At 43.7% G+C, this 266,607-nt stretch overlaps 2 protein-coding genes across 2 annotated transcripts; one reads left to right on the forward strand and one right to left on the reverse strand.

Moving 5' to 3' along the window:
- Positions 1-10,031: 10,031 nt before the first annotated feature.
- Positions 10,032-170,290, reverse strand: NTN4 (netrin 4). Its single transcript, XM_044280539.1, has 10 exons — positions 169,902-170,290; positions 134,299-134,828; positions 84,623-84,901; positions 76,298-76,424; positions 72,071-72,259; positions 51,870-52,065; positions 49,874-49,947; positions 15,587-15,655; positions 14,359-14,529; positions 10,032-13,802 (listed from the first exon to the last, which is right to left on the reverse strand). The coding sequence occupies exons 1-10, from the start codon at positions 169,954-169,956 to the stop codon at positions 13,666-13,668; spliced, it is 1,827 nt and encodes a 608-aa protein (XP_044136474.1). The 5' UTR covers positions 169,957-170,290; the 3' UTR covers positions 10,032-13,665.
- An 84,206-nt stretch (positions 170,291-254,496) lies between these two features.
- On the forward strand, positions 254,497-260,946 carry SNRPF (small nuclear ribonucleoprotein polypeptide F). Its single transcript, XM_044277240.1, has 4 exons — positions 254,497-254,638; positions 254,811-254,936; positions 258,900-258,964; positions 260,796-260,946. The coding sequence occupies exons 1-4, from the start codon at positions 254,636-254,638 to the stop codon at positions 260,860-260,862; spliced, it is 261 nt and encodes an 86-aa protein (XP_044133175.1). The 5' UTR covers positions 254,497-254,635; the 3' UTR covers positions 260,863-260,946.
- Positions 260,947-266,607: the final 5,661 nt, after the last annotated feature.

Here is a 266,607-nt window from a genome sequence, read left to right on the forward strand (position 1 = left end):
CATATAAACATAAAACTGGAACATAAAATCTTACTCCACATCTCAGGTGTCCAGTTTCAATATTCTAGTGCATATTTTGGGGGATTTCCTCTTTTTTTTTTTTTTTTTTACAGATTCCAGATCTTCTCAGTGACAGGGTGAATAGAAGCATTAGTGGAAGTCTATATCCGAGAAGCTACAGCTTTCAAATGTTCATTATGTTGTAATTTTTCAACATTCCAAGCGATTAGTTTGCTGTGAGTAAATGAGAACAATGTTGCAAACTTCTAGGCCAGCTTCAAACAAGTGTTTGGTCCGTCACACAGAGTCTGTGTGACATTCACAATTCCTAGAGCAACCGAGGCTGGGCTGACCAGAACCCACTGCATCATAGTGATGACATGCTATGAGCACGGGACAGTAGTTGTGCTCGAATTCGCAGCATCTTAGATCATTATGATGCAGTAAGTTTGCATTAGCCAAGCCATGATCTGTCTGTGAAATACAACTGTCACACTGACCATGTTTCACGGATTGAACACAACTGTGTGAAACCTGCCTAACATAGTAAGTACTGCTCCAAGCTTAGAAATGGATACAACTGTATCCAGTTCAAACAATGCTTGAGAACTAAACAGGCCTAAAAAAATCATTTGGATCTAACTAAGGCTACTTTCACACTAGCGTTCGGGGCTCCGCTTGTGAGTTCCGTTTAAAGGCTCTCACAACGCATCCGTCCAGCCCTAATGCATTCTGAGTGGATGCGGATCCGCTCAGAATGCATCAGTCTTGGCCTCCGCTCCGCTCAGCAGGCGGACACTTGAACGCTGCTTGCAGCGTTCGGGTGTCCGCCTGGCCGTGCGGAGGCAAACGGATCCGTCCAGACTTACAATGTAAGTCAATGGGGACGGATCCGTTTGAATTTGACACTATATGGCTCAATTTTCAAATGGATCCGTCCCCCATTGACTTTCAATGTAAAGTCTGGACGGATCCGTCTGAAGCTACTTTCACACTTAGAATTTTTTCTACAATATAATGCAGATGGATCCGTTCTGAACGCAAGTGTGAAAGTAGCCTAAGGCCTCTTTCACACGGGCGTCAGTTTTTTTTGCCCGGATAAGAGCTGGGTGCGTTGCGGGAAAATGCGCGATTTTCCCGCGCGAGTGCAAAACATTGTCATGCGTTGCACTCGCGTGAGAAAAATCGCGCATGTTTGGTACCCAAAGGTCCTTCGATGACGTCACTCCGGTCATCACATGGTACGTCACATGATCTTTTACCATGGTGATTCACCATGGTAAAAGACCATGTGATGACTGGAGTGAAGTCATCGAAGGTCCTTAACCGGTATTGATATTAATGGAGCAGCTCACCCCAGGTCCTGTTCAGCGCAGAGGAGACACAAGGAGATGCCGGGCTTCGCGATCAAGTGGACTAAGGTGAGTTAAATTTTTTTATTTTTTTTTTAACCCCTCTAGCGCTGTTTTACTATGCATTCTGTATTCAGAATGCTATTATTTTCCCTTATAACCATGTTATAAGGGAAAATAATAATGATCGGGTCTCCATCCCGATCGTCTCCTAGCAACCGTGCGTGAAAATCGCACCGCATCCGTACTTGCTTGCGGATGCTATGCGATTTTCACGCACCCCATTCACTTCTATGGGGCCTGCGTCACGTCAAAATCGGACAATATAGAGCATGCTGCGATTTCAACTGAACGCACAAGTGATGCGTGAAAAACAATGCTCATGTGCACAGCCCCATAGAAATGAATGGGTCAGGATTTAGTGCGGGTGCTATACGTTCGCTGCACGGATCGCACCCGCACGGAAAACTCGCCCGTGTGAAAGGGGCCTAACAGAGAGATTTATGCAGCTGCTGAATTTAGCTCACAAATCACAGCCTCTAGGGATCTTAAAAACCTCAGGGGCTCAAGCCCCAAGGCATTCCACTCCCCGCAAAACAAATAATCTATATATATATATATATATATATATATATATATATATAAAAATATACATGTACATGTTATGTTGTTATAAAATAATACTGAGCAAATATAGTGAACAAAACGCACTATATAAAAAAATATATTACCAACTATACCACTTTAGAATGCCCAAATAATACTGCCACACCGTGACACCCACCATTACCACTACATAATATGACTATACTGTTACTTGATAATAACCAGTATAAAAAATACCAAAGTACTTTATAGCGACCATATAGTGGTAGAGACTAGGGATGGGCTAACTTCAGTTTTTTAAGTTCGAGTTTGGGTTTATGCTGAATTGTGTTATGGATTCCATTACCACAGAACATAATGCAATTCAAGGACTCCTATATAATGGAAACTGCACGGATCCATTATGCTTGCCCTAGACTTCTATTATGACGGAATGCTTAACGGAATGCCTCTAAACCGTCATGGAATTGCTTTATGGTCCCTGGTAACGGAATCCATAACGCAATTCAGCATATACCTGAACTTCAAAAACTGAAGTCCGCTTATCCCTAGTAGTGACCATTTCTACACAGATACTCTGCAGACCATATAAGTGAATATAGTATAGCTTAATCCAGTGACGTATAGTTGATATGTCCTCCGATTGTAGTCTTTTTGTTTTGCTGTCATTTTTATCTGGCCCACTCTGCCACGAAGACATGTTTTAGCCATTATTTGTGTCTGCAGGGTTTGCTGTCCAGACATCTTTGGTGCCTCACTTTATAGCACGCTCCCTACCTTTTTATCAAAGTAAACAAAACATGATAAACTAAACATAAAGATCCTGCTGCTACCCAAAATTCTGTTGCCTGTAAATACTCCCCAAAAAATAGGGCAACTCCCCGAAAACAACAGTGCCAGTGGCCCACATTGCGCTGCAGACTTTCGTTGTGTCCCAGTTGTTAATAGTGTACACACAATAAAATTATCATCTTTTGTAGCCCAAACAGTAAAAGGAACCCCACTTTGTGCCCCATGAGGTAACAGTGCCACCATTTATATACCACACAGTAAATGTGTTACAATTAATGTTACACGGACTACTCTCATGGCTCATATCTCTAGTAGACAGCTCCCAATTCCTTCCTCTGTTATACAGGCTGCTCCTTATGGTCCCCTCGGTTTCACAGATTGCTCTCCATACACAGATCTGTTACAAAGACTGCTCCTATTGGACTAATAACTACCAAAGACTTCGCCCTATGTCCCCCTCTCTTACAGTGATTTGTGTCCGTAGCAGGTTTTCTCCCTGCACTGTTCCATAGAGATGAGTGCAGTGAGGGGATAGAGAGTACTGTGCCGCTGTAATTCAACACACACATTTACCATTTCCCTTACACATCTTTTTGTCATTGAAAAGGAAAAACATCTGATAGATTTGTAACTTTTCAATATACAGTATTTGTGACTTTTTTTGTTGTTGCAATCAGCATTTTAAGCCATCTTTGCCAAGTCTACAAAAAAGGGGACATGGGGGGGGGGGGGGGAGTAAGGGATTTGCAAGGGTGGGGCTATCAGCCTTGGCTAATTCATCATTATCTACTCCAGAAACTGGTATAAATAATGACCAAAATCCACAATTATTTTCGCCATGTGGAGAGCAGGAGGAGGCAGGTAATTTACGACAAGATCTATGCCTCATCATAAATGACATGCCTCCTCCGGCGGTGCGGGCCCTATCCAGGATGGCATAGCACACTCTCTGTGATCAGGTACACAGCTTCTTCAGCGTTCTGCCCAATCATTAATGGAGAGGAATTTTTTAGCTGAACAACCATGGTGCTTAGCAGCTTAAAGGGAACAGTGTCAGTGGTGCCCCTTTGTGGTTAGCATCTCTAGGCAATTGCCCAGCACCACCCCGCCACCCCTTCTATACTAGATATCGTTGTTGTCATTTCTCAGCAGATCTGAATATAAATTACAATGTAATTATTTGAGAATGATATTTAGAAGTAGAATGCTAGTATCTTCATTAAGATTTGAAGAGCTGAATAACCTCATGGATAATGGCATTCTAGTTAATAATAGAACTTTGATAAATGATATGGAATTATTACATTTATAGCATACAACACATGTTTTAATAAAGCCTGTCACATATTATAAATGGCTTTCTTCAGTCGGGGACATCTGTAGCCATTTTTTTTTGTTAAAAGCAAATAGTTTAATATTGAATTCAATTCTATATTGTAGTGAATTGTTACCATTACCTTTCAAATCTTTAAAGGAATTCTAATATACCCTTTAACCCCTTAAGGACACAGCCTTATTTCACCTTAAAGGGCTTCTGTCACCCCCCAAAAGTCATATTATTATTTTATTGGCTAATTAAAATCCTTATACTGCGATATTTCAATATATAGGGCTCTTACCCTTTTCTGTTGGCTAGTTTTTTTTAAAAATTGCACTTTTATAATATGTAAATTACCTCTCTAACAGCAAGTAGGGCGGATACTTGCTGGTAGCTGCCGCATCCTCCTTTCAAAAAAACGCCCCCTCCTCCTGCTGATTGACTGGGCCAGGGAGCGCTCTCCTCCTCCGACTGGCCCTGTCTGCAATTCAAATCCCGCGCCTGCACCTCATTCGGCGTAGGCGGTCTGAGAGAAGGACGCTCGCTTCCTCAGCACTCCCTCAGTGCGCCTGCGCCGATGACGTCACCTCTAAACCCGAAAGAGAAGACGTCATTGGGGGTACATTTGATAACACAAATATGTATGCAAGACATTACAGTATTACCAAACAGTTCCACAATCAATGGTATCCTTTATAAATTGCAACTTCAAGTAATAGAAAGTTAACCCGGATGAGTTATACCGGTTGGATCATATCTAGTACTCCCATCATGAGGTCTAACTAGGGCATAAATAATAAACTTTGAACTGTCTATAATATTGAACAAACTGACGATCTGGTACAGTCTTGAGCACTCCAAGGAAAGACTATGTATTTGAGTAGTTAGTGATATTTCCTATCTCAGGATCGTACAGATTTCTATAGAAAGAGCATTGTGATGGACTTGGGTTGACTGGGGGAATGCCTATAATCCTTCCAAGGTTTCCATAACTTATCAAATTTTGTTCTGTTTGACCAGCTAACTAATTCCTCCATGAAGTAAATTTGATCTACCTTCGAGTGCCATTGTTCACTGGTCGGGGGTGTGGGACTAAGCCATTGAAGTGGAATTAATAATCACGCCGCCTGGATCAGCAGAGTAGCTAGATCTTTAGATGAGGGGTACCACTTATTGGCTGGGAGCCAAAGGAGTATTGATTGGGGGGGAGAAAACCCTGTTAGATTGACATATTTTGTTAATTCCCAATCAGATCCCAGAACGGGCGAATTTGACGGGAAGACAAAAGGATATGTCCTAGAGAACCAGTGTGGGCTGAGCATCTCCAGCATACATCCGACTGTGATAGGCCCATTACAAATAGTTTCTGAGGGTCATTGTACCACCGTGTTACTGTCTTATAGGAGTGCTCCTGTATTTTTACGCATCTCGAGAATCCATGGGATTTCCGATGTATATAGTGAATCTTTTTCCTAGGATCTGATATAGGAAGGAACAACTTGGTCTAAGGGGGTAATCAGCGCCCTGTATAGGGTAGATATGCAGTGTTTCGGGCAAGATTCCAACATGGTTAGTCTCTCAAACCACGTGGGGTCTGCCTGGGTCCTAGTATTAGACAGTAAGGTCTTGATGGAACTCTGTAGATCCTGGTTTGCTATGAAGTTCCTTTCTGAAATGGCTTGAGAGCAATAGTTTGGGATATTATCAGCTGGGATATTTGCACACACACACACACACACCCAAAAATAGGGTAGCTCATGGGTGTGTGTGTGCAAAAGATAAGGTATATACTTTGCAGGTAGGGTCTTGGGGGGGGGGGGGGAGAATAACCCTGCTGTTTTGTGTAAGGACCGTATAGTTTTGTATATACCCTTTGTGAGGTTGTGTGGAGTGGGAGAGGTGGTACTCAGCCCCCACAGACCCGCCGACTGAACATCTGACAGTAGGTCTGCCTCAATATCAGAACCCAGTATTCTATATTTTGGTATGCACAGCTGTAGCCACCTTTTCAATTGAATCGCTTTATAATAGTGCTCCACATCCTGCAGACCAAAACCTCAGTGTACTCTGTTCCTTATAAGTTTGAGGGAAGAAATCCTAGGTTTCTTACCCCTCCATAGGAAGGTCATAAAGGTTTGTCTGACTGTTTTGAAAAAAGACTTTGGGAGAGATATAGGTACCATTTGTAACAGGTACGTGAGTTTGGGCATGATATATGTTTGTAAGAGGTTCTTTCTACCTATCCAGGACAGCCACGGCAAAGCAAGAGAGCTCAGCTTCTCCTGAATCTTTTTCACTAATGTAGGATAATTTAGTTTATATACAAGGGAGGGGTCATTGGAGAGATATGGTAGAGAGTTAGGGTTCCATTTAAAGGGAAAGCTATATTTTAATAAATTAATCGTTTGGGTTGAGAGGTTAAACCCCATTGCCTCTGACTTAATATAGTTTATTTTAAAATTGGACAGTTTGCCAAACTCAGAGAAGGTGTCTAAGACATGTGGGAAGGCTTTTGTGGGATTTGATATCAAGAGCATAAGGTCGTCCGCAAATGCAGCACATTAATGTTCAGTTTTACCAATCTTTAGACCCCTTATACGTGGATCATCTCTGAATGCTTGTAGCAGTGTTTCCATTACAAGTATGAAGAGAGAGGGCGACAGGGGGCAGCCCTGTCGTGTCCCATTTGTAATGGGGAAGGGCTCTGACAGTGTGCCATTAACTCTTACTCTTGCTCCTGGGGATCCATATAAAGACATGACTGCCCGTATAAAGTGATCTGGCACTCCAAATCTATGCAGAGTTCTTTGCATATATAGCCAATTTACGCTATCAAAGGCCTTCTCCGCGTCCGTGCTTAGAAGAATCAGCGGAGAAGACCTCCTATGAACCCAGAAAGCTGCATTTATCAATCTGCACGATTGGGAATTACCCTCTCGACCCAACACGAAACCTGCTTGTTCTGGGTGGACTATCTTTGGTATGAGGGGGGCAAGTCTAGAAGCTAGGAGTTTAGCCCATATCTTGACATCTATGTTTAACAATGATATGGGACGGTAATTTCTACATTCTTTGTTGTCTTTCCCTTCCTTGTGGATTATGGTAATAGAGGCCTCCAAGGTCTGTTTTGGTAAGGGGTTCCCTTCTAGAAGTGCCTGGCACCATTTAGTTAGTTCTGGAGTTAAGACAGGGGGGTGAAAAATCTATATTTTTGGCATATTAAAGTTTCTGAAAGTTTTTAACATGCTGTACCGGTACGTCATGTGTCCTTAATGGGTTAATCAGTCTCCAGCTTCTTAAAGTATATATTCATCATAATCTGATCTTTTTATGTATGCTCGTTTTTGTCAATAGCCCCATCCATGTGGTGAAGTTATATACTGTATATAAATAATTTTGGACGTATCCTTGATGTGTGTACGGCAGCTGAAGAAGCCACACTAGCGACACTATGAGATGTAAAACTAGTACTTCCAGCTTTATTTCACAATCCATACACTGTATAAAAGTATCATAACAGCCTCTTACGCATTTCGATCAGTAGCAGATCTGAATCATAGCATACACACCTTCCGTTCAGTATTTTTTTATCTAGTTTTTTTCACATACTGTATATAAGTAAACAACAAAATAAAGCACTGACAAAGTTATGGTATAGTATTACCGTTTACAAAGGAATGTAGATATCAGTACATAAAGTATAGAAAAAAAATGGAATGGCATACACACAAAGAAACAGTATACACATTTCCAAATAGTTCAGTGTTACGTACCATCCTGCTGTGTTTCAGCCAATCATTTTGGGTGAGATACAACAACTTGGTAGTCCATGGTAAATCATGTGGGGAATTTAGCCCAGCAGGTTGTCAGTTGTTTAATTCAAATATCCGGTCAAGAAGCTTCTTGGATACTTGTGTGAAACACCCGACAACCTGCCGGTCTAAATATATAGTGGTCATGGAAGAAAAAAAGGAGCAAAAATTAGCAAGATGGATTAAGGAGCGCCAAGGGAACTATTGGGTGGATGGTAGGTGAAAAAGAGGGGAGGAGGTATTAGAAAAGGTCAGAAGGAACGTGTTCCAAGGCTGCACCCTAAAGTGGGCAGTGTAGAGGAATACACTGCGAAGGTTGCAGGTGTGCAGAAAACAGGATTGCTAGTGACCCCAAAGAGCTTGTTGTTGAAAGCAAGGGTGACAGTTAGCGGAGGGGCGCCAAGGTACGATCAAAGCTTAATTAATGTGGTCGTAGATTCCACACTAGTTGGTAGGGCTGATTGTCATTGCTGTCATATAGTTCAAATTAAGGTCTCCTGCATTTAACCTTAATTTGAACTATATGACAGCAATAACAATCAGCCCTACCAACTAGTGTGGGATCTACGACCGCATTAATTAAGCTTGATCGTACCTTGGCGCCCCTCTGCTGTCACCCTTGCTTTCAACAACAAGCTCTTTGGGGTCACTAGCAATCCTGTTTTCTGCACACCTGCGGTCTAAATATATGACATGATTTAATATACCACCACTAAGTTTTTTGTGAAATATACCGGTAAGCTTTTTTATTTTAATATATTTGTGTAGGCATTATTAGCTTTAACATTGTTACATGGTTGAAGCATTACATGTTAGGCTACTTTCACACTCGCGTTCGGTGAGGATCCGTCTTGTATCTGCACAGACTGATCTGCACCGATAATGCAAACGTTTGTATCCGTTCAAAATGGATCCGTTTGATTTATTCTCTCAAAAAAAGTCTAAGTCAAAATGGATCCGTCTTGACTTACATTGAAAGTCAATGGGGGATGGATTAGTTTTCAATTGCACCATATTGTGTCAGTGAAAACAGATCCATCCCCTTTGACTTACATTTTAAGTCAGGACGGATCTGTTTGGCTCCGCACTGCCAGGCGGACACCAAAACGCTGCAAGCTGCGTTTTGTTGTCCGCCTCAAAAGTGGAACGGAGACCAAAGACAGCTAAACTGATGCATTCTGAACGGATCCTCACAAGCGGACCCAGAAACGCCAGTGTGAAAGTAGCCTTACCAGATGTCACTTGACAATGATTGGCTGAAACACAGTAGGGTGTTTTTTACTGTAAACTCTGGATTCTTTGTATGCATGCTATGATAAAAATCTGCTACTGATCGAGACGCGTAAGCAACTTTGGCTTTTATCGGACTTTTGTACAGTGTATGGATCGTTAAATAAAGCTGAAAGTACTAATTTTGGATCTCATCATGGTGCTGGTGTTACTGTTATATTTATTAAAAGTGATATATAGTCAAAGCAATCATTAAATACAAATGGATTTTGTAGAATCATTGCATCTACAGCCTTGACTTTCTGTGGTCAGGATCTGTACATGTGGTCACTGCAAGTGATTTAAACTGCAGTGTTGAGTCCAGTCTCAGTCTGTCTTTGAAGTCTACTAAATAGATCTCTTGCTTATAAGCGGGCTGGCTGAGGTTTGGTCTTGTGAAGGGTTTCTAATACAGCATTTTACCTCAATGTAGTCTATTTCTATTTGATTTCAGAATCATGAAATGATCACATTAAATGACTCTTCCATTCGGACTGGTGGGAATAGCTGCTCTATGCCCATTTCAGTCACAGAAGCTCATAACCTCTTCAGAGCAGTCATAAATCTCTTTCACTTGTGCCTTCCTTGCTTATTCTTATGGATAATGGATACATTGCTGGAGGCAGATTTACAGATGTGTCATATTCTTGCATTTGGAAATCTTCATTTTTTTGCCAGAAAACTGTTAACATAACATGGACCTTTAAGATACAACTGCACCATCCTACAATCATGCCCGACTACAAACAAATACTCATTTAACTACAGGAGCAGAAACATAGGTACTTTTATTATACCATGGCAAACTGTATGTTCAAGGAACACATAGATTTTCTGAAAGTATGACGGCTCGTTTCAACTGTTTTCATACCAACTGTACGATTTTAGCCTTTTTATCTTTTTATTGATAGATTTTACAAACAATAGTTGCATGGAAAGTTGTATGACACTTATCAAAATTGGTCCAACTAAAAAGCGTAGTAGTTGTATATGGACACCAATCAGGTTACTGATCATATTTTACAAAAGGCATAAAAATGAAATGTGGAATGAGACTGCTGGGGGACACTACTCTTATCACAGGTGTTTGGATAAATCTCCCCCAATATATTCCTGTTGACTACACTGACCATTAAAATTGTAGCTGCTTGATGGGGGCGGCAAAGTTAATGTACCCTTTACAGACAATACCGATCCTGTTGCGACATGCAGATGTTAGTGACCTAGAGAAGAAATTTACCGGATTCTTGTGGAGAGGGAAGAAGGCAAGAATAGCGTTAAAAAAGTTGAAGGTTAAGAAGGAGCAGGGGGGTCTTAATTTCCCAGACTTGAGGGGGTATAATTTAGCGTGTCTTAGCAGACACATACTAGACTGGGCAAATGGGACTTCATTTTACTCAAATCTGGGTGTCGAGAGCCAGTTGGCAGCTCCATGGAACCTAGTAGCCCTCCTTCACACACAGGTGTCGAGGCTCCCTTGTGTGGCAAGAAGGTCCCTTATTCTTAGGGACACAATCATTGCTTGGAAAAATGTGAGGAAGCTTTTTGGCCTGTACTATCTGTTCTCAAAACACCTTCCTATACGAGGTAACCCTAACTTTCCTCCTGGCTATAGCGAAAAATCCTTCCAAGAGTGGGTGAGCAAGGGAATTATAAAGATGGGGGACCTGATGCACGAGAAAGAGACCAGATGGGCATCATTGGAGGAGTTAATAGAGAAGAGGGGTCTGCAGAAAACGGCACAATTCCCATATAGGCAAGTTCATAGTTATGTGAAAAGTATTATAAGGGATATCTCCAAAGAAGGGCAAAGGAATAAGTTTGACGCCTTTCTGGGTCATAAGTGTAGGATGTCCATTTCAGAAATCTATAATGTTCTTAGGGCAACCTGGGAGGATCAACTGGTAGCGGGCATGTTCAGGAAATGGGAAAAACAGTTGGAAATAATGGACTTAGAGCCCATCGCTCGGGCAGGTATGCAGGCGCTATATCGTGCAGTACCAAACGAAATGATGAGGGAAACGCAATTCAAGATTCTACACAGGGCGATTTATGGATTTACTTTTTCGCCCTCTCAAGCTAGGCCGGATAGAATAACGTCATGCCCAAAATGTAATCTATCAGGAGCAGACTTGTTGCATGGTTTATGGGTATGTCCCAGCGTAGCTGGATTTTGGGCTCAGGTGTCTGCAATTATGAAACAGCTGGGTAATACCCGGAACAAATTATCGCCTCAGTTGATCATATTCCAGGCTGAGGGAAAAGAAACATCTGATGATGGAACGGATAGTGAGTGGAGGGGTTTGTCCGTTCTGGATCACAAGATTCTGTTAGAGGCAAAACGCTGCATATTGACGCGTTGGTTGTTGGCGACTGCCCCCAGTGCCGAAATGCTACTGAACCGACTGAAACAGATATTGAATCTAGAATGGAGGGATGCGACTACCAGGAAAGAAATATTGGGTAAAAAATGGTATAAAGTGTGGAGGAGCTTTCTGGTCCAGTACATTGCCAATTCAGAATACCCAACATTGATGGGACCTTTCAGACTTACAGCTTGGTATTTACAGGAGGATTTGAAGGGTCGATTGGGTGTATTGAAGGTGTGAGGATGTAAATGAGTAATCTTATGGAATTGACCAATGAATGTTCTAGCAGCCGAGACGTTCAAAATGGACAAAAGTGGGGGGGGCAGGGAGGGGAAGGGGGGCTTGGGGGAGGGGGGGGCGCTTCTAGGGGGAAGATATAGAAGACAACGATAATAAAGGTTCTCACTGATGTTAGCATTATGAGGGTAGTTATCCTCAAAATTTTTGCACGATCAAAATGATTTGGTTCATGAGTTGGATATGACAGTTTTTTGGAGGGCATAGAGGGGGGAGAGGAAGGGAGGGGGGAGGGATAGGGAGGGGGGGAAAGGGAGAAAAAGTGAAAAATAATTGGGGAAAGTACTGGTATTTTCTTATCATTCTGACATGTTTTTTTCACATGCTGTAATCGAAATGACTGATGCAATGACTGTTTTGACTAGTAATGGTTTTTGACTACAGCTTACTTGTACTTTTCCTGAATAAAAGTCTATTTAAAAAAAATTGTAGCTGCTATGCTACAAACTGCCTGTGTGTAACTCTGGCCGCTAAATCATGATTTAGGTGTCTCATAGTAAAGAGTGTACGTGCCAAAGAGGCAGCTCATGCAGGTGCTATGGGACACTACCTGGGGAGGCTTCTATCAACCTCCTCTCTTACAGAGAATGGCAGAACGTCCACTGGGCACTCTTGACCCCAGAAAGGTAAAGATGGCATTTGATGATCCAACACATGGAAGAGGTTACAATGTAAAGTTTACAAAGGGCTCAGTCTATGTACGGCTGACAGTAATGGGTGATTTTTATTCAGTGTGTAATAACTGTAACAAACTAGCTTTGCGAGATTTGCTTATACTTTTACATTAAAAAAGCCTAATTAAATTAAGCTTTCACATTTACAAGCAAACTTTGAAATGAACACTGCTTAATGAAGAATAAAATCCACAATATTAAAGAGGTTCTCTGGTATTTACATAGGACAGGTCATCAATATAAGAACAGCGGGGTTCTGACTCCTAGCACCCCTAATGAGGAAGTTGCAGCACTCACTGGGCCTTGGGTGAGCACCGCAGCCTCCTTGCAGCTTACCAAGCACAGTGCCATCCATTTGATAGCGGCTGTGCTTGCTATCGCAGCTCAGTCCCATTCACTTAAATGGGCTTAGCTGTGCCTAGGCAATGCAATCGATGAATGTGATGTCACATGGCCTAGGAAGAGGCCTAATCGTTTGTGGAGTGCCACGTCTACTTTGCACAGCTGATTGGTGGGGGTCCCGGAAGTTGGACCCCTGCTGATCTGATATTGATGATCTATCCTGAGGATAGGCCATCAATATGTAAATCCCGGAAATCCGCTTTAATAGTCATTGTCTTATTTTATCTCTGGTAACATGAAATGACTATAAAACATAAATACATCTGAAGAAAACAATATAAAAGGCAAAAACTGCTTTAAGGTGACTAGTGTCATTTCAGTTCTGTAGCTCTCTAAACACAATTGCCTTGTTTAACAAATATAAAAAAAAAAAATGCAAGAACAATTAGTAAAGTGCTTCTTAAAAATGCTATGTACATTTCAGGAGGCTGCACGGAACACTACCTCAATGCAAAGTCCAAGTTTCCTTTCGTACCTTTAATTAAATAAAACGTATGCTGATTGTAGAAGCTTTAAGCTTACACGTTTCCACACTTGCTCTCAAACTGGATCTATCTGCAAAGTTCCATTTTAAGTGTAGTTTCCCACTATTAGGTTGCAAATTTGCCAGAGAAGTGGAGAACCATTTTGCTGTAAAACATATGTATATCATCCTGTATCACACACAGCTAAAGGACAGGAGCATGGTGTTGCTGTGCAGTATCTTTATGTGCGGGTTTCACTAAACTGGTCAATAAATACACTTTATTACGTCTTTATTTGCCTTGTTTTGTCTCAAATGCAGTCTGTTCTTAGTATCTCTATTACTTTCTTGCCAAGAGATGGTTTCCACGGCTGGACAAAACTTTTCATGTTCACAATGAGACGACCTGTACGCACATCTTCATATCCAGCCACGAGATATTCTAGACCTAAAATCAAAGCAGTGGGACCACATATTAGACTTTTTCCATGAATAATTCATTTGTGTCTAAAGTTATAACCTTAAAATATCCATACTCATTAGATTAATATTAGTCAAACCCACTGATATTGGCAGGTCTGGCCAACCATGTAATGTGCATGGGGAGTCTACTGAATATTCTCGGACAGCAGTTGTCGGGGGAAAAAGAGGAATCAGGTCTTGGATTTCAACATGCCCAATCTTTTTGTTCTTGGGGAGATAAGCCACCACCAGGTGTTCAGCAGCAACTTACTCCCTTCACCCCATTCGGAACACATACATGCTTAGCAGAGTATGCACGTATGAGCGATCAGCCGGCAGATATCTACTGTACATGGCCACTTCCTTTCACAATTTTAATTGAGCCTCACTTGCCAGAACATGGCATTACCTTGGCCTTGACATAAACCTTTTTATTAAGGGAATTTTTTTATTAAAAATAATTTGCAGAATGTAAATCAAAATATGTAATAATATAAAAATATAACAAAACAATCAAGCAGCTCATAGGCAACGTAACATACCAGGGTTTAAGATGGGGCAGGTACAGCCCCGATTTGTCCAGGATTCCGGGTACAATGTTCTCTTTCCACGTCGAATCTTCAATTTCGTCATTTTCAAAACCTTCTTAATTTTCACATTCACTTCAGCATGGGACCCCCTATCATGTGCTGACAGTATCTTTACCTTAAGGACTGCCCAAAAAGGGAAGGGGGGAAAAAAACAAAAAAATAACATTTAATTAAGATAAAAATAACTGAAATAAAATATACTCAATGTGTTATTTGTACTTCAATGTGTTTAAACTATCAATGAAGCACTTGAAAGAAACTTACAGAAGCCTATTGAAACTCCATGTAAATGGAGCCATAGTCGGATGTAAATTCATGGCCTTAGCACCTCAGGTCAACACTGTTAACCACTGCTATATTTTTATATAACTGAACATGAATTCCTTAAGGAAATGGACAGGTGTTCAGCTTCAAAAGAATTCTTATTATAGAACGGAGTAAGACAGACTATTACTTGCTGCAAAGATATGTATGCATTCTCTATTTGGGGCTTATGGTTTTTCCGAATTTGTATTCCTATATATCTCAACACATTTCATGCATTTACTTATGGATCTTAAGTGTTGTCAGATGAAAATTGGGCCAGCAATGAAACCCATATCCCTCCTCCATACACAGAGTGATGAAAGGGTGAAGGGCTTGGGTGCTGCAGTATGATTTACCAGTATACTTTTTTTTCTTTTGCTTTCACTCCTTATCTCAAAGAAAGATTAAATATCACCACTATCACGCTCAGGAAGCCAGAGCAACACATACCGGTAATCATAATTATTCATGGACAGCAGACCCCTTGAACTTTCCTTGCATGTCACCCTGTCTTTGTCGGGTATTACTTATCTCCTGATCCACTCCCAGAAGGGAAACAGGTGTGGACAGCTTGAACGGAAAGGAGTTTATGCACATACAATGCCAGTCCAAAATATTATATATAGCAGGGGAAATTGGGTCCAACACCCTTTTTCACCATCAACTGGAGTGCTGCCTCATCTTTTGTTATTTGGATATCACAGCAGATCCCCTGCCCAGAGTCTGACGGTAACATCCACATTGACTGTGCTGCAGTTTTTTTGTTTTTTTTTTCTATTTAGATAGATATATCTCTATATCCCTGCTACTAAGAAAAGAGTGTATACCAAGAGAGATGTTGCCATATTAAACATAAATTCTCCACCTTACTCACCATAGGAATATCTCATGACACAGAATACTTTTGGATTTTCTAAAACTTGATCCTTGCACTCACATTTTCCTAAAACGTGAAATGCACACATATAAATACATAAATAAAATACTTTACACATGTAACTTGCAATGAAAGCTGTAATGCTTATACTATATATACTGTATATACAGTCATGTCCATAAATATTGGGACATCGACACAATTCTAACATTTTTGGCTCTATACACCACCACAATGGATTTTAAATGAAACAAACAAGATGTGCTTTAACTGCAGACTGTCAGCTTTAATTTGAGGGTGTTTGCATCCAAATCAGGTGAACGGTATAGGAATTACAACAGTTTGCATATGTGCCTCCCACTTGTTAAGGGACCAAAAGTAATGGGACAATAGGCTTCTCAGCTGTTCCATGGCCAGGTGGTGTTATTTCCTCATTATTCCAATTACAATTAGCAGATAAAAGGTCCAGAGTTCATTTCAAATGTGCCATTTGCATTTGGAATCTGTTGCTGTCCACTCTCAAGATGAGATCCAAAGAGCTGTCACTATCAGTGAAGCAAGCCATCATTTGGCTGAAAAAACAAAACAAACCCATCAGAGAGATAGGCAAAAACATTAGGTGCAGCCAAAATAACTGTTTGGAACATTCTTAAAAAGAAGGAACGCACCGGTGAGCTCAGCAACACTAAAAGACTCAGAAGAACACGGAAAATAAATCTTTCCCTGGTGAAGAAAACACCCTTCACAACAGTTGGCCAGATCAAGAACACGCTCTAGGAGGTAGATGTATGTGTGTCAAAGTCAACAATCAAGAGAAGACTTCACCAGAGTGAATACAGGGGTTCACCACAAGATGTAAACCATTGGTGAGCCTCAAAAACAGGAAGACCAGATTAGAGTTTGCCAAATGACATCTAAAAAAGCCTTCACAGTTCTGGAACAACATCCTATGGACAGATGAGACCAAAATCAACTTGTACCAGAGTGATGGAAAGAGAAGAGTATGGAGAAGGAAAGGAACTACTCATGATCCTAAGCATACCACCTCATCAGTGAAGCATGGTGGTGGTAGTGTCATGGCGTGGGCATGTATGGCTGCCAATGGAACTGGTTCTCTTGTATTTATTGATGATGTGACTGCTGACAAAAGCAGCAGGATAAATTCTGAAGTGTTTTGGGCAATATAATATCTGCTCATATTCAGCCAAATGCTTCAGAACTCATTGGACGGCACTTCACAGTGCAGATGGACAATGACCCAAAGCATACTGCAAAAGCAACCAAAGAGTTTAAGGGAAAGAAGTGGAATGTTATGCAATGGCCAAGTCAATCACCTGACCTGAATCCGATTGAGCATGAATTTCACTTGCTGAAGACAAAACTGAAAGGAAAATGCCCCCAAAACAAGCAGGAACCGAAGACAGTTGCAGTAGAGGCCTGGCAGAGCATCACCAGTAATGAAACCCAGTGTCTGGTGATGTCTATGCATTCCAGACTTCAGGCTGTAATTGACTGCAAAGGATTTGCAACCAAGTATTAAAAAGTGAAAGTTTGATTTATGATTATTATCCTGTCCCTTTACTTTTGGTCCCTTAACAAGTGGGAGGCACATATGTAAACTGTTGTAATTCCTACACCGTTCACCTGATTTGGATGTAAATACCCTCAAATAAAGCTGACAGTCTGCAGTTAAAGCACACCTTGTTCGTTTCAAAATCCATTGTGGTGGTGTATAGAGCCAAAAATGTTAGAATTGTGTCGATGTCCCAATATTTATGGACCTGACTGTATAGAGTCAGGAACAGAAGATTTTGCAAGTTCTCCCACTTAGAAATCATGAAGGGGTCTGAAATTCACATTGTAGGTGCATTACCTCTCTGAGAGACAGAATAAATAAAAAAATAAAAAAAAAAATCAGGAAATCACATTGTATGATTTTTAAAGAATGTATTTGTCTTGCACTGCTGAGTATAAGAATTTGAACACCTGAGAAAATCAGTGTTAATATTTGGTTCAGAAATCTTTGTTTGCAATTACAGAGGCCAAACATTCCCTGTAGTTCTTGACCAGGTTTGCACAACAGGGATTTTGGCCCACTCCTCCACACAGATGTCCTCTAGATCTGTCAGGTTCCGGGGCTGTCTCTGAGCAACACAGAGTTTCAGCTTCCTCCAAAGATGTTCTATTGGATTTAGGTCTGGAGACTGGCTAGGCCACTCCAGAACCTTGATATGCTTCTAACTGAGCCACTCCTTGGTTATCCTGGCTGTGTGCTTCGGGTTGTTGTCATGTTGGAAGACCCAGCCACGACCCATCTTCAATGCTCTGACTGAGGGAAGGAGGTTGTTGCTCAAAATCTCACAATAAATGGTCCCATTCATCCTCTCCTTAATACAGTGCAGTCGTCCTGTCCCCTTTGCAGAAAAGCACCCCAAAGCATGTTGTTATCACCCCCATGCTTCACAGTAGGGATGGTGTTCTTGGGATGCAACTCATCCTTCTTTTTCCTCCAAACACGACGAGCGAAGTTTAGACCAAAAAGTTATACTTTGGTCTCATCTGACCACATGACTTTCTCCCATGCCTCCCCTGGATCATCCAGATGGTCATTGGCAAACTTCAGACGAGCCTGGACATGTGATGACTTGAGCAGGGGAACCTTCCGTGCAATGCATGATTTGAAACCATGACAGTGTAGTGTTCAACCAACAGTGATCTTTGAAACTGTGGTTCCAGCTCTCTTCATGTCATTGACCAGCTCCTCCCTTGTAGTTCTGGGCTGATTCCTGACCTTTCCTATCATTAGTGATACTCCACGAGGTGAGATCTTGCATGGAGCCCCAGTCCGAGGGAGACTGACAGTCATCTTTAGCCTCTTCCATTTTCTAACAATTGCTCCAACAGTTGATCTATTTTCACCAAGCTGCTTGGCAATTGCCCCGTAGCCCTTTCCAGCCTTGTGGAGGTCCACAAATTTATCTCTGGTGTCTTGACAGCTCTTTGGTCTTGCCCATGGTAGTAGTTTGCATCTGACTGACTGTGGGGTGGACAGGTGTCTAAAGAGCTCAGACAGGTGCTACCAAGTTAAATTAATGAGTGGAGTAGAAGTGGACTTTTTAAAGGCACAGTAACAGGTCTTTGAGAGCCAAAATTCTTGCTGTTTATCAGGTGTTCAAATACTTATGTTCAGCAGTGCAAGACAAATAAATTCTTTAAAAATCATACAATGTGATTTCTTGAATTATTTTTTTTTTATTCTGTCTCTCAGAGTAGGAATGCACCTACAATGTGAATTTCAGACCCCTGATATATATATATATATATATATATATGAGAGAAAAAAAGCAGCACACAATAAGCACGGGTGCAAATCCTCCTGGGGACCTGAGACCAAGATCCCAAGTGTATAAAAAAGAGAAAAAAAGGCAGCACTCCAAATTGTGATGAAAAAAGTGGACGGTTTATTCACCCATCTAGCAGCAACGTTTCAGCTCTCTCTTTGGGGAGAGAGCTGGACAAAGACTCCAAAGAGAGAGCTAAAACGTTGCTGCTAGATGGGTGAATAAACCATCCACTTTTTTCATCACAATTTGGAGTGCTGCCTTTTTTTCTCTTTATACATATATATATATATATATATATATATATATATACAAAAATTGGACTGCACTCCCAGCAATTCGTGAAGAAAATCTTAGTTTATTCACCCATCTATGGCAAAGCGACGTTTCGGCTCCAAACGTCGCTTTGCCATAGATGGGTGAATAAACTAAGATTTTCTTCACGAATTGCTGGGAGTGCAGTCCAATTTTTGTATCTACAAACGTGGGGTAAGCACCTGCTGCCGTGCTTGGATTTTGCACCCATATACGGAGGGTGGTGCCGCCTGTGTTTTTTCTTTTTATATATATATATATATATATATATATATATATATATATATATACATATACATACATACACACAGTTGCAAGAAAAAGTATGTGAACCCTTTGGAATGATATGGATTTCTGCACAAATAGGTCATAAAATGTGATCTGATCTTCATCTAAGTCACAACAATAGACAATCACAGTCTGCTTAAAAACTAATAACACACACAAAGAATTAAATGTTACCATGTTTTTATTGAACACACCATGTAAACATTCACAGTGCAGGTGGAAGAAGTATGTGAACCCTTAGATTTAATAACTGGTTGAACCTCCTTTGGCAGCAATAACTTCAACCAAACTTTTCCTGTAGTTTCAGATCAGACGTGCACAACGGTCAGGAGAAATTCTTGACCATTCCTCTTTACAGAACTGTTTCAGTTCAGCAATATTCTTGGGATGTCTGGTGTGAATCGCTTTCTTGAGGTCATGCCACAACATCTCAATCCGGTTGAGGTCAGGACTCTGACTGGGCCACTCCAGAAGGCGTATTTTCTTCTGTTTAAGCCATTCTGTTGTGGATTTACTTCTATGCTTTGGGTCGTTGTCCTGTTGCAACACCCATCTTCTGTTGAGCTTCAGCTGGTGGACAGATGGCCTTAAGTTCTCTTGCAAAATGTCTTGATAAACTTGGGAATTAATTTTTCCTTCGATGATTGCAATCCGTCCAGTCCCTGACGCAGCAAAGCAGCCCCAAACCATGATGCCCCCACCACCATACTTCACCGTTGGGATGAGGTTTTGATGTTGGTGTGCTGTGCCTCTTTTTCTCCACACATAGTGTTGTGCGTTTCTTCCAAACAACTCAACTTTGGTTTCATCTGTCCACAGAATATTTTGCCAGTACTGCTGTGGAACATCCAGGTGCTCTTGTGCAAACTGTAAATGTGCAGCAATGTTTTTTATTGGACAGAAGTGGCTTCCTCTGTGGTATCCTCCCATGAAATCCATTCTTGTTTAGTGTTTTATGTATCATAGATTCGCTAACAGGGACGTTAGCATATGCCAGAGACTTTTGTAAGTCTTTAGCTGACACTCTAGGATTTTTCTACACCTCATTGAGCAGTCTGCGCTGTGCTCTTTCAGTCATCTTTACAGGACGGACACTCCTAGGGAGAGTAGCAGCAGTGCTGAACTTTCTCCATTTATAGACAATTTGTCTTACTGTGGACTGATGAACAGCAAGGCTTTTGGAGATACTTTTAGAACCCTTTCCAGCTTTATGCAAGTCAACAATTCTTAATCGTAGGTCTTCTGAGAGCTCTTTTGTGCGAAGCATCATTCACATCAGGCAATGCTTCTTGTGAAAAGCAAACCCAGAACTGGTGTGTGTTTTTTTATAGGGCAGGGCAGCTGTAACCAACACCTCCAATTTCATCTCATTGATTGGACTCCAGTTGGCTGACACCTCACTCCAATTAGCTCTTGGAGATGTCATTAGTCTAGGGGTTCCCATACTTTTTCCACCTGCACTGTGAATGTTTATATGATGTGTTCAATAAAAACATGGTAACATATAATTATTTGTGTGTTAATTAGTTTAAGCAGACTGTGATTGTCTATTGTTGTGACTTAGATGAAGATCAGATCACATTTTTTTTACCTATTTGTGCAGAAATCCATATCATTCCAAAGGGTTCACATACTTTTTCTTGCAACTGTGTATATATATTTATATATACACACACACACCCAAATACCGCAGCGGCACAGTCAGACCGTGTGTACTGGGTGCAATTCCTCACAGAGTTCGGCTTCTCCTCCACGATGTGTACTTTCCAAAGAACGAGGCAGCACTTCCAGATTTCGGTGGCAGGGTGAAGACCCCAAAACTTTATTCCCCAGCAATGCTTCGGCCTACACAATGAGGCCTTTGTCAAGCTTGACAAAGGCCTCATTGAGTAGGCCGAAACGTTGCTGGGGAATAAAGTTTTGGGGTCTTCACCCTGCCACCGAAATCTGGAAGTGCTGCCTCGTTCTTTGGAAAGTATAATTATATATATATATATATATATATATATATATATATATATAATCTTTACTCAGCAGTAACAAAATAGTCATATTTTTTTTAATGATTATGGTATTTTTCCAGATTATGTAATATTTGCTACACTGACAATACAGAATACATTGTACACAGTAATTTAGATACTTTTGTAAAGCTTAGGCTCACCAATATTGTGCATTAGTGTTTATAGAAGCACTTCAGATAATGGGTGAGAGAAGCAGCGGGTACATCAAACTCATTGCCAGGGCAGACTCACATTTTATTTCTGGATTTTGTGCTTTACGGCAACTGAAATAAATGTGAGTCAATTGACAGATATGTCAGACTGTTTCAACCTCCAGGAGGAGAGTATACCAAGCCTGCCAATGATCAGGGAAGTACAAAAGGGAGATCCATAGGGTCTTATCTACGCATATTGTCTATAGCATTGCCTTTTCAAGGCCTCCAGCAGTATAATCAAGTTGTCATTAGTTCATCCACTGTCTATAATGTCTCAATCTACACAGCAAAGTTGACAAATGAACTATAGATAAGAAGAAGCCTCAGCCTAATATGTCTGCAGTAATGGCCTGTGTAAAAACAGAAATATATTTCTACATTAATTGTTATTTTTCATTACTAATATTTGAATAGTAATTAGAATAAATTATAGTAGTTACTGTAACGATAATGACCATATTCAGACTCCCACTGATCAGATAGTAATGGCTTATGACCGAAAAAAATATGTGCTGTTAACAATGTAGTAAAAAATATGACAAAATGCTTTGTGTGAAACCAGCCTTAAAGTGGTTGTTTGGGCCTGAAGCCGATAACCCTTTTGGTCTGGACCTGTGCCCTTGAACATTAAAAAGGAAGACTCACATGTCCATGGTCTCGCTGCTTCAGGTCCACACAGGACAAGGGAGCAGCTGGGTTTCATGATTGCTGCAGCCTATCACAGGCCTCAGCAGCTTCAACACTACGTCACAGAAGTGATGTACTGTTAAAGCCTCCGTGATCACTGAGGCCTTTGATTGGTCACAGCAGTCATGGGATCCAGCTTCTTCCTTGTCCCGAGGGAACCGGAAGCGGCTGGGAATGGAGAAGTGGTTCGATGGTGGACATGTGTTTCTTTTTTATGTTCAGGGACTTCAGGGGCCCAGGTCAAGACAGAAGTGGTTGTTGGATCCAAGGCCAGACAACTCCTTTAGGGCTCATGCACACGACCATTGTTGTTTTGCGGTCCGTTTTTCACAGATCCGTCGTTCCGTATCTGAGGTATTTTTTTTCTCTGATTTAAGTCCTCTTCCATTCCGTTATTCCACAAAACATATCTGTATTGTTTCTGTATACGATCAGTTTTTTGCGGATCGGAAACAGTAACTTATTAATTACCAAACACATGAGCAATATGGGCTGGGCATAGCATTTCTACAGTATGAATCCACAAATATACGGATGACATATGGATGTGTTCCGTGTGCGTTCCGTATTTTTTGCGGACCCATTGACTTGAATTTGTGGACAATAATAGGACATGCACTACTTTTTTGCGGAACGGAAATACGGAAACGGAATGCACCCCGAGTACCTTCCATTGTTTTAGCGTACCCATTGAAGTGAAATGGTTCCCCATATGGTCCGCAAAAAAACAGAACGGAAGCGGAAAGAAAATACGTTCGTGTGCATGAGCCCTTACACTTATTTTACTGAGGCATTTGTATTCCTATTTTGGTGGAATCCAATTTTCAACCAGTTCATCTAAATGCAAAAGCGCTGTGACCCATGTTTTTTCTTGTTAGTTTTTAACTTTCATAACATAATGTCAGCGATAAGACATTTCTGCGTCATCATACTTAAATATGAATGTCAGCATGGCCTTCCAATGAAAACAAATCTGGAATGGAATATATGCCAAATTCCACAGATACAAACCTCTGTGAGGATGTGGCCTTAATTTTCTAGTTGTCTGTCTAAGCAGCATAAAGTAGACAGTTACAAAAAAGCTAGAAGTTCTGCATATGGATATTCATAATCATATTGATTGTATTTGCCAAATGTCAGATCATTAGTAGTCTAACGAATGTGAACTGAACACATCCTGGGATTCCATAACCACCATTTACAGCAGATACTGTAGGTGGCCACGCATCTTTTGGACATGCAGAAAAATCTAAACAGAGTGATGCTCTGCATATGGGCTTATGAGCACCCATATTTTTGGGATCTGTGCAAGTTATACACCTATAGGTCATCTGCACAGTGCTACATTTTTAGTAACTATTTTTTATACATTTCTTCTCTTCCAGAAAATATAAGCAAATACCCTGGGAGGCTGCACCACCATCATAACCATCTGAAGAGGCCTGACAAAAATGAAAAAACAAAATGCTCACAATAGACAACCTATAGTTACAGTTGTGGGCAAAAATTTTGAGACTTACACATACACTACGTGCAGAATTATTAGGAAAATGAGTATTTTGACCACATCATCCTCTTTATGCATGTTGTCTTACTCCAAGCTGTATAGGCTCGAAAGCCTACTACCAATTAAGTATATTATGTGATGTGCATCTCTGCAATGAGAAGGGGTGTGGTCTAATGACATCAACACCCTATATCAGGTGTGCATAATTATTAGGCAACTTCCTTTCCTTTGGCAAAATGGGTCAAAAGAAGGACTTGACAGGCTCAGAAAAGTCAAAAATAGTGAGATATCTTGCAGAGGGATGCAGCACTCTTAAAATTGCAAAGCTTCTGAAGCGTGATCATCGAACAATCAAGTGTTTCATTCAAAATAGTCAACAGGGTCGCAAGAAGCGTGTGGAAAAACCAAGGCGCAAAATAACTGCCCATGAACTGAGAAAAGTCAAGCGTGCAGCTGCCAAGATGCCACTTGCCACCAGTTTGGCCATATTTCAGAGCTGCAACATCACTGGAGTGCCCAAAAGCACAAGGTGTGCAATACTCAGAGACATGGCCAAGGTAAGAAAGGCTGAAAGACGACCACCACTGAACAAGACACACAAGCTGAAACGTCAAGACTGGGCCAAGAAATATCTCAAGACTGATTTTTCTAAGGTTTTATGGACTGATGAAATGAGAGTGAGTCTTGATGGGCCAGATGGCTGGATTGGTAAAGGGCAGAGAGCTCCAGTCCGACTCAGACGCCAGCAAGGTGGAGGTGGAGTACTGGTTTGGGCTGGTATCATCAAAGATGAGCTTGTGGGGCCTTTTTGGGTTGAGGATGGAGTCAAGCTCAACTCCCAGTCCTACTGCCAGTTTCTGGAAGACACCTTCTTCAAGCAGTGGTACAGGAAGAAGTCTGCAAGGTAAGAAAAACATGATTTTCATGCAGGACAATGCTCCATCACACGCGTCCAAGTACTCCACAACGTGGCTGGCAAGAAAGGGTATAAAAGAAGAAAATCTAATGACATGGCCTCCTTGTTCACCTGATCTGAACCCCATTGAGAACCTGTGGTCCATCATCAAATGTGAGATTTACAAGGAGGGAAAACAGTACACCTCTCTGAACAGTGTCTGGGAGGCTGTGGTTGCTGCTGCACACAATGTTGATGGTGAACAGATCAAAACACTGACAGAATCCATGGATGGCAGGCTTTTGAGTGTCCTTGCAAAGAAAGGTGGCTATATTGGTCACTGATTTGTTTTTGTTTTGTTTTTGAATGTCAGAAATGTATATTTGTGAATGTTGAGATGTTATATTGGTTTCACTGGTAAAAATAAATAATTGAAATGGGTATATATTTGTTTTTTGTTAAGTTGCCTAATAATTATGTACAGTAATAGTCACCTGCACACAGATATCCCCCTAAAATAGCTAAAACTAAAAACAAACTAAAAACTACTTCCAAAAATATTCAGCTTTGATATTAATGAGTTTTTTGGGTTCATTGAGAACATGGTTGTTGTTCAATAATAAAATTAATCCTCAAAAATACAACTTGCCTAATAATTCTGCACTCCCTGTATTTTGGTTTTCATAACATTTGGTGATTCAGTTTTTATGGTAGCAATTAGGCCCCTTTCACACGGGCGAGTATTCCGCGCGGATGCGATGCGTGAGTTGAACGCATTGCACCCATACTGAATCCCGACCCATTCATTTCTATGGGGCTGTTTACATGAGCGGTGATTTTCACGCATCATTTATGCGTTGCGTGAAAATCGCAGCATGCTCTATTTTGTGTGTTTTTCACGTAACGTAGGCTCCATAGAAATGAATGGGGTTGCGTGAAAATTGCAAGCATTCGCAAGCAAGTGCGGATGCGGTGCGATTTTCACGCACGGTTGCTAGGAGACGATTGGGATGGAGACCCGATCATTATTATTTCCCCTTATAATATGGTTATATGGGAAAATAATAGCATTCTGAATACAGAATGCATAGTAAAATAGCGCTGGAGGGGTTAAAAAAAATATATAAAAAATTAGAACTCACCTTAATCCACTTGATCGCGAAGCCGGCATCTCCTTCTGTTTTCATCTTAGCTGTGTGGAGGAACAGGACCTGTGGTGACCTCAGTTTTTCTAGGACCTGTAGCGATGTCACTCCGGTCATCACATGATCACCGGAGTGACGTCACCACAGGTCCTGTTGCTGCACACAGCTAAGATGAAGACAGAAGGAGATGCCGACTGCGCGATCAAGTGGATTAAGGTGAGTTAAATTATAATATTTTTTTTTTTAACCCGTCCAGCGCTATTTTACTATGCATTCTGTATTCAGAATGCTATTATTTTCCCTTATAACCATGTTAAAATAATACAAGGGAAAATCTACAGAACACCGATCCCAAGCCCGAACTTCTGTGAAGAAGTTCGGGTTAGGGTACCAAACATGCACGATTTTTCTCACGCGAGTGCAAAACACATTACAATGTTTTGCACTCGCGCGGAAAAATCATGCGTGTTCCCGCAACGCACCCGCACATTTTCCCGCAACACCCGTGTGAAAGAGGCCTTAGAGTTGCACCAGGTATTTTATACCTAATCGACACTTTTAGACCTGGATTGACACTATACTTACTATTTACCGATACTAGGTACTGCGCAGCCTAGTATCTGTTAGAGAACATGGCACGCGTTGCTCTCAGCGCACACCATGTTCTCCTCAGCAGCACAGTGGAAAAGGAGGCAATAAAAAATAAACATATTACATATGCCATACCCAAAAAAGTGCAAACTATTATAATATTAAAAAATATCTCCTATGCGGATGAACGCCGTGACAGAAAAAAAAATTAAAAAAAAATGCACCATTCGCCTTGTCCCCCCTCAAAAAAAATAGGACTGTTCTATTATCGGCTGGACGTTGCATAAAATGCGGAATGCACATGGCTTTTTTGGTACTTTATTTTTTTCCGCGTAGTATCGAATGGTATCGAGTATCACAATACTTTTTTATGGCATTGAAATCGAATCAAAATTCTGGTATCGTGACAACCCTAGTAGCAATTTGCAATAACTATAGATTGTTATGAATATTTTAGTCAGATTGAAGAGAACATGAATAGGACAGAGCTGTCTTGTTGGAGTGAATGAGACAGAGAACCTGCTCGCCACTGTGATGTCCACGGCAAGCAAGTAAATAATGAGGTGAACACAGCGCTTGTACAAGTGTTGCGTTTTCGTCATACAGCTGATTGACAGGGTTTCGCCAGTTGAGCCCCTGCCAATCTGATAAGCGGAGAACCCATTTAATTACAAAAAAGGTGAAAAAAGTGTTCACGAGGACAAGGAAGCTAATATAATCAGTCAAGCTGACTGGTTGCTTTAAACGAGGGTGATGCTTTAAATCATTGTCTTCTTCTGTTAAAGGGGTTGGCTACTTTCTCTCTACTGTTGATCAATGTGTTTGTAAGATGATTATAGGGCACTTACTAATATAGTCTTTGTTAATATTATGAACCATTTTCTATATTTCATAAGGTATTCTCTCTTGTTGGTCAAGTCTTTTATGCTGTCCACACAGAGGTTCTGTCCATAAAATAGCTGCTGATGGAGGGTCATGTGACCAGTAAATCACTCCTCCATTTAAGCACACTGCACATGCAATAAAACTCTCACCATTGCAAGTGCAGGTGGCAGATGTGGTGTCTTTGAGTGGAGAAGGCTAAATGATGTGTCTGGAGTTATTAATACCTGGTTACATGACCCTTCATCAGCGGCCATCTTATGGACAGATCTTCTGTGGACGGCACAGAAAGTTTGCCCAAGAATGACATGGCATATGAAACACAGAAAACCGCACAGAATATCAACAAAGGCTATATTAGTAAGTGTCATATAGTCATCTTACCTACACATTGGTCAAAAGTAGCCAGAAAGTGGACAACCCCTTTAAACATGGTTACCATCAAGGAAACGTGCAGGCATCACTGCTTTGCATCAAAAAGCTTTACAGGCAAGGACATTGCTATTTGAATGATTGCACCATTTAATGCATTATCAAGAACTTCAAGGAGAGAGGTCCAATACATCACAGTGAGGAAGCCTAATACAGAAGTGGACAGCGCAGGCGCGGTATTTCTTCAGCGATCCGGCTTTACTTGGACGTCACTCAAGAGGAGCAGGGCGGGCTAAACAGAGAACCTGGGTGGGATAAATGGTTAGTAGACCGAGCCTCTATGTGCTGAATCAACACCCTCATAGCACCTAGAGGCTCATTAGCATATTTTAAAAGGAGAACGGCGGCAGGGACAAAAGTATAACACTGTTATGTACTGCTCACATTAGCACATCACTAATGTCAGTCAGCTACATAACAGAATTTCTGATGATAGAAACCCGTTAAAGGAGACACACATCAGTGTTTTGTGTGCAAGAAAACAGGTCATCAAAATATACATGGTGCATATACTCTGGAGAAACTAGTTATATGACAAATTACAAACTTCTCCTCTAACCTTGACAAAAGTAAGACAGAGAAAGTGATCCTAGCTAATGGTCAGTATATGACTTCGGAAGGAGTAGGAGATGGCTACATTAATTGTCAGGATTCCAGCAAAGGATGTTCTGTATGTCCCCCATCTTAAAAGCAATTTGTTGTCTGAAGAAACTCACAGGACAGGGCAATGAAGTCATTTAACCACTTCCAGACCATTTGCCCCCTTCCTGAGCCAGGCCTAATTTTGCAAATCTGACATATGTGGCAATACCTTTGGAACGCTTTTACTTATCTAATCCATTCTGAGACTGTTTTCTCGTGACACATTGTACATCATGTTAATGGTAAATTTGAGTCAATATGTTTTACCTTTATTTATAACAAAAAATCCAAAAGTTCACTATTTTCTAAATTTGAATCTCTCTGCTTTTAAGACAGAGCGATACCTCATAAAATACTTATTAATTAAGATTCACCATATGTCTACTTTATGTTGGAATCAATTTGGTAAAGTAATTTTATTTTTTAGGATGTTAGAAGGTTTAGAATTTTAGAAGCAATTTTTGAAATTTTCAAGAAAATTTCCAAATTTGACTTTTTTTTTTTAAAAGACCAATTCAGTTCTGAAGTCATTTTGTGGGGCTCATATAATAGACACCACCCATAAATCACCCCTCAAACTATTCAAAACTAGTTTTAGAAATGTTATTAACCCATTAAGTATTACACAGGAATTAAAGCAAATTGGAGGTGAATTTTCAAAATGTTACCTTTTTTTGGCAGATTTTCCATTTTAATCAATTTTTTTCCTGTAACACATTCACCCTTTCAACTCCGGGCCAGTTTTCACCTTACTGCCCAGGCCATTTTTTGCAAATCCGACGTGTCACTTTATGTGGTAATAACTTTGGAACACTTTTACTTATCCAAGTCATTGTGAGATTGTTTTCTTGTGACACATTGTACTTCACATGCTAAATTTGAGTCAATATATTTTTCCTTTCTTTATAAAAAAAATCCCAAATTTACCAGAGATTTGGAAAAATTCACAATTTTCTAAATTACAATTTCTCTATTTTTAAGACAGATAGTAATATCTCATAAAATAGTTATCAGTCATCATTCCCCGTATGTCTGCCTTATGTTGGCATCATTTTGTAAATGTCTTTTTATTTTTTTAGGACGTTAGAAGGCTTAGAAGTTTAGAAGACATTTTTCTAATTTTCAAAATGTCCAAAACCATTTTTTTAAGAACCAATTCAGTTACAAAGTGAGGGGCTTACTTAATGGAAACCACACATAAATGACCCCGTTTTAGAAACGACAAAACTGACGTTACAAACTTTGTTAACCTAATAGGTGTTCCACAAGAATTAAAGGAATATGGAGGTGAAATTTCAAAGTTTCATTTTTTTATGTAGATTTTCCATGTTAATCACATTTTTCTTGCAACACAGAAAGGGTCAACAGCAAACTAAACCTCAACATAAATTACTCTGATTCTGCAGTTTACAGAAATACCCCATATGTGGAGGTAAACTACTCTATGGTCACGTGGCATTGGTCAGAAGGAAAGGAGCGCCATATGGTTTTTGGAGGCAGATTTTGCTAGAATGGTTTTTGGGCACCATTTTGTATTTGAAGAGACCCTGACGGACTCCTGCAGTGGAAACCCTCAAAAAGTGACCCCATTTTGGAAACTACACCCTTCAAAGAATATATTAAGGGGGGTACTGAGCACTTTGACCCCCTAAGCATTTTAAAGGGTTTTTGTCATGAGAAATAAAGTTATGTAGCTGACTGACATTAGCGATGTGCTAATGTCAGCAGTACAAAACAGTATGCTTTATAACTCCCCCCCTGCCACCGTTCTCTTAAAATAAAGACTTTTAAAATATGCTTATGAGCCTCTAGGTGCTTGCTATTAGGGCGTTGCTTCAGCACCTAGAGGCTCGGTCTATGCACACTTTGGAACGCCCAGGTCCAGTTGATTGAAGTCCGAGTTCTCCTCATCGTCCACTAAATCGCGCGCCGCCCCAGTTTAGTATTCAGCGCAGGCGCAGTGAGTGAAGGACGCGCTCCTGCTGCCGGCTTCCTCACTTCGCCTGCGCGGAATACTAAACTGGACGGCGCAGGCGCGGGATTTACGGGACACTGAGGAGAACTCGAAAGTCAATCAACTGGACCTGGGCGTGCCTAAGGGTGCGTAGACTGAGCAGGTTGTTACGGACGTGAGAATACCTAATATGTCTATCATTTCTATTTTTGTTAAGTTTTACACAGTAAATGCATTTTTGAACAGAATTAAAGGGGTTGTCCAGGTTCAGAGCTGAACCTGGACATACCTCCATTTTCACCCAGGCAGCCCCCCTGACATGAGCATCGGAGCAGTTCATGCTCCGATGCTCTCCTTTGCCCTGCGCTAAATTGCACAGGGCAAAGGCATTTTTCTGAGTTCCGGTGACGTACCGGGGCTCTCTATGGGGCTGACAGGAAGCCCGGTGACGTCACCGGCACTGATGGGCGGGATTTGGCTCTGCCCTAGCCAGTAAAACGGCTAGGGCAGAGCTAAAGCCCGCCCCTCAGAGCCGGTGACGTCACCGAACACACCGCTGGGCGGAAGTTACCGGCCGGCAGTGTGTTATTGAAAACACAAGAGCCTGTGCCCTGCGCGATCTAGCGCAGGGCACGGGAGCGCATTGGAGCATGAGATGCTCCGATGCTAGGCTCAGGGGGGCTGCCGGGGTGAAAATAAGGGTATGTCCGAGTTCAGCTCTGAACCCGGACAACCCCTTTAAATCTTGTTTTTGTGTTGCAATGAGAGCCTTTTTTTATATTTTTGAGGCGATTGTCTGTAGGATCTTATTTTTTGCAGGATGAGATCACGGTTTGATTGGTACCATATTGAGCTAAATACACCTTTTTGATCGCTTGGTATTACCCTTTTTGTGAGGGATTCTGGCACAGTTTTTTTTTTTTTTACTTAATTATGGGAAAAGAACGCTTTTTTTATTTAGCTTTTACTTAAAACTTGTATTTTTTTTTATTATGCAAAACTTTATTTTAACTCCCCCCCCCCCACACAAATTTTGGCGGTCTGATTCGTCTGTATTGTAATGGATTGGCTGTAAGTGTATTACACACTGTAATACACTTACAGCCTTCCTGCCTGTGAGATCCAGGGGCTGGATCTCACAGGCTTACATGAAAGGCAGCCTCGATGCCTGTTTAAGGCATCGGGCTGCCTTCCCTGTCATCAGGTCCCCATCACAGCAGCGAGGGGATCTGATGGGGAAGTGGAGGGAGCTGCCCGCGGCATAGTGAGGGTTAATGCGCCGACATCAGCGTTTTCACCGATGCGGGCACACACCTCCTGCAGCCGCCCGATCAGCGAGCCGTAGTACTACGGCGCAGGTCGGAAAGGGGTTAAGGGTTAACAACAAAACAAACCTCAATATTTATTACCCTAATTCTGCAGTTTACAGAAACACCCCAGATGTGGTCATAAACTGCTGTATGGGCACACAACAGGGCTCAGAAAGCAAGGAACACCAGATTTTGCTCGAATGGTCGGTTACAGTGCCTTGGAAAAGTATTCACCCCCTTGACTTTTTTCGTGTTTTGTTACATTACATTCTTAAGTTCAATGTTTTGTTAATATAAATTTTATGTGATGGATCAGAACACAATAGTCTAAGTTGGAAAAGTGAAATGAGAAAAATATATAAATAAAACTATTGTTTAGAAATGGAAAACAGAAAATTGGCATTTACTTATGTATTAACCCCCTTCGTAAGGAAGCCCATAAAAAGGTCTGGTGAAACCAATTACCTTAAGAAGTCACATAATTAGTGAAATGATGTCCACCTGTGTGCAATCTAAGTGTTACATGGTCTGAAATTACATATACACACCTTTTTTGAAAGGCCCCAGAGGCTGCAACACCTAAGCAAGAGGCAACACTAACCAAACACTGCCATGGAGGCCAAGGAACTCTCCAAACAAGTAAGGGACAATGTTGTTGAGAAGCACAAAGTAAGGGTTAGGTTATAAAAAAAATATCCAAATCTTTGATGATCTCCAGGAGCACCATAAAATCTATCCTAACCAAATGGAAAGAACATGGCACAACAGCAAACCTGCCAAGAGACAGCCGCCCACCAAAACTCACGGACCTGGCAAGGAGGGCATTAATTAGAGAGACAGCACAGAGACCTGAGGTAACCCTGGAGGAGCTACAGAGTTCCACAGCAGAGACTGGAGTATCTGTACATAGGATGACAATAAGCCGTACTCTCCATAGAGTAGGGCTTTATGGCAGAGTGGCCAGAAGAAATCCATTACTTTCAGTAAAAAACAAAAAGGCACATTATGAGTTTGTGAAAAGGCATGTGGGAGACTCCCACAATGTATGGAGGAAGGTGCTTTGGTCTGATGAGACTAAAATGTATCTTTTTGGCCATCAAAGAAACCCACAGTGAAACATAGTGGTGGCAGCATCATGCTGTTGGGATGTTTTTCAGCAGCTGGGACTGGGAAACTGGACAGAGTTCAGGGAAAGATGGATGGTGCTAAATACAGGGATATTCTTGAGCAAAACCTGTACCACTCTGTGTGCGATTTGAGGCTAGGACGAAGGTTCACCTTCCAGCAGGACAATGACCCCAAACACACTGCTAAAGCAACACTTGACTGGTTTAATGTGTTGGAATGGCCTTGGCATGTAAATGTGTTGGAATGGCATAGTCAAAGCCCAGATCTCAATCAATCAAATAGAAAATCTGTGATCAAACTTAAAGATTGCTGTTCACAAGCGCAAACCATCCAACTTGAAGGAGCTGGAGCAGTTTTGCAAGGAGGAATGGGCAAAAATCAGAGTGGTAAGAGGTGGCAAGCTCATAGAGACTTATCCAAAGTGACTTGCCGCAAAAGGTGGCTCTAAGAAGCATTGACTTTAGGGGGGTGCATAGCTATGCAAATTGACTTTTTCTGTTATTTTGCCCTATTTGTTGTTTTCTTCACACTAAAAAAACACAAACATCTTCAAAGTTGTGGGAATGTTCTATAAATTAAATGATGCAAATCCTAAAACAATCCATGTTAATTCCAGGTTGTGAGGCACCAAAACACGAAAAAAGTCAAAGGGGTTGAATACTTCTGCATAGTATGTAGATGCAGATTGGGATGGTGATTCAGAGGACCATAAATCCACAAGCGGTTACATATTCAAGTTAGGTAAAGGTTTGATTTCCTGGTCCAGCAGAAAACAGGTTTCTGTTGCTTTGTCCTCTACTGAAGCAGAATACATATGTATCTGCAGCTTACACCAGTCAAGAAGTAATCTGGTTGAATCAACTCTTGGATGATCTTGGTGAACGTTTAAGTCAACCAACAATAATCTATGAAGACAACCAAGCATGCATTAAACTTGCAAGTAGTGAGAAATTTAGTGCAAGAACCAAGCACATTGATGTAAAATATCATCATCTTTGTGATTTGGTAGAACAAGGCATAATTGAGTTTGCTTACTGTGAAACTGAAAAAATGGTAGCTGATGCCAATATGAAACCACTACCCAAGTACAAGTTTGAAAAACTCAAGCCAGCTATGGGACTAAGAGGATAAGAAGTTGTTGAATGGGGATGTTGGAATAATGCTCATTATTCTGTGTGTTGCAACAACTACATTATGAGATTGCCTGTTTCCAGACAGTGTTATGTTGTTAATAGTATACTGTTAAAAGAAAGTCAGGAAGGGGCAGAGACTTGCTGCACATGTACAGAGAGAGAAGAAAAACAGAAGCAGATGTGCTGATCTTACTGAAGTTATATCCATATGTTTTTCTTTTATTTCTGAATAAAAACCTATTGTTCCTCATGATACGCCTGATTAAGATCTGATTAATCTGCTGCCAACACCAACTGCTGTCAAGAAGGCTTCAGGGTGCCCAAGAAACTCGAACAAGTGCCATGACCGTCTCCTAAAGCTACCAGTGCAGAGCTTGTTGGGTAATAGCAGCAGGCAGGTGTGAGGGCATATGGATACACAGGGAGGTGAAGGCTTTTGGACGATGGTCAGGTGTGAAGAAGGACAAAAACATTTGTTTCCAGAGAATCTCCTACCTGACAGTGCATGAAAATCATTAACAGAGCATGGATGCCATCTGTGTTGTGCCAGTGGTTTTCATAAACTTCAATGGGCATGTTGGGTCCACAATACAGACCAAAATCGTTTTTCGACTGACCATTTCACTGATAAAACACATTAAAATCAATGTATGTGTGCGGTCTATGGAGAAATCGGACAGCACACATCCTTGAATCACTGACATGTAAAGGTGGCCTAATGGTACAGCCGAACAGTCAAGTTTCCTGATGCAGTTTTGGAAGCCTAAGGCCTCCTGCAAACAACCGTTTTTTTTTTTTTCCTTTTACTGGCCGTTTTTTGCGGTCCGTATACGGAACCATTCATTTCAATGGTTCTGCAAAAAAAAACGGAATGTACTCCGTATGCATTCCATTTCCGTATTTCCGTTCCGTTGAAAGATAGAACATGTCCTATTATTGCCCGCAAATCGGGTTCCGTGGCTCCATTCCAGTCAATGGGTCTGCAAAAAAAAAAAACTGAAAACATACGGAAATGCATCTGTATGTCTTCCGTATCCGTTCTGTTTTTGTGGAACCATCTATTGAAAATGTTATGCCCAGCCCAATTTTTTCTATGTAATTACTGTATACGCCATATGGAAAAACGGAACGGAAACAAAAAACGGAACAACGGATCCGTGAAAAACGGACCGCAAAACACTGAAAAAGTCATATGGTCGTGTGCAGGAGGCCTTAATCAGGAGTGAAATAAAAAATAAAGAGAGAAGTCGTGTCTGTCCTTTATACTTTCTCTCCTTTTATGATCCACTCCTGGTTTTGGCTTCTAAAACTGCATCAGGAAACCTGACCATGTGGCAGTTTTTCATAAATATCATCCACACATAACCTGACATGTGGTGCGGATTTTAAACCCACAGCATCACAATTTAGGATGCAGATTTCAACTACAGATTTCACACTTTGCAATATAGAAGGTAAGATCTTGCAGCATTTCCGCAACAAAATCCAGTCCATTTAAAAGGGGTTCTGCAATTTTTTTAAACTGATTCATTCACGTGAACAGAGCTCAGCCCCACCCAGGCCATTGATACTAGTCGTGACGTCACTGGGTCTGCGGTAAACAGTGAGAAGGCCGCAGCACTGCAGGAGCACCGCTGCCTTCTCAAACAGCTGATCGGCAGGGGTCCCGGGTGTCAGACCCCCACCGATCAGATGCTGATGATCTATTCAGAGGATAGATCATCAGTTTAAGAGAACTGCAGAACCCCTTTAAGGCCACTTTCACACTGGCGTTTTGGCTTTCAGTTTGTGGGATCCATTTTAGGGCTCTCACAAGTGGTCCAAAACGGATCAGTTTTGCCCTAATGCAATGGAAAAGGATGCGCTCAGAATGCATCAGTTTGCCTCTGTTCAGTCTCCATTCTGCTCTGGAGGCGGACACCAAACTGCTGCTTGCAGCATTTTGGTGTCCGTCTGATGAAACTGAGCCAAATGGATCCGTCCTGGCACACAGTGTAAGTCAATGGGGACGGATCCGTTTTCACCGACACAATCTGGCACAATAGAAAACGGATCTGTCCTCCATTGACTTTCAATAGTGTTCAAGACAGATCCATCTTGGCAATGTTAAAGATAATACAAACGGATCCTTTCTGAACGGATGCAGACGGTTGTATTGTCTGAACGGATCCGTCCATGATGGATCTGCACAAAACGTGAATGTGAAAGTAGTCTAAGGTGTGAATATCAGCAGATCTGCTGTGGATTTTCCACCCACCAGGCCTCATTTATTAAAACTGTCTATTAGGAAAACTGTCTTAGTTGCCCATAGCGACCAATCAGAGCTCACCCTTCATTTTTTTCAGAACACTTTAAGAAGCTCTGATTGGTTGTTATGGGCAACTAAGGCCCACCATGTTTGGCAGAACCCTTAATACCTAGCCTACACAATTCTAAGCAATCCTAGCCACCTAAGAAAGAGGTTTATTTGGCCTGAAGCATAAGCACCGGTGTCATAACATGCAGATCAGCAGCACTCCCTTTGTTGACATCCCAAAGAGGGGGAGCAGTAAAATGGGAGCAGCCTTCAGTTTATCCAATAACAAGAAAAAGGAATGCTTATCGAATCCAAGAAAAACAAACCACAGTCACTGCATTTTTCACTGACACAAATTAATGCTATTTAAAATTAAATTAAAATAGGGATTATAAAAACCACAATACTTACTCACTGTGCTACATTTCATGCCAGGCTAGGAGATCAATGTGCTACATTGTATGAAGATACTTTAGCTCTAACTATTCAGCCTGTGCACACTGTGTAATGTAACAAGGGGTGACTTTCAATGTCATTAGGCCAATCTTCTGCAAAATGGCAGTGAGCAATGCGGGGATGTGATTTCCCAGTAGACACATGCCATGCAATACAATGCTATGCTCATGGTATATTTACACTACATGCAGCAGTTTGAGGTGTGGTTTAAACTGCATTAAAAATCCATGTGTTTTACTGTGGAAAACCATTTACTTAAAGGGAATCTGTCACCTGTAAAATCTGTATTAGGCCTCATGCACACGGCCGTGTTCCGCGGTAACACGGCTTGGATTCCTGTTGAGAGCAGGAGCGCACAGCGTCATTGGTTCCTATGACGCTGTGCGCTTCATGCCGCCACTGCACTACAGTAATACACTTGTATAGTGTATTACTGTAGTGCAGCGGCAGCATGAAGCGCACGGCGTCATAGGAACCAATGACGCTGTGCGCTCCTGCTCTCAACAGGAATCCAAGCCGTGTTACCACGGACCGCTCTCGGGCGTGTGCATGAGGCCTAAAACTAAGGCCAATGCCACACCTCTCCATTGCCGGAAGTCTGAGAAAAATGCTGTTTAAAAAGTATACAAATGATCTCTAGTCCAGTGTTTCCCAACCAGTGTGCCTCCAGCTGTTGCAAAACTACAACTCCCAGCATGCCCGGACAGCATTTGGCTGTGCAGGCATGCTGGGAAATGTAGTTTTGCAACAGCTGGAGGCACACTGGTTGGGAAACACTGCTCTAGTCAACATAATGTAAAATAATCATTTATGATGATAGCTGTAAGTTTGTAATGTATGTATTTTACCTTTATTGCTCCTATCTTCTGGGTTGTGGTCACATGACCTAGTCCCTGAGGCTCTTTCTTATTTCCTGTCATGTTATGTCCATGGGCGTGTCTATGTAACTAGCTGGTGGGAGGAGCTATAAACTAGCTGGGTGGTGTTAGGGGCAGTGTCTATGTAACTAGCTGGTGAGAGGAGCTATAAACTAGCTGGGTGGTGTTAGGGGCAGTGTCTATGTAACTAGCTGGTGAGAGGAGCTATAAACTAGCTGGGTGGTGTTAGGGGCAGTGTCTATGTAACTAGCTGGTGAGAGGAGCTATAAACTAGCTGGGTGGTGTTAGGGGCAGTGTCTATGTAACTAGCTGGTGAGAGGAGCTATAAACTAGCCGGGTGATGTTAGGGGCAGTGTCTATGTAACTAGCTGTGTGGGAGGAGCTATAAACTAGCTGGATGTTAGGGGCAGTGTCTATGTAACTAGCTGTCAGGGAGGAGCTATAAACTAGCTGGATGTTAGGGGCAGAGAGAGTGTCTTAACTAGCTGGTGAGAGGAGCTATAAACTAGCTGGGTGGTGTTAGGGGCAGTGTCTATGTAACTAGCTGTGTGGGAGGAGCTATAAACTATCTGGATGTTAGGGGCAGTGTCTATGTAACTAGCTGTGTGGGAGGGGCTATAAACTAGCTGGATGTTAGGGGCAGAGAGAGTGTCTATGTAACTAGCTGGTGGGAGGAGCTATAAACTAGCTGGGTGTTCGGAGCAGTGATAGGGAGTGTCTATGTAACTAGCTGTGTGGGAGGAGCTATAAACTATCTGGATGTTAGGGGCAGTGTCTATGTAACTAGCTGTCAGGGAGGAGCTATAAACTAGCTGGATGTTAGGGGCAGAGAGAGTGTCTTAACTAGCTGGTGAGAGGAGCTATAAACTAGCTGGGTGGTGTTAGGGGCAGTGTCTATGTAACTAGCTGTGTGGGAGGAGCTATAAACTATCTGGATGTTAGGGGCAGTGTCTATGTAACTAGCTGTGTGGGAGGAGCTATGAACTAGCTGGATGTTAGGGGCAGTGTCTATGTAACTAGCTGTGTGGGAGGGGCTATGAACTAGCTGGATGTTAGGGGCAGAGAGAGTGTCTATGTAACTAGCTGGTGAGAGGAGCTATAAACTAGCTGGGTGTTAGGGGCAGAGAGAGTGTCTATGTAACTAGCTGGTGAGAGGAGCTATAAACTAGCTGGGTGGTGTTAGGGGCAGTGTCTATGTAACTAGCTGTGTGGGAGGAGCTATAAACTATCTGGATGTTAGGGGCAGTGTCTATGTAACTAGCTGTGTGGGAGGGGCTATAAACTAGCTGGATGTTATGGGCAGAGAGAGTGTCTTAACTAGCTGGTGAGAGGAGCTATAAACTAGCTGGGTGTTGTTAGGGGCAGTGTCTATGTAACTAGCTGGTGAGAGGAGCTATAAACTAGCTGGGTGGTGTTAGGGGCAGTGTCTATGTAACTAGCTGTGTGGGAGGGGCTATAAACTAGCTGGATGTTAGGGGCAGTGTCTATGTAACTAGCTGTCAGGGAGGAGCTATAAACTAGCTGGATGTTAGGGGCAGAGAGAGTGTCTTAACTAGCTGGTGAGAGGAGCTATAAACTAGCTGGGTGGTGTTAGGGGCAGTGTCTATGTAACTAGCTGTGTGGGAGGAGCTATAAACTATCTGGATGTTAGGGGCAGTGTCTATGTAACTAGCTGTGTGGGAGGGGCTATAAACTAGCTGGATGTTAGGGGCAGAGAGAGTGTCTATGTAACTAGCTGGTGGGAGGAGCTATAAACTAGCTGGGTGTTCGGAGCAGTGATAGGGAGTGTCTATGTAACTAGCTGTGTGGGAGGAGCTATAAACTATCTGGATGTTAGGGGCAGTGTCTATGTAACTAGCTGTCAGGGAGGAGCTATAAACTAGCTGGATGTTAGGGGCAGAGAGAGTGTCTTAACTAGCTGGTGAGAGGAGCTATAAACTAGCTGGGTGGTGTTAGGGGCAGTGTCTATGTAACTAGCTGTGTGGGAGGAGCTATAAACTATCTGGATGTTAGGGGCAGTGTCTATGTAACTAGCTGTGTGGGAGGAGCTATGAACTAGCTGGATGTTAGGGGCAGTGTCTATGTAACTAGCTGTGTGGGAGGGGCTATGAACTAGCTGGATGTTAGGGGCAGAGAGAGTGTCTATGTAACTAGCTGGTGAGAGGAGCTATAAACTAGCTGGGTGTTAGGGGCAGAGAGAGTGTCTATGTAACTAGCTGGTGAGAGGAGCTATAAACTAGCTGGGTGGTGTTAGGGGCAGTGTCTATGTAACTAGCTGTGTGGGAGGAGCTATAAACTATCTGGATGTTAGGGGCAGTGTCTATGTAACTAGCTGTGTGGGAGGGGCTATAAACTAGCTGGATGTTATGGGCAGAGAGAGTGTCTTAACTAGCTGGTGAGAGGAGCTATAAACTAGCTGGGTGTTGTTAGGGGCAGTGTCTATGTAACTAGCTGGTGAGAGGAGCTATAAACTAGCTGGGTGGTGTTAGGGGCAGTGTCTATGTAACTAGCTGTGTGGGAGGGGCTATAAACTAGCTGGATGTTAGGGGCAGAGAGAGTGTCTTAACTAGCTGGTGAGAGGAGCTATAAACTAGCTGGGTGTTGTTAGGGGCAGTGATAGGGGAGTCTATGTAACTAGCTGTCAGGTAGGAGCTATAAACTAGCTGGGTGGTGTTAGGGGCAGTGTCTATGTAACTAGCTGTGTGGGAGGAGCTATAAACTAGCTGGATGTTAGGGGTAGAGAGAGTGTCTTAACTAGCTGGTGAGAGGAGCTATAAACTAGCTGGGTGTTGTTAGGGGCAGTGTCTATGTAACTAGCTGTCAGGTAGGAGCTATAAACTAGCTGGGTGGTGTTAGGGGCAGTGTCTATGTAACTAGCTGTGTGGGAGGAGCTATAAACTAGCTGGATGTTAGGGGCAGAGAGAGTGTCTTAACTAGCTGGTGAGAGGAGCTATAAACTAGCTGGGTGGTGTTAGGGGCAGTGATAGGGGAGTAGCTATAAACTAGCTAAACGTCGTTAGGGGCGGTGCAGGAGCTGTAGCAGAGAAAGAATAAGTGCATCATAGGTTTGGTTGGCTAAAGCCACAGAAAGTGCTACATACAGGATGTATCTGAGTAATGTGTTTACATGCTGAACCCGGGCTAGGTCCAAATTGAAAAAAAAAATAAAAAAACAGAAGGAAGATGAACATGAGGTAGGCAACTACATGAGCATAAACCAGAGTAATCATGCAAAATTCTTTTAAGTGCACAAACTCCTCCTGTCTCCTTTGCTAGCCATTCCCCCTTCTACTTTATAGACAGTGCCAGGTGTATGAATCATTATCTCGCTAGGCAATTCAAAGTAAGGGGGCTTAGCTAGCAAGGGCGTGCAGAAGAGCCAGGGTGCACTGAGGGACTTAGGCCTACCCCTGGTGCACCTATGGCAAATTTGGCGTTTTTCATGCAGTAGGTGGATCAGGGAGCAACATGTATTAAAGCAGGGGTGTCAAACTCAAATTCATCGGGGGCCGCATCAGCAGTTTGGTCACCCTCAAAGGGCCGGGGGCCAGCATCTGCTTTTATAATGACAGCGGGGCCCGTGCAGTGACTGTATTCTACTACACGGGCCCCGCTCACTGTATAATCGTATCTCTAATAGTTAATGGTTACCGTATGTATATAATCGCATAAGGAGCGCTGTGTATTACCGGTACTTACAACTACAATCGCTCGCCGAGAGGAGGGAGGAGGCAGGCCGGGAGGACAGGCGCTGGCAGCGTGAGTCATACGTCATGCGCCCACGCCGCCTGCTTCATTCATAAAGTGGGCGGCGCAGGCGCGTGACGTATGACTCACACACTGCCAGCGCCCGTCCTCCCAGCCTGCCTCCTCCCTCCTCTCGGCGAGCGTTTGTAGTTGTAAGTACTCCGCTCATTATGCGATTATGTACATAACTATTTACTATTAGACATACGATTATACAGTGAGCGGGGCCCGTGTAGTAGAATAGTCACTGCACGGGCCCCGCTGTCATTATAAAAGCAGACGCCGGCCCCCAGCCCCTCCTCCCTCACAGCTGATACACCCGCCGCGCGGCATCGCGGCGGGTGTATCATTGAAAATCGCAAAATCATTTGCGCGAAAAATTCGCAAAATAAGCTGCATTCGCCGTATAAGACGCACTGCTATTTTCCCCCCACTTTTGGGGGGGAAAAAGTGCGTCTTATACGGCGAAAAATACGGGTATGTTTTTAGGAGAATCTACTGAACCAAAATGATATATAACATTATGTACTGATAAATCGCAGTTAAGGATTATAAGTAGCCAAAAAAAATAATAAAAGACTTTAGTGGGGTGACACTGTTACAATACACTTCAAATGTTTTATATTTATACCTTTTTAGAAAAAACACTGCTGCACTGTCTGCAGGCAGGGCACAGTGGGCACTACTTGGGCGCTGGAGCTGGACTGGAGAGGAGAAGAATGATTTCAATTCTCCCTCCCTGCCTCTCTCTCTGATGTCACTTCCTGTATGGACCTGACTTCCTTATCAGAGAGAAGGAGGGAGGGACTAGTCTGGGAGGAGCGAGGAGGAGCAGAGACTGGAGACCGGAGACTGAACACAGTGAGTGAGCAGCTGCGCTGCCTGGAATCATTCACTGTGTAGTGACTGTGTAGACTAGAGGAGGGAGGGAGGGGAGGGACTCGGGGAGGCTTGGGAGGAGCGCTGGCTGCGCTCAGCTGACACCTGGCCCCAGCTGCCGCAGTGAGTGACGGCGGCTAGCTTATTTTGTGTAGACTAGAGGAGGGAGGGGAGAGACTCGGGGAGGCTTGGGAGGAGCGCTGGCTGCGCTCAGCTGATCACCCGGCCCGGGTGCCGCAGTGAGTGACAGCAGCTAAGCTTAGGTCGGACAAACACTGTCTGCTACGCGGGCCACATGACGAGGTCTGGCGGGCCGGATTCGGCCTGCGGGCCTTGTGTTTGACACCCGTGTATTAAAGGGACACTGAGAGGCCCAAAAAGCATATTTAGGTATATATATGACAGTACAGGTCATATAAAGTGTATTAGAATCATCTAAGTACCCCCCCTGTCCACCTTATAAATACAGTAAAAAGAAGTTTTATAACCTGCTTTCATTGTGTTCAATCTGCCCAAGGGGCGGTGTTTCATCTGAACTTGCGCCCAGCCAGCCTCGCCACAACTGCCGTTTAAAGCGCCGCCCAGCTAATCAATATTCACTTCGCTGGGCGGCTACTAGTGTCCCCGGACATCTTCAGCGCATGCGCCCGGCACCCTCACTGGCCGGGATCGCATCGCGCCTGCGCACAGTCTGATTCCCAGAGGCCGATGCAGCCTCTGCTTAATGCGCATGCGCCGGGCACAGCAGCGCTTCAGAGTAGCCGCCCAGCGAAGTGAATATTGATTAGCTGGGCGGCGCTTCAAACGGCAGTTGTGGCGAGGCAGGCTGGGCGCAAGTTCAGATGAAACACCGCCCCTTGGGCAGATTGAACACGATGAAAGCAGGTTATAAAACTTCTTTTTACTGTATTTATAAGGTGGACAGGGGGGGTACTTAGATGATTCTAATACACTTTATATGACCTGTACTGTCATATATATACCTAAATATGCTTTTTGGGCCTGTCAGTGTCCCTTTAAGGCTACTTTCACACTAGCGTTCGGGGCTCCGTTTGTGTATTCCGTTTATAGGCTCTCACAAGCGTCCCCGAACGGATCAGTCCAGCCCTAATGCATTCTGAATGGATGCGGATCCGCTCAGAATGCATCAGTCTGGCACCGTCTGTCCTCCGCTCCGCTCAGCAGGCGGACACCCGAACGCATCTTGCAGCGTTCGGGTGTCCGCCTGGCCGTGCGGAGGCAAACGGATCCGTCCAGAGTTACAATGGAAGTCAATGGGGGCGGATCCGTTCGAAGGTGACACAATATGGTGCATTTTTCAAACGGATCCGCCCCTATTGACTTTCAATGTAAAGTCTGGACGGATTCGTCTGAATACAAATTGTACTTAAACTGTTTTAGTAAAATATAATGCAGACGGTTCTGTCTGAACGGATACCATCATTTGCATTATAGGAGTGGATCAGTCTATACAAATACCAGACGGATCCGCTCCGAACGCAAGTGTGAAAGTAGCCTAAAGACTGTGCATGGTTTCATACGGATTTTACAGGCGAAACATTCCCTATAACATGTTTCATCTGTAAAAAACACATAAAAAAATGCATGCATCTTTTCTGATGCGGTTTTAACTGCACCTCAACCTCTACATTTAAATATGCACTGGGTATATTGAACCTAGTGGTCGAGGTTGGGTGCAGTTAAAAACTGCACATTATAAGTGCATGTAGTTTTGCAATGCAGTAATTAGCCACACAGTTTTTACAGTTGAAAAACATTTATTTTACATTGTTTATATGAAAAAAACTGTGTGGTCAATTTCACATCTGTTGCAATTTGCAGAAAAACCGCAAGTGGGTTTTAGACTATAAACAGAACAAAAGCAGTTTTACAAAGCTAGGTTCGCTGGGCGCAGCAACAATAATAAAAAAAAAAAAGTGTCCCGATTTCCTAAAATGCATAATCATAGCCAAAAATACCATTGCACTCAAGCAAGTGTTTTTCTTTTCCGGCACTGAGTTCCGTCAAAAGGGCTCAATGCTGGAAAAGAACTGATCAGGTACGGTATATCCCCATGCATTCTGAATGGACAGCATTACGTTCACGATGCATCAGGATGTCTTCAGTTCAGTAATTTTGACTGATTAGTGCATTCAAAATACCGGAAAAAAAGGTGAATAAAAATAAATGCCGGATCCGTTTTGCCAGATGACACCAGTACGACGGATCCGGCATTTCAATGCATTTTTCTGACTGATCAGGCATTTTTAAGACTGATCAGGATCCTGATCAGTCTTACAAATGCCATCAGTTGGCATATGTTTTGCCGGATCACTCTGCCGCAAGTGTGAAAGTAGCCTAAGGGCTCTTTCACACCTGCATTCCTTTCTTCCGGCATAGAGTTCTGTCGTCGGGGCTCTATGCCGGAAGAATCCTGATCAGTTTTATCCTAATGCATTCTGAATGGAGTGAAATCCGTTCAGGATGCATCAGGATGTCTTCAGTTCAGGAACGGAACGTTTTTTGGCCGGAGAAAATACCGCAGCATGCTGCGTTTTTTGCTCCGGCCAAAAGTCCTGAAGACTTGCCGCAAGGCCGGATCTGGAATTAATGCCCATTGAAAGGCATTAATCCGGATCTGGCCTTAAGCTAAACGTCGTTTCGGATCCGACGTTTAGCTTTTTCTGAATGGTTACCATGGCTGCCGGGACGCTAAAGTCCTGGCAGCCATGGTAAAGTGTAGTGGGGAGCGGGGAGCAGCATACTTACCGTCCGTGCGGCTCCCGGGGCGCTCCAGAGTGACGTCAGGGCGCCCCAAGCGCATGGATCACGTGATCGCATGGCACGTCATCCATGCGCATGGGGCGCTCTGACGTCACTCTGGAGCGCCCCGGGAGCCGCACGGACTGTAAGTATACCGCTCCCCCACTCCTACTATGGCAACCAGGACTTTAATAGCGTCCTGGCTGCCATAGTAACACTGAAAGCATTTTGAAGACGTATCCGTCTTCAAATGCTTTCAGTTCACTTGCGTTTTTCCGGATCCGGCGTGTAATTCCGGCAAGTGGAGTACACGCCGGATCCGGACAACGCAAGTGTGAAAGAGGCCTTAGGCCACTTTCATTTGAAAAATTATAAGGAAGCTGTCTCTCGAAGCATAAAATACGAGGAAATGTATCCAACACATATACATGTTTACATATACACAATAATCACCAGTATTAATATATTAATATACCGTGCAGTCCGGATACAGGGATCAGACTTTATAGCTCTGCTGTGACTGACTTTTATTGTACTTTTTACTAACTCCACAGAAAAGTATAGATGGCTATTAACCTGCCAATGTTATGACGACTTCTGTTTGATATCATGACGATGTAGCAATGGCAGTCATTGATTTTATGATTAGTAATATTGGTCAGCAGGCCTCTTTCACACTTGCGTTGTCCGGATCCGGCGTGTACTCTACTTGCCGGAATTACACGCCGGATCCAGAAAAACACAAGTGTACTGAAAGCATTTGAAGACGGGTCCGTCTTCAAAATGCTTTCAGTGTTACTATGGCACCCAGGACGCTATTAAAGTCCTGGTTGCCATAGTAGGAGCGGGGAGCGGTATACTTACAGTCCGCGCGGCTCCCGGGGTGCTCCAGAGTGACGTCAGAGCGCCCTGTGCGCATGGATGACGTGCCATGCGATCACGTGATCCATGCGCTTGGGGCGCCCTGACGTCACTCTGGAGCGCCCCGGGAGCCGCACGGATGGTAAGTATACTGCTCCCCTGCTCCCCGCTACACTTTACCATGGCTGCCAGGACTTTAGCGTCCCGGCAGCCATGGTAACCATTGAGAAAAAGCTAAACGTCGCATCCGGCAATGCGCCGAAACGACGTTTAGCTTAAGGCCGGATCCGGATCAATGCCTTTTGATGGGCATTAATTCCGGATCCGGCCTTGCGGCAAGTCTTCAGGATTTTTGGCCGGAGCAAAAAGCGCAGCATGCTGCAGGTATTTTCTCCGGCCAAAAAACTTTCCGTTCCGGAACTGAAGACATCCTGATGCATCCTGAACGGATTTCACTCCATTCAGAATGCATTAGGATAAAACTGATCAGGATTCTTCCGGCATAGAGCCCCGACAACAGAACTCTATGCCGGAAGAAAAGAACGAAAGTGTGAAAGAGCCCTAAAACAACAGCTAAAACAGGTAACCACTATTTTTTTGATGCTGCATGGTTCTCAGGTCGTATGTGAAACAGGGAGCACCAGCATATGCATATTGTGAGGGCTTCAATCATAAACAAAAACTTCTGTATGTAAGAGGTTTTCAGAGACTAAAATACTGATGATCTATCCTCTGGATAGGTCATTAGTATCTGATCAGAACCCCCAGCCTCAGATCAGAACCCCATCAGACCCCCCCCCCCCCAAACCTCCATTAGCCTTAGATCAGCTCCCCATCAAATCCCCAGTCAGCCTCAGATCAGACCCCATCAGCCTCAAATCAGACCCCCCCAGCCTCTATCAGCTTCAGATGAGCTCCCCATCAGCCCCCAGCCCCCTTCAGCCTCAGATCAGCCCCCCATCAGACCTTTAAAAAAAATGTTTTAAATATAAAAGGCCTTATATATGCTTTGCTTCCTCTGGCTGGCGCTGCACATCCAGGACTCTCAGCTTGCCACACTGCACTGTGACCTGATGCATCAGGCCATAGTGTGCACCTACGTGCACTACGTCCTGGCGCTGTGCACATCAGTACCCGGAAGAAGACCGGGGAGGGTGTGTACAGGCAGCACAGCACTGCCCTCACTTCCCTGTGCCTCCTGCATGCTGATTATATAACGGAAGCGGTCATTAGCATTCGGACTATAGAACGCACTGCGACTTTTGAGGGAAAATGCATGTCTTAATAGTCCAAAAAATATGGTATATTTCCTCTTAGAGAGATGGCTACCTCCATAGTTTTGCATTACATTTCTTCTTCCTGAGGGAGCCAGTATTTATCAAGGTCACTTGGAATAGAAATCATCTGTTGGTTAGGTGAGCTGCTTCATTTTATTTTTTTGATATTTTTTAAATTGATTGTTAAAGGGCACATGATATTGCAGGTAATTGTTTTAGGTGCAAAATTGTGTGACCGTTGACAACTAATTTCAAAATCGTAGCTACATGAGGTAACACTAAACGTTGACACACATCAGATGGCCTCTTTGAAATGTGGATGCAGTGCTAATTACCAACTGATACATTCATACTGTAGACACACTCCACAAAGCTCAATTGGCATTGTGCCTTCACAAAAGGCTTAGGCTACTTTCACACTAGCGTTCGGGCGGATCCGTTCTGAACGGATCCGCTCATAATAATGCAGACGGAGGCTCCGTTCAGAACGGATCCGTCTGCATTATATTAGCAAAAAAAAGCTAAGTGTGAAAATAGCCTGGGACGGATCCGTCCAGACTTTCAATGTAAAGTCAATGGGGGACGGATCCGCTTGAAGATTGAGCCACATTGTGGCATCTTCAAACGGATCCGTCCCCATTGACTTACATTGAAAGTCTGGACGGATCCGCACGGATCCGCACGCCTCCGAACGGCCAGGCGGACACCCGAACGCTGCAAGCAGCGTTCAGCTGTCCGCCTGTCCGTGCGGAGGCGAGCGGAGCGGAGGCTGAACGCCGCCAGACTGATGCAGTCTGAGCGGATCCGCCTCCATTCAGACTGCATCAGGGCTGGACGGCTGCGTTCGGGTCCGCTCGTGAGCTCCTTCAAACGGAGCTCACGAACGGAAACCCGAACGCTAGTGTGAAAGTAGCCTTAGATTAGTACATGTTCCGCATATCAAATACACACTTTTACCACATGAAAGGTCTGGATTAATATTGTTGTAATATAGTAAATACAGAAACAATTAACACATTTTGTAATAACCAAAATTATAAACAATATTCCAACATTAGTCCTATTTAATTATCCTTGTACGTCATATACTGTAACTGTTGCTGATTGAATGCCAAGGGTCCCAACACTTACACCATGTTTCATCCACGGATGCATTACACAGGACCTATCCAGGCAGTATGCTGCTCTACCGTGCACAGACAGGACTACTGCATACTCATGTACATTTAATATTGTGTGATTTTTGTTATTATATAAATAAATGAACGATACAGAAAATGGAATGCTGCTTTAAACTTGCGTGCAGAATGCTTAATACTTTGTTTAACAGCATCTGTGATTTATTTATGAAGATTAAAAACTGACATTAATTAATACATAGGCTTTCATTTCAATCTGTTCACCTTCAAATGTACAAAAATACAAAGTTCTTTATGTTCCTTTGTTTGCAGTTACAGATTGTAATGGATGACCATCCATTCCAAAGGGGATTGGATCCAATTTTTTAAGTACCCAATTTTTGTTTTCATTAAAGCAACTCGTTAGGCCGCTTTCATACGGACGTGAGTGGTCTGTGAAACGCGGTCAATGTGACAGCAGTACTTAAAAAGACCTGAAGTGATCTATGAGTTCCAGCACTGTCCACTACTCGAATGATGCTGAGAGCACAGGACAGAAGACTTGCATCTTAGAGCAAGGTCGGTTTGGGAAATGCGGTTGTTAACATGTACCGTGTTTCATAGACCACCCGTGGCCTTGTGAAAGCGGTCTCAAAAGGAGTTACAATATGGTATGAATTGTGCTTAAAAGCATACAGAAACACTGGATTAATTCTCTACATATTTGTCACTGAAATACCAGAGTTAAAAACAAGAAAGGCTCTGTTCACATCATTTATTTGCATCCTTTTGAAAACACTGCTTCTAATTTATTTTTTGGTCAAAGGTACCAGCAAGTAAGTGGACACAAAGATGATGTCTTGAAGAAGTTCCTGTTTTTTTTTATACTGTATATACTAGAAGTCATTGACAACTGGAGGTAAAATGACATGCATTCTGTAGCAATCTGCTTTAATGGTACCTTTTTACTAGGATTTTGGGGGGGCATCTTTCAACAGGATGCAAAAATGTGACATATAGGCCCTACTTTATTAGATTTTGGGTGTACAAGGAATATGGTTTATGTGACTTAACAAGTTTGTCTCACAAAAACTTTTGTATAGCCACAGAGTTATTCACTAAAATCTATCTGTATAGCGCCACCTGCTGTTTATTTTTCAAATTTTTCTGTCCACCTCAGAGGTGGACGCACAGGCTCAGTTACATCCTTCAAATGCTACCAGCTGTAGTAGACAGTGCAGGTCATGCAGCACAAAACTTTGCAGTCAAAAACGTTCCATGTGAATAAACCCCTACACCAGAATGGTCTCGGAGAAAAATTTACCTTGCTGCCCATTGCAAGGGTTTTAGAGTCGTTTCTATTTTCTAAATTATATCCGACACACGCACAATATACAAGGGCAACAAGGTGACTCTGAAAAAGGGCAGCATATTATATAAACCTGCACGTTTCAACTCATAAACACAAAGAAACAAAAAGAATAGAATATGACAAATGAAACAGATCTATATTCAGCAACAGAAAGGCAAAAACTTCTCACCTGAATGACGAAGAGCCGAAAATCCCTGTTCATTTGAAAGGTAATCGGGACCATGATACCAGTCTATTTCCAAGCTGTGTGTTAAAAAAAAACTGCATGTAGCCTAATATTAACAGAGGGCGCATACACGCTATATTATTTAGGGCGCATACACGCTATAACAGTTCACTGCGCAGCCATTTCTCACTGCTGAGCCACACAAGCACAGGTGGACACACCTAAGATCCGTACGAATTTCTGCAATAATTGCTAGCAGTATTTTTTTTAAATATGCATGTATTTTATATACCCATGTGACTAGATTCACAGACATTAGCTCCAGATTAGGCCTCTTTCACACTGGCTTATGCAGTTGCCATATTGCGGCCCGCAAAATGCAGGCAGAAATACACAAGCACAGTCCGTGGGGCAGTTGCAGCGGATTGCGGACCCATTCACTTGAATGGGTCCATGATCCAGCCGTTCCGCAAAAAGATAGGACATGTTCTATATTTTTGCGGCACAGAAGTACGGGACGAAACCCCACAGTAGCACTCCAGATTCAGGTCAAGTGAATGGGTCCGCATCCGTGAAGCGGAATGCCCACGGAACGCCACCCATCTATTGCGGATCTGCAAATGCGGTCCACAGTACGGCAACGGGGCACACACGCCAGTGTGAAAGAGGCCTTACAGACAGAAAAAAAGTGGCTGGAGTACTGATGGCAACGACACTTGTGTGAAAGAGGACTAAGGGGATGTAAAATTTTGAACAGGAGCATTTTATTAAATCCCTTTACGGCTATGGTTTGTTTCTTGTGCTATTCTGTGATGCAGAAGGGTGAATTTGGATGTTGCGTATGTCTTACATGCAGATTTTTAAATGGATTTAGATGCAGGCTTGTCACAGCCACCCTGTGGCAAATCTACATGTAAGAGATGCAGATTTTGGGATGGATTTGTCCATAGTATAAAATTATGCTACATCCACCCTAACAGTTTTAAATGAAACACATTAAAAATAAGAGATGTGTTCTGTCTGAACGTATGTTTTCATGATTCATGAGCACAATAACTTTCTATCTATACTGGTTGATGCAAAAGTATTTTAGGGCACATTTATTAAGACCAGTGTTTTATATGCTGGTCCTAATAAAGCCCCATAGTTGGCAATGGATCCGCCGAAGTTATGAAGAGGCACCGGCCTCTTCACAACTTCGGCGCATCCAGATCCAGCCTAAATGTAAGACAGCTTCCAAGTTGTCTTGCATTTAGACAATTTTATATGCCTAAAACATACGTAGAAAACGGTGAATGAGATGGGCCATCCCCTTCCCCGCCCGCAAATTTTTTAAACTGGCAAGAGCGGACCGAAGTCACAGCTAGCGGCGCAACTAACCATTGAGCCGACATCTGTGCCTGAAATACACCTAATTTAGATGTATTTCTGCTTAGTAAATGACCCCCCTGTGTCTCCTCTGTTTGTATGTATGAATTAGTCAAAGAAACAATGCTTGTGTATGGCAACCATATCTCTGAAATGCAATTTTTAGGAAAGCTGTATTTTTCTATATCACACAGACAACTGCAAACCCCAAAAAACGATGTGTCCACACAATGTCATGAAACTGTGACCACAAAAGTTGGATTTTATGCAATAATCACATAAAATCTACTGAATACCCTCCTCTTACTTACTAGTACAGGGACCAGCACCCTCCGCCACTCCAGCTGTTCTAAAACTACAACTACCAGACTCCTCCTTTGACTTGGGAGTTACAACAGCCAAACAAATGTGAATGCTGGGAGCTGTAGTTTCATAGCAGCTGGAATGCCGAAGGTTCCTGATCCCTGTACTAGTAACACAGGTAGCATGTTGCATGCGATTACACAATGCAGCTTGTATTCCTGTGGTAAATGTAATGCTAAGCATCTGTATTTTTTGCGGTAATCACAGATATCCATTGAGAACCTTCACCAAACTTCCCGCAATTGTGGCTAGTTTTACCAGAACTTACTTGTTGATACAGTCTCCTGTTAAGGAATCACAGTTTCCAGCACAAGCACATGGTCTACAACCATATTCACCAAATCCCCAATATCCAACCATACATTGGTCACAAGTAGGGCCAGCTAAGCCAGGCTTGCAAGGACAGTTTCCATTTTGGGGATCGCATAATAGTTTTGCTGATCCAACTGGGTGACAGGAACATGCTAAAAACAGGAAAGAAAAATGGAAAATGGGGACAAGTAATATAGAACGTGTCCTAGATACAAACATAAAGCTGTTATCAGTACGTGTGAAATCATCATGTAAGAAGTACAATTCAGCCTCTCTATACCTGGCCACAAACAGTATTGAACAGCCCACTCAAGAAAAATGGCCCAATGGAAGACATTGAAGCCCATGCTATTCACATCCACTCATGTTAAACAGTTGGAAAATAATCAAAAGGGTTACCGTAAGTTTAGGAATTTACAGTCAGGTCCATAAATATTGGAACATCGACACAATTCTAACATGTTTGGCTCTATACACCACCACAATGGATTTGAAATGAAACACACAAGATGTGCTTTAACTGCAGACTGTCAGCTTTAATTTGAGGGTATTTACATCCAAATCAGGTGAACGGTGTAAGAATTAAAACAGTTTGCATATGTGCCCCCCACTTGTTAAAAAAACAAAAGTAATGGGACAATTGGCTTCTCAGCTGTTCCATGGCCAGGTGTGTGTTATTCCCTCATTATCCCAATTACAATGAGCAGATAAAAGGTCCAGAGTTCATTTCAAGTGTGATATTTGCATTTGGAATCTGTTGCTGTCAACTCTCAAGATGGGATCCAAAGAGCTGTCACTATCAGTGAAGCAAGCCATCATTAGGCTGAAAAAACACAACAAACCCATAAGAGAGATGGCAAAAACATTAGGCGTGGCCAAAACAACTGTTTGGAACATTCTTAAAAAGAAGGAACGCACCGGTGAGCTCAGCAACACCAACAGACCCGAAAGACTATGGAAAACAACTGTGGTGTATGACCGAAGAATTGGCCAGATCAAGAACACTCTCCAGGAGGTAGGTGTATGTGCGTCAAAGTCAACAATCAAGAGAAGACTTCACCAGAGTGAATACAGAGGGTTCACCACAAGATGTAAACCATTGGTGAGCCTCAAAAACAGGAAGGCCAGATTAGAGTTTGCCAAACGACATCTAAAAAAGCCTTCATAGTTCTGGAACAACATCCTATGGACAGATGAGACCAAGATCAAAGATCAACTTGTACCAGAGTGATGGGAAGAGAAGAGTATGGAGAAGGAAAGGAACTGCTCATGATCCTAAGCATACCACCTCATCAGTGAAGCATGGTGCTGGTAGTGTCATGGCGTGGGCATGTATGGCTGCCAATGGAACTGGTTCTCTTGTATTTATTGATGATGTGACTACTGACAAAAGCAGCAGGATGAATTCTGAAGTGTTTCGGGCAATATTATCTGCTCATATTCAGCCAAATGCTTCAGAACTCATTGGACGGCGCTTCACAGTGCAGATGGACAATGACCCAAAGCATACTGAAAAAGCAACCAAAGAGTTTTTTAAGGGAAATAAGTGGAATGTTATGCAATGGCCAAGTCAATCACTTGACCTGAATCCGATTGAGCATGCATTTCACTTGCTGAAGACAAAACTGAAGGGAAAATGCCCCAAGAACAAGCAGGAACTGAAGACAGTTGCAGTAGAGGCCTGGCAGAGCATCACCAGGGATGAAACCCAGCGTCTGGTGAGGTCTATGCGTTCCAGACTTCAGGCTGTAATTGACTGCAAAAGATTTGCAACCAAGTATTAAAAATGTAAAGTTTGACTTATGATTATTATTCTGTCCCGTTACTTTTGGTCACTTAACAAGTGGGAGGCACATATGCAAACTGCTGTAATTCCTACACCGTTCACCTGATGTAAATACCCTCAAATTAAAGCTGACAGTCTGCAGTCAAAGCACATCTTGTTTGTTTCATTGCAAATCCATTGTTGTGGTGTATAGAGCCAAAAATGTTAGAATTGTGTCTATGTCCCAATATTTATGGACCTGACTGAACAGATGCAGAATGTTACTCACCTTAGGAGCGCTAATGTGCCTTGCATCCATGTGACTGCTCCAGCCAATCACTGGCCTCAGCAGTCACGTGTTGTACACACTGAGACCAGTAATTGACAATAGTCATGTGACTGCATGGCACATCATTGCTCCAAGAAGACTGACGAGGGCGACTTAAAGGGAACCTGTCATCAACTTTATGCTGACTGTGCTGAGGGCAGTATAAAGTAGGGACAGAAATGCTGATTTCAGCAGTGTGTCACTCATGAGTTAAAAGTAAGTGGCTGCTGAGAACCAGCATCATAATTATTGTAGCCCAGGCCTTGAAAAGAGTAAAATCTACATGAGAAGAGTCATGGTTAGTCATGAATTCCTGCTCTCCTGCCCACCTGCTGATGGCTGACAGTCTTCTACCTAGTTTTCTCCCTTTCTCTCTAGGAGAGAACTGCCAATCATCAGCAGATGGGCGGGAGAGTAGGAGATTATCAATAACCAGGACTCTTCTCAGGTAGATTTGACTCTTTTTCAAGGCCTGGGCTGCAATGATTATGAACCACTTACTTTTAGCTGATGTCTGACACACCACTAAAATCAGCATTTCTGTCACTATTTATACTGCCCTCAGTACGGTCAGCATAAAGTTGATTACAAGTTCCCTTTAAAGGGGTTCTCCAGGAAAGATTAAAAAAAAATACTGAAAAAAACACGTTCTTATAAATAAACTCTAAAAATGTCTTTAATTATTTACAATGGCTCCTTTAGTCACGGGAACAGTCAAGTAGCTAAAATGGCGGCTCTTGGATTTATGATCCTAAAATCAGTCCTTCTGGTGACACTGCAGGACGGCTAGTGTGAGAAAGCAGAGCACAGAGCCCTGGGTAAAGCCTGCCGGTCTCAGCACTGTGAAGCTGTAGATTATGTGCAGATGGCAGCTGAGATAACGGCTCTGCTCTGTCCCTGAGCTTCAGAAAGGAGCATACCGTACTCTGAGACTGAAGGGTAGGAATGAGGACCAGACATGCTGCTGTGGGAAAGGAGCGTCTTTAGAAAACACCTCAACCTGCCAGTACGGGATGCTCCTTTCTGAAGCAAAGGGACACAGCGGAGCAGTTATCTCAGCTGTTCATTTATGTGTTCAGTTATTCATTTATTTTCATCAATCATGACATAACTAATTTAAAGATTCTTCTTAATAGGATTGAGTTCAGGAGATGAACGTGACCAAACCATGATTTTATCTATTTTTATGCCCATAGCAACCAAGGGGTCAGTTGTGTCTTTTACATGGAATGGTGCACTGCCTTGCAGGAAAATAATTTTATTTTGAAAGGTACAATTCCATTTTTTATACCATGCTTAGGTACAAACTCCACATATCATTTAGAGTTCATTTTGACACCCTTAGGGACCCACCATCTCACGTCCCAATATTCCAGCCCAAATCATCACTCTGCTGCCTCCTTGGTGACGTGGCAGTCTTGTAGGAACAGGGTGGCCATTCACCAGCCATCCAGAACTCCATCCATCAGGACCATCCAGGGGAGCACGGCATTCATCAGTGAATAAAACAGTTTGAACATTAATCTTCATGTAGTTCTGGGCTCACTGCAAACACTCCTCTTTGTGAAGTTTGGTTAGGGATGGCTGAACTACATGTTTATGCACAACTGCCAGCCTATGGGGGATTCTGCATCGAGAGGTCTGTGACACTCTGAAGACAGTCTGACAGAGGTTTCTATTAAAAGGGGTTGTGCCACAAAAAATATAATAATTGTTCAAACCAGCACCTCGATCTGAATACTTTTGTAATTGCATGAAATTAAAAATGTAGTACAGCCAGTGAGTTACTCAATAAAATGTATCTGTATAGCACCACCGGCTGGTTGTTCTTTTCCTTAGTTCTCTGTCTACGTCACTGAGATGGTCACATGCGCTCCGTTTAAACCTTCAACTTCCACCAGTCGTATCTTCTGCTAGAAGCTGTCAATTACAGGGAAAGAGGTACTACTGATCTGGATTGACCCCAGATTTCATCCATTGCAAATGGTACAAATCCATGTCTGTTCCGCAAACGATAAATCATGCCCTATACTTGGCCACAAAATGCAGACCGTGGACCCCTTAAAGTCAAAGGATCAGCAACAAAATGTGGACGCCACCCATATTTTGCAGATCCGTGGTTTGCGGACTGCAAAAGACATACGGCCGTGTGTGAGCATCCTTAGGCCAAATGCACACGGCCGTGGACGGTCCGTGGTATCCCGGACTGGCATCCTGCTGACAGCAGGAGCGCACGGCGTCATTGGTTGCTATGACCCCATGCGCTTCATGCCGCCACTGCACTACAGTAATACACTAGTATGTTCTATACGAGTGTATAACTGTAGTGCAGCGGCGGCATGAAGCGCACGGCGTCATAGCAACCAATGAAGCCGTGCACTCCTGCTGTCAGCAGGATGCCAGGCCGGTATACCACGGACCGCTTACAGCCGTGTTCCACGGCTGTGTGCATTCGGCCTTACACTGCGCATTTTCCACACAAAAATTTGCATGCAACATACAATGATTGTATAGCTCCTTAAAAAACTGTTTTTCTAAGTATGACTAACAGCTTGGCTGATAAAAGTGGTTGTCTTCTTACTGGACTTAAATGCTAAACTTCTAAGGTTCTGGCAAAAGCATAAATCAAGCAACAGCAGCACTTTCAACAGCTAATAAATGAAAGGGCTTCATAACAAGATAAAATCACCACCCGTTAAACGCTGAGCTTTTGGCTGGAGGCTGCTGGCTGGATTGGTCTTTACCGGCCTTTATAATCTGAAAAAATATTTAGTTTCTTAAACACATTCTCTACTCCCTGCAAGAAGTCCTAAAGGGTATCAGAGTCTTGTGGTCAACATTACAAAGTACTGATATAAACAAACTAAAATGTTGAGTTGTAATAACCACCCAGGAAGAGTGCGTCTAATAAACATGTTTTGAGCACATTCTTTTTTTTTTTTTGCTTGCTAAATTTTTTCTGGCTAATTTTTTCAGAAGCCTTTAATAGTGAATGGTGTAACTAGTAAATTTCTAAATCAGTTCATTTAAAAAAACATGCCTGCATCCAGTTAAAAAAAAGCTTTAAAGTCATGGCCACTAGGGGGTCGCACGCTTCCACCTGATTTGCAGTCCACTGCCTTTTGTCAGTTAAGATCCGTCCCTAGTAACATGGGCAGCAGAGAGGAAGTGGGGGCATGTTAAAGCTAGTAAGACCCTGAGCCTGATAAACGAACACTTCTACACTGCTTCTGAATTCACAGGAGCCTCACAGTTTGATTTCCCCCCCCCTCCTTATCTGTTCTGTGAGCTCTGGAGTTGAAAACAAACATAGTGGGAAGTAAGGGAAAGTACGTCACAGCAGTGTAGTGCTGGAAGATTCCACAGAAGAGTGACGAACCCCTGCTTCTGAGAGAAATACACCTAGCTGTGCAAGTGATAAGGGAAATAATTAGACTGAAAAAGACAAAAAAAAAGGGACAGAAAAGATCTATTCCTTCACAGTTATGATTGTACCAAGAAGCATAGCCATTATGCTAACTTTTTTTTAATTTTTTTAAATCAGGTTGGGTACACTTTAAGAAAGCCAGTCACACCACATGCAGCGCAATTTGTGCTACAAGTTATAATGAATCTTTACCCATAAAACTATATATTAGTCTGCTCAGCTCCTCTGTCTCTATAGCGTGTTGCACTGCAGATGGTGGTTACATGGTAACATAGGGGGAGATTTATCAAACTGGTATAAAGTTGAACTGGCTTAGTTGTCCATAGCAACCAATCAAATTCAAACTTTAATTTTTTTTATAGAACCTTTGGTAAATGAAAGGTGCAATCTGATTGGATGCTATGGGCAACTAAGCCAGTCCCACTTTACACCAGTTTGATAAATCTCCCCCATAGTTTGTAAGGCTGAAAAAAGAGTGCACTGCTGCTCACTTTTGACCATGCAAAACTGTTCATAGAGCTAGGTCGGGGGTCATGGCAAGATGGATAATCATTCCTTTATGCCAGTTTTATTATGGGAAGGACTGATACAGGTCCTTCTAAAAAAATTAGCATATTGTGATAAAGTTCATTATTTTCTGTAATGTACTGATAAACATTAGACTTTCATATATTTTAGATTCATTACACACAACTGAAGTAGTTCAAGCCTTTTATTGTTTTAATATTGATGATTTTGGCATACAGCTCATGAAAACCCAAATTTCCTATCTAAAAGAATTAGCATATTTCATGCGACCAATAAAAGAAAAGTGTTTTTAATACAAAAAAAGTCAACCTTCAAATAATTATGTTCAGTTATGCACTCAATACTTGGTCGGGAATCCTTTTGCAGAAATGACTGCTTCAATGCGGCGTGGCATGGAGGCAATCAGCCTGTGGCACTGCTGAGGTGTTATGGAGGCCCAGGATGCTTCGATAGCGGCCTTAAGCTCATCCAGAGTGTTGGGTCTTGCGTCTCTCAACTTTCTCTTCCCAATATCCCACAGATTCTCTATGGGGTTCAGGTCAGGAGAGTTGGCAGGCCAATTGAGCACAGTAATACCATGGTCAGTATACCATTTACCAGTGGTTTTGGCACTGTGAGCAGGTGCCAGGTCGTGCTGAAAAATGAAATCTTCATCTCCATAAAGCTTTTCAGCAGATGATACCATGAAGTGCTCCAAAATCTCCTGATAGCTAGCTGCATTGACCCTGCCCTTGATAAAACACAGTGGACCAACACCAGCAGCTGACGTGGCACCCCAGACCATCACTGACTGTGGGTACTTGACACTGGACTTCAGGCATTTTGGCATTTCCCTCTCCCCAGTCTTCCTCCAGACTCTGGCACCTTGATTTCCGAATGACATGCAAAATTTGCTTTCATCCGAAAAAAAAGTACTTTGGACCACTGAGCAACAGTCCAGTGCTGCTTCTCTGTAGCCCAGGTCAGGCGCTTCTGCCGCTGTTTCTGGTTCAAAAGTGGCTTGACCTGGGGAATGCGGCACCCATAGCCCATTTCCTGCACACGCCTGTACACGGTGGCTCTGGATGTTTCTACTCCAGACTCAGTCCACTGCTTCCGCAGGTCCCCCAAGGTCTGGAATCGGTCCTTCTCCACAATCTTCCTCAGGGTCCGGTCACCTCTTCTCGTTGTGCAGCGTTTTCTGCCACACTTCTTCCTTCCCACAGACTTCCCACTGAGGTGCCTTGATACAGCACTCTGGGAACAGCCTATTCGTTCAGAAATTTCTTTCTGTGTCTTACCCTCTTGCTTGAGGGTGTCAATGATGGCCTTCTGGACAGCAGTCAAATCATCAATATTAAAACAATAAAAGGCTTGAACTACTTCAGTTGTGTGTAATGAATCTAAAATATATGAAAGTCTAATGTTTATCAGTACATTACAGAAAATAATGAACTTTATCACAATATGCTAATTTTTTGAGAAGGACCTGTATAATGAAGTTTTATTTCACCAGGCACCTAACCTGCAAGTACAATGGAGGTGAAGCTTCACAGTGAAGTGCCCTGTGTTCTCTGCATTGAGCGGCTTCACAGACCCTCCCGCCACCCTTCATAAAACTTCACCTACCAGGGTAAAAACTGCTGAAAAAGGCTCTTTTTACAATGAACGAAGACTGTCACTTGTAGACACGATTTATCAATGTATTGACAAGAAAATCAGTGCCAAATTGGAGCAAGAAAAAAGAAAACAGATCAAAGCACTAACACTTTATTACTGAAAGCCATATAGTTTTAGCCCTGCCAAATATTCCTGTTACACGCTATAAAGGTGAGGGGCCTCTGTAATTATAAGAAATATAAATGTGTTAAGAAAAAAAAAATCACCACAATGGCTGGTATATTTAATTCTAGCCATGTTCAGTCTATTTCCTTTGTGTTAGGCCTCATGCACACGACTGTGGTGTGTTTGGCGGGCCGCAAAACACGGATGGCGTCCGTGCGCATTCCGCAATTTGCGGAACGGCATGGACAGCCTTTAATATAAATGCCTATTCTTGTCCGCAAAGCGCGGACAAGAAGAGGACATGTTATATTTTTTTAGCGGGGCCACAGAACAGAGTAACGGATGCGGACAGCACACAGAGTGCTGTCCGCATCTTTTGTGGCCCCATTAAATTAAATGGGTCCGCATCCGAGCCGCCAAAACGGCGACTCGGATGCAGACCAAAACAACGGCTGTGTGCATGAAGCCTTAGGCCTCTTGCACATGGCCATTAGGCTTTTTCTGTATTTTGCTGTCTGCAAAAAACGGATCCGCAAAAAATACGGATGACGTCCGTGTGCATTCCGTTTTTTGCAGAACGGAACAGCTGGCCCCTGATATAACAGTACTATCCTTGTCCGTTATGCAGACAATAAAAATACATGTTCTATCTTTGAACGGAATGGAAAAACGGAAATACGGAAATGGAAGGCATACAGAGTACATTCAGGTTTTTTTTTGCTGATCCATTGAAATGAATGGTTCCGTATACGGAATGTAAAAAACAGAACGTAAACGGGAAAAAAACGGTTCGTGTGAATGTGGTGTTTTGCGGATCAGCAAAACACGGACACCGGCCCATGTGCGGTCCACAATTTTCAGACCGCACATGCCGTGGCTGTCATAGATTCCGTAATTGCGGACAAGAATAGGACATGTTCTATTTTTTTCTTTTTAAAGGGGCACGGAGCAATGAATGCGGACAGCACAAGGTGTGCTGTCCACATCTTTTGCGGCCCCATAGAAATGAATGAGTCCGCACCCATTCCACAAAATTGCGGAACGGATGCCGACTCATTCATATGGTCGTGTAAATGTAGCCTTAGGGCTCATGCACACGACCATTGCCGTTTTTGCGGTCTGCAAATTGCGAAACATGTGCATTCCGCATTGTATGTTCTATTTTTTAGCGGGGCCGGGAACGGACATACGGATGCGGACAGAACACAGTGAAGTGAATGTGTCCACATGCAAAAAAAGTGGATCGGCTGGGGACAAAAAATATGTTTGCGTGCATGAGCCCTAAAACTGTTAACAGCAGCATGTATTCAGTGAGTGTTCTTTGAAATATCTGTCAGACACAAGCTGACACCACACATTTGGCATGTTTGAGCTGCTTTATTTATTTATGAACAGTTTCCAGAAATACAGACTTCCATATTCATGTACCATGTCAACCACTAATATACAACACAGCACAGGGATATACAACCAATAATACAGTTCTGCATTAGGCTACTTTCACACTTGCAGCAGAGGATTCCGGCAGGCAGTTCCGTCGCCGCAACTGCCTGCCGTATCCAGCAATCTGGACGCAAACAGATTGCATTTGTCAGATGGATCCGGATCCGTCTGACAAATGCATTGAAATACCGCATCAGTCTCTCCGGTGTCACCCAGAAAAACGGATCCGGTATTTATTTTTTCACAGATTTAAAGGTCTGCGCATGCGCGGACCGGAAGAAAGCATCCGTCAATGCGGTACTAATACATTTCAATGGAAATTAATAGCAGATCTGGCAACTGTTCAGGATTTTTGGCCGGAGAGAAAAATACAGCATGCTGCAGTATTTTCTCCGTCCAAAAAACATAAGAGGGACTGAACTGATGCATACTGAAAGGAATACTCTCCATTCAGAATGCATTAGGATAAAACTGATCATTTTTTTCCCAGTATTGAGCCGCTGTGACGAAACTCAACACCGGAAAACAAAAACGCTAGTGTGAAAGTAAAATTGAACTGATGTGATGCATAGGAGTGACACACAAACCACTAGTAGAGGTGCACACGGTATAAGAGGATCACCCTTCCTCTCAAATAGCTAGATAAAATGTCATAAGGTAACCGGGCACACTCAGTATATTGGGATCATATAGAATTTAACCCCTTCCCGACCTTTGACGTACTGTTACGTCATGGGAACCACAGAGTTCCCGCAATTTGACGTAATAGTACGTCATAGTGATCGCGCGGGCACCAGAGCGGTGCGCTCGCGATCACTGCAGGGGCCCGGCAGTCAGTGGTAGCCGGGCCCCTGCTGTATCCACCGGGTTTGTGTCAGGTGAACGATCGCATCGAGTCCCCGCACTGCTGTGGCGGGGACCCGATGCGACACAATGCAGCCTGATGCCATGCAGAGGCTGCCCAATGCCTTGCACGGCATCGGGAACTGCCTTCTACGGGTGCCGAGGAGATTCAGCCTCAGACTGGGTCTCCTAGGCAACCTGTTAGTGTATGACTCAGTGTCATACACTAACAGGCAATGCATTACAATACAGATGTATTGTAATGCATTGCAGAGGGGATCAGACCCCCAAAATTGAATGTCATAAATAAAGTAAAGTAAAAAAAAAAAAATGTGTTTTTAATTAATAAAGTAAAAAAGAAAAAAAAAAAAACGCCCCTTTCCCCTTATTTTATAATAAAAAACAGAAGAAAAAAAAACCACACATTAGGTATCGCCGCGTCCGTAATGACAGGCTCTATAAATATATCACATGATCCACCCTGTCCGATAAACACCATAAAAAATAAAAACAGTGTAAAAAAAAAGCCATTTTTGTCACCTTACATCACAAAAAGTGCAACACCAAGCAATCAAAAAGGCGTATTGCCCCCCAAAATGGTATCAATAAAACAGTCACCTCATCCCGCCATAAATGAGCCCCTACCTAAGACAATCGCCCAAAAAATAAAAAAAACTATAGCTCTCAGAACATGGAGACACTAAAACATAATTTTCTTTGTTTCAAAACTGTTATTATTGTGCTAAAGTGAAATACATAAAAAAATATATACATATTAGGTATCGCCACATCCATAACAACCAGCTCTATAAAAAGATTACATGACCTAACCACTCAGGTGAACACCGTAAAAATTAAAATAAAATAAAATAAAATAAAAACCTGTGTAAAAAAAAAAAGCAATTTTTGTTACATTACATCACAAAAATTGCAACAGCAAGTGATCAAAAAGGCGTATGCCCCCCAAAATAGTACCAATCAGACCATCACCTCAACCCGCAAAAAATGAGACCCTACCTAAGAGAATCGGTCAAAAAATACAAAAACTATGGCTCTCAGACTATGGAGACACTAAAATATGATTTATTTATTTTTTTTTACTTTAAAACTGCTATTATTGTGCTAAAGTGAAAAAAAAAAACAGTATACATATTAGGTATCACCACGTCCGTAACAAACAGCTCTATAAAATATCACATGACCTAACCACTCAGATGAACACCGTAAAAATATAAAAAGAAGTGTAAAAAAAAGCAATTTTTGTCACATTACATAACAAAAATTGAAACAGCAAGTGATCAAAAAGGCGTATGCCCCCAAAATAGTACCAATCAGACCGTCAGCTCATCCCGCAAAAAATGAGACCCTACCTAAGAGAATCGGTCAAAAACCACTGAGGAAGGGGTCATTTAGAACCCCGAAATGCGTTTGGGCAAGGATCCCCCAGGAATATTAGCACAATATTGGATACAAATTGTCCGTGTTGTAAACTTACCAACAAGAAACTGTCCAGTGCGCGAGGAGTGGAAAATTACTGCACTACCACGAGTTCTATTAGCGGTAGACACGTGCAAACAACCACCAGCGCAGAAGTCGGACGGATAGAGCTTGCAGGACACCGGTCTCCTTTCCACACGAGAGATGTCCAGAGCAATAACAGGGGTATTTAACAGGCACGGTAAGCACTTTCTCAAACAGGACGACAAGAAGAGCTCACATTGCGAAGAAGCAGCATTCAAAACAGCTCAGCAGGATGCCGCTGACTTGTAAGTATAGCGGGACGCCGCTACACTTTGACTCACTGAAAGTACAATTCAATTTATTACGGGAGTATTATTGAGACCTTATATTTTGGTAACAGCAGCATAGACTTGGCTACATAGACTATCATTGGAAGCGAATTTTATCACTAAGGGTACTTTCACACTTGCGTTGTTTGATTCCGGCAGGCAGTTCCGTTGCCTGAACTGCCTGCCTGATCAGGCAAACTGTATGCAAACGCATGTCATTTTTTCTGACTGATCAGGCATTTTTCAGACTGATCAGGATCCTGACCAGTCAGAAAAATGACTGATCAGTCAGAAAAATGCATTGCAATACCGGATCCGTTTTTCCGGTGTAATCAGGCAAAACGGATCCGGTATTTATTTCTTTCTCATTTTTAAAAATCTGCGCATGAGCAGACCGGAAGGACTGATCCAGCATTCCGGTATTTTGAATGCACTAATACATTCCTATGGAAAAAAATGCCGGCATTCAGGCAAGTCTTCAGTTTTTTTTTCGCCGGAGATAAAACCGTAGCATGCTACGGTTTTCTCTTTTGCCTGATCAGTCAAAATGACCGAACTGAAGACATCCTGAACGAATTACTCTCCATTCATGAATGCATGGGGATATGCCTGATCAGTTCTTTTCCGGTATAGAGCCCCTGTGACGGAACTCTATGCCGGAAAAGAAAACGCCAATGTGAAAGTAGCCTAAGCGACCAGCCTAGGTTGCTATTGGGAGAGCGTCCATAACGCACTTGTACAATACAGAACTATTGTATCAGCTTATCTATCTATTGCACTGTTCTATTTTATCACAGACTATTCATCACCCATATTTATTATTATATTTTTTTGTGTCTATTTTGTCATATTTTTAGGCTATTCATTCCAGCCATTTTAGGAACATATATATGGTGTTATGATTTTATGTATACATTAAATTCTATATGATCCCAATATACTGAGTGTGCTAGTGTGAAAGTATCCTTAGGGCTGCAGCTATCGATTATTTCAGCAATCGAGTATTCTACCAATTATGTTTACAATTAATCGAGTACTCTAATAAGAAAAAAATTAATTAACAGACTGCTCCTTTATAAAAACTTATCAGACCCCCTGCAATCAGTCCCCAATACCCTTCGTTCCCCCTGTGCGATCAGCCCAAGTGCATCAGTTCCCCCCAGTGCCATCAGCTCTGTTCCCCCCAGTGCCATCAGCTCCACTATCCCCCAGTGCCATCAGCTCCACTATCCCCCAGTGCCATCAGCTCTCCCGCACCCCAGTACCATCAGCTCTCCTCCACCCCAGTGCTATCAGCTCCACTCCCCAGTGCCATCAGCTCTCCCCACCCCAGTGCCATCAGCTCCACCCCACCCCAGACCCATCATCTCTCCCCCACCCCAGTGCCATCAGTTCTCCCCCACCCCTGTGCCTTCAGCTCTCCCCATCCAGTGCCATCAGCTCCACTTCCCCTTGTGCAATCGTTTCTTCCCTCTTGTGCCATCATCTCTCTCCCCATTGTGTCATGGTCTCTGCTCCCCTTGTGCCATCTCTCCCCTAAGGCCGAGCCACACTTCAGCTTAACCTGGTTGCTATGACGCTGTGCACTCCGGTCGCCCGGCTTTAGTCGCGCCCCCCACCCCCTTCGGTGTCACCAATTTACGTATCCAGCAGCGGCACTGCCAACACTGCATCGTTCCGCGCTGCTCTGGGCGTGATGTCACACAGCGCGTCAGATCATGGCGTGCGTACGTCAGTGCAGAGCGGGACCATGGACATGCTGTGGAGTGTCCGGAGGCCCCCTGCTTTAAAGGCGAGTATTCAGAGTGCATTGCGGGCCAGCGGGAGACCAGAAATTCCCTCCCGTTCCGTGGTCATGTGACACAAACGAATCCTCAATGCAAAAAATTTGCATTGAGGACAGATCTCCATACAGCATTATAATGAAGTTGGAGAACGCTCACCCCAAATCAGAATGGAGATCTCATTGCTTGCATCCCAATGGCACAGAAAAATGTCAATAAACAGCCAGATATTTCTCTTCCTTACACCACAGAACGTGGAAAATAACTGTTCTGTTAAGGATCAGCGCTGAAGCAGGGGGCATGCTGACTGATGGCACTAATGGTGGCACTGTGTAAAAATCACACAGAAACTATTGCTTGTAACTGGAATGGACTGTCTAGCAAAAATGTAATATTTTAAAGGGGTAGTCCAGTTTTTATTTGTTTTATGTATTTGTTTATAATCTCTTTTCTAATATACATGTATTTAACATTTTGAATACATAACTTTCATATATCAGACAGCTGACCACTGGCATGTAGTAGAATGGTATAGGCCATATATCAGTCCTATGTAATGCATCCATGGCCTAAATGAAACCTGACATTATAACAACATTACAAGACATACATATACTGGGCAAGCTCACAGGAAACATCCATGCGATAAGTAAGTAGGACAAGGGCAGGATTCATGATTTTTATTGTGTTATTACAGTAACTATGGCTGCCTGTCTCTAGGTGATATCCTGTTGTTAATAAAGGTTGGTGTAAAAAAACAAACACACAGATCTGCTTCTACACAGACACTGACAGCCATGATGATGAGATGCAGGGAGTGATACTGCATATAAATGTATATGTTCTCTTCCTGTTAGATACCTGGTAAGTTAAGTGAAAGCCTGGTCACATGTCACTTCTGAGGATCACATGACTAATGCCATGTTTTGTTCTATCCAGCACACCTGTGGGTGCATTTTGCAGAACTAAAATAGTCCATTCCATTGTTTTCTTTAGGGAGAGGCTACTGTATGGGTATAATAAAGGTCTGCGAGCAAAAGTTTAAATAGATGTATATTAGAAAACAGTTTGACATCCTATTCCTTAAATAAATAAATGTAATCATGAAAACCAGAATACCTCTAAGTTGGATTTTTCTGTTGAAAATACAAATGTATGGTATGACCAGCTGTTTGACACAAGGCCACTGTTTTTTAGGGTTCTTTTACATATAGGTTTTTGCTAGAATTTTTCTGCACTTATTAGTGGCCATTTTTGCGGGGAAAAAAAAATCAGCTCCAAATGTTAGCAGATGGTTATGGGAAATATGAAACATAATGACACGCAATTGCTTTTTGCTAATGCAATTTTTTTATATTTTTTTAAGGAGAATCTGCAGGCAGCATGTTATAGGGCAGTTGAATCAGGCATGTTGCTGGTGTGTTTGTTCATATGAACGATCCCATAGATGACTGATGAACTACATTCTAGCTAATCACAATGTTGGGGCACATTTATAAAGACTGGCATTTTCCCGCTAGTCTGTTTCCCCCTGTGCTGTTGGAGGATTAGCCTAATTTATGACAAGAAATGACCATTGCTGTCAGTTTTCTGACACTTTTTAATTCTTGCAGAAGATAAACTGATGTGTGTTAGATTTGTAAAAATCTTTTACACAGTTTGTGGGACATTTATTATCCCCTGTATGACAGAAAACAGGTGGAAAACAACTGCAAAGTTTGGCACATGTCATGGATGCGCAAAATTTAGCAACTATTTGAGGTCTGCCGCTCTGCTTGCCATTCTTCCAAAAAGTCTGTACAGTAGGACTGGCTTAGGCTTGTTTCACACTAGTGTTTTACATCTCTGACAGGCTGTTCAGGCAGAGGGAGCTGCCTGCCTGAGTTGTCCGGATCTGACCCTGCTGGAATCTACCAGTCACCCCATTCACTATAATGGGGAACGGTGGCGATCCTGCCCTAACATTCCAAACACGGAGACAAGCGGCCAAATACCATTGCACGTAGCAGTATTTATTTGGCCGTTTTTCTGTATATTTGCTGGTTTGCAGCTGGATCGCCGTCAGTCCCCATTTTAGCGAATGGGGCCAGACAGCGATGCAGTTGCTTTCGGGAGTGCCGGATCCGGACATCTCTGACAGGCTGCTCCCCACGCAGTAATATTTGTCCGGCCGCTTCATTGCAAATTAGCCGGGTTGCGGCCAGATCGCCGCTGGTCCCCATTATAGAGAATAGGGCTGGTTCCAGCAATGCTGGAATGCAGAGAGATTCAGCAGGCTGTTCCCTGCCGGATCTCATTAGCGCATATGTGAAACAGGCCTTAGCTGTTATAATCTACACCAGCATAGATTACAGTGTAAATCTACACCGGCTCCCTGGCTAGTCTAGACTGCATACGTCTCTTAATAATTGTGGAGCATCTGACACCAGCAAGGGACAAGTTAATACACTGCTCTTATGAATGTCTCCGATTGTGTTTCATAAACTGACATGGGTGCTTTCCGTGTTGTTGTTTTTTTATTTTTTAAAGGCTACGATACGTAATATCCATTGTTAAAATGTATTTTATTTTGTTAATAAAAATATGGAAAAAAGTGAGGGCAATTGTGTCCAGATTAAAAATAAATCATTCTGGCCTGTGTCCTTTGATAATAATATGCCTTTACTTCAATTGTTACTGATTAATGTGGCGCTGGGTAATTCAGTAAAAGCATTACTTCCAGCTTAGCAAGTTACAATGTATGCATTATATGAAAGGGCTGAGCTATTTAAAGCCTGTGCAATCTTTCCAACACGTCTGTATTGTGTCTCTGTTTACCTTGGCTCCAGCACCTGACTATTCACACTGGTAACATTTTCTTCCACCTTTCTACAGACGTGCCAGACACCTGCACAACATGTGCAGTAGTTTACAGAAAAATCCAGTATTTTATAAATGGATTAACCCTTGCCAATGTTTACCTGGCTATTTTTGGAGTTGGGCTCACAACGTCGAATGTGAATCATGGTATTAAAGCGACTGCTCAATGCTCCTTGCAAAGCTTTTCCATAGGGTAAGGCCTCTTTCACACCAACGATGCGGATTAGATGCGTTCAGGGAAACTCGCACCATTTTTCAAGCACGTTCAGTCAGCTTTGTCTGCGATTGCGTTCCGTTTTTTCCACGCAGGTGCAATGCGTGTGATAAAAAACTGAAGGTTTACAAACATCTCCTAGCAACCATCAGTGAAAAACGCATCGCACCCGCACATGCAATGCGTTTTTCACGCAGCCCCATTCACTTCTATGGGGCCAGGGCTGCATGAAAAACACAGAATATAGAACATCCTGCGTTTTTCACACAACACAGAACTGATGCGTGAAAAACAACGCTTATGTACACAGACCCGTTGAAATGAATGGGTCAGGATTCAGTGCGGGTGCTATTCGTTCACGTCACACATTGCACCCGCGCAGAAAACTCGCTCGTGTGAAAGGGGCCGAAGGGTGGCTGCACACGGTGCAGATCTATGTGCAGAAAATCTACATGAAATCTGCATCAAAACCACAAAAACACAATCTGCACCATTTAACATGTTTTTACGCGGTCTTTGGTGCAGATTTGATGCGGATTTCCGCAGATCTCAGCCTTCTATTGAAAAGGATGAAATCTGCACAAGAAAAACGCAACAAATTGCCATGCTGCAGATTTCAACGAAAGCATGTCCACTACGGTTTTGTAATGTACTTTAGGGGTATGTACATAAGAAAAGCATGCTGCTGGCATCATACTTTGTTTGCACTGTTGGGGCCCTTACACACATGAATTTGACTCTGGCGCTTTTTTTTACCTGTGAAAAACCCCCCACCAAACTAAGCAAAATGGGGAACATTTATCAAGCTCGTCTGAGTGGTGGAAAGTCACACAGCAGTTGATGAATGAGGCGAGGCATCTTTGTAGTCAGGCCTCTGGTGGTTCCATTTCAATTAGACTGGTTTAATTAGTATGCGCATGAAAATGGCACAAATGTGCTGTGAAAAGTCACACGTCTACTTAAAAGTATGACTTTTAATGCAAAACTTCACCACTCAAAACTGACAAATAAAAATAAGCCAGCCCTGGAGTGGAGTAAAAATTAGACATTTCAGTCTTAAAAAATAGATCAGAAAAAAAGTAGCAAAAATTAGACAAGTGCAGAATTAGTCTAAAACTTCAAAATTGTCAAAAGAGGTGTAAATGCCTCCAAAACAGGCACACTTTTAGTAGTAAATGTGCCAAAAAAAACCTGCATTTTTTCGACCAAAAACAGGCGCAAACACTACAATAAATGTGCCCCAGGCTGTCCTGCTGTGTACAGCAATTAGGACGGATTCCACGCTCAGTAATTTGACAGCGCCAATTATTTAATTTCTCCACTGATTGCCCCCTAGCCTAAAGGAGCCATTATATTTACAATAACATGTTTTTTTCAGTATTTTCAGGGGGGGGGGAGGGGTTTGTTTCCCGGAGAACCCCTTTAAGTCCCCTTTAAGTCACTTTCATATGGCATTTTAGTTAGTATTCTGCACCAGCATTTATAGGCCACGTCTACAAGACGACATTTGTTGCGCGACATTTTGTTGCACTAATGTCGCGCAACAATTTTTATAATGGCAGTCTATTGTGTCGCACTGCAACATGCAACATGCTGCGACTGCGATGCAACAGTTGCAGAAAATCCATTTGAGATGGATTTTTCTGCGACTGTTGCGTCGCAGTTGCAGCATGTTGCAGTGCGACACCATAGACTGCCATTACAAAAATTGTTGCGCGACATTAGTGCAACAAAATGTTGCAGTGTAGTTGTGCCCTATCTGCCGCGCGACAAATGTCGTCGTGAAGACGTAGCCATAGACCAAAACCCCGAATGGGTCCAAAACACAGAAGAGGTTAAAATCTATCTATTAGGCCTCTTTCACACTACAGTTTTTTGCGTTCCGTATACGGTCCGTTTTTTGCGTTCCGTATACGGTCCGTATACGGAACCATTCATTTCAATGGTTCCGCAAAAAAACGGAATGTGTTCCGTATGCATTCCGTTTCCGTATTTCCGTTTTTCCGTTCCGTTGAAAAGATAGAACATGTCCTATATTTGGCCGAGAATCACAGTCCGTGGCTCCATTCAAGTCAATGGGGCCGCAAAAAAAACGGAACACATACGGAAATGCATCCGTATGTCTTCCGTATCCGTTCCGTTTTTTGCGGAACCATCAATTGAAAATGTTATGCCCAGCCCAATTTTTAATATGAAATTACTGTATACTGTATTTGCCATACGGAAAAACGGAACAGAACAACGGAACGGAAACGGAACCACAACGGAAGCAAAAAACGGAACAACGGATCCGTGAAAAACGGAACGCAAAACACTGAATGCAACATACTGTAGTGTGAAAGAGGCCTTAGGCTGGTTTCACACGAGAGTGACGGATTAGGTCCGGATGCGTTCAGAGTGCGTTCAGTGAAACACTATTTTGCATGCAAGTTCAGTCAGTTTTGTCTGCGATTGCGTTTAGTTGTTCAGTTTTTTCCGCGCGGGTGCAATGCGTTTTGATGCGTTTTTCATGCGCGTGATAAAAAACTGAAGGTTTACAAACAACATCTCTTAGCAACCATCAGTGAAAAACGCATCGCACCCGCACTTGCTTGCGGATGCAATGAGTTTTTCACGCAGCCCCATTCACTTCTATGGGGCCAGGGCTGCGTGAAAAACGCAGAATATAGAACATGCTGCGATTTTCACGCAACGCAGAACTGATGCGTGAAAAACAACGCTCATGTACACAGCCCCATTGAAATGAATGGGTCAGGATTCAGTGCGGGTGCTATGCGTTCACGTCACGCACTGCACCCGTGCAGAAAACTCGCTCGTGTGAAAGGGACCTTATATTCCTGGTTCCAAAACTGATGCAAAATACTGACCATGTTAGGCCTCTTTCACACGAGCGTGACGGATTAGGTCCGGATGCGTTCAGAGTGTGTTCAGTGAAATTCGCACTATTTTGCAAGCAAGTTCAGTCAGTTTTGTATGCGATTGTGTTCAGTTGTTCAGTTTTTTCCGCGCGGGTGCAATGCGTTTTGATGCGTTTTTCACGTGTGTGATAAAAAACTGAAGGTTTACAAACAACATCTCCTAGCAACCATCAGTGAAAAAACGCATCACACTCGCACTTGCTTGCGGATGTAATGCGTTTTTCACGCAGCCCCATTCACTTCTATAGAGCCAGGGCTGCGTGAAAAACGCAGAATATAGAACATGCTGCGATTTTCACGCAACGCAGAACTGATGCGTGAAAAACAATGCTCATGTACACAGACCCATTGAAATGAATGGGTCAGGATTCAGTGCGGGTGCTATGCGTCACGCATTGCACCCGCGCGGAAAAATCGTTCGTGTGAAAGGGACCTTAAAGCCATTGTTAACAGTATGAACCATGCATCGGATGACAGACTACTACTTGCAGTACCTTTGCAGGCCTCTGGTGCGGAGAATGGGATCTTTAAATCTCGAAAGAACCCTGGCTTACATCTCTGGCAGTGTATCCCTTCTGTGTTGTGCTGGCAGTTGTCACATACCCCTCCACTTCGGTTGCCTGATGCCAGCCACACATCCATGTTAAAATGACAGCTGTCGGCATGACCATTACATTTGCACTCTATCAATGAAAAAGGAGAGGACAGTAAAAGAGGGACCACAATTTATCAGCAGGTACAGAGCACTTGATGGGAAATTTGTGGTATTTATAGGTGAAGAATCTTTCTATACATGCTGAATGACCACAGAAATACACTATAACTAGCGAAAGCAGCATTCGTGCTCGCTCATTGATAGCGATGCAACAACTGTTAGTAAATACATATATGTAACACAGACTTCAAATCTGGCAGAAAGTACAGGAGACCTGATGGAAATACTGTATATTGTAAAGAAGTGATTCTTGTAAGACATTGCTCTTATTAGTAATTGGCAATTCATTTTCTCTGGTACCATCCTATATTGCATGACTTACTTTTCAGATTCACAGGCAATAAAACACAGGCCTCATTTACACAACCATATGTATTTTGCAGGCCACTAAAAGCAGATCCGCAAAACAGGGATGACGTCCGTGTGATGTCTGTGTCGCATATTTTTTTTTTACGGTCCCATTGCCTTCAATGGGTCAATGGTTGCATTGTGCAGCCACATATAGGACATGTTCTATCTTTTTGTAGAATGGACATATGGATGTGGAATGTGCACGGATGATTGCAAAATATACATGGTAGAGTGTGCATGAGGCCTTAAATGGAATCTGTCACCAGCAACCTCCCTATACAACCATTTGCATAGACACATAGCTGTAGTTCACCTGGTTAGGCCTCTTTCACACTGACGTGTGCGGCCCGTTGCCGTATTGCGGCCCGCAATACACGGGCGCCGTTCCGTGGGCATTCCGCATCACGGATGCGGACCCATTCACTTGAATGGGTCAGCAAATCCGGAGATGCGGAATGGTGCGGAACGGAACCATGGAACTGAACCCTACGGAAGCACTACGGAGTGCTTCCGTGGGGTTTCTTGCCGTTCTTCCGTTCCGCAAAAAGATAGAACATGTCCTATCTTTTTGCGCAACGGCCGGATCGTGGACCCATTCAAGTGAATAGGTCCGTGAGCCGCTGCGGCTGCCCCACGGACTGTGCTTGTGCATTGCGGCCCGCATTTTGCGGGCCGCTGCACGACCACGGGCCGCACACGGCAGTGTGAAAGAGGCCTTAAAAGGGTTTTCCTGGATTTTGATACTGATAACCTATCCTCAGAATAAGGTCATCAGTATCCGATTGGTGGGGTCCGACACCCAGGACCCCTAGCGATCAGCTGTTTGAGAAGGCACTGGCACTCCTGTGAGACCCACTGCCTTATCGCAGCTAACCAAGCACAGCGCAGTACATTGTAAACAGGCTGTGCTTGGTATCGTGCTCAGCCCCATAGTCAATGCTTGGCAAGCGCAAAGAAGGCCACGGAGCTCAGAGGAGCACCAGCACCTTCTCAATCAGCTGATTGGTGGGGGTCCCTGGTGTTGGACCCCACCAATCACATACTGATCACCTATCCTGAGGATAGGTCATCAGTATCAAAATCCCAGAAAACTACTTTAAGGCCTTGTTCATATATCCGAATTTTCCATGAAGAGCACACGTACCCATTGATTTCAATATGATTTTTCACACATCAGTGGATTTCCAATGACTATGGTTCAGTAGAAAAATCATAGGAGCATGCACTGTTTTGGTTCATGATGCAGACCAAACATGTTATGTTCTGTCAGTGTAATCTTTGCACCTTTTTTTGGTGCTACATGGGGCTTTACTTTTAATGTTTTTATTTTAGCATTTTTTGTTTTTATTTTTCATAAAAAGGAAAAATGTAAACAAAAAACTGCGGAGGAGCAGGCGATGGGGTAGAGGGAATAGTTTGTTTATTTTTTTGTTAATAGTGCAACTAAAATATATTTTCTTTTTATTAAGTCACCTTTCCATAATAGGCATTTTGATATATGGCATATATAGGTTATGGTTGCTGGGATAGAAATTGTGGTGTGGGGGCGTTTTTTTTTTTTTTTTTTTCTTCAGGTTTTTTTTATTTTACACTTTGTGCTCCCATGAGGTCATGCAAGAACTTTAGCGGACATTTAACTTTACATTTTTTTAAATTACTGATCTATCCTGTAGATAGGAGCATAGTAGCCTCAGTTACAGGGGTACTTCAGGGAATGATGTTGTACAGGGCTCACTGCAGGGATGATGTGGGTCTGATAAGACCCAGCAGCTCATGCACACTCCCACTCCAGGCGATCACATGACTGCTGGGACCAGAGCAGGAAATGGCACCATCGATTCCTGATCTCTATACACACACAGCTGATTGAGCACTAAGTATAGGGGAAGGCAGGGACAGTGAAAAACCTGACAGTTGCACAGTTAGATGAAGCACGATCGCCCAGAAGTATATAGTCAATGGGCTTTCGGGAAAGGGTTAAGTACCAGGCTACTGGCATTTAGGCTCCCTTCACTAAATGATGACGGCAGTAGTATGGGACATGAACATTGAGGCCACTGATTGGCTACAGTGGTCACAGTAAATCCACCAGAGCGTCTGTGCTGGATCAGTGGGGGACTGAACAGGTGACTAAGGCTACTTTCACACTAGCATTTTACTGGATCCGGCAGGGTTCAGCAAAAACGCTTCCGTTACTGATAATACAACCATCTGCATCCGTTATAAACGGATCCGGTTGTATTATCTTTGACAATTCTTTAACATTGCCAAGACAGATCCGTCATGAACTCCACTGAAAGTCAAAGGGGGACGGATCCGTTTTCTATTGTGGCAGATTGTGTCAGACAAAACGATCTGTCCCCATTGACCTGCATTGGGGGTCATGCCGGATCAGTCTTGCTCCGCATCCCAGGACGAAAAGCAAACTACAACATGTAGCGGTTTGCACTCCAGTATGGAAACGCAACTAAACAGAATGGAATGCATTTTGGAGCATTCCGTTCTGTTCAGTTTTGTCCCCATTCATTGTGGTAATTTCTGGAACACTTGGTACTGGATCCGGCATTAATACATTTCAATGGAAATTAATGACGGATCCGGCAGGTGCGGTAGTGTTCCGGGATTTTGGCTGAAAAAAAAAAAAAAGTACCAGACAAGGGATGGATCGGAAGATATCCTGATGCATACTGAACGGATACCTTTTCATTCAGAATGCATTGAGACAAAACTGATGCATTTTTTTTCGGTATTGAGACCTTATACCGGATTTCAATACCAGAAAAGAATAACGCTAGTGTGAAAGTACCCTAATAGTGTTTATTTTTTTATTTTTCAGTATTTCATTTTTATTTTTATTTTTCATTTTTATGAAACCACATAATTCTACTGACAATACTACTAAGGGTGCATTCACATGAAAGTGGGACACCGTGCCCATTCTGCGGACTGAAAACAGCGCATCCACAAAATACGGGCACTGGCCGCATGCACCCTGCATCACGGTGCAGACCCATTGACTTCAAAGGGTCTGGAATCCGCATGATGCAGCCAAACATGGGTCATGTCCTACCTTTTGCGGCATGGAGACACTGGAAGAACACGGAAGCCATTTAGTATAAAGACCGTCGGCGCACTAGCCTAAATTTGGTGCATTTTCAGGCAGCCTGTGTGTCAAAGTTCAAATCTATACCAGCTATGAGCTAGTGTAGTTTTGAACGGTCATTTACGCTATTTTTTTGTCAGAAATGATAATAAATCTGTCAGGCAATGCCACTCCTCGAAAAGTGGCAAGAGAAGTGAAAGTCACAATCTATAGAGCAAATATGGTTTGTGCTATAATCTGCACCTTTTTATGCAATTTGTTTTGCGTGAAAAGCTTAATAAATATCCTTGAATATATTTATATAATCTAAATCTAAACTTTCCTTAATTAATTTGACAGCAAATATACAACAAGCTATGTATTAAGAAATAAATTATACACGTTAACACATACCATCGAATATTTGTATTTTTAAGCCAGAGTTAGAGGTGGTACATTTCTACCAACTCTGACTCCACTCAAAACTAACTCCAGCTCCACAGCCCTGCTTTGAGTCCTAAAAAATAGACATACACCAACAATTAAACAAAAAAAATGGTCTATTTTACTTACTTTCACACATGTTCGGTTCCCCAGTTTTCCCATTTGCTGCTTTCCAGGGCTGGTCATTATAAAGAGGTGCACACTGCTCACAATGAGGTCCTGCTGTATTGTGCTTACAAACACAATTACCATGGACCTGCAAAGTCAAAACACCAAATTGAAACTATTAAATGTGACTTTTATGCCGAGACTTTATACCGATGACCAATCCTCAGGAAAGGTCATCAGTATCTGATCGGTGGGGTAATTGGCAGGGCCGTTTGAAGGAATTTGGGGGCCCCAAGCAAAATAGACATGGAGGCCCCCCCCCCCCCTCCACGCCCTCCCCACCTTACGCACGCAAAGCCTACAGGAACCACAGTATAGTCATACAGTTTAAGTTCACCCACACTTTATTATAAATAAAAAAGGAGGTTTACAGTGCAAATACTGTGGATGGCACTGTTTAGGGGGGGATCTGTGGATGGCACTGTAGGGGGATCTGTGGATGGCACTGTTTAGGGGAGGGGGGGATCTGTGGATGGCACTGTTTAGGGGGGATCTGTGGATGGCACTGTTTAGGGGGGGATCTGTGGATGGCACTGTTTAGGGGGGGATCTGTGGATGGCACTGTTTAGGGGGAGATCTGTGGGTGGCACTGTTTAGGGGAGGGGGAGATCTGTGGGTGGCACTGTTTAGGGGAGGGGGAGATCTGTGGGTGGCACTGTTTAGGGGAGGGGGATCTGTGGATGGCACTGTAGGGGGATCTGTGGATGGCACTGTTTAGGGGGGAGATCTGTGGGTGGCACTGTTTAGGGGGGAGATCTGTGGATGGCACTGTTTAGGGGAGGGGGGATCTGTGGATGGCACTGTAGGGGGATCTGTGGATGGCACTGCCATCCACAGATCCCCCAACTGTGCAATCCACAGATCCCCCTCCCCGACGCTCACAGCAGTATATTTATAAACTAATCAGTAACTACTTTAACTTTATTCATTGCTCATTGCTGAGCTCTTAACTTGGATTATTTGGATATCTCTTACTTTGTCTTCGCTCCGGTAACTAACAGCAGGCAGTGCAGGCGGCGCTCACTCACTGACGTCACGCGCCTGCGCCGCCTAGTGGGAGGAGCAGGCGCCTGACGTCAGTGACAGTGAGTGAGCGCCGCCCCCCGCTGCCTGCTGTTAGTTACCGGAGCGAAGACAAAGTAAGAGATATCCAAATAATCCAAGTTAAGAGCTCAGCAATGAGCAATGAATAAAGTTAAAGTAGTTACTGATTGGTTTAAAATATACTGCTGTGAGCCGCGAGCGGCGTGGCCCTGTATATTCTAACCCCCAGGCAAGCGTCCCCGTCACCATAGGAACGCCTGGGGGTTAGAATATACCATTGGATTTGAGTTTTTGCGATCTCACTGAGCTCGTAAAACTCAGATCCGATGGTATATTCTAACCCCCAGGCGTTCCCATGGTGACGGGGACGCTTGCCTGGGGGTTAGAATATACCATCGAATCTTCTGAGTTACTCTGTTTGGCCCCGTCCAGCTCGGGGCCCCAACCAGCTCGGGGCCCCAAGCAATTGTTTGTTTTGCCTGTCCCTTAGCGACGGGCCTGGTAATTGGTCAGCTGTTTGAGATGGCATCGGCACTCGCAGAGGATAGGTCATCAGTATTAAACACTCAGAAACCCCCTTTAAAAAAAAATAAGTCAAATTTTGTGATAAGAGGGAAAGAGCAAGTAAAATGAATAATGAAGTATTACATACACATTGGGGGAGATTTATCAAGCCACTTACACCAGATCTGTGGCAGAATATAGGAAAATAATGGCGGGTGAAACCAGGTGTTGCTTAGGAGCATGCACAATTTGCAGGTTATGATAGGGCGAGAAGCTTAGTTCATATTAATTGGAACAGGGTGACTCCTTGGAGGGACAGGGAGTCCTGATTACCCCACCTATTCTAGTTTTAGGTTGTATTTATCTATAATTGTAATCGATGTAGAAATCCAGCTTACTTTTACTTGCATTTGTCAGATGAAAAATAAAAGTTGCTCTTGAGAGACATAATACAATAATTATGAAAGGGTTTCTTGAAGCTTTTACAACTTAAACAACAAAGCCTTTTGTTGAAGATACAGATGACATAATGCCACAGAGACCGCTGTGGTGTAGTAAAGATGCTAAATATTTTGACATGACAGATATTTCTTTCTAAGACATGAAATGTTTGCTGACATGGGCCTGCGTGAGGAGGAGATCCATCATTCAACAGCTACTGTGTCTGACAAGTCAGTAGTGTTTACAGTAAGATGACTGTTATTTAATATTCTTTAATAGGAACCTCAAAGTATTCCCCCTGTTTATCCTAAGAAAACTGAGAAGCCCCTTCCTACATGCAGTCCTTTTGATACAGTATCTCATGAAAAGTGATGTGGTTATTATTCATATGGAATAAGGTAAACAAAGTCATGAAAAGTATACACCAAAATATTTGAAATTTATGCATTTCAGCTCTTTGAAAATGACATGAAAAAAGAAAAAGCCTACAAATTTCATGTGTCTCACTGCAGAATAAATATCGGATACTTATTAAAATGGTTGTCTCATCTCGCCGTTACAAAGGATAGAGGAGACACAGTCCTGAGCACCAGCCAGCAAGTTATCCTGTCTCCCTACCTCGGAAACAGCATAGCTTATTGTCCTACGTTGTTTCCACAGATCTCATGCACAGCAATGGGAGCTACTGAAACACCAAAGTGCTGAAGCATTCTACAGTTTCCCAGGAGGTGGTCAGGACTGTGTCTCATCTCGCCTTAGTAACAGCGAGATGAGACGAACCCTTTAAATATAAAAAAAAAAAAAATCTGTTTCACTAAAGAGAGTCTACATAATATTAAGATAAAGAATATTGCACAATATAAAGTGAAATAGGAAAGGGCCCCAATCCACAGTTTTATCTATTTTCAATATTGTGACTTTCAATAATATACGGTACCTGACAATATTCTAATGGGGGTCTTTTCATTTTACATACTGCATGTTAACAGCTATTACTTTCGATACCCCCCTAAAGACGTGCAAGCTCTGCTGAGCAAGCATGTGTTCTTAATGGGCAGAGGAGAGTAAGCCACTGCCAGACACCACTATTGGTGAGAGCAATAGGATAAGGCATGTTAAAATCCAACATGCTCAACACTTCTTTGCCCACATTTGTGTCTGCTGCACTCAGGTGAGAGTCAGGACACCCCCCTTCTTTATTGGAAATGGAAACCCCACATCCCCAATGTGACAGATGAAGACTGGCGAGAGATACTAGCCTCCCCTATATCGGTCTCTCCCTCCATTAATAATAAGTTGCTCCAAATTTGAATTTTCCATCACTGCTACTTAAAGGGCTTGTGCATGCCATATATATATGTATATATTGATGACCTATCATCAGGAAAAGGTAATCAATATCTGATCAGCGGGGGTCTGACAAGCTGCACACCCCCATCCGATCAGCTGTTTGATTGCTTCCTGTTCATTATACTGCCCGTAGTGTCAGAAGTTTTGGTGGTGCAGTGTATTAGGGGCCAGCTGTTCCACAAAATATATATGGTACTGTGCAAGAGGCCTTAGTGTATTGAACAAGATCCAGCGCTCACATGGAGTGCAGCCTCCTCTTCAAACAGCTGATGCGCGCAGGTGCCGGGTTGTCGTACCCCTGCCAATCAGATATTGAAGACCTACCCTAACGATAGGCCTTGTCACCGATGGTAATGCCCTAGATTGGACTTTTGGCATATGGTATGGGAGTACCCCATGTGTATTGCATTTGGGAGGAAGTTGTAGCTATCCTTAAAGATATCACCGGTAGATTCTATCAATTTACTCCACAGATCTGTCTATTTGGCTTACTGCAGGAAGATCTTTGGCCACATTATGTTCGTATCTTCCTGTATGGCTGGGAAAACCACTGCATTGAGATGGATAGACCGTCGCCCACCCACTCATGCTACATGGAAGGCTGCTGTTAATTCCATTCATGTTTGTTTTCAAACATAGAAAGTGCTCAACTAAATTCCAGAAATTCTGAGGTGCTCGGCTGGCTCTTACAGACCATCCATCCTGAGTGATCGACACAATCCGACCATTTCGCAACTATGATTACTAAATGCTACATTTGGACGCATCTGTCAATGGTAGACCAGTCACTGTTATTGTTCCACTGTGGTATGTTCTTGTTGTGAACTCTATGATTCTGTTGTACATAAGATTATGATGCCAATCTTTGAATGTCTGTACCACTTTGTTTATTGTTCAATAAAATGAGTTTAAAATAAATAAATAAATAAAGAGTATAATATTGTATGACACTGCGCTTCACTGAGATTAAAGGGGTAAACCTAGAAAAAGTGTTTATCCACAGGATAGATAATAAATATCAGATTGAGGGAGATCTGACTGCTGAGACCCACAGCAATAATAAGAACGAGGGGTCCCCAAGTTACCCTTTTTGAATGGAGTGGTAGTAAGCATGTAGGTCCACTATTTCAGTGGAATCAAAAAAACAATGTGAACATTGGTCCCATAAAAGTATGGCAGAATATAGGTGGAAAAAAATGCTTGTGAAGTTATGTTCTCCCAACATTGGTATGGGTTTGCTTCAGGGGTACTGTGGTTTCCTCCCAGTTTAGATTGTGGGGCCCACTGGGGACAGCGTGATGGCAATGTCTGTTAAGCGCTGTGCAATATGTTAGCACTATATAAATAAGTAATAGATAACATAAATAAGAAATATTTGATTGTAACAAAAGGCAGTTTGTTTGCTGGAGACCAGTACAATATTGAGTGAAGCAGGGGGAGGATCCTTGGAAGCTTGGGGCTGCATTTCAGCAAATAGAGTTGAGAATTTGGTTGGGATTAATGGTGTCCTCAATGCTCAGAAATCCAGGCAGATACTTATCCATCATGCAATATCATCAGGGAGGCGTCTGATTAGCTTTAAATTTATTCTGCAGCAGGACAACGACCCCAAACATACAGTCAATGTCAGAACCATCTTCAGTGTAAAGAAGAACAAGTAGTCCTGGAAGTGATAAGGCGCCCAAATAGCCCCGATTTCAACATTGAGTCTGTCTGAGATTACATGAAGAGACACAAAGATTAGAGCAAGCCTACATCCACAGATTTGTGGCTAGCTCTCCAAGATGTCTGGAATAATCTCCCCACTAAGGCTACTTTCACACTAGCGTTCGGGTGTCCGCTTGTGAGCTCCGTTTGAAGGGGTCCGCTCAGAATGCATCAGTCTGGCAGCGTTCAGCCTCCGCTCCGCTCAGCAGGCGGACACCTGAACGCTGCTTGCAGCGTTCGGGTGTCCGCCTGGCCGCGCGGAGGCATGCGGATCCGTCCGGACTTACAATGTAAGTCAATGGGGACGGATCCGTTTGAAGATGACACACTATGGCTCAATCTTCAAACGGATCCGTCCCCCATTGACTTTACATTGAAAGTCTGGACGGATCCATTCAGGCTACTTTCACACTTAGAAATTTTTTAACATTATAATGCAGACGGATCCGTACTGAACGGAGCCACCGTCTGCATTATATGAGCAGATCCGTCTCAGACGGATCCGCTCTGAACGCAAGTGTGAAAGTAGCCTAAGTTCCTTCAAAAGCTGTGTGTGTGTGTGTGTACCTAGTAGAATTGAGGCTGTGTGGAAGGCAAAGGGTGGTCACACCAAATATTGATTTGATTTAGATTTCTCTTTTGTTCATTCAGTTTTTTTTGTTAATTGTTAAAAAAAAAAAAGGTTTTAACACATCTAAAGAATTCTCATTTATGCCGGAAAGCAGCTGCTCTGCCCTCGAATACCATTACAGTCCAGCTATGCTAGATACTAGTAGTCAGTTCCTCTACTGGATGTTGCCTCGTTTTTAATGTATTGTATTCTTTGTGCCAATAAAGATCTGCATTGCTTGTAATACTTTTGTGTATTTTAGTTCAATAGGTTTGTGTTAGCACATTTTGAAGCACCACATAGTAATATAAAGTGGTTATGTTGCATATTCTGGTATGATAGCTAGTACAGATAATTTGCAATATAGAAGTTATGTATATGCCATTTCTTTGTTTGCTATCTTGCTATTTCAAATCTAATGGCTCTCCAATCATCAAATTTGAGTGGAGAACCTCCTTAAAGTATGGCTCATGTTCTCATCTGAAATATGGCATAAAATAAATCATTTTAACTGGCCTTTAACTTACAATAAGATAAAATAACATAATAAGGTTGTATAAAATCATGCAGGAAATGGAATTTAGACAGTTGTTCTTAAGTGTGTGTGGCTTACAGATTGGATTGCAGAGCATGGAACATTAACCACTGATTTCCTGACAGACACTAACATTTATTCAGACGGAGTACAGAAGGTGTACTACTTGTAACTTCAGTGTCCAGATGCCTCAAGAGTACATACACAAGTCGTCCTCCAGAAGTCTGGTACATGGGCTGTTTTGGGAGAATTCATATTTGCTGAACCTTGTATGAACTCATTTAGTCACTGAACATTTAAAAGTGGAAGTTCCTTGAGAGAATGGCACCAAATAGTTGTGGAGTTCACATGACATTCCTAAGAGTTTAAGGGGAAATGCCTTTTCTTCACCAGACAATTTACTTGAGTCACCAACTATTTAGCTTTTTTCATATTTTCTTTTATATAAATGACAAGTATGAAAGTCATAAGACTGGAGCTTTGCCAAACGCATAAATATGGAAAAGAGACCTGAGAGCTGATTATACCCAAACCCAAAATCAGCAGTTATATTGTGTTTAAGGATGAGCAAACCAGTTCGAACTGAGCCGAGTTTGGTCCAAACTTTGCTATTTTTTGGATGACAGAAAAACCCAAATCTTTCTGGGTTCATTTCGGACAATTCACTAAAGTGCATAGCGCCATTTTCGTGCACATGTTGGCGGGGAAAAAAGCACTAGGAAGGAAGAATAAGGGTGACCCTCAGAGGAAGAGGGGGGGGGGGGGGGGGGAGAGAGAGAGAGACAGGCTGGATGAGCCAATCAATGCTGAAGCAGGCAGGGAGGTTGCCCGAGCAGAATGCCATTCTGTGCAGGGCTGCGAATGAGGGTGGTTGCGTGTGATGATGTCTGCCGGGAAAATGATCTTACGACAGGTTCACATAAATGTTATGAATTCCGTTATTGCTTTCAGTTATAACATGGTCGACGGATCTGTTATGCTAATGTGGGGATTCACTCTGGTAGGCAGGTTAGCGGACACAGTATAGAGGACAACGGACCAGGTTTTAAAATCAATCTTCAGTGTTTTATTCACACTCATAACATAACACAACAGTCCCTTTTCAGGCTTAGTGCTTGTTCACACATAGAAAAACAAAATAACGTTCACCTGGTATCTTAGGTGTCAGTTCACACCCGGCTGAATACGCAGCCTCAGAAAGTCCACTTGTAGGCTGTAAGGTGGCCTGCTCGCCTGACACACAGTCTTCAGACCTCAGCGCAGAGATCTCCACAGCGACACTATCATAGAGGAGTAATCCTCACTACCTGACAGTGCTGACTGCTTTTAAACCTGACAAGACCCAGCCTGGAACGTGGGGAGTAGCCACCCACCCAACACTTTGGCTACTCACAGTAAAAGCCGTCCCGGATAAGCTTTACAGCCATACTAAACAGCTGAAGTGTCAGACTACAATCTGCAATACTGACACTTCAGGGGAAAAAACGGCTCTTACCTCACCGAGGCCAGGAACCTCGGTGACACATACTGACCATCAATGATGGCTCCTTGTTCCTTCCTACACTTGCCACTGACTTCTATTATATTATGACAGATCAAAACGGAATGCCTCTAAAGGTTTCCATCTAGAATTCCGTCTAATGAATTCCGTTATTTTCCGTTATAATGGAAAGCAATAACGGAGCTCATAACGTTGAAGTGAACCCACCATAAGGGAGTCAGAAACAGTGAAAAATCAATCAGGGACAGTCAGAAATCAATCAAAGCTTTCCTTCACTGGTTTTCCCTCCTGGTTTTGACTACAAAAAACTTCAGGCAGTGTGCCCATACCCTAGTAATATAGTCCCACTGAAAAGTGCAATCGTGTGAATGGGGCCTAAAGAATATAAAAAGGAAATTTGCACCGCCAAATACTAATGAACTTAACAGAAAAACAGGAAAATGAAATGGGACAGAAAGAAAAATATGTAGACAATATACAACAATATAAAAAAATAGTTTCATCATTGCACGAATGAGACTTGTGTGTAGTAGCCTGTGGTGTCAGCAGTCATATCTTGAAATGAATTCTATTGCACAATAATTTTATACTCACCACCTGGAGTTTGCTGGTTGTCCGGACTTGTCGGAATCCATCTGTTGGAACACAGTGATCTGCATGTCCGTTGCAAAAGCAGCTTCCTTTCACAATGAAGTCGTATACAGCATAGTGTGCTAGGGACTGCGGCTTGACATCCAAACTCTTATTCACACATGGGCATCTTTGTTGCTTCAGCAGCTGTACACGTAGGTTAGTGATCTTCAGCTGGTCCTGAGCCTTTTCACTATAGGGATCCACAGCTGAATAAGGTGGTGACATTGTTCTGTAAATAACCTGCGGTGACAGATAGGCACATAAGACTTGGCAAGACTAAACATGACACAATATAGCTGGATATGCCAAGACTAAACAGTACACTAGGCGAGTCTAGTGTTGCACTTATGTCATCCCCTTCTCATCTTTATCCCTACATTTCATAATGATTTTTTTGGGGGAAAATATGTTCAGCTTGGGAATGGCAGATGCTTCCTAAAAGCATAACGTCCCATGTGATGCCAAACTTTCACTGAGAGTATTTTTATCTGGTGCGGGAAAAAAACGACACACTTTGACAGTAACAACAGAGTGCTCCCCATAAACAATAGTACCAGCCAAAAACAAGTAGCTAATGCAAGCAGAGTGCCTCAATTAACATTACTGACATAGCTAAGAACACCGAGTGACTAGAATCTGGCTGCCTACAAGTGCCACAAAGGAGAGCTAACTGCATACATATTTATACAGCTGCTACTGAAGTCAATGGAAGCAACTCAAATGCTTCCAAGTAAAAAGGTACCAGCAGCTTTAGCAGGGTTGCTTGCTTTGCTAGAAGCAGGGTTGTGGAGTTGGTAAGCAAAATTCTGCTTCCAACTCCTGCATTTTATCACACTCCGACGCCTTCATAAATGGCCAATAATTTAGTAATACAAATTTGCTGTAGTAAAATGGTGACATTGGGCTTTTTCTCACCATCTCACCAAGTAATCAAGCTACTTAGAAGTTAAACTATATTGTGTCCGTTTTTAACAGACTTTTTTTTCACTGGTGTGTGCATGTAGCCTTAGTCAGATGATTTATAGAAACAAAGTCACAACTTGTAAACAGACTGATTTTTATGAACCCTTGTATCTCAGAAATGGCTCAACATTTTTAATAAACTAATTTAAAAAAACTATTTTTAGTCCACAATGAGTAAAATGCAAACATAAAAAATGCTCCTGAAGGTGTACATAGCCTTTAAACAAGCCATGGACCAGAAGCCATCACGCAGGACTGAAGCAGTGAGGAATAAGTAAGTATGATTCTTTCCATAGATGAGGCAGGTTGCGGACACGGGTCAAAAGTTAGGCTACTTTCACACTGGCGTTTTGGCTTTCTGTTTGTGAGATCCGTTCAGGGCTCTCGCAAGCGGTCCAAAACGGATCAGTTTTGCCCCAATGCATTCTGATAAGGATCCGTTCAGAATGCATCCGTTTGCCTCCGTTCCGCTCTGGAGGCGGACACCAAAATGCTGCTTGCAGCGTTTTGGTGTCCGCCTGACGATGCAGAGGGAAACAGATCCGTCCTGACACACAATGTAAGTCAATGGGGACGGATCAGTTTTCACTGACACAATATGGCACAATAGAAAACAGATCCTTCCCCCCCATTGACTTTCAATGGTGTTCAAGACTGATCAGTTTTGGCAATGTTAAAGATAATATAAACGGATCCGTTCTAAACGGATGCATGCGGTTGTATTATCGGTGCAGATCCGTCTGTGCAGATACGTGACGGATTCACACCAAACGCAAGTGTAAAAGTAACTTTACTTATTCCCGGACAAGACCTTTAATGCTGTCTTCCTGTTCTGTCTGGCAGTTCTGAGACGACTGCAGGCATACCCAGTAGTGAACATCCTCCTCTGGTCTTTAGAGGGGGAACTTACTACTGAGCATGTGCAGCACAGTTTCAGGCATTGTAAGTAAGGGCATTGGAGCAGTCTAAAGATACCTAGTATAAGGGACAGAGGAGAACACAGGAGATGTGAGAACTGATTTTCTATAACCACTAGAACACGCTGCTTATCACTGTTTAAAATATAAGAGACAGGGGATGGGGAGAATTGCTTTTCTATCATCACTAGAACCCCCTGCTTATCACTGTTTATAGTATAAGGGACAGGGGAGGGGAGAACTGATTTTCTATCATCACTAGAACCCCCTGCTTATAACTGTTTATAGCATGAAGGACAGGAGAGAACTGATTATCTATCACCACTAGAACACCCTGCTTATCAATGTTTATAATATAAAGACAGGAGAGAACACAGGAGAGGTAAGAACTGATTATCTACCGCCACTAGAACAGTCTACGTATCACCATTTATAATATAAGGACAGGAGAGGGGATGCCTGATTATCACCACTAGAACACCCTGCTTATCATTGATTATAGTATAAGGGAAAGGAGAGGGGTTAACTGCTTATGAAAGAACACAGGAGAGATGAGAACTGATTATCTATCACCACTAGAACACCCTGCTTAGTCTTGTGGATCTGTACACATTACCCTGATAATGTTACTCTTACATTATGCAAGTAACCCAGCTTTTCCAGGACCCTGACAAGTAAATCTGTCAAGCTATGGCTCCATTTAGGAACGAGGAGGGAGATTTATCTTGGTAGATTTAGTATTGTACATAGTAACATAATTTATAAGGATGAAAAAATACATTTGTCCATCCAGTTCAGTCTGTTATCCTGCAAGTTGATCCAGAGGAAGGCAAAACCCTCTGTGAGGTAGAAGCCAATTTTCCTAATTTTAACCCCTTAAGGACACATGACGTACCGGTACGGCATGTTTCCCGAGTCCTTAAGGACACATGACGTACCGGTACGTCATGGCTTTAAATAGCGATGCCGGCGCCGCGGGGGTTAATCGGAACGGGATGCCGGCTGAAATCATTCAGCCGGCATCCTGTAACAATGCAGGGCGGGGTCATTTGACCCCCCCGCATCGACGATCGCAGAAAACCGCAGGTCTGTTTGCTGCGCTTTTTGCAGTTTCTGATCCCCGCGGTCCCTGACCGCGGGGATCAGAAACTTTAGAGTGCCTAAAATCAATATAGTACACCCCCCCCTGGACCCCTGCATGATTTTATGGCGGCGGGTGGTGCAGGGGGGGTGTCGCAGGCGGTGGGGGCGTTGCAATGTGCTGGCACCCTGGTATACCCACTGTACACCAACGATTACGCAATAGGAGGCGGGCGGGGGATCGCGATCCCGCCTGCCGCACCGCCCGCCTCCTATTGCGTAATCGTTGGTGTACAGTGGGTATACCAGGGTGCCAGCACATTGCTGGCACCCTGGTATAAACGGCTGACATCGTTGATGCGATGTCAGCCGTTTAACCCTTTCCATACAGCGGTCCGTACGGACCGCTGTATGGAAAAGGTTAACAGTAAGAGGGAGCTCCCTCCCTCTCCGATCGGGGGGCTGCTGTGCCTTTGCAGCCCCCCGATGGAGAGGGAGAGAGCCCCCAGAGAGCCCCGAGCCCGTCCTTACCCTTCCCCGTCTGCGAAGTTCTGACCATAACTGAGCAGACGGGGAAGGTTCCCATGGCAACAGGACGCCTGCCCAGGCGTCCTGCTGTCCATGGTGCTGAACAGATCTGTGCTGAAAGCATAGATCTGTTCAGTGTAAGTAAAATACAGTACAGAAACCTATAGGGGTTCTGTACTGTATTTTACAGACATCAGACCCACTGGATCTTCAAGAACCAAGTGGGTCTGGGTCAAAAAATAAAAAGAATAAGTGAAAAAAGTTAAGATAAAAAAAAAAAACATTTATCACTGAATAAAAATTAAAAAAATAAAATAAACTACACATATTAGGTATCGCCGCGTCCGTAACGACCTGATCTATAAAACGGCCATGTTACTTTCCCCGCACAGTGAACGCCATAAAAATAAAAAAATAAAAACTATGAGAAAATTGAAATTTTGCCCACCTTACTTCCCAAAAAAGGTAATAAAAGTGATCAAAAAAGTCGCATGTACGCCAAAATAGTACCAATCAAACCGTCATCTCATCCCGCAAAAAATGAGACCCTACTCAAGATAATCGCCCAAAAACTGAAAAAACTATGGCTCTTAGACTATGGAAACACTAAAACATCATTCTTTTTGTTTCGAAAATGAAATCATTGTGTAAAACCTACATAAATAAAAATAAAGTATACATATTAGGTATTGCCGCGTCCGTATCGACCGGCTCTATATAAATATCACATGACCTAACCCCTCAGGTGACCACCGTAAAAAAAAACAAAAAAAAAACGGTGTAAAAAAAGCTATTTTTTGCCATCTTACGTCACAAAAAGTGTAATAGCAAGCGATCAAAAAGTCATATGCACCCCAAAATAGTGCCAATCAAACTGTCATCTCATCCCGCAAAAAATTTGACCCTACTCAAGATAATCGCCCAAAAACTGAAAAAACTATGGCTCTCAGACTATGGAGACACTAAACAATTTTTTGGTTTTAAAAATGAAGTTATTGTATAAAACTTACATAAATAAAAAAAAATTGTATACATATTAGGTATCGCTGCGTCCGTGACAACCTGCTCTATAAAATTACCACATGATCTAACCTGTCAGATGAATGTTGTAAATAACAAAAAAAAAAACGTGCCAAAAAAGCTATTTCTTGTTACCTTGCCGCACAAAAAGTGTAATATAGAGCAACCAAAAATCATATCTACCCTGAACTAGTACCAACAATACTGCCACCCTATTCCGTACTTTCTAAAATGGGGTCACTTTTTTGGAGTTTCTACTCTAGGGGTGCATCAGGGGGGCTTCAAATGGGACATGGTGTCAAAAAACCAGTCCAGCAAAATCTGCCTTCCAAAAACCGTATGGCATTCCTTTCCTTCTGCGCCCTGCCGTGTGCCCGTACAGTGGTTTACGACCACATATGGGGTGTTTCTGTAAACTACAGAATCAGGGCCATAAATAATGAGTTTTGTTTGGCTGTTAACCCTTGCTTTGTAACTGGAAAAAAAATATTAAAATGGAAAATCTGCCAAAAAAGTGAAATTTTGAAATTGTATCTCTATTTTCCATTAAATCTTGTGCAACACCTAAAGGGTTAACAAAGTTTGTAAAATCAGTTTTGAATACCTTGAGGGGTGTAGTTTCTTAGATGGGGTCACTTTTATGGAGTTTCTACTCTAGGGGTGCATCAGGGGGGCTTCAAATGGGACATGGTGTCAAAAAAACTGTCCAGCAAAATCTGGCTTCCAAAAACCATACGGCGCACCTTTCACTCTACGCCCCGCTGTGTGGCCGTACAGTAGTTTACGGCCACATATGGGGTGTTTCTGTAAACGGCAGAGTCAGGGCAATAAAGATACAGTCTTGTTTGGCTGTTAACCCTTGCTTTGTTACTGGATAAAATGGGTTAAAATGGAAAATTAGGCAAAAAAATGAAATTCTCAAATTTCATCCCCATTTGCCAATAACTCTTGTGCAACACCTAAAGGGTTAACGAAGTTTGTAAAATCAGTTTTGAATACCTTGAGGGGTGTAGTTTCTTAGATGGGGTCACTTTTATGGAGTTTCTACTCTAGGGGTGCATCAGGGGGCTTCAAATGGGACATGGTGTCAAAAAAACTGTCCAGCGAAATCTGGCTTCCAAAAACCATACGGCGCACCTTTCACTCTACGCCCCGCTGTGTGGCCGTACAGTAGTTTACGGCCACATATGGGGTGTTTCTGTAAACGGCAGAGTCAGGGCAATAAAGATACAGTCTTGTTTGGCTGTTAACCCTTGCTTTGTTAGTGGAAAAAATGGGTTAAAATGGAAAATTAGGCAAAAAAAATGAAATTCTCAAATTTCATCCCCATTTGCCAATAACTCTTGTGCAACACCTAAAGGGTTAACGGAGTTTGTAAAATCAGTTTTGAATACCTTGAGGGGTGTAGTTTATAGAATGGGGTCATTTTTGGGCGGTTTCTATTATGTAAGCCTCGCAAAGTGACTTCAGAGCTGTAGTGGTCCCTAAAAATTGGGTTTTTGTAAATTTCTGAAAAATGTCAAGATTTGCTTCTAAACTTCTAAGCCTTGTAACATCCCCAAAAAATTAAATATCATTCCCAAAATAATTCAAACATGAAGTAGACATATGGGGAATGTTAAGTCATCACAATTTTTGGGGGTATTACTATGTATTACAGAAGTAGAGAAACTGAAACTTTGAAATTTGCAAATTTTTCCAAATTTTTGGTAAATTAGGTATTTTATTATGCAAAAAAATTAATTTTTTTGACTTTATTTTACCAGTGTCATGAAGTACAATATGTGACGAAAAAACAATCTCAGAATGGCCTGTATAAGTAAAAGCGTTTTAAAGTTATCAGCACTTAAAGTGACACTGGTCAGATTTGCAAAAAATGGCCTGGTCCTTAAGGTGAAAATGAGCCTGGTCCTTAAGGGGTTAAAGGGGGGGGGGGGGTTCCTTCCCGACTCCAATCAGGCAACCAGAATAACTCCCTGGATCAACGACCCATCTCTAGTAGCTATAGCCTGTAATATTATTACACTCCAGAAATACGTCCAGGCCCCTCGAACTCTTTTAGTGAACTCACCATCACCATCCTCCTCAGGCAGAGAGTTCCATAGTCTCACTGCTCTTACCATAAAGAATCCTCTTCTATGTTTGAGTAGAAACCTTCTTTCCTCTAGACGCAGAGGATGTCTCCTTGTCACAGTCACAGTCCTGGGAATAAATAGATGATGGGATAGATCTCCATACTGACCCCTGACATATTTATACATAATTCTGCTGTCCATATACTGGTAACCCAGCTTTCCCAGGATCCTGACAGGCAAATCTGCCAAGCTATGGCACTATTTAGGAGTGTGGAGGGATATTTGTCTCGGTAGATTCAGTATTTTGTATTCTTTATTACAGTTCCCAGAACCCTGAAAGGCTACTGTGCCTAGCTGCGGCACTATTTAGGAGCAGGGTGGATAAAAATCAATGATTAAAAAAAAAATAAAAAATCTGATTTTTTTTATTTAAATCAGATTTTTTAATATAAAATGCTTTTTGATGAAAATATATTACCATCCAAAGGTTATTTCATTATGAAATAAAGATTACTTTTTTAATTATGTAGAATAAGGCTGTATATGTTTAATTTTTTGTTAAATTCCATTAATCCATTCACAATGTCATGCTCTTCCAGAGGGTTTTGTAAGATTACTGGGTAGTTTCTCTGCCTACAAGATATTATCACAGATGCTTGGTTTAATTTTGGAGTTCTCAAAACTGAATTTATAACATGAAAAGGGTTGAGAAAAAAAATCTCAATCCTAACTTCTACAAACCTATAAGTACAGTATCAACCCCTTCAGTGCCAAGTTTAAAGTTCAGTGAATAGAATATAAACAATATTTTTCTGATTGTTTGGAGTGGAATAGATCTGCACAAGAAGAAAGTGAAACTAAGTGTAAGGAGGAAAAGGCAAGCAGACAAGGAGTACTACAAAATTAAAGCGAAACTTTCTGAGCACAGTACTGCACAGCCGCAGACAGACAAGTCTTTGGATCATCTGTAAAGAATAAATCAAGGCAACTGGACGTACTGTAGATTTCTTGAAAACGTGTCACTCGTTCTTCCAACAAGCTTTCTCAATTCTGAGTGACTGTACAAAAATTCTGGGAATAAATATGTAACTGAATCAACATCTGGTAATTACACCCAGCATTAGGTCAAAGGTGTTGATTCATTATCTTAATTGGAGTCAGTAGGTGATAAAGACTTCCCAGAAAAAGGTGTCAAGACAGCATTGTACGTGAAAGAGGCCATCTACGTAAAAATGGAGAAGCCAAGCTTGAATAGAGGCGGGGGGGGGGGTAGACATCTATTGTCTGCCACATACAATGCTGTCTTGACACCTTTTTCTGGGAAGTCTTTATCACCTACTGACTCCAATTAGGATAATGAATCAACACCTTTGGGTATAATTACCAGATGTGGATTCAGTTACATATTTATTCCCAGAATTTTTGTACAGTCACTCAGAATTGAGAAAGCTCGTTGGAAGAACGAGTGAAACGTTTTCAAGAAATCTACAGTACGTCCAGTTGCCTTGATTTATTCTTTACAGATATACCATGACCTGGATAAATGAGAACCTTCACAGACATCTTTTTGTGTGTATGACCTGAGGTTTATCACATTCTTTCCTTGGAGGAAAAAAACTATAACGGCAGCAGACCGTAAAAGAGATCCAGTTTGGCAATATTTTTATGAAGTTCCTTTACCTATCGGTAAGGCAGGCATGCGTGCAAAATGCAAACACTGCAACAAAGAAATGCAAGGCCTGGTGGCCCGAATGAGGCAACATCATAAGATGTGCTGTGATGAAGATGACCAAAGAAACACATTTTTCTCCTTCCTAAGTAAAACTGAAAAATTGTCCAAATATGAATCTTTATGTAAAAAACTATGATTTAAATCAAGCCTTACTGACTAGTGATTTAAATCGTGGTTTAAATCGGTTTGATTTAAATCAAATCCACCCAGTTTAGGAGTGAAGAGGGGGATTTATTTAGTATTTAGCAATCACTACTATAGCGCCACAATGTGTTAGCCAGCTTTCCCAGGACCCTGAATGACAAATCTGTCTAGCTATGCTACAGTACAGAGGATCACTTGGATTCTTACTCAGCTTTTCTAGGTCCCTGGCTAGCATTTCCAGGCTGATCTGGCATTCTGAAGTATGGGAAAGCCGGGTAACAATCTCTTTGGGGTGGTGATAGGGGACAAATTGTTTTAAAAAAAAAATACACATAAAAAATTGGTTTTACAAACACACATTACATGAATCTATCATATGTTACCAAGGCAACATATTCTGTTGTTATCAATGCAGCTTAACAGTCTTGTCACCCAGCTTTTCCAGTACTATGAATGCAAGTTGCCCTAACTAGGCAAAGTTGTAATTCAGCAGTTTGGGAAAGCTGGGCAACAACCTCTCCAGAGATGTAATAGAGGCCACACTTGGTACATCCGTTCCCTACACACAATAGGTGTCATTTATTAAGCTGAAATACACCTATATTAGGTGTATTTTAGGTGTAGATTGCGGCGCAACAGCTAGTTGCGCCGCAATCTGCAACTTTTCCCTGCTCACGCCAGGTCTAAATAATTGGGCATGGTGTGGGCAGGAAAGGGCAGGTCCGTATCATTTACCATTTTCTACACCTGTTTTAAGCCTAGGAAAAGGTCTAAATGTAAGAAAGCTTGGAAGCTGTCTTAGATTAAGAACTGGCGGAGTATCCGCCGAAGTTATGAAGAGGTCGGCACCTCTTAATAACTCCGGCGGGAACCACTGCCAGCTTAGGGGTTTATTAAATGTGCCCCTATATCCATAAATGTAACATCAGGACATCAGTCAGTATATATACTAAATATGTAGTTTGGTGAAAGTCAAATCTGCACATTCCAATCATGCAGTGAAGGGAAGAATTATAACTGCGTAACTGGGCAGATTAGCTTTTCAGCTGTATGTACTATGGGTCGTATATACTACAGCTGATATTAGTGCTGTCACTGTTACCAGATCTATTTGTACTATTAGTGACTAGGAAATTCCTTCCAGCAAAATGGCCACACTCACTGTGTAGACAAAAATTATCAGACTAAACCCATCCCCCTTCTCCTAAACTTACTGGATCACATGTACTAGCATCAGAGGGGGGAGAGGCATGGGGGAGAAGACATGGCTGCAGCCGAAGAAAACAATGCACTACTTTTCTTTTGTATTTTTCATGGTCTGCAATTCTGATGAAACAAGAGCAAATAACACAAAAACAGGAGGTTATATTTTGGTTTTCTTTGTTTGGATTCTGGCTTTCGTGGCCCTTTAATCCAGGAGCCTTCCAGAAAACCAGACCAGCCAAGTATAGCCAAGGCTGCAACATACAACAGATGTTGGCTGCCCACCCTATGTTACAGTGCTACTCCAATATTGTCTCCATAGGGATCAGAGATCAGTTTTTTATATACCGCTGCACATCCTTTCTTTCATTAGAATTACTGTTCATATTATGCATAATATTACTGTAAAATAATTCATGGTATGTGACAAGTTGCACTTTTTAACTCTATTTTGAGGCACTTAAGTAAACTATTTCCAGTAAAATTCCTTTTCAACAATGTGAACAAATGCATAAAATACCAAGAAATCCTGTTGACAGTACAATAAGATAAACTCAGATATGAATATTTCCCACAGTTTTTATTCTCATAATATGGGTACATAGCATAATCCATCTTGTTATCTCCATCAATTTTCACAGGAGTATTTTACACACGAGCACATAGTCCACATTCTAGGTAGGTGCTTTACGTCACATATCAGAACGTTTTAGACACATTATTTGAACGCCTGGTGAGACCTGTTTGGTTTTTTTTCTATGATTTTCCCCATGCTTTCTAGTGCTTAAAGTGAAAGTTCTTTTGTATACATTGGTAGCCCACCAATTACTCGAATGAAGGGGCTTAAGCATGGCCATCTTATATATTTCAATGGGAAATCTGTCAACATGCTCTGAGCTTCCAAACTCTCAACGTTCAAGAAATTAACTCTTTGAAATGAAAGGGGTTGGACATTAGTGACATCCGCTGCACATAGAACTGCTAGTTTCTACGTGTGCAGTGTTATTCAGTGGGGACCACTCTGGTCAAGTGTCCCTCTATAAGACGTCATGTTCCAGACAGGAGCCCCATATATTCAGTGAAGAGACTGTACTGAAACAAAAAGAGCTGAATATCCAATATCAGGACATCAGGTCACATTCTATTATATCATCATATAGTAGTTGCTTACATGGCCGTTTGCATTCATGTTGGGAAAAAAAAAAATTATAAAGTGGCCAACCCCTTTAAATCCATTCATAATAAAGATAGTGACTATTTTTATATAAGATTACCTATTCAATGTAGGATTTCCTTTTCTTTTAGTATACTTTGTATTATATGGTCAGTTTGACTGAAATTATCAAACCGGTGATTATTGAATTCTGTTTTTATTTGACTCATTATTATAGGAGATGTATGCCTGTTACTTTTAAATGGGCACCAATATAGCTAATACTATGCTATGGATATGCCCAGTATGAAGACACTAATACCTATGATAATAATCAGATTGAATAGACTAATCTGGAATGTGAATGTCTACTCTTTAATACCATTTTTTAATCTAAATTCTGTGCTTTTTAATTGAAACTAAAAATCTTTAGTACACAAAAGCATAGTAGACATGTCGTAAACATGCAAGTATGATAGGTGGGAGTTAAACCCATAAGACCCTACTGTTAGCAAGGGCAAGGAGCCCTAAATCATGGGAAAACAATTTTTATAAATTTCAATAAAATAATGCTTTTTATTTATGTAGTGCCAACTTATTCCAGAGCAGTTTACAATCAGAAATCAGAGGTTACATGTACAAAGAAAATCAAAAATTACCGGGCCCTGCTCACAAGAGCTTTCAATTCAATCTATAAGGAAGAAGGGATGACAAAAGAGGTAAAAAGCGCTTGTTTTGTACAATGGTCCAGCCATCTTAACTAAATAGGGGAGCAGGGGTGGATTGGCCATAGATCTTACAGGAAATTTGCCCGGGGGGCCAATGCCCAGGGGGCCGCCTGAGCCCTCCTCATGCCCAGCCAGTGGAAGTTTTTGGGGATGTATTTTGTGCTGCTAGCAGTATTTTGTGATGGACGGTGGTATTTGGCTCTGTTGACATGGTATAATGTACCACAATATTGCACTGCTGGCCCTGCCTTCCATCAATTTGGACCCAAATACAAAACTGGGCCACTTTTAGTATTTTTTAAGTTCCTAATCAGGCCCTGTAGAGGAGTACATATCGCAAAAAAATGATACCCAACCTAAGACAATCACCCAAAACTTAAAAGAATTATGGCTCTCAGAAAATGGAGACACTAAAATATGATAATTTTTTTGTTTCAAAAATGATATTATTGTGTAAAACTTTAATAATTCTTTTTTTTAAAGTATACATATTAGGTATTGCCATGTCTGTAACGACCGGCTCTATAAGAATATCACATGACCTAACCACTCCGGTGAACACCGTAAAAAAAAAGCAATTTTTTGTCACCTTACATCACAAAACGTGTTATAGCAAGCGATCAAAAGGCATATGCCCCCCAAAATAGTGCCAATCAAACCATCATCTCATACCGCAAAAATGATACCCTACCTAAGACAATCGCCCAAAAACTGAAAAAACAATGGCTCTCAGACTATAGAGACACTAAAATTATATATATTTTTTTCGTTTCAAAAATAATATTATTGTGGGGGCGTGGCTTGGCTGCTGACTGTGATGGCAGCTTGATCTCTCAGTTCCGGCTCACAGCGACTGTAACAGCATTTTTGTCCCTATTACAGTAACCTGGGCATGATAAAGAGGTTGCCATCTAACTGCCCAAGATGCCCAGAGGAAGAAAGACCGGCTCCAAGCAGGAGAAGCTGGATTTTGCAGGAGCACAGAAAAGCGCAACAGCGTTATCCCCTCCCCCACCATCAGCGAGCGTAGCAGTCACTACTCCACCAACACAAAGTTGTGACGGAGCATCACCACGGCAAACTCCCAGCAACTTACCTCAGCAGGAGCCGCTGTCAGCAGGATCTTCGCTGAGCGGTGGATCGCCCTGATCATTTTGGCACCAGGCAGGATCGCAGGCGCCATCGTCCCCGCCCACATGGAGCTTGGACACTCAGAGGCTGGGTCAGCTTCCCGCCACACCGGTCCTTCAGATTCTCCTACTTCCACTATCCTCCAGAGGTTCCCTACCTCAGACCAACCAGCCTTAGGAAACCTCCTGAAGGAAATGCTGATTGCCTTCAGTGCAGCATTGCATAAGGACTTCTCCTTAGTTTCTCCCCTCCAATCTGCCATCACAGACTTGGATTCCAGAGTCTCACATGTTGAGACGAAGATGGGAGAGTTTGCGGTCTCGCACAATCACCTAATAGATGGCCATGAGGAGCTATCCTCTGTTATTCAGAGAATGCAAGCTAAAATAAGCTATATTCAAGCCCTGTTCCAAAAAATCTTTTACCATCCTGGTCTATTAATGATTTTGCAATTGATAGGGCTCATAGGTTGCCCAGACCTAAATATCTTCCGGAGATCAGCCCAAGAGATATCTTGGAGCGGATTCACTTTTTCCAAACCAATGAGGCAGCATTGGCGGCCAGCACCTTACCAAATGGTAAAATTATACACCGATCTATCAGCCGACACTTTGCGCCAGAAGCGGCCGCTAGCACACATTACGTCAGCTCTGAGAGAGCACAATATAGCCTATAAATGGGGATTCCCAGTTAAATTGTTGCTCACCCAGCAAGGCAAATCTCATGTTATTGCTTCTGTGAAGGAAGGTAACCGTCTACTTCAGTCATGGAACATTTCTATTCCTACAGTGGAGGCGTCACATCCATCCCATCTGCAACCCCTATCCTCTGAATGTCATACAGTGGGTGCAAAAAGGGGCAAGAAGCATTGATTACCCATACCGGTTATATGTGCAGGAGAGCACGTGCTAACCTTTCTGCTTCAAGCTGAACTCTAACCCCAGACAACAGCTTAGTCTGAGTAACTCTACTGTTGGGATGCTGTACCCCATATCGGTCCTCATCCTGTATATGTTTTTTTTTTTTTTTTTTCGTTTTTCTCTATGGTCTCCCTGTAATTTACGGTCTTTACATGATGCTTCTGTATTAGGTTCACCGCTTGTTATACCGCATATTATGCCCAAAGTTCTCAGCTTTGTTGTATAGAACTCCAATAGGTCATAATGGGTCTTAAATTGATCTCTATTAACGCCAGGGGACTGAATAGTCCTCAGAAGAGATCTTATATGTGGTCCGAAGCCTTACACCTAAAAGCTGATATCCTTTATGTACAAGAGTCATATTGTGAGTAGGGACGCACATAGGATTAGACACTATCAGTTTCCGAATGTCATACAGTCTCACTTCCGCAAAAAACAAAGAGGGGTTATACTAGCGTTAAGCAACTCAATATCCTACACCCCTGGCACATCTATCATAGACCATAACGGCAGATTTATTATACAAGTGTGCATGGTGAACAATATAGAATATACCATCGTAGGATTATATGCCCCTAATAAGCACCAACTTCTTGAACAAAGTTTTTAATATTATATGCAGAGACTTTAATATTGTACCAGATGCTACTGCAGACTCCGCAGACTCCACAGCCACCTCAAGATGCCGCTACCCTACCTTGCAACCTATTTTGTGGAGGGAGGAGCTGTATGACACCTGGAGACTACACCACGCCTCCGAGCGTGACTTTTCCTTTTTTTCTCAGGTACACCATACATACTTTCGCATTGACCTATTTCTCATTAGCAGATCTCTCCTTCAACTTTCATCTCAATCTACTATTGAATTGATCAAATGGTCTGATCATGCTGCCATTACTCTATCCATCAGAGAAGCTTCTAACCACAGAGACTCCATTTGGAGCTGCAGCCCGTACATCATGTCCAACCAGTCCTATAGGGCTGAAATAGGTAAGGCTATCACAGAATATTTTTCCATAAATGATCTCGGTCTCCAGTCCATATAGCTTGTGGAACGCTCATAAGGCAGTGCTTCGGGGTATGTTTATCAAATTGGGGCACCTGGCTAAAAAACAAAGAGAACAAACGACACTAGACATTCTAGCGCAACTAACCCCTCTAGAGCTACTGAACAAAGCAAGCTTTTCCAGACAGAGCGACACAAATCCAGTTGCTCATAACCCAATTAAGAGAGAGCTTGCTTTTTTTATACGAAAAAAACTTGGAGGTCCCTAAAAGCCAGATACTACTCTCAGGAGAATAAATCTGGGAAACTACAAGCTCGCCGTCTAAAAACTAGATCCGCAAAAACTAGGACCCCATACCTAACTCACCCAACCAACCAGTCAAAAATGTATGAACCAAAAGCAATTGCTGATCATTTCGCGGAATATTATTCATCCCTGTATAACCTCAAAGATTCCCATAACACCCATACTGCCACCCCGTCAGAAATTACCTCATATTTAGATAAATTACATCTACCATCATTAGGTCCACATGAAATGGACTTATTATCTATGCCTATCACCTATTCTGAACTCACAAAAACCATAGCCTCCCTCCCTCTACATAAATCCGTGGGCCCTGACGGATTCTCCAACCTATATTATAAAACTTTCCAAGACCTTCTTACTCCATATTTAGCAAAAGTATTCAATGAAGTCTTTCAGAACGGCACGTTTCCAGACTAAATGCTTTCAGCAACCATTGTTGCTTTACAGAAACCTGGCAAACCCTCAGATATGCCCCAGAACTAAAGACCCATTTCCCTCTTAAACACTGATATGAAGATTTACGTTAAAATATTGGCTACTAGACTCTCAACAGTCCTTCCCCGGTTGATTAATCCAGATCAAACGGGTTTCATAAAGGGCAGGCAAATAACAGATAACACACGTAGGGTACTAAATCTTGTAGACTACGTGAACCGTAAGAAAGAGCAAGCTATACGACTAGCACTAGATGCCAAAAAGTTGTTTGTTCGCCTAAATTGGTCATTTGTATTCTCAGTACTACGTAAAATGGGGTTAGGGGCGACCTTCATAACCGCAATCCAGGCACTTTACTCGATAACGTTGATTAATCGTTGCAGCCCTAGATAACTCATTGACATACATTTCATAGGAAATGCTCCCATACCACTACATCATTGCTAAGCAGCTCCACTACTCAACTTCTAGACCTTTACCTCCAAGAAATGGAGTTAAAATCATGGAGAGACAAGGGCATCAGACTTATAAGCCAACTCTATATACATGATAGTTTGAAATCCTTTTTACAGCTTCAAACAGAATTTGGTATCGCCAAAAGGGACTTCTTTAAGTACTTACAAGTACACCACCTCCTAAACTCCAAGTCCCCATTTCAAGTAGTGGCCAACACAACTCTTTTAGAAGAGTGGTCAGCCCCAGAACAACCCCTCACACATAATGGTGTCAAACCCCTATACTAAGCGCTAGGTGCAAAATATAACGTTTCTAAATCCCCTCCCCTCATTACGTGGGACAAAGAACTTCAATGTGTAATACCAGACAGGGATTGGCAGGTGACTTTCAAATTTATTGCAACAAACTTCCGCAATACCTCCTTATTTGAAGCAGCCATCAAGACCTGCTTAAGATGGTATTTCACCCCAGATAGATTAAGCAGGATATACCCTGGAGCCACTCACCTTTGTTGGCGAGGGTGCGGGGGAAGGGGCATGTTATCACACATTTTATGGTCTTGTCCTCTCTTAACTCGCCTGTGGGAGGAGATCTTTGGAATAATTTCCAATTTCAGTGGAACGCTCTTTACAGGTTTCCCACGCAGGGCTCTGTTTTTTGCTGACATTAATGTCACGGCTGAGGATGGGGAAAACCCTCAGCCGTGCGATGCCAGAAGATGGAGTCGCTGCAAGGCCAGGACAGAGATCAGGGAGCAGGTCACCTCCTATCATATCCCTGACTCCTAGCTGTATGAGCCGACCCTGATGGTAGGAGGGCTCATACTCCGGAACCCGATATTCCTGCTAGCCCTCAGGGTGGCCCTGGACTAGAAGTTGGGTAAGACTACCTGTTCCTCCTAGATACGGACGAACAGGAGTCTCACTGGCCAAGCTATAAAGAAAGGGGAAACAGAAACAGACATATGGCAATGGCAGGTAAGTGCAACTAGTACCACACCTACCTGCCACAGACACAGAGCCTGAAACCCATGTATAAGTGCTGCTGTCCACAACGACACAAGAGACACAGCACACACCACACAGGAACCCAGGAAACCATACGCTGCAATAAATAAAGAGACCAAAGCAACATCTTCACAAACACTGTACATGAAACTTATTACCACAAGGGTGGACCTCACTGGCAGACGGTATTAGAGACCAGGAGGGTGCCTCGAGCTTACTACAAGGCTGGAGTACCCCTCAGCTTCTGAATCACAACAGAAGCTATATAGGCCCAAGTAGCCACACCCACACAGACACACCCAGTGTTCACACACACACAGAAGGGATTTAACCCTTCCTACACCAGGCATGGGAAAACAGCAACTTAAAGGGGAATACACACACAATAAACCCTGTGCACACCAGAATGGAAAGTGCACCCATATAAACACACGTTGCAGGTGCAACCGCATGCACTTGACAGCAAGCTGCCTAGCCACAGCTCAGGCTGCTATACTGCCAATACATAATGTTGCCAGCGGCAACCACAGGTGAGGCAACATACTTCAGCCCTCACCTGTGATTGACAACAAGAACAAGACCGCAGGCAACTGCATGCGGTTGAAGGAGTCACGACCTTAACCATGGTCGTGACAATTAATAGCATTAAGGCAGGATCGAGAATTCCAGTAGCATTTCTCCTCCTGACAACCAAACTATCTATTACCAGATACTGGAAATCTGACACAATACAGACGGTTGAGGAGATACTAGTGAGAATCCGCACCACTAGTTCATTTGAAAAGGTGTTGGCTTATAAGGAGCACAATATAAATTCTCATCCCAATGGGGCCAATGGTTAAGATTCAATTGATGTCTATGTCGATCAATGATGTCTATGTAACAGTTTTTTCCGTGCTTTATCCATATAACTCAATAAAAATTATTGAAAAGAAAAAAAAAATTATATTATTGTGTAAGTACAGCTTTCAGAATATGGAGACACTGGAAAAAAAAAAAATTCCCCAAAAATGCTTTATTATGTTGTCGCATCCGTAACAACCTGCTCTATAAAAATACCACATGATCTAACCTGTCAGATGAACGTTGTCAATAACAAAAAAAAAAAAAAAAAAAACGTGCCAAAACAGCTATTGTTTGTTACCTTGCCTCACAAAAAGTGTGATATAGAGCAACCAAAAATCATATGTACCGTAAAATAGTACCAACAAAACGGCCACCTTATCCCGTAGTTTCCAAAATGGGGTCACATTTTTGGAGTTTCTACTGTAGGGGGGGGGGGGGGGCATCAGGGGGGCTTTAAATGGGACATGGTGTCAAAAAACCAGTCCAGCAAACTCTGCCTTCCAAAAACCATATGGCATTCCTTTCCTTCTGCGCCCTGCCGTGTGCCCATACAGCAGTTTACCACATATGGGGTGTTTCTGTAAACTACAGAATCAGGGCAATAAATATTTCGTTTTGTTTGGCTGTTAACCTTTGCTTTGTTACTGGAAAAAATTGAATAAAATTGAAAATCTGCCAAAAAAGTGAAATTTCATCTCCATTTTCCATTAATTCTTGTGGAACACCAAAAGGGTTAAAGGGTTTCTGTAGTTTATTTAAACTTATGATCTATCCTATGGATAGATAATCAGCATCTGATGGGTGGGGGTAGGACACCCGGGACCCCCGCCGATCAGCTGTTTAAGAAGGCAGCGGCACTCCAGCAGCGCTGCGGCCTTCTCACTGTTTACCGCAGGTCCAGTGACGACCCCCACAGATCAGATGCTGATGATCTATCCAAAGGATAGAGCATCAGTTTAAACGAACTGTAGAACCCCTTTAACAAAGGTTGTAAAATCAGTTTTGGGTGGTTTCTATTATTTAAGCTTAACGCAGGATCGCGGTCCGGAGGCGGCTGTCTCAGGCAGAGTGACGCATAGGTGCGTCATCTCGCGAGACTTCCTGTGAACGCGCGCACACCGGCCTGCGCGTTCACAGGAACTGCAGGTAAGCGACTGGATCTACAGCCTGCCAGCAGCGATCGTTCGCTGGCAGGCTGTAGATACAATTTTTTAAACCCCTAACAGGTATATTAGACGCTGATTTGATAACTGCGTCTAATATACCTGCTACCTGGTCCTCTGGTGGTCCCTTTTGCTTGGATCGTATCCGCAAAACACATACGGACGTCTGAATGGAGCCTTACAGGGGAGGTGATCACCCCATATACACTCCCCGATCACCCCCCTGTCATTGATCACCCCCCTGTAAGGCTCCATTCAGACGCCTGTATGTGTTTTGCGTCTGAATGGAGCCTTACAGGGGGGTGATCAATGACAGGGTGGTGATCACCCCATATAGACTCCCTGATCACCCCGCTGTCATTGATCACCCCCCTGTAAGGCTCCATTTAGACATTTTTTGGCACAACTTAGCGGAAATTGATTATTATTTTTTATTTCTTACAAAGTCTCATATTCCACTAACTTGTGTCAAAAAATAAAATCTCACATGAACTCACCATACCCCTCACGGAATCCAAATGCGTAAAATTTTTTAGACATATTCCAGACTTCTTCTCACGCTTTAGGGCCCCTAAAATGCCAGGGCAGTATAATTACCCCACATGTGACCCCATTTCGGAAAGAAGACACCTCAAGGTATTCGCTGAGGGGCATATTGAGTCCATGAAAGATTTAACTTTTTGTCCCAAGTTAGCGGAAAGGGAGACTTTGTGAGAAAAAAAAATATCTATTTCCGCTAACTTGCGCCCCCAAAAAGTAATCTTCTATGAACTCGCCAGGCCCCTCATTGAATACCTTGGGGTGTCTTCTTTCCAAAATGGGGTCACATGTGGGCTATTTATACTGCCCTGGCATTTTAGGCGCCCTAAAGCGTGTGAAGATGTCTGGAATATAAATGTCAAAAAAAAATTACGCATTTGGATTCCGTGAGGGGTATGGTGAGTTCATGTGAGATTTTATTTTTTGTCACAAGTTAGTGGAATATAAGACTTTGTAAGAAAAAAAAATAAAGAAAAAATTCCGCTAACTTGTGCCCAAAAAAAAAAAATCTTCTATGAAAATCGCCATGCCCCTCAAAAGTGATCTTTATAGCGCCGCAGCGATTTTACGGTGTTTTTGCAGTGATCAGAAAAAAAAAATTCTGTCACTGCAGTGTGGCGGACTGAACGCAAGTGTGCGCACAAGATCAGGCCTGATCGGGGCGAACACTGCGTTTTTTGTAGAGCCTATAGAACATGTTCTATTCTTGTCCGCAATTGCGGACAAGAAAAGGCAATTTCTATATAGTAAATGGCAATGTGCGGATCCGCAAAATGCGGAAAGCACATTGCCGGTGTCCGTGTTTTGCAGATCCGCGGTGTCCGTGTTTTGCGGATCCGTGGATCCACAAAACACATACGGACGTCTGAATGGAGCCTTACAGAGGGGTGATCAATGACAGGGGGGTGATCAGGGGTTAATAAGTGACGGGGGGGGGGGGGGTGTAGTTTAGTGTGGTGCTTGGTGCTACTTATTACAGAGCTGCCTGTGTCCTCTGGTGGTCGATCCAAGCAAAAGGGACCACCAGAGGACCAGGTAGCAGGTATATCAGACGCTGTTAACAAAACAGCGTCTGATATACCTTTCAGGGGTTAAAAATCGCATCTACAGCCTGCTAGCGAATGATCGCCGCTGGCAGGCTGTAGCTACACTGGTTTACCTTTGGTTCCTGTGAGCGTGCGTTCAAAGGACATCTCGCCTCTCGCGAGATGATGCGTCGGCGCGTCTAGGAGCGATTACAGGGCCGTCGCCAGGACGCAATCCTGCGTGCGGCGGGCATGGGATGGTTAAAGGGCTTCTGTCACCCCACTATACTCTTTTTTCTTGGGTACTTATAATCCCTATACTGCGATATATCTATACATTATGTTATTATACATTTTCGTTCAGTAGATAATGCAAAAAACGTACTTTTATAATATGCAAATTACCTGTCTACCAGCAAGTAGGAAGGCTACTTGGTGGTAGCAGCCGCAAAAAAACGCCCCCTCCTCCTGTTGATTGACAGGGCCAGCAGCGATCTCCTCCTCCAGCTGGCCCTGTCTGCATTTCAAAAATCGCGCGTCTGTCTTGATTCAGCGCAGGCGCTCTGAGAGAAGGAGGCTCGCCTCCTCAGCACTCCCTCAGTACGCCTGCGCTGATGACGTCACCGAAAGAGATTTTTATTTTTCTGCTGATCGTCTTGTGCAGGGGTTCGTTTTTTGCAGAGTTGATGTTTTTATTGGTACCATTTTTTTATTTTTCCATCATTCATTATTACACTTAATGGGGCAAGGTGACCCAAAAATTGTTTGTTTTGGCACAGTTTTATTTGTTTTTACAGGGGTCACCTGAGGGGTTAGGTGATGTGACATTTTTATAGAGCAGATCGTTACGGATGTGGCAATACCTAATATGTGTACTTTTTCTTACTTATTTAAGTTTTACACAATAATAGCAATTTTGAAACAAACAAAAAAAGATGTTTTAGTGTCTCCCTAGTCTGAGAGCCATAGCTTTTTAATTTGTTGACCGATTGTCTTAAGTAGGATCTCATTTTTTGCGGGGAGGTTTTATTGGTACTATTTTGGGTTGCATACGCGTTTTTTATCGCTTGGTGTTACAATTTTTGTGATGTAAGGTGACAAAAAATAGTTTTTGGGGCACTGATTTTATTTTACGTGTTCAGCTGAGGGGTTAGGTCATGTGATATTTTTATAGAGCTTGTTGTTACACATGCAGCGATACCTAATATGTATACTTTTTTATTTATATCACTTTAACACAATAATAGTCACCTTAATTTTTAGCTACTTTCTTATGTACATTTTTTACGATATGAGGTGAAAGTTTTATTGATACCATTTTGTGCGACATACGCCTTTTTGATCACTTGGTGTTGCACTCTTTGTGATGTAAGGTGACAAAAATGCCACCATTTATTTTTATGGTATTTATCAGACAGGGTGGATCATGTGATCTATTTATAGAGCCAGTTGTTAGGGATGCTGTGATACCTAATATGTGTGTTTTTTCCTTTTTTTCTATTTTTTATTATAAAATCAGGGAAAGGGGCGTTTTTTCTTATTTTACTTGAAACTTTATATTTTTTATTAAAAACACTTTATTTTGCTTTTTTTTAAAAACTTTATTCCTGTCCCACCTTAGGACTTCAAATTTTGAGGGTCTAATCCCCTCTGCAATGCATTACAATACATCTGTATTGTAATGCATTGCCTGTTAGTGTATTACACAGAGTAATACACTAACAGGTTGCCTAGGATATCCATCCTGGGGCTGGATCTCCTAGGCCCCCATAGAAGGCAGTTCCCGATGCCATGCAAGGCATTGGGCAGCTTCTACATGGCATCAGGTCCCCACCACAGCAGCGTGGGGACCCGATGGGCTCCCTAACCTGCTGCAAATCCCTTCTATGTCGCGGTCAGCGCTGACCACGGCATAGAAAGGGTTAATCTGCCCGCATCGGCTTTTACAGTAATGCCGGTGGATACAGCAGGGGCCCAGCTATCAGGGACTGCAAGGCCCCTGCAGTGATAGGGCGTGCACTGCCCCAGTGTCCGCCCGATCACATGACGTAATAGTATGTCAAAATGCGGCAAGTCACTTGCCGCCATGACATACTATTACATCATATGTCAGGAAGGGGTTAAGAAAAATTCAGTTTTGATCAGTCATAATAGACGTCTATGGGCAAGCATAACAGATCCATCTGGTTTCCGTTATGCAGGACGGAAACAAAAGTCCTGTCGACGGGACTTTGTTTCCGCCTCAGATCAACAAAAGTTTTAACCAGGCAAACCACAGCTATGTGTCTATGCAAACAGTTTGAGAGGGGGGTCATTGTTGACAGATTCCTTTTAACGCCCAATTTTGGGTTTGATAGCAGCTAGAGATATGGGCCTAGTATTGTTTGAAAGCAAGGAATAACAGCATTATCCCCTCTACATTGGAAGATATCACTGTTAGAATTTGGGTCAGGAGTGATAGCTGAAAGTAAAAGCAGGTTTCAGCTTTCAAACAAGACCAGCCCCATATCTCTAGCAGCAACCCAGCCAGAGATATGAAGAGTTAAAGCAGCCCTGCCCCCATTAGCTGGCTGTTATCTCAGCCAGCCTGAAGAGGAGAGGGGAGTATTAGAGAAGGTGACAACCTGCAGGATAGGAGAGAAAAAAAATAAAATAAAAAATAAAATAAAAAAAATTATATATATATATATATATATATATATATATCTATATCTATATATATATCTATATATCTATATATATATAAAAAATATAATACATTTTCCATCATCATAAACATAGTGACCCACAGAATAAAGTAATGTTATGTTTAAAAATAAATTGAACAAAATAATGTTAAAATTGCAGGTTTTATCTTTCATCTAAAAATAAAATAAAAATTATTTAATACACTACAGGGAGTGCAGAATTATTAGGCAAGTTGTATTTTTGAGGATTAATTTTATTATTGAACAACAACCATGTTCTCAATGAACCCAAAAAACTCATTAATATCAAAGCTGAATATTTTTGGAAGTAGTTTTTAGTTTTAGCTATTTTAGGGGGATATCTGTGTGTGCAGGTGACTATTACTGTACATAATTATTAGGCAACTTAACAAAAAACAAATATATACCCATTTCAATTATTTATTTTTACCAGTGAAACCAATATAACATCTCAACATTCACAAATATACATTTCTGACATTCAAAAACAAAACAAAAACAAATCAGTGACCAATATAGCCACCTTTCTTTGCAAGGACACTCAAAAGCCTGCCATCCATGGATTCTGTCAGTGTTTTGATCTGTTCACCATCAACATTGCGTGCAGCAGCAACCAGAGCCTCCCAGACACTGTTCAGAGAGGTGTACTGTTTTCCCTCCTTGTAAATCTCACATTTGATGATGGACCACAGGTTCTCAATGGGGTTCAGATCAGGTGAACAAGGAGGCCATGTCATTAGATTTTCTTCTTTTATACCCTTTCTTGCCAGCCACGTTGTGGAGTACTTGGACGCGTGTGATGGAGCATTGTCCTGCATGAAAATCATGTTTTTCTTACCTTGCAGACTTCTTCCTGTACCACTGCTTGAAGAAGGTGTCTTCCAGAAACTGGCAGTAGGACTGGGGGTTGAGCTTGACTCCATCCTCAACCCAAAAAGGCCCCACAAGCTCATCTTTGATGATACCAGCCCAAACCAGTACTCCACCTCCACCTTGCTGGCATCTGAGTCGGACTGGAGCTCTCTGCCCTTTACCAATCCAGCCATCTGGCCCATCAAGACTCACTCTCATTTCATCAGTCCATAAAACCTTAGAAAAATCAGTCTTGAGATATTTCTTGGCCCAGTCTTGACGTTTCAGCTTGTGTGTCTTGTTCAGTGGTGGTCGTCTTTCAGCCTTTCTTACCTTGGCCATGTCTCTGAGTATTGCACACCTTGTGCTTTTGGGCACTCCAGTGATGTTGCAGCTCTGAAATATGGCCAAACTGGTGGCAAGTGGCATCTTGGCAGCTGCACGCTTGACTTTTCTCAGTTCATGGGCAGTTATTTTGCGCCTTGGTTTTTCCACACGCTTCTTGCGACCCTGTTGACTATTTTGAATGAAACGCTTGATTGTTCGATGATCACGCTTCAGAAGCTTTGCAATTTTAAGAGTGCTGCATCCCTCTGCAAGATATCTCACTATTTTTGACTTTTCTGAGCCTGTCAAGTCCTTCTTTTGACCCATTTTGCCAAAGGAAAGGAAGTTTCCTAATAATTATGCACACCTGATATAGGGTGTTGATGTCATTAGACCACACCCCTTCTCATTACAGAGATGCACATCACCTAATATGCTTAATTGGTAGTAGGCTTTCGAGCCTATACAGCTTGGAGTAAGACAACATGCATAAAGAGGATGATGTGGTCAAAATACTCATTTGCCTAATAATTCTGCACGTAGTGTATATGTACCCTACATGGTTCAACAGATGGTAGTAATGAAATCATGCATATGAGCAGCCCGACAGGAAAACTCACCAATATTTAGTATATGTAACTGCCAGCAAGTGCTCCCCCACGCAGCTCTGCAAGTGGTGGAAACCAGCCCGGCTCACATTCTGGGACAGGCTGCTGGCAGTCATTTTAACTCACTGATGGAGAACCCCTTTAGGGGCAATCGGTTAAAGCATATTGAGTAGGAGTGAGTAGAGAGTAGTCACCATTGCACTTCGCCTTCAATATATTTTAATAGAATTTCACAATATGAAAAAAAAAGTTATACATTGGAATTCTTTATTTTGATGGTAAAATAAAATATATTGCCTGGAGGAAGTCCACACCTCCCTCCATTCTCTTGTACATAATTAAGATTTATGACTTCTTGCTTGCCTTTTTCTCAGTTGCTCTTAGTAAGTAAACAAGCCTGCCACAGCACTAAGCATGATAAAAACGTGCTTCGACACGTCACCAGCAGTTGCACAGAAACTAACCGGCTTAGTTAGTATCAAGAATGAATTGGGTTTTCCAAGACCACATATTAAACACCTATCCTATCAATGAGTGATCAGTTGTGGTCTGATCCCTGGAAAACCTACATTACGTACAGTAAGAGGCAAAGTCAAATGTTTGGACACATGCTAAGGCTACTTTCACACCTATGGTGTGCATTCCATGGGCTGTGCCAGCGACCTCCATGTTGAATGAGGTCATTAACCCATCACCTTCACAGCCTTCTTTAAAGGGAACCCGTCACCAGGATTTTGTGTATAGAGCTGAGGCCATGGGTTGCTAGATGGCCGCTAGCACATCCGCAATACCCAGTCCCCATAGCTCTGTGTGCTTTTATTGTGTAAAAAAAACAGATTTGATACATATGCAAATTAACCTGAGATGAGTCCTGTCCCTGACTCATCTCACGTACAGGACTCATGTCAGGCTATGGGGACTGGGTATTGCGGATGTGCTAGCGGCCATCTAGCAACCCATGGCCTCAGCTCTATACACAAAATCCAGGTGACAGGTTCCCTTTAATAGCTGACCATGCGCCTCCTGCTCATGGAAGGTTTGCTGGCACACAGGTCATTGCTCGCTCACCTCGAGAGGTAATAACGGTAGCAGTCAGTTTTTTATGGGCTTGGCTCTCCTTGAAGGTAGATGCCACGAATGGCATAAAAATACGTTTAGTGTTGGGTACTCATCTGTATCAAGGTCATCTTGCTGCTGGTGGCTGGGCGCAGATACTTTTTGATAAAAAATATAAGACCCTCTGGTTGCACAATAGATGAGGTATTAGCTTGTATGCTGCTATGCTTCTGTGACTTTCCCTTTAACAAAGGGGTTTCATCATCTCAAGACATTGGTGGCATATCACTAGGATATGCCACAAATGTCTGTCTCCAGAATGGGCCCCTGAAAGTGTAAGGAGAGTACACCTATTTCTAGGGGTGTTCAGAAAATAGCTAAGCGAGAGCACTCGGCTATTTTCCGTAGCCTCATAGAAAAGAATCGTGAGCACACAGCGTGACCACCACTCCATTTACCTCAACTGGACTGCCGTAAATAGCAGAGCCAGTGTTCGGCTACTTTCATAACTTCCATACAAGTGAATGGAAGGTGGCTACGCATGTGTGTCTGCCCTCTGTTGACTTCAGGGTTACCGTTCTGGTAATACTAGTGATATGCCACCAATGTTTGACGTGAGACAAGACCGCTGTCGTGCATGCCAGTCTTAATAATTGTGCGGTATCTCAAATCACTGCAGCACAGAATAAGGGTCCATTCACACGTCCGCAATTCTGTTCCACATTTTGTGGGACGGAATTGCGGACCCATTCAATTTTATGGGCCAGACGATGTGTTGCCCGGACCCGCACTTCAGGGTCAGCAATTCCAATCCCGAAAAAATAGAACATTTCCTATTCTTGTCCGCAATTGCGGTCGGCAAAATGCAGGACGCACAATGCCAGTGTTTTGTGGATCCGCAAAACACACACGGATGTGTGAATGGACCCTTAGACATACACACACACACCTCTTAATAACTGTGGCACATTCCTGGCCAACCATGTGCCAGAACGGAAAGCTGCTCCCACCAGTAGCTACAGTATAGTTGAGGTGTAATGTGCACCAGTTTTGTGGTGTTCGGCAGTGGAGATCCTGTAAGAGTTTTGTAAAGAAGGTAAGACTGACAAATTTTGGCATAAACATTTGCAACTTTTCTATGCCAGAAAACTGGCGTAAAAGTTTAATAAACCTCCCCCAAAGTGTTAAAGCCTTTGTTCAAGCTTGTATTGCTGCTGGGAGCGAAAAGGTGCTCATATAATTTCATATTATGTACGTAATCTGTAAACACTATCATTTTCTACATCACCCTGAGACCCTAATTACTATTCTGTTCACAAAATTCAATGCGTCATGATGAGTTTTCTGTAGTTCCCACGACATTCCATGTTCTCGGATACATTGTAAAAAAAATAAAAATAAAAAATTTGGGGCTTGAACACTACAAATGACCAGTCCCACAACAGCACACAGGCCTATAATGGAAGATTACATTATTAAACGACAAAAATCTCAAAAATTCTGTTTAGAATGCAGGATGGGTAGCAGTTTTTACATTTCAGGTGCTTTCACATGTAGTTTTCTAGTGGTGTTTTTCTGCACTTTTGTACATTATTTCTGTACCTTTTTTTTTTTTGCTGCATTTTGGGGGAAATATGAAACACAGGTCACACAAGTCTATTCCTGGCATTTTTTGTCTTTCTTGCTTATCTTTAAAAATTTAGCACCTGAGTTTTTTCAGTTTATCTATAGGGGGGAAAAACATGAAGAAAAGGTGTGGCCACAAAAAAAATGCTTGCCCTTAGGGCTCATGCACACGACTGTTGTTGTTTGCGGCCTGTTTTTAACGGATCCATTGTTCCGTTTTTGAGGTTTTTTTTCTCTGATTTAAGTCCTCTTCCATTCCGTTATTCTATTATTCCACAAAACATATCCGTATGGCTTCCGTATGCGATCCGTTTTTTGCGGATCTGAAATGGAAACAGTAACTTATTAATCACCAAACACATGAGCAATATGGGCTGGGCATAGCATTTCTACAGTATGGATCCGCAAAATACAGATGACATACGGATGTGTTCCGTGTGCGGTCCGTATTTTTTGCGGACCTATTGACTTGAATGGGGCTCCAGACCGTGATTTGTGGACAATAATAGGACATGCACTCCTTTTTTGCGGAACGGAAACGGAATGCACCTTCCGTTGTTTTTGCTGACCCATTGAAGTTAATGGTTCCGCATACGGTAGTGGAACACAAAGGAAGCGGAAAGAAAATACGTTCGTGTACATGAGCCCTTACTCAGTTTTTTTTCCCTTTTACAGGTAATTCATGTGTACAAGGACCTTAAAGGCATTTTTCAACTTTAACAAAAATAAAAACCTTTGAAAAAAAACATTTTTTCTTTGCAACACCATATTCTGATATATTTCTCTCTGCAGAGCCACATGAGGGCTTGTTTTTTTGGGGTGCGAACTGTAGTTTTTTGGTACTATTTTGGTGTACATACAACTTTTTCATATTTTTTTATTGAATTATTTGAAGGGACAAGGCGACAAAAAAAATACTTTTATATTTTAATACTTCGGGCATTTTCAGACATGAGCAATTCCGGTTATGAATTTTTTTTTATATGTAAAATTGGGACAGGAGGGTATTAGAATTTTTATTATTTTTGTCTACTTTACACTTTTTTCAATGTAATTTTGAGTCCTCGGTGGACTTGAACATGCAGTCTTCTCATTGCTTGTCCCATAGACTACAATAGAATACTATTGCAGTCTACTGGATTCTGATATTGCCCCAGGCTGTCATGACAACCAATTGTTAGACAGAAGGAGTCCCCCTTCCTCTGCCTAACCCCACAGATGCTGTGATCTCTATTGATCTGGGAATCCGAGGGGTTAAATCACTGGAATCGGAGTCATCGCCTGTTAACAGTCATTGCGGCCTGGTGCCTGCTGTATTACACAGTTAGGGCTCTTTCACACTTGCGTTCTTTTCTTCCGGCATAGAGTTCCGTCGTCGGGGCTCTATGCCGAAAGAATCCTGATCAGTTTTATCCTAATGCATTCTGAATGGAGAGAAATCCGTTCAGGATGCATCAGGATGTCTTCAGTTCCGGACCGGAACGTTTTTTGGCCGGAGAAAATACCGCAGCATGCTGCGCTTTTTGCTCTGGCCAAAAATCCTGAACACTTGCCGCAAGGCCGGATCCGGAATTAATGCCCATTGAAAGGCATTGATCCGGATCCGGCCTTAAGCTAAACGTCGTTTCGGCGCATTGCCGGATCCGACGTTTAGCTTTTTCTGAATGGTTACCATGGCTGCCGGGACGCTAAAGTCCTGGCAGCCATGGTAAAGTGTAGTGGTGGAGCAGCATACTTACCATCCGTGCGGCTCCCGGGGCGCTCCAGAGTGACGTCATGGCGCCCCAAGCGCATGGATCACGTGATCGCATGGCACGTCATCCATGCGCATGGGGCTCTCTGACGTCATTCTGGAGCGCCCCGGGAGCCGCACGGACTGTAAGTATACCGCTCTCCACTACTACTATGGCAACCAGGACTTTAATAGCGTCCTGGCTGCCATAGTAACACTGAAAGCATTTTGAAGACGGATCCGTCTTCAAATGCTTTCAGTTCACTTGCGTTTTTCCGGATCCGGCGTGTAATTCCGGCAAGTGGAGTACACGTCGGATCCGGACAACTCAAGTGTGAAAGAGGCCTTAGCACTCACTGCATATGGAGGAGGCTCAGCGTGTGAGCCCACTCCATACTCTTTACACTGCATTACAACGTACAGTGGTGCTTAGAAGTTTATTAAGCCTTTATGATAACTACATCAGATGTTCATAAAAGTCCTAAATGTAGATAAAAATAAATCAAACAAATGATTCAAAAATATTAGACGTGGTTATTTATTTATTGAAGGAAATGATCCAATTTCACATGTTTGGGAGTGGGAAAAGTATGTAAACTTTTAGGATTTACAGATCATTTTAAGGTGAAATTAAAGTCAGATTGTGTGACAATCAGGTGTGAGTGGGCGATCTGTTTTATTTAAAGAACAGGGATCTATCAAAGTCTGATCTTCACAACATGCTTGTGGAAGTGTATTATGCCATGAACAATGGATATTTCTGAGGACCTCAGAGGAAGAGCTGTTGATGATCAGACTGTAAGGCCTCTTGCACACGAACGTTGCGCATCCGTTGCGCACAGCAAAAAAATAGAACAAGTTTGTGGGTGAGGATGTGGAAACCTTATGAGTGTTCAAAGGGATAAAAACACTGAAAAAAATAATACTTGGTGTAATCTATAGACCCCCTAACATCACAGAACAGATAGAAACGCAACTGTTTAACCAAATAGAGCAGGCTGCACAGACTGGTACACTGGTCATAATGGGAGATTTTAACTTCCCAGACATTGACTAGGGTCATGATTCTGCCTCAACCGCAAAGGGGAGAAAATTCCTCAACTTACCGCAGGACCACTTTATGCGCCAGTTTGAACAAGCTCCCACTAGGGGCAATGCTCTGTTGGATCTGGTAATTTCTAATGATGCAGAGCTTGTTGGAAACGTTACTGTTCAAGAAACCCTAATTCCCCCTAAACTATAAGAAGCAAACTCTGTCAGACAGAGAAAAAAACACTACATTTCAAAAAGGCTAATTTCCCTGGGTTGAGGGCAGCATTTCAGGGCATAGACTGGGAGCAGCTACTGTCACATAATAATACTGACGATAAATAGGAGAGCGTTAAATCCACAATAAGTAATTGCGCTAATAAATGTATTCCTTTAGGTAACAAGTATAAACGGCTAAAATTAAACCCCCTATGGCTTACAGCTACTGTAAAAAGGGCAATAAAAGACAAAAAAAAGGGCGTTTAAAAACGACTAATCTGAGGGGTCAGCTGTAGCGTTTGAAGATTACAAAGGACTTAATAAAATCTGTAAAAATGAGACAAAATTAGCAAAAATACAAAACGAACAGCAGGTAGCAAAAGAGAGCAAAACAAATCCCCAAAATTCTTTATCTATATAAATGCTAAAAAAAAAACTAGGTCTGAGCAGGTAGGTCCACTAAATAAGGCCTCATGCACACAACCGTTCCATTTTTTGCGGTCCGCAAAATTACGGATCCGCAAAACACGGAAGCCGCCCTTGTGCCTTCTGCAATTTTTAGGGAACGGAACAGGCGGCCCATTGTAGAAATGCCTATTGTTGTCCGCAAAACGGACAAGAATAGGACAGGTTATATTTTTTTGCGGGGCCACGGAACGGAGCAACGGATGCAGACAGCACACGGAGTGCTGTCCGCATCTTTTGCGGCCCTATTGAAGTAAATGGGTCCGCACCCGAGCCGCAAAAACTGCGGCTCGGATGCGGACCAGAACAACGGTCGTGTGCATGAGGTCTAATGGAAAGGGGGCGTAGTCACTGAAGATAAGGAAAATGCAGAGTTACTAAATGTTTTCTTTTAGCTCTGTATATACAAAAGAAGAGAAAGGAGCTGATATCTGTGGTGCTGGGGCTGTTAGTACATCCAGTAATAGACTCACTTGGCTAACTGTAGATATGGACCAAGATAAGTTAAATAGGGTAAATGTGAACAAGGCTCCGGGTCCAGATGGATTACACCCAAGAGTGCTTAAAGAGCTCAGTTCAGTCATTGCTGTGCCCCTGTTGATAAGATTCTCTTTACTGGTACAGTGCCAAGTGATTGGTGCCCATATTCTAAAAAGGATCAAGGTCCTTCACAGGAAATTATAGTTTAACTTCTGTTGTGGGAAAACTGTTTGAAGGACTCTTAAGGGACTATATACAGGAGTATGTGACTGTCAATAGGTGAGTAGTAGCCTGGACAGAGGGGCAGCTGTGGGTGTAGTGTTTCTGGATTTTGCAAAGGCTTTTGATACTGTCCCTCATAGATGTTTATTAGGTAAAGTAAGGTCTCTAGGCTTGGAAAGTATAGTTTGTAATTGGATTGAATATTGGCTGAAGGACCGTGTCCAGAGAGTTGTGGTAATGATTCCTATTTAGAATGGTCCCGGGTTATAAGTGGTGTACCCCAAGGTTCAGTGCTGGATACCCTATTATTTAATTTATTTCCTAATGATATCGAGGATGAGATGAATAGCACCATTTCTATTTTTGCAGATGACACTAGGCTATGTAGTACTGTACAGTCTATGGAAGATGTCCATAAACTACAAGCTGACTTGAACACTCTGAGTGATTGGGCATCAACTTGGCAAATGAGGTTCAATGTGGATAAATATAAAGTTATGCATCTTGGTAGTAATAATCTCCGTGCTTCATATGTCCTAGTGGATATAACACTGGGGGAGTCACTTATAGAGAAGGATTTGGGGGTCCCTGCAGTTCAGTTCTGGGCACCAGTCCATAGAAAGGATGCTCTGCAGCCGGAAAGAGTACAGAGGAGAGCGACTAAACTGATAAGGGGCATGGAGGGTCTTAGTTATGAAGAAAGATTAAAAGAATTGAATTTATTTAGTCTTGACGAGACATCTAAGGGGGGACATGATTAACTTATACAAATATATAAATGGGCCTTACAAAATTTATGGTGAAAAACTGTTCCATGTAAAATGTTCTCAAAAGACAAGGGGGCACTGCCTCCGATTGGAGAGGAAAAAGTTTAGTCTCCGGAAGCGTCAACGTTGTGGAATAGAAATCCTTAAAAGTAAACAACATTAATGCTTACGAAAACGTGTAGAAATCGGAGTCTCACTTCCTTCTGGGATTCGCGTCCCCACCTATCTATTGGTTGTACTTGATGGACTTATGTCTTTTTTCAACCATTTTAACTATTTAACCAAGTTCTATTTTTTTGTGGTTGGGAGGCACGGACAGAAACACCACCAAAGAACTTCATAGTGCTTCCGTGGGGTTTACCATCCGTGCTTCCGTTCCACATCTCTGTGATTGCGGATACATTCAAGTGAATGGGTCCGCATCTGTGATGCGGCGTGCCCACGGGACGATGCCCATGTATTGCGGACCCGCAATACGGCCACGGGCACACAGCGTTCGTGTACAAGAGGCCTTAAGGTTACAAAACTATCTATATTGGACTCCACTAATCCTCAGTAAGATTGTAATCAAATGAAGGAAATTCAAGACCATTATTACCCTTCTCTGAGTGGTCGACCAACAAGGATCACGCATTCCAGCATAAAAACCTCATCCCATCTCTGAAACACGGTGGTGGTAGTATCATGGTTTGAGCCTATTTTGTGGCCAGGAGGGCTTGCCATCATTGATGGAACAATGAATTCTGAATTATACCAGCAAATATTAAACAAAAATAACAAAAATGTCAGGACAATTGTTTATGAGCTGAATCTCAACACGACTTTAAGCACACAAGTCATTCTACCAAAGAATGGTTAAAGAGGAATAAAGTTAAAGTTTTGGAATGGTCAAGTCAAAATCCTGACCTTAATCCAATAAAATTGTTGTAGAAGGACCTGAGGCGAGCAGTTTATGGGTGGGAACACACCAACATAATGGCATTAGTGTAAATAGGCTCATTAGTGTAAATTGGTTATTTTTATATTCTGTTAAGACTTGTGTGAAAATCTGATGTAATGTTAGGTCAAATTTATGCACAAATATAGAAAATTCTTGGTCTTAAAGGCTATGTACACCTTTGGGGGCAATTTTTGTTTACGGTTGCATTTTTCTCATTTTGGGGTAAAAATCATATTCAATTGGCCTTTATTAAAAATAGTGTGCTGTTCTGTCACAAAGGGTTAACTGTTTTTCTATCTGTGTGACTGGTACTTTCACTTGGTGCGGTCATCTAATAACCCTTATCTCTAAACTACTGAGAGGTCATCAACACCTATTTAAAAGGGAACCCGTCACCTCAAGAACGCATATAAAACCGCCAGCATTACCTCATAGTAGCCCCCAGTCTGTTAATAATCATATGTTTGATCTGGTAGTCTGATGCTCCATAGATTAAAAAAACTATATTTTAAGCGCCATCAGCGCTATTTTGCCAGTCAGCTTGAAGTCAAGGGGGCAGCGGCTTCCTTGCTTCAAGTCAAGGTAAGCACGCCCCCTAATTGTCCCCTCTTTTAGATTGACAGACTGCAGTGCAGCCAGGATCGCATAAGTCTCGCGCATGCGTAGTGCGCTCTTTGGTTAATCAAGATCCTGTCTCTGGCTGCCGCATGTTAGCCGGGTTTCAGCGGCGCACTGCACATGCGTGAGAATTGTGTGATCCCGTCCACACTGCAAGCTGTCAATCTAACAAAAGAGGGGACGATTAGGGGGCGTACTTACCTTGACTTGAAGCAAGGAAGCCGCTGCCCCCTTGACTTCAAGCTGACTGGCAAGATAGCGGTGATGGCGCTTAAAACATTGTTTTCGGAATCTATGGAGCATCAGACTACCAGATCAAACATATGATTATCAACAGACTGGGGGCTACTATGAGGTAATGCTGGCGGTTTTATATGCGTTCTTGAGGTGACAGGTTCCCTTTAAGCCACATTCTTATCAGTAAGATAAGGATTGAGCTTTAATGAGTGCTTATAATGTCAGAGCGCTGAGATAAGGAGTCCATCTGCTCCTGGTCTGATGGAAAAGACAGAAAATCCACAGGCAGCTAGTAGGGCAACTCAGCTGTGTATACAAAAAAATATTTTTTAATAAAGACCAACTAAAACAAACTATTTTTTAGCTCAAAATAAGTACAATGCAATAGAAAGATTGCCTCCAAAAGGTGTACATAGCCTTTAAAGCAGCTCTGTCAGCAGGATCAACCCTATTAAACCAGGCATAAAGCCTGCTAGGGCTGATCCAGCTGAGTAAAACGATACGATAAATAAAAAGGCAAAAAAATTGTAAGGCCATGTTCACAGCACATTGCCGTATTCTACAGATCACCGCCAGATCCCTAATGACTTTAATGCATGTGTCTTAAATTTAAGATGCAAAGTGATCAAAACCTTTCCAGGTGTCAACTGCAACCATGTAGAGAAGTGAAAAAAGTGCTGGAGGAGCCATTTAGTTACATTCAGGTTCTTCACATGAGCAGTAACGTGCAATCGCTTAAATAAACGTGCTAATGTACTCCCCGGAAGAAATGATACCGAAGGAATGTTAGACTGTAACGTTCAGGGAAATGTTCATTTATCCATTTTGATAAGGTATCAGAGGATTATGGAGAGACCAAACGTTCTCAGCTTTTGTACACTGTGTAGACTGCAGGAAAACACAAATTCCTGGACATTCGGACGCCATGTCAGACATACACAGATTTGCTGCTATTTGTGGAGCACTGGTAGCTCCTATCTGCACATAGAAATGTTAGCATAATAATTGAATTTTTTTATTTTAATTACCCAAATACCATATTGTGTGTTCACTGAGGAAATTTTTCTATCTTCCTTCGCAAAGAACTGTGTAACACCAGGAAAAGAAAAACGTTAAATGTTGCTGCTGGCCAGCTGAATAATTTCATCTGGAGATCCTTGCTATCCCTCCTAAAAGAGGCATAACAAGAACAACACTTTCCTATAGCAAATACGGTAGATAAAACATGAAAAATAGTGTACATTTTTCTGCATCTGAATACTTTTGTATTTTCAGGTAATTAAAGATTTAGCATAGCCACTAAATTGTTCAATGAAATCTATCTGTATAGCGCCACCTGCTGTTTGTTCTTTTTCTAATTTCTCTGTCCACCTGACTGAGGTGTATGAATATGCTCGGTTCCATCCTTCAACTGCCACTAGCTGCAGAAAAAGGGCACGTCCCGTGCGAAAGGACACCCTCCCCCCTCGAGCTTCCTATCCAGCACAGCAAATGGAGCAATAAATGGACCCATGTAAGGTCCAGGGCTGGTTCTAGCTTTGTTAGAAAGAGGTTGTCATGTACTGTATGATGTCTGATTGTTTACATTATACATAAGATAACTCCTCTAATAAGCCTCAACCCCCTGGTAAAATGTTGAGTTAGAATATGTATAGCAGAGATTACCCTATGTATTAGAACCCAGTACCCAAAGAATACTGTAATAGACTGACCAAATATTACTGACATATAGTGTCCCAGAACAGTGTCTGTATCTCTTCCATGTGGGCGCCCTCAAGCCCCTCTGTCCGCTCTGCATATAGACAAGCTTGCTGAATACAAGCACACACATGTATACACATCACTACAAATATCACACAGGGTATGAGCAGTTACCCACATGCTCACCGCATTCACCCACACACACAGATGCACGCATAGTGTGCACACTCACTCCACTATTTGTCAGCTAATACACAGTGAACCTGTCATTCAGAAGTTTCTATGTACAGGTGGATTTGCCTTACCTCCAGCAGCCCCTAAAATCTCTTACTGTAGCTTAATAAAGATTTTCTGTCTGGAAACCCGGAAAAATAACCTAGCGTAAGGCAGAGGTGACCCACAAGTCTTCGCTATTCTATGGCTTATGCTGGTCATTTGCTGCAATGTTCACAAAACCCCAGAATTTTTTACAATTTTTTCACATTAATCAGTAAACTGTGGCAAGAAAAGGACATGTCAATAGGAGAAAAAAGGGTGAGGTGAGCTTGGAGAGTGGCAAAAGGAGTACAATTAGCAGAATGGTGAGGGGTGGGGGGGTGGTCCCAGACCATATGGCCCATAGCCGTAGTGTGGTCTGCCTCTATTAAAGGATTGCCACACATGCAAGAACACATCTTAATTGATCATGGGATGTCTGATGGTCGGGCATTAGCTCTCCCCTAGCAGTTTTACAGGCTAGGACAGCACTAAAGCCGCCCATTAGGACCGGTGACATCACCGGAAGCCTCCGCCTAGCAGTCCATTTTGGAGAGCACGGTACGTTTTTGAAGACCATATTTTATTTATCATGAGGACTCTGCTAGATTATAGTATACATTTTAGTTGCAAATTTAGATTTTTGTTTGCTGTAAAGTTATATGAAGGTGGTTGTGTGTATTAATTTTTAGGCTTAAATTGTATACACTATATGCTGTCCACTCACAAAATGTAGATTTTTGTTATATGGCAGCTGTTTTCCATAAACTTTTAATGCATTTGTGGATGGGGAACATATACCTATCACACGGCCTCTTTCAGTGTTTTTAACAGCAAAAGCTCTTATTGATGTACACACTTGGGTAGTATATGAGCCCTGTACACCTCAATATATTATGTTCACAATGTTTTTAAGTTCAAATCTCTGCTTGGATGTGAGTTTTAGGTGCAGAGGTTTGTTCTGATACATTTTATTATGTTCCTGGTTTGTCACAAAATTATGTGAAGGTGGATGTGATTTTAAACAGTCTGTTAAGGCAATTGCAATCAGATTGTCTGTTTTTAGGAAATATACAGCTTTTGGGGATGCAATTACTTTTCAAGGACTGTAATGCCTGTATTTTATAGGGTGTAACTTTTTAAAATTTCTAGCTTAAAACCAGATTATTGGCCTTTTCAGTTCTGGGGATTTTATGAAGGTATGTGCATATAAATATAGACCTAAATGGTATGATCATCGGGCTGTTCTTGGAACTGCCTGCTCCCGGTGACCGCATGTGTTTCAGAGCGGCTCGCGGAGCAGGCATAGTTAAGGACTTACCTCTGCATCGCCGGACTTGGGAATAAAGATGGCAGATCGCATGTGTTTGTCGGCGAACACTGCGAACTGGCCATCACTGCTCTGCACACGTATGTTTATCTTTAGAAGGTTACTGTATTTTCCACCCTATAAGACGCACCTAGGTTTTAGAGGAGGACAATAGGAAAAAAATATTTTTCATTAGACCTCAGATCAGACCACCAATCAGACCCCCAATGTTAATCAGACCTCAGCTGACAGCCCTAATCAGACCCCCAATGTTAATAAGACCCTCAATCAGACCTCAGATCAGACCCCCATGCCTCATATCAGCCCCCCAGGCTCATGTATGCAGCCTGTAGCCCCCAGCCTCATGTATGCAACCTTTAGCCCCCCATCCTCATGTATGCAGCCTGTAGCCCCCCAGCCTCATGTAAGCAGCCTGCAGCCCCCCAGCCTCATGTAAGCAGCCTGCAGCCCCCCAGCCTCATGTAAGCAGCCTGCAGCCCCCCAGCCTCATGTAAGCAGCCTGCAGCCCCCCAGCCTCATGTAAGCAGCCTGCAGCCCCCCAGCCTCATGTAAGCAGCCTGCAGCCCCCCAGCCTCTTGTAAGCAGCCTGCAGCCCCCCAGCCTCATGTATTCAGCCTGCAGCCCCCCAGCCTCATGTATTCAGCCTGCAGCCTCAGATCAGATAAAATAAAGAAACCACTTACCTCTCCTGCTCCTGGACGCCGCTGCTCCTTACCGCCCACGATCTTCTTCCTCCTGCTGTCAGCTGTGCTGTGAACTGGCACAGAGCACCCTCACGCTGTGCGCAGCCACAGCACAGCCGAGGACCAGGAAGTGGTGAGTACAGAGCCTTCACCACTTCCCGGTCCTCCGGTACTAATGAGCGCTTCCATAATGGAAGCACTCATTAGTATTCACCCCATAAGACGCAGGGACATAAGTGCGTCTTATGGGGCGAAAACTATGGTAGGTCTGTATAACTTTCTGACTGTGCTCTACTTTTATTTATTTTATGCACTTAAATAGCGCCAACATATTTCGCAGTGCTTTACAGACATTAATATCATGGTGTTCCCAATGGGGCTCACAATCTAAGTTCCCTATCAGTATGTTTTTGGAGTGTGGGAGGAAACAGGAATACCCGGAGGAAACCTACCCAAACACGGGGAGAACATACAAACTCCATGCAGATGTTGTCCTTGGTTGGATTTGAACCTAGGACCCCAGCTTTTACTGATATCCACTTTTATGCAGTTTTTATGAAAAATTACATTTTGATGCAAAATTGCATTAGGGTGTCTGTTTGTATAAAGTGCTAAGTGGCATTTTGACAATGTGTCAGGTGTCTACTTTCAGAAAATATGGGGGTGGTTGTATGATTTTTATATTTCATAATTTAGGTTTTAGGCTGCTTTCACACTAGCGTTCGGGTTTCCGTTCGTGAGCTCCGTTTGAAGGAGCTCACGAGCGGACCCGAACGCAGCCGTCCAGCCCTGATGCAGTCTGAATGGAGGCGGATCCGCTCAGACTGCATCAGTCTGGCGGCGTTCAGCCTCCGCTCCGCTCGCCTCCGCACGGACAGGCGGACAGCTGAACGCTGCTTGCAGCGTTCGGGTGTCCGCCTGGCCGTGCGGAGGCGTGCGGATCCGTCCAGACTTACAATGTAAGTCAATGGGGACGGATCCGTTTGAAGATGCCACAATGTGGCTCAATCTTCAAGCGGATCCGTCCCCCATTGACTTTACATTGAAAGTCTGGACGGATCCGTCCCAGGCTATTTTCACACTTAGCTTTTTTTAGCTAATATAATGCAGACGGATCCGTTCTGAACGGAGCCTCCGTCTGCATTATTATGGGCGGATCCGTTCAGAACGGATCCGCCCGAACGCTAGTGTGAAAGTAGCCTTATTTGTACGTGTCAAAACTGAAAAAATTGTTTCGGCTACCAGAACTGCAAAATTTCCACACATCCCTGGCAGCAAAAAGGTTAATATGTGATAATTTTTTTTATTTTTTTTCCTGTTAGTGTCCCTTTAAGTGTAAATGGAATGGAAGCTTTGTAGTTGTGTCATTTGAGGTTAATTGTGTACAAAAAAATTGAATGGTAAAGATAAGTATTATCTGTTTATTGCTCAGAAAAACCCATAACCAAAATATAAACATGATGATAATTACAAATCATAATAACCTGCACAAGCTTTTTGCTTAAAAAAAAATGTATATGCTAATCACATCTATTAAAGGGGTTGTCCAGAGTAAGGAAAATATTAAAGAGGGTAGTGTAACTGCTCCTTCCTACTGACGTGAATAGGATGGAGGAGCTGCAATTACACCTGTTCACCGTTGCTATGTGGATGGCGTGCAGGTACACATAGAATAGCTGATCGGTGGGTGGTGCCGAGAGTTGGGCCCCCGACAATCTGATATTGATGACCTATACTGAAGATAGGTCATCAATATAGGAAACTGGCCAACCCCTTTTAAAAACAGCAAAACGGATTTCTAACTGCTGTTTGTTTCACTGATGCCTTTCTGAGAAAAGGCTTTTAAAAATAGTCCCCTTTAATTGTAGGGGGGCTGTCAGTCCGTGAAAATGGACAAAGACTAAATCTTTTGATGGCTGTTGTTCACAGGCTCCAAAAAAAAAAATGCTGTGTGAATAACCCCCTAAACTATCACTGTTCCTAAAACAATCATGTGACGACCTTTAAAAAAAAGGCCGTTTTTCATTGTTGTGTAAATATTAAAAACGGTTAAACTGTCAGTTTATCATGGCCTTTTTTTGGCCTTTTTTCACGGCTTCCTTTCTGAAAAATGGCCAGCCCACTTGACTTGTATGGGTACTGTTGGCCTGTGAACACTGCTAGTATTGACGGTGTGAATATTCCCAGACTGTCATTGCTCTGAAAATGGCCCTGTGACGGACATTAAAAGAACAGCCATTGCACAACCGTTTTCGTGTGAACAACACCTAATGCTTTCTTCTAGAAACAGTGCCACACCTGCCCACAGTATGGTATTACAAATCAGCTCCATTCAGTTCAATAGAGCTTAGTGCTGTCACATGGCCTTTGCCGTTTTTGCGGCACGCAAATTGCGGGTTCGCAAAACACCGATATCAGCTGTGTGTGTTCCGCATTTTGCAGAACGGAACGTCCTGCCCTCTATGGAACTGTCCTATCCTTGTCCGTAAAAAGGGCAGAGCCGCGGAATGGACATACGGTGTGCTGTCTGCATCTTTTGCGGCCCCGTTAAAGTGAATATTGCAGATTCAAGGGGTAAATATCTTTACTGCACTTTTACAAACTACCCATTAAATGCTCTTGTGAAACAAGAATTATCTAATCTGCAGTTAATGCAGACAGCATTCGTCTGCGAGTGCCCGGTTATCTAATAGACAACTCTCTTTGAAATAATATTGGCTTCCGTCCCAATGAAATTTGGCTTGATAAACTAATAGACAACTTCTGTAATATAATGTGACTAACACAAGAAATATGAGGCTGACTTTGCATGACTCCCTGAGCTTCTATTAATTTCCTGGAAAAGAAACTGAATGGAAGTGATTGTTTTATCCCACGTCCTAACCCCCACATATGGCACATTATTCTGTCAGATAAGAATCTAATGATCAGGAAACATGAAAATATTTCTGCTGATGTAGACCGACGACTACAATTAGCACTTGGAGTGTAATACGTTCTAAGGATGAGGTACTAACTAGGTCTGGGCAGTTAATCAGTTTGAGTCAACTCTTTTCAATGATGCATAATTCAGATTTTTATTTTTGGATACTGTAGAGGGAAATCATGCGAGCTTATATATAGCTATATATTTATGTATCTGCCCCTTCATTGATATGTGTATATATGTATATATATATATATATATATATATATATATATATATATATATATATATATATCTGGGCCCCGTTATATGGCCAATAGGGATATATATTCCCTGTATGACCATGTATATATTGGCCCTGTATGGCAAATGGGGGCATATGCATGTCCCCTGTATGTGATGCCCCAGGTAGATGTGAGTATGTATATTTAGATATGTGTTTATGCCGCTGTAATTGCACACATGTCTATATATACACTTGTGTCAGCATGGTATATATATGTGCCTGTGAGTGTAATGTATAGATAGTGTGTGGGGTGGAATTAGGAATTGAATTGTGCAGTGTAGTTAGGTTTGTATTGTGTTTATTGTAGTGATATTATTGTATTGCGGTGTGTGCGTCTATATGTTTGTATATTTATAACCATTGATATATAAATATATATAGATATAGCGCAATAGGCTGTAATTGTATTTGTGTAATAAATATTTATTTGTAACATACAGTGTATAGTTAAGAAATGAATAAAATAAGCACTCACCACCTGGTATAATATTAATAGTTTATCTCTTCAATATTTAAAAAAAAAAATTGTATTGGCAACATATAACATTAAAACATAATTGTGTGAATATTGGTGGATATAATTGATGAATATAGCTAATGATTTCTAGCTGATAGCTATGGTTAATAAATATCGCTGATCTCTTGATGTCTGGAATGTATAACCTGCCTCAGGTATACCTAATACATTAACACCATATGTACAGATAAAAGTATCAAAAATATCAAGAATATCAAAAAAATCAAAAATGTAAAAATATATAGATCAAATAGTGTCCATAGTGTGGCAGAACATTCAAATAGTTCCAAAGATTTTCCAAAAGATTTTCCAAGAAATATATTAGTTCACAAGAACAAGTGGCAAAGTAAATGTGCTGAAACAAAGTGTCGAGTTATTCAATGTGATAAAAATCCTCGTGCGGTATGTATTGTCCAGACAAGTAAATTGAAGACTTAAAATCGATATTCGAATCTCCCAGTATTCATCAGTATTTCCAATATAGCATGGGAGTTAAATATTAGTATATGGGGTTAGGTGTTAGTGTATGGGGGTTGCATCTGGGGCGTCCCCCTGATGCTCACCCTCTTACCTTCCCCTGCGTGATGTTCGATGCTTTTAGGTGGTCAGCTTCGGTGCGACTCGCTATGTATCGCCGTTGAATATGGAAGAGACGGTAATTGCTTTCGGCGTTGTTTGTTAGTCTCGTTAGCCTTCCTCTGACGTCATCAAACCTCGTCTGGTTTGCGTGTCATTCTCCCGGCACCTTTCGTATAAGCTCGCAATAGGTTTGAGCCCTCCTTCTGGTTGTAGATAAGTGTATGCGTCGATCCGTATAGGGAACGATTTGCTCAAAATACACTTTCTTTGGGTTCTCTCCTAGGTCTAGATGGGTAGTTGGTCCTCTCCAAATCAGGCCAGACGCGTTTCGAGGGTTAATCCTCTTCCTCAGTGGCTATAGTGTGGGATCCAACTACCTCCTCCTTATATAGTATGTGGCTCCCAACCACCCACCTAAAACCTGGCACGGATTTATATTCCACATATATCCATTTTAATACGGTTAAGTTTATATATAATATTCAAAATTATACAAACAGCATTATTTAATAAAACGTTTTTAACAAAAACTTGGTTTATGTGTTATGTAATCTATAATACTTGTCCCATTGTTTCTTTTCATTTCATTAGATCATCTCTCCACTTTTTGGTTGTTTCCCAATGTATTTTTGTTTTTATTTGTATTTTTATTCAACGGGGAAATAAGATGGTATCTTTCTATCAGGACATCCTAATCAGTGTTCTGTGTATCTATCTATTCTTATTGTTTTTCATTGACCTATTTATGGTGACGTCTTCTTTATCATGCAGATATCAATTTTGAAGGAAAACGCATGCCATTCCCCAAAAAAAGCGCACCTGCGTTTCCTGTGCGTTTTGGCTGTGTTTTTACCGGAAATCATCCAGAAATCATTCCTGAGGAATTTCACTTAGGTGGCACCCTCTCAATATGCTTCCCCATGGATTTGGATATCAGTGTTTATCAATATGTTTTTATTATTTTATTTTATTTTGATCTCCATTTGTATCGTTGAAGGCACATAGATTTTATCCTTTGTTGGTCCCATAATATTCCAACTCGTTATAATATATCCCATTTTGGAATGTTGTAGCCTAAGTGTTGTGTAAGGGAAGGGAGCCTCCCCCCGAGAGAGCGTCCTGGTGCTGGTAAGCAGCCTAACTCAGGACGATCGATCAGAGGAAGGCACCCCCCCAGCTACAGAAATCCGAATAACTCAAAATCAGAGTTTAGGCCATGAGGAAGAAGTGTTTCGAATTCGAAGATCCGTCTCGATTCTTGTCTCGACATCCTGGCGATATGGTCTCCCCCTCTCCAGTGTACATCCACTTTCTCAAAGGCTGCGAAGACCATACCTCCAGGATTTTTGTTATGATGTTGTTTGTAATGCAGTGAGAGGGAGTGCTTCTCATACCCATTTCTGATGTTGGTGATATGTTCACTCAATCTTTTCTTAAGGGACCGTTTCGTTCTCCCCACATATTGCTTTTTGCACTGGCATTCAATTATATATAAGATGTTCTTTGAACTGCAAGTAAGGAAGTCTTTTATCTTCCATTTGAAGGAGTTGACCCTTGATTGGATTTCTATAGTTTTTTTAGGGAATGATGTCAGTTTGCATATACCACAACTTCCACACCTATAAAAGCCTTGCAACTTTAACCAATTGTGTATCATTCGATTGTCTGATTTGTGCTTGACTGTTGGGGCTACTTTTAAAGATAAGTTCTGGGCCCTTGTATAGGTTATCAAGGGACCTTTACTTACCATGGGACCTATAAGTTTGTCACCCAATAGATGGTGCCAGTGTTTCTTCACAATTGCTTCAACTTGCTTATGTTGTTTATTGAAGGGCAGAATTATTCTCAAATTTTCCTCCTTTTTTTCTTCCCTGTTTCGTGTGGTGTTTTCCCCAAAAAAGGACTCTCTTTGCATGTTTTTTACCTTTGTTAGTGCTTTTTCTAGTATGTTGGTGGGATATTCTTTCTCTAGAAATTGTTCTTTCATGATTCTAGATTCCCTCTCGAACTCCTCCTCCTCTGTGCAATTTCTTTTTATGCGCTTGAATTGTCCCGTGGGAACTTCAAGCAGCCACCTAGGTAGATGGCAACTTGAAAAGATGATATAACTATTCCGAGAGACTTCTTTCTGATATGTACTGCAAACCAATTGATCATTCTTTACTTTAATTTGTAGATCTAAGAATTCAATCTTCTCTGTGCTCACATTCGCGGAGAATTTCAAATTATATATGTTGGTATTAATGTCCTCCAAGAATATATTTAGATCTTCTCTCGTACCTCTCCAGATGAACAGGATGTCATCAATGAACCTGTGCCAGAGTACCAGGTCCGCGCCCAGCATGGGCAGGATCTTCTCACACTCCCATTGTGCCATAAATAAATTGGCATAGCTGGGCGCAAACCTGGTACCCATGGCAGTTCCTCTGATCTGGAGATAGTAGTCGAGATTATGTGCAAAATAGTTGTGGGTTAAGATAAATTTTACCCCTTCTGCTATAAATTCCACTTGGTCTTCAGGGAAACTACTATGCATTTTTAGTTGAGTTTTTAGTGCATTAATACCTTGGTCATGGTCTATGACCGTATACAGCGAACTCACATCAAGAGTCCCCAATATCCAATCTGTCTCATATTTGAGTCCCTCCACTATTTTTATAATTTGTGTTGTATCCCTAATATATGCAAAATTTTCTTTTACACTAGGTTGGAGATGTTTACACAACACTTAGGCTACAACATTCCAAAATGGGATATATTATAACGAGTTGGAATATTATGGGACCAACAAAGGATAAAATCTATGTGCCTTCAACGATACAAATGGAGATCAAAATAAAATAATAAAAACATATTGATAAACACTGATATCCAAATCCATGGGGAAGCATATTGAGAGGGTGCCACCTAAGTGAAATTCCTCAGGAATGATTTCTGGATGATTTCCGGTAAAAACACAGCCAAAACGCACAGGAAACGCAGGTGCGCTTTTTTTGGGGAATGGCATGCGTTTTCCTTCAAAATTGATATCTGCATGATAAAGAAGACGTCACCATAAATAGGTCAATGAAAAACAATAAGAATAGATAGATACACAGAACACTGATTAGGATGTCCTGATAGAAAGATACCATCTTATTTCCCCGTTGAATAAAAATACAAATAAAAACAAAAATACATTGGGAAACAACCAAAAAGTGGAGAGATGATCTAATGAAATGAAAAGAAACAATGGGACAAGTATTATAGATTACATAACACATAAACCAAGTTTTTGTTAAAAACGTTTTATTAAATAATGCTGTTTGTATAATTTTGAATATTATATATAAACTTAACCGTATTAAAATGGATATATGTGGAATATAAATCCGTGCCAGGTTTTAGGTGGGTGGTTGGGAGCCACATACTATATAAGGAGGAGGTAGTTGGATCCCACACTATAGCCACTGAGGAAGAGGATTAACCCTCGAAACGCGTCTGGCCTGATTTGGAGAGGACCAACTACCCATCTAGACCTAGGAGAGAACCCAAAGAAAGTGTATTTTGAGCAAATCGTTCCCTATACGGATCGACGCATACACTTATCTACAACCAGAAGGAGGGCTCAAACCTATTGCGAGCTTATACGAAAGGTGCCGGGAGAATGACACGCAAACCAGACGAGGTTTGATGACGTCAGAGGAAGGCTAACGAGACTAACAAACAACGCCGAAAGCAATTACCGTCTCTTCCATATTCAACGGCGATACATAGCGAGTCGCACCGAAGCTGACCACCTAAAAGCATCGAACATCACGCAGGGGAAGGTAAGAGGGTGAGCATCAGGGGGACGCCCCAGACGCAACCCCCATACACTAACACCTAACCCCATATACTAATATTTAACTCCCATGCTATATTGGAAATACTGATGAATACTGGGAGATTCGAATATCGATTTTAAGTCTTCAATTTACTTGTCTGGACAATACATACCGCACGAGGATTTTTATCACATTGAATAACTCGACACTTTGTTTCAGCACATTTACTTTGCCACTTGTTCTTGTGAACTAATATATTTCTTGGAAAATCTTTTGGAAAATCTTTGGAACTATTTGAATGTTCTGCCACACTATGGACACTATTTGATCTATATATTTTTGATTTTTTTGATATTCTTGATATTTTTGATACTTTTATCTGTACATATGGTGTTAATGTATTAGGTATACCTGAGGCAGGTTATACATTCCAGACATCAAGAGATCAGCGATATTTATTAACCATAGCTATCAGCTAGAAATCATTAGCTATATTCATCAATTATATCCACCAATATTCACACAATTATGTTTTAATGTTATATGTTGCCAATACAATTTTTTTTTTAAATATTGAAGAGATAAACTATTAATATTATACCAGGTGGTGAGTGCTTATTTTATTCATTTCTTAATTTTAATCATCACTCTGTGTGGACTGGTGAACCACCCATAAAATATAGCACCATTATCATACATCAGATACGGGTGAGCCACGATATATATATTCCTCCTTTCTCAATTATTTAATACAGTGTATAGTGATTTTAGTGACCGCCGTAGTAATAGTAGTAGCAGTAAGTCGATTTTATTTCAGTGTAGAGTAAAGCAATCAGAGTGTATTCCTTTTATAGTATAAATAGGCAGAGTTATCAATAGACGACTCACGCCTATTTATGAATATGAATTATTGAGATTAACACAAAATATCAATAATTTATATTTCCCTTAACAAATACAAAAGACATTCTGATTTTTAGTCTGCGAGTTTTCCCTGTTCACTCCAGGTCTAAAAAAAGTGGGCTTTACATGGGCGGGGAAGGGGATGGGCGGTAGGTCCCTCTCATTTACCATTTTCTAAGCCCGTTTAAGGCCTAGAAAATGGTCTAAGTGTAAGACTAATAAAACAATACATATTTGGCATTGTCATAATTGTAATAACCCCTAGGATAAAGGTAACATGCTAGTTATAGTACATGGTGAATGACTTAAAATTAAATGGCAACAAGCAATTGCTTTATTTTCCATTATTGGCCAAAAAGTTATAAAAGACATAGGGGTTTTCCACTCTTCGATATCCTTTCTGATAGGTCTTCAATATCAGATCAGTGGGGGTCCGACACACCTAGGATCAGCTGTTTTCAGCAGCCACTGATGCCAGAAACAAAACAGGGGACACAGTTGGAAACGAAGTCCATTGTCACAAGAGTGGAAAACTCCTTTAATCAATAAGTGATATGTATCCCCCTCAAAAAGGGCTTCGCGATTTGGCCAAAAAATTCTATTTTTTTTTTACAACCTTATGGATAATTTTCGATTTGAATCTCAATTTTCTTATTTTTCTTAATTAAACTGAAAAAATAAATAAATACCAAGACTGTATAGACCGGCACTGCAGTGGTTACTATACATAGACTGGCACTGCAGTGGTTACTATACATAGACCGGCACTGCAGTGGTTACTATACATAGACCGGCACTGCAGTGGTTACTATACATAGACCGGCACTGCAGTGGTTACTACACATAGGCCAGGCAAATTATGTGGCGGGTGTGCGCGGGCCAGGCAAATTATGTGGTGGGTGTGCGCGGGCCAGGCAAATTATGTGGCGGGTGTGCGGGCCAGGTAAATGATGCGGCGGAGGTGTGGGCCAGGTAAATGATGCAGAGGGGGCAGGTAAAATCGATTAGACAATTCTGTAAAAAAAACTGAATCGTCAGATGCCTCAAAAGGTGAATTAATCAAATCAATTTGATTAATCGCCCAGCCCTACGTCAAAACAAACAAGCCTTCAATGTCTACATTGACAGAAAAATAAAAAGGTTATGGTTCTTGGAATACCACAATAGAAAAAGCATTTGACCATGGTGGGGGGATGGGGGGGGGTCCCTGTTCCCCTGTCCTAATGGAGAGATAGGTCAAGCATGCGCCCTGCTGCTCCATTCATTATGTATGGAACTGATGGCGAACAGCAGAACAAAAAAAACAAGCAAGTCAAGATTAATATTAAAAATCATCCTCAAGGAGGAAAAAACTGAGATTTTAATTTTAAAGGGAACCTGTCACCGGCATTTTGTGTACAGAGCTGAGGACATGGGTTGCTAGATGGCCGCTAGCACATCCGCAATACTCAGTCCCCATAGCTCTGTGTGCTTTTATTGTGTAAAAAAAAAACAAAAAAAAAAAAAAAAAACGATTTTATACATATGCAAATTAACCTGAAATGAGTCCTGTCCCTGACTCATCTCAAGTACAGGACATATCTCAGGTCAATTTGCATATCTATCAAATCAGTTTTTTTACACAATAAAAGCACACAGAGCTATGGGGACTGGATATTGCGGATGTGCTAGCGGGCATCTAGCAACCCATGTCCTCTGCTCTATACCCAAAATCCAGGTGACAGGTTCCCTTTAAGCCACATTATCCAGCCCTGGCACTAACTTTGAATTATGTAATAGCCAACATACTGGTCACTTCTTCTAGCTTCCTTCAAGCTTGTCAAAGGGGTTGTCTTATAACAGCAACCACTGCCCACCCTATATATGCCTTACCAGGGCAGATGGTGTCCCTTGCTTGTGATCACTTGGACGGGACGATTGGTTGCAATTACATTGCACTGCCTCTACAAGTGAGATGATGCTAGTCGGAACCCCGCTGATCTGATACTGATCATCTATCCTGAGGGTAGGTCATCAATGTTATACCTCTGCACAACCCCTTTAAGGTAAATGTTGCAGAGAGTGACATTTACATTTATCAATCATGCCACCAATAATGATTTTTACGGCTGCACGATCAATGAAGAGCAAAAATAAACATTAGTAACAGATGGCTTTTTTCTCTTCATGCACAATCATTGTTATAAAGGATCACGGTTCAGTGTTTCCGCCTACATAATCCATTTCTGTACAAGACACATAGATGTAAATCGTTGCTTTTTTATATAGGGATGATGCTTTTTGCTGCTCACATTGGACCAATCAGTTGCATAAAATAGAAGCATCGGCATAGCAGATGAATTCAAAAATGGTTTTCACAGAAAACTCCTGAAAAAACACCTACCTCCCCTCCGCTACATGGAACGGCTTGCGAGTAGCGAGATGTGCAGAGGGCACCTTTCACATTAACATCATCCTCCAGCTGAAAACTCTGGGTGCAGTTTGTGGAGAAATATTTATATGGACGCCAACTGAGGCCAAAATCCTGTGAACCCTCTAGAATCATGGCTGCAGGTCGGGGGGATTTAAATACCATAATCAGATGAGTGAAGTAAAATGTAGTTTCTAGATTTAACTGTAGAATTTCCCTCTGGACATCGCGGGCTGACTGCCACCACGTGCGTGGAATTTTGAACGTTGAATCCGCCATCGCAGATGCTGGATGTGATAGCCGGGGAACTGCAGCACTGCATTTGTCACACTTTGGTTCCTTGCAAGTTTGGTCTGGATAGTCAGTATATGTGCAATATAGTTCTGTGCTATTAGAGCCGCAGACTGTGTCCGTCCATATACGCCGGCCAATCGCTAAATTGCCCATCCTAGGATTACAAGCTTTTTCTCGCTGAGATGCTATTGTAGCCATGGTGTTAATCCCTGAAAAAAAAAAGGTAAAGTAGTGAGTTACACTATAAGAGTAGAATAGTATCGTTTGCCAAATCTCCTGGTTGCCAAAATGTTGTGATTTTTTCAGGGGGTTTTGTGCTCTGCTCTTCACTATTTCAAAAAGGGGGCAGAGTGAGGCATGGAGTGGGCAACATGGGGCTGGGTACAGCTGGCCAGGGATATTAGATTACTGTATACCTGAAATCTGCACCAACCCCCTTGCTGGTGTAGGTACTATAAGTTCTGGCACACAAACATCTTTGATAATGGTTGTGCTACGGCCTATGCACAAGAACGTATTTGGTTTCTGTGTCCGTTACATCTTTTGCGGATAGGATGCAGACCCATTCATTTCAATGGGTCCGCAATAAATGCGGACAGCACACAGTGTCTGTTTTGTAGCCCCACAAAAAAGATAGAACATCCGTTTTATGTACAAGGATAGGCACTGTTACAATGGATCCGCAAAAAAACCCAGATGCAATATGGATGTCAGACGGATGGCATCCGTATTTTTTGCGTTGCGGATCGCAAATAAAACATATGGTCATGTGCGTGAGCACTTAGGCCTCATGCACACGACCGTTGTGTGCATCCGTGGCCGTTGTGCCGTTTTTTTTCACGGACCCATTGACTTTCAATGGGTCCGTGGAAAAATCGGAAAATGCACCGTTTTGCAGCCGAGGCCGTGATCCGTGTATCCTGTCCGTCAAAAAAATATGACCTGTCCTATTTTTTTGACGGACAACGGTTCACGGACCCATTCAAGTCAATGGGTCCGTGAAAGAACACGGATGCACACAAGATTGGCATCCGTGTCCGTGATCCGTGGCCGTAGGTTGCTTTCATACAGACGGATCCGAAGATCCGTCTGCATAAAAGCTTTTTCTGATCTAAGTTTTCACTTCGTGAAAACTCATTTCCGACAGTATATTCTAACACAGAAGCGTTCCCATGGTGATGGGGACGCTTCTAGTTAGAATACACTGCAAACTTTGTACAAGACTGCCCCCTGCTGCCTGGCAGCACCCGATCTCTTACAGGGGGATATGATAGCACAATTAACCCCTTCAGGTGCGGCACCTAAAGGGGTTAATTGTACTATCATATTCCCCTGTAAGAGATCAGGGCTGCCAGGCAGCAGGGGGCAGACCCCCCCCCTCCCCAGTTTGAATATCGTTGGTGGCACAGTGTGCCCCCACCATCGCCCCCCCTCCCTCCCTCTATTGTATTAAATCGTTGGTGGCACAGTGTGCCAACCACCATCGGCCCCCCTCCCTCCCTCTATTGTATTAAATCGTTGGTGGCACAGTGTGCCAACCACCATCGGGCCCCCTCCCTCCCTCTATTGTATTAAATCGTTGGTGGCACAGTGTGCCAACCACCATCGGCCCCCCTCCCTCCCTCTATTGTATTAAATCGTTGGTGGCACAGTGTGCCAACCACCATCCCCCCCCCCCCTCCCTCTATAGCAGTAACATTGGTGGCAGTGTGCGGTCTCAACAGTAGAAGATTCATACTTACCTGCTTGCTGCTGCGATGTCTGTGAACGGCCGGGAGCTCCTCCTACTGGTAAGTGACAGTTCTTTAGCAATGCGCCGCACAGACCTTTCACTTACCAGTAGGAGGAGCTCCCGGCCGGACACAGACATCGCAGCAGCAAGCAGCTAAGTATGAATCTTCTACTGTTGAGACCGCACACTGCCACCAATGTTACTGCTATAGAGGGAGGGGGGGGGGGGGCGATGGTGGTTGGCACACTGTGCCATCAACGATTTAATACAATAGAGGGAGGGAGGGGGGCCGATGGTGGTTGGCACACTGTGCCACCAACGATTTAATACAATAGAGGGAGGGAGGGGGGCCGATGGTGGTTGGCACACTGTGCCACCAACGATTTAATACAATAGAGGGAGGGAGGGGGGGGCGATGGTGGGGGCACACTGTGCCACCAACGATATTCAAACTGGGGAGGGGGGGGGGCTGCCCCATGCTGCCTGGCAGCCCTGATCTCTTACAGGGGAATATGATAGTACAATTAACCCCTTTAGGTGCCGCACCTAAAGGGGTTAATTGTGCTATCATAGCCCCCTGTAAGAGATCGGGTGCTGCCAGGCAGCAGGGGGCAGTCTTGTACAAAGTTTGTAGTGTATTCTAACCTGAAGCGTCCCCATCACCATGGGAATGCCTCTGTGTTAGAATATACTGTCGGATCTGAGGTTCACGAAGTAGCTCATATCCGACAGTATATTCTAACACAGAGGCGTTCCCATGGTGATGGGGACGCTTCAAGTTAAAATATACCATCGGATTGGAGAAAACTCCAATCCGATGGTATAAAAGAACTCCAGACTTTACATTGAAAGTCAATGGGGACGGATACGTTTGAAATGGCACCATATTGTGTCAACATCAAACGGATCCGTCCCCATTGACTTGCATTGTAATTCAGGACGGATCCGTTTGGCTCCGCACGGCCAGGCGGACACCAAAACGACTTTTTTTTTCATGTCCGTGGATCCTCCAAAAATCAAGGAAGACCCACGGACGAAAAAAACGGTCACGGATCACGGACCCCGTTTTTGCGGACCGTGAAAAAAAACGGTTGTGTGCATGAGGCCTTAGGCCCCATGCACACGGCCGTGTTTCACAGCCGTGTGCGGGCCGTGGAACCGCGGCCTGGATCCCTCCTGAGAGCAGGAGCGCACGGCGTCACTGGTTGCTATGACGCCGTGCGCTCCCTGCTGCCGGCACAGTACAGTAATACACTGGTATAGATCATACCAGTGTATCACTGTATTGCGGCGGCAGCAGGGAGCGCACGGCGTCATAGCAACCAGTGACGCCGTGCGCTCCTGCTCTCAGGAGGGATCCAGGCCGCGGTTCCACGGCCCGCACACGGCTGTGAAACACGGCCGTGTGCATGGGGCCTTAGGCAGAGGATAGCCTTAGGGCTCATGCACACTACCACATGTATTTTGTGGTCCGTGTGACGTCCATGTTGCATCTGTTCTATTTGTTGATACATTTGTAACAATGCCTATCCTCATCCGCAAAACAGACAAGAATAAGACATGTTCTATGTTTTTTGCGGAACGGACATGTGGTCATAAAGACAGGAATGCACACAGAGTCATTTCAGTTTTTTTCAAGCCCCATTGAAGTGAATGGTTTCACATACGGACCTGTAAAAAAATGGAACGGAAACTGAAAAAAAAAAAAAAGTTCCTGTGCATGAGCCCTCAGACTGACGTGTAAACTGCTAGTCTTAATGAATATCTCCCTAAGGGCTCATGAAGGCGAGCGGGTGTTCCCCGTGCCCGTATTGCAGACCGCAAACCCTTTCAAGTCAATGGGTCCGCATCTGCAAATGGCATGTACTCGGCCAGTACCCCTGCACTGCAGACCACAGTATGGGGAACACGCTCATGTGCATCAATGAAATAACAGCATACTGTCTCATGCACATGGCAGAGTCGTGGGAACTTTGTGGTCGGCAATAACCGCATTATGGAGATTCTCTCTGCTCGGAGGACTGCTTCTAGGGAAGAATACCTCTGGAATACAGCATCTAAAAAGGAGCCTGCCCCAATCTTTTTCTGTCATAGCCATACAGATTTTGGTAGAAAAAGAAGCTCTGTATTCCTTCATAGGAAATCTGAAGCTACAGAGGTACAATATGGCCCCTTAAGTTCCTAGCTTGCATCACACAGTCGTAGGCATAAGATCTAAGAAAGGATTAATACTAATCTGTATACATAAAGGAACCCAGTGAAGAATGGTGGTAACAGCAATAGCCAGTGGCATAACACAGGGTTTCAGGTGGGTACTTGTTGAGGCAATCTGATTGCAAAATCCACAACTGATATTAAGGAATGGGATTTTATCAAACCTCATTAACTAAAGCTATTTTCACACTGGCGTTTCTGGGTCCGCTTGTGAGATCCGTTTCAGGGCTCTCACAAGCGGCCCAAAAACGGATCAGTTCAGTCCCAATGCATTCTGAATGGATAAGGATCTGTTCAGAATGCATCAGTCTGCCTCCATTCCGCTCTGGAGGCAGACACCAAAACACTGCTTGCAGTAATGCAAACAGATCCGTTCTGAACGGATACAAGCGTTTGCATTATAGGTGCAGATCCGTCTGTGCAGATACAAGACGGATCCGCACCTAAACGCAGGTGTGAAAGTAGCCTAACAGTGAAAAATCCAGAGCAGATTTTCAGCAGCATGGCCTATTCGTTGCAAAAATGCACAGATTTAATTCATTACAATGCAATGAGTAAAATCATCAATGAAATGCTGTGTATTCACATACTCTCACAGTCAGTCTCTGCTAGGCTTCGGAAAATGGCAGCTGCTCCAACAGAGTCTATATGGAGCGGACAGTGGCGAAGTGAATCAGTTTCACCTCAGTCTCCGCTCAGCACACCATCAGGTCTTCTTCCACTGAAAGAAAACACTATTTACGGCCTCATGCACACGACCGTTGTTCTGATCCGAGCCGCAGTTTTTGCGGCTCGAGTGTGGACCCATTCACTTCAATGGTGCCGCAAAAGATGTGTGCTGTCCTCATCCGTTGCTCCGTTCCGTGGTCTGCCCAAAAATATAACATGTCCTATTCTTGTCCGTTTTGCGGACAAGAATAGGCATTTCTACAATCAGCCGCCTGTTCCGTTCTGCAAATTGCGGAAGGCACACGGGCGGCTTCTCTCTTTTGCGGATCCGCAATTTGCAGACCGCAAAAAACGGAACGGTGTGTGCATGACGCCTACAGCAGATATCCAGACAATGGGAGCATGTCTACAATCCATTGGCACACATTTCTATACTGATTGGGATAACTTGCACAAGTCACCACAGACCCTTCTTGCAGTCTCCTCTTGAGAAACACAACACTCACCCATGGCGGCTGTAAGATTCTGCCACAGAATTAGGCAGTTTTTGCCCAATGTGGGTGGGAGTTGCTTGGCCACATGCGACTAGTTGCACTGTCTGATATCACCCTTAGGGCAGACTTACAAAGGCGAGTTCAATGGGAGAAACTCGCTGCGTGTGGCAGTGAGAGTTCCCTCTCTGACAGGATCTCACAGCGTTATAATTAATTATTTAGAAGGTTGTGTGTCCCTGTAAGATCTGGAATCTATTGAATTACACTGACAGCATTATGTCAGTGTAATTCAATAGATTTCAGGTCTCACAGGGACACACAGCCTTGTAAAATAATTATAACGCTGTAAAGAGAGCAGAGTTCAGAATGGGAACCTCACTGCCACACGCAGTCTGGCCTTAGGCTACAATCTGACGGAATTCACTGGATCCAGCACTGCCACATGCGGACGGAATGTCCGCCAGCCTCATTAAGAATAATGGGGTCTGGCGGAGATCTGCATGCATTCCAGCAGAGAACTGGCAGGACAAACTGCTGCATGCTGAGGTTTGTGTCCGTCCGATTCTCCGCTTGAATGCCGGAACAGCCATGCCAGAGTTTCAAACCACAGGCGTGAAAGTAGCCTAATGCTTATAGCACACGAGCAATATGGAATGAGTCAGGGTCTATTCAGGGAGAAACTGACTGTTTTGCACGCAGGTTTAATCAGTTTTGTCTGGGACTGCATTCAGTGTTTCAGTTTTTTCTGCACAGATACAATCACATTGTATCTGGTCTCCGTTATGCAGGAAGGAAAACAAAGTCCCGCATAACGGAAAGCAGACGGATCCGTTATGCTTGGCCATACACTTCTATTATGTCGGATCAAAACGAAATGCCTCTTAAAGGCTTCGGTTTTGCATTCCGTCTACATATTCTGTTATATTTTGTTATAACGGAATCCATAACGGATTTCCCTCACCACCCGACCACTGAACCCGTAAGGTTCGGGTTTGCTCATTCCTAGCCACAACCTTTCACACTGAGAAAACCCCTTTAAAGGGGTGGTTGCATGAAGACAACCCATGTAACGCTTGTTAGCAATAATCTGTTCAATTGTCAGCCCATGGTTACCGCAGTGCTGATCCCATTCATTTAAGGGTTTCATCAAAAACTGCAAACTACTCTATATGAACAAAGGGGAGATTTATCAAGCCCTGCACAGCAGGATTCTGGCTTCAAAAAGTCGCAAATAGGGCTTTGCAACTTTTTGGTGTAAGCTGGGCAAAAAGTATGTGAACTTTTGAGCACTACACCTTCCAGCACCACCTACATATTTCGAGTGAAATACTGGTCAGAATTTAAGAGTAGATCACTTTTGTGACACATTTATGAACTGTGGCTTTTTTAAAAGTTGCAAAAAAGTCACTCAGGCGTACTTTTACTGAAATAAGCACAACCACATTGTACTTGCGCCCCATTTAGTATTACTGTGTCCCATTTACATAAACTTGCACATGGCATCTCCAGTCAAGTACAATGATAAATTCCCCCCAAAGTCTTTATGTGGTAGATCACCTAGCAAACATGACTTAGAGACACCGTCCTTAATTGTTTTTCCTCTTTAGCTAATTACCAAATCCTATGTCTGAGATTTTTACAATTTACGTCAAATACAATTCTGACAGTTCCGATTAAGTAATCCCTAACAAATACTTAATCTGTTATAATCCTTTACTTCAGACATCACTTCTTTAGCTTCAAAGTTTTGAAATATAACTTACTGTCAATGTAAAAACGCCTATTATATCACCTCAGACAGTGGTAGCACATCGCTAGGATATGGAACCCGCTCCCATCTCCAGAACTGGACCACCAAAGTCAAGGAAGAACAGCCGTGCGTACGTGGCTGCCCTGCATCCACTTCTAGGGGAGTTCCAAAATTTCCAGCAGTCCCATAGAGAAGAATGGAGCAGGGACCGCGCTTGTGCAGCACACTCTCCATTCATTTCTAGGGGACCTTCGAGAATAGCTGAACTCTAATAATACCCTACATGTCAAAGTTTTTCTCCACACAATTCTGGTTTTCCATATGAGCATTTCCAGAAAGTATAGCCTATACTTACAGTACAGACCAAAAGTTTGGACACACCTTCTCATTCAAAGAGTTTTCTTTATTTTCATAACTATGAAAATTGTAGATTCACACTGAAGGCATCAAAACTATGAATTAACACATGTGGAATTATATACATAACAAAAAAGTGTGAAACAACTGAAAATATGGCATATTCTAGGTTCTTCAAAGTAGCCACCTTTTGCTTTGATTACTGCTTTGCACACTCTTGGCATTCTCTTGATGAGCTTCAAGAGGTAGTCACCTGAAATGGTCTTCCAACAGTCTTGAAGGAGTTCCCAGAGATGCTTAGCACTTGTTGGCCCTTTTGCCTTCACTCTGCGGTCCAGCTCACCCCAAACCATCTCGATTGGGTTCAGGTCCGGTGACTGTGGAGGCCAGGTCATCTGGCGCAGCAACCCATCACTCTCCTTCATGGTCAAATAGCCCTTACACAGCCTGGAGGTGTGTTTGGGGTCATTGTCCTGTTGAAAAATAAATGGTCCAACTAAACGCAAACCGGATGGAATAGCATGCCGCTGCAAGATGCTGTGGTAGCCATGCTAGTTCAGTATGCCTTCAATTTTGAATAAATCCCCAACAGTGTCACCAGCAAAGCACCCCCACACCATCACACCTCCTCCTCTATGCTTCATGGTGGGAACCAGGCATGTAGAGTCCATCCGTTCACCTTTTCTGCATCGCACAAAGACACGGTGGTTGGAACCAAAGATCTCAAATTTGGACTCATCAGACCAAAGCACAGATTTCCACTGGTCTAATGTCCATTCCTTGTGTTCTTTAGCCCAAACAAGTCTCTTCTGCTTGTTGCCTGTACTTAGCAGTAGTTTCCTAGCAGATATTCTACCATGAAGGCCTGATTCACACAGTCTACTCTTAACAGTTGTTCTAGAGATGTGTCTGCTGCTAGAACTCTGTGTGGCATTGACCTGGTCTCTAATCTGAGCTGCTGTTAACCTGCGATTTCTGAGGCTGGTGACTCGGATGAACTTATCCTCTGCAGCAGAGGTGACTCTTGGTCTTCCTTTCCTGGGGTGGTCTGCATGTGAGCCAGTTTCTTTGTAGCCCTTGATGGTTTTTGTGACTGCACTTGGGGACACTTTCAAAGTTTTCCCAATTTTTCTGACTGACTGACATTCATTTCTTAAAGTAATGATGGCCACTCATTTTTCTTTACTTAGCTGCTTTTTTCTTGCCATAATACAAATTCTAACAGTCTATTCAGTAGGACTATCAGCTGTGTATCCACCTGACTTCTCCACAACGCAACTGATGGTCCCAACCCCATTTATAAGGCAAGAAATCCCACTTATTAAACCTGACAGGGCACACCTGTGAAGTGAAAACCATTTCAGGTGACTACCTCCTGAAGCTCATCAAGAGAATGCCAAGAGTGTGCAAAGCAGTAATCAAAGCAAAAGGTGGCTACTTTGGAGAACCTAGAATATGACATATTTTCTGTTGTTTCATACTTTTTTGTTATGTATATAATTCCACATGTGTTAATTCATACTTTTGATGCCTTCAGTGTGAATCTACAATTTTCATAGTCATGAAAATAAAGAAAAAACTCTTTGAATGAGAAGATGAGTCCAAACTTTTGGTCTGTACTGTATATATGGCAGGTTTTCCTGACAGATTGTGGAGCTTCTCCAATAGTGATGGCCAGTTCACAGTGTTCGCCAACGAACACATGCGGGCTGCAATCTTAACTCACCCGTCCAGCGATGCACAGGTAAGCCCTTGCCTGTGCTGCAAGCCGGTCTAAAACAAATGCGGTCACCGGGAGCAGGCAGTTCCGAGAACAGCCCGATGAAGGCCCTCGGCGGCTGTCCTCGGAACTGCCTGCTCCCGGTGACCGCATTTGATTTCTGACCATCTCACGGCACAGGCAAGGGCTTACCTGTGCATCGCCGGACTTGTGAGTTAAGATGGCAGCCCGCATGTGTTCGTTGGCGAACACTGCGAACTGGCCATCACTGTTCTGCAATGCATTGCCCTCAGATGACAGGAAACCAGCAGAATTCAAAATGATCACCTAACCCAAATTTACTATACAGCAAGTGTGCGCAAAAACTGTAAAATGTCCACCTTTCCCTTTATCTATAAAATGTTTTTTTTCCCTTTCCTTCTCATTTTACCTCCATTGTGCAGGGCACAGTGTAAAAAACAAAAAAAAACATTACTGGAAGCAGCAGAGACAGCAGCTCAGCACTGGACCAGGAAAGGTTTAGTTTTGCACCATACCCAGAACCATAGACATTAGGTCTTGTTCACATTTCCGTTTTTCATATTTTCTGCAGATAGCACACATACCTATTGATTTTACCATCTGTTTACATAGCGGTATTTTTTACTGACCATGGGTAAGAGACATGCACTACTTTGATCCGTGATGCAAACAAAACACGTCCATTACAGTCTATGGGACTGTGAAACTCATGGATACAACACGTTTGTCCATTTTTCACTGACCACTGATAGGAGATGCTTTTGAAATGTATTTTCAGCTGAGCAGTGTCCGTGGAATATGGAGGACACACGGGAGGCAATAAATGGACACACGGACCAAACATAGATGCTTCATGGACAACCGCACGGATGAAACGCAGACAGATTTTTTCACGGACATCAAACAAATATGGAAATGTGAACGAAGCCTAGGTTCCTCTTTGAGGAAATTAAAAGTCTGGAGTTGATCCTAAGTGCTGAATTAGCATTTTGCATCTGTTCATAGGAATTCATTGCCATCCAAAGAGGTATCAATGCTAGTGCAGAAGGTCAGACAAATCTATAAGGCCCCATGCACACGGCCGTGTGCGGGCCGTGGAACCGCAGCCTGGATCCCTCCTGAGAGCAGGAGCGCACGGCGTCACTGGTTGCTATGACGCCGTGCGCTCCCTGCTGCCGGCACAGTACAGTAATACACTGGTATAGATCATACCAGTGTATTACTGTATTGCGGCGGCAGCAGGGAGCGCACGGCGTCATAGCAACCAGTGACGCCGTGCGCTCCTGCTCTCAGGAGGGATCCAGGCCGCGGTTCCACGGCCGTGAAACACGGCCGTGTGCATGGGGCCTTAGGGTGCATTCACACCAGCAGAAAATGCCTGCAGTATGCCGATCCTTGCTATATTGCTGGGCAGTCAATGTAGTCTGGCAGGAAGGTGCTAGTATCCAGCCATGACTCAGCTCTCTAAGGGTACTTTTACACTTGCGTTGTTGGATTCCGTCAGGCAGTTCTGTTGCCGGAACTGCCTGCCGGATCTAGCAATCTGTATGCAAACGGATACCATTTGTAAACGGATCCAGATGCAGATCCATCTCTCAGGTTGCCATCTGGGAAAAAGGATCCAGCATTTATCTTTTTCACATTTTTAAAGGTCTGCACATGTGCAGACCGCAAAACCGGATCTGTTTTTCCGGAACACTTGGGACAGAGAAAATACTGCAGCATGCTGTGGTATTATCTCCGTCCTGAACAGTCAAAAAGACTAAACTGAAGACATCCTGATGCATCCTGAACGGATTGCTCTGCATTCAGAATCAGGGTTGTTGCGGGTATCGAAATTTCGATACCCAATCGATACTTTTGTCCCGGTATCGATACGATACCTGGATTTCCATTTTTTCAATACTGGCCTGCTCTGCTGCACAGTCTAGTATCTCTGAACATGAGCGCGCTGCTCTCAGTGCGCTCATGTTCCCTCAGCTGCACAGGGGAGATGGAAGCAGTGTCTCCCTCTCCCTGTGCCGCTGCTGCCACCAATGGGGAGAGAGGGGCGGGGGAGGGGAGGGCGCACTGTGCCACGAATTTTAGGACAACCTTTTTTATGGGTTCGGACTTAGTTAAGTTACCAGGCTACATAGAGCGGCGCCCAGGGATCTCCCTGCACCTACTATTATTCCTGGGTGCAGCTTTGTTCACCCGCTGTGCCCCCATTACTGTCTCCTGCTCCGTATGCTTATTACTACTATCGGAGCGATGGGGAGGAGACTTCAGCTTCTCTCCTGGGCGTTCCGAGAAGCATACGGAGCAGGAACCTGTAACTGGGGCACAGCAGGCGAACGGAGCGGCGTCCAGGAATAATAGTGGGTGCAGGGAGATCCCTGGGCGACGCTCTATGTAGCCTGGTAACTTAACTAAGTTCGAACCCACGAAAGGTAGTCTTTAACTTTTAATACAGGAGGCAGGTGCCGGCAGCCGAATCACATTGCTGGCACCCTGCCTCTGACAGGGAACTGCGATCAGCGGCAGTGAACCCCAGTATTAAAATCATTGGTGGCAGTGGCCACAGGGTCCCCTCCTCTTCATTGGTGGCAGTGGCAGCTTATGATCTGAGTCCCAGCAGTGTAAGCCTGGGGCTCCGATCAGTTACCATGGCAGCCAGGACGCTACTCAAGCCCTGCCATAGTCGGCTCCCTGCTGCTGTGTGAACAGAGCAGCAGGGAGGGTGTAAAGTCCTATTCACCCTGATAGAGGTCTATCAGGGTGAATAGGACAAGGGATGAAAAAATCCCAGGTTCTAGCCCCTAAGGGGGAAAATAGTTATTAAATAAAAAGTAAAAAAAAAATAAGTATAAGGCCTCCTGCACACGACTTTTTTAACGTCCCGCAAAACGTGGTTCTGTTGTACCGTGATCCGTGTCCGTTTTTTCTTCCGTGGGTCTTCCGTGATTTTTGAAGGATCCACGGACATGAAAAATGAAAAGAAAAATCTAAGTCAAGTTTGCCATTGAAATGATAGGAAAAAACGGACACGGACGCGGATGACAATCTTGTGTGCATCCGTGATTTTTCACAGACCCATTGACTTGAATGGGTCCGTGAACCGTTGGCCGTGAAAAAAATAGGACAGGTCATATTTTTTTCACGGCCAGGAAACACGGATCACGGATGCGGCTGCCAAACGGTGCAGTTTCCGATTTTTCCACTGACCCATTGAAAGTCAATGGGACCGCAGAAAAACACATTAAACGGGACAACGGCCACGGGTGCACACAATGGTCAGTGTGCAGGAAGCCTAAATTATATATAATATAAATAATAAATAAACATATCACATATCGCCACGTCCGAAAAGTCCAAACTATTAAAATAGAAATAAAATCCATGCAGCGAATGCCGGAACAGAAAAAAAAAATATAATAATAATAAAAAAAACTGCGCCATTCGCCTTTTTTTTTTTATGCGGAATGCACGTGGCTTTTTTGGTCTATTTTTTTCGCATGGTATCGAGTATCGCAATACTTTTTTATGGTATCGAAATCGAATCAAAAATTTGGTATTGCAGCAACTATATTCAGAATGCATTGGGATAAAACTGATCAGTTCTTTTCCGGTATAGAGCCCTTAGAACAGAACAATGCTAGTGTGAAAGTACCGTAAGGCTCCATTCACACGTCCGCAATTTTGTTCTGCATTTTGCGGAACGGAATTGCGGACCCAGTCATTTCTATGGGGCAGCCATCTGGAATTGCGGATCCGCACTTCCAGGTCCTCAATTCCGTTCCCGAAAAACATAGAACATGTCTTATTCTTGTTCGCAATTGTGGACAAGAATAGGCATTTTCTGCCGGTGATGTGCGGTCCGCAAAATACGGAACGCACATCGCTGATGTCCGTGTTTTGCAGATCCACGTTTTTTTATTTATTTATTGTTGATAACTTTCATTTTATTTCTAACTTACTCTGGACATGAACTGCAACAATGGCGCAGATTTACTAATTCTACATTAGCTTAGTCAGGCATATCACAAGGGCTCAGGATGATTACTTTCAGACAGATTTTTACACCAGAGTTGTGGCACAATATTGGCACTATATGGTGTATATGAGAACATGCCCCCCCTTTACCATGAAGTCATGCCCCCTAGTCAGACTAAGTGAAGATAATATTTGGAAACAAAGATGCTGTGTGAACTGGCCAGTCAGAGCTGGCATCATATGTGGCTACTGTGGCCAGGAAGGGAAACCAGTAAGCTCAACCATTGAACTACTTTGTGAAGTATTCAAACAGGGGCAACAATACAACATGGGGTGCTTCTCCATGTGCATCTATGCTAAAAACACATTAAATACAATATAATTACCTCTGATTACTAAGTTTTAAGTGATGCTAATTAAAATTACAAATGCAATGACTTAGAAAGCACATGAAAAACATTACCGTTTTGCCTGGTTCCATCAACTATTTGCTTGGATACCATCAAACCTTGACCACAAAGGCTCAGAGTCTATTGTATCCTGCTCTTCTCTTTGGCAGAATAAAAGATAAATACAGAAAAAGCTTTGATCTGTTATAATAAAAAAAATATCAGCTCACTTTTCATAACACTGAATTTTTTATATGATTAGCTTTAAACTTCATTTTTTTTTTTTTTTTATCTTTCTGCTTATGCCTTGGGAAAAAAGGAAAGTGATCCCAAGAGGTAAAACGAGAAACATCAGTGTATGACTAATGAACAGATCAAAAGACAAAATGAATAGTCTAGAGCAGGGGGTGGGGAACCTTTTTGCCTCCGAGGGCCATTTGGATATTTGTAACATAGTTCGAGGACCATACCAAACTCTCAACTTAAAAATTTGAGTGCTATATTTGGTTAAACTTATAACTGACTAAGGGGCAAGTTGCAGAAATTGCACTTCAATTTTAAAAAATCTAGAACGCTGTATTTTTGCAGCACAAAATGACGCCTTAAATATATATATTACATATAGTACAGGTGCCATTTTGACCAAACAAAGCAGTCTAATTTTTAAGTTCAGAATGTTATGGGGGTCCAGAGAAGGAGTTCACCCACCTTTCACTCTCCCTGCCACGGTCCCTGCCTCTTCCTTCGCAACTGTCCCTACCTTTGTCCCTTTCTCAGCCTCAGATCTGTCCCCCTCACCTCCATCAGCCTCAGATCTGTTCCCCTCACCTCCATCAGCCTCAGATGATCAGACCCTCCCTAGCCCTAGATCAGCCTCAGATGATCAGACCCTCCCTAGCCCTAGATCAGCCTCAGATGATCAGACCCTCCCTAGCCCTAGATCAGCCTCAGATGATCAGACCCTCCCTAGCCCTAGATCAGCCTCAGATGATCAGACCCTCCCTAGCCCTAGATCAGCCTCAGATGATCAGACCCTCCCTAGCCCTAGATCAGCCTCAGATGATCAGACCCTCCCTAGCCCTAGATCAGCCTCAGATGATCAGACCCTCCCTAGCCCTAGATCAGCCTCAGATGATCAGACCCTCCCTAGCCCTAGATCAGCCTCAGATGATCAGACCCTCCCTAGCCCTAGATCAGCCTCAGATGATCAGACCCTCCCTAGCCCTAGATCAGCCTCAGATGATCAGACCCTCCCTAGCCCTAGATCAGCCTCAGATGATCAGACCCTCCCTAGCCCTAGATCAGACCCCCATCAAACCCCCACCCTCAGATCAGACCTCCATCCGCCTCAGATCAGACCTCCATCCGCCTCAGATCAGACCTCCATCCGCCTCAGATCAGACCTCCATCCGCCTCAGATCAGACCTCCATCCGCCTCAGATCAGACCTCCATCCGCCTCAGATCAGACCTCCATCCGCCTCAGATCAGACCTCCATCAGGCCCCCAGTCTCAGATCAGACCCCCATCAGACCCCCCAGCCTCAAATTAGACTCCCATCAGACCCCACAGCCTCAAATTAGACTCCCATCAGACCCCACAGCCTCAGATCAGCCTCACTTCAGATCCCCCCAGCCTCACTTCAGATCCCCCCCAGCCCCAATTCAGATCCCCCCCAGCCTCACTTCAGATCCCCCCCAGCCTCACTTCAGATCCCCCCCCCCAGCCTCACTTCAGATCCCCCCCCCCAGCCTCACTTCAGATCCCCCCCCAGCCTCACTTCAGATCCCCCCCCAGCCTCACTTCAGATCCCCCCCCAGCCTCACTTCAGACCCCATCAGATGAGCTTCTATCAGACTCCCCAGCATCAGACCTCAGATCAGATAAAAAAATAAAAAAAATAATCTTACCTCTCTAGCTCCTGACGGCGCTGCCACTTGGCAGATTCACTTACCCTCCCTGGTCTTTTTCCCGCCGCACTGTACTGTGACCTGAGAGCGCACAGCGTGAGGTCATAGCGCGCGTCTACGTGCACTATGTCCTGACGCTGTATGTGTCAGGACACAGAGTGGGGCTGGAAGACCAGGGAAGGCGAGGACAGTCAGTGTACCTTCCTGTGCCTCTCGCATGCTAATGAACGCTTTGATAATGGAAGCTGTTTTTAGCATTAACACTACATGCTCTGGAAGGGCGCCGAGGGCCACATGAATTGATCCCACGGGCCGGAGGTTTGTTTTCATTCCCAAAATATATTTACATGAGCGCTATTATAAGAATGCAGGTAGACGTGTTCTTTTATGCAGATCTATTGCTTTCAGTCTTTAAACACATCTTTTATTATATCTGTAGACAATTCAGAGGAGCTCACCAGCAACCTACTGGAGCCCAGTCTTTCAGATACCAGCTGAAAACTAAAAAATACTGAAACACAATTAGACTGGCTCACAGTATTTTTGCATTTATTACACTTAATAAAAATCACAATTATTTACTGTTGTAATTGTAAAATAATAAAATTAATAAAATTAATTGCCCACTAAATATAAAACATATCCTAGTAGTATATCAAAATAGCATAAATATATGGGTATCTTGGATGCGGAGCTCACGCATATACCCAACTAACAGGAGTACTCCAAAGGGATAATAGGACCACTTGATTATGCTGTGTGGTGTCGGTCAATAGCGCATTGAATCCATACTTTGACAATGTTCAGATAGTTATAAAATGACTTGCCAAATGTTCAACATACCAATCGGTAAGAAGATATCCACCCTGCGGTCCACGGAATGTTCTTATAATATCCGGGGGGTACTTTGTACTTATTCTCGTAGCGGTATCTGCTGACTACCTCCTGCCACGAGGTAGTATCACCGCTTCTCCTTCTCGGCGTCTCACGTGACCTGACCTGTAGATGGTTCACTTGGTCGGTGATGACATCCACCTGCGCCAGCGGAGTAGCGGGAGTTCGTGTAGCAGAGCTATACCGGTACGGGGTTCGACTCCCCTTCACAGGAACTGTTTAGATGGTATTGGTTTCGTGTTAAGTCACAATTATTTTCAGTTTGAGTCCAATTGTTATTTGCAGACGACTGGCACCGCCATGGGTACCAGGTTCGCCCCGAGTTATGCCAATCTATTTATGGCAGCATGGGAACAGGACATCATTTCCCCCAAACTCGGGGCGGACCTGGTCCTATGGCGGCGCTATATCGATGATGTTTTATTAATATGGAGAGGCTCATATGCCTCACTAATGCAGTTCATACAAGAAATTAATAATAATGAGCTCAACCTGAAATTTACGGCAAATATTAATTCACAAGCTGTCGAGTTCCTGGACTTGCATATACACAAAAAACAGGAAACACTGGTCTGTAGTACGTTCCAAAAAGATGTAGCCAAAAATAGTTTCATTTTAAGCACAAGCTGCCACCTCCCAAGGTGGCTCCTAAATGTCCCTTACTCCCAGTTTAGACGTCTAAAACGAAATTGCACAGAAAAAGAACAGTTTGAGGCAGAGGCAGAACACCTGAAAACACAATTTTTAGCTAAAAAATATTCCAATGGACTATTGGAGGATGCAATCAAAAAAGTAAGACAATTGGATAGAACTACCTTTTTTAAATCTGAGGTAATGTCTAAAAGGATTAGAGATAAAGAACAAACTGCAAAAATGATTCTCCCATTCAATAAAGACTATTGGATGGTGAACAACATCATACATAAACATTGGCACCATCTAAAAAACGATAAAATCTTGGGCTCTATACTCCCGGTTCTTCCTCCAATTGTTTATACCCGGGCTCCCAATTTAGGGCTGCAAGTAGCCCCCACGATAAGAAAAAAGAGCATAGAACCAATGATAACTCCATGGTCCAATTTAAAAGGGTTTTTCAGGTGTGGTTGCTGCCATAATTGCAAACAGACCCACTTTGAGAGAAATCTGAGAACTATATCTTCAACATCTAATGATTTCAAGTGGGAGATTAAAGAAATTCTATCGTGCAATAGTAAGGCAGTTATCTATGTTATACAATGCCCATGCCCAAAACAGTATATAGGACGGACCAAAAGAGTGTTCAAAACTAGGATCGCAGAACATATTAATAACATTAAAAAACAATCAGAAACACACCCCCTGTCAAAACATTTCAAATTACACCATGCAGGAGATCCTAGTAAATTGAGATACTGTGCCATCCAGTCAGTTAAATTAGACTGGAGAGGAGGGGACTTCTTGGCAAAAATGTCCAGACAAGAATCAAAGAAGATCTTTGAGTTTGGGTCCCTGATGCCACAGGGACTGAATTCAGAGATCGAAATTTTTGGTTTCCTATAGGAGAGGGTGGTAGGACCACATGGTTAGTCGGTGTTGGGTTGTTGGCGACACGCCGACTTTCCCTGCGTTCCTCCCCCCCTCTCCCTCCAACGTAGATCAGTCCAGGACCTTCAAACTCAGGATTCAGCTATAAAGTTGTCAATACCATACCATCATTGCTTATCCATGTCTTATTTTTATTTTTTTTATTTTTCTATCTCATATGTCTATTTGTATTTTTATTTCTATTTTTATTTATCTTTAGTTTATTTTTATTTCTATTTTTTATTTTATTTTATGATAATTGTATTCTATTTTATTTTATTGTCCCTTTTACTGTCCTTTTCTATATAGAAGGTTTTTATGTAAAAATAATGTCTATAGTTCTTTTTATATTTGGTACTATATAGTATATATATGTTGCCCACAAAGCTTGACACGTGTGTCAAAAACCCTCTGTCTGGATCCATGACAAAATCAGGCTGCAAGTGATAAATTCCCTGCAGCCAACTAATTAAGAATCCAGACCAGATATTTCATCAAACCCAAAAAGGGGATATAAAGACATGTCCAGCCAGTACACAGGTAGCATTTCACATTTGCCTACTGAGGAAGGAACTACGGTTCTGAAACGCGTCTAGGATAAATCAGTGTGAACAGGACCCAGCCAGTGGTGCGCTATTTCTGTCTAAGCACAAAAAAAGGATCCGTGCTATTTATTATCTAGAACCACCCAAGAAAAAACCATGCGGCAACGGCAGCGACTTAATCTTTAAAGAGGACTGATTCAACTACCATCTAAACAGTTCCTGTGAAGGGGAGTCGAACCCCGTACCGGTATAGCTCTGCTACACGAACTCCCGCTACTCCGCTGGCGCAGGTGGATGTCATCACCGACCAAGTGAACCATCTACAGGTCAGGTCACGTGAGACGCCGAGAAGGAGAAGCGGTGATACTACCTCGTGGCAGGAGGTAGTCAGCAGATACCGCTACGAGAATAAGTACAAAGTACCCCCCGGATATTATAAGAACATTCCGTGGACCGCAGGGTGGATATCTTCTTACCGATTGGTATGTTGAACATTTGGCAAGTCATTTTATAACTATCTGAACATTGTCAAAGTATGGATTCAATGCGCTATTGACCGACACCACACAGCATAATCAAGTGGTCCTATTATCCCTTTGGAGTACTCCTGTTAGTTGGGTATATGCGTGAGCTCCGCATCCAAGATACCCATATATTTATGCTATTTTGATATACTACTAGGATATGTTTTATATTTAGTGGGCAATTAATTTTATTATTTTACAATTACAACAGTAAATAATTGTGATTTTTATTAAGTGTAATAAATGCAAAAATACTGTGAGCCAGTCTAATTGTGTTTCAGTATTTTTATTATATCTGGTTAAGGCCTCCTGCACACGACAGTATTTTTTAACGTCCCGCAAAACGTGGTTACGTTGTACCGTGATTCGTGCCCGTTTTTTTCTTCCGTGGGTCTTTTTGGAGGATCCACGGACATGAAAAATGAAAAAAAAAATCTAAGTCAAGTTTGCCATTGAAATGATGGGAAAAAACGGACACGGATCACGGACACGGCTGACAATCTTGTTGGCATCCGTGATTTTTCACGGACCCATTGACTTGAATGGGTCCGAGAACCGTTGGGCATGAAAAAAAAAATAGAACAGGTCGTATTTTTTTCACGGCCAGGAAACACGGATCACGGATGCGGCTGCCAAACGGTGCAATCCAGCAGCAATGGCCGTGCTTGTACACCATAGGAAAAGGCGCCAGCCTCTCTGGTGGCTGGCGCCGCAGGAGCTCACATAGGCATGCATGCACTGTAGCTCCCCTGCCGGCCACCTCGTATCTGCACTGCAGCAGTGGCCGTAACCCCCTGGAAATGAGCAATATGTAATGTGATGGAAAAATGAATCAAGCCAGCAAAGGAGGCAATATGGACAATGACAATACATTAGTAAATGCTTTGTATTGACTTTCTCTATATGATAAATGCCATTTGCTGAGGTGAGACAACCCCTTTAACTTTTCCACCCTCCAAGGCCTTGGTCACACATATTGCAGGAGCAATCTCTGCATAGAGGAAATGGCTGCAGCAGAGTATAGCTGAGCAGCAGGCATCTTTCCTATACCTGGCTGCGGACATTTCCTCAATATAGTGTTTTCCCCTGCAATATGTGTAACCAAGGCCTGGGAGGGCAAAAAGGTTAAAAGGAAACCCCTTGTACTGCGTGTGTGCCAAATACAGTGGTAATCGCACTGCAAAGAGACTTTAGAGCCAGGAGTGAATCAATCTATATACCTGGTCCTGTCAGTCAAAGAGGTAGAGGCACAGCATGTAGAGAGTGAGAGGTGCAACGGCAACACCCTTGTTGCACCCATGGACTAACTTACATATGATGAATACATTTTCTGTGCAATAAGGCCAGGAAGTGACATGGGAGAAAAGAACATTAGACAGCTGGCAGGGCACACCGGACATGTAAGCTGGTTTTAATAGGATATTAAATAGACTCCCTGATCACCCCCCTGTCATTGATTACCCCCCTGGAAGGCTCCATTCAGATGGCCGTATGTGTTTTGCAGATCCGCGGTGTCCGTGTTTTGAGGATCCATGGATCCGCGGATCCGCAAAACACATACGGACGTCTGAATGGAGCCTTACAGGGGGGTGATCACCCAATATAGACTCCCTGATCACCCTGTCATTGATCACCCCCCCTGTAAGGCTCCATTCAGAGGTCCGTATGTGTTTTGCGGATCCACGGATCGGATCCGAAAAACACACACGGACGTCTGTATGGAGCCTTACAGGGGGTGATCTGTAACTACCCCACAAGTGACCCCATTTTGTAAAGAAGACACACCAAGGTATTTTGTGAGGGGCATAGTGAGTTCATGGAAGTTTTTATTTTTTGTCACTAGTTAGTGGAATATAAGACTTTGTAAGAAAAAAAAAGAATATTAAAATCATCATTTTCCGCTAACTTGTGCCAAAAAATAAAATAAAAATAATTCTAGGAACTCGCCATGCCCCTCACGGAATACCTTGGGGTGTCTTCTTTCAAAAATGGGGTCACTTGTGGGGTATTTATACTGCCCTGGCATTTTAGGGGCCATAATGCGTGAGAAGTAGTTTGAAATCCAAATGTGTTAGAAATGCCCTGTGAAATCCTAAAGGTGCTCTTTAGAATTTGGGCCCCTTTGCCCACCTAGGCTGCAAAAAAGTGTCACACATGTGGTATCACGGTACTCAGAAGAAGTAGGGCTATGTGTTTTGGGGTGTCTTTTTACATATAATGATGCTGGGTGAGATAAATATCAAATGACAACTTTGTATAAAAAAAAATGGGAAAAGTTGTCTTTTAGAGAGATATTTCTCTCACCCATCATGGGTACATGTAAAAAGACACCCCAAAACACATTGCCCAACTTCTCCTGAGTACGGCGATACCACATGTGTGACACTTTTTTGCAGCCTAGATGGGCAAAGGGGCCCAAATTCTAAAGAGCACCTTTAGGATTTCACAGGACATTTTTTACACATTTGAATTTCAAACTACTTCTCATGCATTAGGGCCCCTAAAATGCCAGGGTAGTATAATTACCCCACAAGTGACCCCATTTTGGAAAGAAGACACCCCAAGGTATTTCGTGATGGTCATAGTGAGTTCATGGAAGTTTTCATTTTTTGTCACAAGTTAGTGGAATATGAGACGTTGTAAGAAAAAAAATATATAATCATAATTTTCCACTAAATTGTGACAAAAAATAAAAAGTTCTATGAACTCACTATGCCCATTAGTGAATACCTTAGGGTGTCTACTTTCCGAAATGGGGTCATTTGTGGGGGTTTTCTACTGTCTGGCCATTGTAGAACCTCAGGAAACATGACAGGTGCTCAGAAAGTCAGAGCTGCTTCAAAATGCGGAAATTCACATTTTTGTACCATAGTTTGTAAACGCTATAACTTTTACCCAAACCAATAAATATACACTTATTGCATTTTTGTTTATCAAAGACATTTAGAACAGTAAATTTAGAGAAATTTATATAGAAATGTAGTTTAAAAAAAAATTACAACTGAAAGTGAAAAATGAAATTTTTTTGCAAACATTTTGGTAAATTTCGATTAATAACAAAAAAATGTCATCAGCAATGAAATACAACCAAATTAAAGCTCTATTAGTGAGAAGAAAAGGAGGTAAAATTAATTTGGGTGGTAAGTTGCATGACCGAGCAATAAACAGTGAAAGTAGTGTAGTGCAGAATTGTAAAAAGTGGTCTGGTCATTAAGGGTGTTTAAGCCAGGGGAGCTGAGGTGGTTAAAGTGCATTGCAACATTCAGTTTACAAGACTGAACTGATGATGTCTGCAACATAATAATAAACAATCTTTCGGTTGTGTTGTAGTCATGTTGGAGTCTATATATCAGTAGAAGTCACAGATCCATATGTTTGATATTACAGCCGAGTCCCTTTTATCTGAATAGGACTGAGGTGCTCTGAGTTGTAATACTAAGCCCAGCAACAAGCAGCAGTGTGGGGCTATGCCTGGTAGACAAAGAAGGGGCGGCAGCAATATTGTAAATCTGTGACACTGCAGCATTATGTCGTTCCAACACCTCATCACAACTATGACACCAATATGCCCCTTCAGGGGACGACTGGGAACTTATAGTGGCCCCGTTTTGTAATCCGTTCCAAATTGATGGAAGGCAGGGCCAACACAAGTAGACCGGGCCAGCAGTACCATATTGTGGCCCATTATACCATCCCAACAGAGCCAAATACCACCGTCCATCACAAAATACTGCCAGCAGCACAAAATACATCCTCAAAAACTTCCACTGGCCGGCCATGAGGAGGTCTCAGGCGGCCCCCTGGGCGTCGGTGCACCAGGAAATTTCTCTGTAAGGTCTATGGCCAATGCGCCCCTTCATGCCCATCCTCAACTAGTTGATACATTTTAGGATATGTGAGGATACAAATATAGTATAAAAAAAAACTAATATATATATATATATATATATATATATATATATATATATATACACACACACACACATGAAACAAACAATAAGTTTGAAATGCAGTGTACTCTTCAATGGTGCAAAAATTATTTAGCTTCTTATTTTATTACTTTCTTTAATGATTTTAAAGGGGTTGTCGGGGACATACCCTTATTTTCACCCAGGCACCCCCCTGAGGCTAGCATCGGAGCATCTCATGCTCCGATGTGCTCCCTTGCCCTGTGCTAAATCGTGCAGGGCACGGGCTCTTTTGTTTAAACTTCTACCCGGCAGTGTTTGGCTCCGGATCCATCACCGGCTCCGGATCCAGTTTTACTGGCTAGGGCAGCGCTAAATCGCGCCCATCAGTGCCGGTGATGTCACCGGGCTTCCTGGCAATCCCATGGAGATCCCCGGTATGTCACCGGATCTCCCAAAAATCCTTTTGCCCTGCGCAATTTAGCTCAGGGCAAAGGAGCTCATCGGCACATGAACTGCTCTGATGCTTAAGTCAGGGGGGCTGCCGGGTTGAAAATGGAGGTATGTCCGGGTTCAGACAAGCCCTTTAAGGCCTTAAGTAAAACCTGGGAACAGCGGAGCAGGAAGTGGCAGTGGAGAAAAGTAGGAAGTATCACTTCTTTTGTCATTTTAGGTCATTTACAGCTGCTGCTGAGATTTCATTTAACTTGGTCAACCCCTTTAACTCCCTTGCACTTGGCTGGTGAAACACAAAACACAGTCAGGTCTCTATTTCAGCTCTTACAGGAAGAAATGAGGTTCAGTACTTTTTCTTCCTCTTAGAAGCCACATTCATGACAGAGACACAGCCATGAAACTACTGAGGTGCCACCGCAGCCGGAAACTGTACCGATCTGTGATCACCATGTATGCGTGCCCTCACGTAACCACTGGTCCCCACACATCCTCATGGCTAGGTCAGAATGTCCTACATGGCAAGAAATTTGTTGAAATGACCACCCTGCTTCTCTCTGTTCAATGATGCGCCCCTCTCAAAGTCTGTGAACTGGGCAAAATGTCTCCAAGTGTGTTGTAGAAGCATGTCTAGCAGTCAAGGATCTCTCACCAAGAGATACACTACTGAAAAGTAGCCTCTCAGGACCTTTTTAAAGGTCAGAAGGGGAAGCACTTTTACACTCTCTTGTAGCGAGATAAAGTTTCTAATCAGACCTCCCTTTTGGACCACAATCATGTTCTCTTCCTCAAGTACCATCTGCACATTCTTCTCAAAATGACTGTTGAACTGGCACCTCCAATACAGCAGGTGTCAATCCACTGTGTTACAGAACAGATATAACTTAGGGCTACTCCTAGGGGCACTGTCTAATTGGCCCACCCGTTAACCCCTGTACAGGGAAGCTCTTATAAAAGGACATAACTGTCCCTAAATACTGTATAAGAGCTTCCCCCCGCTTCCCTGCACTGCCTGTAATGAGTGCTTACCGCTCACACAGGCATCGCTCCTGGCGGGTGGTTCCTTAGTCAGCACGCCGGGAGTGCAGGGGGAAAGCAGCGCCCGCTCAGCCCGTCTCTCCTATGCCGATAGAAGACGGATATCCCTTAGCAACACTCATTTGGGAGAGCGCTGCTAAGGGACAGTTCAGCCCAAGTTTTCTACTGAAAATAAACGTTTTCCCTAAATAAAGTATATTACAAAAATGGTCCCTGTCACTGTCCCTACACATTAGCAAATAAAAAAAAAAAAAACGGTTACTCTTTAAATAAAACCCAGTTACAGATAAAATCCACACAGAAACTATTTTAAGAAAGAAAACACATCCATCTCAGTAAACACTCCAAAAGGTATCCATAGCTTTTAAGCCACAGTAAAACCAAAGAGAGGTAACTGGCATTCGGTAAGGGCTCTGCGCAAATGCCGGTCCACAATATACAGACACTGGTCATGCTGACTTTGTTGCTGAAAAGCTGCAGATTAAAGGCAGATTTCAATCTTTGCACTGGAAAACACGAAATCTGTGCTGAAATCCGTAGTATAAATTGATATGTTGCAGATTTTGAAGTCTGCACCACAGGTCAATTTCTGCTGTGGATTTTTCTGCTACGTGTGAAACTGTTAGGCCCCTTTCACACGGGCGAGTATTCCGCGCGGATGCGATGCGCGAGTTGAACGCATTGCACCCGCACTGAATCCCGACCCATTCATTTCTATGGGGCTGTTCACATGAGCGGTTTACTTGTGCGTTGCGTGAAAATCGCAGCATGCTCCGCTTTGTGCGTTTTTCACGTAACGCAGGCCCCATAGAAATGAATGGGGTTGCGTGAAAATCGCAAGCATCCACAAGCAAGTGCGGATGCGGTGCGATTTTCACGCACGGTTGCTAGGAGACGATCGGGATGGAGACCCGATCATTATTATTTTCCCTTATAACATGGTTATAAGGGAAAATAATAGGACCTTTGGTGACGTCACAGTCATCACATGATCCATCACATTATCTTTTACCATGGTGACGGATCATGTGATGACCGGAGTGACGTCACCACAGGTCCTGTTGCTGCACACAGCTAAGATGAAGACAGAAGGAGATGCCGGGCTTCGCGATCAAGTCGATTAAGGTGAGTTAAATTATTTGTAATTTTTTTTTAACCCCTCCAGCGCTATTTTACTATGCATTCTGTACTCAGAATGCTATTATTTTCTCTTATAACCATGTTATAAGGGAAAATACAATCTACAGAATACCGATCCCAAGCCCGAACTTCTGTGAACATGCGCGATTTTTCTCAAGCGAGTGCAAAACGCATTACAATGTTTTGCACTTGCGCAGAAAAATCACGTGTGTTCCCGCAACGCACCCGCACATTTTCCCGCCACGCCCGTGTGAAAGGGGCCTTTTACATGTGCACTTGGCAGCTGAAGGCTTCCGTGGTTGGTCCCATGTTCATGATATGTTCCTGCATTGCTAATGTATTAATATATGCAAATGAGTTTCTAGGAGCAATGGGGGCATTGCCGTTACTCCTAGAGGCTTAGCTTTCTCTGCTACTGCTATACCCTCTGCACCTTGATTGACAAGGCTAGGTGTGATGGTATTTGGACTGCACTGCCTGGCCCTGTCAAGCAAAGTGTAGGGGGCGCTTCAGTTGCAGAGAGCAGAGCCTATAGGTGTAATGTCAACACCCCTGTTGCTCCTAGAGGCTCATTTGCATATATTAAAACTCTAACTTTCTCAATGCTGGCATATAGGAACATGGGGCCAACACAGATGTCTTCAGCTGCCAAGTACACATGTAACAGGTCAGCCTGTGTCATAGGTACAAATCTGCTGACAGATGCCCCTTTTTTTAACAGACTTTTTTCACTGACGCCTTTCTGAGAAACAAACATTAAAACGGTCCCCTTCATTCAAAAAACCTGGCGTGCGAATAACTCCACAGACTACCAATGTTCTTAAAGAGAACCTGTCCCCTCTCCTGACATGCCTGTTTTAATAACTACATGCAGGTACCGAGGGGTGTTAAAGGGGTTGTCCGGGCTTTTAATAATGATGACCTATGCTCAGTATAGGTCATCAATGTCAGATCAGCGTGGGTCCGATACCCCCGCCAATCAGCTGTATGAGCAGTGTGCACGTGCCGTCCCCTGACTCTCTTCCTGCTGTTGCTGCTATGTCAATGGCAAAGCAGCAGTGAGCAGGAAGAGAGATGGCACGTGCACACTGCGCGCGTCGTCTTCTCATACAGCTGATGGTGTCGGACCCCCTGCTGATCTGATATTGCTGACCTATCCTGAGGATAGGTCATCAATAATAAAATCCCGGACAACCCCTTTAACCAGTTGGGGATGTCTTCCTGCAGTCTGACAATGGCAGCACTGACTGGATAGAATGAGACTCTAACACCCCTCAGTATCATTACTGCAGACTGCTAGCAATTCAATCATAACTTCTAGTAGAAATAATAAAGGAATGGCACAACATAAAGCCATAAGAACAGATGCTCTGGAATTGGTATTACACTAGGATAAATGTAGCTATTAAATGCCTGGTCAGGAGTGGTCCTATTCAAATGTGTGACGGCCGTTAAAAAACTGACCGTCATGCGTCAGTTTTTCACGGTCATGTGATGAGGTTAGGTTCACATCTGCAGTGGATGTTCTGGCAGTAGCCTTCATTGCAGATTTCAGCAAAAAATAAATAAATGACAAAATACCGTTGCGCGCTGCAGTATATTGTCAGGCAGAATGCCAGTATCCATGCTGAAAACCAAATGGACGCCATTCTAGGCAATGGGTTGGGTGCTGGCAGTATCTAGCCAGAAAAGAAACACTAGTATGGAAATCTACTGCACATGGGCACGCAGATGTGCAGATGCCACGTGGCTATGTAATCCCCTAATCGCTACTTATTCATTTATGTAGTATGACTATAACACTGTTTGTATGTTTAGCAATCTACATCAAATAACTACAAATGGAAACTGTCATCAAACTAATTGAGTGAGGCTTGGCTGACATTCAATGATCCTCCAGCACAGGATCTGGCACACAGCATGCTCTCTACTTGGCTATGTTCACATGACTAAAATACGTGGCAGATCAGCAGACAGATCCGCACGTTTCTGGTGGCGGTAACGCTGTCAACCCACGGAATACCAGAACCTATTTTAGCCCTTCCCTATTAACTTCCACTGGGAATGCAATATAAAATACACTTGAAAGACGCAGCATGCCACTTGCCAAGTTTATTTAAAATCTGGTGCGTAAAAAAAACAACACAATTATGTACACACAATTGCCTTTTTCTACCTAAAATCAACGAGAAGGTGTTGGTCGCTGAAAGGAGTAGATTTCTGACGTAATTTACACCTGTTTCCAGGCGTAAACGTCAGTGAATTTGCCAGGTCTGATGGCCCAGCCCCACCATGACCGAGTGGCGAGAATGACATAAAAACGCCTAGGCAACAAAAAAATTTCATACAGGCATTTAAAAAGTTGCAAAAAGAGGCCTTGCAACCGATTTTTTTTTGTTTTTTTTTACACCAAACTGGTTTTAGTAAATGGCCCCCCCCCACTATATGGAGTATTGGGACACATCTCATACTTGAATTCAGGTGATTCATTTAATCCAGGGATGGCCAACCTGAGGCTCTCCAGCTGTTGCAAAACTACATCATGCCCGGACAGTCTACAGCTATCAGCCTACAGCAGGACATGGTGGGAGTTGTAGTTTTAAAACAGCTGGAGAGCCGCAGGCTGCTGTAGGCTGTCAGGGAATGATGGGAGTTGTAGTTTTGCAACAGCAGGAGGGCCGCAGGTTGAGCATGGCCGATTTAATCCTATTGCCACAGGTGTATAAAATCCGGGACCTAGCCATGTAGTCTGCCTTTACAAACATTTGTGAAAGAATGGGTCCTCCTAAAGAGCTCACTGAATTCCAGAGTAGTACTGTAATAGGATGTCACCAATGTAACAAATCAGTTTGTGAAATTTCTTCCCTCCTGGATATTATTATTAGATATGAGTGGTCTTATTCCAAAGTAGAAGTATTTAGGAACCACAGAAAGTCATCTATGAAATGGAGACCACGTTACAGAACAGGGTGTCCGAGTTCTGAGGCACATAGGGTGTCATTTATCAACTAATATACGGCACTTTGTGGCATATATTAGTCGCAGATTTTGTCAGAAAGGGGGAGTGGTGTGGGTGCGTAAAAGGGCGGGCCGGCAGGCCTGTCTCATTTATCATTTTCTATGCCAGTTTTTTCTACACCAGCAGGGAAGCTGACGTAAGTTTAAGCTTGTTGTATGCCGCCAGAACATGCGCCTAAGTGATGTAGACGCCTGCATCCACCACCAGCACAGGGGTATTAAGACCGGCATATAAGTCGCCTGTCTTTATAAATGACCCCAATCTGCTGACTCAACTGCAGAGTGTCAAACCTCTTCTGACATAAACATCAGCACAAACTGTGCCCAGCGAACTTCAATGCCATGTGTTGGCTGAAGTGGTGTACAGCATACTGCCACTAGACTCTGGACTAATGGAAATATATTCTGCAGAGATACAAATCACACTTCTCTGTCTGGAGTCTGATGGACGAGTCTGGGTTTGGTGAATGACAGAAGAACATTACCTGACTACACTGTGCCAACTGCTTGGTGGAGAAGAAGTGATGTAATGGGGTTATTTTTCAGGGCTTGGTCTAGGCCCCTTAGTTCCAGTGAAGGGAAATCTTAATGCTTCAGCATACCAAGACATTTTAGTAAACTGTATGCTTCCAACTAGGGCTGCAGCTATCGATTATTTTAGTAATCAAGTAATCTATCGACTAACCCAACGATTAATCAAGTACTCTAATAATAAAAAAACTAATAAAAAAGAAAGTTTTCCTTTAAAAAATGTCATCAGACCCCCCGTGCCATCATCAGACCCCCGTTCCATTAGTCCTCTGTGCCATCAGCTCCCCACATGCCATCAGTTCAACCCCCGGTTGCCATCAGCTCCCTCCCAGTGCCATCAGTCCTCTGTGCCATCAGCCCCCCCCCCCGTGCCATCAGTCCTCTGTGCAATCAATCCTCTGTGCCATCAGCTCCCCCCATGCCATCAGTCCTCTGTGCCATCAGCCCTTTATGCCATCAGTCCCCCAATGCCATCAGCTCCCCCCACTGCAATCAATCCTCTGAGCCATCAGTCCCCCTATGCCATCAATCCTCTGTGCCATCAGCCCCCCCCCCCCCCCCCGGGCCATCAGTCCTCCGTGCCATCAGCTCTGTGCCATCAGCCCCCAGTTTCATAATCTCTCCCCAGGCCATCAGCCCCCATGCCATGTATTCTCTGTGACATCAGCTCCCCCCAGTGCCATCAATCCTCTGTGCCATCAGCTCTCCCCATGCCATCAGTTATCTGTGACATCAGTCCCCCTGTGCCATCAGCTCCCCCCAGTGCCATCACCCCCCATGCAATCAGTCCTCTGTGCCATCATCCCCTCTGATGCTAGCGTGCCCTCAGCTCCCCCAGTGCCACCATCTCGGCTCCTAGTCTCCAGCAGCCCTTTAATACTTAACTCTCCTGTAGGGGCGCCGCTCCACAACTCCTGTATTCTTTTCCGCGCGCTGCACTGTCGTCCTGATGTCACACAGCATGCACTATGTCCTAATGATGTGTCAGGAGGACAGGGCAGCGCGCAGCCCGGCAGGTGACCTCGGAGCGGTGACTAGTAGGAAGCACTACACTCCCGCTATGTGGTAACATGACACAAATGAATCCCCGATGCAAAAAATTTGCATCGAGTATTTTTTGTGTCGAATTACTCGATTCAATCGAGTAAATTGTTTCAGCCCTATTTCCAACCTTGTGGAAACAATTTGGGAAGGCCCTTTTGTGTTCCAGCATGACTGTGGCCCAGTGCACAAATCAAGGTCCATAAAGGCAGGGTTGGGCGAGTTTGGAGTGGAAGAACCCTGACCTCAACCCCATTGAACACCTTTGGGATGAAGTATAATGGAGATTGCGAGCCAGGTCCTCTCGTCCAAAATCGGTGTCTGACCCCACAAAATCTCTTTTGAATGAATGGGCAAAATTCCTACGGGCACACTCCAAAATCTTACAGAAAGTCTTCACAGTACAGGGGAGGCTGTTTTAGCTGCAATGGGCGGCCCAACTACATATTAATAACTATGGATTAAGAACAGGCTATCATAAAAGCTTCTTTAGGTGTAACACGCAGGCGTCACAATACTTTTGTCCACATAGTGTATGTCACACATTGTAACTTCCAAGGTGCTAGTAAGTATTCCTATTCATTTGGAATTCATTTTCAGAAAAGACAAGTGCCACATGAAAGTAAAGAAAGTGTTAAACCTGGGAACTGTATGAGTAACAACTGCAAACTGGGAAAGTGTTCAGCTATGTAATATTATGTAATGGATGTCCTAGCTAAACAAGCAGCATCTGCACAAACACAATAGTGCATGAGGCTTACGTATTAGTCATACGCTACAAAAATGTGCTACTCCAAAAAAAAAAAAAAGCATTTACCGTATTTTTTGCCCCAGGAGACACTCCCCCCCCCCCCCCTTCCCCAAGCGCTCATTAGTACTGGAGGACCAGGAATCGGTGAAGGCTATGTACTGACCGCTTCCTGGACCTCAGCTGTTGGCTATGAAGGCTGCGCACAGCGTGAGGGCGCTATGTGACCTCATGCTGTGCATGCCAGTTCACAGAGCACAGCCAACGGAGGAGGAAGAGGATCATGCTGGAGCAGAGGAGGCGTCCAGGAGCAGGAGAGGTAAGTGGTTTATTTATTTTGTCATCTATGGCTGGGGGCTGCTGATTACATATATGGCTGAGGGCTGATTAGAGGCATGGAGGACTGATATGAGGCATGGGGGTCTGACTTGAGGTGTAATGAAAAATATTTTTTTCTTATTGTCCCCCCTCTCAAACCTAGGTGTGTCTTATCGGGCGAAAAATGCGGTACCTAGAAATAACTAAGACGGATAAAGCAAGTCAGGAATAGATGCTGGAAACTGTGAATTACTTTCTATGATAAGGGACAGGAGCTTCTTAAGAGTCATGTATAGCACAGGGTACCAGAAATAAAAAAAATAGAGCCGCCCTCACCTGACATACAAAGGGGTAGTTCATCCTGGTACAAAGGGCAGTACAGGACATGTAGTACCACACTGTACTGTACAGAGCAGCCACTACACAGCCAATACAGGGGTTTTACCAGAGACATGGCCATGTAGGTTGGTTGGATCTGAGGCATTGTATGGCCTCATGCACACGACCGTTGTGTGTTTTGTGGTCTTCAAATTGATAAAACAGACAAGAATAGGACAGGTTATATTTTTTTGCTGTCCACATCTTGTGGCCAGATTGAAGTAAATGGGTCCGCATCCAAGCCGCGAAAACTGCAGCTTGGGTGCGGACCAAAACAACGGTAGTGTGCATGTGGCCTATCTTGAAGGATCACTGTATTTATCTGTGGTGAACATCTGTGCCTAAGAAGTGCAGGCTATAAAAAAAACACGTAAAGTGCCATCTAAACAAGTCACCGTACCTTCAACACTGGAAACTGTGTTAGTCTACATAGTGGAATAAGGATGCCGAGCACTTACCTGAAGTAGCTTCTGTTCCTAGGCACAAAACTGAAAAAAAAGGTGCTCCCTAAAGGCCCCCTTTACATGGACAGATGATCAGGGCAGTTATCAGGAAGGAGCTCGGCTATCTCCAGCAGCCCCATACAGCTGAATGCATGCGTGTCTGCTGCTCCATCCATCTTGTGGTCAGCTTGGTACGCCAGGACCCCTGCTGATCATACATGTATCCCATACCTGACATCAGGTTTCTAATGATGTTCTTGTATAAGGCCTCTTTCACACTAGCGTGTCCGGATAAGGTCCGTTTGCGTTGCGGCAAACCCATGCAATAGGTACGCAATTGCAGTCAGTTTTGACTGCGAATGCGTTCCGTTGTTCAGTTTTTATCGCGCGGGTGCAATGCGTTTTGCACGCGCGTGATAAAAAACTGAATGTGGTACACAGACCCGAACTTCTTTACAGAAGTTCAGGTTTGGGTTCAAGGTTGTGTAGATTGTATTTTTTCCCCTTATAACATGGTTATAGGGGGAAAATAATAGCATTCTGAATACAGACTATATAGTACAATAGGGCTGGAGGGGTTAAAAAATAGAATAAAATTTAACTCACCTTAATCCACTTGTTCGCGCAGCCGGCATCTCTTCTGTCTTCATCTGTGAGCAATAGGACCTTTGATGACGTCACTGCGTTCATCACATGGTCCATCACATGATCCATCACCATGGTTCAACTCACGCATTGCACCCGCGCGGAAAACTCGCCCGTGTGAAAAGGGGCCTAAGTTGTCTGAGGCGCATGATTGCTGTAAAACTTTTATAAGTATGTAAGTCGTATGCCAATGAAGTTCTTGAAGTCAAGCGCTCTAAGTCAAGCTTGCCACGTCCCCTTCCCGCCCCTTCGCATTTGATTGATGGCCTTTTGGATTCTTTCAGGCACAATTCCATCTTGAGATCTTGCGCATGCGCCATTTGATCTCGTTTCCTGCGCCTGCACATTGATCCTTGCTGTAGTGTACATGGCTTCAGTGAGTCAAAGTACAGACTCACGTGGGCAATCGCTTCAGAGAACATTACCCTGCATCAGCGTCAGTCACAGGATCAGGAGCGCCTGCGCGATGACTCGCTAAACTAAGTACAATACAGCGGGGATGGGCAAAATCTCAAGCTGGAATCGCGCCTGAAAGAATTCAAAAGGCCATCAATCAAATGCAAGGGGTGGAAATGAGACGGGGTGATCTTGACTTCAAGCGTGAAAGCCGCTGCCCCCTTGACTTCAAGAACCTTATTTGCATACGACCTGCGGGGGGAATAAGGGCTCTTTCACACGAGCGTGACGGATTGGCTCCGGATGCGTTCAGTGAAACTCGCACCATTTTGCAAGCAAGTTTAGTCAGTTTTGTCTGCGATTGCGGTCAGTTGTTTTCGCGGGAGTGCAATGCATTTTGATGCGTTTTTCATGCGCATGATAAAAAACTGAAGGTTTACAAACAACATCTCTTAACAACCATCAGTGAAAAACGCATTGCTTCCGGATGCAATGCATTTTTCACAGAAGCCCCATTCACTTCTATGGGGCCAGGGCTGCGTGAAAAACGCAGAATATAGAACATGCTGTGTTTTTCACGCAACGCAGAACTAATGAGTAACACAGACCCATTGAAATGAATGAGTCTGGATTCAGTGCGGGTGCTATGCGTTCACGTCACGCATTGCACCCGCACGGAAAACTCGCTCGTGTGGAAGGGGTTTCGCAGCAATCATGTGCTTTTGACATTTTACATGAGAACATCATTAGAAACCTGATGCCAACAGCTGTAAGGTACTGCTGGCAGTTTATCATCAATTTTGGTGCCGACAGGTTCCCTTTAAAGGGGTTGTCCCATCATAGACAATGGGGGCATATCGCTAGTATATGCCCCCATTGTCTTATAGGTCCGCTGGGACCCGCACCTATATCGAGAACAGAGCCCAGCAAGGTGGTGGCTGGAGGACTCCAGGTCGGCCACCACCAAGCCGGCTCCCCATAGAAGTGAATAGGAGCGTACCGGGCATGCACGGCCCCCGCTCCCAATCATTTCTATAGGGCCGACGGAAATAGCCAAGCCAGCGCTCGGCTATTTTCACCGGCCCTATAGAAAATGAATGGAGGGCGGCTGCACGTGCGCAGTACGCCCTCCTTCACTTGCTGGGCTCCGTTCTTGATATAGGTGCGGGTCCCAGCTTTACACTGTATGCGGCCACAATCCGGTTGTACTGAAGAAGGCTATTCAGCCGAAAACGTTCTTTGACTGGAACCGCACAAAATAAAAAGCATTATACTGAAACCCAAATGGAGTACAGGAGTCTTACTAAATTGTATAAGACAATGGGGGCATATCTATCCTAGCGATATGCTCCCATTGTCCATGATGAGACCCCTTTAAGTGTCTTGGGTATACAGTATCTTATACCCTTCAGTAATCATTCATACTGAAAATAATAGAAGTTTCTATTAATGTGGAATGTAATTTTTACACGACACCCAATGGGGAGATTACATAAAACTAGCACAGGGCAAAAAGAGTGTTTTATTTTTTTTTATTTTTTTTTATTTATTTTTTTCCTCCTTTCTTATGTATTCATTAGGAAAACTACATGTGTGATTCCAGACTTTAACACAACAGGTCAGGATGAAGCTTTTATTCTTCAAAGGGCCTGTGAAACCTAACTGGTTGTGATGGAAATCCTCCACCTTTCTTCATACCTTTCCTTCTTTATGCACGGCACGTGTACTTCCAGCCTTAGGCTTTGTGCACACGGCCGTATCTGCATTTCAGTCTGCAGACAACGACCCAGAAAATATGGATACCTTACGTTGGCAGTCCACATTTTTCTCACTCCCATCAGAATAAGAATTGTTCTATAATTTGCAAAACGGTCAGACAGATTTGTACATGGGCCAACAGAAACGAATGTGCTATCTGCAAAAAATGTATCAAGTTTGGACAGGGGATAACTATTAGATCGGTGGAATTCCTACCGCACATGCGGTACGTCCACTCCATTCATTTCTATGGGAGTTCCGGAGATAGGCGGCCACTCTGTTCATTTCAGAAGGGTACAGGGCCCCCGTTCTCATGATCAGTGGGGGTCCCAGCGGCAGAACCCCCACCAATCTAATAGTTATCATTTAAAACAACCAGAATACCCCTTTAAAAAACCCTATTATAGATTTCGTCAAGCATGCAGGACAATGTACATATTCACAGCATGCTACAAATGGACACTATAACGGAAACCTGACGGATCTCATTATAGTCAATGCAATGCTGACGTCCGTAAAAATGTCACATACGGCACAGTGTGAACCTAGACTTACAAGTTTACATTCAACCTTTACCAGAATTTTTCACATGGTCCTGATACTTTCTATCTATATTATGTGACTGTAAGGTCAAGAGCTGTCAGAGGTGAGTCTTATAAGGCGACAGTACAATCATAGCCCTCTACCACAGAAACACACATAAAAGACCAACCTGTAGCCAGTGCAGAAGCCACCAAGAGGGTCACCAGTGACAGAAGAACCTCCATGGTCAGTGATACATAGAAGGGGCATAGGATGCAGCTTTACACCCGCAAGAGTCCTGCTGTCTATTCCATCTCCTCAGGTCCCATCACAGAAGACATGTTATCAGCTCCAGATTCGTGACAGGGGACGCAGGGCTACATGACAACACAGGGCTCCACTCTGCTGCTGGTGTGACATGCCATGTTCTCCTGGCTGCACCTGACCAGCAGCTCTTCCCTGTGCAGAGGACAAGTCCAGGCTGCTGTTTGTCTCGCTGAGATATGAGCGTGTCTTCCCTCCCTGAGATAACAGTGTGGGATGTGTAGAGCTGGTGGAAATAAGTGAAGAGTTAGGGCGGGCTGCTCTGCTAGATGGTGCTCAGCACTGAGCCCGCCCGCTTCCCGCCCTCAGCCTCCAGTTCCCGCCCTCAGCCGTCCTTTCTCTGCGCTCATCTGCACCTCGCATGCATTCCTCTCCTGCACTGTCTGTGTATGGGACCTGACGTGAGAAACCTATCTCCCAGTGCTGACAGAACGCAGCCTCAGTCGTACTTCCTTATTGCTTGGCAGCATGCCCTCATGACACAGTGAATTACTCGGCCATGCAGGCACTATGACAGGGCCATTCTGTGGGGCATTCCTGGAACCAGTGGCGACTCTAGGAACAATATATAGGGGGATACTATAATTTATAATATAATACCTTGGGGGCACTAATAATTTTCACCACTTAATCATAGTACTGAAAATAAAATAAATATATATAAATAAGATTACAACTAGTGTTGAGCGAACTTGTGTTTTAAGTTCGGCGTCTAAAGTTCGGGTTCAGGTTATCGAAGTATCCTGTTATGGATTCCGCCACCACGGACCATAACGGAATTTAGAATCCATAACGGGATTCTTCGATAACCTGAACTCGAACTTTAGACGCCGAACTTAAAACACAAGTTCACTGAACACTAATTACAACATACGAGAGTATTGCGGTATGCAGGGATACCTGATGTTAAATTCCGAAGCCGCACTCTTTTCTGCCTCTGCAGGCCCTGCTAGGCAGAAATACACAGGCAGCCAATGGCAGTGCTGCCAGCCAATAGCAGCTGAGGTGGGCGGGGGAAGATTCACTTGGCTGCCGAGGAGCCCGTAGTGAAGCGGGTGGGCAGTACTTTCAGTTTGGCAAAACTGACAGATCGCCGTCAGCAGAGTTTTTAAGGGGAATCAGCAGGGGGGCAAGAAATAACCTGGGGGGGGGGGGCAGTTGCCCCCCTGTAGCGACGCCTATGCCTGGAACTATTAGTCATTGAAACGTGTACACTGAAAAATACTTGCGTTTTCACTTTACTGTAAAAATAGACTAAAAAGAAAATGAGTTTGTGTCTTCTAGGCACTTTCATGCTAGTTCTATAAATAGGTACACCAAGGGATAAAGAAAAAGAATGAACCATAAAGCTACATATATAGGTATAATCACTTTCCTGTATTTGTCAGATATGTAGTAAACACATTTTCCGCATATACAGGTGTATAGTGAGTTACCTGTGCTTCCTAGAGGGGGAATGAACAGGATATATGTGTAGCTTATAGTGGAATAAACACATATTCCACATATACAGCTGTATAGTGAGTTTCCTGTGCTTCCTAGAGGGGGAATGATAAGGATATATGTGTAGTTTATAGTGAATTAAGCAAATATTCCACATATACAGGTGTATAGTGAGTTACCTGTGCTTCCTAGAGGGGGAATGAACAGGATATATGTGTAGCTTATAGTGGAATAAACACATATTCCACATATACAGCTGTATAGTGAGTTACCTGTGCTTCCTAGAGGGGGAATGATAAGGATATATGTGTAGTTTATAGTGTAAAGAACACATATTCCACATATACAGGTGTATAGTGAGTTACCTGTGCTTCCTAGAGGGGGAATGATAAGGATATATGTGTAGCTTATAGTGTAAAGAACACATATTCCACATATACAGGTGTATAGTGAGTTACCTGTGCTTCCTAGAGGGGGAATGGACAGGATATATATGTGTAGTTTATAGTGGAAAGAACACATATTCCACATATACAGGTGTATAGTGAGTTACCTGTGCTTCCTAGAGGGGGAATGAACAGGATATATGTGTAATTTATAGTGGAAAGAACACATATTCCACATATACAGGTGTATAGTGAGTTTCCTGTGCTTCCTAGAGGGGGAATGATAAGGATATATGTGTAGTTTATAGTGAATTAAGCAAATATTCCACATATACAGGTGTATAGTGAGTTACCTGTGCTTCCTAGAGGGGGAATGAACAGGATATATGTGTAGTTTATAGTGGAATAAACACATATTCCACATATACAGGTGTATAGTGAGTTACCTGTGCTTCCTAGAGGAGGAATGGACAGGATATATGTGTAGTTTATAGTGGAATAAACACATATTCCACATATACAGGTGTATAGTGAGTTACCTGTGCTTCCTAGAGGGGGAATGAACAGGATATATGTGTAGGTTATAGTGTAATAAACACATATTCCACATATACATGTGTATAGTGAGTTACCTGTGCTTCCTAGAGGGGGAATGAACAGGATATATGTGTAATTTATAGTGGAAAGAACACATATTCCACATATACAGCTGTATAGTGAGTTTCCTGTGCTTCCTAGAGGGGGAATGATAAGGATATATGTGTAGTTTATAGTGAATTAAGCAAATATTCCACATATACAGGTGTATAGTGAGTTACCTGTGCTTCCTAGAGGGGGAATGAACAGGATATATGTGTAGTTTATAGTGGAATAAACACATATTCCACATATACAGGTGTATAGTGAGTTACCTGTGCTTCCTAGAGGAGGAATGGACAGGATATATGTGTAGTTTATAGTGGAATAAACACATATTCCGCATATACAGGTGTATAGTGAGTTACCTGTGCTTCCTAGAGGGGGAATGGACAGGATATATGTGTAGTTTATAGTGGAATAAACACATATTCCACATATACAGGTGTATAGTGAGTTACCTGTACTTCCTAGACAGGGAATTGCATTGTCCCACTACATGTGAAAAGGGGACACTTCAAACTTGTGTTTATGTCTTTAATTTCCATCTTCTATTGCTATGTATTAACCCCTTCCCGACATATGATGTAATAGTAAATCATTGCGGCAGGTGCGTTCCTGCATTTTGACGTACTATTACGTCATGGTGATCGGGCGGGCACCGAAGCGGTGCGCGCCTAATCACTGCAGGGGTCCGGCAGTCCCCTATAGCCAGGCCCCTGCTGTATCTGCCAGCATCTCTGTACAAGCCGATGCCGGCGGATTAACCCCTTCTATGCCGCGATCAGCACTGACCGCGACATAGAAGGGATTTGCGGCGGGTGAGGGAGCCCATCGAGTCCCTGCGCTGCTGTGGCGGGGAACCGATGGGCGAGAGGGCAGCATGATGCCATGCAGAGGCTGCCCATTGCCTTGCACGGCATCGGGACCTGCCTTCTACGGGTGTCCAGAAGATCCAGCCTTAGGCAGCCTGGGTCTCCTAGGCAAACTGTTAGGCCTCTTTCACAAGGGTGAGTTTTCCGCGTGGGTGCAATGCGTGAGGTGAACGAATTGCACCCAAACTGAATCCGGACCCAACTACCCAATTCCCACCCTTTTTGAGAAAATAAGTTCCCTCTTCCCGCCGGAGCGCCGCCCCCGTCCCCATTATAGTTAATGGTGACTGAGCAGCGGTCCGGCGGCACAGCGAAACAGCGGTAGGACGGATCCGACAGGGTGAACAGCCTGTCGGATCCGTCCTGCCGCAAGTGTGAAAGTACCCTAAGGGGTATCAGTGTACATTATTATACAGGGGAAATATAACTAAGGGGTATCAGTGTACATTATTATACAGGGGTAATATAACTTAGGAGGGCTATCAGGGGACATTATACAGAGGTAATATAACTTATATTAGCCCTGTATAATGTCCTTGATAGCCCTCCTCAGTTATATTACCCCTGTATAGTGTACCCTGATACCCCTTAGTTATATTACCCCCTGTATAATTTTCCCTGATACCCCTCAGTTATATTACCCCTGTACAATGTCCCCTGATAGCCCTCCTCAGTCATGTGTCATCCACAGATCCCCCATAACAGTGTCTCATCCACAGATCCCCCATAACAATGTGTCATCCACAGATCCCCATAACAATGTGTCATTCACAGATCCCCCATAACAATGTGTCATCCACAGATCCCCCATAACAATGTGTCATCCACAGATCCCCCATAACACTGTGTCATCCACAGATCCCCCATAACACTGTGTCATCCACAGATCCCCCATAACAGTGTACCTGCGCACTATGGAGAGACTGAAAGGAGGGGAAGATCCGCGGAAGCAAGCAGAGGACAGCACAGCAGATGACTGAATAGCTTCTTTTGTAAGTAAATTATTTTATTATACCGCTGAAACTGCTTTAAACTCTAAAGAAAAGTTTTGGAGAGTGTTTCTCTCTTTCTCAGGTCTGAAGCAATACCGAGGAAGAAAGGAAGGAAGCTTTCAGCTTGTCTTTTAAGTATTAGGATAGTACAATAAAAAGGTATCCCTGCATACCGCAATACTCTCGTATTTTGTAATCTTTTTTATATATACTTATTTCGTTTTTTTCAGTAGTATGATTAAATGATGAAAAATATTAGCGCCCCCCCCCCCATTTTTGACTGTGGTATATTATGTGCCCTCCCCCCTATATATTGTTCCTAGGCGCAGAGGCGGAGTCACAGCAATGCTAGGGTGAGGCCCAGCCTGTGTGTATATGTGTGTGTGTATATAAATAAATATATATATATATATATATATATACACATACATACATACATAAATACACAAATACACACGTGCGCGGCGCGTGTGTGTTTGTGCTTTAGGGTGCACACCCTAATGCAATAGGCTGCTCACGCCTATGGTTGGTTGCCAAGTGCTAAGTTCAAGTTTAGAGGAAGATCCAAGTACCCGTAAGGCAGAATTTCTTAAGCAAGTGAGATAAGTCAAAGGAAAGTGTCATCATCTCTTAGATTAAGCTGGAACCTGCCATCCACCACTGTTACACCGTGTCTGTTGTGTTAAGTCGCAGCTTGCATACCTTTTCTGTACCAAGGCATTATCTGTAAGGAAATCACCTATCTTAAGACCAATATCACCAGTAAAGTTATTGTTGGTATAACTACTGCCTCTCTCCGTTTTCTACACCATATCTCAACGCACTTTACGGTGCTGGCGTCAGGAACACCAGGGACTCTGCCACCAAGGGCACCTCGACTACCATCTGGCTGGGGGATCCCTGGGCAAATAGAGAGTGCCACGGGCGATTTTGTACTGTCCTTCCCTTCACTGCATGCCGACCCAGGGAGCGCTGCTAACCGTGAGTAAACCAACTACTACCCCCATCGGCCCACCATAGCTCACTTGTTGCCCCTGCGGCCCGGTCGCGGCAGAATGGACAGGATATATGTGTAATTTATGCTGGAAAGAACACATATTCCACATATACAAGTGTACACTACGTGCAGAATTATTAGGCAAATGAGTATTTTGACCACATCATCCTCTTTATGCATGTTGTCTTACTCCAAGCTGTATAGGCTCGAAAGCCTACTAACAATTAAGCATATTAGGTGATGTGCATCTCTGTAATGAGAAGGGGTGTGGTCTAATGACATCAACACCCTATATCAGGTGTGCATAATTATTAGGCAACTTCCTTTCCTTTGGCAAAATGGGTCAAAAGAAGGACTTGACAGGCTCAGAAAAGTCAAAAATAGTGAGATATCTTGCAGAGGGATGCAGCACTCTTAAAATTGCAAAGCTTCTGAAGCGTGATCATCGAACAATCAAGCGTTTCATTCAAAATAGTCAACAGGGTCGCAAGAAGCGTGTGGAAAAACCAAGGTGCAAAATAACTGCCCATGAACTGAGAAAAGTCAAGCGTGCAGCTGCCAAGATGCCACTTGCCACCAGTTTGGCCATATTTCAGAGCTGCAACATCACTGGAGTGCCCAAAAGTACAAGGTGTGCAATACTCAGAGACATGGCCAAGGTAAGAAAGGCTGAAAGACGACCACCACTGAACAAGACACACAAGCTGAAACGTCAAGACTGGGCCAAGAAATATCTCAAGACTGATTTTTCTAAGGTTTTATGGACTGATGAAATGAGAGTGAGTCTTGATGGGCCAGATGGCTGGATTGGTAAAGGGCAGAGAGCTCCAGTCCGACTCAGACGCCAGCAAGGTGGAGTCAGAGTACTGGTTTGGGCTGGTATCATCAAAGATGAGCTTGTGGGGCCTTTTTGGGTTGAGGATGGAGTCAAGCTCAACTCCCAGTCCTACTGCCAGTTTCTGGAAGACACCTTCTTCAAGCAGTGGTACAGGAAGAAGTCTGCAAGGTAAGAAAAACATGATTTTCATGCAGGACAATGCTCCATCACACGCGTCCAAGTACTCCACAACGTGGCTGGCAAGAAATGGTATAAAAGAAGAAAATCTAATGACATGGCCTCCTTGTTCACCTGATCTGAACCCCATTGAGAACCTGTGGTCCATCATCAAATGTGAGATTTGCAAGGAGGGAAAACAGTACGCCTCTCTGAACAGTGTCTGGAAGGCTGTGGTTGCTGCTGCACGCAATGTTGATGGTGAACAGATCAAAACACTGACAGAATCCATGGATGGCAGGCTTTTGAGTGTCCTTGCAAAGAAAGGTGGCTATATTGGTCACTGATTTGTTTTTGTTTTGTTTTTGAATGTCAGAAATGTATATTTGTGAATGTTGAGATGTTATATTGGTTTCACTGGTAAAAATAAATAATTGAAATGGGTATATATTTGTTTTTTGTTAAGTTGCCTAATAATTATGTACAGTAATAGTCACCTGCACACACAGATATCCCCCTAAAATAACTAAAACTAAAAACAAACTAAAAACTACTTCCAAAAATATTCAGCTTTGATATTAATGAGTTTTTTGGGTTCATTGAGAACATGGTTGTTGTTCAATAATAAAATTAATCCTCAAAAATACAACTTGCCTAATAATTCTGCACTCCCTGTATAGTGAGTTCCCTGTGCTTTCTAGACAGGGAATGAACAGGATATACTGTATGTGTAGTTTATAGTGAAAAGAACACATATTCCTCATATACAGGTGTATAGTGAGTTACCTGTGCTTCCTAGAGGGGGAATGGACAGGATATATGTGTAGTTTATAGTGGAAAGAACACATATTCCTCATATACAAGTGTATAGTGAGTTCCCCGTGCTTCCTGAAGGGGAATCAACAGGATATATGTGTAGTTTATAGTGGAATAAACACATATTCCACATATAGAGGTGTATAGTAAATTTGTTATGCTATGCTTCTTGGACAGTGCTCAAGACAAAAAAAATATCAAGGAGCCATTGGCTCCTAACCTGAAAAATTTAGGAGCCAAATTAAATTTTTAGTCGCCAAATTTAAAATACATATAATTACGGTATAATAAAAAATAAATAAAAAAGACATGTCATACCTTGTGTAGTTGCCCATTTGCTCTCCTTTTGATTTGTTCTTCTAACCCCATCAATCTTGAGGCTCACTGTCCTTCATTACACCCCCGCTGTTCCTCCATTAAAACCCCCACCTACTCTCACCCACATAGCTACTGTAGTGTTCCAAAGGAAAAAAAAAAACTTAAAGGGGTTATCCCACCTTCTAATTTCATTGCAGCGTCTCCTGTTCACTCTGTACTAACGCCTATTTCCTGGGGCGTTGTCCTTTCTATTGATGGGCAGCTTGTCAGCGCTCTGCTGATCAGTTGACTCCGCCTCCCTTACTTGCGTGCGCGCTCCCGTTATAGCCGAACTTCATTCCAGAAGATGCCGCAGCGCTTTCTCTACCCTCTTACGTCCTGCATTCTGGACTTGCTGGCACAATAATTACTACCGCACTTGTGTTGCGCTAAAAACAGAGCATGCGCGGCTCTGTTTCAGAAGCAGCACAAGGGAATAAAGAACCGCGCATGCCCGGCCGGCGGCATGCGCGTTCATGGAAGAAATGCAGACACACACTGGATCAAGGTGGTTTTGCTCGACGCGCATGCGCAGCCATTGCATTTGGCCGGTGAAAGGTGGCCGTAACTAAGGGAGGACACAGTACAACAATGAGTTAAAAGGGGGAGTTTTTTAGCGAGAAGGGTAGGAATTGAGTTAAACATTATATTTAGTAAAATGATCATTGTCACAGCGTTGACAAATTAAACTATGATCCTTTTGATGGAATAACCCCTTTAAAGGAGCATGAGGTTTCCTAGGCTACAGCCCACACAGTTAAAGGGGATGTGCACTAATTTCTATTAACTCTCAGACTAGCCAGATTTGCGTTGCTGATCATGATTTCTTGATCCCTAGGTGCTCGGCCTTGCTCATTCACTCCCAGGCCTCCGCTGCTTGTCTTGGGTTTCTCCATGAAAATTTTTATCTTAATGCCGCTACAGCCAATCACTGGCCACAGTGGAGATCTGCTTCGCTTGCATCGCAAGACCATTTAACATAATGCAAGGTAAGCAGTGATCAGTTATTGGCTGTAATGGCGTCAAACAGGACTTTTCATGAAGGGACTCAAGACAAGCAACGGAAGCTGGGGAGCAAACAAGCCGGGACCTAGCACTGGGGATTAGGTAAGTATGATCACCAACTAAGGTCCTGCCAGTCTCAGAAATTAGTGTATACAAACCCTTAAAGGAGTTAATTTTTTAAGAGGGTTTCAAACCAGTATTCTTCTATATGTGACACAGAATGGTTTAAAATAAACTATCCCCGCTGCAATCCTTAAAAGGCCAATCACTTAAAGGGGTTGTCTCATTACAGACAATGGGGGCATATCACTAGGATGTGCCTGTCACCGCCAGTTCTGTGAGAAGGTCTGGCAGACGTTCTTCTCTACCTCTTGTATGATGTTCTTTGTTTTGGTTTCACTTTCTCATCTCCTTTCCTTCTGCCAGGTGTCATTTATTTAGACTAATCGTCTTCCTTTATATTCCCTCCCATACTGCCTTACTTTGCGGTTTATACTACTTCCTGAATAAAGTGTTCACTGCTAGAGGCTTCTTCTGCTGTTTGCTCAGATAAGTCCTTTACTTTATTGTGTTTCCTTGCTGGCTTGATTCTAGGTGACCCTGACTCCGTCCGTATTAAGGGCAGGGAGCCGGTGGTCGTGTCCCCTCACTATTATAGGGTTTTCAGGTGTCACACAGACTTAGGTACGTGGGAATGCAATCGTCTACCATCGAGGCCCTTGCATGTACATAGCAGTCAGGGAGAGCTCTTAGGGTTTTATAGGGCTCACCTATAAGCTCCTTAGTTTGGGATCAAGCCAGTCGCTCGTTTATTCATAAGTTCCAGCTATCTGCAAACTTCACCAGTGATAGTGCCCCCATTGTCTTATAGGTGCGGGTCCTCGCTGGGACCCGCACCTATATCGAGAACCGCGCCCTGAAAGTGAAGGAAGGCGCACTGCGCATGTTCAGTCCCCCTCCATTCATTTTCTATGGGGCTGGCGAAAATAGCCGAGCGCTGGCTTAGCTGTTTCCGTCAAGCCCATAGAAGTGAATGGGAGCAGTGGTCGGTGCCATGCATGGTGCACTCCCAATTACTTCTATGGGGAGCTGGCTTGGTGGTGGCCAGACCAGAGCCCTCCAGCCACCACCTTGCGGGGCTCCGTTCTCGAAATAGGTGCGAGTCCCAGCGGTGGGACCCGCACCTATAAGACAATGGGGGCATATAAATATAATACTTCAGGAGCTTTACTCTTTATTCTTAACACCTCTGCTTGCCTGTCAGTGAATGAAAACCTTTGCTCCCAGAGGGAGGAAAGATTGACTATATTCTAGTGCTGTTCACTTTGTAAATGTGGCTGGATATGGACATTCAGTCTGTGAATGTCAACCTGGAAGGTTTTCATTCACTGCCAGCAAGCAGAGGTGTGGGAAAGGTAGGAGACCTCTTCTGGCAGCTGAACTAGCCTTTGCCTAACCCCTTATAGGCTGCTTTAGTGAAATTATCCCTCTTTTTAACTTCACGTGTCTTTAGAGCAGAAAGGAGCACCTAACCGCTCTCTGCCCATCACCTCACATGTCTTTAAGGAGCCTTGCACTAACATAGTTGTCATTTTCTAGACTGTGCAGGAGCTCTGTACTGACCTCCCAGCACTGCCTGGGTCGCATAGCATTATATTGATTTATGATGCTATGCAACCCTTACAGTTCTGGAATTTATTGTATAACACTGACAACATCCAGTACACTCCAGACCTCGAAGGGTTACATAGCAAATCAATATAATGCTATGCGACCCAGTCAGTGCTATGCAGACTAGAACAGGGGATTCCACGGACATGGTGTGGTATGAGACCAGCACAGTGAGTGCTTATATGTGTTCTTACAGGGTTTACCAATATCTGGCTTCTTATTAGGACCTCAGTAAGGCCCCTTGCAGACGAGCGTGTCCGGATTATGCCTGGATGCATTGCGGATGCGTTCAGTGAAAACTGTACAATTTCGCAAACAAAGCCATTCAGTTTTGTTTGCAATCGCGTTAAGTTGTTCAGTTTTTATCGCACGGGTGCAATGCGATTTACTTCGTTTTGCACGCGTGTGATAAAAAACACAGAATTTTTAAATGCGGTTCCGGTGCAGGGATGCGAGCACCGGAGTGAAGGAGCTCCGGCACTCTCTCACCTGCAAATCATCCCCAATCACCCAGTATGGACCAGGGGGATGGGGGCGACAGTGAGCAACTAGGTACACACACACAGGGGGGAGGATAGTGACCACTGCGCTCCACCCTCACCCCTGGCCCTGCCTACTTGCCTCACAAGTCCTGATGACAGGGGACAACTGGACAGCAGTCCCCAACTTAGGATACGTGCGGGAAGGACAGACAAGACAAATAACGGATAGTGAACGGACCGGGTCAAAACCAAGAGGACAACGCAGTACACAGGGATAAGCAAAGAATGGTCAGGAGAAGCCGGGGTCATAAATACCAGGAGAGTCGAGAAGTAGCAAAGGAGTCCGCAAAGAATAGTCAGGTGGAAGCCGAGGTCAAAATACCAGGAGGGATGCGCAGTACAGGAGGAGCAAGCAAAGGATCATCAGGGAACAGGATCAGGTAAGTATACAGGTATCCAACAAATGCCAGGAACCTAAACTAACAGGCAACCTGTGGCCAGCAGGCTGCCTGTATTTATAGTGGGGAGTGAGGGTCATGTGATGTGGCCAGCGTCACATGACCGACAGGTCGAGCAACGAGCGATCAGATCGTCGCTCAAGGCAGACCTAGGAGCCGGGAGCCTCCCAGCTAGCAAAACCGCCCTGGGAACGAGGTCAAACACAGATCCTTGCTCCCCAAGCTAAGCAGCAGGTCTGTGGCTGATGGGAGACCGAGTGCGCCTTGTGCAACCCGTTATACTTTTTTTCTGGTTTGCCTCACTGATTAGTGTTTTTTTATGGCTACACAGCTGTTCAGTCCCATTCCTTTGAGTTCCCTTCACATTGTGCATGTGGAAATGCTCTTACTTTCACTATTAAACATAGCCCTGAGTTCTACTGTTGTCCTTCTTCGATTTGATTTCACCAAACGTTTACGTGATCGCCTATCAAGATCATTCAGGATTTTTTTCCAGAAACATTTCTTCCTCAAATACTATGGGTCCCCACTATCCTTCCAGTTTTTAAAAATGCCTTGGACAGTTCTTAACCCAATTTTAGTAGTTTCTGCAATCTCCTTAGATGTTTTCTCTGCTTGATGCATGCCAATGATTTGACCCTTCTCAAACAGACTAACATCTTTTCCGCGACCACGAGATGTGTCTTTCGACGTGGTTGTTTAAGAAATGAGAAGCAACTGGGGTTAAAAAACTTGTTGCCAGTTGAAAGATAATCGCCCATGCGGTAATTATCCAATAGGAGGCTCATAACTATTTGCTTAGTTAAATCCAGGAGGCAATTTTTTTTTTTTGGGACAGGCAGTGTATCTTAGTGACCAAAGTTGCACATGGATTTTCAACCTTCCTCACTTTACTCATATGCTAGGCTTATGGGAGTGTATGATCGGTTTAGCCCACAGTATCCTCGATTAAATATTCCTACAACTGTGAACTTCAAGACTCCTCATCAGAACCTCACAACTTTCATGGCTGAAGTGGTGACCATCAAAAATACCTGACTTCTGACTTTAATATCCAATGATTAGAGGATCCCTTTTGCTCACTCTTCCTATTTTCACCCAACTCCTCTTGGTGAGTTTAGTACTAAAGACCTATATAAGTGCCAGTCAGGGGTTCACCTCACCTTTCTGCTGCCTGAGGCCAATTTCTTAACATAACCTCTTTGCCACAATAAAGCCGCTCATTGCCCATGGTCCTTCTGCTGCCCCCCTCTTGCCCCTACCTGGTGCTGCCTGAGGCAATCACTTGGCCTCATTGGTGGTGCACCCCTAGTGCCAGTAGAAGAGAGTACAGACACTAGCAGATGCCTTCTAGTATAAGTGCAGAGAAAATACTTTACAGACAAGGAACAAATAGCAAGCCAGTAACCCAACATGAAAGTTGGTAATGTTGATCTTGTAAGAGACTCTCAAAGAGAAATGAATAGCCTTTAGGACTAATAGCCAAAGTGATTCCGAGCGAAGATGGAAAAGTCAGAAAAGTGGAAGTCCAAACATTTCCTCAGGGATTTACCGACCTTCTGGGTAAGAAAGGTAGAACTGATTTTGCTGCTCTCGCCAGAGATTCCTTAGTGTGGTATCCTTGGGATACCAGGCGTGGAGTGTCATGCCTCCAGCAGCTATCTGTATTGTAAATCTACTGTGTCATTATTCATGTTGCTTTAGCTCCATCTACTGGCCCTTTGTGCAAACAGTTTCACGCTAGCCAGCATTTATTTCCTTGTATGTCCCAAGAATGTAACTGTATTTTATTACCTATTACATCATTAACTTAGCTGTTAGCAGCCATCTTTTCCAAGATCAACTGAAGGATAAAGCAGCATCCATTATAATCCTCCATATCCAGACTTAATATGGCATTGCTGATATGTTGGGACTGTTAGCATTGCAGCATTGTATATTCATGTATATGCTTTACTGTATATATCTTGTATTCATGCACATGTTTATGTTTGCATAGCTTTGTACTGTAATGTGTTATAGCATATTGCTACATGCTCATTCACCATAGTAAGTACAGGGTGAGTCAAAAGTCTCAGGACACCTTTCAGAATCCAAAGGGAAAATGAAATATCTGAACACCACAGCAAGTAATGGCTATCTTGTAGGCTATGTCCAGAACATGTCCACCATTATTGAATCAAGGACACATTTTTCCAATGGGAAGTGGGTGAAGTAGCATATCACAGAAGACCAGAATTTTGATTGCTGCAATCAGATTTGCAATATCTCTTGTGGCTCAACAGTTATCAACGCAGAATGTTCAAAACGTTATAGTTTATGTGTTCAGCACCAGGGACAACACATTGAACACTTCAAATAGCTGTGCATCACAGGAAACGTTCCCAGTTGTTGTTGTTGCAACTTTCTTTGTTGATAAATTTTGAACGACAAGAAATATTGCAAATATGTGGCAACTGATTTATGAGAACATTCTGATCTTCTTTGATGAGCTACATGACCCCCTTCACATTGGAAACATTTGTTCTTGATACAATATGGCAGCTTTCAAGATAGCGTAAATATTCTGGACATAGCCTAAAAGATAGGTCCCCTCCCCCATTCATTTCTAGGGTATTCAGATATTCAATTTTCCCTTTTGTTTCTGAAATAAAAGGGTGTCCTGAGACTTTTGACTCACCCTGTTTATCTTTCTTTTCCTCAGTTTTACCCTATCTTAGCAATAAAATATGAAGTTGCATTTACTTCTGTGTCAATGAGATACTGTGAGAGAATTTAGCTGCTTTTCCCATTATGCCCCATTTACACATAAGGAGGACAGGACAGTACTATAGGTGAACTAGGGGAATTTTTTTCTTTATTTATAAATGTATAAAACATTACAATTCTAAGTCAATATATTTATTTGACATTATTACCTTGCAATAGCCTCCCACCAACCTTACCCAAGGATTCCCCTGCTGGAGAGAGAAAAAAAAAAAAGAGTAATACGGAGGCATTAGGCTACTTTCACACTAGCATTTTCACTTCCGCTATTGAGATCCGTCATAGGGTCTCAATAGCGGGAGGAAAACGCTTCTGTTTTGTCCTCATTCATTGTCAATAGGGAGAAAACTGAACTGAATGAAATGGAATGCACCAAAATGCATTCCGTTCCATTTGGTTGCGGTCCGATCGCGGCCTTTCAATGGTGTTCATGACGGAACCGTCATGGCTATAGAAGACATAATAAAACCGGATCCGTTCATTAAGCGTTTTTGCAGATCCATGACGGATTGCCAAAAAACGCTACTGTGAAAGTATCCTTAGTTAGGATCCCAATCAGAACAGACATTGCTCCATTTATTGTAGTTTTTATTTTGGCATATAAACAATTTCATATCATACTTTATATGTTACGTTTTTCCACTTTGATATACAGTCGACATCCAACTTCTGGCAATAACCAGTCTCGCTATAAACAACACTTTTGTGAGAAGCTCCCTTTTAGCCTTTAAGATTTTCCAAACTATTTAAATTGTAAAGGATAGCACACTTAATTGTTAAGGGGACTTGCATTTTAGGATTATCTCTATCTATTTTATACACTTACGCTGGGTTCAGACCTGAGCATTCGCGATGGAGCGCTCTGTATGCGCGATTGTACGGGCGTTTGCAATCGTGCATACAGAGACAAGCGAACGCCCATTGTCGCGCGTTTCCGCTGAAGTCTATGTACGGGAACGCGCGACAAGATGCCCCAAAGAAGCTCATGTACTTCTTAGGGCGTCGGGCGTTTTACAGCGCGATCGTACACGCTGTAAAACGCTCAGGTGAGAACCATTCCCATAGGGAATCATTGGTTCTTGCCTTTCGAGCGTTTTACAGTGCGTAGGAACGCGCTGTAAAACGCTGAGGTCTGAACCCAGCCTAATTGCCAAAATTGGCTCACTTTTGGACAGGACCGGGGGGGGAAGGGGGGAGGGAGGAGTGGTGAGGTTGAAAAATGAAAATTTTTGTTTGCTATGTTTCAACAGTTTTCGTGAACAAATAATAACATTTGCAATTGTACTTAAACTGTAATATTTATCTTCAATACTCTGATTATGATGTATAAATGTGGCACAGCAACAATAAAAAAATAAAAAAATGGACAAAATCCACTATTATGTACCTACACCTAGATTGACGAATCCCTGAGGCCCATTTTTCCAAAGTCTATGAATAACTTTAAAGAGGACCTTTCATGTTTTTTTATTAATTGAGATAAATACCTTTACTTGCTGTCACCCTGCTTAATTTTCAATTAAAAATGTCGCTCCTGCGCCCCACTGTGCTCCCCCATAGTTTTCCCACTCAGTGTGCTAATACTGAGCATCAGTACAGGGAGGAGACACTAGGGTTTTTCAATGAGCGTCTCCTTCTCCCTGGCTGTGCCGCAATCCAATCACAGCGGAGAGCGTCACAGCCAGGGAGAAAAAAAAACCTCACCTTCTCCCTGGCGGTGACGCTCTCCACTGTGATTGGATCGCGGCACAGCCAGGGCGAAGGAGACGCTCATTGAGAAACCCTAGTGTCTCCTCCCTGTACCAATGAGCGGGAAAACTGCGGGGGGGGGGGGGGGGCACAGCGGGGCACAGGAGCAATATTTAAAAAAATCAAGAAGGGTGGAAGCATCAGCGGGGGGGTCGATACCCCGCAAGTAAAGGTATTTATCTCAATTAATACAAAACCATGAAAGGTCCTCTTTAAACTGGACCAAAACATTCACATTCACTGACTAAATTATTGTAGATAAAGATCTCAGCTTTCCTTATCTAAACCAGAGACCTTGTGCATCTAAGGCCTCATTCACAAAACTGTTTCGGAGAACAGAAAGGAGAAACAGTGATGTGAATGAGGCCTTAGACTTTTGTCTAGGAAAAACTATCGACTACAAATATTCCTTCAATAATAATTTATATATCTGTGCACTACTACCTCTATTACTAGTGTTGATCACAAATATTCAAATTTCGAATTTTTATCGTGTATATAGGTAATTCTAAAATGTGCAAATATTTCGAATATAGTTATATATTCGTAATTTCGAATATTCAATTTTTTTTTTTTATTCAATTTTTTATTTTATTTTTAAATCCGTACACATGATCCCTCCCTGCTTCTAGCTTGTGGGCCAATAAGAAGGCTGCAATATACTTGACTTTAGGAGTAGTAGTGTTTGCGAATTTTGCTCTATATTTGTTTTTTCGAATATTCGCTATATTGCTATATATTCTTGTTTTAGAATATTACAAATATTCGAAAAAACTAAGTTACAGCAATATAGCGAATATTAGTAAAAAAAAAACGAATATAGAGCAATTTAGCTAATATAGTGCTTTAATCTTCTTTGTCTAATAATTGTAATTTTTTTCTCATCTGAAGTTCAGATTGGAAAAAAATTACAACTATAAAAAAAAGATTATAGCACTATATTAGCTAAATTTCTCTATATTCATTTTTTTCGAATATTCGCTATATTGCTATATATTCTTGTTTTAGAATATTACGAATATTCGAAAAAACGAAGTTATAGCAATATAGGGAATATTCGAAAAAAAAATTATAATTTCATTCGATTTTTTTTTTTTTTAATCAGTACACATGATCCCTCCCTGCTTCTAGCTTGTGGGCCAATAAGAAGGCTGCAATATACTTGACTTTAGGAATAGTAGTGTTTGCGAATTTTGCTCTATATTCCTTTTTCTCTAATATTCGCTATATTGCTATATATTCTTGTTTTAGAATATAGCGAATATAAGCAATATAGCAATATAGCGAATATTCGAAAAAAACTAATATAGAGCGATTTAGCTAATATAGTGCTATAATCTTTTTTTAGAGTTGTAATTTTTTCCAATCTGAACTTCAGATGAGAAAAAAAATTTTTTTTCTAATATTCGCTATATTGCTATATATTCTTGTATTACAATATTACAAATATTTGAAAAAATGAAGTTATAGCATTATAGCGAATATTCGAAAAAAAAATACGAATATAGAGCAATTTAGCAATCTTCTTTGTCTAATAGTTGTAATTTTTGTCTCATCTGAAGTTCAGATTGGAAAAAAATTACAACTATAAAAAAAGATTATAGCACTATATTAGCTAAATTGCTCTATATAAATTTTTTCGAATATTCGCTATATTGCTATATTCGCTATATTGCTATATATTCTTGTTTTAGAATATTACGAATATTCGAAAAAACTAAGTTATAGCAATATAGCGAATATTCGAAAAAAATCGAATATAGAGCAATTTAGCTAATATAGTAAAAATAATCACGAATTTTCAAATTTTCGAATATTTGACGAATATTCTAAAAAATATTCGCGAAATATTGCTGAATTCGAATATGACCCCTGCCGCTCATCACTATCTATTACCCTCATCAACACATTCATTTGTATGAATATCAAAAAGTGCTTTGTTGTTAGAACTTTCAAACGTGGAATGTAGTTGTAAATATCTAAAATATCCACTAAACCCTAACTCTTTAAGAGTGCTCAGTTTCTCATATGCCCAAGTTTTTCTATTTTCGACAATTTGTGCTACATAAGTCAACCCACACCTATCCCAAAAGGACATGTCCTTTAATTTGATAAACTCCTTCAAGGATTATCACAAAAAGGGTTAAAGAAAAAGAATCCTCTATTCCCATTATAGCTTTTAAAGAGGCCAAGCATTTACAACTGGGACATTTTAACACTGGTCACTATAGAGGACTTTACAGGACATTACTGGGAGAAGTGGGGCATTTTTAATAATGGGGGCTCAATAGAGGGGCATTATTGGTGGAGGCATTATAGTGGTCATTATTACTGGGGTCACTAGAGGGGCATTATTATTACTGGACTATTTTAGGAGGCTTTTTTTTCTGGGGGTGCTATAGGGGGCATTATTATTGCTTGAGGGACTGTACTAGTATTATTATTGTTTATGGGGGCATTATTATTACTGGGGGCACTATAGGAGGCATTATTGCTATTGTGGTAACAATGTTTTCTGCAGTATAGTATTTGAGGCCACTGGGGAGGAAAGCACAGCAGGCACAGTATGGGGGTGGCAAGATGATGACGCAGTTGGAGCGCTAGAGTGGAAAGTGTGTGTTGATAAGCTGGGGAGGATGATGGAAAACTGAGGAAACTAAGATGCCTGTGTGGCATACTCTGCAAAGAGAAGATGTAGCTGTAGTGCTGTATTCTCCTGTATCTGTGGTAGCTCTGAAAGACTAAACAGAATGCTGAAGATTGGACTGGCTTAGTTCTGTGACCCACTCACCTCCTCCTCCATATCTTAATTAGAGACAACTGAAGGAAGGTGAGAAGGAGAGAACATGGCAGCTAGCACTGGCCACAACAGAGGGGCAATCTGCTGGGGCAGTGTTTTGTGCTGCACTGTGTTATTTGGTTCTGCTCGGGCAATATAATGGGCTGCCAGGGGCGTGACTAAAGGCCCATGGGCCCTGGTGCAAGAGTTCAGCTTGGGCCCCCTTCCCTCAGTGCTTTGTGGCAAAGGGCAGGGGGGCACATAGCCTTCATGCTGCTTGAGGCAAAAATTGAAAAGCACTCCCATCCCATGCCACATTCTTGACCCAACTCCTTCCCTCCAACCAGAGGACTAACTTGAACATTCTGGGGCCCAGGGCAAAATCTATAACAGAGCCCTCCCAGCATCTGTATTCACATCCGGGTGCCTTCCTTTTTTCATGCAAGCCCTATTCATTTCCATGGCACAAGGGCTGCATGAATGACGCACAATTTAAAACATGTTGCAATTTATCCTGAATGCACAGGTGATAAACAATGCTCATGTCCATATACACATTGAAATGAATGGGTCAGGATTTAGTCTGGATGATATCTGTTTAACACACACATCACATCTGAACGGAAAACTCACTTGTGTGAAAGAGGCCTTAAAAAGGCGATGATGGGTGCTGCCTGCTTTCTCACAGCAGCCAGGCTGAGCCAGAAGAGGCCTGGCATGCATCAGTGGATGGAGGGCGAGAATGGGGACAAGTTAGTTTTTTTTTTTATTAAATGGAACTTACTGTGATATTTTTGGGGGTACTGTGTGATCCAATAATTTTTAGTAATGCATGGCTATGATTTTTTTTAGTGGGGGGGACGGGACTGTGTGGCACTGTGAGTTTTTTAAATGGCAGAAAGAGTGGCACTGATTTTTGGGGGTTAGTACAGTATATTCAGGGTGCACAGCATGTGGTGATATTATTATCATGGGCTGAGTAGTGTGTAGCACTATTATATGCAAAGGAAACAATGTGTAGAACAATTATATTATAGGACACAGTGTGGTGTTCTAGAGGCACAATTTGTAGCACTATTAATTTTATGGGGCACACTGTGTTTAGCACTCATATATTCAGGGACACAATGTGTGACACCAGTATATTCAGTATATTTTCTGGAACACAGTAGTGTGTAGCACTATTATGTTTATGGGGCACAATGTGCAGCCCTATTATATTCAGGGAGCACAAGCTTTGTTTCCTGAACCAATTTGTGGATAAGGAGAAGATGTCATGGTAGTTGGGCTGGATGGAGAGGAAAAGAAAGAACAACAAATCTGTCAGAAATTTGGTCATTTATGAGTCACTATGTCATTATTCTTTCTTAATTCTCTCTTAATTCTTTTTTTTTTTTTACTGTATCACTTTAGCACTGGATTCACTGTATAGCCTGCTGCAATGATGTGTCAAAACAACAATTCCCATCATGCCTTACCATTGTTCAGGCCATACTGAGAGCTCTAGTTTCACATGGTAGAAATATATAGCATAGGTTAACCTGACTTGGTTCTAGTACTCTTAGATGTGAAATTAGCTTGGCTCTGGTTCTGAATCAATGTAACAATGCACTTTTTATTGGTACACAAAGATCTGAATAATCCTCCGGGACGCCCCATTGGGGCTGGCATAGGTGGTGTATGCAAGCAGGCTTGTATTCAGATTTCTTTTTACAACCTATTGTTTTAGGTCTTGACTCCCACCTGAGAGAATAAACTTCCTTCCAACACTCTGATTCTTACTTGTGATGTTGAATCACTCTACTCCAACACATGCTGATAGGGTTGCAGTTCAATATTTTCTTACAAAATGGTGAGTCTTTAGGAGTTTGTTTTACATCATAATTATTTTTTGTTTGATCAGACTCACTATAGACAAGTTTCTGGGACCGCGATGGGCGCATGATGTGCGCCCTCCTATGCAAAGCTATTTTTAGGTTGGTGGGAGGAGACACACGTATACCCATCACCCTTTTTTTAAAAAAGCATGTTGTGGGATGGCATCGTTATATTGATGATGTTTTAATTTTTTGGCAGGGGACACGCGAAGAGTGTGATGATTTTGTGACTCTTAACAATCCTTTCAACATCACATTGACCCATAGGATTTCAGAGACATCTATCAATTTTTTGGGAGCTACGGATCCATTTGGATCGCATTGAGGTCCGGACATCTTTTTTCTGTAAAAAAAAGCCACCGATAGCCTTCTGCATTATAATAGTTTCCATGCCTATCATCTATGTAAAGGAATACCTACGGAACAATTTTTGAGACTTTGCCGTAATTGCACAACTGTTCAAGATTTTCAGGAAGCTTCAAGAGACTTGACCTCACGTTTCCATTCCAGGGGATACCCTAAGAAAGTGGTGTCTCAGAGCCAATTGTTTGGAACTTTTTAAACCCAAATATAGAATACCAAACAGAAAAGTCCAACTTATCACTAGATTCAACAACCAGTGGAATGATCTATATAAATTATTTCATACACATTGGTATCTTTTACTTTCTGATTCCAAACTTCGAAACCATGTAGATCCACAACCGAAGATCATTGCACGTAGAGCTGCTAATTTACGTGACAAATTGGTGTGCAGTCATTTTCAAAGAACCACTTAGAGATTAATGACAGGCACCAGACTACAGGGTACTTATCCCTGTGGTAACTGCAACATATGTCAATTTATGATAGCTTCTAATAGCTTTGTCAATCCAAGGGACTCCAGAAAGAGTTGCCTCAAACATTATATTAATTGTTGCACTCAAAATGTCATCTATGCTCTTATTTGTAAATGCGGGAGATTGTATGTTGGCTAAACTGGCCAAGAATTGCGTAAACGTATTCAGCATTTATCCAACATTGCTTTGGCATGCCGTGATAGGATTAAGGGAGAAAAATCATCGACCTCTGTAGCTGCACATTTTCTGGATTACCATAAAAGCAATATTTCTGGTCTACAAGTTGTAAGACTGGACTGGGTACGTAACAACTTGAGGGGGAGTCCTACTACTCCACAGCTCCGTCTTGAATCCAAATGGATCTTTGATCTTGACTCCTTGACACCAAATGGGATGATTGAAGAGCTCACCTCCACAGGTTTTTAGGAGTAATTTTTCTTTATTAACACTTTATCACAATAGGGGTTGCATGATAATATTCAATTTCACTGTTTTTTATGGTCACCTATACCTTATCCCATTTTTTATGGTCACCTCTACCTTATCACGATTATCTGTTTTTCACTCACATTCTTTTATATATATTTTTTACACACTCATTTTTCTAACTTTTTTTCTCCTATTATATCTTATAATTTTTTTTTCCTCTAGCATTTGTAGGCACGAGTTTCGCACAAAGATGGACATCATTCAATCTCCACTATCACTTTCTGCACTCCATAATGGATCCACTGGAATCCTTACCACACCCGACGTTCTGGTCCATGGTTATCCATCATGTAGTATATATGAATTATATTGTCTTAGTATTTAATTCTATTATTTTTTTTTTTGTGCTTCTGGTGTCCCAGGTTTCTCTTGTGCAACATCTTTCGCATGTGTCATTTAGGGCTTTTTTTTATGATTTATTATACTGTTATTATGAATTGATTTTGATATGTAATTAATTATTTATATATATTGATTATATGAATTTATTCATTTTTATGGTATTTATTGGCCAATAAATCATGCTATAGGTAATTTATATATCTCTTTCTCTTTTATATATCTCTTTCTCTAATCATGTATGAAATTGATAAATGTATTTAATTAGTATACTATAGTATGTAATATACAGTTAACTTTTTTCTTATTTTTTAAGGGCTCTTTCACACTTGCATTGTCCAGATCTGTCGTGTACTCCATTTGCCGGAAGTGCCCGTCGGATCCGTAACACCGCAAGTGAACTGAAAGCATTTGAAGACTGATCCGTCTTCAAAATGCGTTCAGTGTTACTATGGCAGCCAGGACACTATTAAAGTCCTGGTTGCCATAGTAGTAGTGGGGAGCGGGGGAGCAGTATACTTACCGCCCGTGCGGCTCCCGGGGCGCTCCAGAATGACGTCAGAGCGCCCCATGCGCATGGATGACGTGATCCATGCGATCACGTCATCCATGCGCGTGGGGGGGCCCTGACGTCACTCTGAAGCGCCCCAGGAGCCGCACGGACGGTAAGTATACTGCTCCCCCGCTCCCCACTACACTTTACCATGGCAAACGGGACTTTAGCGTCCTGGCAGCCATGGTAACCATTCAGAAAAAGCTAAACGTCGGATCCGGTAATGCGTCGAAACGACGTTTAGCGTAAGGCCGGATCCGGATTAATGCCTTTCAATGGGCATTAATTCCGGATCCGGCCTTGCGGCAAGTGTTCAGGATTTTTGGCCTGGAGCAAAAAGCACAGCATGCTGCGGTATTTTCTCCGGCCAAAAAACGTTCCGGTCCTGAACTGAAGACATCCTGATGCATCCTGAACGGATTTCTCTCCATTCAGAATGCATGAGGATAATCCTGATCAGGATTCTTCTGGCATAGAGCCCCGACGACGGAACTCTATGCCGGAAAAGAACAACGCAAGTGTGAAAGAGCCCTTAGTTCTTATAACTTGGGGTTATAGGTATCTTGTACACAGCTTATTTTTGGTATTTTATTGTATAATTTATTTATTACGCATTTGAGATTAATCAATCATGTAACTGCTGTCTATTTCCTATCATATTTTCATCTTGTATGTTGATTCTATGATTGATTATGCTCATACACGTCACACTATTTTTCCACATTAGGTATATGCACGTCACGTGTGGAACGCATTTGCATTCCACTCTAAAGATGCGCACTTCCGGCTTGATTTCACATGTACTGCGGGACTTCCGCAAATGCGTTCCACTGTGAAGAGGGGTGGTTTTCATTTGCGATCACATGTTCTTTTGTTATTTCCTGTTTGCGGCCATTTGGCGCATGCACGTTGCATGACCTGGGACGCCCTAGGCACAACATGATTTCTCTCTCTCAGGTAATTACTATAAACTATATATTGTTGATTATTATTGGTTATAACAGTGTACAGCAGGCATGCTCAACCTGCAGCCTTCCAGCTGTTGTAAAACTACAACTCCCTGCTGTAGACTGATAGCTGTAGGCTGTTCGGGCATGCGGGGAGTTGTAGTTTTGCGACAGCTGGAGGGCCGCAGGTTGAGTATGCCTGGTGTACAGTATATAAAGGACTCTGTCACAGACAGCCATTTACCCCTGAGGATGCCGGACTTCACCGGCGCTACGCGTGGGGCGCTACAGTACTTCTCTTTCTCAGGTCCACCCATATAGTCCGAGTCTTATATTTTCTATTGCTTTCAGGCAGGGGCGTACCTAGAGCATTTGGCACCCGGGGCGAACCCTTTGTTTGGCACACCCCCCCCGCCCCCCGTCCAAGAAAGTTAAGAAAACATGCACAAACTTTTTTCAATGTTTTCAATAATATTTATTACAAATTACACCCCCTCCCTCCCCACCTTAATTACACCCCCTCCCTTAATAACACCCCCCCCTTAATTACACCCCCTCCCTCCCCACCTTAATTACCCCCCCCCTTAATTACACCCCCTCTCTTCTCCCCTTAATTACACCTCCTCCCTTCATTACACCCCCCCTTAATTACACCCCCTCCCTCCCCACCTTAATTACACTCCCTCCCTTAATTACACCCCCCCTTAATTACACACTCCCCCCCTTAATTACACCCCCTCCCTCCCCACCTTACCCCTCCCTTAATTACACACACACATCCCTTAATTACACCCCCCCTTAATTACAAACCCCCACTTAATTACGCACACACACACCCCTTAATTACACAATTATTTACTCACATTTTGATGATGCCTCAGGCTCTGTCCGACCGCTGGTAATGGATCCTTCCGCTTCGGTAATGGCGGCGCGGCGTCAGCGTCGTGACGTCATGTTGCGCGCCGCCGCAATAATCCTTCCACAGAAGCCGGCGCCTGGCGGAGTCACGTCGCGGTGCAGCAGTGGATGGAGGGGTGACTCCGTCATGGCACCCCCCTTGTGAGTGGCACCCGGGGCGGGCCGCCCCCCCTCGCCCCCCCCTTGGTACGCCACTGCTTTCAGGTATTAGTTATTTTGATGCCACATTACACCGCTCAACAATGATTTTGCTACTGAGAAAAAAACATGCGATTTATACTAAAATGAGCGCGATGATTCCAAATGAACTTGGAATTTGCCTGACACCTCTAGATTTAACCCCTTAAGGACCCTGGGAATTTTTTCCATTTTTGCGTTTTCGTTTTTTTACTCCCCGCCTTCCCATAGTCCTAACTTTTTTTTTTTTCCATTCAGATAGCCTTATGAGGGATTATTTTTTGCGGGAAAAGTTGTACTTTACAATGGCACCATTAACGGTTGCATACCATGTAGAAGAAGCGGGGAAAAAATTCTGTTTTGTTTTTTACACTGTACACTATGCAGTAAAATTGACCTGTTATCTTCATTCTCCAGGTCAGTAGGTTTACAACGATACCACACTTGTATAATTTTTCTTATGTTTTAATACTGAGAAAAAAAAATGTAAACCTTCGAGGGAAAAAACTTTTTTTTATAACCATATTCTGACCCCTATAACTCTTTTGTAGTTATGTGTATGGGGCTGTGTGAGGGCTCATTTTTTGCAGGACGATCTGTTCTTTTCAGTGATACCAATTTGAAGTGTGTGTGACTTTTTTTATCACTTTTTATAAAAATTATTATTGTGTAGTTGAAGTGACAAAAAATGGGCTGTTTTTATTTTTTTCCTGTTACGCCATTTGCGGTATGCCATTAATATTGTTATATTTTAATAGTATGGGCATTTTTGGCATTTTTGCACGCGGCGATGCCCATGATGTTTTTTTTTTATTGTTTAAGTATTTTTATTTTAAGGAAAGGGGGGTGATTATTTTTATTTTTTTATATTTGCAAAAACTTTTTTTAAGTCACCTTGGGTGACAATAACTGGCAATCATTGCCTTTTGTGTTCATTGATGTCTATATAGACACCATTGAACACTTAATTTGCACTATACCAATACAATGCTGCCACCTAGTGGCCTGTATTGGTATAGTCATCTAATAGGCACTGAAACCTGCTTGAGGCTTCAGCCTATTAGATCAATGTAACAGGTTCCCCGAACTCAGCCAGGGAACGCTGTTACCGGAGCGGAAGTGCGCAACTTCCGCTTCCGGACTGCGCAGATGCCCTGGTCACATTTGACCACAGCATCTGAAAGTGAAAATGTATTTAAAATAGCAGAAACCACGTGCGAGCGGGCGCCATGTTTGGGGACTGGACTTCCGCCGTACAGGTCCTTAAAGGGTTAAGTTATACTTGCAAAGCCTATTCAGTAATAATATTAATGCAATATATTGGAGATATTCCAATGGACATGTCCAGACCTGCTCGGACGCACTCAGGCTGATGTCAGCAGTAAGTATATAAGGCAAGATGGACAGATTTTGATAACTTAAGATGGATAAACGCGAATGTGTTAAAGGGCTTCTGTCCCCCCAAAAGGTAATTTTTCCATTTTTGGGCTAATTAAAATCTTTATAGTGCGATTTTTCAAGATATAGTGCTCTTACCCTTTTCTGTTGTCTAGTTTCTTTAAAAACCGCACTGGCCCTGTCTGCGTTCTAAATCTCGCGCCTGCGCCGTACCGGTCTTCAGTTGGTGCAGGCGCACTGAGAGGAGGCCCTCGCTCGGCCGCTCCTTCCTCAGTGTGCCTGCACCGATGATGTCACATCTACACCCGGCGCAAGCGCACTGAGGAAGGAGCGGCCGAGCGAGCGGCCTCCTCTTATTGCGCCTGCGCCGACTGAAGACCGGTACGGCACAGGCGCTAGATTTAGAACGCAGACAGGGCCAGCCAGAGGAGGAGAGCGCTCGCTGGCCCTGTCAATCAACAGGAGGAGGGGGCGTTTTTTTTAAAGTAGAATGCGGCGGCTACCAGCAAGTAACCGCCCTACTTGCTGGTAGCCAGGTAATTAACATATTATAAAAGTGCGGTTTTTAAAGAAACTAGACAACAGAAAAGGGTAAGAGCACTATATATTGAAAAATCGCACTATAAAGATTTTAATTAGCCCAAAAATGAAAAATGACTTTTGGGGGGTGACAGAAGCCCTTTAACAATCCAGACAATTTCTTCTACATATGTGGCAAATACACTACTTATGATCAGCGCAAGAATCTGACAAAGCGAGTGCGTCTTGCAGCTTGGGATGCATTTGTGCTAGTAGTGCAGAACTTCCTTGGGAACAGACGAGCTGCAAACTTTGCTGAATTAGTAGACAACATGCTTACAGCATAGGAACAACTTGGCTGCCTAATGTCATTGAAAGTGCATTTCTTACATTCCCATCTTGACTTATTACCACCCAATTTGGGACACGTAAGTGACGAACATGGAGAGCGGTTCCATAAAGATATTTCTACAATGGAGAACAGGCATCAAGGCCGCTGGAATCCTAACATGATGGGGGACTACTGCTGGTTTTTGCAACGGGAAAATATGACCGTTCACAAACACAAAAGCAGATGCCTGAAGCACTTTTAACAGTACTGGGCCTTGCTCAAGTAAGACTTTGAAACTGAAAAACTAGAGTTTTTGAAATTTTGTTATTCCATTACATTTTCATACACTGTTTACTACTCAAACTTTGATGTAGATCAGGTAATTGTTAGAGTAAAACTCGTTCTGTTAAAAATTATACAATGCTTTCCAAGTGCTTAATTTATTTAGGTATACTTATGCATAGCAAAATCTTTGACGTGTTACAACAATTCTGACTTCGGATTTGTAATCCGCACACTCGATTTAGTATAGGACAAATGGTTTTTGCCCAGTAGCAGACGAAAAGTTTTTTTTTTGTTGCATGGTGAATTATTATTCATTTTAGGGGTGGGCGGTATAGGCGATATAAGCGATATAAATTTGTGCCACGATATGGATTTTGTGCATATCGCCTATATCGCCGGACTGCGATATGACCACGGAGCGGCAGTTCCGATCGGAGTCCCAGCAATGTAATGCTGGGGCTCCGATCGGTTACCATGGCAGCCAGGACGCTACTGAAGTCCTGGCTGCCATGGTATGTCAGTGAGCAGCATTATACTCACGTGCGCCGTGGCCGCTGGGCGCTCCTTCTTCTGTCTGTGCGGCGCATTGCTAATGCTTATAGCTCACGTGCGCCGTGGCCACCAGGCGCTCCTTCTTCTCATAGGTCTGTGCGGCGCATTGCTAATGATATAAGCATTAGCAATGCGCCGCACAGACAGAAGAAGGAGCGCCCGGCGGCCACGGCTCACGTGAGCTATAAGCATTAGCAAGCACCTTTGGTAGTGATCAATGATTTGGCAAAGCTACCAGTCTTCTTGGGTATGATGCGACAAGGTTTACACACCTGGTTTGGGGGATTTTCTACCATTTTTCTCTGGAGATCCTCTCAAACACTGTCAGGTTGGAATGGGGACCGTCGTTGGACAGCCATTTTCAAAGATGTTCAGTTGGGTTCAAATCAGGGCTCTGGCTGAGCCATTCAAGGACATTCAAAGAAGTGTCCCTAAGCCACTCCTGTGTTGGCTTACCTATGTGCTTAGGATCATTGCCTTTCTTGAAGGTGAAACTTCAGCCGAGTCTGAGGTCCAGTACACTCTGGATCAGGTTTTCATTAAGAAAAGTTCTGTACTGTACTCCATCAGCTTTTCCTCAACCCTGACCAATGGCTCTGTGCCATTCGCTGGGAAAAAAAAAACAAAAAAAAAAAACACCCCCACTGCATGATGCTGCCACCACTATGCTTCACTGTAGGGATGATATTGGGCAGGTGATGAGCAGTGCCTGTTTTCCTCTAGACATGACTCTTAGGCCTCTTGCACACGGCCATTAAGCTTTTTGTAGTATTTTGCGGTCCGCAAAAAAAGGATTCGCAAAAAATACGGATGCCGTTCGTGTGCATTCGTTTTTTTGCGGAACGGAACAGCTGGCCCCTGATAGAACAGTACTATCATTGTCCGTTATGCAGACAATAATAGGACATGTTCTATCTTTGAACGGAACGGAAATACGGAAGGCATACGGAGTGCCTTCTGTTTTTTTTGCGGATCCATTAAAACTAATGGTTCCGTATACGGTCCGTATACAGAACGCAAAAAAAGGAACGTAAACGGGGGGAAAAAAACAAACATTCGTATGCAAGAAGCCTTAGAGTTGAGGCCAAAAGGTTATATTTTGTTTTTTTCAGACTATAGAAAATTATTTCTCACAGTCTGAGAGTCCTTTAGGTGCGTTTTTGCAAACTCCTGGTGAGCTTTCATGTGCCTTTTACTGATGAGAGGCTTTTTTCTGGCCACTCTGCCATAAAGCTCAGAGTGGTGGGGCTACAGTAATGGTTAACCTTGTGGAAGTTTCACCCATCTGCACACAGGATATTTAGAGTTCAGCTAGAGTGAGCAATGGGTTCTTAGTCACCTCTCTTACCAAGACCCTTCTGCCCTGATCACTTATTTTGGTGAGGAAGAGCTTTGGTTGTTCCAAATTTCTTCCCCTTAAGAATGATGGAGGTCACTGTGCTCTTGAGAACTTTCAGTGGAGCAGAATTTTTTTGTCCCCTTCTCCAGGGCTGTGCCTCCACAAAATCCTGTCTCTGAGCTCTAGGCAAGCAGTTCTTTCCTCCTCATCACTTGGTTTTGCTCTGATATGCATCGTCAGCTGTGAGATCTTATATAGACTGGACTGTATCTTTTCAAATCATGTACAATCAACTGAATTTACCACAGGTGGACTCCAATCAAGGTGTAGAAACATCTCAAAGATAATAAAGAGAAATGGGAAGCCCCACAGCTAAATTTCAAGTGTCATAGGGTCTAATTATTTATGTCCATGCAAAAAAAATGTTTTCCTTTCCTAAATACTGTAAATTAGCAAACAATTTTAAAATCGTTTTCACTTTTTATTATGGGGTATTGAGTGCAGATTGATGGGGGAAACATGACTTTTTTTTTAGCATAAGCCAAACATGAAAGAGTCTGAAGACTTAGGGCTCTTTCACACCTGCGTTATGGTCTTCCGGCATAGAGTTCCGTCGTCGGGGCTCTATGCCGGAAGAATCCTGATCAGGATTATCCTAATGCATTCTGAATGGAGTGAAATCCGTTCAGGATGCATCAGGATGTCTTCAGTTCCGGAACGGAAAGTTTTTTGGCCGGAGAAAATAGCGCAGCATGCTGCGCTTTTTGCTCCGGCCAAAAAAACTGAAGACTTGCCGCAAGGCCGGATCCGGAATGAATGCCCATTGAAAGGCATTGATCCGGATCCGGCCTTAAGCTAAACGTCGTTTCGGCGCATTGCCGGATACAACGTTTAGCTTTTTTAGAGTGGTTACCATGGCTGCCGGGACGCTAAAGTCCTGGCAGCCATGGTAAAGTGTAGCGGGGAGCAGGGGAGCAGCATACTTACCATCCGTGCGGCTCCCGGGGCGCTCCAGAGTGACGTCAGGGCGCCCCAGGCGCATGGATGACGTGATCGCATGGCACGTCATCCATGCGCATGGGGCGCTCTGACATCATTCTGGAGCGCCCCGGGAGCCGCACGGATGGTAAGTATACCGCTCCCCCGCTCCCCGCTCCTACTATGGCAACCAGGACTTTGATAGCGTCCTGGGTGCCATAGTAACACTGAAAGCATTTTGAAGACGGATCCGTCTTCAAATGCTTTCAGTACACTTGCGTTTTTCCGGATCCGGCGTGTAATTCCGGCAAGTGGAGTACACGCCGGATCCGGACAACGCAAGTGTGAAAGAGGCCTTAACAAATGCATTACATGCCCAAGCCTAGTTTGAAAAGACAGTACAGTGTTGGCCCTCAGAGCTTTATTTTCTAATTTGATCATGTTGAATATTTTTACAAGTGAGCAATATATTGTACAGAAATTCACTTGGATTCAGAACAACTTTTATCTGCTCTGAGAAAAGGCAGAGGATCTAATTGAAAATGCGCATGCTGTGAAAACGTGATGGGGGCATAAATTTCCCCAATATCAGGGGCTATACCTTAACCTCTCTATTTCACCATGTTGTGGATTGGCTGAATAGCTTTTATTCCAATTATGGGTTGGAAACTGATCTGGCAGGTGCTTGGGACCTTGTAGCAGTGGAGTAGCGTGGGTTGCCAGCACCCGGGGCAAGCCAAAAATTGTTCCACCCCCCAGACTGTGGGCACGTCCCTTTTAACAGATAATGTAGTAGATCACTTGCAGTCCTATGTAACACCACAGATAACACAGTGATAACTCTCCGTGTTCAGATAACGTAGTAGATTCCCCTGCAGTCCTATGTAACACCTCAGATAACACAGTTATTACTCTCTGAGTACAGATAATGTAGTAGATGTCACCTGCACTCCTATGTAACACCACAGATAACAGTGATAACTCTCTGTGTACAGATAATGTAGTAGATTCACCTGCAGTCCTATGTAACATCTCAGATAACACAGTGATAACTCTGAGTACAGATAATGTAGTAGATGTCACCTGCACTCCTATGTAACACCACAGATAACAGTGATAACTCTCCGTGTACAGATAATGTAGTAGATTCACCTGCAGTCCTATGTAAGACCTCAGATAACACAGTGATAACTCTCTGAGTACAGATAATGTAGTAGATGTCACCTGCAGTCCTATGTAACACCGCAGATAACATAGTGATAACTCTGAGTACAGATAATGTAGTAGATGGGGGGGGGGGGGGGCCTAGAATTCAGAACACGCACAGTGTGACCTGAAGTCTGGGGCCAGGATGCGGCAGGGTGGGCAAAATCTCTCCATCTCCTCCCCCAACCCTACCGTGAAAAAGATATGTGGATGGACATTATTATATACAGTAGAATACCGCACCATACCTGTTACATCCAGTGACGTCTCCTGTGATGTAGACTTTCCTCAACGTCTTCATTCAGAGATAAGACAGCCATGATACCTTCTTTCAGCCGCTTCTCGTCTCTGCAGAGTTTCACAGATTATTTTTTAGGTTCCTCACTTTACTATCATCCTCTCCTTCCTGGTGTCTCAACACTGTCATCCTGCTGCCCCCCAATACTGTGCTGGAGCCAGACAGATAGTCCCCCATTCCCCATAATATTATTCCCCCTGTATATTATAACGGCTTCCTCTGTATTAGTATTATTATTAATATTAATGACCCCCTCTGTATTATTATTAATATCATGCCCCCCTCTTTATTATTAATATAATGGCCCCTCTTTATTATTAATATAATGCCCCCTCTTTATTATTAATATAATTGCCCCCTCTTTGTTATTAATATATTCGCCCCTCTTTATTATTATTATTATAATGGCCCCCTCTTTATTATTAATATAATGGCCCCCTCTTTATTATTAATATAATGGCCCCCTCTTTGTTATTAATATATTCACCCCTCTTCATTATTAATGTAATAGCCCCCTCTTTATTATTAATGTAATGGTCCCATTTTTATTATTAATATAATCACCACCCCACTCTTATTAGTATGATGTCCTCGGTCCTCCTCTTCTGCTCCTCCCACACCTCCATAGTGCCCACAGTATCTTTGCAATTAGAGTAGGGTACATTAAAAATAAATAAATAGATTAAGTCTTCAATTGTACTACAATGTACTATAAAGTCAAAGAAGGGAATTAGGAAATCTTTTAATTTGCCCTATGGGGACACCCGGAGAGCCCACAGGAGTGGACCAAACCACAAATAGTGGCATGGAAGGAGGAGGTAGGCCTATGTCAGGCCAAAGTCATTTTAAAGGCGGAGACAGGGAAGTGGCTTACCCCAGAGGAAATCAAAGATTGATTTTGACAACCAGATAGGTCCTATATATGAGTTCTTCAGATACACAGCTTTAGTAAATCTAGAGACTTGAATATACCTAGGGAAGCTGGTACTCACTCACTAGACAAAATGATAGGCCCTTCTACCAATAAAGTTACCATCTCTCAACTTTATAATGGCTTCAGGAATAATTTTGTGAACACTGATACCAAAGCACTTTTTTGTCGTGACAGGACAGGACTGGTGACCCAGATATCACTAATATTATACTAACACTAACTTACTATACACTTACTATACACCAGTGTGTTGTTACTATACTAACGGTGGAGGGAAAGTTATTTTCAAATTATACACTCTGCAATATTTGGTTTAAACTATCTATCCTCCTCGAACTTTCCAGATAGGATAACTAGCTGCCCAAAATACCAAGCTTCCCTAACTGACCTGTGGCATGGCTTCTGGAGCTGCAATTTCATCTTTCAATATTGACAAGATATCATAGCAGATATCCAAAAATGTTGGTGGTTGCCCTGCCTTGAGAGGGAAGAACTGCAAAAGACCAAATACCAGAAATTGATCCATGTTATTCTACTGGTAGCGCCTAGGAGCTGGCTAGACAAATTGTTAGATCCCACTCCTCCTGAAAGAACATATGTCATTACCCAGATAAAAAAGTTACTTCAATTAGAACATATAGATACAGAACGCTCTAAAAGCAAAAATACTGAGAAATTCTTTGATAAATGGCCAATCTTTACTGTTTGGAAATTCAGGAGATTATGGGATCTTTAAAATACACAGAGTGGTATTGCCAGGCAGATCTAAAGGGATCTCTGGGAAAACGTAAGATTTGATGGGAGGTAACAGCTGGCCTGGGGTTTGGAGGACCATGGCATATATCTATGGATGCCCCTAACATTGGACCTGTAGACAAAGATTATTAAAGAATTGTATCTCGCTATAAGATTTGCACATCCTTATGCTATGTTACTGTTACTTGATGTTATGTAATGTTTATATGGCTCAGTGGATATGATGCCTTTTTCTATGTAATATGCATAAACAGGAAAAAAAACAAAGATATATTTCAGAATAACTATGCTAGTAAGGAATTTTATAACAAACACTGGCATATCAAATGGCATATTTACTAGGGGCAAAAAATAAGAAAGTTATCAACTTTGGCATATAACTATAGAGTAACTGCCTAGTTTTCCATAATGCAGTCTACAAATGCTAAAGTTTTTTTATTTTATTTGAGGAATGCCAATGTTGTAATAACAACACATGGTACGCTCAATATATATGTATAGAGGAATTGGACCAAGCCTTCTTATAGTAAAATGTATCATACACAAGCTTACAAATGTTTCCACCAAACACAGAATTCTCTAGAGCAGGCATGCTCAACTTGCGGCTGTCACAGTCCCTTCCATAAAAGTGATGAGAAGATCTGAGAGACTGGCGGCACGCGAGGGTATCTGACAGTCTCTCTGTTTTCTTCTTGCAGTGGTAATGACCACACCGCTTGTCAGGTACAGCTTGTGATCATTTCTGAGGCTCTATTTAGTTCTGACTGAAACTGCTTACCATGCGGTTGATATTTCCTGCTGGAGTTGGTTGAGCTGGTGTGTTGTTCCTTTGGATCTCCTGCTCCTCCATTTTTCTCTAAGCTAAGTGGATTTTGTTTGGCATTTAGTTTTTCGCTTGTGTGTGTTGTTGTCTAGGCCTCAGGGAGATGCTGGTTCCTTCATCTTCAGAGGAACCAGTAGTAGTATCATTCCCTGCCACCACTCCTAGGGCCTTACATTGTCTCCAGGGCTAAGGTTCTGGTGTATGAGTATTTACACCTTCAGGGTCTACTCATACTGGCAGGAGTCAGGGAGAGGTCTATGGATTCCTAGGAGGTCACATCCTTCTCCCTTAGCTTTGAGGCCTAGACTCCGGTCTATTCCTTCTGTGTGTTATCTGGTATTATCCCCTCCCCATTACCCGTGACAGCGGCCCTCCAGCTTATGCAAAACTACAACTCCCAGCATGCCCGAACAGCCTACAGCAGGACATTGTGGGAGTTGTAGTTTTACAATAGCTGGAGGGCCGCAGGTTGAGCATGCCTGCTCTAGAGTTTATACTAATAAAAAATAATTTATATATTCACAAGAAACAGAAAGAACATGTCAGAGTGTGCACATTTTATGTGTTGATCTGAAAATTAATAGTTAACTATAAATATGTCCAAAGTCCATTTATTAGCCTGTGTATATAATTCCACATTGTTTTCTTTACAGTTTAACAAGATTCTTTTCAGTGATGTGTGCTTAAAAGGGTTCTTCTGTAACACAAAAAATAAATAAATAACACCAGCTTTGAACCTTATATAAATCAGATGATGAAATTCTGAGTGCATTTTTGTTGTATATGGGTTGGGGGGGGGGGGGGGGCTCTTTCAGCACATAGACTTTTACTAAAGAAATTATTTAACAGGTCTTAATCAGGATTTGAACCTCAGACCCTCTGTATGGCCAGCAGAAATGTTACCATTACACTGCAGACCTTCTCTGTTGTAAGAGCAGAATTTTCTGTGCTTAAAAAGCTATTTTCTTTATGGACATAACAACAAATAAATAGTATATTGCTGAAATGAAGTGAAAAAATAGCATAATGTATCGATCACCATACATAATGTTTTCACTATATTGTATAGCCTAGTATGATTACAAGGATACCGAATACTGTTTTGTGATATGTGATATTTACTGTTACAAAAACTTAGATGTTTTTTTTTTTTTTTTGTTTAACAATAACTTTGTAGAGGATTGGATTTTTTACCATAAAAGAAAGCTGGAAGGTAGTTTTTCTGACATAATTTTTACAATAAAGATTATTTTACAGGTCTTAGTGAGATTTGAACCCCCAACCCTTCTGTACAATAAACACTAAGAACGGAAACACAACGGAAACATAAAACTGAACAACAGATCCGTTAAAAACAGACTGCAAAATACTGAAAAAGCCATGCGGTCGTCTGCAAGAGGCCTAAGACAGATAGTAATATCTTATAATATACAGGGAGTGCAGAATTATTAGGCAAGTTGTATTTTTGAGGATTAATTTTATTATTGAACAACAACCATGTTCTCAATGAACCCAAAAAACTCATTAATATCAAAGCTGAATATTTTTGGAAGTAGTTTTTAGTTTGTTTTTAGTTTTAGCTATTTTAGGGGGATATCTGTGTGTGTAGGTGACTATTACTGTGCATAATTATTAGGCAACTTAACAAAAAACAAATATATACCCATTTCAATTATTTATTTTTACCAGTGAAACCAATATAACATCTCAACATTCACAAATATACATTTCTGACATTCAAAAACAAAACAAAAACAAATCGGTGACCAATATAGCCACCTTTCTTTGCAAGGACACTCAAAAGCCTGCCATCCATGGATTCTGTCAGTGTTTTGATCTGTTCACCATCAACATTGCGTGCAGCAGCAACCACAGCCTCCCAGACACTGTTCAGAGAGGTGTACTGTTTTCCCTCCTTGTAAATCTCACATTTGATGATGGACCACAGGTTCTCAATGGGGTTCAGATCAGGTGAACAAGGAGGCCATGTCATTTGTTTTTCTTCTTTTATACCCTTTCTTTCCAGCCACGCTGTGGAGTACTTGGACGCGTGTGATGGAGCATTGTCCTGCATGAAAATCATGTTTTTCTTGAAGGATGCAGACTTCTTCCTGTACCACTGCTTGAAGAAGGTGTCTTCCAGAAACTGGCAGTAGGACTGGGAGTTTAGCTTGACTCCATCCTCAACCTGAAAAGGGCCCACAAGCTCATCTTTTGACTTTTCTGAGCCTGTCAAGTCCTTCTTTTGACCCATTTTGCCAAAGGAAAGGAAGTTGCCTAATAATTATGCACACCTGATATAGGATGTTGATGTCATTAGACCACACCCCTTCTCATTACAGAGATGCACATCACCTAATATGCTTAATTGGTAGTAGGCTTTCGAGCCTATACATCTTGGAGTAAGACAACATGCATAAAGAGGATGATGTGGTCAAAATACTCATTTGCCTAATAATTCTGCACTCCCTGTAGTTATCAATCAACATTCCCCATATGTCTGCTTTATGTTGGCATCATTTTGTAAATGTCATTTTATTTTATAGGACGTTAGAAGGCTTAGAAGTTTAAAAGCTATTTTTCTAATTTTCAACAAAATTTCCAAAACCATTTTTTAAGCACCAATTCAGTTATAAAGTGATTTTGAGGCTTACGTAATGTAAACCACCCATAAATGACCCCATTTTAGAAACTACACCCCTCAAATTATTCAAAACTGATGTTACAAACGTTGTCAACCTTTGAGGTGTTCCACAAGAATTAAAGGAAAATGGAGGTGAAATTTCCAAATTTTACTTTTTTGTTAGATTTTTTTTATGTTAATCAATTTTTTCTTGCAACACAGCAAGGGTTAACGGCAAAATACAATCAATATATATTACTCTGATTCTGCAGTTTACAGAAATACCCCATATGTGGCGGTAAACTGCTCCATGGGCACGTGTAGTGGTCAGAAGGTTAGGAGCACCATATGGATTTTGGAGGCAGATTTCGCTAGAATGGTTTTTAGGCACCATTTTGTATTTCAAGAGACCCTGATGTACCCCTACAGTGGAAACCCTCAAAAAGTGACCCCATTTTGGAAACTACACCCCATAAAGAATATATAAAGGGGGGTACTGAGCACTTTGACCCCCTAAGCGTTTTACTGAATTTGGAAAAACTTGGCTGTAAAAATGAAAAGTTGTTTCTTCCAATAAAATGTTGCTTTTCACAAGGGGTAACAGGAGAAAAAGCATCCCATAATTTGTTACCCAGTTTCTTCTGAATACGGCAACACCCCATATGTGGTGGTAAACTGCTGTGGGGCACATGGCAGGACTCAGAAAGAAAGGAGCGCCATATGTTTTTTGCAGCGCATATTTTGATGGATAGGTTTATTGATGCCATTGGTTTTAATTTTTTAAGTGATTGTCCTTTGTGGGGGCTCACTTTTTGCGTGATGAGGTGATGGTTTTATTGGTACCATTTTGGGGTAAATAAGACTCTTTGATTGCTTGGTAATATACTTTTTGTGAGGCAAGGAGACAAAAAATTGCTTTTTTGGCAAAGTTTTTTTTTTTTTTTTTTTTTTTTTTTTTACAGCATTCACCTGATCGGGCATTTAATGTGATATTTTTATAGAGCAGGTTGTTACAGATGCGGTAATACCTAATATGTCTATAATTATCATTATTTTTGTTAAGTTTTACACAGTGAAATCAGTTTTGAAGAGAATAAAATCTTGTTTTTTTTGTTGCCATTTTCTGAAAGCCCTATTTTTTTTTTGGGGGGGGGGGGGGGAGTTTACCTGACGTGGTGAATCATGTGATATTTTCATAGAGCCGGTCGATATGGACGCGGCGATACCTATTATGTTTACTTTTTCCCTATGTTTTACAATTTATTTTTACTTTATTTTGGGAAAAGGACGCTTTTTTTTTTTTTACTTGAAACTTTTAACTTTTGTGTAAAACTTATTTTTTTAACTTCTTTTTTAACTTTATTTTTTGTCCCACTCTGTGACTTCAACTTTTGGGGGTCTGATCCTCTTTACAATGCATTACAATACTTCTGTATTGTAATGCATTGGCTGTAAGTGTATTACTTACTGTAATACACTTACAGTTTCCTGCCTGTGAGATCCAGGGGGCTGGATCTCACAGGATCTCACGGATGGCAGCCACAATGCCTAAGGAAGGCATCAGGCTGCCTTTCCTGCCATCAGGTTCCAGCAGCGCGAACACCGTGGACAGCGTGGACACCCCACACCCGGCAGGATACCGCATGTGCAGCAGTCAGCACTGACTGCAGCAGTGCAATGGTTAATGCGTCGGCATCTGTGTTTTCACCGATGCCGGCGCATACAGCAGTGGTCCGGCTATCAGTGACTGCTAGACCCCTGCAGCTGATCGGGCCCGATCAGAGCGCCATAGCTGTACGGCGCTGGGATTTCTGCCCCAGTTTCCAGCACCGTACTTGTACGGTGCTAGTATCCTACGGGTTAATGCCTTATAGGATTGTTTAGTTATTTTAGTTTACTTATTGTGTCAGTTATAAGATACTGGTGTTTATATGCACATTAAAGATTATTAACATCTTATTTATGGTGATTGGTAAATAGCATAAATAAAAATGGGGGGCACACATTTTGCTTGTACAGAGCACTGACATTTCTGATTGCAGTCCTGGATCCAAGCCTGCTTTAATTCCTGCTGGAAAAATCTTGCTCTAAGAAACATCATTGTTCACATCACATCTACAGTGCAGGGTCCAGGAGAATAAGCAGAACAGCTCTGAGAGGTAAAGTCACTAATGATGTTGTGTGTAGAGGGCAGAGCCTTACAAGCAAGGCCGGCTCCAGGTTCATGTGGGCCTTTGGGTGATAAATCTCAGTGGGCCCCCTTGTGGCATTTGTCAAATGACACCACGGCATCTGAGAGTGTTAAAAAACAGAAGCGTGGGCTTCCTGCTCAGACGCGTCTTCCCCCAGCGGAGATCAGGGAAAGCACCCTGTTCTAAAAATGAGCTGAAGCCTGTACTAGGCTTCCAGGCTCATTGTTAGTGTATCCCAGTTCAGGCCACTAGGTGGCAGCACTAAACTGTGATATAGTGATTTCTATAGTGAATAATGAAGCAATTTCCATTATTCTGTATAAATTGCAATCTGATGAAAAGTAAAAAAAAAAAAGTTTGGAAAATATTTTAAAAAATTCTAACGTAAAATCACCCCACTTTCCCCAAAAATGAACAAAAAAATGAATAAATTTATGGGCATTGTCGCATGCTAAGACACTTATACTATTAAAAATATAATAAAAAGTTAGCACATAGGGTGAAGGATGTAACAGAAAATAATAAAAAAGAATAGTTTTTTCATCACTTTATCTCCCAAGAAAATTGAATAAAAAGTAGTCATACACCCCCCAAAATGGCATGGTAAAAAAAAGATTTCCCTCAAATGTGCCCCCACAAAAAATAATAGTTACACAAATTAAAAAGGTTGGTGTGTCTATTTAAGTTTTTTTTAGCTTCTATTTTTGAAATGATGATGCTGGGATTCAAACTCACAGCCTTCTACAGGCAAGTTAAGAACCTTAACCACTGGGCTATAGAACTTTATGTTAACTTGCTGTACATATATGTGATCGGCCAAATACTGCGTGTGCTCGAGCACGATGCTCGAGGCTCCTCCCCACACGTTTGTTGCCTGCTACGCAGCCAATAAACATGCAGGTGAGTACTGCCATTCACTGTAATGCCGTAGCCATGTTGGCTGCTGGCATTACAGTGATTGGCTGGCCGGAAAGCATCATAATGGGGTGCTATATAGCACCCGATGACACGTGTTTGGCTCAGTATTAGTAAGGGAGAGCTGGAGAGCAGAAGGGAGAGATAGTGTAGGGATTGAAATAGCAACATTTTAGTTTTTATACTTGTTATAGACCCAAATGTATTTTTAAGGACTATTGTGTGTGGAAGAAATATATATTTTTAGTGCAACCTGCACTAAATTGCTAAAACTTGATAGAGACCCAAAAGTCCTATTAAGGACTATAGCTGTATCTGGCAGCAATATATATTTTTAGCGCAACCTGCGCTAAATAGCTTGCAATTGTTTGGCCGCTGCAGACAGCGAGATTATCTGTGCTACATCTCCTGTCTAACGTGTGCGCAGCCTAAAAATAGTGACATCCAGTGTACTTTTTCCGTAGATGGTGTCCGCTGCGGACAGTTACATTACCTGCGCTACATCTCCTGTATTACGTTTGCGTATCCGAAATATTAGTGACACTTAGTCACATTTTTTTGCTGCTGGTGGCAGCGACATTATCTGCGCTACATCTCCTGTGTAACGTGTGCGCAGCCTAAAAGTATCTGTGACATCCAGTGTACCTTTTCTGCAGACGGTGTCCGCTGCGGAAAGTTACATTACCTGCGCTACATCTCCTGTATAACGTTTGCGTATCCTAAATATCTGTGACATTCAGTCTAATTTTATTTGCTACTAGTGCCAGCGACATTACCTGCGCTATATCTCCAGTATAACGTTAACACATCCGAAATATCAGTGACATTCAGTGTAATTTTTTTCGCCGCTGGTGACAGTGACATTATCTGCGCTACATCTCCCGTGTAATGTGTGCGCATCCTAAAAATATCTGTGACATCCAGTGTACTTTTTCTGTAGACGGTGTCCGCTGCGGACAGTTACATTACTTGCGCTACATCTCCTGCATAACGTTTTCTTATCCGAAATATCAGTGACATTCAGTCTAATTTGTTTGCTGCTGGTGCCAGCGACATTACCTGCGCTTGTAGCTGGCCTGCTAAGACCTGTCCTAGGTTGCTAGTATAGCTTATATGTGTATACAGCTAAACCTGTCAATAGCATTAATACAGTTCCTATGTTTATGTGTTGAAGACAAAAGCAGAGTTATTTACTGTGACATCTTGTTTTGAATGTCATATAAGTGTTATATTTTGTGTTCACAGAAGCAGAAAAGATAATATGCCTTTAAGATTCGTTTTGTAGTGTAAGGTAAGTTCAGTGACACAGCAAAAACAACAGAAAGCATAGTGGTAATCTGTTGTTGCTGGGCAGAAGTCTAGACCAATCACAGCCAGCTTCTCACCCAGCAAGAGTTTTCCCCAATCACAGACAGCCTGTCTGGGAATTCCCCCAGCTCCTGCTGCTAGAATCATTAGAGACAGGAGCTAAAGAGACATTTACTTTACTGCGAGCTGAGTTTTATGGGAACAAGAGGCCAATATAGGTATTTAAAACTGTTATATAATGTTCATATGGTTAGTATTGTGTTTAGAACTGTATACTCAACTAGATATATATGTGCTTACTTACAGTTCCATACAAACTACAATTGCAAACTACAATTGCAAACTACAACTAGCAATCCATACAAATTGCATACAGATCAGTAGAACTATCAAATCTTAGATATACCTTTCAGGGAGATCATAAAGTGCTTAAATAACTTAAAATGAGACTACAGATACTCAAGAGAGAAATATATCCACCATTTTATGTTGAATGACAAGACTGAACAGTTGAACCACCATCTTATGCATACTGCCATTTTGTGATATCTTTTCAACACATGTTTTGTACATGGACTATCTGCTGTGGATGCTGCAGTGTTATATATTAAGCAAAGTTGAAGTTAATAAAGAAGTTATTTGAAGCACTTGGTGTGCTCTTTAAACCTACTGTTTCCATAGAACAGCTCTAGAGGAATTCCAGAGTAATAGACAGTCTGGTTAGACTAAAAGTCAGAGATATCAAAATCCTTCTAATGCCACAGCGCAAAAGGCACTTCATAGTGCTGCGCCTGCCACAGTGCTACATCTCCAGTATAACATTAGCGCATCCGAAATATCAGTCACATTCATTGTAATTTTTTTCGCCGCTGGTGACAGCAACATTATCTGCACTATATCTCCTGTGTAACGTGTGCGCAGCCTAAAAATATCTGTGACATCAGTATACTTTTTTTGTAGCTGGTGTCCGCTGCGGACAGTTCCATTACCTGCGCTACATCTCCTGTATAACGTTTGAGTATCCGGAATTTGAATGACATTCAGTCAAATTTTTTTGCTGCTGGTGGCAGCGACATTACCTGTGCTACATCTCCTGTATAACATTTGCTCATCCTAAATATCAGTGACATTAATTCAGTGTAATTTTTTTTTTTGCTGCTGGTGACAGTGACATTACTTGCGCTATACCTCCTGTATAACGTTTGTGCATCCTAAATATCAGTGACATTCATTCAGTTTAATTTTTTATTAGCCGGTGGTGACAGCAACATTGCTTGCTCTATACCTCCTGTTTAACGTGTGCGCATCCTAAATATCAGTGACATTCATTCAGTGTAATTTTTTATTAGGCAGTGGTGACAGCGACATTACTTGTGCTATACCTCCTGTTTAACGTGTGCGCATCCTAAATATCAGTGACATTCATTCAGTATAATTTTTTATTAGCCGGTGGTGACAGCAACATTACCTGCACTATACCTCCTGTTTAACGTGTGTGCATCCTAAATATCAGTAACATTCACTCAGTGTAATTTTTTATTAGCTGGTGGTGACAGCGACATTACTTGCGCTATACCTCCTTTTTAACGTGTTCGCATCCAAAAAATATCTGTGACATTCTGTTTACTTGATTTGCACATACACTTACAAAACCTGCGCTACTGCAAGCATATATACCATTTAATATGCGCAAGGCGAGCAGTAAGGGACGGGGAATTGGCCGTGCTGCTGATGGTGCCCTGGGCGCAGTGAAACTGTGCCTGCTGCCATAGCACAAGAAACACACTCATCCACAATACCTAGCTTCATGTCTCAGTTTGCAGGGCGGCACAGGACACTACTCTCAAAGTCAGACCAGTGCGACAAGGTGGTCGGTTGGATTCCAGAAGATAATGCTTCCAGACGGTTAAGCACCACCCTGTCTTCCACAAAGTCCAGTCTCAGTAGCCAAGAGTCTGGTCAACAGAATCCTCACCCTGATACTCCTTTCACCCACCATGGAGAGTCTTGGCAAACAAGTGATCCCACACTCGGATATTCCGAGGAGCTGTTTTCATCACCATTCCTTAATTTGGGCTTCTCGCCAAGCCCGCTTGAAGAGGGACATGAGGAGATATTGTGCCCTGATTCCCAAACTCTGGAGCATCCACAGTCAGAAGAAGATGACGGTGGGGAATGGCAATTAGTGTTTCACTAGGTGGATGATGATAATGAGACATAGTTGCCAATAAGTCAACCGCAATTAGTGTCTCAAGAGGTTCATGATGAGGATGAGACACAGTTGTCAATAACAGAGGTTGTTGTTAGGTCAACAAGTCAGGAGGATGACCAGAGTGAGGAAGTGGAAGAGGGGGTGCTGGACGATGAAGTCACTGACCCAACCTGGGCCGAGCGACGACAGCAGTACAGAGGGGGAGGGATCCGCAGCACCGCAACAGGCTGGAAGAGGCAGTGGGGTGGCAAAAGGGAGAAGTCGGGCCACACCAAACAGGCTCACAACTGTTCCCCCTTGCGGCAATTTCCTTCGCCAAGGGGTAGGTGTTCTGCAGTCTGGTGCTTTCTTAAGAAAAGTGCAGACGATAAAAGAATTGAAGAAAGAAAATGAGCAAGGGCGTGAACGCTAGCAACCTCATCACCAGCATGATCCACCACATGGCATCAAAGCACCCTAATAGGTGGGCCGAACACCTGGGTCCACAGCCAGTGTCTGCGGGTCACACGACTGCCTCCTCTTCCTTTTTGTTACGTGCTGGCCAATCCCCTGTCCAAGATGCAGGCCTGGATGCCTCCCGCCATGCACCTGGACCTTCGCAAGCACCATCAGCTAGCACATCCACTTCTGTGTCCCAGCGCAGCATACAGATGTCTATACCCCAGGCATTTGAACGAAAGCGCAAATACCCAGCCACCCACCTACAGACCATAGCACTAAATGCGCACCTTTCCAAATTGACCCTGGAAATGTTGTCATTTAGGCTAATGGACACTGAGGCTTTCCGCAGCCTGATGGCAGTAATCTGTCCCCAGCAGCCAATATTTTTCACAGTGTGCAAATTCCCCGTCCCTTACACCAGCATGTGTCCCGTAACATCACCCATGCTCTTACCAACGAGGTTATTAGGAAGGTCTACTTAACGACTGACACATGGACAAGTGCTTTTGGCCAGGGACGCTACATTTCTCTGACGGCACACTGGGTGAACGTTGTGGAGGACGGAAGCCTGGGATGGCACAGATGCTACCGACGCCAAGGATTGCAGGTTCTACTTCCATCCGGGTTCCCGCCACCACCTACGTTAGTGGTTGCAACCCCCCCTTCTGCTCCTCCGCCTCCTCCTCCACTTCCACCTTTGAATTCTCATCTTGCAGCACCAGGCATCAGTCGGTAGCTGGCAGCAGTGTAGCACTGCAGTGGGGAAGCGGCAACAGGCCGTACCTAAACTGATCTGCTTAGGTGACAAACAGCACACCGCCGCAGAGCTGTGGCAGGGGATAAGGGACCAGACTGAGCTGTGGTTCTCGCCACTCAACCTACAACCCGCATGGCTGTGTCTGATAATGGCCGTAACTTGGTGGCGGCTTTGGAGCTCGGCAAGCTCACACACATACCACGCCTAGCCTACGTGTTCAACCTAGCGGTTCAGCGGTTTCTCAAAACCTAACCCAATTTGCCTGAGCTACTGGTGAAGGTGCACCGCATGTGTGCCCATTTCCACAAGTCATCAACAGCTTCTGCCAGTCTGGCAATGCTGCAGCAGTGCTTGCAATTGCCAGCTCACCAACTGTTGGCCACATGAGCATGCGCTGGAACTCCACGTTCCACGCGTTGGCCAGGCTTTGTGAGCAGCAGAGAGCAGTAGTGGAATACCATCTGCAACATGGTCGTCGCCTTTCTAGTCAGCTTTCACTCTTCACAAGCGACGAGTGGGTATGGATGTCTGACCTCTGTGAGGTTTTACGCAACCTTGAGGAATCAACACAGATGGTGAGCGGCCATAACACTATTATCAGCGTAACCATCAGACTTTTGTGTCTACTCAAACGCTCGCTGCTCACAATTAAGGCTACTTTCACACTGGCGTTTCTGGATCCGCTTGTGAGATCCTTTTTTCAGGGCTCTTACAAGCAGTCGAAAACAGATCAATTCAGCCCCACTGCATTCTGAATGAATAAGGATCCGTTCAGAATGCATCAATTTAGCTACTTTTGGTCTCCATTGCATTTTTTAGACGGTCACTAAAATGCAGCTTGCAGCATTTTGGTGATCATCTAACGATGCGGAGCCAAACGGATCCATCCTGACTTACAATGTAAGTCAATAGGGACTGATCCGTTTTTCACTGACACAATATGGTGCAATTGAAAACGAATCCGTCCCCCTTGACTTCCAATGTCTTTTTTTTTATGAATAATGCAAACGGATCCAAGCGTTTGCATTATCGGTGCGTATCCGTCTGTGCAAGTACAAGACAGATCCGCACCAAATGTGAGTGTGAAAGTAGCCTAAGGTATAAATGGGAGAAGGTGGAAATGGGCGAAGACAGTAAACAGGGTGATAGCCAGACCACTCTCAGTTCATCTTCTCAGCGCAAATTGAATGATGAGGAGGAGGAGGAGGAGCAGAAGGTGCCCCCGCTACAGAGGGTAGTACCCATGGAAGTTTTATAGGATGAGGAGATTGAGAGTCATCCTCCTGATGAGGACCGCAAAGTCTTGTCTGTTGGGACTCTGGCACATATGGCTGACTTTATGTTAGGCTGCCTTTCCCGTGAACCTCGTGTTGTACACATTTTGGCCAACCCGGTTGTTCACCCGTCTCGACACCTGCTACAAAGAGAACTTCTCATCTCTCATTTCTGTGGTGGAGAGGACAAGCAAAATGGTGCAATACCAAAAGGTCCCTTGTGAAAAAATTGCTCCAAAAGTTTCCAGCTGACACCGCTGGCTGCAGAGTACGTAGTTCCTTGGCCAACCGAGGAGGGAAGAAGAGGGGAACACACAGCAGTTCCAACAGAGGCAAGGCAACACTCTCCCCGCCAGCACCCTCAACCTGATGCGCGGCCTAGTGTCACAAGGAGGAAAACATTTTGGAATATGGTGAAGGGGTACGTAGCAGACCGTGTCAGTGTCCTCAGTGATCCCTGTGTGCCTTACAACTATTGGGTGTCCAAGCTGGACACGTGGCACGAACTGGCGCTCTGCGCCTTGGAGGTGCTGGCCTGCCCCGCTGCCAGCGTTTTGTCAGAGCGTGTATTTAGTGCTGCTGGGGGCATAACTGATAAGCGCATTCGCCTGTCAACTAAAAATGCTGACCGGTTGACTGTTATAAAAATGAACAAGGCCTGGATTGCCCCTGACTTCTCTACTCCACTAGAGGAAAGCCGCTGAACATATAGGCACTCTAAATGTGGCTTTTTTGGTGTATCGAAAACACTGTATTCCCATGCACCCCTTCCACCACTAAAAAGGGTATATGGTTCAATCTCCCTTTTCTTATCCTCCTCTTCCATCATATCAACATGCTTATTAGGCTGCCCTTGCTCCTAATGTTTTAGAGGGTCAGCTCAGCAGCGGGCCCTCGCCCATAATGTTTTAGAGGGTCACCAGCAGGCCCTGACCCATAATGTTTTTGAGGGTCACCAACCATAATGTTTTAGAGGGTCAGCTAAGCAGCAGGCCCTCGCCCACAAATTTTGTATGATGACCTCCTTTATGTGTAATGAAGGGTGTATTGGAGTGTCGGTTCCTTGTAATTTTTGGCAGCCCTTTCCCTTAGTGCATAAGCTTTATGAGTGTAGGAGTCCCACTACCTGAACAATTGTACCACAATGTGAATGAGGCCCTCCTTTATGTGATATACAGGTTGTTTCGGAGTGCCTCTTCCTTGTAATTTTTGGCAGCACTTGCACTTTATATACAAGTACATATACAAGACAGAATGTTTCCTAACAATTGTTTCTCTAAAATCAATTTTATCTTCATTTATCTTCGGTTTGGTGCATATTTTTGTCAGTCTGTAAAATTGGCGTACTACTTGGACAACATCGTTCCCAGCAGCGACCTGGGAGTCGAAGATGCATCCAGACATCCTCCCCATGCTGTTCCCGAACCATTTCAGTGGTGTTTCCATCAATTTCTGACCTGGTTAAGGTTCTTGCCTCTAATGTAGAAAGATGTGAGTTCAAATCCTGGCAGAAACATTTCAGAAATAAATTAGACTTAAATACACTGGGTGTCCCCTAAGGCAGTGGTCCCCAACAGCCAGGACGCGGCCCAGGACTGGGCCCTGGCAGATAGTTTACCGGGCCGCAGAGGATAGAGGAGCGCAGACGCCAGGCGCATGCGTGCCCAACGCATTCATCTTGCCAACATTAGTGGAGATGGAGGGAGAGATGGAGGGAGGGACAGAGGGAGGGAATCCCTCCCTCCCATGACGCGGCCACTGCAGAGCCCAATACAATGAGCGGGCTCTGAGGTGCCGCACCACTGCCACCAATGAATGTGTCTAATATTAAAGTAGGAGGAGGGACGGGGGAGGGTTTACCACTGCAACGTCTCAGCTTGTGCTTGGCGAACGGCAGCAGCGGCACCCTCCTCCTCCTCCTGATTTTTGTGGGGTCACCTATTATTAATCTGATGTAGATGGTGCTATTATATTAGTACCCCCATGTACCTCAGATAAAAAGTATGTGGCCCCCAAGCACATCATCAAATAATGGGCAACACTGGGTTAGGGTTGCCCATTATTGAGGTTTCTTACTATTAATGTGAGGCACATGCAGGTCCAAATTGATAAAACAATGTGCCTCATATTAACAGCATGTACCTGATGCAATTAACCCCATGTTGTCCATTATGTTAAGCAGGGTACTTGACGAGGTTGCTATTAATATGTGGCACATGGTTTCATCAATTTAGACTTCATGTGCCTCACATTAATAGCCAGTAACCTTAATATACTGTAATATCCAACACCAACCCACACATTAACCCCATGCTGCTCAATGTCCATTATGTCAGGAAGTACTTGCTGGTGTTACTATTAATATGAGGCACATGGCTTTATCAATTTAGACCTCTATTTGCTTCACATTAATAGTAAGTGACCCCATTAAGTACCTCCTCACATAATGGGCAATTGATACATTGCAAAAAGTAAAAATTAAAAAATACTCACATGTTAACCCCATGCAACATGGGGTTAACGTGTGAGTATTATAATTTTTTTCATGGTATCAAATTGGTGTTGCAATACTTTTTTTTGGAGTCACATTTAAATAATAAATGTAATAGTTATATAGTGTTATATATTTTAATATGCACCTTGTGTTTTGTCGTGCGCGTGAATCAGTCAGCGCCGACCAGCATCCCATAAACCCCGCCCACCCCCTAAGCACCGCCCCAGAACCCCCCCACCCCACCCGGTCCCTGGAAAAATTGCATTACATGAAACTGGTCCTTGGTGCAAAAAAGGTTGGGGACCACTGCCCTAAGGGACTCCTAAGCTGGGAACTAGACTCCTGACTATTCAGTAGCACTGGGGGATTTCCTGTACAGCGATCTTCAGCATAGACCTGAGTGGGCCTCCTAGGAGCAGTGGGCCCAGGTGCTGACGCCAGCCGTGCTTACAAGCCTTGAATGAGCCTGAGATGTAGACATGATGTCATCAAAGTAGGGAACCAACACAGTGGAAAATGTCACTTGACTGAGAGTGTAGGAAAATGAGGCATTACAGATAAACAAGCACTATTAGTAAGTGATAATGTGTTGTTTCCTGTCAATTGATGCAGAAAGTTGAAAAGCTGGGTTTACACTGCCCGATTGTCAGGCAAATTATCAGGGAAGAACATTCATTCCCAATAATCTGCCTGTCTAATGGCTCATACACACGACCGTATGTATTTTGCAGGTCGCAAAATACGGATGCACAAAAAATACGGATGACGTCCGTGTGCATTCTGTATTTTGCGGAATGGAACAGCTGGCCCTTCATAGAACAGTACTATCCTTGTCCGTAATGCGGACAATAATATGACATGTTCTTTTTTTGTGGAACAGAAATACGGACACACAGAAACGGAATGCACACGGAGTAACTTTCGTTTTTTTTCAGCCCCAATGAAATAAATGGTTCCGCATACGGTCCGCAAAAAAAAAAAAAAACAGAATGGACATGGAAAGAAAATACGTTGTGTGCATAAAGGTGCTGCAGATACTCCTATGAATGAGCAAAACACTTGCTCATGAGGTGAAACAGGTGAAATTGTTTATGCGGAGACCCAAATGATTGTTTCTGGGCAGCAGACCATGCTGTTTAAATGGCACTCTGCTGCCCAGAAACAATTCATCTGTGATTGCATGAAGAGGGAATTGGCTACTCGTTCGGTTCCTTCAATTCTTACTACCTGCTTCTTTTCTCCCCTCCCATAAATAACCACACAACGCTACTGCTTGGATTTAATCGGCCACAGCAGCCGTTTATTAAATAAATACATAACATAATTAACATCAATTAACATAACTTAACCCATGACGAGGGAGGTCCTAGAAGCCCCAATAGCCTCCTAAACACCGGGAAAAACCCTGCGACTCCATCTTGCCCCCAGCCGTTGAACCCAGCTCGGAGGCAGCAACTGATGGACGCCTAGTTCGTTAATCCCAGCTCCTCCATGAGAGTCCAGCCCCTCCCGCGGGGCCCTCCCATCCTCAGATACCACCATCTTTTTCCACTTCAAGGACCTCCCCCGCCTCCAAGAACGCGCAGATTGACTTCCTCAACCCTGCGCGTCCCTCCACATTTGTAACGCTATCTCCACTCCATTCTGAATCCCCAATGACCACAAATCCGTCCCTACCGCGTTCAAATGCACCCCATCCATCCTCCAAAATTCACCAACACCCTTCTCCAACTCCTCATGCCGCACCGCCACAGCCCCATTCCTTGCCATAAATCGGCCCACCGCCCTATTCACCTTAATCCGAGCCTTATTAATGCTCTCCACGGACCGTGCCTCCCTCCACGACTTACGTGGCACGATGTCCGACCAAACCGTAACCACCCCAGGGAACAACGCCCAAATCCTCAACAAGTCAAATTTAACATCCCGTATCAATTCCCGAAAAGGGCGCCTCCCCAAGTCATTACCCCCAACATGAAGCACCAACACATCCGGGGCCCTATCCAACCGAGCAAACCTCTGTACCTCCCGCAACACCCCCCCCCCCCAAAGCATCCCTCTAACCCCCAACCACCTCACCGTAGCCACCTCAGCACTCAACCCCAGCTGCCGACCATGCGGCCTCACATCCGCCCGGAGCGCCCCCCAAAAGACGTAGGAATGACCTAGAATCCACACCAAAGCCGCCGGCAAACCTGCAAACAAACAAAAACACAATTAACACCAACCCATAGCGCTGTGCCCCTACTCCAAAAAACCCAGCCTAACATAAGACCGAAACCGCACCGACTCCCAACGCCCAATCCTCATAATGACCTCATCACTGACCCCCAACCTGGCCGCCTCAGTCGCAGCGCCGATCCGAAATGAGTGCCCGGAATACTCCGTCTCCCGAACCCCCAATGCCCTCAAACATTTTCGAAAAACAGCAACGAACTGGAACCTGGACAAAAAGGAACCATCCGCATGCCGGAAAAACGGCAGTGAATCCCGCACAACACCCACCCGATACTCCCCCACACACCTGACCGGGCACATGCCGCACCCTGGAACCGGAAACAACGTAAACCGCTGCCCTCTGCCTTCCTGATCAGTCTTCGACCTACGAATCCGAACCACAACCTGGTCCCCACCCCACTCCACATCCTCGCTCGCCAACCCCCCCGCCCGGTTGACACTAGCACACACCAATTCCCCCAACCGGAACGCCCCAAAAAACGCTAACGCAAACGCCGCCCTAAACAACCTCAACTCCCACCCAGAACTACAGACCGCGCTCAGCTCCTCGCCCAACCGCATCAGCAACTCAAAAGACACCGGCCTCCGCCAATCAGCCACCTTTCCCGCCCCCCTACGCCACCCTCTCAACACCTGTCGCACTAAGAACCCCTTCGTCAAATCCACCAATCCCCGCATCTTGAAACCGAACGCCACACCTGCAACAAAACGACTCACCTTAGACACCGACCAACCCTCACTTTTCAAATGCCCCAGCAACATCACCATCTTAACACACCCATCCTCCTCCCCGACTCCCCAGCCCCCGATCCACTCCTCCCAGATGCCCCACGCCTTACCATACTCCCTCCACGTACCCGGGCTCAGCGAATCCCTAAGCAACCCCATCACCTCTCCTCCAAGATCCCCCACAGCCATGACGGACACTCCAGACCCTCCAACTCCGCTTCTGGCGCTAGAAGCCGGAACCGCTCCCACTGTGAACGAGAAAGAGAATCCGCCACAGCATTAGACACACCCGCGACATGCTCCGCCACCAACCACACATTCAATGACAAGCACCGCAATACCAAAAACTGTAAGAGCCGCACCACTGGAGGAGAAGACGCCGACAAACTGTTGATAGCCTGAACTACCCCCAAGTTATCGCAATGAAAACGCACCTTCCTATTCTCAAACTGTCCCCCCCACAACACAACCGCCACCACAATGGGAAACAACTCCAACAAAGCAACATTCCTCACCCAACCCTGCACCACCCAAGACTCCGGCCACCCGCCCGCACACCATTGCCCCTGACAATACGCGCCAAAACCAGCACCACCGGCCGCGTCCGTATATAACTCAAAATCCGCGGAATCGCAAACTTCCCCCATCACCAACGTCCGCCCATTATACTGTCCCAAAAACTCCGCCCAAACCCTCAAATCCCCTTTCAACTCCTTCCGCAACCTAACAAAATGATAAGGCGCAGACACCCCAGCGGTAGCAGCAGCCAACCTCCGACAAAAAATCCTACCCATCGGCATAATTTGACATGCAAAATTAAGCTTCCCCAACAACGACTGTAAATCCCTCAACCTAATCTTATCCCGCCCAATGGCCCTAGCAATTTCCTGCCGTAAATCACGCAACTTGTCCTCCGGAAGCCGACACTCCATCCCCACCGTGTCTATCACAATCCCCAGGAAGCATAATTCCGTCACCGGACCCACTGTCTTCTCCCCCGCCAACGGCACCCCAAAACGCGCAAACACAGACTGCACCGTGTGCAACAACAACGAACACACCCGAGAACCCGCCGGCCCCAGACACAAAAAATCATCTAAGTAATGAATAACCGAGGAACAACCCGAAACCTCCCGCACAACCCACTCCAAAAAAGAGCTAAACGTCTCGAAGTACGCACACGAGAGAGAACACCCCATCGGCAAACACCGATCCACAAAATACTCCCCCTCCCAACAACAACCCAACAAACCCATGCTCTCCACATGAACCGGAAGCAGCCGAAACGCCGCCTCAACATCAACCTTCGCCAACAACGTACCCCGCCCACACCGTCGCACCCAGCGCACAGCCGCATCAAACGAGGTATACACCACCGAACAAAGTTCGGGATCTATACCATCATTGACAGACGCCCCCTTCGGGTAAGACAAATGATGGATGAGCCGAAACTTGTTTGGCTCTTTTTTCGGCACCACCCCGAGCGGAGACACCATAAGGTCCGGAATCGGCGGCGCCCTAAAAGGACCCGCCATTCGCCCCAACTCCACCTCCTTCCTCAACTTATCCGTCACCACCGCAGCATGATCAAGCGCAGACCTAAGATTTTTATGAACCCTAGGCCCCGCCGTTACCACCGAAGGAATGCGGAAACCAAACCTAAAACCATCCCCCAACAACCTGGCCGCCGCCCGATCCGGGTACCTATCTAGGAACCCCTGCATCTCTTCCACCCGCACCGGCGTCCGCCCCTTTTCCAGCGCCATCACCGCCCCTCTGTCTACCCCCCTTAAAGCACCGACTAACTCCATGGGCCCCCCCACACCCCGTGCATTCGTGCTTAAACTTGCACTTAGCACCGAATCTGCAGCTCCCCTCATTAAAGAGGAAACACAACCCTTTAGCTGAAGCCGCCGCCAAGGCACCCGAAGACGACCCTCCGGGCTCCCCCCGAAAGGACTGCCCCACCCTAGGTGGTGCCGTCACCTTCAACCACAATCCAATGTCCTTGTGGTCCCACCGAATATCTGACCTCACCGCCTTCCGCTGCCGAAACTGCTCGTCATAGCGAAGCCACCCCACCATACACCCTATACGCCTCGCCTATAGCATCCTGGTAGCAAAACAACGCCGAACAACATTCCGGGGACCGCTCTCCAATCACACTTGCCAATATGGCAAACGCCTGCAGCCAATTAGCAAATGTGCGGGGAATCAACCTATGCCGCCGCTTCTCCTCCTCCTCCTTTTTCCCCTCATCCTTCTTACCCCTATCCAAATTAAACCTTTCCAACGGGAGCAGTGAAAATATCTCCACATACTCCCCTTTCCAGATTTTTTCCTTAACCTCCTGCTTCAAATGGGCCCCCAACGGACCCTCAAAGCACACATACACTTCCCCACGCGCCCGATCATCCAACCTCTGCACCTCCTCCTCCCCCCCAGCCTGAGTCTCCACAGACACCGCACCCCCGCACGACCCCGCCACCGGTCCCGGCGGCACCCCCCACGCCGGCAACGGAGACACCCCACCTGCCCCCAGCCCAGCCAACCAACCCGCCAAACCCCCCAACAACTGCCCCAATCCTTTACCTAAATCCCCCATGGCCACCCCCCCCCCCAGCACCCCCCGCCGGGAAGCCCTGCGCTAACAAGGGACCTAAAGCAAGCTCACCAGGCACCACGGGCGCTGTGACTCCCGCTGCCGCCAATCCTGACTCCCGCCGCATGGACTCTCCCTCTGCGCTGCTCCTGGACGTCGACGGTAACTCCTCCCGGACGACTGGCACGGCCCTCTGGACAACGCTGGCAGGCCTCTGGCACGCTGACACGGCTCCCCCGTCGCCTGGAACTTCGCTGGGCCTGCACGGCTCTTCATCCGCACACCGCGCAGCCCGAACCACCTGGCATTCCTCACACAGCCGAGTAGACCGCCCGCTGGGACCTGGGCTGGGCCGGTCCACCGTTCCTGGTCCTGCATCCCCAGTACTGGCAGCAGAGAGCGGGGGAAGGGGCGTCCCGCTCTGCTCCGGGTCCCGCCGTGTGATGGGATTCCTCCCGCGACGAGAGGGCCTCGCAGAAGACCGGGCGGACCCTCTCCGCCGCGGAGGGTCCCTTGAGGGGCTCCCTACTCGGCGCCGGACCCTGGGAGTGCTTTCCGGACTAAGGCGCGCCGGCGGGACGCCCCGCCGCGGCCGGACCGCCCATACATTGGGGGTAGCTGCAGGAGCAGGACCTAAGACACAAGCACCAACCTGCTCCTGCAACCAGCCAGGCCCCCGCACCTCCGCCTCCCTGCGCAGCCGTTCCAGCATCTCTTCTACCGACCACGCCGGTGCCGCCATGCTGCTCCGTTCGTCTCGCCTGGCCGAATGCCACTAACACCGCCTCCCCCTCGCTCTGCCGCATAGCCCCTCCCCCGTTCGCATGGCGACACGCGCCATTACCTAACCCCTCCTCCGGCCCTTAACCCCTTACCTGTCTGTCCCCTCACGCCAATCCTCTTCATGAGCGGCCTCCCCTTAACGCTCCGCTCCATGTCCGGCCTGACTGTATTCCTCTCTCAACCTCATACTGTGGAGGTGATCACTGCATGTAAATGAGTCAGCTTCCACTATCCCAGCCACCAGAGAGGCCGGTGCTTTTTCCAAAAGTGTTCAAGCACGACCACCACTGATGGATTGTATGGTTGTCATAACCATGGAAACGAGCAGCGCATCATGTGATGGAAAAATGAATCCAGCCAGCAGAGGAGGCAATTTGGACAATCACAATACATTAGTAAGTGCCTTGTATTAACTTCCTCTATATAATAGATGCTATTTGCTGATGTGACACAACCCCGTTAATCAGATGCCTGCTTGGCTTATGTATTTCGCTTTCTGTTTTCTCGAATATAATCAGCCTCATTACTAGGCAGATCAAGGTTATTTGTGCCAAAAGAGAGCTTCCCTATCAAAGCAGATAGCTCCATCTGTAAGTCTACACCTGAGGCAATCCATTACCCACAAAAGTTAGATCTTTAAATCATTTATTCTAAATGAAAAGAAGAGGCAGGGTTGATAATTTTATAAGATCAAGCCTTGGGTACATAACTTAATTTTTAATTAGGCTACTGAGTTGCTTGCCAAGTGCCTTCAGCACCCGAAAAAAGGCTATTATCAGCAGGTATTGGAAAAGTAAAGAACCCACACATAGCCATCTTCCATCAAAAAAGTGAAGAGAAATTAATATTTCACAATCTTTTTTTAAAAGGAGGTTCCTCAGTTTTTATGCTTTTGATCCCACTACTAGCCTCTGGCTTAAATGAATACTTGATTTTTATTATTCAAGTTTTTATCTTGCCCTGTCTGCAACACTGCTTAAAATATCTTGAACAGTTCAAATTACCTTCCATCCCTCCTAGAGCATTAGGCATTAGGTAAAGCTCATGCACATGGCTGTATTAAGCCTCGTCCACATTTCCGTGTCAGTGACACGTCTGTGAAAAGAGCGTACGTGTTTCATCCATCAAGGTGTCCGTGAAGGATCCGTGGTTGGTCCATGTGTCTGTTTTTATCATGCGTGCATCATCCGTAATTCACTGACGTTGCTTAGCTGTAAATCAATTTCCTATTAGGGCTTGTTCACACGACTGTGTGCTGCCCGTGCCCGTGCTGTGGACCGCAAATTGCAGTCCGCAATGCACGGGCACCGACCATGGGGCAGCCACATGCGGATCGCAGACCCATTCACTCAGTTCGGCAAAAAGATAGAGCAAGTTCTATCTTTTTGTGGTGTGGAGGCATGAGACAGAAACCACGGAAACACTCTGTTCTGTTCCGTGCTTCCGTTCCGCATCTCCGGATTTGCGGACCCATTCAAGTGAATGGGTTCGCATCCGTGATGCAGAATGCACACGGACGGTGCCCCGTGTATTGCCTCATGTATGCGGCCCGCAATACGGCAACGGAGGGGCAACAGACGTGTGAATGAGCCCTTAGTCTTCAGTGAAAAAGGGACGCACTGCGGATGTCATCATGAACCCATAGACTTAAATGGGAGTGCTTGATCCGTCTCACAAATGCATTGCAAGAACGGATCCATCTCTCCGCTTGTCATGCGGACAGACGGATCCGTCTTGTATCTTTTTTCACATTTTTACCGGTCTGTGCAGGCAAGTCTTCAGTTTTTTTCACCGGAGATAAAACCATGGATGCTACGGTTTTATCTTTTGTCTGATCAGTCAAAAAGACTGAACTGAAGACATCCTGATGCATACTGAACGGATTGCTCTCCATTCTGAATGCATGGGGATTTAACTGATCAGTTCTTTTCCGGTATAGAGCCCCTAGGACGGAACTCTATGCCGGAAAAGAAAAACGCTTGTGTGAAAGTATCCTTAGATACCTGGGCAGTTAAGGCCTCTTTCACATGGGCGTCATATTTTTTGCCTGGATAAGATGTGGGTGCGTTGTGGGAAAATTCGCGATTTTTCCGCACGAGTGCAAAACATTGTAATGCGTTTTGCACACGTGTGAGAAAAATCGGCATGTTTGGTACCCAAACCCGAACTTCTTCCCAGAAGTTCGGGTTTGGGTTAGGTGTTCTGTAGATTGTATTATTTCCCCTTATAACATGGTTATAAAGGAAAATAATAGCATTCTTAATACAGAATGCTTAGTAAAATAGCGCTGGAGGGGTTAAAAAATAAATAAAAATAATTTAACTCACCTTAATCCACTTGATTGCGCAGCCGGTATCTCTTCTGTCTTCTTCTTTGCTGTGCACAGGAATAGGACCTTTGATGACGTCACTGTGCTCATCACATGGTCCAATCACATGTTTCATTACCATGGTGAGGGACCATTTGATTGGATCATGTGATGTGACGTCACCACAGGTCCTTAGCCGGCAGCTCATCATTACAGAAGAAGACAGAGATCCGCAACTACGCGATCAAGTGGACTCGGTGAGTTAATTTTTATTTATTTTTAACCCCTCCATCAATATTTTACATTCTGTATTTAGAATGCTATTATTTTCCCTTATAACTATGTTATAAGGGAAAATAATAGAGATCGGGTCCCCAGCCCGATTGTCATCTAGCAACCATGCGTGAAAAACGCACCGCATCCGCACTTGCTTGCGGATGTTTGCGATTTTAATGTGGCCCCATTCACTTCTATGGGGCCTGCGTTGCGTGAAAAACGCAGAATATAGAGCTTGCTGCCATTTTCACGCAACGCACAAGTGATGCGTGAAAATCACAGCTCATATGCACAGCCCCATAGAAATGAATGGGTCAGGATTCAGTGCGGGTGCAATGCGTTCAACTCACGCATTGCACCCGCGCGGAATACTCGCCCGTGTGAAAGGGGCCTAACTGAAAGCCAGGTAGCATGATATTTGTGAAGGTCACATGACAGCTCACATGACTGATGCTGTATTTAGTTCTATCCTGCTATCCTATTGATGCATTTTACAGGATGAAAATTGACTGTACCATTTTATTCTTTAGGTAGAGGCTACTGCATGGGTATAATACAAATCTGCAAGCAAAAATGTATATAGGTGTATATTTGAAAATTATTCTACATCCTATTCTCTAAATAAATAAATGTAATCATAAATTGCACAGCATTCTGTTCACACTTAATTTCTTGACACGTGTGGTGCATGCACTTTTTTTGCAACTTTTAAAAAAAGATCCAGTGATAAATCTAGAGTGAAACCTAGCTAAGGCCTCTTTCACACTTGCGTTGTCCGGATCCGGCGTGTACTCCACTTGCCGGAGGTACACGCCGGATCCGGAAAAACGCAAGTGTACTGAAAGCATTTGAAGACGGATCCGTCCTCAAAATGCTTTCAGTGTTACTATGGCAGCCAGGACGCTATTAAAATCCTGGTTGCCATAGTAGGAGCGGGGGAGCGGTATACTTACAGTCCGCGCCGCACCCGGGGCGCTCCAGAATGACGTCAGAGCGCCCCATGCGTATGGATGATGTGTCATGCGATCACGTCATCCATGCGCCTGGGGCTCCCTGACGTCACTCTGGAGCGCCCCTGGAGCCGCACGGATGGTAAGTATGCTGCTCCCCCGCTCCCCACTACACTTTACCAAGGCTGCCGGGACTTTAGCATCCCGGCAGCCATGGTAACCATTGAGAAAAAGCTAAACGTTGTATCCGGCAATGCGCTGAAACGACATTTAGCTTAAGGCCGGATCCAGATCAATGCCTTTCAATGGGCATTAATTCCGGATCCGGCCTTGCGCCAAGTGTTCAGGATTTTTGGCCGGAGCAAAAAGCGCAGCATGCTGCGGTATTTTCTCCGGCCAAAAAACGTTCCGCTCCGGAACTGAAGACATCCTGATGCATCCTGAACGGATTTCACTCCATTCAGAATGCATTAGGATAATCCTGATCAGGATTCTTCCGGCATAGAGCTCCGAGTACGGAACTCTATGCCGGAAGACAAGAACGCATGTGTGAAAGAGCCCTTAGGCCTCATGCACACGACCGTATTTTGTTTCCGCGTCCGTTTACTTTTTTTGAGGATAGGATGCGGACCCATTCATTTCAATAGGTCCGCAAAAAAACGCGGACAGCACACCGTGTGCATCAGTATGTCCGTTCCGTTGCTCTGCCAAAAAAATAGTGCATGTCCTATTTTTTTCTAGTCTGCGGACAGGGATAGGCATTATTACAATGGATCCGCAAAAAAATGATCCGCAAAAAAAAAAAAAAACAGGATGCCATACGGAACGTCATCTGTTTTTTTTGCGGATCCGCAATTTGCGGACCACAAAACACATATGGTCGTGTGCATGTAGCCTAAGGCCTCATGCACACGACAGTATTTTTTCACGGTCCGCAAAACGGGGTTCCGTTGTTCCGTGATCCGTGTCCGTTTTTGTTTCCATGTGTCTTCCTTGATTTTTGGAGGATCACCAGACATGAAGGAAATAGAAAAAAAAGTCAAGTTTGCCTTGCAAATCATAGAAAAAAAACGGACACGGATCACGGACGACAATCTTGTGTGCCTCCATGTTTTTTCAAGGACCCATTGACTTGAATGGGTCTGCGAACTGTTGTCCGTGGAAACACGGATCACGGACGCGGATGACAAACGGTGCATTAGCCGAGTTTTCCACAGACCCATTGAAAGTCAATGGGTCCGCAGAAAATCACGGAAAACGGAACAACGGACACGGGACACAACGGTCGTGTGCATGAGGCCTAACTCTGTGCATTTTTCCATACAGTTTTCAGAACGGGAGTGAGTGGTGTAAAAATGTCACAACAAAACTGTTGCAAAAGTTGCTAAACCCTTATTTTGTGATTTCTTGAAGACATAATTTTGGAGAAATTGTCCTTGGTCAAGGCAACATTACTAACTACTGATCTCCCAATGTATTCGTCTAAGGCCTCATGCCCACGACCGTTGTTGTGTTCCGTTCCGCAAAATGGGGTTCCGTTGTTCCGTGTCCGTTTTTGTTTCCGTGTGTCTTCCTTTATTTTTGGAGGATCTCCAGACATGAAGGAAAGTAAAAAAAAGTCTAAGTCAAGTTTGCCTTGAAAATGATAGGAAAAAAAACAGACAGGGATCACGGACGCGGATGCCAATCTTGTGTGCCTCCGTTTTTTCACGGACCCATTGACTTGAATGGGTCCGCGAACCGTTGTCCGTCAAAAAAATAGGACAGGTCCTATTTTTTTGACGGACAGGAAACACGGATCACGGACGCGGATGACAAACGGTGCATTTTCCGAGTTTTCAACTGACCAATTGAAAGTCAATGGGTCCGCAGAAAATCACGGAAATCGGAACAACGGACACGGATGAACACAACGGTCGTATGCATGAGGCCTTACAGTGTCAAGAAATAAGATGTGAACAGAGCCAGACTAGAGCACTCCTACATAGTGAAAATTATTACCTGGAATTTTGCTTTCCATGAGTCCGAAGGCAGCACATGAAGGGGTTAACAGAGTCCTATTCTCGCCCCAGGACCGCCCACCTAGATAAAAACAAGATAATTGATTAATTAATGATCCTATAGGTCCCTATAAAGCACTCCCTCTGGCAAACCTCCAATGTGTATAAAAAATAGATTCAGGCAAAATGCAAAACAAAAGGATTTATTAGGGAGGGTATGTATGTGCTGCCTTCGGACTCATGGAAAGCAAAATTCCAGGTAATAATTTTCACTTTCCCCTGTCGTCCTCGGCAGCACATGAAGGGATATGCATAGATACTGAAGGGAGGGAACTACTGAACTGCTGCACTTAACACCGCGGTGCCAAAGGCTGAGCTCTTATTTTCTATGTCCAGCCGGTAGTGCTTCATGAAGGTAGATGGCGTAGACCACGATGCTGCTCTACAGATCTCTTCTAGGGAGACATGTGCTTGTTCAGCCCAAGATGTTGCTGTGGCCCTAGTTGAGTGGGCTCTAATCGGAGAAGGAGGAGAGATGCCCTCAATGGTATATGCCTCCAAGATGATAGACTTGATCCATCTTGCCAGGGAACTCTTAGATGCCTTGTGACCTTTATTAGGACCGGAGTATAGCAAAAAACAGATTTTCATCTAGTCTAAAATCCTCTGTCCTTCGAAGGTAGATTTCAACCGCCCTCTTGACATCCAAGGTGTGCCAGCGAGTTTGTTCTTCATTTGAGGGGTCTGGGAAAAAAACTGGTAGAAACGCTTCTCGGTTGACGTTAGCAGAAGAAGGAACTTTTGGCACAAAGGAAGGTAGAGTGCGCAGCAGAACTCCATTCGGCAGGATTCTTAAATACGGCGTCTTAACCGATAGTGCTTGTAATTCTCCGAGTCTCTTAGCCGAAGTGATGGCAATAAGAAAGAGAACTTTGCCGGAGAGCCAATTAAGTTCTGCGTCTACTAAGGGCTCAAAGGGGGGGTTCAGTCAATTTTCTGAGGACTAATGACAGATCCCAAACAGGCATAGGGTGTCTCACCACCGGTCTAAGCTTCTTAATGGCCTTGAAAAAACAATTAATTAAGGGATGATGTCCGAATCTGCTCTCTGTCATGGCATTAATGGCTGTCATGTGCACTTTCAAAGTGTTCGGAGTAAGACCCTTCTGGAATCCATCTTGCAGGGACTGGAGGATAACAGGGACTGTAATATCTGAACATTCATTCTCTGAGATCCAGGATAAGAATTTCTTCCATATCCTTTCATACTTGATATTTGTAGAAGTTTTCCGGGAGGAGAGCAGAGTATTAATGACAGGGACGGACAGCCCTTTTCCTTCTAGTCTGGACCTCTCAGTCTCCAAGCTGTGAGATGAAGTTTGTTCAGATGTTGATGAAACAGGCCGTTCTGAACTAGTAAGTCGGGATAAGATGGAAGCTTCCAGTAGACTCCTCTGGATAACTGGAGTAGAAGTGGGAACCATGGCCTGCGAGGCCAAAAAGGAGCAATCAATATCGCTTGAGGTTTCTCTAGTAGGATCTTCTGCAGGACTCTTAAAGGGATTCTGTCACCTCCCCTAAGGCAAAAAACGATTTAAAACCAGCCATGCAGCACAGCTTACCTGGATTAGGCTGTGCTGTTCAATCTTGAAATCCGTCCAGCAGTTAGTTCAAAAAACGAGTTTGATCAATGAGGAAATGCGTCCTGAAGGTGCCCAGAGGGGCGTTTTTTTCTTCTGAGAGAGCCCAGTCCCGCCCCTTTTTCAGTGCCCAGCCCGCCTTCCTTTTACTTCCTAACCGCCGCCCCCAGCCTGCCACAGCCTCTCCTCCCCCTCCCTCTTGCCGAACGAAGTCTCGCACAGGCGCAGTACCCACTGAGGGCTGCGCCTGTGCGATCATCAGGAGACTGAGGGCGGCAGCTTCATCTTCGTCACTGGGCATGCGCCGAGCCCAGTGACGTCCGATGCTCGCTCTTCCCTCAGTCAGCAGGGAAGAGCGAGCATCGGACGTCACTGGGCTCGGCGCATGCCCAGTGACGAAGATGAAGCTGCCGCCCTCAGTCTCCTGATGATCGCACAGGCGCAGCCCTCAGTGGGTACTGCGCCTGTGCGAGACTTCGTTCGGCAAGAGGGAGGGGGAGGAGAGGCTGTGGCAGGCTGGGGGCGGCGGTTAGGAAGTAAAAGGAAGGCGGGCTGGGCACTGAAAAAGGGGCGGGACTGGGCTCTCTCAGAAGAAAAAAACGCCCCTCTGGGCACCTTCAGGACGCATTTCCTCATTGATCAAACTCGTTTTTTGAACTAACTGCTGGACGGATTTCAAGATTGAACAGCACAGCCTAATCCAGGTAAGCTGTGCTGCATGGCTGGTTTTAAATAGTTTTTTGCCTTAGGGGAGGTGACAGAATCCCTTTAAGATGAGGGGCACCGGAGGAAAGATGTAAACATACTGGTCCTTCCAGGTTATAGAAAAAGCGTCTACTGCTGTTGGATTCTGGAATCTGTTCAGAGAACAGAACTTGGGAAGTTTGCTGTTTCCCTTGGAGGCCATCAGATCTATAGATCTGGCTGTAATCTGCAGGAAGTATTTCTGATTCAGCTCCCACTCGGTTTGTCTGATCTTCCTCCGACTCAGAAGATCCGCCTGAGTATTCAACGAGCCTTTGATGTGTACCGCCCTTAGATTCTGTAAGTGCCTCTCTGCCCATGCAAAGATCTTCCTGCATAATGCAAGGAGTAGAAGGCTCCGGGTGCCTCCCTGCTTGTTTATGTAAAAAACTGCAGGGAGATTGTCCGTCTGAATTAGGACTGATTGGTTCTCCAACCTTGACCGAAAGTGCTGTAATGCCAGCTTGATTGCCTTCAACTCTCTGAAGTTCGAGGACAGCTGTCGTTCTGTGCAGGACCAAGAACCTTGAACCCAACTGTTTCCGAGGTGGGCTCCCCAGCCCAGGGAGGAGGCATCCGTCGTAACCGTCACCGTAGGTGTTAGCTGGAAGGATCTGCCCCTGGATAAATTCCTTTCTCTTAACCACCATTTCAGCTCTGTGATTGTGGAAGGTCTTAACCTGACACGAGCCGAAAGATTGTGGTTGTACTTCCAGACCTGAAGCAAGTCCTGCTGTAATTCCCGTATGTGGGCCTGCGCCCATGGAACTGCATCTATTACCGATGTCATATGACCCAGGGTTTTCATCACCCTGTGGACTGTAGGTCTGTGGCCCGCAATTAAGATCTTTATTGCTGACGTGACAGAGCTTATCCTGGCGGTCGGGAGATACAGGGTCATGGTGCAAGTGTCTATCCTGAAGCCTAGAAACGTTTTGGATGTTGCTGGCTGGATGTCGGATTTGTCCCAATTGATCAAGAAGCCCAGAGACTGAAGCAACTTGATGACTTTCAGGAGATGAGAATTCAGCAAGCCCCTGGTGGGTGCCACTATAAGCCAGTCGTCCAGGTACGGAAACACCTGCAAGGCTTGTAGGCGTAAACTTGCGACAGCAATTACGGCTAATTTCGTAAAAATTCTGGGTGCTGATGAGAGGCCGAAGGGCAGGGCTTTGAACTGGAGGTGTTTTACCCTTCCTCCAATGGCGATTGCGATCCTCAGAAAGCGTCTGGATGCGTTTTCTATTGGGACATGCAGGTAAGCATCTCTCAAGTCGATGGATGCTAAGAAGTGACCTTCTTGAAGCAGAGACGTGATAGACCTTATATTTTCCATCTTGAAATGCACTTTTGTGATAAATTGATTCACGTAGCGGAGGTCTATGATTAGGCACCACTTTCCCTCTGGCTTGGGGACTGGAAACACTCTGGAATACACTCCTGTTCCTTCTTGATGTTTTGGTACAGGTTCCAGAGCACCCTTTTGAATAAATTCTCTCACAAGGTCTATGACCCGAGGGTCTTCTCCTTGACTTAAGAGAAAACGGTCTCTTGGACGGCGGATAAACTCCAGCGAGTAGCCTTCTCTTACGATCCTCAAGGCCCAGCTGTCTGAGGAAATTCCCTGCCACGCTGCGTAGAATCGCGTAAGCCGACCTCCTACCCTTTCGCTTCTGGCGTCAGAAGTCCTCTTTGGTGGGTTTATCCTCTGGCTTCTTCCTACCCTTGTCCGATGTTTTGGCAAAATACCTTCGGTCAGATCCTCTCCTGTCCGAACGTCTGCGAAAATCGGATCTTTGAAAACGCTGTCTTCTAAAGGGCCGAAAGCTTCTGGGTTGAAATCTGCGCCTGGAAAGAGGAAAATCCAGTGCTTTATCTTCGTTATTGGTTTCCAATAGAGTGTCTAACTGCGAGCCGAACAGACTCCCTGGTTCAAATGGAAGAGAACAAAGGTTGTTCTTGGAGGGGACATCACCCGACCACAATTTCAACCAGATTGCCCTCCTGATAGAGTTGGAGAGAGCCATATTTTTTGCTAAGCCTTTCAGGGTATCCACGGGAAAGTCACATAGGAACTCGCCGCGATCTTCAAAGAAGGAAGTTGCCGAAGCAGATCTTCTCTATCAACGCCATCCTCGATATCCCTTCCTAGTTGACTCAACCACACTCTCAGGGCCCGGGCTACAGGCACTGCGGCCATAGATGCCTTCTTCAGGGAGGCTATATAAGAATGAAGCCGCTTTAGGAGATTATCCGCCTTCTTATCCATGGGATCCTTTAATAACGTAGAGTCGTCAGACGGAAAAAAGGACCTCTTCACTAGTCTGGCCACTGCAGGATCGACCTTGGAAGGTGCCCCCCATTTCTCACATTCAGCAGGGTCTATTCTGTACATAGCCCTAGCTCTTCTTCCTGAATCCATCTTTCTTAACGGATGTTTCCATTCCTTCTGGATGATGGATTCAAGCACCGGATGACTGGGAAAGACACGTGCTTTCTTTTTAGGAAAGTAAAACAGGCTCCCCTCATCTTGGTCGGTACGCGTCTCCGTCTTGGATTCGATTATATGCTTCACATCCTTGATGAGACGGTTAATATCCTCTTTTCTGAACAAAAAATTTTCTTCTGTGGCTGGTTCAAGATCTGAGCTAGAACCAGAGGACACCTCCCCTTCTGAGCGAGAAGACTTCTCGGCAGACGTAGAAGGGCTAGGATCAGCCCTTTTCCTCTTATGCGTCTTCTGTCTCTTAGATTGAGACAGAAAGGATTCGAGTAAGGAGATCAATTTTTTTGTATTATCTTTAGAGATAACCTCTGGCTGAGTACAGGCTGCGCAAATGTTAGACGTATACCCCTTAGGAAGTGGTTTAATACACGTAACACATAAGGGCTGCTTCTTCTTATGTCGCTTTGCACGTCTGGGTGAGGATTCCGGGGAATGGGAAAACACCTCTAATTCACAGCTTTCACAATAATCTTCCTGGTGGTCATCAGGGAGAGGCTGGTCGCAGGAGGCACAGCCTGTGCCTGTGCTTCCTGGAGCTTTTTCCTCCTTTACTGGAATGGCTAGACATCTGGAAAGAGGAAAAGATTAAAGATCTAAGATACCACATAATAAAGCCAGAACAAGTGGCTAAAATCAGTCAAGACCAGAGCCTGGATCAGGGGTACCTTAGAGAAAAAAGAGCTCGACTGCCAAGGCACAAGGGCAGTAAGAGCATGGACTATACCACCTTAAATAATTTGAAATTGAATTTGCCGCCAGAAAGCCGGGAGGCGGGCGCCCGCTGATGACGTCAGACGCAGCCGACGCTGCGTTCCACGATGCGTTCCACTGAGACCTGCAGGCGCCGCCATTGCCGCCCAGTGAGGAGAAGCGCTGGTATGGCATATTGCAGGCCCCGCTGCACATCCGGACCGGCACAGGAAGGAAAAGACTCCACAGAGCAGCGCCAAGGCACCCCCATGGCTGGCTGGACTCTGAGCCTAAGCCTGGGACACCCCCCAGGCATGAGGGCTCCCAAGTGAGGTGGGCTATGGAACCTGTCCAGAATAAGGACATGAAAAAAACACATTGGAGGTTTGCCAGAGGGAGTGCTTTATAGGGACCTATAGGATCATTAATTAATCAATTATCTTGTTTTTATCTAGGTGGGCGGTCCTGGGGCGAGAATAGGACTCTGTTAACCCCTTCATGTGCTGCCGAGGACGACAGGGGAAAAAGTTAATACTGCTCAACTCATGTCAAACATGCAGGTTATTAGTGGTTTGCATCCATGTGCGACTTCAGAGAAGCCTCTTTGTGTATCAAAAAATGTGCATCAAACCAGTATCATCAGATTAAGGCCTAGTTCACACGATCTTTTTTTTTGCGAGTGTACGGGACTTTTTTTGTGTTCCGTATACGGTCTGTATACGGAACCATTCATTTCAATGGTTCCGCATTAAAAACTGAATGTGTTCCGTAAGCATTCAGTTTCTGTATTTCCGTTTTTCCGTTCCGTTGAAAGATAGAACATGTCCTATTATTGCCCGCAAATCAAGTTCTGTGGCTCCATTTAAGTTAATGGGTCCGCAAAAAAAAAAACGAAACACATACGGAAATGCATCCGTATGTCTTCCGTATCCGTTCTGTTTTTGCAGAACCATCCATTGAAAATGTTATGCTCAGCCCAATTTTTTCTATGTATTTACTGTATACTGTAAATACCATACGGAAAAACGGAACGGAAAAATGGAACGGAAACGTAAACACAATGGAACTCAAAAACGGAACAACGGATCTGTGAAAAACGGACCGCAAAAAACTATAAAAGCCATACGTTTGTGTGAACTAGGCCTAAGGCCTCCTGCACACGACCGTTTTTTCCCCCCGTTTACTGGCCTTTTTTTGCGTTCCATATACGGTCCGTATACGGAACCATTCATTTCAATGGCTCCGCATAAAAAACGGGATGTATTCCGTATGCATTCCATTTCCGTATTTCCGTTCCGTTGAAAGATAGAATATGTCCTATTATTGCCCGCAAATCACGTTCCTTGGCTCCATTCAAGTCAATGGGTCTGCAAAAAAAAAGGAACACATACAGAAATGCATCCGTATGTCTTCCGTATCCGTTCCATTTTTTGCGGAACCATCTATTGAAAATTTTATGCCCAGCCCAATTTTTTCTATGTAATTACTGTATACTGTATATGCCATACGGAAAAACGGAACGGAAAAAACGGAACGGAAATGGAAACACAAAGGAAACAAAAAATGGAACAACGGATCCGTGAAAAACTGACCGCAAAACACTGAAAAGCCATACGGTCGTGTGCAGGAGGCCTTAGGCTACTTTCACACTTGCGCTTGATCGGATCCGTTCTGAACGGATCCTATCATATTAATGCAGACGGAGGCTCCGTTCAGTACGGATCCGTCTGCATTAATAACTTTAAAAAATTTCGCAAGTGCGCAAGTAGCCTGCGCGGATCCGTTCAGACTTTCAATGTAAAGTCAATGGGGGACGGATCCGCTTGAAGATTGAGCCATATGGTGACATCTTCAAGCGGATCCGTTCCCATTGACTTACATTGTAAGTCTGAACGGATCCGCACGCCTCCGCACGGCCAGGCGGACACCCGAACGCTGCAAGCAGCGTTCAGCTGTCCGCCTGTCCGTGCGGAGGCGAGCGGAGCGGAGGCTGAACGCCGCCAGACTGATGCAGTCTGAGCGGATCCGCATCCATTCAGACTGCATCAGGGCTGGACGGAGGCGTTCGGGTCCGCTCGTGAGCTCCTTCAAACGGAGCTCACGAGCGGACCGACGAACGCTAGTGTGAAAGTAGCCTAAAGTGTATATTAATTATCCGAGCGTCGGTGGAACACACTTGTGCTTAGACTGCTTTGCAGCATGCAGAGACCCGTAGTTGGAGTTAGGCAATGACATCATTTCCTGGCTCTGCGTATTGTGCAGAGCTCTATAGGACCTGAGATTTGGTTGTAGCACTGCCAAAATCTACCCCCGCTGCAGGCTTAGCATACTTCTGAAACAGTCATTTAAAGTCAAAATTAACTTTTTAAACATTTAACTTTCAGACAGAAAGACAGAGATTGCGATATGAGTTAATGCTTTCTAATAAAGTTGGAATGTTTCTTTTATAAAATGTGGTGGCAATTTTATATCAGATAATTAAAATCACAATGAAATCAAGGATTTCCTGGCATGTCGGCTGAAATCTCATTCTAATTGTAGTCCTATCAATATCAATGGCACACTTTCCACACAGTTCAGAGTTGTGGGCATCACTGATCTAGAAGCCAAAGGAGCAGAGTGAACTTTTAGGCCTCATGCACACGACCGTTCCGTTTTTTGCGGTTCACAAACCACGGATCCGTGTGCTTTCTGCAATTTGCGGAACGGAACGGGTGGCCCATTGTAGAAATGCCTATTCTTGTCTGCAAAACGGACAAGAATAGGACATGCTATATTTTTTTTGCGGGGCCTCAGAACGGAGCAACGGATGCGGACAGCACATGGAATGCTGTCCCTATCTTTTCCGGCCCCATTGAAGTGAATGAATCCTCACCCAAGCCGCAAAAACTGCGGCTCGGATGTGGACCCGAAAAACGGTCGCGTGCATGAGGCCTAAAACACAGTAGGGTATTCATTCTAGTGATCATGGAGACCCCGACTGTCAGACCCTTAACCAATTTTGTCATTTGACATCTATCAATGACTTGTAAAGTAATGCTTTAACTAATAAAATGTTTGGTCTTTTGAAATATTCTGTTTCAGCTCTTGTGCCCACACGGTACAGGTTGCTGACTACACAGCAGCAGCTTTATAATTCACATAACTCACATAGCACTAAGGGGTTGAGGATCACATGTGCTACGTCAGTCTTGATGGGTCCAGGCCTCAATATCAATTAAATGCCTCCTCCGGCAGTCAATCCACCAGACTCCCTCGGCGCAACAGTGACCTCTGTGGTACCGACCCCCTCGGCGCAACAGTGACCTCTGTGGTACCGACCCCCTCGGCGCAACAGTGACCTCTGTGGTACCGACCCCCTCGGCGCAACAGTGACCTCTGTGGTACCGACCCCCTCGGCGCAACAGTGACCTCTGTGGTACCGACCCCCTCGGCGCAACAGTGACCTCTGTGGTACCGACCCCCTCGGCGCAACAGTGACCTCTGTGGTACCGACCCCCTCGGCGCAACAGTGACCTCTGTGGTACCGACCCCCTCGGCGCAACAGTGACCTCTGTGGTACCGACCCCCTCGGCGCAACAGTGACCTCTGTGGTACCGACCCCCTCGGCGCAACAGTGACCTCTGTGGTACCGACCCCCTTGGCGCAACAGTGACCTCTGTGGTACCGACCCCCTCGGCGCAACAGTGACCTCTGTGGTACCGACCCCCTCGGCGCAACAGTGACCTCGGCTAAATTTAAAATGGTCTAAATTTGCTATTTATGCATGGAAGACAGTTCTAGAGTACTAGTAATGATTTCCCTGCATAAATAGCAACCCCTTAATGTTATGTAGGCCTTCGTATTAACTATTTGAATTACTGTAACTTTCGTACTCCTTATTGGCTGAAAATACTCCTCAAAAATGCTAAGAGGAGTATTTTTACTCTTCCAGAAAAAATGTAGCGCGACCTCTGCTCGCCCGTGTGAACTCAGCCTAAGGCCTCTTTCACAGGGGCGAGATTTCCACGCGGGTGCAATGCGTGAGGTGAACGCATTGCACCCGCACTGAATCCGGACCCATTAATTTTTATGGGGCTGTGCACACGAGCGGTGATTTTCACGCATCACTTGTGCGTTGCGTGAAAATCGCAGCATGCTCTACTTTGTGTGTTTTTCACGCAGCGCAGGCCCCATAGAAGTGAATGGGACTGCGTGAAAATGGCAAGCATCCGCAAGCAAGTGCGGATGCAGTGCGATTTTCATGCACGGTTGCTAGGAGACGATCGGGATGGGGACCCGATCGTTATTATTTTCTGTTATAACATGGTTATAAGGGAAAATAATAGCATTCTGAATACAGAATGCATAGTACAATAGGGCTGGAGGGGTTAAAAAAAATAATAATAAATTTAACTCACCTTAATCCACTTGTTCACGCAGCCCGGCTTCTCTTCTGTCTTCATCTTTGCTGTGCAGTAGGTAAAGGACCTGTGGTGACGTCACTACGCTCATCACATGGTCCGTCACATGATTCATCACCAGGGCGATGAATCATGTGATGGACCATGTGATGAGTGCAGTGACGTCAGCACAGGTCCTTTTCCTCACAGATGAAGGCAGAAGAGAAGCCAGGCTGCGCAAACAAGTGGATTAAGGTTAAGGTGAGTTAAATTATTATAATTTTTTTCTAACACCTCCAGCCCTATTGTACTATGCATTCTGTATTAAGAATGCTATTATTTTCCCTTATAACCATGTTATAAAGGAAAATAATAATGACCGGGTACCAAACATGCCGATTTTTCTTATGCGCGTGCAAACGCATTACAATGTTTTGCACTCGCGCGGAAAAATTGTGCATTTTCCCGCAGCGCACTCTCATCTTATCCGGCCCAAAACCATAATGCCTGTGTGAAAGAGGCCTAAGGCTACTTTCACACCTGCGTCAAAGAAATTCGGCAGGCTGTACCAGCACAAAACTGCCGGATAGTGCCACTGGACCACCAGTAAAGGGGTTGTGTCACTTCAGTAAGTAACATTTATTATACAGAAAAAGGTAAAATAAAACCATAATAAATAAGGTTCCAGCACTGCAAAGTAATTGTTGTGTCGCTTGTCTCTTTATTTGTGGTAGCTAAATTACAGCATGTGAATCTCATCAAACCTCACACTCCAACACCTGTTGATGCGTTTCAGACACTTAGTCCTTAGTCATAAGTCATAGTGTTATGACTAAGAACTAAGTGTCTGAAACGCGTCAACTGGTGTTGAAGTGTGAGGTTTGATCCACATGCTGTAATTTTGCTACCGCAAATAAAGAGACAAGCGACACAACAATTACTTTGCAGTGCTGGAACTTCATTTATTATTGTTTTGCTACCAAAGGACTCTTACCTGTTCCATGCACCAGGGGCTGATTGAATCTACAAAAGGTGAACTGGAATTTTACTATGAAAGTTTGAAAGTTAATACAAACCACTTACTAAATGTATTGTTCTTATCCATATTGCTTTCTTTGCTGGCTGGATTCATTTTTCCATCACATTATACACTGCTCGTTTCCATGGCTACGACCACCCTGCAATCCACCAGTGGTGGTCGTGCTTGCACTCTATAGGAAAAAGCACCAGCCTATATAAGCTCCCACTGTACCAGCCACCAGAGAGGCTGGTGTTTTTTTCTACAGTGTGTAAGCACGACCACCACTGATGTGCTGTGCGGTCATAACCATGGAAATGAGCAGTGTAATATGTGATGGAAAAATTAATCTAGCCAGCAAACGAAGCAATATAGATAATCACAATACATTAGTAAGTGCCTTGCATTAACTTTCTGTACATAAATAAATGCCATTTACTAAAGTGAAAAAACCCCTTTAACTATAATGCCATTTGGCAGGGATTCAGCCACTCTCTGCATATCAGCGACGGGAGAAAGATTGCTGCACGCAACATTTTTTCCAAATCCTGACATATATGCTGGGGCACGTTCGGATCCCTGCTGCATCACATTATATATAGTAAATGGGGTCCAACAGGTATACGGCACTATCCAGCTATGCCAGATCCAGAGACCACCAGCAGGATGTTTTCTGTCAGAGCAGCCTGTAGGATTTTTATTACACACGCGTGAAACTAGCCTACCTGAAGGATTGCTGAATGTCTTTCTCTTTTATTTTAGGTGGAAATGATCTTTCATACGTTATTCTGGGTGGCAGAATGTAAACGTGCTAAAAAAGTGACATCTAGTGGAATGGTGTGGTATAGCGTGAACAAATAGATGGCAAAAAAGGTATATATAAAATTATGACAAAGTGAAATGTATTTTACTTTTATTTACGGCAAGTATTGTATTCATTCATCAAGAACTACCTTTGCTCACATGAATGAAGAAACCATGGACCCTTCCACATTTTTTCTGTCCAGCTCTAATGAAAGGGTCTAAATTGTAATACTTGTACATTGCCTGGAAAACCGTTGTGCTCATCTCGCTGTGCCCTGCCTCCGCCCCCACACGTCACAAGTGGCCAGCGGGGCTCAAAAGGCAGCTGTCTTGGGCCCCCCAGGAGCAACTTGGCCCGGGGCAGCTGCCCCTTTTGCCCGCATTAAAAACGGCCCTGGCCATAGCTGGATTACACACTTAAAGAGGACCTGTCCCCTCTCCTGACATGTTTTATTAACGATTTGCATTCCCCATGTAATACCAATTCTGGAGCATCTATTCTTATGACTCTATGTATTATCCCGGTATTATTCCTGCTAGACGTTTACAAATTGCCAGTCGTCTGCAATAAAGGTACTGCTGGGTGATACCATCTATCCAATCAGTGCAGCTGGTGCTTTGACACTCCCCAACTGGTAACAACCATCTGTACCTTTACTGCAAGCCATTGGCAGTTTATTCATAACTTTTAATAGAAATAATAAAAGAATGGCACATCATAGAGCCATAAGAATAGATGTTCCAGAATTGTTATTACATGGGGAATACAAATAGTTACTACAACAGACATGTCAGGAGAGGTGACAGGATCGGGCTCATTTTCACCTTAAGGACCAGGCCAGTTTTTGCAAATCTGACCAGTGTCACTTTATGTGTGAATAACTTTAAAACGCTTTTACTTATCCAGGCCATTTTCCGAAATTTTCAAAAACCCACTTTTTAAGGACCAGTTCAGGTCTGAAGTCACTTTGTGAGGCTTACATAATAGAAACCACCCAAAAATGACCCCATTCTAGAAACTACACCCCTCAAGGTATTTAAAACTGATTTTACAAATGTCGTTAATCCTTTAGGTGTTCCACAAGAGTTAATTGCAAATGGATATAACATTTCTGAATTTCGATTTTTGGCCAAATTTTCCATTTTAATCAATTTTTTCCAGTAACAAAGCAAGGGTTAACAGCCAAACAAAACTCAATATTTATTGCCCTGATTCTGTTGTTTTTAGAAACACCCCATATGTGGTCGTAAACTACTGTACGGGCACACGATAGGGCGTAGAGGGAAAGGAGCCTCCTGTTCCCGAGGTACTCCGGCCTGCTCTTTCCCAGTCAGAAAAGATCAGGGCCTTGAGGACTGTCTCATAGAACTGGAGGAATGTCCCGGTGTTGCCAGCGCTCCGGGATAGTACAAAAGAGCTGTACAAGGCAAACTGTACCAAGTAGACCGCAACTTTTTTGTACCATGCCCGAGTTTTGCACATGGCGTTATATGGCTTGAGGACTTGATCAGAGAGATCAACTCCTCCAATATACCGATTGTAGTCGACGATACAATTGGGCTTGAGGACCGTTGCCTCGGTACCTCGCACAGAGACAGGGGTGATGCCGTTACTGTGAATTGTGGACAGTACAAGGACATCCCTCTTGTCCTTATATCTGACCAGCAACAGGTTTCCACTGGTAAGGGCACGGGTCTCACCCCTGGGGATAAGTACCTGGATGGGGTGGGTAGGGAGGCCGCATTGATCTTTCCCCACGGTCCCACAAGCGGACGTGGATCTGGCGGCAAGGGACTGGAACAAGGGGATTCTAGTATAAAAGTTATCCACGTACAGGTGGTAACCCTTATCTAGCAGTGGGTGCATAAGGTCCCACACAAGTTTCCCGCTAACACCCAGAGTGGGGGGACATTCTGGGGGTTCAATACGGGAATCTCGCCCCTCATACACACAAAACTTTTAAGTGTACCCTGAGGTACTCTCACAAAGTTTGTACAGCTTCACGCCATACCTTGTCCGCTTAGAGGGAACATACTGGCGGAAAATGAGTCTCCCCTTGAAAGCAATGAGAGACTCATCAACCGCGACCTCCTTTCCAGGTGCATAGGCCTCCAAAAATTTGGCCCCGAAGTGATCGATGACCAGCCTGATTTTGTACAGGCGGTTATGGGCAGGATCACCTCGGTGGGGGGGACATGCTGCATCATCTGCATAATGCAGGCATTTCCGAATGGCCTCAAACCGGGTACGTGTCATGGCAGTACTGTAAAGTAGGGTTTGGTAGAGGACGTCCCCACTCCAGTAATGCCTGAGACTGTTGTTTTTTTTTTGTTTTTTTTTTACTAGGCCCATGTGCAGCACGAGGCCCCAAAACGTCCTCATCTCGGCTGCACTGACCGGAGTCCAGCCACCGTACCTAGCCAAAAAGGAGCCCGGGTGTTGAGCAATGAACTGTTGGGCGTACAAGGTCGTTTGCTCCACCATCAGATTTACAAAGTGGTCACTGAAAAAAGATTAAAATAGTCATATTCAGTGAAGCCCACTGTTGGAATCTGGATTCCAGCTTGGCCAACAAAATCAGGAATCACAGGGTCGAAATGCTCTGGGGTACACCATGCAAGTTCACCGATAGGGGGCTCAGGTGGACTTATCTGGTGGGCCGGAAAACTAGTACAAGCTTCAGAGCTGCTCGTGCTAGTGTGGGCCACAGGGTCCCTGGCATTGCGGTCCCCTTGCTCCGCCTGGTGGCGTCTCCGTCGTCTTGGGGGCTCATCATGGCTAGATGATGAGGTGGACGCGGATGACAAGAGGAAAGTGGGGTCATCCTCGTCCTCACTGGGGCTCTTGGATTCGAAGGCAAGCTGGGCGTATGCCTCCTTGGCCGAGAACATCCGGCGGGCCATAGGGGAGTGTGTGTGTGTGCGTGTGTGGAAAACTTGATTCAGTGTGCGTTTGTGTGGGGGGCGGGTGTTTGCGTACTTTGCCCTACAGCTAATAGAAAAAAAAAATAACAAAAATATTTGAAATTACCAAAAAGTGTAAAAAATTCAAAAGATTCAAACGCGCTGATCAGCGGTGGGGTGGGCGATGCGCTAACATTGACCGGACGCTAAGAGTACCAGCCACAGCTTGCGCCCCCCAAAATTTGTGTGAGGGGGCAGGGGGGCAGGGGGGCAGAGGGTCCAGGGTCACACAGCTGAGTGCTGTGGACCCCAGACACCCAATCCGGGTGCTACACCACAATAAAAAAATACTTATTTCCCCCCCCCCTAATACTCCCTCACTATCCCTGCCTAATCTACCTCTCCCTCACTGTCCCTAATATGCTGTTTTGTGCCTGATGGCACAAAAAACTTACTCTGCAGCCGGAGGCTCCCCTCTCCCCGGACGTGTATGAGCTCCGGCAATTCAAATCTGCCGCTCCTCCTGCCCAGCCAGCCAATCAGAAGTGATCCTGAGAGGTGGAGTGACCGCCACCTTTTCAGGATCTAAGGACGGTGATTGGTGGTGTATTATCACACCACCGATCACCGTCCTATTCCGGGTTATCGGGTCACCAGAGACCCAAATAACCCGGAAACGCAGCAAACCGCAGGTCTAAATTGATCTGTTTGCTGCGATCGCCGACATGGGGGGGGGGGGGGGGGGGGGGTCACAGGACCCCCCTGGGCATTGTACCAAGGTGCCTGCTGAATGATTTGAGTAGGCACCTTGTTCCGATCACCGCCCGCCGCACTGCGGTGATCGGAACTACACAGGGAGTACCTGTACGCCCTGTGTCCTTAAGTACCAGGACATCAGGGCATACAGGTACACCCTGTGTCCGTAAGAGGTTAAGAACATTCATATACCTTACACTGTATGTCTGTAAAAACTGTACATATTTTCTGTAAACCTGTTGTCTGCAGGCATTTAAAGTGGACCTGTGCGCATATTATGGCTCCATGTGTTCTCCATGCTATATGGAAGCGCCATAACACAATACTTATTATATTTGAGAGAGAACTAGGGCTCATTCAGACGATTGTATATTTGTGTCCGCATCCGTTCCGCAATTTTGCGAATGGATGCAGACCCATTCATTTCAATAGAGCCACAAAAGATGTGGACAGAACACAGTGTGCGGTCCACATCCATACTTCCGTTCCGCGGCCTCGCAAAAAAGGTAGAATATGTCCTTTTCTTGTCAGTTTTCACGGACGAGAATAGGCATTTCTATCATAGAGCTGGCCTTTCCGTTCTTCAAAATGTGGAACTCACACTGCCAGTAATTTGTGGACTGCAAAACAGATATGGTCGTCTGAATGAGCCCTAATACTGTAATACAGCCTACAGCTACATATGTCACTGCACAGCTCTGCCATGTTAATGAGCACTTATTCAGTAGTTTTCGTATATGTATTTTATACTATAATAAGTTGACCACTGTATGTAACACCCCAGAGTGGTGTTACCACTTCTGCACCTTGCTACTATCTTTTATGGTGTAACCTTGTCTTATGTATTTATTCCAGGTTCACCATAATGCATTCCTAATCTGTTTGTAACTGTTTATTATATGTAATGTGCCTGGTTCACCAGCAGGTGGCAGCAAACATGGCAGAGCTGCAGTTAGATGGAATAGAACCTTCCATTCCATTCTACCGTCCCCTCCCTCTGTGGAGAAGTGGGCGAGTACTACTTCCTGCAGGAAGGGTGGGTCCCAGTTTCTAGTCAGGCCTAGCTTACCCCCTGCTTAGGGAAGGTGCCCAAGCCAGCCAGAGCACCCTCAGCTCTGCTGGCCATGAAGGCCAAAGCTTAAAGCCTCAGAAGCCAGGAGCATAGTTCCTGGCATAACTTAAGAGTCAGACTACAGAGAGAAGGTGCAGCAGACAGAAGAAGCTGAGTTCTACAGTCAGCCTGTCAGTACAGCAGAGCCAGGGAGCAACAAATGTAGCAGAGACGAGTTTGCCTGGCAGTTTTAATGCTAAAGCCTGCTGGGACCAAGATAAAGTCTGTAAACTGTGTTTGAGAACGTTTATTCAAGTAAAGCTGCTGTTCAACTTCATCTCAAGGTCTGAACTCAATTCTTCTTCCAATCCCTCAATTATTCCCCTTATTTATTGCTTTGGAGCCAAAGCCTGGGGTCCAGCCATATCAAGGTAGGAGCACCGTGACACACATAAAGGGAAATTTTAGGCTGCACTATACCACTCGGTATTCCTATACCTGGGTCGCATTACACAGAGGGTCCTAGGGGGAGGCACCCGTCGCATATGGACAGAATGTGGGAAATTTACAAAGCAAAATGCATCAGAATTGCATTGCAACTTAGACAAAAAAATGTGGCATGCTGTAAATTTGCATTTTTGACACTTTTTACACCAATGAGTAGAGGTTGGTGGCATATTGCTCTACTATAAGGGCACTGCAAGTGCGTATCCACGTGTATCAACACAAACTTGTACAATATTTTTTCATAGATACACAGTTGTCTGAACACTAGATTGTGTACATGCTTGAATGAAAGTGCCAATACTGGATGAAAACACATCATACCGTATGTAGCCACTTGCAGGGCCGGTGTTCCGGAATTTTCTGCTACCCACGTCACTTCCGGTAGTGACTTGGGAGGTGTGTCACTCACCTCGGCTTCTCATTGGCTCTGCCGGGGGTTTGTCGGCACAGGCGCGGACGATTCACCCATAGCATGAACGCGCCAAAGGTAGCATAAAATTCCGGCCCACTGCGCATGCGCGAAGAAGACGACCGCAGGTAGCAGAAAATTCCGGCTTCGCGCATGCGCAGTGGGCCGGAATTTTCTGCTACCTTCGGCTCCTACTGCGCCTGCGCCGAGCCGTCTTTTTTAGCGAGCCAAAGGTAGCAGAAAATTCCGGCCCACTACGAATGCGCGAAAAAAGACGGCTTGGCGCAGTAGTGACGTTTACTTGACAGTATTTTTATTAATTCGTCACTCAGACCACATTACGTATAGCTTGAAGTGCTGACAATATAGACCTAATACTGTCAAGTAAATGTCACAGAGGTGCTGAAGAGTTCTAGATATTTGCATTTTGTTAACCTTTATTGTTAACTGACTCGGCGCTACTGCGCCAAGCCAAGCCATCTTTTTTCGCGCACGCGTAGTGGGCCGGAATTTTATGCTACCTTTGGCTCGCTAAAAAAGACGGCTCGGCGCAGGCGCAGTAGGAGCCGAAGGTAGCAGAAAATTCCGGCCCACTACACATGCGCGAAGCCGGAATTTTCTGCTACCTTCGGTCGTCTTCTTCGCGCATGCGCAGTAGGCCAGAATTTTATGCTACCTTCGGCCGTCTTCTTCGCGCATGCGCAGTGGCCCGGAATTTTATGCTACCTTCGGCGCGTTCACGCTATGGGTGAATCCTCCGCGCCGACAAACCCCCGGCAGAGCCAATGAGAAGCCGAGATGAGAGACACACCTCCCACGTCACTACCGAAAGTGCTGTGGGTAGCAAAAAATTCTGGGTAGCAGAAAATTCCGGAACACCGGCTCTATCATAAGGCAGCCCAAGCGGCTGCTTGGGCGCGGAAAACAATTAACTTGCTAACTTACACTTGCCCCGCTGATCCTGTGTGCCACGCAGCCTGGCCCTCACTGTCTCAGTCACAGAGGGAGCGGCACAGCTGACAGGCTGAGGCAGCAACACAAAACACACACACTGTGAGCTACGAGACCCTGGTGTATTTAAATCTCATTTAGCATGTCTTCCAGAAAAGTTTCTCCTGGGATTCAAACTCGCAACCTTTCACATGAGCGGCAAAGCATTTACCCACACAGCTATGAGAGCTATATAGCCAGTTATATATATATTTTTTTTAATAAGACTTCTACTGTAGATAACTTTGATACCTAGTGTACATCCATACACATGACAGCTGCCCCAACACACCCAGCTCTGCTACATCCATACACAGTGTACTGGGGCAGCTGTCATGTGTATAGATGTACACTAGGTATCAAAGTTATCTACAGTAGAAGTCTTATATATTATTTTTTAAGTAACTGGCTATACAGCTCTCATAGCTGTGTGGGTAAGTGCCTTGCCTCTGATATAGAATGTCATGGGTTTGAATCCCAGCATAAACTTTTCTGAAAGACAGGCTAAATAAGAACGCCAGCACCAAATCTTGAACACTAGAGGCTGGTGGGAGCACAGGCCGGAAGAGGCTGCATTGCATCGCTGGCATAGAGGTAAGTATAAAAGTGTTTTTTTAAATACCGGACTGTTACTTTACTGCCACGGGGGAGGGGGGGGTGGGGGCGCTATTGGTGCCATGATACTGGCACATGGAGGAGAGAGGCACTTGATACTGGCACATTAGGGGGCAGGGGGAGAGGATGGCACTATGATATTAGCACATGGGGGAGCAAGAAATGGACATGAATCATGAGGGGCAGAAATGTGAAATGATGGGGGGAGGCAAGAAATTGACATGAATCATGAGGGGCAGAAATGTGAAATGATGGGGGGGCAAGAAATATACATGAATCATGAGGGGCAGAAATGTGAAATGATGGGGGGCAAGAACTGGACATAAATCGTGAGGGGCAGAAATGTGAAATGATGGGGGGGCAAGAACTGGACATAAATCGTGAGGGGCAGAAATGTGAAATGATGGGGGGTGGCACCAAAATGTAGATTCGCTTGTGTTGACAAAAAACCTTTCACCGGCCCTGGCCACTTGCATAGCTAAGCCTTACGGCATGGGTGAATGAGTAAGAATTTTGATATCTACTTGTGGGTAGTAATAATGGCCCTTAGGGAAAGCTGTCCCTGGACAAAAAGTATAAAGGAATTTCAAGAATTCTTCTTGTGGAATAACATTTACACACTCAAATCCAGTATTACTAAATGAAATCCATCATAATCTACATGCAACAATACAGTTATGTTATTTCAACAGTATATATAATAACCAAGATTTTTACTATACAATGGGTAATATCTAGAACTCATTGAGGTATATGTACACATTGAATCTGAGAGCCTGGATTCACAGTAGGTTCAAGTTACATAAAGGCCGAAAACAGTTCTCCTTGGTCAGACAGCATTGTTGTGACCACACCTGGTAATGCTGACTGTCCAAGACCCCGCACACTTTATAATGTATCCTATTACATATATTTTATAGGTACCTGAAAGTTTGATTTCTGAGTGGTAAAATATGATCCTAACCTGTGGTGGTATATACATTTTTAACAACAGGGTTCCTACTCAACGGCAGACACGCGGTGTCACGACACATGTTTACATATACATACACCATATTTATGCAACACACATACACATAAATACACAGTTTGTATGTTCTCCCCATGTTTGTGTGGGTTTCCTCCCACACTCCAAAGACATACTGATAGGGACCTTAGATTGTGAGCCCCATTGGGGACAGTTGGATGCTAATGTCTGTAAAGCGCTGCGGAATATAGTAGCGCTATATAATTGAATAAAATAAATGAATAAATATACATATATACACATACATTAATACACCCAACACACATACCACCCAACCAAGGCTTCTTTCACACTTGCGTTGTCCGGATCCGGCGTGTACTCCACTTGCCGGAATTACACGCCGGATCCGGAAAAACGCAAGTGAACTGAAAGCATTTGAAGACGGATCCGTCTTCAAAATGCGTTCAGTGTTGCTATGGCAGCCAGGACGCTATTAAAGTCCTGGTTGCCATAGTAGTAGTGGGGAGCGGGGGAGCGGTATACTTACCGTCCGTGCGGCTCCCGGGGCGCTCCAGAATGACATCAGAGCGCCCCATGTGCATGGATGACATGCCATGCGATCACGTGATCCATGTGCTTGGGGCGCCCTGACGTCACTCTGGAGCGCCCCGGGAGCCGCACGGACGGTAAGTATGCTGCTCCCCGCTCCCCGCTCCCCACTACAGTTTACCATGGCTGCCAGGCGTCCCGGCAGCCATGGTAATCCATTCAGAAAAAGCTAAACGTCGGATCCGGCAATGCGCCGAAACGACGTTTAGCTTAAGGCCGGATCTGGATCAATGCCTTTCAATGGGCATTAATTCCGGATCCGGCCTTGCGGCAAGTCTTCAGGATTTTTGGCCGGAGCAAAAAGTGCAGTATGCTGCGGTATTTTCTCCGGCCAAAAAACGTTCTGGTCCTGAACTGAAGACATCCTGATGCATCCTGAACGGATTTCTATCCATTTAGAATACATTAGGATAAAACTGATCAGGATTCTTCCGGCATAGAGCCCCGACGACGGAACTCTATGCCGGAAGAAAAGAACACAGGTGTGAAAGAGCCCTAAGGAGCTAAACTATCAACGGCGCACAAAGCAATGGAAGCGAACATCTCCAGGTGCCCTGCCACCGCCAAAGCACCGGATCGGGACTCTGCCGGTAACATGGTAATTTTAACAACTGGATCTGGAGAATTGGAGGGAACTGGCTGAATCCCATGTCTGATCCTAACACAGCACAAAGTTTTCTCTCTACTAGCCAATACTATCTATTTTTGAGAACCCTGGTGAGGAGGGCATAAGACTGTGTTTGTATTCACTTCTCCCAGATCCAGCATGCTGTGCTGCCTCACTGCCCCTCTCTGTTCGGTTATGCTCCTTCTCCTGCATGTTGTCATGCAGTGATGACGTCACCTCCAGTCCTCCACTGCATCTGCTCTGCATTTCCACTTCACCAACCTCCTGACTCTGATACATCAGTTTTCCCATTCTGCTGCACCAGCGCTACTTACCTGTGAGCTGCTCTTCCAGACAAGAGGCTTAGAGGATCCACCTTTCCAGGTGGGCACTCAAAAGAATCATCAAGAATCAGCAAAGGTGCAGCGGCATCTAAACTAGCTTCTAGTCCACATGAAATAGTCCAGGCTGAATGAGACCCCTCAGCATGGAATGGATAGATGCTCAAGAAACTGCTTCATCTCTGTCTTACAGCATGATCTGCAATGAGTTCCTCTGTCTAAGGGCTGTTTCACACGAGTGGATGCTTGAATGACAGCCAAGACCCGCACTGGACAGCAGAGACACGGAGCATTAAAGGGATTCTGTCATGAGATTTGAGCCCTATAAGCTAAACATATGGCCATGTCCGTACTAATAACATGGATCCTAAATTGCCCTTATTAAACCTGCTTGTGGCTCTATTAGCCCAAAAAACTGGTTTCTATAAGCTGTCACTCACCTACCTAAGGTGCCCAACGAGTTTTATGTTAATCCAGGTTGCCAGGAGTCCGCGGCGCATCAGGCTGAGCCTAGTGCGCAGGCGCCCAGATCTGGCAGAGGGACGGGAGGATTGCGGAGGTGGCACTGAGGTGAGGAAGGTGGCGCTGGGCACCAGGCGGCGAGGGGTGCGGGCGGGCACCCTGGATTAACGTAAAACCCCTTGGGCACCTTAGGTAGGTGTGAAAGCTTATAAAAACCAGTTTTTTGGGCTAATAGAGCCACAGTGAGGTTTAATAAGGGCAGTTTAGGATCCATGTTATTAGTACAGACATGACCATATGTTTAGCTTATAGGGCTCAAACCTCATGACAGAATCCCTTTAACATGACTGATAATGCTCTTTGCCTCTCTGTGATCTTTTTGCTACAAAATCACAGTGACAACTTTATCTCATTGTTATTTTGTAGTAAAGAGATCACAGAGAGGCAAAGAGCATTATCATGTTACTGCTCCGTGTCTCTGCTGTCCGAAGCGGGGCTTGGCTGTCATTCACGCTGCAGATGACACGCACAGCATCCGATTGTGTGAAACAGCCCTAAATCTATCACTTGGGAAGTCTCTTCTCATCTGCTAACACCTGTCCAGTTCAACAAAAACCCTAAGGCCCCTTGCAGACGAGCGTGTGTGGATTAGGTCCAGATGCGTTGCGAATCCGTTTAGTGAAAAATAGGGGTGGGTGATATGGCATAAAATCTATATTGCGATATAATTTTAAGCATGTGTGATATATATTGCGATATTTGGGGGGGTGGGTTAAACCTTTTTTTTTTTTTTTACTTCTTATTTAATAACTATTAGCATCCTTAAGAACCCTTGTCATATTCACCCTAATAGAGCTCTATTAGGCTGAATAGGACGTTACACTCTCCCTGCTGCCCTGTGCTTTGTGCACACAACAGCAGGGAGCTGAGTCCCCTCCCCTAAATAGTGCCATCCACAGATCCCCTTCCCCTAAATGGGGCCATCCACAGATCCCCCTCCCCTAAACGGTGCCATCCACAGATCCCCCTCCCCTAAACTGTGCCATCCCACAGATCCCCCTCCCCTAAACGGTGCCATCCACAGATCCCCCTCCCCTAAACGGTGCCATCCACAGATCCCCCTCCCTTAAACGGTGCCATCCACAGATCCCCCTCCCCTAAACGGTGCCATTGTCACGGCCATGGTCATGGTCGTGATTTCTGATCCGCATGCGGTTGCCTGCGGTTTTGGTTTGGTTGTTCAACCACAGGTGAGGGCCGCTAGTGTACTGCCTCACTTGTGGTTGCCGCGGGCAACAAATGTTGTTTTGTCGCAGTATAGCAGCCTGAGCCGGTGCTAGGCAGCTTGCTGCAATGGCATGCGGTTACACCTAGCAACCTCTCTGTTAGGTGTGTGTTTATGTATGCACTTTGTATGTCTGGTGTGCACTTGGTCTTATGTTATGTGTGCACTGTGACACTTCCCTTCACTGTGGCTGCCCGTGGCAACATTTGTTTTATGTACATGTGGTGGCAGTGTCTCAGCCTTCTGGCTGACTCCCAGGACATGGTTGCCTGCGGTAACAGCTGCAGTGTGTTGTGCATTTGGACACTTCCCCTTTAGTGGTTTCACTCCCTGTTAGTCTTGGAAGGGTTAATTCCCTCTCCTTGTGTGTCTGTGTGGGTGTGGCCACTTTGGGCTATAAAGCCTCTTTGCATATCAGTTGCTGAGGGGTTCTTCAGCCATGCTTTGCTGGAGACACAGTGGGGGCCACCCTTGTGGTCATAAACTAATTGTGATTCTTAAGTTTATGTGATGTCCTAACGGGCGTGCTTTAGCACTGCTCTAGCTGTTTTTCTGGCTAGTACAGCGCTAAAGCCCGCCCATCAGTGCCGGTGACGTCACCGGGCTTCCTGGCAGCCCCATAGAGAGCCCGGTTCGTCACCGGATCTCCTCAAAATGCCTTTGCCCTGCGCAATTAAAAATTTGTATAGGGTTCAGAATATGGAGATGACAACAAAATTAAGTTTTAGTTGTTTTTTTTGCATTATTAAAAGCCTAAAATAACTATATAAATGTGTTATCACTGTAATCACACTGACCTGGAGAATGGTGGTAACGGGTCAGTTTTACACTGTAGGGAATGCTGTGAAAAATGAAAACCTCTGTGGGTGGAGGGGTTAAAGTAAAAAAAAAAAAAAATGCTTATGTGCGTCGCTGGTGTTATCCCTCTTTACATGTTTTAATAACTAGGAGGTGTGATATTTTGGTATGTAGTGCCAAAACGAGTGTTCCCATGCGCTAATGTCTTGCTGCAGTACGGTAGTAATATCAGCAGGGGGCGATGTGTGAAGCATTTAGAACATCACGTCCTTGTTGTTAAACCTCCGAACACCAGAGGGCGCAGCTTCCTAGACGCCTCCACGCTTACGGTCACATTTACTCTTCCGTCAGCCATTTCCTGCTAACTCCGGCGGTGTGTTCAACTGAGCGCTCCGAGGAGAAATTTTTTGTACCGTACGCGCGGTTGGTAGATCGCTTCCCCTGGCATCATGGTGGGTATTTGGGGCGGGTGGTATAGGCCTTTGCTACCTGGGATGGGGGCAGCGTGTGGCACACGTGCAGCGCCAGTGGAGGGAAATAGGAGCGGCGCACAATGGGCTGAGGCAGGGGTCACCATTGTGCTATGTGTTGCCTGTAGTCATTGTCTCTATGCTTCCTTCCTAGAGTTTGCCATTAAACCCCAAACCCTTTCTGAATGGCCTCACTGGTAAGCCAGTGATGGTGAAGCTGAAGTGGGGGATGGAGTACAAGGGCTACCTGGTGTCTGTGGATGGATATATGAACATGCAGGTGAGATGTGCTCTGTAATGGGACCTCTTATGATACTTGTCTTCTTCACCCCATGCATGTGTGAACGTAGCCATAAAGGGGTTGTCTTTCTGCGTGTCTCCAGAGTTCGCACGTGTGGAGCTCTGGTGCTCTAGGGGGCCCCGGCTAACATGACACGCAGCACAGGCCAGTGGCCCTGGGTCTCTGCAATTCCCTCCTGGCCTCACTCCCAAGGCTGCTAATTATTTAATGTCCACCTCGGTTGGCTCAGCACAACGATGGCAGCCTGGGCGAAGCGCTGCGGCAGGTCCATAAGACATAACAGGTTGCTGGCGAAAGGTGCTTCAGATACAGGCAATACGAGGTGGCCTGGGACGGGAGTGCGCAGAACGTTCCCTGTATCCTGACCACCAGAAGAGCTGGCTTTGTTTCCTTTCACTGCACAACCACTGCCACCACTGATGCATTGCGGTGGTGGCTGTGTCCCCTAGAGATGAGTAGTTCATAAAAACATGGAGTAGTAGGAGCAGAAGGCATTAGGGTAACATGGAGTATATTGGTACTTACGCAGCATAAGTATCATGAGACAACCCTTTTAACGTGAACCCATCAGGTAATCACTGATGCCCTATGAGAGAGCAGCAAAAATCAAACGTATTAATAAATTGACCCCTTAAAACTCGCTTTTATTAGCTCACTTTAAAAGGACCCCACATGGCAGGCCACCTATTCCAAACTTCACAAGGTAAGTGCAAAAGAATAATTGAATGTAATCCTGTTACTAAAATAGAGGCTGCCAGTGATTATAAGGACGGGATGGGCAATACGGTCTGCGAAAGGGAAACGGATGCCCTGAAGTGGCCCTGCTAAGTCCTCAGCCGGGGGGTGACCCCTAAAGGTGGAGTCTCCCCGTCCTCATACCTAAGCCTGGCTGGCCCCTACTAAGCTCTGTGTTTCCCCGCCTGGGTTCATCAGGGGGTCGTGTCTGGAAAAAGGTATAGGGCCCAACAAAAACAAAATTTCATAAGATAAATCCATACAGAATGGAACGTTACATGGAGATTGGTGCTGATGGTCTAGACACGAGACAGTCGTGAATATCACATGTGGTTCCCATTGGTCAGGGTACGATACAGACACCTAAAGATATAAGTAGGGAAGTAGGTCAAAAAACCAAAATTGGAGAAGAATCCAGAGGCAGTACTTGATCGCAATCCCCACTTTTTACTCCTGTGGTGGTCCCGCAGTATAAACATGGCCCTTTCACGGACTGTATTGCCCATCCCGTCCTTATAATCACTGGCGGCCTCTATTTTAGTAACAGGATTACATTCAATTATTCTTTTGCACTTACCTTGTGAAGTTTGGGATAGGTGGCCTGCGATGTCAGGTCCTTAAGTGAGTTTTAAGGGGTCAATTTATTTTAGTTTTAGTTTTTTAGATATGTTCAAACATACCAGATCTGCGATGTTTTACATTACTAGAAAAGTGGATACTATTTTTAACCTGTCACTATGAGTCTTCAGGCAGTGTGTAATGAGCAGAGCCTCGGGTACAATGAGGTGCAACGGCAACTCCCTTGTTGCACCAAGGGGCTAATTTGCATAAAATTAAAAGCCTTATTTCTCAGTTGGGGACACAGATAAGGATGGGACAAAGAGCATTACTCTATGCAGACGAGCACATCTGAGCATGCAGCAGGTTTTAGTTACAGGTAGGCTAGCACCGGGTATCGAACGTTTGATACCCAATCGATACTGTTAAACCTGGATTGAGCCGATACCGGGATTTTCTATTTTCCAATACTAGGCTGCGCTACTGCGTATCCTAGTATTGGAGAACATGGCACGTGCCGCCCTCAGCTCGCATCATGTTCTCATCAGCAGCACAGTGGAGAAGGAAGTCCCTCCGTACTGTGACGCGGCTGCTGCCACCAGTGAGAAGATAATACTGAAGAGGAGGGGCTGTGGCCACTGCACCACCAATGCATATAATGAACCCCTAAATGTAAGCAGCAGGTGCCGGCCGTATCGCACAGCTGGCACCCGCCCTCATTGAAGGAAGAGCGATCATGCCGAACCCCGTCAGTTAACCTTTCATGTGCTACACCTGAGGGGTTAATTGATGCGGTTGAGCGGATCGCCGCGCCCTGTCATTGAGGCTGGGTGCCAGCTGTGTGAGATATCAGAGGAGATATCCCTGTTAGAAATTGAGTCGGGAATAATCGTACTTTCACTTTCAGCTGTATTCGCTGCATCCTGATTTCTAACAGTGATATCTTCCTATAGACTAAACAGATTGCTGGCATTCTGGTATTGTCTGAAAGCTTGGAATGTCAACTTTCATACAGCACCAAACCAGAGATATGAGCAGAAAAAGAAGCCTGCAGGAGAGAAAAAATAGTAAAAATATATAGAAATGTGACATCATCACTATACTGACCCACATTATAAAATTCTTACCACAGCGTTCTTACCAACGTCATAAATAAATTTCACAAAATAATGTAAAAATTGCAGTTTTTCCCCCCCTAAAAATAAAATGTTATGTAATACTCTATATATACCCCAAAATGGTTCCTAAAAAAAACTACAGCTGAGGCCTCATGCACACGACAGTATTTTTTCACGGTCTGCAAAACGGGGTTCCGTTGTTCCGTGATCAGTTTCAGTTTTTGTTTCCGTGTGTCTTCCTTGATTTTTGGAGGATCACCAGACATAAAGGAAAGGAAAAATCAAGTAAAGTTTGCCTTGCAAATGATAGAGAGAGAAAAAGGACACGGATCACGGACACGGATGACAATCTTGTGTGCCTCCGTGTTTTTTTTCACTGACCCATTGACTTGAATGGGTCTGCGAACCGTTGTCCGTGAAAAAAATAGGACAGGTCTTATTTTTTTGACGGACTGGAAACACGGGCGCGGATGACAAACGGTGCATTAGCCGAGTTTTCCACGGACCCATTGAAAGTCAATGGGTCCGCAGAAAATCACGGAAAACGAAACAACGGACACAACAACGGTCGTGTGCATGAGGCCTAATTCCGCAAAATAAAAAAACAATATAGAAGAAAAAATTTAAAGGTTATGACTGTTAGAACACAAAGGGGGGAAATATTATTGGTTCTTAAGGCTAAAATTAATGTCACTAAGGGGTTAAAAATACAATAGTGTCCCCTGAGTTGTGCGCCAACAAGATTTACTGCAGACACACATTATAAATCTACAATAAAAATGACATTTTTGGGAGGGTTTTTCCCATTTTAACTTGTCTGTTAGGAGGTTAAGGGCATCAAATGGCAGTTTACTCAACAGTCTGTCATCTTGGACAACAATGCCATAAGTTAAAGGGAATCTGTCCGAATGTTCTGCTGGATTCTACCTAGTACAATGCATGAGCTAGGGATTCCTCATATTTATGACCTCCTGGCTTTCTTGTTCCTGAGCTGACAGATTCACTTTAAAGGGGTATTCCCATTGATGGTATATCGCTAGGATATGCCTTTGGTGTAAGAACACCTGGGACCCACTGCTGTGTCCCTAATCGGATGCCCTGAAGTGAACAGAGTAACCATCCATGCATGGCCACCTTCCATTCACTGCTATGGGAGTTCAGAAAATACCTGATAGCTGGCTCAGCTATTTGCGGTAGTTACATAGCGGTAAAGGGAGAGGTGGCCACTTGTACGCTGCATGCACCTGCACCACGGAGGCCCAGTTCTCTACTTAGGAGTTGCATGCGCCTATTTGACGATGATGGCATAATCTAGAGGTTTGCCTTCTATTTCCCTGATGGGCCAACCTCTTTATATTTTCTACAAATATCTGTCACTTGTTTGTGCCACAAAATAGTGTTGAGAGTATTGTATAAATCATCTTTTCCAGCTGTCCAATCTTTAGTGTATGGCGGTAGTTTTTCTACCGTCTTTACATCAGGAACATGACCTAAAGACAACTAATGATTTCCGTCTTATTTTCCATTGTAGCTCGCAAACACTGAAGAATATATTGATGGCGCATTGTCTGGACATCTCGGAGAAGTTTTGATAAGGTAAGTGCCATTTTGCATGCATTATTGAACATTGGTGAATTTTATACCCAGTGTTTCTGGTGGAGATAGAACAGCTGTATGTCATCTAGGTAGTAAGGAATTAGTCCATATGGTCTCCAACACACTGCTGATGTAGACGACAGATTGTGTCACTGAATTGTAAGGTTAGTTTTATCCAAACTACTTAAAGTGAACCTGTCACATTAAACATGGTATTTGAGCTGCAAGCAGCATATTATAGAGCTGGAGGAGCTGAGCAGATATATAGCTTTATGGGAAAAGATTAAGTAAAACTTGTATTTTACTCACTTTCATTTCTGCTCCTTCTGATCTTTGAAGCCAAGGAGACGGTCCTGCCAGTGACTGACAGCTATCTGTGTATACACAGTCATAGAGGGAAGGCTGTCAATCACTTTTAGGACCACCTTGTTGAGTTTAAATCCCAGAATGAGCAGGAATTTAAATGAATAAATGAAGTTTTACTAAATCTTTTCCTACTGTACTTTATATCAATCTGCTCAGATCCTCCTGCTCTATAACATACAGCCCGCAGAATATTTTGCCTGTTCATGGTGACAGGTTACATTTAAAGGCATTCTCTTTGAAATGTATTTAAATGGCCACCAGAAATCTGTCCTATCTGAATAGGATGGGCTGCGTCCAGCTTTAGAGCTGTGTAGAGGGTGCAGGGCCTCGCTCCGCTAACGCTGCGTTTGGGCACCCTGCATTCAGTGCTGAGTGTTCCTCTCAGCCATGACAGTCCTGTTCCCCATTCTTTGTCACGCTGCTCAGCCATCACAACATATATTGTAGTAATACCATTTTGCCTATCTATTGTAGAGCAGAGTTTCTGCTGTATAATGCATAGTAATCATGTGATCCTATTTGAGATATCCAATCCTGGCTGAGCAGCCTGACAGGAACGCTCAGCTCTAAATGCAGGCACTAGAGCGCAGTGTAATGAAGCAAGGTCCCTCACTCGCACAGCTAGACACAGCTGGTCCTATTTACATTCTAGGACTGGTTGCTGGTGGCCATTTTAAATCCTGAAAAACCCCTTTAAAAGGGGTTGGCAATTCTATACATAAAATAGTATAAAACATTATTGGGCAACATTATGGTATAGAATGGCCAACCCCTTAAAATGGGTTGTCCCAATATAAGGGCTTATCACCTATCCACAGGATAGGTGATAAGTGGGACAGAGTTCAACCACTGGGACCTCCATGGTCATTAGAGTAGGGGCCCTGAAGTGGAGTCATGTGCACTCTGCCGCTCCATTCGGTCTCTATGGGACAGAACAGACAGCTGAGCAATTCAGTCCCCTAGGGAGCAAATGGAGCAGTAGTGTGCATGCATGGTTGTCGCTCAGTATACTCATGCAAGATAGGCTAGAATCACACATTCATCCTTTGACTGTTATTGATGGAGGCTTAGTATCAGTCTTTCTTTGTGTCGCTGAGGAACACAGGTCTTTCTTTATACTTTTTTTGCGTCTACTCCTGTTTTCTCAGACTGCAACAAACCTTGATTTTGGCCCTAGAGAGAGAGCTTAAGGGAACCTATAGCAACTAGTCAGATTCCAGCCGTCATTTTGCAAAGGATATTGGGAAATGAGTTTCAAACTGGTGATAAGTAGCACCTCCTCTTTCCCCTTGCTGTAGTTTTGATCTCCCGAATACTTCTATTCTGTTAAACAGATGTGCGATATGATTGAGGATTTCACATTCTTTCCCATGTGCTTTTTATAAATTTTTGGCAGTGTATTAATGCCATTTGTTTAGTCCTCATTGAGCATCATTTTCATTTTTCCCATATTTTGTTTGTGCAGATGTAACAATGTCTTGTATATACGTGGTGTAGAAGAGGAGGAAGAAGATGGCGAAATGAGAGAATAAACAGATTCCAAACTATTTTTGTACATTTTCACTTTTTTGAGTTTGTTGCTGGACATGTTTTCTGTTAATAAAACTATTGTAATATTTCCGACTCTGTCGATCATCAGATTAGCTAGGTAACCCCCTCCCCAAGTCTGCTTTCACATGGTCAGTATTTGGAAGCCACAACCAGGAATAGATCTAAAATGCAGAAGATGCGAAGAAGACTTTTCTTTCCATTATAAATTTTCTCTTCAGGCTCCACTCCTGGTTTTGGCTCACAAATACTGATGAAAAATAGTGATCGTGTGAAAGGGCACCAACTGGGAACTGAACAGAAAGCATACCTTTTCCATGGTAGACTGTTTCATAATGGAAAATTAGCTCATGTGGGCTTTGAACATCATTCCAAAGCCATGGGCATTAATATGGAGTTGCCTTGCAGGATACCAACATTGACTTACACGGCTGTGTACTGGATTTTATCCACCCGTTGTCTAGGAATATGGATGAAATATGAAGTTCAAGCAGGATTTCAAGCAGAACTGTAGCACCCTAGAGAGGCTTCTGATTGGTAGGAAAGTGATAAAGTGTTCACAAACACAAGTCCAGTCTAAAATGTGGATTTTTACGGTGTGCTGTATTTTGTGGTTTACTGGCTTAAAGGGAACCTGTCACCGGGATTTTGTGTATAGAGCTGAGGACATAGGTTGCTAGATGGCCGCTAGCACATCCGCAATACCCAGTCCCCATAGCTCTGTGTGCTTTTATTGTGTAAAAAAACGATTTGATACATATGCAAATTAACCTGAGATGAGCCCTGTCCCTGACTCATCTCACATACAGGACTACCCTCAGGTTAATTTGCATATATATAATTGTCTTTTTTACACAATAAAAGCACACAGAGCTATGGGGACTGGATATTGCGGATGTGCTAGCGGCCATCTAGCAACCCATGTTCTCAGCTCTATGCATAAAATCCTGGTGACAGGTTCCCTTTAAAACACAAATTTTCGGTTTATATTAACACATGCCAGAAGAGAGAACTCAAATATTTGTGCTCATAAGAGGTTACACGCTATAAGGGCTCATTCAGGCGGCCGTATGTTTTGTTCCACATATTTGTGGAACGGGTGTGGAGACATTCAGTTCAATGGGACCGCAAAAGATGTTGACAGCAAATTGTGTGCTCTCCGCATCGGTTGTTCCGTTCTGCGGCCCAGCAAAAAATATAGAGCATGTCCTATTGTCCGCAATTGCGGACAAGAATAGGCATTTTCTATGAGAGTGACGGCTTTATATGCTCCGCAAAAATTGCAGAGAGCATATGGGCCAGTGTCTGTGTTTTGCGGACCGCAAAACACATACGGCTGCCTGAATGAGCCCTAACTTGGAGGACCTGCCTCTTTTTCTTACCTTTTTTTTTTTTTTTTTTTTTTACTAAATACCAGCTTTCCCCTCTAATATAACTGTTCTTGAACATCTTTCCTTTCCTCTGTTATTCTTAGAAATTTATGGAGAAATCCACAGCTGGATGTTATTAGTGGGGGATGTGCCCCCTGCACACAGGCACTGTCCAGTCGGTACTGCTAGTGTTTTACTGTGCAAGTAAGAGGGATATACACTTCCAGGAGGATTAACAGGGCAGTGGTATGAGAAAAGATACTAATTGGAAAGCAATACAAGTATTTGCTAAAACCAGACATGTCAGGATAATATAAATGGGTTAACAATGGGCATGGTATGCCCTAAATATGGACAGAATAGGAATACTGCTTTAATGAGGACCTCTCCTGATACGTCAGTTGCCTCTCCTGATACGTCAGTTTTGATAACTACTTGCATTCCTTTTGTAGAAACAATTTTGAAGCATATTTTCTTTGCATTTCTCTTATTCCTAGTAGATGTTAGGTTTTATGGCAGACAACTGGCAATCCAGTCAAACTTGGTGTGTGTCCCTCCACAGTCTGACATTATCCAACCAGTGCTGCTAGTGTTACTGTGCAGGGACACCCTCCCAAATGGTAACACCCAGATAGCCCTTTTCTGTTTCAATCATTTATATTGGGTTTTGACATATTAAAGTACATTGCATATATGCATTTAAAATATATTGTCAAAATTTTTAGTTTTGTAGACAATTGACATATCAGTTGTGACGCAGTAAAATGACAGTATTAGGCCTCATGCACACGACAGTATTTTTTTGCGGTCCGCAAAAAGGGGTTCTGTGATCTGTGTCCGTTTTTGTTTCCCTGTGTCTTCCGTGATTTTTGGAGGTTCACCAGACATGAAGGAAAGTAAAAAAAAAAAGTAGTTTTGGTGTCCGCCTGGCCGTGTAGAGCCAAACGGATCCGTCCTGACTGTTGTAGTAAAATTAATGGTTGCAATCAGCTCGCATCAAAGTTTGTGTAAGGAAAAAGGTAAGTCCATCTTTCATCAGCCGCAGCCAGAGAACCACCCAAATGCTACCATCTTGCTTGAATTATCCTGAGCATCTTGAACACATGTATACAATAATCTACCATTACCACTGAGAGACATGATGACAATCTATAAAACACACACCCTAAGATAAAATGTCTGAATAATAAAATTTCCACAACATGACTTACAATGCAAGTCAATGGGGACGGATCCGTTTGACGTCGACACAATATGGTGCAATTGCAAACGGATCTGTCCCCCATTGACTTTCATTGTAAAGTCAGGGTATATTTTAACTTGAAGCGTCCCCATCACCATGGGAACGCCTCTGTTAGAATATACCATCGGATTTGAGTTATATCGTGAAAACTCATATCCGACAGTATATTCTAACACAGAGGCGTTCCCATAGCGATAGGGACGCTTCAAGTTAGAATATACTAAGAACTGTGTACATTGCCTGGCAGCACCTGATCTCTTACAGGGGGCCTCACCTGAGGGGTTAATTGTGCATATCATAGCCCCCTGTAAGAGATCAGGTGCTGCCAGGCAAGAGGGGGCAGACCCCCTCCCCTCTCCCTCCCCAGTTTTAAATTCATTGGTGGCCAGGGTCTGTGAGTTTAGCTCCAGTGGTCGGATGCTTAATGTAAGGGTTTCTAGACCGCGTATGCTGGAGCTTCAATTTGGAGGCTAAAAATATGCCAGCTTTATTGTTTTGTGCGTAGTGTTAGTGTTAGCTACGACCTGTTCATAATTATGTAGGAGCAAGTAAAAAAGTATTGCGATACTCGATACCACGCGGAAAAGAAATAAAACACAAAAAAAACTTTTCATTATTTAAAAATAAAACATTGATTGAATTAAACTGAAAAACCTCACTTACTATTAATGTGAGGCATGTGGGGTCCAATCCAAAAGCGTGCGCCTAGCCTTACATTAAAAATAAGTGACCCCCATCATGTTTAAAACATGGTAGTGGCAAGATTGGGGTTAATGAGTCACATTAACCCCTTATCTTGCTGGCTGCCTGATACATGTATTTTTTTTTGCCTGCCTTAATTTGAGGCAGGCTTAGGCTGGGGCTACACTGCGACTTTTTGTAGCACGACTGCTTGATTTTAACTATTGAGTGACAGCAGCAATCCAAATGAATGTGTTTATTTGAATGCAATCTTATGGACTGCAGCTGTCATTCAATAGTTAAAATCAATCAGTCACGCTACAAAAAGTCGCAGTGTAGCCCCAGCCTAATACTCTTGCACTGCTCACATATACACACTATACACTATGTAGTCACCCCCCATACACACAATGCAGTGTCCCCCCACCTTCCTCTTCCCGGGAAACCTAACAGCCCAGGCAGAAGCACGTGTCTTTACTCTCCGGTATATAAACTGCAGACAGGGAGGGTCTATCATCTGATTGGCTGACCTGACTTGCCTCCTCTCTTTTATTGGCTGAAATGCTCGTCCTTCATTCCTGCTCCTGGATCACAGAAATACAGCAAGTGGCAGAGCCTGGGTAACCCTTTCCTTTCCAGATCAGAGCTGTCCCTGTTAACTCTTTCAGTGCAACACAGGAACTTCTAGTAACCTCTTTTGCGCAGTTAAGCTACTAGAACTATCGGCCCTGCAGTGCCGCGCTGTCCTTATCATACACTGTGTGTGGTAATGACAGCCCTGCTGTGCTCTTGTTATGTTAATGAGAGCGCAGCAGGGTCAGCAGCCTGCGATGTGTATTACAGACTGTAGCACACAGGTCAGGGCTGTCCTTATCATACACAGTGTATGGTAATAGTGCAGCCAGCCCACTGCATAGTAAAAGCCCACGCCCCTCCTGCATTAATTACCCGCCCATTCATTGGGCTCAGCGGCGGCGCATCATAGGAGGAGGGGATTCCTTCCCTCCCTCCTTCTCCACTGTCTGGCCGGAGAGAACTTGCGCGCTGAGCGCGGCATACGCCATGTTCTCTTATAAGAGGAGATACTAGGCTGCGCAGTCTAGTATCGAAGAAATGAACATCACAGTACCGAATCGATACTGGTGTAAAAGTATCCATTGGGTATCGAATTTTCGATACCCGAAACAATCCTAACGTAGAATGACCCAAGAGAAAGGCGTTGTTTCTCCATATTTTGTCTGGGTTGCTGTCGGCGCCTTCCTGAACGTCGAGCTTTATCACTGCAGGATCTGACCGCTTAATTAAATCAACCCGAATAATGCACGATCTATTAAAAATAAGTCAATGTGAGAATATGTTCTATGGCATTCAGAAAAAAAGGTCAAATCTCTTTCTGTGCTATGTTGTGCTCTCCATACAGCAAAGAGTTCCTCTATAAGCCATTAGCTACAGATCTAGTGGGGTTGCTAGTGTCTATTGAGGGGTCCACTATGCAACTCCGCATAGTAACAGGCTACCCTGTTTAACTTTGTTGACTTTCCTCATTATCTTATGTAGGAATGAGATTTGTCTGCGGTTAGGCGCATACATATTAGCGATAGTGTAGATGTTATTATTCAGGGAACACACCAGAATCACATAGCGACCTCTGGGATCAATTATTTGTGCAATCTGTGTGAAGGTAACTGTATTTCTGACAGCGATTAGAACACCTCTTGTCTTTTTTTCGGAGTGTGATTGTAGGGTTGTTGGAAAGGAATGGTGCTTCAATCTACGTGCATCTTTTGCCATAATATGTGTCACTTGTGCACACAAGATATCGGCGTGATGTAACATCGCCTCCTTCCACAGATAAGCTCTTGTCTGTGGACAATTTAGACCCTTCACATTAAGTGGCATAAAGTGGAGCACCATTCGGTCGGTATAAGGGCACTTGGGGGAATATCGGCACAGGACGGTACATACAACTGTAATCAAACAAAAAACGGTGTAAACTGCAGAACACATTGGATCATCTTAATTAGGAGTCCCTGGGCAGTGTAGGAGTAGATTGGATACAGGACGCAGCTCTAAGCTGCTATCAGCAGTGTGGGGGTATAGTCCCGGTGTGTTACCAGGAGGGTGTACGGCTTTCCTCTGCACCCAGTTATCTTGCCAGAGCGATAGTGAAGTCAGCCCAGTGGATAGGGTGTAGCTATGTTCCGCTGCCGGTCTGTGTTCCTCCCAGGTTGAGTTGGTTCAATTGATGCTAGATTCATGTTCCAAGAGAGTAGTAGTTTTCTCCCTTCTTCTAAGGTTTTGATTGAGTGTGAAGTGCCATCTTTAGTTATTAGGATCTTCCCTAGGTATCCCCAACGGTAAGGAACGTTGTTTTGTCTCAGCTTGATAGTAATGGGAGCCAGCGATTTCCTCTGGCGGAGAGTTGTATTTGAAAG

Source organism: Bufo gargarizans, chromosome 2, assembly GCF_014858855.1.
Source record: "Bufo gargarizans isolate SCDJY-AF-19 chromosome 2, ASM1485885v1, whole genome shotgun sequence".
Lineage (NCBI taxonomy): Eukaryota > Metazoa > Chordata > Amphibia > Anura > Bufonidae > Bufo > Bufo gargarizans.

Bases quoted from the DNA above. Each gene is read 5' to 3' on its own strand.
- SNRPF (XM_044277240.1), top strand. The intron at 254,937-258,899 runs GTGAGATGTGCT...TTTCCATTGTAG, and splicing joins ATGGATATATGAACATGCAG to CTCGCAAACACTGAAGAATA. The intron at 258,965-260,795 runs GTAAGTGCCATT...TTGTTTGTGCAG, and splicing joins CTCGGAGAAGTTTTGATAAG to ATGTAACAATGTCTTGTATA.
- NTN4 (XM_044280539.1), bottom strand. From the start codon at position 169,956: ATGGAGGTTCTTCTGTCACTGGTGACCCTCTTGGTGGCTTCTGCACTG. The intron at 134,829-169,901 runs GTTGGTCTTTTA...TTTTTTTTTCAG, and splicing joins GGCTTCTGCACTGGCTACAG to GGATTAACACCATGGCTACA. The intron at 15,656-49,873 runs GTGAGAAGTTTT...TTCACGTTTTAG, and splicing joins TTCGGCTCTTCGTCATTCAG to GAAAATGTGAGTGCAAGGAT.